At 38.7% G+C, this 288,358-nt stretch overlaps 4 protein-coding genes across 10 annotated transcripts in view; 2 read left to right on the top strand and 2 right to left on the bottom strand.

Annotated features, from left to right (window-relative positions):
* The window catches only part of tmco3 (transmembrane and coiled-coil domains 3), a 108,706-nt gene extending 94,144 nt beyond the window's left edge, over positions 1-14,562 (bottom strand). The window contains exon 1 of one of the 2 annotated variants that reach the window (XM_039744652.1): positions 14,153-14,562. The gene's annotated coding sequence lies outside the window, so the exon portion shown is untranslated. The remainder of the gene's footprint in view (positions 1-14,152) is intronic. The other variant, XM_039744653.1, reaches the window with a different exon arrangement.
* On the top strand, positions 13,818-142,809 carry dcun1d2b (DCN1, defective in cullin neddylation 1, domain containing 2b). Of its 4 annotated transcripts, none has more exons than XM_039744656.1 (7): positions 13,818-13,911; positions 34,823-35,039; positions 58,553-58,721; positions 88,118-88,248; positions 97,382-97,464; positions 123,574-123,670; positions 142,199-142,809. In XM_039744656.1, exons 2-7 carry the CDS (start codon positions 34,865-34,867, stop codon positions 142,282-142,284), a joined length of 741 nt encoding a protein of 246 aa, XP_039600590.1. In that variant the 5' UTR covers positions 13,818-13,911; positions 34,823-34,864; the 3' UTR covers positions 142,285-142,809. The 4 variants fall into 4 exon arrangements, 3 of the variants coding, with proteins under 3 accessions (XP_039600590.1, XP_039600588.1, XP_039600589.1); XR_005632610.1 differs by lacking the exons at positions 13,818-13,911; positions 123,574-123,670; positions 142,199-142,809 and adding exons at positions 14,866-14,920; positions 88,437-88,643; positions 90,316-90,383 and having other exon boundaries at positions 97,382-97,465; XM_039744654.1 differs by lacking the exon at positions 13,818-13,911 and adding an exon at positions 14,866-14,920.
* A 12,165-nt stretch (positions 142,810-154,974) lies between these two features.
* On the top strand, positions 154,975-276,833 carry adprhl1 (ADP-ribosylhydrolase like 1). 3 transcript variants are annotated; one of them, XM_039744647.1, is made up of 8 exons: positions 154,975-155,445; positions 191,959-192,123; positions 199,609-199,734; positions 206,003-206,143; positions 211,605-211,732; positions 217,156-217,288; positions 222,597-222,750; positions 243,051-246,954. In XM_039744647.1, the coding sequence occupies exons 1-8, from the start codon at positions 155,232-155,234 to the stop codon at positions 245,065-245,067; spliced, it is 3,078 nt and encodes a 1,025-aa protein (XP_039600581.1). In that variant the 5' UTR covers positions 154,975-155,231; the 3' UTR covers positions 245,068-246,954. The 3 variants fall into 3 exon arrangements, with proteins under 3 accessions (XP_039600581.1, XP_039600582.1, XP_039600583.1); XM_039744648.1 differs by lacking the exon at positions 243,051-246,954 and adding an exon at positions 276,586-276,833 and having other exon boundaries at positions 154,989-155,445; XM_039744649.1 differs by lacking the exon at positions 243,051-246,954 and having other exon boundaries at positions 154,996-155,445; positions 222,597-223,449.
* Positions 218,494-220,623, bottom strand: LOC120523383. The gene is made up of 3 exons (XM_039744650.1): positions 220,029-220,623; positions 219,495-219,777; positions 218,494-219,259 (listed from the first exon to the last, which is right to left on the bottom strand). The coding sequence occupies exons 1-3, from the start codon at positions 220,517-220,519 to the stop codon at positions 218,702-218,704; spliced, it is 1,332 nt and encodes a 443-aa protein (XP_039600584.1). The 5' UTR covers positions 220,520-220,623; the 3' UTR covers positions 218,494-218,701.
* Positions 276,834-288,358: the final 11,525 nt, after the last annotated feature.

Raw genomic sequence — 288,358 nt, 5'->3', positions numbered from 1 at the left:
GATAGAAGCAGCAGGTTCGATGGCGATAGAAAGGGAGTGTGTGTGTATATATATATATATATATATACACACACACTGCTCAAAATAATTAAAGGAACACTTTTTAATCAGAGTATAGCATAAAGTCAATGAAACTTATGGGATATTAATCTGGTCAGTTAAGTAGCAGAGGGGGTTGTTAATCAGTTTCAGCTGCTGTGGTGTTAATGAAATTAACAACAGATGCACTAGAGGGGCAACAATGAGATGACCCCCAAAACAGGAATGGTTTAACAGGTGGAGGCCACTGACATTTTTCCCTCCTCATCTTTTCTGACTGTTTCTTCACTAGTTTTGCATTTGGCCACAGTCAGTGTCACTACTGGTAGCATGAGGCGATACCTGGACCCTACAGAGGTTGCACAGGTAGTCCAACTTCTCCAGGATGGCACATCAATACGTGTCATTGCCAGAAGGTTTGCTGTGTCTCCCTGCACAGTCTCAAGGGCATGGAGGAGATTCTAGGAGACAAGCAGTTACTCTAGGAGAGCTGGAGAGGGCCATAGAAGGTCCATAACCCATCAGCAGGACCAGTATCTGCTCCTTTGGGCAAGGAGGAACAGGATGAGCACTGCCAGAGCCCTACAAAATGACCTCCAGCAGGCCACTGGTGTGAATGTCTCTGACCAAACAACCAGAAAGACTTCATGAGGGTGACCCAAGGGCCCCATGTCCTCTAATGGGCCCTGAGCTCACTGCCCAGCAGCATGCAGCTCGATTGGCATTCGCCATAGAATACCAGAATTGGCAGATGCACCACTGGTGCCCTGTGCTTTTTACAGATGAGAGCAAGTTCACCCTGAGCACATGACAGAAGTGAAAGGGTCTGGAGAAGCCATGGAGAACATTATGCTGCCAGTAACATCATTCAGCATGAGCAGTTTAGTGGTGGGTTAATGATTGTCTGGGGAGGCATATCCATGGAGGGTCACACAGACCGCTACAGGCTTGACAAAGGCACCTTGGCTGCCATTAGGTATCAGGATGAAATCCTTGGACCCATTGTCAGACCCTATGCTGGTACAGTGGCTCCTGGTGCACGACAATTCCTGGCCTCATGTGGGGAGAGTATGCAGGCAGTTCCTGGAGGATGAAGGAATTGATACCATTGACTGGCCACCACACTTTCCTGACCTAAATTCAATAGAACACCTCTGGGACATTATGTTTTGGTCCATCCAATGCCACCAGGTTGCACCTCAGACTGTCCAGGAGCTCAGTGATGCCCTGGTCCAGATCTGGGAGGAGATCCCCCACAACACCATCTGTCATCTCATTAGAAGCATGCACCGATGTTGTCAGGCATGTATACAAGAACACAGGGGCCATACAAAGTGCTGCGTACAATTTTGAGTTGCTGCAATTAAATTTTGGCAAAATGGACTAGCCTGCCACATAATTTTTTCAATCTGATTTTTGGGGCGTCTTTGAATTCAGGGCTCTGTAGGTTGATCATTTTCATTTCCATCAAACGATGTGGCCTCCTTTCGTTCCTAACACATTACCCAGTCTATATCAGTATAGATATCCAGGAGGATTTCTTTTTCCCATTGAGATCTGATGTGTTTTCAAAGTGTTCCTTTAATTTTTTTGAGCAGTTCACATATATATATATATATATATATATATACATATATATATATATATATATATATATATATATATACATATACATATATATATATATATACATATATATACATATACATATATATACATATACATATATATATATATATATATATATATATATATATATATATATATACATATATATATATATATATATATATATATACATATATATATATATATATATATATATATATATATATATATATATATATATGTGTGTGTATATATATATATGTATGTATATGTGTATATGTATATATATGTTTATATGTATATGTGTATATGTATATATATGTTTATATGTGTGTGTGTGTGTATATATATATATATATATATATACACACACACAACATACATACAAACCGGATTCCAGAAAAGTTCATACATTCAAGTTCAGACACTAAACAAATTGTGAATAAAAACTGAATGCAATGATGTGGAGATGGCAAATGTCAATATTTTATTTGTAATAGAACGTAGATGACAGATCAAACGTTTAATCCGGGTAAATTTATCATTTTAAAGGAAAAATATGTTGATTCAAAATTTCACAGTGTCAACAAATCCCAAAAAAGTTGGGACAAGTAGCAATAAGAGGCTGGAAAAAGTAAATTTGAGCATAACGAAGAGCTGGAAGACCAATAAACACTAATTAGGTCAATTGGCAACATGATTGGTATAAAAAGAGCTTCTCAGAGTGGCAGTGTCTCTCAGAAGCCAAGATGGGTAGAGGATCACCAGTTCCCACAACGTTGCGCAGAAAGATAGTGGAGCAATTTCAGAAAGGTGTTACCCAGCGAAAAATTGCAAAGACTTTGCATCTATCATCATCAACTGTGCATAACATCATCCAAGATTCAGAGAATCTGGAACAATCTCTGTGCGTAAGGGTCAAGGCCGTAAAACCATACTGGATGCCCGTGATCTCCGGCCCTTAAATGACACTGCACCACAAACAGGAATGCTACTGTAAAGGAAATCACAGAATGGGCTCAGGAATACTTCCAGAAACCATTGTCAGTGAACACAATCCACCGTGCCATCCGCCGTTGCCAGCTGAAACTCTACAGTGCAAAGAAGAAGCCATTTCTAAGCAAGATCCACAAGCTCAGGCGTTGTCACTGGGCCAGGGATCATTTAAAATGGAGTGTGGCAAAATGGAAGACTGTTCTGTGGTCAGACGAGTCACGATTCGAAGTTCATTTTGGAAATCTGGGACGCCATGTCATCCAGACCAAAGAGGACAAGGACAACCCAAGTTGTTATCAACGCCAGTTCAGAAGCCTGCATCTCTGATGGTATGGGGTTGCATGAGTGCGTGTGGCATGGGCAGCTTGCATGTCTGGAAAGGCACCATCAATGCAGAAAAATATATTCAGGTTCTAGAACAACATATGCTCCCATCCAGACATCATCTCTTTCAGGGAAGACCCTGCATTTTTCAACAAGATAATGCCAGACCACATTCTGCATCAATCACAACATCATGGCTGCGTAGGAGAAGGATCCGGTACTGAAATGGCCAGTCTGCAGTCCAGATCTTTCACCTATAGAGAACATTTGGTGCATCATAAAGAGGAAGGTGCGACAAAGAAGGCCCAAGACGATTGAACAGTTAGAGGCCTGTATTAGACAAGAATGGGAGAGCATTCCTATTTCTAAACTTGAGAAACTGGTCTCCTCGGTCCCCAGACGGCTGTTGAGTGTTGTAAGAAGAAGGGGAGATGCCACACAGTGGTGAAAATGGCCTTGTCCCAACTTTTTGGGATTTGTTGACACCATGAAATTCTGAATCAACATATTTTTCCCTTAAAATGATACATTTTCTCAGTTTAAACTTTTGTTTCATGATTTATGTTCTATTCTGAATAAAATATTAGAAGTTGGCGCCTCCACATCATTGCATTCAGTTATTATTCACGATTTGTATAGTGTCCCAACTTTTTTGGAATCCGGTTTGTGTATATATATATATATATATATATATATATATATATATATATATGACAGCAACACTCATAACAGTGACAAAACAATTACATTGACAATCATGTTACGTTATTTTCAAAATGATTCCTTTTCTTTTTCATTACTTCTTTAACGCACTACTTCTCCGCTGCGAAGTGCGGGTATTTTGCTAGTCCCTCATTAAAGTTGCAGCTGCACAAGATTTCAAGCCTGATATTGATGAACTGGTTACTAACAAGAGATGAAATGTGTTAGAACAAAAGAAATAGATCTCAGACTGTAAGACTCCCAAGGACCTAGCTAAGAGGCTAAAACTCTGATGAGCAGTGCCTGGTTGTCTCCACACATACCGCTTAGCAAAGTTCTATCTTTGTCTCATCAGACCCGAAAATCTTATTTCTCACCATCTCAGAGTCCTTCAGGTGTCTTTTAGAAAACTCCATATGGGCTGTCATGTGTCTTGCCTCTCCTCAGTGTGTGGAGACAACCAGGCACTGCTCATCACTTGTCCAATACAGTCCCCACAGTGAAGCATGGCGGTGGCAGCATCATGCTGTGGGGGTGGTTTTCAGCTGCAGGGACAAGACGACAGGTTGCAATCGAGGGAAACATGAATGCGGCCAAGTACAGGGTTATCCTGGACAAAAACCTTCTCCAGAGTGCTAAGGACCTCAGACTGGGCCGAAGGTTTACCTTCCAACAAGACAATGACCCTAAGCACAAAGCTAAAATAACGAAGGAGTGGCTTCACAACAACTCTGTGACTGTTCTTGAATGGCCCAGCCAGAGCCCTGACTTAAACCCAATTGAGCATCTCTGGAGAGACCTAAAAATGGCTGTCCACCAACGTTTACCATCCAACCTGACATAACTGGAGAGGATCTGCAAGGAGGAATGGCAGAGGATCACAGTGAACACAATCCACCGTGCCATCCGCCGTTGCCAGCTGAAACTCTACAGTGCAAAGAAGAAGCCATTTCTAAGCAAGATCCACAAGCTCAGGCGTTATCACTGGGCAACGGATCATTTAAAATGGAGTGTGGCAAAATGGAAGACTGTTCTGTGGTCAGACGAGTCACGATTCGAAGTTCATTTTGGAAATCTGGGACGCCATGTCATCCAGACCAAAGAGGACAAGGACAACCCCAAATCCAGGTGTGAAAAACTTGTTGCATCTTTCCCAAGAAGAGTCATGGCTGTATTAGCTCAAAAGGGTGCTTCTACTAAATACTGAGGAAAGGGTCTGAATACTTAGGACCATGCGATATTTCAGTTTTTCTTTTTTAATAAATCTGCAACAATTTCAAAAATTCCTTTTTTGTCTGTCAATATGGGGTGCTGTGTGTACATTAATGAGGGAAAAAATTAATTTAAATGATTTTAGCAAATGGCTGCAATATAACAAAGAGTGAAAAATTGAAGGGGGTCTGAATACTTTCCGTACCCACTGTATATATACATACAGTTGTTTAAGCATTAGGTGTGTTCTGTGTGCAATGATCCTTGTAGCACTCACTGTGGTTCCTGTTAAAGTGACCCTATCTGCCGTTCTTATATTTGCTCATATTTGGACCTGCACCCATACTGCAACAGTGCAGAAACCCTTGCAGCACACACTGTGTCCTGCGCAAAAGTTTTGTCACTGAAATGCTGATGGATTTGTTAAAGTGACCCATCTGCCATTCCTTTTTTTGTTCATATCTTGCCCTGCCATAGTACAAGTGTGCATTGAATATCCAACAGGCTCCCACTTTCCCACTCAAAAGTCTTATTCAAAGGTACGTTTAATTTTTTCCAAACATTTTACCGACATGAGTAAAAAAAAGTGTACTGAAAACAACACTGTTCAGTTATTTCATAAAACAGATGCCACAAACTAATGAAGTTGCAGCGTCAACTCCTGATGTGGCAATTTCAGATAAAGACATTGCAGAGGCTGGTCCATCACGGGAAATCTCTTCAGCACACACTCTGACAATTGATAAATCTAAGCACCACTTATCCGGCATAAACAAACAATGGTTTAAAGATTTTGATTGGCTAATGCTCAAAGAAAATGGTATGTGGTGCAAACAAACACCCCCCAAGGAAGGAGTTACCTTGGGTAAATGTGCCATTCACAAGAATTAGAAAAGAAAGCTTGCAGGACCATGAAAAAAGTAAAACGCACATCGAGTCTTCTGCTGACCTTTTAGGAAAGCGTGTACTAGAGCAAACTGAAATCAGTCAAATTGAAAGATCTGTATCTGTGTTAAATAACTTACAGAGAGATGTCTTTGTGGGAGCTTTAAGATCCATGTATTGGTTGGTAAAATACGAGTTGCCACATACAACGTTGTTTGAAAAGGTGTTGGAACACTGTAAAGAAATGGGTTGTTCCTTTTTACATCTCAATGTTGGTAAAAATGCACACTACTCCTCTGAAATAATAATGCAAGAGCTGCTGGATGTCATAGTCTTAGCATCAGAAATAAAGTCTAATATACTGAGAAATATAAAAGCTAAAAATGTTTTCAGTATTCTTTCTGTGTGATGAAACCACAGACATCTCAGTTGTAAAATAATTAATTATTTATATTACATATGTTTTCCAGGTCACTAAAGAGGTCAGAATTAGTTTTGTATCAACCCGCAATATGATTGATGAAAAAAGCGGAGACTATAACCAACACACTGAGTGAGACTATGGAAACTCTAGGACTGAAAACTGCTAATCTGGTTGGACTAGGGTCAGATGGAGTGGCTGTTACGATTGGGAAACAGAGGTGTGGCAAAACTGCTTAAAGATAAAACATCTGGACTCTTGGTCAACTGCCACTGTGTAAACCACCGATTGGCCCTTGCAAGTGCCCAAGCAGCAGCTGCTGTACTTTATTTAACAAAACTGAATGACATCTTAAGGCAGCTGTTCTATTTCTTCCAAAACTCTTCAGCTAGCATGGCTGGTTTAACAGAAATACAAAATATTCTGAACATTCCCCAGATTAAGTTGAAAATGGCCAGCGACAGTAGATGGCCGTCTCATAACTCTGCAGTACAGTCACTACAACAGTGTATGATGAGTGTCATAGCTGCACTTGAAAGAGAGACCACTGAACAAAATGACATCACAGCTGAAGGATTAAGCAGATGTATTAAAACGTACAATTTTGTTTCCTCTCTGATGATGCTTTCAGACGTATTACCTTTGTTGTCCAACTTATCTATGGCTTGGCAAAGACAAGATGTCGATCTTACCGAAATTGAGCCAATTTTGCTCACCACAAAATTGTCCATCGTGGAGTTGAAAGACACTAGTGGGAGATATTTTCAAAGCCTTCATCATTGTCTGGCAGAAGAATGGTCAGATCTCTGCATTGTTTATACACAGAGTGATGTAATGTCATTCAAAACTGCAATATATGACAAATACCTAGAGACAGTTGTCAAGCACCTAGATGCAAGATTCCCCGATATGCCAATTATTTCCAGTGTGAGACGAGCCCCGGACACAGATAGACGGACAATGTTTGGTCACCCAACACATACATATTTATTTACACTATTTACAGTTTAGTTTGTGCACAACCCAGTGCCTCTGCACCAATCCCCAAAAGTCCAGGCCTCTCTCTCCAGTGCCTTTCTTCAGGCCGCCTCCACTCCTTTCTCGCAAGACTCACATCCACTCCCACCCGACTCCAGTCATCGAATGAAGGGAGGTGGCCCCTTTTATAATCACCCGGATGTGCTCCAGGTGTTTCCCGGCAGTCTTCCACCAACACGCCCCAGTGTGGCGGAAGTGCAAGGCTGTATCCCCGGAAGCACTCCGGGTGTCCCTGCTCTTCTTCCCCCCAGCACTTCCTGGTGTGGTGGAAGTGCTGAGGTCCAGGGCTTTCCAGGCACCGGGGCACCCCCTGGCGGTGACCACATGCCCTCACAGGGTTGAGCTTCAAAGCTCTGTACCCGTGGTCCCCATAACAACCAGGGTGGCTGCCCCCACGTGGTCTGAGATGAGTGCACGCCCTCTTCTGGTCCTCCAAAGCGTCCCGGCCGGGTCGTCGATCCAGGCATCTGCCACACCAGCTTTTCAAACGTTTTCAATGCAGAAACTCACAATTCAAGTGAGTCTGCTGAAATTCTTTTTGATCATACTCCAAAAATGGTAGCCCTCCAATTTTAAAATTTGAAAGTAGCAGGCAAGAATGGACAGTTATGTCAAAAATGATTAGAAGTCAATCATACAAAGACTTTATTACTTTTACTAAAAATAGCAACGACATCAGAGCTCAAAGAGTCTTCCACATTTAGCCAAACTACCTCATATTGGGCCAGGGAGCACAGCTGAATGTGAAAGGGGGTTTTCTGCCCCTAAAAGGATCAAGACATGTTTGAGAAATAGCATGCAAAATAATCTCATGCTGATCTCCTTGGAGGGCCCAGATCCTGGGGACTTTGATAATGAGAAAGCTGTAAACAACTGGGCCTCTAGGAAGAAAAGAAGAATAAATATTTAACTGAAGACACCTTCTGCATATGCAAGTTGGCTTTGAATAATTTTTTAAAATTTTTCTTCATTAGGTTTCCCATACTTTTTTTCCATTGTTTTCACTTTTCTTCCCAACAGTGACAATACTTGTGCCTCTTGGTTTATGTCATAACAATTTTTATTTAAAATTTTTTTTTAGGGTTGCAGGATCCTGAATTGGATACTTCTTAAATTTAATAAAAATATTCTGGCACAAGTGTCAAACCTTAAAAAAGGAAGTCATATTGAGCATTGGAAAATAATTAATAATAATTAACTAATAAAATAAGTGCACATTTAAATTTTCCCCACCACCAAATTTCCCCGTCCCACCCGGCTACTTTTTCATGTCACCCGGCTGAAAAAAATTCTCGGAAGAACACTGAAACTAATACCTGAAGTGGACCGGTATTCACACCCAGACCCCTAAACGCAAATGTTTAAGAAGTGTTCAAACCACAATACTAGAAGTTATATTGTCCAACTTCAACAACTACAAAAAACAACCCCCAAATTAAAGGGTTCAATTCATTGCATTACCTAAAGGTACTTTCTTTAAATAACATTACTGTTTATAGTACTAGGGTGTTGTACCGTGTTAGCCATTATGAATGTAGAGAAGAGCCAAGCAAAATGACACCTTTTATTGGCTAACTAAAAAGATTACAATATGCAAGCTTTCGAGGCAACTCAGGCAAGATGTAATACAGAAACTGAAGTTTCCTGTGTTTATATCCACACACTAGGACAAGAAACAACAATGGTAAATCTTTAAAGGAAAAATGGCAGCCATGGACACTGTGAGAGGGACTTTAAAGTCACAGTGCTTATGGGCAACTTCAAAACACAGCAAGAGAGAAAAGAATGGGAAGTTAAGCTCATGTTAAAATTTAATACATTACAGAATGGCTTGAATAGAGACAAGAGTTTTATATCCAGGTATGTGGACTGTTTGCATCTCTCAGACTGACACAGATAACCTGTCTACAGACCCATATTGTTTTGAAAAACTCATCACAGACTTCAAAGGACTTTCTTTGTTGGACAGTTATCTTATCCAAAAATCTCTTGACCATACATTGTTCTTCTCTCTCTTGTTAAATTAATCTTAGCCTGAGTGAACCTATTAATTTTTTACATTTAAAATTTTTTCCTTTAAAGATTTACCATTGCTGTTTCTTGTCCTTGTGTGTGGATATAAACACAGGAAACTTCAGTTTCTGTATTACATCTTGCCTAAAGAAGGGGCCTGAGTTGCCTCGAAAGCTTGCATATTGTAATCTTTTTAGTTAGCCAATAAAATGTGTCATTTTGCTTGACTCTTCTCTACATTGCTGTTTATAAGTTAAAATACATGATTTAGTGCTACAATTTTATGTTTCGACTATAGCTTTAGAAGCTTGAACAAACAACTGATGGAAAACATGAAAAGTAATGCTTGAGTGAACAACAAAAACAAATGAAAATTGCAAAAAAAATAATAATAATAATAATATCTCGGATTAACAACTCTTCTGGCTCAACTATCCGCAACTGGCTTCACGCTATTCAATTAGTAAAGACCTGGTTGGAGATTGCAGTTTTCCTGTGTACAGCTTTCCTTGTGCTTTTTTACTTCATTCTGTGCTCCAGTGTGGTGTGTGTACCAGTTCACTCACCAACTCTTTTTTTCCCTTTTTAATGCTTTTGTTTAAATAGCAGTCTCAAATAGGATTGGGTGTGGTGGTGTTTGGTATATGTTCTTATATAGCTTAAAATCAGTTGTTTTTGTTGGATTTCTTTGGCTATATTTCCTTTTCTTGTTATCAATAAAAATTTGATCATAAAAAATTACAATAATAATAACAGTAAAAACGTCCAAAATTCCCATTATTTTTTACTGATTACCAGTTTCAATTCAAAAGAATACCATTTCCTCTAAAACTGAGTTTTGTAGTGAACATAAAAAAAACACCAGTCACTAGGAAAACAAGAATTGATTAATGTCAGGAATGTTTTAGTCATGTGCAATTCTATGTAGTATATTCACGAGAATATTGTATACAAAAAGTATCAAGTTAGTTACATAGTACTTCTGATACATCCAATTAACTAACTCAACCATAACTGAGGCCTATTGCCTTTGGAAATTTGTAAAACTGTTATCTTTTATACATTTATTTTTTATTGTAAATAGTGGAAATGTAAGCATAAATCAAATTCTCAAGTAGAGGATCTGTTCGAAACTTTTTTAAAACCTGGAAGGATCTAATCAATAACACTTTAGAATAAGCACTTAAACTGGGGGAAAAGATTTTCTCACCCTTTTTTCTACTCTTAAAAGGTTTACTCTGGGTGTTAACCTTGCTCCCTTTGTCATGGGTGGGGGTTGATTTGAACTTAGTTTTGTCAAGTTTGACTTGCTTGTATGAAATGTTACTTTCTTTTAATAAATTCAATAAAATGCTAAAAAAAGAAAGAAAAAAGATATATGAGCATAAATTAATTTTACCACTCTTGAGAAGTTCTGTATATATTTATAATAATAAAAGGCAAAGCCCTCACTCATTGACTGACTGACTGACTGACTGACTCATCACTAATTCTCCAACTTCCCGTGTAGATAGAAGGCTGAAATTTGGCAGGCTTATTCCTTACAGCTTACATACAAAAGTTAAGCAGGTTTCATTTCGAAATTCTACACATAATGATCGCTAACGGTCGACAACATCCGCCTTGTTGAACTTTCTTATTTACAGCCCCATCTTCACGAAATTTGGTAGGCGGCTTCCCTGCGCTAACCGAAACCGATGTACGTATTTATTTCGGTGGTAGGACGCCACTGTCGCCCACCATATTGAACTTTCCAACGTCACTAATTCTCCAATTTCCCGTGTAGGTAGAAGGCTAACTCCATCTTCACGAAATTTGGTAGGCGGCTTCCCTGCGCTAACCAAAACCGATGTACGTACTTATTTCGGTGGTATGATCCCACTGTCGGCCACCATATTGAACTTTTCAACGGCCTTTGTTACTTATAGGCCCATCTTCAAGAAATTTGGTACGCGGGTTCCCAACACTAACTGAATCCTACTTATGTACATATATACATCCATAGCCTGCAGCTCAGTCACCGTGTGAGGCGGCGTTGGGTCCCCATCCCAACGCCTCCCACGTTGTTCGCTGCCTGCCTATATAAGGCCGTCCGTCACTACGGTCTCTACATTCCCTTCCTTGCTTCGCCACGGGATTCACATCTCCCTGCGGATAACTACAGCCTTTTTATTTAATCCACGGCTTCTCCGCTGTTTTATTGTTTGTTTATTACGATTATAGTTATTGTGTAGGTATTTTAGACTTATTTTACATTGTTCAGGTACCCCTTTCCTTTATCATTCCAACCGTACCCCCATTAACATCTCTATCGAGGTGATCACCATTGATCAAAGAACTGTCACTTTCCGAGTGGTTTCCATGCCCGGAGATGGCACCTACCTTTTCCATTCTCTTTGTTACATATTGCACAGCCATATCAGGCTCACTCTTGATATCCGGAGGAACATTGTGTCTTATGTATTGAATGACTGGGACAGGTTCAAGGTGTGGACTGATGACGGTACAGGAGATAATTATACTACACAGGAGCACTATAAGAGTGAAATGCTTAAGCCCTTCACCTATGGTTCTGCATGTGAGTTGATGGCTGCTGCTGAATTGTTCGGTTGTAGCTTTCAAGTGTACCGAAATGGCCAAATATTTTACACCTTTTGACAACCGCCAATGCCACTTAAACATCTTAGATTCACAGGTGACGATTTCAGTAGTGGACACTTTGATGTTTATCAGTGTTTAGACTCTCAAAAGCTGGATGTGAAGTTATCGATGAAACCGGTTGTATGCTTACAATGCTTGACAGATGCCGAATGTCACTTCAACACAAGTTCTGCAAATACCGTCGTAATGGAAACAAACCATGAAACTCAAACCGATTATGACAGCAGCTATCCAATCAGTGAGATTTGAAACAAGATTACTGTTCACATGGCCAACTGTACATTGCATGCTCAAGAGTAAGCTCAGCGCACAGCTTGGTCATATTACAACCGGAGGGCCAAACTCACAATGTGGTATACAAAGAGATCCTTAACAAATAATTATTGGTATATTTTCCCTCAGTTTAAAAAGGTTTAATTTTCTTCTTAATAAAAATTTTAAGGCTGTACTTCGCCGCTGCGAAGCGCGGGTATTTTGCTAGTTTATCAATAAATTAAAGGATTAGTATAATTGTAAGTTTTTCTTTACTATGTTTCAAGTTTTTTATTTTGTCATGTTTACACATGAAAATGTTAAATTTGCCTTCCCAGCTGCATCCAACAAACAGAAATGAAATAAAACAAAGATGAAACAAGATTGATTACAATTTGCACAGAAATTCTAAAATATATCATTTGTAAGACAGATTATTTGCTATCTACTTCTAGCAGTTTGAAAATGTGTTTTTACATAAAATGGTTATATGATAAATACGAAACTTTTTACTTCTGAAAAGTTTTATCACATCCAATATTCTTTTTTAGAAAAATGTATGGCTATGGGAATTTCTGGAAATATTTGAATGTGTTTTTAATGTGACTATCATTACTGATTTACTGAAGTTTCCGTGTGTAATGGGTGTCTGTCATCAGTTAGAATGATTTCCAGTTTTTTTGATATTATCCTCTGACACACAACAAGTTTGCCTGCATTCTTTAATGCTGCCTAGGCTCTGCCAAGCTTTTCAGCAGAGTAGCATATATACCTGGCTACAAAATGAAAGACAGCTGTAAAGTCATTATATCAATGTTTAAGGAATCTTCATCTTATTAGTAGATTCACATGTAGTTTACTGGTATAACCAGTTAGGATAGGATTTATCGGTGCCAGAGAGAACAGCCATTCATACCAGTTTGAAAAGAGCACAGGATAAAGTTCAGTCCATGAAAATGCAAATGAGAACAATGCACTTACTGACTGAGGTTGCTTAATTTAGGAAACGCAGCAATAGGCACATTATTTAGCTTCGTTACCTGTGAAAATGTGGAGTATTCTTGCAATGCAAGCTCAAAACACCCCTCTTATAAATATGCTATTGCCCTTACCGGTATTTGTGACATAGAGTATTACGCCCGGTATGTTTAAGGGAGCCACTATGCACACCTAGGACGAGAAAATCCGCAAACCATAGAGCATGAAAGCCACTGCCAAACGTAGAATAGGTTATATTGGCGATAGATAGATATATGCACGGCGATATACACTTTTAATGTACAAAAGCACAAAAAAAGTTATGTCTTCCTAGATCATTCCCTAGAGTGAAGGCGTGGCCAACACCCACATTTTAAGCCTCCCTTTAAGAATAAACGCTCCATTGTGAGATCTTCAGCAGTACAGCCATGAAACTTCTAAAAATGGGGGAAAGCACGCCACCGATGCAAAACCCATACACACCAAATCTGAGCATGGTCTTAAAATGTAGAGTTATCCCAAATACAAAAGTTTTAAATTTCACCTACCACGCCCCCAATTCCAGCTTAACGTGTTCATGTGTTTGATTAAATTTAATTATTGTGAGAAAAACCTACGAAGTGATTAAGGTATTAAGAAACTGCTGAAACAATTTAAAAATCGGATTATTCCAACACGGTACTCTGAATCTAAAGTTCCCAAAGTGGCTTATCTGTAGTGTTGAACTGTCAGCGGACGATGCTAACGTCGATTCATCGTGTGTTCATAACACTACCAAATCGGTAAGTAAAATATCTCGTGAATTTCATAGAGCTTATGGAACCAGAATCTGTTCCATATCTGTCTAGCTACCACTTTCTTCGGGACCTGCCTAAACACTCCCCGGTTCCTCATGTCTAATCAGTAAAATAATGTATTTGAGGAAAAACGACAAACTACACCCAACCTCTCCCATTTTGTAAGAGTTAAAAATAATCTCCGTTGATGCCGTGGAAAAAAAATACATCCGGCTACAGTACTCACCTACCTGGACCGAGGCGCTGTGAAGTTGTCAACACAGAACTTTCATTCATGCCTTCCACAGCAGGACAAACATCTTAGTAACAGCCTACAGTGCACGTCAACTCCTGCGTCCTTCACGCGTTGAAATGTCAACAAAGTGCGCCGTCTCCTGCTTGGCTTGCTTCAAATGTACAGCATGACAAATCCGGCTCACTGCAGTTCATGACGCATTTAAAGATTTTCCCGTGTGCGTATTTTTTTCGAAAGGCTACACTTTGAATCCTGTAAGCGAGAGTGTGCATTATCGTTTTTTTAAGTGACTTTATTTCATATTATTCACCGTAGGTTTTAAAGAGCATCGCTGTATGGCCACAACTATCCAATCACTAGCAAGACAGGGCTAAAATTCCCAGAAATGTAATGTGTACAAGAACACGAAAAGAGGCAAGTAACCCAGTTTTAACGATTAGGAACATGGGAAATGTAGTTTAGACAGAAAGTTAAATACATATTAAATATGTTTTTTATTATATAAGCTTTAAAAAGTAGTTTCGGAAAAAGGAACCTCGTGTAAACTGATCGATAATTCATTTCAGTTTATAGTGTAGTCTGATATTTTGAAACCGTCCCGCGGCAGCTCTGTAGTTTAAAGAAAACTACAAAACCCAAGCTAGCATTCTCTTTTTACGCGTGCTCTCCGACAGTAGAGCGCAAGCCCCAGGGATTGAGGCGCATGCGCACTTGATTAACAGTGGCAGTGAAGTTGGTCAAACAGCTGGTGATAAAATGGTAGGTGAGATAAAAAACAAACAATATAAATGAATAAATATATACATATACCCTCAGAGCGTGAGAAAGATTCGAATGTATTTGCGGAGAGTGCAGAAAAATAGTAAAGAAGGTGTCTTTATCTATTTTTTTTCTTTACCCTGGCGGCTTTGACAGTCCATTTGCAGCAATGTTAACCAGCTAGATGGAGCAGTGAGGGAAGGTCAGAGAGGGTTTGTTGGTATTTTGAGAGCTGACACAAGCAGTTGCTGTGCGGATCTCTATTCCCTTTTTGGAACTGGAGTTGTGCGGTGTTCTGGTAGCGTAATAGAACAAGATGATCTCGAGTGTTCATTGAATGATGAAGGATCGATGAAAGTCGACAGTGGGAGACAAGGTCCTGAAGTGTCACCAGGGTTTTGTCGATTATTTTTTGTGATTAGGGACCACACGTTTATGGTTTAATTTTTTTTTCTAAACCATGACAAGCGTTTATTGAGACATTAGTAGTTAGTAGGTTTGGGTGCTGAAGAATGTTTTGGATTATGATCATCTAGAGCTAGTAATTTGTGGCAGTCAGCCTTTCAGAATTCTTTTAGCTTGCACAGTATTTCTTAACAAGGGTGTATGTCCGTCTGATATTTTTTTAACTTTTACACTTTGTTGCTATAACAAGGTGACGTGATAGCGTAAATAATGACAGTAGAAGTTGTGTGTGCAATTCAAGTGTCTGTATGTCGGTTACTTTAGCTTTTATGTCACTTTACTGAACCTGTGCAGTTCTTCACTGATGTCTCTCGTTAGTTGAGAATTCAAAGATGATTAATTTCACACTTATATATATATATTTTTTATTTCACTTCATTAATCAAAAATACCTCACCATGCTGCATCTGTCTGACATGCTAAAACCTGAATTTTGATCTGTTGCTCACACCTATTTTTAACCTCTGTTGTTTCTTTTTAATGTCAAGTTCACTGTAAGTAATAGTAAAAACTTGTGCTGGCTAACTTAAATGACCTTTCAATAGATAACATTTAAAATGTTGTATTAAAATGGGAACTAATAATTTTGATTGGCCTACCTTTTCAAAAGTTTTATACTTCTTTGACATTCCATGAAAAGCAAGTTAGTATTTGTAGTATTGTGGTATTGTTTTGGTTTTAATATGGATATAATTATAATTTATCAGCTGCTTTCTCTGGGTTTGATTGTGAGTGCAAGGAATGAAAGGTTGGATCTGTTATAGGATGACATGTCATCCATATTCTAACTTGCTGTTTGAATTTAAAAAAAAAGAAAGAAAGAAAAAGTTCTGATTTTGGGCCTTCTAGTCTGTTCTGCAATCACATACCCAATAGTGGGCAATAAACCATTTGAACATTGTTGGTTTGGACATAGGGTGCTAATATTTTTTAAAGTTCTTCTTACATTTACTTTTTTAATTATTACACATTGAATATGAAAACACATTCCTTTAGTAAAATAACACCTATTATATTATTGATATTTGTTCTGAAATATTTTGAATTACTATCTTTGAAACTGCCACTTCTGACTAAATTAGTATTTTTCATGTTGGAACAGAAAATTAGCATGTTAAGTAAAGCATGGAATTCTAGGACATTAACATTTTAGTTTTGCTAGTATAAATGGCTGTGGGTGTAAAGTTTGCCAAGTATGAATGTGTGTGGGTTTATATAAGTGAGTGCAGCTTTAGTTGGACTTGTGCCCTATACAGGGTTGGTTCCTACCTTGCATCCGAAGGTTAACAGGATTGGCTCCAGACTTCTGTGGCTATGTATTAAAATAGGTGACAATGGAAAGTGGACACTGATATTATCACAAGTGTTTGTGATTATCAAGACTCTCTCTTTTAAAATTCAGTAAATTTTTTTTTTGTTAAAGCTCTAGTCAACAGTGGTAGAAATTTTAAAGTTCTGACGAACACTTGTAGCGGGGCTACATAGTAATATCATAGTAATAAATTGTCTCACGTGATGCAACAAAATGAAAGTATTAAAGCATATACATATGAAGTTATGATGCTCAAATTTTAGCAGCTTCAGGAGCCCATATTTTATTCTTCGTAATGGATATTGTCTTTTTGGAGTTTGCATATTCCTCAGTTGCCCATGCGGCTCTTCTGAAGGTTCTATGGCTTCCTCCTCCATTCTCAAGCTGCACAAATCAGCTTAGTTAGTGAATATGATTTGGCCATGCATGAATAAGATTGAATATTTTCTAGGAAAAGTTGCTATTTCAGTCGAGGTAATTCTCTACTTTGTACCAGAAGATGACAGGGTCAGCACTATCAAGAATAAAAGTTACTTAAAACCAAAAGAAAAAATATTTAATAGTTAGGTGGACCTAATGTTTTATTTGATTATACTCTTTTATTGAAATTACTTGGTAAAATGTCAGAAGAATTCAACTACTTGTCGCATTTTGGATTTTACATATTTTAATACTATCTACATTTTTATGTTAGGGACATTCATTTTTCCTTATTCTGTTAATATGTTGATATATTATTAGTAATCTTTGTGCTGTTTGAAAGACTGACTTAATGATTTCAATTTGAAATTGTCATACTATTTGATTATTAGTGCTTAGAATGGCCACTGGTCATCTTTCCTGATGCCTGAGTTATATTGTGAATCCTTGACAATAAGAAACAAATAGATTTCAGTTTTATGGCAGTTACTTCTTTCCATCCATTATCCCTTATTCGAAGTATTCCTTTCCTTTTTAAAAGAATTCTTCACCAAAAGTGTTTTTTTTTTTTTGTTGCCTACACCATGTTATTTGTAGTAATGACTAATAATGGTAGCCTGTGGTGACCAATGCTGGACAACAGCAAACATATCAAAAATATCTATGAAAAAAATCTCACATTAGTCATTTTACATAATCCACATGGCAAATTATCCAGTTGTATGCTCAAAATTTCCAAAACACACACATTTTTTGTTAAAATATTGTTAAATAAATACCTCCTGAAAGTTAAAGTAGTCCACAAATGGGAAATCCTTTCTCATTATTTTGAATCATGATTTTGAATTAAAGACTCGCTTCTGCCCCTCGGTTCTGTCTTCAATTCAAAAACATGATTTTTTTTATTTATCCATTTTACATATAGTGTTAACTGCGTGTGATAATCTTTTGTGTAGAAGCCGACTACGTAATTTAAAAGCATAATTGTACTGTATTAGGAATGCTTGTAAGTCACCTTGGATAATGGTGACACCCAAAACGCTTAAGTTGGGGTTCAGTGTCACAGCTTTATTTTACCCAAAGTGTAATTAATGCCTGAGTCGACATATCAAAAATTGAATCCTAAACCTCTAGTGTGCATTGATTGAGATGAGATGTTTGCTGTTACAGAGAAACACAAGCCTATACTGTATGTGGTATCTCTGGAAGTGACAAATGAAAGATTTCTGCCTCCTGTATAGTATGCGTCTGGTATTCCAATTTAAAAATTAATTTGTTTCATATGTGTCAGCAGCCGCACTGACAGTCATTTCTCTTTATGGCACACATTATGACATGACAGGTATTTTTCATTTTAACTTTAAAACTTACACTTCCGTTGATTTATTCTATGGAGAGACATGACATAATCATGAAAATTTAAATTTGTACAATATGCATACATTTTTCTGCTTTTTCTGGAAGTGTATATTTTGTGTTTATTCTAGGAAGGTTGTAAAAGAATTTTAATAATTTGTAACAAATTACTTTTCTGCCTTATATATAATGTACGTTAATTATTTTATTTTCAAGCTGCTTATATGAATTTGCATGTACCTTTTCATTTGAAGAAAAAATAAGTCATATTATACTATATATATATATATTTTTTTTTTGAGGGGTGGAGGGCGTATAGTCTGTTTCGATTTTTTGAATTAATCATACAAGTAAAGAGTTCAATGTTTTTGCTTAGATTGTTATTTGAATTGTAGAGGCAGGGATCATTGCCTTCAGACCTGCTTAAAAATGTTTTGGATGTTGCTTTTGCTTTGTTGTATGAAAAATAGTTCATCATACATTTTGGTTTGGTGAAATAAGTATTTTTCAGCACGATAGAAATGACTCTCTAGTATTTTTTGCTTTGGAGATGCACATAGACTCATCACTTTACCATTTCCGTGCATATGAGACAACTGTCACAAAGCTGTAACTAATATGCATATATATACTTGATGTATGTGTTTTAATCTTTTGTGCACAGTTGTAAGGAAAGTTATCTTGTAAACTGTATCTTTAATCTGCATAGTGCTTGGCAAAGTTGCTTGAAACATTCAACTATATCAGCAAGCTTGAATATATGGATAGATAGAATATTATTTGTCCCCAGTGGGAAATATGGCTTTTTACAGAAGCTCTTCGAATAAATTTATACATAGATAAATATATATACAAGCGTATACACTATGGTATGAACACACACATACACACACACACCAGAATGGCTAAAAATTAAGAAAACGAAAAGAAAGAGACTTCTTACTCAGTAGTCACATACACAGTGAGGCATTATACAGGCATATTGCAGTTGGTATAGTAGAACCCCAGTAGTTTTAATTTTGGGCTTATTTGTATATATATCTCATTTCCTGACCAAAGCATCATTTCAACCTATACACTGTGAAACCAGAATGAACATTTATTGTAAATGTACCAATGTAGATCATTTGATGTTTTAATTACATGTTAATTTCAGTCCAAGTAACATTTTAAATGGCAGATAATATGTACAGAAGTAACTAATGGGTAAGTGGCAAGCTTTTGTATTTTTACAGCTGAAACTTAAATTGAATTAGATACCCAGTTAAAGATTTAGAAAGAGAACCCTTAAGAAGAATGACAAAGAGTTAAAATGAAGTTTGTTGATTTATCTGTAAATGTTGTGAATCTGCTTAGTCTGTTGCAGACCTGCAGGGAACCTCACCTTAACACAGGGGTTCTCATCGTTGGTCCTGGGGACCCCCTGTCGCTACAGGTTTTTGTTCCAACCAGCTTCTGTTTTTAATTGAACTCCTGGGCTAATTAAGTGAACTGATATTTTCTAAGTTCTGTGTTTAAGGAACAATATATTAATTAGAAAACTAAGTTTGCTTAAAAAAAAAAAATTAAAATGTACCAAGCAGATATATAGGAATAATGTATTTTATTTCTTTTTAACAGTATTTTCATCTTGATTTTCATTCTACCTTTCTAGGTGTTCTAATTGTTTAATTAATCCATTATTTACTAATTAGTGGTCTAACTCTAAAGTAGCTGCAGCCTTTGATAATTCAGTGTTGTTTGCCTGGGTGTCTGCTCTGCATGTTTTAAGTTGTCATTATTAAGATACAGTGAAGGGGAAAAACTGCACAGAGAAAGGGCAAAGTATAATGAAGTCAACAAAAGAGAGTTAAGTATTTAAATCTAGAGCAAAAGCAGAAATATTTATAAATGTCTTATAAATGTAAAAATCATGCTGCAATGCTTTTCTGAATGTTGAATAAAAGAAAAAAAATACCAGCTAATTAAATGAGATCAGTGCTATAAGGTGTTGTCACTGATTAGGAATCTGGTTGGAACAAAAACCTGCAGCCACAGGGTGTCCCCAGGACTGATGTTGAGAACCCCTGCCTTTTTGGCAAAATGCGGGCCCAGCATAAAAACATGACAAAGGCATGCACATACCAACAGTATCTTATTTTAAGACAATTTATAGTTGCCAATTAACTGTTGAAAAGTGTATTTTGTGTGGTATTGCGGATATATATTTTAGGATCTTTTAGAGTAGTTGGGAGAAAAAGAAGTGTAATGAGAAAGAAAGCTCAACACTAACACCTCCATCACACCACATGACTTTTACAGCAATTTTCAGCCATATCCTAAATTGCAGTGGTGTGCAGAAGTATTCAGTTCCCTTGAAAGTCATCATAAGTTTCTGCATGATGAAAGATTTGTACACAATATTTATCCATTCAGTATTTTAATGTGAACTTATATGCTTTAACAATATATTTACCAAGTGAAAATAAACCATTTTCTTTAGATATTTCACTGAAGAAGAAAAGCTCAAAAGTTAGTGTTTGCATAAGTATTCAAGCTCTACACATTTATACTCTGTAGAGAAAAAACCCTTTTGCTGCTATAACAGCCTTAATTCTTTGGGGGTAGGTCTGTACCAGTTTTGTGCACTGTGCAGAAGTGATTTTTCCCCATTCTTTTCAGCAGATTTTATAATGATCCTCTAGGTTGTTGGAATGACGTCTCTGGACAACGGTTTTCAAATAGTGCCACAGATTCTCAATATAGTTAAGATTAGGGCTTTGACCTATCCATTCTAAATCACTCAGCTTTCTGTTTTTGAGACCTGCCAGTATTGCTTTGGCTTTATGCTTAGGATCATTATCATGTTGAAAGATGAAATTTCTCCCGAGCCATAGGTTTTCTCATTCACAAAGAAATGAACAGTCTCTAATGATTTATGATAGTTTCATTTTAATGGAAAGAGACACACAGAGTATCGACCAAAAATCCAGAAAAAACACATTACATAAAAGATATAAATTGATTTGCATATCTTTGAGTGAAATAGTATTTGATCCCCTACAACCCAGCAAGAATTCTGGCTCTTACAGTTTGGCACACAGATTACAATCGATCAATCAATTACAGATAATCTTGATCTCCACTCATTATGTGTATAAAACACACCTGTCAACAAAATCAATTTCTTCCTTTCCAACCTTTCTACCACCATGAGCAAGGGACAAGATTGTAAGACCTGCACAAGGCTGGAATGGGCTACAAGACAATCGGCAAGAAGCTTAGTGAGAAGGTGACAACTGTGGGTGCAATTATTCAGAAATGGAAGAAATTTTAAAATGACCATCAATTGCCCTCGGTCTAGAGATCCATGCAACATCTTGCCTCATGGGGTAAACAGAAAAACAGCCCCAAAGCAGGTCTACAATCCTGTCCCTGATGTCCTTTGACAGCTCTTTGGTAACTTTTGTGTGATGTGTTTTTTTCTGTATTTTTGATTGATATTCTGTCTCTCTCCATTAAAATGAAACTACCTTAAAAATTAGAGATTGTTGATTTATTTGTAAGTGAGCAAACGTACAAATTCAGCAGGGGATCAAATAATTATTTCCTCCATTGTAGCAGACTGGAACAGGTTATCTAGCAAATTGTGTGGCATTTGTGTCCTGTTCTTACTAGAATGTCTAGTTCTAGTAAGAGTCTGCATACTGTGGTGAACCTTCCACTTTCTGATGATGGATCCAGCAGTGCTTAACACAACATTCAAACTGTTCAGTATTTTTATAGCTATTTCTCCCTTGTCCATTTCAATGACTTTGTTTCTCACATTAGCAGAATGCTCCTTTGTCATCATTTTTACAGTAATTGTCCAAGAAAGACTATAGCCCTTGCAAAGGGTGCTTTTTTATATCCAGAGAGATGTAAAGGAGTATTTAATTATGTTTAATTATGGTCAATGATGGTCACATTTGAGTCATTTGTAATTAATTTGTACTTTGTGTAAACCTGGAAATTCCAAAACACAAAGCTTTTTATGTAAACACTAACTTTTTGATGTTTTTTTTTTTTCATCAGTTAAATGTCTGCAAAACTTGTTTATTTTGACTTTGGAAATATATTGTTACAGCAAAGGGTTTACATAAAAAATACGGAATGGATATATATGTGTACACAACTTTTATTATGCAGAAAATTATTTTGGTATATTTTAGTTTTACCACATAAAATTATGTTCTAAAGTGTAGCGTATGTTATAAATTTTAAAAAAATAACTAACCTTCTTCTTCTTTCAGCCACTCCTGTTAGTGGTTGCCACAGCAGATCATCTTTTTCCATATCTTCCTGTCCTCTGCATCTTGCTCTGTTACAGTCATCCCCTGCATGCCCTCTCTCACCACATCCATAAACCTTCTCTTAGGCCTTCCTCTTTTCCTCTTCCCTGGCAGATCTATCCTTAACATCCTTTTCCCAATATACCCAGCATCTCTCCTCTGCACGTCCAAACCAATACAATCTTGCCTCTCTGACTTTGTCTCCCAACCTTCCAACCTGAGCTGACCCTCTAATGTACTCATTTCTAATTCTGTCCATCCTCGTTACACCCAATGCAAATCATAGCATCTTTAACTCTCTTACCTCCAGCTCTGTCTCCTGCTTTCTGGTCAGTGCCACCGTCTCCAAACCATATAACATAGCTGGTCTCACTACCATCCTGTAGACCTTCCCTTTCACTCTTGCTGATAACTGCCTGTCACAAATTACTTCTGACACTCTTCTCCGCCCATTCCACCCTGCCTGCACTCTCTTTTTCATCTCTCTTCCACAGTACCTTTTACTCTGTACTGTTGATGCCAAGTATTTAAATTCATCCACCTTTGCCAGCTCTACTTCCTGCATCCTCACCATTCCACTGACCTTTCTCTTATTCACACACATATATTCTGTCTTGTTCTTACTGACCTTCATTCCTCTCCTCTCTACAGCATATCTCCATCTCTCCAGGGTTTCCTCAACCTGCTCCCTACTTTTGCTACAGATCACAATGTCATCAGCAAACATCATAGTCCATGGGGACTCCTGTCTAATCTGTCAACCTGTCCATCACCATTGCAAATAAGAAAGGGCTCAGAGACGATTCCTGATGTAATCCCACCTCAACGTTGAATGCATCCGTCACTCCTACCACAGACTTCACCACTGTCACACTTCCCTCATACATATCCTGTACAACTCTTATTACATATTTCTCTGCCATTCCCAATTTCCTCATACAATACCACAACTCCTCTCGATGCACCCTGTCATATTCTTTCACCAGTTTCCACAAGGGCACAATATAACTCTTTCTGGCCTTCTCTATACTTTCCCATCAACATCCTCAGAGCAAACATTACATCTGTGATGCTCTTTCTTGGCATGAAACCATACTGCTGCTCACTAATCATCACCTCCCTTCTCAACCTAGCTTCCACTACTCTTTCCCATCACTCCATGCTGTGGCTCATCAATTTTATTCACCTGTAGTTACTACAGCTCTGCACATCCCCCTTATTCTTAAAAATCAATACCAGTATACCTCTTCTCCATTCCTGAGGCATCCTCTTACTTTCCAAGATTCCATTAAACAATCTGATTAAAAACTCCACTGCCATCTCTCCTAAACATCTCCATGCTTCAATAGGTATATCATCTGGACCAACGGCCTTTTCATTCTTCATCCTCTTCATAGATGTCCTTACTTCCTCATTGCTAATCCATTGCACTTCTTGATTGAATATCTCCACATCATCCAACCTTCTCTCTCTCTCTCTCATTCTCTTCATTCCTCTCAAAGCATTCTTTCCATCTGCTCAATACACTTTCATCGCTTGTGAGTATGTTTCCATCTTTATCCTTTATCACCCTAACCTGCTGCACATCTTTTCCAACTCAGCCCCTCTCTCTTGCCAATCGGTACAGGTCCGTTTCTCCCTCCGTGGTGTTCAACCTCTCATACAACTCATCATACGTCTTTTCTTTAGCCTTCACCACCTCTCTCTTCACCTTGCACCTTATCTCTTTTTACTCTTGTCTACTTTCTTCATTTCTCTGACTATCCCACTTCTTTTTCACCATCCTCTTCCTCTGTATACTGTCTGGTACTTCCCCATTCCACCAGCAAGTTTCCTTTTCCTCCTTCCTCTGTCCAGATGTCACCCTTACTAATTCTGCTGTAGTTGCCCAGCTGTCTGGTATCTTTTCATTGCCACCCAGTTCCTGTTTAACCTCCTCCCTAAACTCAATCTTGAAGTCTTCCTTTTTCAACTTCCAACATTTGATCCTTGGCTCTGCCCTCTATCTCCTTCTTTTCTTGGTCTCCAACATCATCCTACAGACCAACATCCTATTCTAACTATAAATGCAAAGAAGTATTATTATTATTATTATTATTATTATTATTACACTTTCCCCTGCCACCACTTTGCAGTCTTAAATCTCCTTCAGATTGACTCTTCTGCATAGGATGTAATCTACATGTGTGCATCTTCCTCCACGTCGCCCTATGTTCCACCCTCTTCTTAAAATACTTATTCACCTCAGCCATGCCCATCCTTTTTGCAAAATCCACTATCATCTGACCTTCTTCGTTCTTCTCCTTGACACCATACCTACCCATCAACTCCTCATCTCCTCTGTTTCCTTCACCAACATGTCCATTGAAGTCCGCTCCAATCACCACTTTCTGTCCCTTGGGTACACAGTCCATTACTTCATCCAACTCACTCCAAAAATCTTCTTTCTCATCCATCGCACACCCAGCTTGCGGGGCATATGCACTAACAACATTCATCATCACACCTCCAGTTTCCAGCTTCATAATCATTACTCTGACACTGTTTTCACTTCCAAAACACTCTTGACATACTGTTCCTTCAGAATAACCTCTACCCCATTTCTCCTCCCATCCACACCATGACAGAACAATTTCAATCCACCTCCAATCCACCTGGCCTCCCCTTTAATTTAGTCTCTTGCACGCACAATATATCAAATTCCTTCTTTCCATTATTTCGGCTAACTCTCTCCCTTTACCATTTATACTACCAACTTTCAATTCAGTTCACTTTCAGTTCCTACCCTCACTTCCACTCTCTTTACCTTCCTCCTCTCCTCTTTCTTCCAGACACATCTCCCCCCTCTTCTGTTCCTTCTCTGGCCAACAGTAGCCCAATATCCGCCAGCACCCTGTTGGCTAAAAAAAAATAAATAGCCCGCTCCCTGCTTTTTATAATAGATTGTATGATTACCATTATGTAAAAAAATGCCTTAAAAATGACCAAATATGACAATTTTTTAAGGAAAAATGATAGCAAGTATTAATTTGTGTATTGAGATTGCATACATACAGGGTGATTCAAATCATTACAAAACAATGCAGTAAATTGTAAATGATTTAGGTGAGAATAAAGTTTATTATTTAATTTTGCAAGTGGTCAATATGACAGGGGCGGCACAGTGGCGCAGTGGTAGCGCTGCTGCCTCGCAGTTAGGAGACCCGGGTTCGCTTTCTGGGTCCTCCCTGTGTGGAGTTTGCATGTACTCCCCGTGTCTGCATGGGTTTCCTCCGGGCGCTCCGGTTTCCTCCCACAGTCCAAAGACATGCAGGTTAGGTGGATTGGTGATTCTAAATTGGCCCTAGTGTGTGCTTGGTGTGTGGGTGTGTTTGTGTGTGTCCTGCGGTGGGTTAGCACCCTGCCTGGGATTGGTTCCTGCCTTGTTTTGGCTGGGATTGGCTCCAGCAGACCCCCTTGACCCTGTGTTCGGATTCAGCGTGTTGGAAAATGGATGGATGGATCAATATGACAACTGTACAGACAACGTCAACGCGATGGTCAAATTCATCCCATACTCAATTGAGCATGTCGGTGTCACTGTATTCATGGCTCCTTCAATGCGATTTCAGAGATCATCCATGTTGTTGGGAGTGGTGACAGTCAGAAACACCTTTCAAATGGTATGCGATTGGTTCCTAAGCAAAAAAATATTCTGTAAAAATATGGCACTTTGAAATTGGATAAATCTTTTTGAATCACCCTATATTACAAAACCACACATCTGTGTTTTAAGTAGGTGAAAAATCAAACCATTGTTGTGACATTTTAAAAAGAGGCTGACTGTGCACTTTACTTTGTCAGCTTCTGTTAATCTTCCTCCACGGCAACCTTTCAATGCCGGGGCATGGATTCACCTCTGAAAAGTCATTGCCAAGTCCTTTTACTAATATTGAATGCTGATGCCCAATTTTGAATTACTGTTTAATTTCTTTAGACATGTAGGCAATAATTACTGAAAAAGTCACATGTGTAATCACTTATATTCTTTCACTATTCACTATACAGAAGCTTATTTCTTTATTTTGCAAAGATACTGACTGCTGCCACTAGACTAATAATGCATTCAGTGAGAGAGAATATCAAGTGCACATGAAGCATGCAATTAAGTGGCAAACACTGAATTGACATTACTGTCATCCATCCATCTTCCCAACCTGCTTATCCAGGGCAGGGTCACAGGTCAGCTGGAACCTATCCCAGCAAGCATCACACTCAAGGTAGTAGTAATTCCTAGAAGGAACACTAGTCCAGCACAGAGTGAACGTACAGTACACACACTATGGACACTTTATAGCCTAATTCATTTAACCTGCATGCGTTTGGACTGTGAGAGGAAACTAGAACAACTGGGGAGATTCTGCAATCTCCACACAGACTCAAACCCCAAACTCTTTAAAAGTGAGACAGCAGCACTGCTATTATACCACCTTGGTGCCCACTATTATTATTTTAATATTATTATTATTATTATTATTATTTTTATTGAGCCTATAGCAGAGAAAAGTATATGAATAGATTAATAGACGGCATACTGAAGACAGCAGTTAATAATCTATCCATCCATCCATCTTTCTAACCTGCTTCTCTGGTGAAGGACCATGCAACAGCAGAAGCCTATCCTAGCAATCATGGACCACAAGACAGAAACAATGTCGGGGCAGGGAGCCAGAATATCGTAGGGTAAACACGCGCGCACACACACACTCGTACACACACTTGGGACACTAGCAGCTGCAGTTCATTTAAGTTTAGTTAGGTTTAAGTTTAGCAAGTCCAGTATGGATATTTTAAAATTGGCAAAATGGTACTGCAGAGCTGTCATTCCCGCTTTACAGTGCCATATTCAATGTGGAGTTTGTATGTTCTTCTCATGTATTTATGGATTGATTGGTATCCATGAGTGTCAGTTGAATTTACTCATAAAACTTTGTACTCATTTTGTTTATTATCAAATCCTCAGCAAGAGTGACTGATAATTCTAATTCTGGTTTGTGGCACTTCCATCTGCTTTATTCTACACTTTGCCCCATTTCACTTTCTAGATTTTTTTTTTGGATAGTGCATGTGCAGGACATGTCACAGAAAAGATGATTTGACTCTTTGAAAAATCTAAAATCAGCATGCCTCCTATGCTTTTACTCGTCTACATGTATCTCACACTTTAACTTCCATGTTCAATCACATCACCAAAGCAAAATGACTAATCGGATTGCTCAGAGAAACTGTACAAAGACCTTATTGTATTACTATGTAGTAGGTACAATGCAGTGTAATCAGTTCAGTACAATAAAACTCGTATGTGGTCTTTTCACTATGCTGCCACCTGTTCATTTTGCGTTTTGTTAGTTTTAAGACTTTTGTTTAGAAAAACACCGTGTATCCATTATAAAATGACAGAATGAGCAAGTTCATTTTTGATATTTATAAAATATACTTAACTTTAAGATGTAGTTTAGTTTGAAAAAATAACTTAGACTTGAAAAATACGGAACTTATCCTGTAGGTATAAACAGCATGATAGTAAGGCAATTTATTAGAATGAGGTTTTAACATTCTTTATTTTATTTAAAATCCACAGTAATCCCTCCACATTAAGACTCGAGTACAGTAGGAGATGGTTAATATTTTTAACTAGTATTTTCAATTTTTCATTTGTAAATTTAAAAGTAATGGTTTTTCACAAAAAAGTAACGTATTTAATATGTAATTTAACATGTCTTCTAATAAAAAATCAATATAAATTTCAAGCAATATTTTTTTTTTATTTCCTCATTCAGTTAATATAGTTCAGTGTCATGCAGGGTTTTAAGCTGATCCCAACAGCACAGCCACATTCACTAATTCCAAACCAATTCAGTGTCACATGTTAACTTAACTGTTAAGTTTTTGATATTTCGTGGATAAATAAACTCATTTCCAGTCTTGATCCTGATGCCTTTCAAGGAATACGTATACTATTTTTGTTGTTTCTTTGTGCCCCAGCTGCTTTCCCATAAACAACGTTGAAATGTTTTCTGAAGCTCCCCTGCCAAATTAAAATACTCATACTGTTCAAGCTTCACATGTTAAGTTATAACTACAAGACTACCAAAATAGGCTACAGGCTACAGCAGGTTGGATAATGGATGGATGTTACGTTAATCATTTTCATTTCAGTTGTCTTAATCAGAACTATGGAGAAAATCCATTGGCTTTATAAACCACAAAAAGAAGACATGGTAAATTTATCCAAAGCATTTACAAAATCTAAATTTAGCAGTTTTTTTTTCTCTGGAAACTCCAATTTATCAGTCATTGTACCTTTCTTACCAGAAAGGCTCATCTTTGAATGTGGTCCATAATTTCTTTAATGACCACCAATTATGTTTTCCATGTTCTTGTAATTCTGAAATTATAACATTATAATCCTTTGATTTTGTTATTTCTTTGTGTCTGTCATGCTTTGCTAGTATTCTTACAGAGGCCATCACCATCGAGGAGCATGTAAATAGGCTGTCATCCTCAGCAACAATGTTTTCATTTTTTGTTCTTCCCATTTATTTTTTTCCTACCATAATGTTATCACATACTTGCATTCAGTCCATTTTTTACCTCAAAGAAAACTTGGTAAACATTTTTATCTGCATATTACTGAGCTGAAATGACACCGCCAATGTTCCTTCTAATTTTTTTTTTCTTCTGAGCAGATGTGAACAACATATGTGCAGATTCATTCTCAGCCAGAGGGGTGGGTTGTCCTCAGTGAATCACCATAAAGTTAGGACACATGATTGACGACCAGGGTTGTAGTCTACCATGAAGCACCATCACTTGATCATTTATTGCAGATACATTCTGCATGTCAGTATCAATATTGTGCACAGGGGAGTGAAATGATAACATGCAGTATGTGCTAATGAAATGTCACTTTTTATGGTTAACAAAAGGAGCTTCATTCTGACAGTAAATTGCTCCAATTACATTAGGAAACACAGACACTGCTGTAAATTGCCTTTTTATGCTGCCAAAAACATGTTTTATGTATGTGCACCCCAGCCATGCAAACATTGTATTCAATGTCTTGTTCATCAATGAATAGTTTTTAACACAGCAACCTTAACAAAGTAGAGGAAGGCTAAAATATTCTTGACCTGTCGGCCAGTTCCTTGAGAGTGACAAAAAATTTAAAAAAAGTTCTTCAATGCAAATACAGAGAATTAGCCTTCATAAAAGAGAACTAAAATACAGTCAGTACATCATACTCATCACTAGGGCTGCAACTAATGATTATTCTGGTAGTCAACAAATCGTTCAATTTATTTTTCGATTAGTCACGTTTATTTCATGCCTGACTATTTTAATGCCTGCGACCTGTGGTTGCACATCCTGTTCTGAGCTCCAGTGCATGTCTTACCTCATCTGCTCACGTCTGTCAACCTGTGAATGTCACCCTGATGTCACTGCATTAACAAGATTAAAATTAATAATAATCAAATTTAAAATAACAAATAGTGAAACATATGAATTTCAAAATAATCAGATGTTGTTATATTAGTGTGACTATCACAATAAAAAAGAAATACATTAAACAATACAAACTAAAGTACACGTAGTCTTTAAACAAAAAAAAGTGCATTTAACTTAACCAAAAAATTCATTGTTAAAGCTGAAACGTTTTTCATATTTTAGTAATAAATGACAAAATGTAGACAAACTATATAATGTGTAAAGCCTGAAGTGCAAAGATCAAATAAACACTTTCACAAAAGGTTCAAGGACGATACAATAGCTTCCGTGGTGCAGCGGTAGGAATTGCTGACTTATAATCAAGAGTCCCCCGGTTCGATCCTGACTGCCTCGTATATTTACCGATTTGAGTAGTGAGTTGCTCTTATTGTTAATATTATACAATAAACACATACATTTGATTTGCGCCTGTAACAGCCACTGTAAATAGTACTTGTAAAAGTTACCCTTTTTTTTCACTTTCATTCTCTCAGTCACAATCTATATATACTGTATACTACCGCCCCCCAGGGATCTGATGCTGTTACTTTTTATCTGAAACTGGGAATAACTGTAGATGTGAGTGGTGTTTTGAGACAATCGAACTGGAAATTCTCTGGTCTGGATGTATAAAAGCTAACACACAAATGCTGGCGAATCTGCCTTATTCGTATCTCATTGTCACTTAATTTTTTTTATTCAATTGTATCGAGTGTTCCTGCTTACGCTGAATTAGTATGCATCTTATGGCCCGTGATGTCAAAGCCACACTGACAAAAAAACAGAGACATAGGTATATATGATATTTGGAATTGTTAATTTTATGACCTTATAGTACATTTCGGAAAACATTGTGGCACGGATGCAACATTATTCATATTTATTCGTGTACCTTCTTGCGGTTGTAATCAGTGACCATGTTTTTTTTTTTTCCCCGATCTTACCCACTCTGCACAGCACTCCAAGACATGCGGAGAAAAAGAATGTTCCTCTGCAAGATGAGCCATGAACGCTCTTCTTTTCTCAGTGGACCCTGTACATGCCTTGCACAGTACATGTGATTTGATTGCTGCCAGGTCAAGCTTGTATAGCACAAGCAACCGGCCACCTGCGTGCTCCGGCTAGCACTGAATAAGCTCACGCCTTCTGGTATCGGCACGCAGCACCGGGGGAAAAAAAAGAAAGAGACAAATATGTGACATTTTGAAGAAATCATTGTATGACCTGAATAGTACCAATCAGAAAACGTCATCGCACTAATGCAGTATTATTTGAAAATGAACAGATCGGGTGTAAATTTGCTACTTGTAAAAGTCACGCTCTCCCTCCCCTCCTGATCTGACCCTAACTAACAGCGCCAGCATAAATTCTCAAGAGACGGCGGCATCACAGCTCCAGGATGCTTGCGTTTCATATGTTCATGCATTGCAGTGGTGCTGCCGTGAAAAGAAAGATCCGCTTTGCATGATCTGCATTCAACTTTTTTTTTCTTTTTCGGTGAAGCGCTTCCTCACTTTAGAAAGTTTTTGTCTCAATTTTTTTCCCTCCTCTATCCAACTCACCATTGCAACCACGTTTATTTTCCTCTACATTCTTCTTCTCCTCGGATGTTCTTTCTTCGCTGGTATGACTGTGCAGTCTTGACAAACAATAACAAACTATACTGCCCCCAGACGTTCATGTAGTGCATTGCAGTTACAAAAACCAATGTGGTTCTTTGTGACAGGAGTTTCTATTGAAGGTTCTGTTTATGACGTGTCGACAATAAAAAATATGCGTCGACAATTTTTTGTAGTCGCCGTCGTCGATTACATCGACTAATCGTTGCAGCCCTACTCATCACTGTTAAAATTTTTGTCATGTTATTGCACATTATAATAACACCTTGGTGATATAAATTATTATATGTGTGAGGTGTCATTTAGCTGGTTTGTTTGGCTGTATTTCCCTACTTGATCAATTATGGGGAAATGCAAATATTCCAAAATCCATAAATATCCAAAATACTTATGTTCCCAGGTATTTTGGATTATGGATACTCAACCTGTACCTTGCTGATCAGAGACAAGTGAAATTAACATTCATTATAACATTGTAATGATACATTTGCTCAGTATTTAAATTATAAATAACTTGACTACATTGAAGAAATCTTTAACATATTTTTATAAAAATTAAACAATTTGAACATTTGCTCACCAAGCGCAACTAAATTTTGTTTCTGTGCACACTAGTGAAAAAAATAATTTTTGCAAATTGCAGCTTTTTTATTTTTATTATTGTGTTTATTATTTTAGGCCTTTGTTTATAAGCGGTTTTCCCAATCCAGTTCTGTGGAGCTGCTTTTGTTTCAAATTTATTAATAACTGCCATTTTCCAAATTTATAATAATTGAATTATGAGATTATTTTAGCATGTTGTAATTTCACGTTTTTAAATTTCAGCCTATGAACTTCCATTCATTCTTTTTTGTTACATTTTGTAAAGAAATTAGCAAGTATTTATCTTTTATTTTTGTAAATAAAATTGTATTCCTCAACTAGCATGTTACCTGAATGAATTTATTTTTTTTCCATTTTTTATTATTTTTATTATTTATTATTATTTTATTACTCTTTTATTCCACTTGAGTACACAGGTGCAAATGGATCTTTATCTATTGGAAATTAATTTAGGTAAACTGCAAATATTAATAGGAATGTAATTTTTTTAAACTAAAAAGCAGGTAGAAAAATTGATTAAAATACTTTTGTGTAAGCATTTTCAATATCTGCTTGTCCAAACCTCACTGTTAGGGGAAACATATTCAATATATGAATTTTTACAAATGTCTGAGAATTACCATGTTAAGCAAGCCAAAATGAATGGCAGGAGCTGAACCTAGGGTATGAAATTGATTGGAACAAAAAAGCACCAGCCTCAAAGAGAACCAGGACAAAGTTTCAACACGCTTGCTATTTGTTTTTTTTTTTATTATTATTTTCATTGTTTTTATTGACTGCTTGTTTCACATGGACTGTTACCTTTCACAGATATTGTGAAAAATAATCTTAAATGATTTAATCTAGCAGTCTTTTCCAAGTTCTGTAGTATTTTTGTTCAGGTTGTTGTTTTTCCTCCATTACCTTGTGGAATGTTACCTCCAACAATTTTAATAAATGTTTAAATATCTGTAGTAATGGCTCTAGTGTTTCCTTTAACTCACATATGTAATTTTCAGCATTGTTTATGCTTATTCTTGCTTTATAGTTTCACCATAGAGCTGATGGGTCATAGCTTTAGGGCCCATGTGGTTGATTTCAAACATGGTCATTTTCTATGTTCTAAAGTTATGCTCCTCCTTTTCCATATAGTTTTCCCAAAGGTTCTTAGGATTTCTTAGGCTAATTATCAACACTAAATGAGCCTGAAAGGAGTATGTTTGTATGCAATGAGTATACTTTGGGGTGGGCTTTGGTCCTTTCTAGGATACTTACAGACCTGTATTGTGAGCTACCTGAATAGGCTCTGGTACTCTGTGATTTGGAAAAAAATAGGTGTAGAAAAATAAGTAGGTGGATTCTGTTTGATATTAGATGACATGAACTGGGAGAACTAGCTAGAACATTTTAACATTTTAAAATTTTAATTTACCAGATTTAATTAATTTTGTTTAACAAGTTGACATTTGTTTAGGATAAATCACCTGCAAGAAACCATTTCTTTTAATATGATTTCTTTTTATCATATAAACCTTCTTTAATCTGTTTTTATTCCAGTTAGCTTTTTTATTTTCTTCTTCTTTTCAAGCTGTTAGAGGCATTTTAATTTGTTAAACTGAAATTTAAACAAATGCAAATATGCAACAGTTCAGTTCTGAACTGTGTTGTTCTTAAATCAGTACAGCAAAAGCCTGTTTATGTTTATAGAGGATCTAGAAAATAACCTGAAATTCAAAGTATAATAATGTGTTTACAGTTATGCATTGTTGATACTTTGCAATAAGTTAACTTCTAAAATATTATGTAGGTAATTTTTTCAATTAATTCTGTTGTATATTCAAGCAGATTTTTTTTTATTATGCATTTTCTAAAGCTATTGTGTACTGAGGTTGAGCAAACTTTGCAGCTCAGGAAAACTTCTGCCTTTTTTATTAAACATCATTCATTTATTTTTCCAGTTCATTTTTTTTATAAGCCAGTAACATGTTAATCATCATACTGTAACTGTACTTGTGCAGTTTCCTAATTCACACATTGTAATCTGTGATTTATATAAACACACTAGAACAGTTATTTGCACCTATTTAATTTCTCGTTAGTTTCCTTTCAGTGGCACAAATAGTTGTATGAAAACCTCAATCCAATAGGAGAACAATGCTTTACTCATAGTTAAAACTGGCTGTAATCCATACACACTTCAGTTTTTACTGCAGCTTTTTTTCAGGAGAGACACACAAATCCTGAAGGTCACTTTGATTATATTGTAATGTTACTTTACAGACTTTTATTCCTTTTTTTCCTCCTCATGTAGCATAAACTTAAATCATCTCAGAAGGACAAGGTTCGTCAGTTTATGGCTTTTACTCAGGCTGGGGAGAAGACTGCTATATACTGCCTGACACAGAATGACTGGAAACTAGAGGTGGCAACAGACAACTACTTCCAGAACCCTGATTTATACTACAAAGAATCCATGAAAAACTCTGTAGATCGAAAGAAATTAGAGCAATTGTATAACCGGTATAAAGGCAAGTCTTTACTTCCATAGTTTTCTTTTAATAGATGTTAGTGTTTTGTAACAAAACTAGGAACACTATAAGACATTTTGTGCTTATAAATTAATGATTTTTTTTTCTTGGTTCATTTTTTTTTGTTCTGCATGGTGTGAATGAGGACATGTTCTCATTTTTTGTGTCTTTTATTTTAGAACAATGCTCTAATTGTTTCCAGACTATAAAAACACATTTGAAACATACAGTAACAGTTATTAGTTTCAACTAAATTCTTTTTTGGTCATTCTTCTTGTATACCTGTAAAGTATTAATTTGTCTAAAGCTGGTTCATACTTTTACAGAAAGCTGCTTTACTTTTACATAATGTTAAGTTACTGCTTTTCTTCAAAGAAGATTTGTTAAAATTTGTTAAGTGGAAGTAAGAAGTTTTTGAGCTAGAGTAGTACTTTAAGTAGCAACATTGTATAAAATAAAATGTCTTTTTAGATTGGGAATTAAATATTTCCTATTTTGCTCTTCCTAAAAAGTACACTTTTTTAAACTGTGCGAATAAACACACATGTTCAGAGAAAAGGATAATACATAATAACTTATGAAGTATATCAAACATAGTCAGACAAAGCATATTAAAACTTCTGTAAAATCACCACAGTAAGTGATTGATTAATAGTAAAATTCCATGTTAAATTGCTTTCATCATGCACAGTGAAAACATTAAATGAAACAATCATATCACTATCAAATAATGTACAACCCCAGTTCCAAAAAAGTTGGGATGCTGTGTAAAATATAAACAAAAACAGAATGTGATGATTTGTAAATCTCTTAAACCTAGATTTTATTCACAATAAAACGTAGGAAACACATCAAATGTTTAAACTGAGAAAATGTACCATTTTAAGAAAAGAATAAGGTCATTTTTAATTTGATTGCAGCACCATGTCTCAAAAAAGTTGGGAAAGAGTCATGTTTACCACTATGTAGCATCCCCTATTTTTTAACAAAAGTCCGTGAACATTTAGGAACTGAGGAGTCCGGTTGCTGGGCTTTTGGAAGAGGCTCAACAGTACTGGGTCATCTTTAATGTATATTTTGTTTCATGATGTGCCAAATATTTTCAATTGGTGAAAGGTCTGGACTGTTCGTTCTCGGTGCGCAGACGCTTCAGGCAGCATACTGTAGTGAAGGTGACTGTGAGGTGGGCTGGTGATGAACCGCCCCCATTCATTCTCAATAGCAAGCCTGCTTGTACTGTTATGCACATAGCAGGAAGTTGTCTCTTGTCAGTACATCAGACATGTTAATGATGGGTGCCTTCCTGCTGTGATAGCGTGGACAGTGCTGTGCAGAAGAGCTCATCTTAACCTTTTGTCTGCACCCTTCAACAATGTCTGTGAAACACAAATCTGATGCAAGTGCTGGTGATACAGTAAAGGAGAGAAAAACCATCACCATTGAAAATAAAGTAGAACTAATAAAAAGATCAGAGAGAGGTGAAACTCCATCGTTCATTGGCAGAGCACTTGGTTACAGTTGGTCAGCAATAGCATTTATTAAAATAAAGTACCTGCTCTGACTTACATACAAATTCAGCTTAAGTACAAACCTACAGTCCCTATCTCGTACATAACCCGGGGACTTCCTGTATACCTTTCAGCATTGATGGTGCCTTTCCAGATGTGCAACTTTGCAATTCCATAGGCACTAATGCACCCTCATACCATCAGAGGTGCAGGTTTTTGAACTTAACACTGATAATAAGTTGGATGGTCCCTCTCCTCTTTAGTCCAGAGGATATGGTATCCATGTTTTCCAAAAATAATTTCAAATTTAGTTTTGTCTGATCACAGGACAGTTTTTTGCCTTGCCTTGGTCCATTTTAAATGATCTTTGGCCCAGAGAAGATGGTGGCATTTCTGGATCATGTTCACATATGGAGGCTTCTTTGCATGATAGAGCTTTAACCTATATTTATGAGTGATAAATTAAAACTTAATTCTTTGGCCCCAACCACAAAAATGTGTGTTTAATAGTGGAAATAGTGTGTTTAATAGTGAAATTAATCTGGTGAACAGAACACCTTGCCAACTGTTGAACATAGGGGTGGCTCTATTATGTTTTGGAATTGTGTGGCGGCCATTGACCCAGGAAACACTGTGTGGGTACACGGAAGAATGGATTATACTAAATAACAACAGATCTTTAAGGAAGATGTTAGGAAACTGAAGCTGGAAAAAGTATGCCTTCTACAACAAGACAGCGATCTAAAACATACTTCAAAATCTACTATGAAATACATCAATATGTGTGGTGTGTGTGTGTCTGTTTTACCTGCATTTTTATCACTCTTTAATTAATTGTTTTTTATCAGTGTGCTGCTGCTGGAGTATGTGAATTTCCCCTTGGGATTAATAAAGTATCTAGCTATCTATCATGGAACACAAGATTACATTGCCCTTGTAATCCACAGACTTAAATATCATTACAAATGTATAGATACTGTATATCTTAAATGTGTTGTGCACGCAAGATAGCCTAATAATATCTCACAACTGAAAGCAATCTGCAAGGAAGAATGGTGAAAATGTACCAAAACAAGAATTCAAAGTCTCATTGCTGGCTATAAAAAATATGTGGAAGATGTGATTTTTTGCCATAAGAGGCGTTACAAAGTACTGACATAGTAGGGTGCTGAAACTTTCATAAAAAGCACATTTATTCTGTACATTAATATTTTCATATTCATAGTCAATGACATTGATATTGTCAATGTTTTTAGTTTGTTTTTTATTGAAGTTGTGTTTTGTCAACAAAACATGTCTTTTGGCCAGGGGCATCCAAACTTGAGAAAGATGACCTGAGACTTTGCATTAATTATAGGAAATTAATTTAAATTACAATCCTGCATAATTATGTCATTTTCCTGATCCTTCTTAAATTAAGTAAATAATTCCACCAATTTTAATAACTGGATTTACAAAATGCTCATGATTTAAGAAAAATAGAAAAAGGCATAACAGAAGATTTTTTTTATGTGTCCAATCATTTTAAAGTACCTTATAATGCCACATTTTCAAACTAGCATTCCAGCTATTTTCCAGTTATTTTTTAAGATATATTTTTATCTATTCTGATGAAATATAAAACTTTTTCTGGTCATTAAGTCCAATGTTATTAATTTCCTAGAATTTCAATTTTAATCAAGGAAGAATTTATTTGCTAATTCAGAGAAATCTGAGATCCGTAATTCATTAGTCCTCTTCTTAAATTACTAGATTTTCGATCAAGGGCTTGGCATGGGTTAAGCTATGCTAAAGTTCAGGCCATTTAAAGTTGGCCAGTTCCTAATTCAGTTAAACAAGTGAAAGATTTTCTTGGTTTTGTGAATTAGAAAAAATTAAGAATTTTACTACCATGGTTTCTCCAATTGCCAGTTCAACTAAGAAGCTATATATAATATTACACTGGTCACAAGACGATTAAGAGGCTTTTGATATTTTCAATGGGATTTTTCATCAAGTGTATAGGTGAGTGCCATCCTGTCATGACTTATCATTTCCTTTACCCTGTGAAATTTCATTGTTTTACTTTTTCCCCTCAAGTTTAGTTTAGTAAAAGAAAATTGTGATGTTGGTAAATGGGCCATTAACCTGGCTATTGAGAATTAATGTTATTGGTTAGAAAGTATAGGACACCCAGCTTTTAATGTTTACAAGCCCTTTAAATATATTTTTTTAAGCAATTTAGCTTTGTCATGTCCTAAAAACTCAATTACAAGAATTCTAAGGTTGACGGATGCTTTATGCATTTACTTTGAGATTTCAGGTTATGAAAGCAAGATTTTAGCAGCTATGGAATTGAATAATTTTGAAAATATTGAGGAGCTGGTGCATATGGTACTGTATTGTATGATCATCTCATGATCATTCAAATTTACTTAAGTAAATCAATTTAGTTTTGAAACTAATTTCAACATCGAGTTTAGTTTTTTCCCTGTGACTCGGCTGCTGATTTCAGTTTTTATGTATATTAAGTTCTAGATATTCAGAACAGTACTTGGGATTCAGTACTGTTAATTCTTATAATGTACACTCTCATAGCCCTGTGTTTTGTTCAGTAGAGTACAGTCAGAGTAAACAAAATATACAGCAAAAACATAATGTTAAAAAACTATATATAAAGAAATATATGTATATTGTTTTTGGATTACTCAAAGTTTCTTAAAGCATCAAAAGGTCTTTAGTCATGGATTGCACTATTCTTAAGTGGACCAGGATGCAGAGAAGCGACAATGACCATGAAGGTCTGACAATAACTCTATCACTGGCACCATCCCAAGGGATCATCAAAAAGAGAAGGAAAATGTGAGAGGTTTAATAATAGAGCTCTGACAGAGTGACCATCGAGTTCTTGGTCACCTCCCTGACTAAGGCCCTTCTCCCCCGATCGCTCAGTTTAGATGGCCGGCCAGCTCTAGGAAGAGTCCTGGTGGTTTCAAACTTCTTCCACTTATGGATGGAGGCCACTGTGCTCATTGGGACCTTCAAAGCAGCAGAAATTTTTCTGTAACCTTCCCCGGATTTGTGGCTCAAGACAATCCTGTCTCGGAGGTCTACAGACAATTCCTTTGACTTCATGTTTGGTTTGTACTCTGACATGAACTGTCAACTGTGGGACCTTCTATAGACAGGTGTGTGCCTTTCCAAACCATGTCTGTCCAACTGAATTTACCACAGGTGGACTCCAATTAAGCTGCAGAAACATCTCAAGGATGATCGGGGAAACAGGATGCACCTGAGCTCAATTTTGAGCTTCATGGCAAAGGCTGTGAATAATTATGTACATGTGCTTTCTCAGTTTTTTTATTTTTAATAAATTTGCAAAAACCTCAAGTAAACTTTTTTTCACGTTGTCATTATGGGGTGTTGTGTGTAGAATTCTGAGGAAAAAAATGAATTGAATCTATTTTGGAATAAGGCTGTAACATAACAAAATGTGGAAAAAGTGATGCGCTGTAAATACTTTCCGGATGCACTGTATGCTCACAAAAGAAAATCGGAATTTCTAGAGTAATTAAACAAAAACACAAAGGTTTTATGTCTCTTAATACAGAGAACCAGGTCAGTGTATGTTTTCTTACGCAGCCAGTATACTATATGTGAATCACATGATCACAAGATGCTGCAGATGTTCTACCAGACGGTTGTGTTGAGTGCCCTCTTCTACGCAGTGGTGTGCTGGGGTGGCAGCATAAAGATGAAAGATGCCTCACGCCTGGACAAACTTGTTAAGAAGGCAGGCTCTATTGTAGGAGTAAAGTTGGACAGTTTAACATCTGTGGCAGAGTGACGGGCATTAAGCAAACTCCTGTCAATCATGAATAATCCACTGAACAGTGTCATCTCCAGGCAGAGGAGTAGCTTCAGTGACAGACTTTTGTCACTGTCTTGCTCCACAGGAGATCATTCCTCCCCCACACTATGCTACTCTTCAATTCCACCCGGGGGAGTAAATGCTAACATTACTCAAAGTTATTGTCTGCTTTTTCATTTTTTCATTTTTATTACTATTTAATTTAATATTGTTTCTTTGTATCAGTATACTGCTGCTGGATTATTTGAATTTCCCCTTGGGATTAATAAATCTATCTATCTATCTATCTATCTATCTATCTATCTATCTATCTATCTATCTATCTATCTATCTATCTATCTATCTATCTATCTATCTATCTATCTATCTATCTATCTATTATAGAGTGTCTTTCATATCTATCTATCTATCTATCTGTTTAATATACTACCTTTCATGCCTATCTATCTATCTATCTATCTATTATAGAGTGTCTTTCATATCTATCTATCTATCTATTATAGAGTGTCTTTCATATCTATCTATCTATCTATCTATTATAGAGTGTCTTTCATATCTATCTATCTATCTATCTATCTATCTATCTATCTATCTATCTATCTATCTACAAACCCTTGTTCTGTCTTCTCCGTGGAGCACAAAATAAAGAGTCCTAAGCCATCCAAGTCAAAGAGAAGTATCTTCTCTCAATTAACTATTCATTTTTTGATTGCAAGTTTACATATTCTAGCAGTCTCGCTTTAGTTTCTCATGGTTACCTCTGTAATGTAACTCCAGTTTAAATCTTTGTATCTTGAACAGTACACTAATGTTGACTTAATGGCAGGTCTTTAATTGAACTTTGAAATATGTAAATTAATTAGTTTTTCAAGATCCTACAAATTATGACATTTTTTACAATATTTACAGTCTAGAGAAAGCACATTTTTTGAAACTATTGAGAATTTTGCCAAAAACATTAACCCTTTTCACTTAATACTTTTAAGTACTGACATTTCTTTTCAAGAATTGCTGCAATCTTAGTTGTTTTTTTTTCTGAATTTAAAGACCATTTTAAGTCACTGTTTAAACTCACTAAAGTGATTATGTAATAATGTAATGGATAAACTATAATTTGGTTTATTGATAAATACAGTTTGTGTCATTAGCATGTGAATAAATGTTGCATTTAAATTATATCTCCTTTTGGCAAAATAGAAAAAATTGGATATAGTACAGAACTCTGAAGGACAATATCTAAGCAACAAAAAATCGATGCCTGTGTATGAAAAGGCACTGAGCAATTCAATAACAACAGTAGGGGTTCAACAATAACATTATATTGATCATTTAATATTTTAAATTCCTCACTAATAATTGACTGGTGGATCATTTTCAATAACTTGTTTCATTATCTTATTGAACAAGTTTACTACATTTAGTTCTTTGTAGCTGTTTTAGACAGTTTGTGTGTGTGAACCTAGTAGCCAATGAGGAGGTGGACAGTGTTGTGATTTTAGTTTTGCAATGTTATATTTCTCTTTTTAATGAAAACATTGCAACTTAATTTTTATTATGATGATAATGGTATAGTTTTGTTTAATTCTTTTCACATGGCCTTACTGTTGCACTGTTGCCAGGCACTTAATTTTAATGTTGGATAGTGTCTTTCATCACAGAATCCACATTTTAAGATGGCATCTCTAACATCCACATCTGCATATTCGATCAAAGATTAATCTTTTTTTAAAAAAAAAAAAACAAACTTTTTTTTTTTTTTGTTGTTATTCATTTGAGGTATCTGAAAGGCACTACCAAGAAGATTAGTGTTAGGACCTTTTGTCTTGTTCCCTGGAGTCTGAATTTTGTCTCTTGTTTTGGGTTGAGTTGCTAGAGGTATCTGAAAGTCACAACAGAGAAAATCTTAGTGTTAGGACCCTTTTCTTTGTTTTTTTTTTCAACTTTGATTTTTGCATCTTGTTATTAATTTATTAGTTCTGGCTGTTTTGTTAACCTGTTTTGTTTTGCTGTTTTGTTGTTTATTGGGTCATGTGTGTCTCTGTTTCCATTTCCTGGTTATATTTTCTTACTGCGCTGCAGTATGTGCTGCTCAGTCACAACAATTAGACACAGTCTTTTTTTAAGCTATTCAGTAAAAGAAACATTACACTAATGACAGTTTATACTGTTGTAGATGAGAATGCAAACAAGATGATGTTGGCTTTTTTGACATATATTAAAACACTAGCAAAATACTTGCGCTTCGCAGCAGCGAAGTACTGCCTTAAAATTTTTATTAAGAAGAAAATTAAACCTTTTTAAACTGAGGGAAAATATACCAATAATTATTTGTTAAGGATCTCTTTGTATACCACATTGTGAGTTCGGCCCTCCGGTTGTAATATGACCAAGCTGTGCGCTGAGCTTACTCTTGAGCATGCAACGTACAGTTGGCCATGTGAACAGTAATCTTGTTTCAAATCTCACAGCTTGGATTGCTGCTGTCATAATCGGTTTGAGTTTCATGGTTTGTTTCAATTACGACAGTATTTGCAGGACTTGTGTTGAAGTGACATTCGGCATCTGTCAAGCGTTGTAAGCATACAACCGGTTTCATCGATAACTTCACATCCAGCTTTTGAGAGTTTAAACATTAATAAACATCAGTGTCCACTACTCAAATCGTCACCTGTGAGTCTAAGATGTTTAAGAGGCACTAGCAGTTGTCGAAAGGTATAAAATATTTGGCCATTTCGGTACACTTGAAAGCGTCAACCGAACAATTCAGCGGCAGCCATCAACTCGCATGCAGAACCATAGGTGAAGGGCTTAAGCATTTCACTCTTATAGTGCTCCTGTGTAGTATAATTATTTCCTGTACCATCATCAGTCCTCACCTTGAACCTGTCCCAGTCATTCAATACATAAGACACAATGTTCCTCCGAATATCAAGAGTGAGCCTGATATGGCCGTGCAATATGTAACAAAGAGAATGGAAAAGGTAGGTGCCATCTCCGGGCATGGAAACCACTCGGTAAGTGACAGTTCTTTGATCGACGGTGATCACCTCGATAGACATGTTAATGGGGGTACGGTTGGAATGATAAAGGAAAGGGGTACCTGAACAATGTAAAGTAAGTCTAAAATACATAAACAATAACTATAGTCGTAATAAACGAACAATACAACAGTGGAGAAGCCATGGATTAAATAAAAAGGCTGTAGTTATCAGCAGGAAGACGTGAATCCCGTGGCGAAGCAAGGAAGGGAATGTAGAGACCGGAGCAACGGACAGCCTTATATAGGCAGGCAGCCAACAACGTGGGAGGCGTTGGGATGGGGGACCCAACGCCGCCTCACACGGTGACCAAGCTGCAGGCTATGGACTTATATATGTGCGTAAGTAGGATTCAGTTAGAAAATGGATGGGATGTTGGAAAGTTCAATATGGCGGCCGATAGTGGCGTCATACCATCGAAGTAAGTACGTACATCGGTTTCGGTTAGCGCAGGGAAACCACCTACCAAATTTCGTGAAGATGGGGCCTTAAATAAGAAAGTTCAACATGGCGGATGTTGTCAACTGTTATCGACCGTTATGACCATTACGTGTAGAATTTCGAAATGAAACCTGCTTAACTTTTGTAAGTAAGCTGTAAGGAATAAGCCTGCCAAATTTCAGCCTTCTACCTACACGGGAAGTTGGAGAATTAGTGATGAGTCAGTGAGTGAGTGAGTGAGGGCTTTGCCTTTTATTAGTATAGATATATACCAATAAGTCAGTGAGGGCTTTGCTTTGTCAAGTACACTCATGGCATCCTGTGAAACTGAGCACAGCTAGATTTTTGGGGGTGAGACTGGATGTTAGTGATTTTTCTCAGTCGTCTTCTGTATTTTGTCATTGAAATTGTTTACCAATGTCCCTTACTACATCAGATCAATCTCTATCTTTTTTTTTTTTTTTATTAGTTTACATGGCTGACTTGCCTCTTCACACTAATTAGGCTGAGAGTTGAAAATTATCAGTCCACTTAATAAGTTTATCTTTTATCATTGTATAAATTTCTCTGTTCCTATATGTCCAACAAGCATAGGGTGCAAGACAAGAATAGTCTTTTGTCAGGTCGCTAGTCCATCGCATGGTTAGCACACATACACACACACGCGCATGCACACACACCATGGCCATTTTAGCATTGCCTGCATGCCTTTCAACTGTGGGCTGAAAGGGGAGCACCCAATGGAAACCCATGCAGACACGGGGTGAACATGCAAACTTCTTGCGGAGGACATGTGCCATAAACTCTGGTCTTCTTACTGTGATGGAGGAGGAGGTGGTTTAGAGCATGCTTTGATTACAGCGCTGTGCTACACCCTCCACAGAATGAACCACCAGGATTAGAACCCCAGTTCAGCGATGCAACAGGTGACACCTCAGCACTACACTGAAACAGTGTAAGGTTTTTACAGTGGCTGGAGTGCCAATCCTGCCACCAATTCCAAATTTTCCCTGCAAGTCATACCCAGGACAAAGCAGGTTAACGGCTTTGCTCAAGGGCCCAATGGAGTGATGTAGCAGTGCTAATACTGCACCACCATTCCTGCCAACTCTTGAATATGCTACATACAATTGCAAATGAGTAAAAAATTCCATATGCCATAGATAAACTGTTGCTTTCCCTACTGGTTTGACTTCGCTTTTATTGATGGTCTTTGCAAAACACAATTGTAGAGGAAACTGTAATGTTTTGGATTCAAACAAGTAATTAGTATAAATAATGGGTGTTTGGGGTATAAATCTAATTTCACACTGCAGCAGGTCATGTAAAAGTGGTAGCTTCAGTCAGATGTGAATGTAATGTTTTGATCTATAATATTGTGCTGCTACACATTTTTGGAAGGTCTAGATTAAAAGCAGTATACACTAAATCATCTTTTCTTTAACCTATTACATGCAGTATTGACATTTTGTAGGTACCTTGGCTTTATTTATTTATTTTTTTCTTGGTATGTTGGCTGTTTTTTGTTTTTTTTCTTTGTAACTGATTTTGAGTTGGTAGTGAAATGTTTGAATAATAATATTCAACATGCAGTTTGTCTTTGTACAATACTATACAATACAATTTATTTTTGTATAGACCAAAATCACACAAGAAGTGCCGCAATGGGCTTTAACAGGCCCTGCCTCTTGACAGACCCTCAGCCTTGACTCTCTAAGAAGACAAAACTGCCCCCAAAAAAAACCCTTGTAGGGAAAAAACAGAAGAAGCCATGGGAAAGGCAATTCAAAGAGAGACCCCTTTCCAGGTAGGTTCGGTGTGCAGTGGGTGTCAAAGAGAAGGGCGTCAATACAATACACAGAACAGAACACAAGTATCTCGCTTCTGGCACTGTCACAATCAAAAGTAAAAAGTGCACCAGTTCCCACAGGTGACTCATTTTCATCCCCATTCCTCACCCTTCGATATCTCTGTTGCTGCTTTGCATTGAGAGCGGACTGATGCTGATCCTCTGTGCCCACCCCCATCTGAGCAGCCGTATTTGCATGCGTCTTGTCAGGAGTTGGTTCTTGGTGCTCCCTATTTCATGGAGATTTTTAGCCAATTTTTTACATTATGTTTTAACTGTACACATGTGAGCAGCTAATTAAGGTTTTTGCTTAACTGTTTAACTGCACCATTTGATTTTCACACTTTGAATATCATTTTAAACATTAATCCAAATAAACGTTTTAATAGAAAAAATCACCCAAGTCTAATTGTTGGCTGTCGTGGGACTGTCATTGCACCTGTGTTTTACCACTTGTGACTTTAGAACCCACATGTCTCCGCCGTCTAGGCTGAGTATGACTGGCCTCCAGATGCTTATGAGTGAACATCACTCTCCATTCTAACAAGAAAAGTAGGCCTCAGTATCTTTGTTTCAGCTGGGTTAAAGCCAATGGCAAAAAATAAAATGTCACTCATGATGGCCATTTATTGTTCTTTTGGTGTTTTACAGACATTGCAATAGACCTTAATCATGAAGTGGGAGCTAAGTCTTGGACAAAGCTTATGATTTACTGCTCAGTCTATAACCCCCATCTACATCTGTAAGTCATGACTAAAAGAATGAGATCCACAGGTTCACGTGCCTTAAATGAGGTTCCTGCACAGGCTTGCCTGATTTCTGCTCCATGAGTGGTTAAAGGGCTTAGCAATGCAGGAGCATTTTCGAGTAGACCTACTGCTTCTCTAGGTTAAAAAGAGCCACCTTAAGTGTTTCTTGCTAGGATGCTTCCTGAGTGCCTCCTACACGCAGGGTGTATCTGGCATGGCCCTCTGAGACTGTATAGAGGAACAAACCAAGAAACTCTTATCTCTTGACAGGGCTTGGAGCATAGGCAGAAGACAGGGCGAGGTGTGGCAGAAAAGTAATGAGACTGGCAACACTGCAAGCGATCTAGCAACGCTGTGCTGTTGTCCTTGATAGAGCACGTGTATCAGTACCCTCCCATAGCTCAGTGCGAGTTTCAACTCCTTCCGTTAACTACGTGATTTTTGTGACTGCTATTAGCGAAGTTGTGTTTTTGGTTGTGCGTCACGCAAAATGGAACAGTGGAATTTGGAGCAACGTTGTGCCATTAAATTTTGTGTTAAGCTTGGAGAATCGGCAAGTGTGACGTTTGAAAAGTTAAAACAGGCCTATGGGGAACATTCTTTATCCCGAGCTCAAGTTTTTCAGGGAGGCCTTCAACTTCGAAAACCAATGAAAACATCGAACGTGTCAATACTCTTGTGAGATCAGACCGTCGTTTAACATTAAGAATGTTGAGTGAACAATTAAATTTGAACAGATTTACCGTTCATCAAATTTTGTCTGAACATTTGCATATGCGAAAGGTCTGTGCCAAAATGGTGCCGAAAAACCTCACAATTGAGCAGAAGGATAATCGAAAAAACGCATTCCTGTGGTTCCCCAGCCCCCTTATTCACCTGACCTCAGTCCGTGTGACTTCCAAAAGAGTGTAACGGACATGCTGAAGACCATACCGGTTGAAGACTTCCAGCGCTGCTACCAACAGTGGGAACAACGTCTCCATCGGTGTGTAGCTGCCCAAGGGAACTACTTTGAAGGGGATAACATTGATTTTTGAAAAAAATAAAAACTTTGGTAAATAAAAAATCAGTCTCATTACTTTTCTGCCACACCTCGTATGAGAATCTCCTTGGACTGGGGTACCCAACTACAGTCCTGAGGCCTCATGCATAACAGCGTGCGTAGAATTCACACTAAAACATCAATTAAGGACAAAAGTGGAAATGTGCATACACACAAAAAAATCCAGATGCATAAATCTGTGCATTCACCAACTTCCATGTTCTTATGCTCAATAAATCCCGGTCAGCGTGAAAAGTAACACACGTGCACACACCTGCTGCCACTCCCCAAACTCCTCTCAGAATTATACCTCTTTTGAATATGCAAATCAATATAAATAGCCCTTAAGCTCCGCATTCTGTGAAAGGCCAATCTCAAAAGCACAGGGGAAAATAGAAGAATTTCAGCGAATAATAAGTGGAGGCAAGGAAAAATGTACTATTTGTTGTTTTAAACAGTAGTATAAACAACAAAAGGAAATTCATCAAGTGACATGGAGTGTCAGAGAAACTCAAAAGGTCAAGTTCACAAAGCTGCACAGTGCCCGAAATAAAAAAGTTGTCAGATATCAAAGTTGCCGGGAAAAGGAGAGTCAATCCATCTATCCTTCCAGTGTCGCACCGGCCTCAGCAAGAATACAGCACGAGGCAGGAACAATCCGTGAACGGAGTGCCACCACCTTGCTAGCGTTGCGACACCATGTCCTTGCATTTAATTATTAACAATATAGATTATTTAAATGAAGTTAAAGTTTTATCTGTATTATATAATAAGCATATTTTCCTGCATTTCATCTTAAAAATGATACCATCATCATATGTAAATACGTACTTTATATAGTGGCTCAGGTTGTGCAATATTGTATCTGTGTCGCAAGTTTACAGTGAGGTAATTGTACTTATAAGCACAAACAGTTATACATGGAGCACTTGATGGACTGATTGATTGCATTTATAGTTCTTGGGATGATACTGTTTTTGAACTGCGAGGTCAGTACAGGAAAAACTCTGAAGCGTTTGTCACATGAGAGCAGTTCAAATAGGCAGCATGGCTGAGGCAGCGTGTGCTAGATGCTGTATACCGATAATTCTCTTTCAGATCAGCTGCTGTAGAGCTGTTACTCCACACTCGGATACAGTGATATAAATACAGTGAGAGTAATGTGGAAAAAGATGATCCGCTGTGCAGCTCCTAACAGAAGCAGCTGAAAGAAGAAGGTGCAGTAAGAGTAATGCTAAAGCAGCTATGTTATTTGGAATAGTTTGGCTATTCTGTGGACCATTATATTGTTACAGGTTAATTACAATCAGATGCTTTAAACTAATAAACAATATGAGGTTAATTTCAATGTATATGATAAAGCTGTGTCAGGGATGTGGATCTAAAAAAAGGGAAACCACACTGGAACAAAAGCACTGCTTTGATGCTAGGTGCCGGCAGTCTGCAAAACCAAGCTGAGAACTTGCGTATGCCAGAGGTTGAGCTACCGTGAAAATGTGCATGGCTTTATACATTGAGATTAAGTGTAAAAACGGAAGTACACAACATTTTTGTGCTTACGCACTGTTTATACATGAGGGCCCCAGTGGATACAGGTTTTCATTCTAACCCTTTTCTTAATCAATGTACTGTTTTGTTGCTAATTAACTTCATTTGAATTAATTTTATTGACTTGTATTTTTAAGATTTGTTCCCCTGATTTTCTTCATCGTTCCTCTGAATTGTTTCTTTTCTTTCCTTAAATGGCACAAACAGAAATGAAATATGAAGCAAAGTTCAAAGTTTATTATCATGTGCACAGTAAAGAAACACGTTTCCCTGTACAGTGAAATTCTTTCTTTGCTGTCCACACCAAATGACAAAACCAACGTATAAAGATAAACATAAATAATAAGTAACAGAGGCAACTTAAAGTATAAAAACAGAAGTATAAAGTTTAATTATGCAGGTAGGTGTGTGATGAACAAGTCAAAAACAGTCGTGTGAGGTAAATAGAATGAGGTGAACCATGGTTATAAACTCCACTCAGTTATTTAGGAATCTAATTGCCTTGGGAAAGAAAGAGTTCTTTAGCCTGGAAGTCCTGCATTTTTCATACTTCTATACCTCCTGCCTGAGGGTAGAAGTGTGAACAGTTTGTGTTGGGGGTGGGGGTCCCTGAGGATCAAGGCAAGGCAGTTCTCCTGCGGACTCTGCAGTTGTAGGTGCTCTGCAGACAGTGCAGTGGGGTCCTGGTGATCTTCTCAGCAGTCTTTACCACTCTCTGCAGGCGTTTGCGGTCCATAGTGTTGCCATACCACACGGTGATGCAGCTGGTCAAAATGCTCTCAACAATGCAGCTATAAAAGTTGCCGAGGATCTTAGTCGACATACCAAACTTCCTCAGCCTCCTCAGAAACTACGGCCACTGTTGAGTCCTCTTGACCAGCTGTGTGGTGTTAAGTGTCCAAGTGAGGTCCTCACTGATGCAGACACCCAGGTATGAGGTTGAGGGTGAGGTTGTTGTCCTCACACCATGACGCCAGACTGTCCATCTCCCTCCTGTAGGACGCCTCATCCCCACCAGTGATGCGTCCATCTGTGAACTTTAGGATGATGTTATCTTTGTGGGTGAACAGGGTGTAGAGGATGGGGCTGAGGACGCATCCCTGTGGGGTGCCTGTGTTTGTGATAATGGTGGCTGAAATCCTATTACCAATCCTTACAGACTGGGGCCTGCCAGTCAGAAAGTCTTCAAGCCAGTCACAGAGGGTTGGATGCAGGCTAAGTACAGACAGTTTATGGGGGATAACTGTGTTAAAGGCGGAGGTGTAGTCAACAAAAGAGCATTCTGATGTAGGAGTCTTTGTTCTCCAGATGGGAGAAGGAATAGTGTAGTGCGGCCGCGATAGCATCTGAGGTGGACCTGTTGGGCTGGTAGGCATACTGCAAGGGGTCCAGAGTGTCCGGTATGCTGCTCTGAATGTGGGTCAGCACCACTCTCTCAAAACACTTCATGATGATTGGAGTGAGTGCTACCGGCCAAGAGAAGACCAACTAAGTCAGGGACTCCATCTCCAACTAACTTCACTTCAACCAGTTGCTTAATTAGGCTCTGATTCTTGTTGTTAATTAAACTCATTCTTTAGATCCATGGCTTGTTGCTGCTCTCATTGTGCAATAGCATATATTTCCAAAATTGTAGATTTTCTCTTTTTTAAGAACACTGTTAAAATGTTTTGGGAACCTGAGCAGATATACATTCCTGAGACCTTCCCCTTTCTTTATTTTCAGATATTGTAAGATCAACACAGTTTGCTGGTCATGTTTTGTATCTCATTATTGCTTGCCTGCTAATTAAGGAAAAAGAAACAATTAAGGGGCCTGAGTCTTCAAGAGCAAGTCAATTAAAATTAATTCAAAAGAAGTTATTTAGGTAAAAAAAACAGGTAACTAATTAAGAAAAAGGTTAGAATGAAAACCTGCAGCCACTGGGGCCTTCCAGGACCAGAGGTGGGGGACCCCTGCTCTAGGATTAAGGAAGTTGGATAGGATGGCCTGTTTCAACTAGCTTGGCATTTTCCTTCTGTAACCCTTTCTAGGATTGGTAAAGTGAAATTGAACTGAGATGCATTTTTTTTTTTCTTAACCAAAAACGCAATCTTTGATCAGAAAAGAATTCACTTTTCATATATCCATTTTAAGACATTCTGAGTCCATTCCTTTATTGATTTACACCCGGGATCAACCCTTTAATTAATGTATTTGTGGTTGAAAACTAGTAAGCTACTATTTCTTTGTGACAGTATTGTGAGAGCCCTTGTATTTAGCACACAAAGTGAACTCTTAGTTTTGTTATCAAAGAACATTATCAATGTGATATTATTGTTGGAACCAAAAAAGACAATGTTTTTTAAAACCCCAAGTTTTAATTTCACCAGTTATTGCCATGTAAAAGAAGAACAGCATATATTTAGGTAAATTTATTGGAAAGTTATGTTATGTTACAGCAGGTGTACCATTTTATTTTTTAAAATATTGTGAATACCGAGTGATTCCAAAAAGAATAGTTGGGGAGCCAACTAGGCCACCCCATTTCATGCAAAGCACAAAAACAATGAAATACAAATAAATACTCTATGGCACAACAGAAAAACAGGCACTATATTGTCACAGTAGCCTAGCTTTGACTTTCAAATAAATCATCTCTGAAGAACAAGTCTGGTTAAAGCCTCTGTCCTCTGTTAGGGTTGGTTCCAAATTAGATATCTCCTTCCAGGGAGGTGTAGGTTTTATAGTACTCTAACTGGAAGGGGTTGGCCTTCTCAGGGTGCTGTGAGCAGGGTCATTTGCTTCATTGAACAAGAGATATTCAACAAGAATCGTGCTCATGGAGTGGCACCATGAAGTAAACCATTGGCCTTTGAAAACAAACGTTGCTTCCCATCTGACGTTTGCAACAGATCATTTGGATGTTCCATTTTGTTTCTGAGCCAATTTTCTCTATGTGGACAAAAGTACAACTCTTTGGCAGGCATATTTAATATTATATTTGATGGCAGTAACGCCCTACGTAAAATTAATCTCACCTAGCGGGGTGCATCATAGATTGGCACTGCTTTGCTTTCTTGGTTAGAGCAGCTTGCTGTCAAAAAAGAAATGATAAATTCAACGTGTATAAAGCAATTTTACAGTAGATTGTCAGGGTAGCACTCCTTAATCACAAAAATAGGCTTCAGCAGAGAAATATTTGAGTTCTAGAATGATACAGCAAAATAGATAATGTGCGTCTCTTTATTTTGTACTCTATAGTCCTCATCCTGTGCTTCTAGCTAGAGGTTTCCAGCTGGAGGCTGGATTTATAATACAGTGATCCCTCGCTATATCGCGCTTTGACTTTCGCGGCTTCACTCCATCTCAGATTTTAAATGTAAGCATATCTAAATATATATCACAGATTTTTCGCTGGTTCGCGGATTTCTGCGGACAGTGGGTCTTTTAAATTATGGTACATGCTTCCTCAGTTGTTTGCCTAGTTGATTTCATACAAGGGACGCTTTGGCGGATTGCTGAGAAGCTACCCAATCAGAGCACATATTACGTAATAAATAAAACTCCTCAATGATATATGATATGCTTCCCGCGCGGTGCTTTGCACACTTAAAAGCTCTAATGGCACGTATTGATTTTTGACTGTTTGCTTTTCTCTGTCTCTCTCACTCTCCCTGACATTCTTTGCTCCTGATGGAGGGGGTGTGAGCAGAGGGGTTATTTCCACAGTGGCTGTTTGCTTAGAAGATACCGACACTCCTCTAAAAAATCCTGAAAGACTACCTTCACATTGATCCCTTTCATTGCAGCCGCTTTATCGCGGTGCTTCGCATACATAAAAGCCCAACAGCCCTATTGATTTTTGATTGTTTACTTCTCTCTCTCTGACAATCTAAGCTATGCACACTCCTTTGAAGAGGAAGATATGTTAGCATTCTTTTAATTGTGAGAAAGAACTGTCATGTCTGTCTTGTCATGGAGCACAGTTTAAACGTTTGACTAAAGGGTGTTATTTCATGTCTAGAGGGCTCTAATAATGTTAAAAAACGTATTTAGAAGGTCATAAACAGGTTTTCAATGCTCTAACTGCGAAAATATTAGATTTATAAATAAAGAATCCTACTTAATGGAAATTCATTTATCTGTCTGGAGCGAATTAACCGTGATAAACGGGTTTACTGTATAACTGTGCGGAGAATATTTATAAACAGTGTGGGAGAGTTTCTAAGGGCTTAAAATATATAAAAATAACCACACAAACATATGGTTTTCACTTTGCGGATTTTCACCTATCGCGGGGGGTTCTGGAACGTAACCCCCACGATCGAGGAGGGATTACTGTATTGTTTTTCTCTTTCTCCCTCTCTTCTCATTCTCTGTCCCCTACTCTAAGTAATGCTTTTACTTCACATATCATTCAACTTCTATTAACATGCTTACTTCTAACAAGCTAATTATATTGTATATCTTTACCTTGCATTCAGTATATATGATATGTGTATAAATGTAATGTTTGTTAATAAAGGATAAGTGTATTTTAATCAAGGAGATATACAAATATCAGGGATGCATTATTACATTTTTGTATTATGTGGTTCTTATAATACATTTTATGTAGAATTCTTATAATGAGGTCCCTGAAGCTGCTGTTATAATAATATGAGTAAATTTCTTTGTGATCGCAATTACATCCTATTTACCCGTATGTGCTCCTTTAATTCAGAGTTCAAAATGCTGCTGTTGTGTTTTAACTTTAGTGTATCTCAGAGTTATGGAAATGTTCTCATATCACTCCTCACTATTTGGTATCTGATCGAGCTTTCAAAATTACAGATCTGTGCATGTTATTTGAATTAATATCCAACATTGAAGATTTAGATTATATTCGGGATTAAATGGATCTGCATTTCACCAGTAGCATAAAATGTTGATTCTTAGTTGTGCCCTCAGTATGACACTATGTTAAACTAGCCAACCCACGGCATACCTTACGCCGCATAATCAGGCCGTTTTTTTAATGATTTTTAAGCACAGGGAGAAAATTTAACATTTGAAAAATCGGTAATGTAATAAATCAGCAAGAAAAGCAACATTGTAACAATGCACGGAACGAACCAACACACAATCATCCATTACTGAAAACTGGCGGACTGCCATCGCGCCTACTCCTGCCAGACGGAGGGTAGAATGGGAGGAGAAGAGAAGGATGTCCATTCTGCTCCATCTGTCATGCTAGTCTGCTGATTTCTCGTTCAGTATGCACTGCCTGCTAATGTGCCCACCTTCAACTCATCACTTGAGTCATTGTCGTCTTTGCACAGTCCAGATGCACCTGTGACTCACGTAGACTTTTCATTGCTCTGTGCGGTTTTGGCTGCTTTTCTATATATAATCCACCAAGACACCCGACCACTGTAGTAGCGAGGTGGGAGGAGGGTGTGTACAAAGGGTAGGGATGTAACCAGTGGGAGCGTATGAGTCGCACTTAGTGGGAATTCCACAGTTTGCAGCCCGAATGGGGTTCAACGGCTTACCCATGCCTTTCTGCACCAGGTAGACACACGCTCAATCTCGTGCATAATTATTTATTGAATGCTAAACACTTCTGGAAAGACACAGTTGTCTAAAACGGGTTGGTGTGAGAATACAACAGTAAGTGAATGAAAAGATGGAACTCTGGAGAGAGAAATATACAACACAATAGTGAACCCGCGGCATAACAAAGCCGCATAATTTTTTATTGATGGTTGAACACTTCTGGAAAGACACGGTTGTCTAAGAAGGGAGGGTCTGAGGATACAACAGAAAATGAATGAAAAGATGGAACTCTGAAGAGAACAACATATAATTGTCCGTGAGTGAAGAAGACGCATGTTTGTCACGGATATGAATTGCTGTATGTAGCATGTAAAACAGTTTGCTATGGTGCACGTGATCGTGCGTCGTAACCAAAAACTCGGTTTTTAAAGACTGCTTACTTCATTGTGTTTTAACCTCAGTTGTAAAGGATTGTTTTAAGGATCCCATGGGATACCCCTCGCAAAACCATTTTTACACTCTGCATATGGCGATTCACCTCCGCGAGAAACATGCCTCTATGAACAGTCAACGTGGCTCGGAGGTGCATGTAGCCTCTACGACAGACGAATATAAATGACACCGGTCTTTCTGTGTTCCGAAGTTATATGGGCGTGGCTCTGCGAAGTTGTCGTCGTATCCAATGGTCTTGGAGTTGGTGGCTGCTTCTGCGCGCCATAGGTGTCTTACTTGTCGGCGCTTAGTGAATCCACGCCCCTTCCAGTGTGCTTTCCATGGGTGTCTTGCCTTAGTGAATTATTTATTTATATATATATATATATATATACTAGCAGAATACCAAGCTTGAGATGAGAAGTAGTGTGTTAAAGAAGTTATGAAAAGAAAAGTAAACATTTTAAATATAACGTAAGATGATTGTTAATGTAATTGTTTTGTCATTGATATGAGTGTTGCTGGCATATATATATATATATATATATACACACACAGACACATATATAAACATATATATAAATATATATATATATATACATCTATACACATATATATATACAGTTATATATATATACATATACACACATACATATATATACATATACATATATATACACATACACATATATACATACTGTATATACAACATATACATATCTACATATATACTGTATATACACATATATATACAAATCTACATATATATATCTACATATATATATATTAGGGGTGGGACTCGATTAAAAAAATTAATCCAATTAATTAGAGGCTGTGTAAGAATTAATCTTGATTAATCGTATGTAATCGACACGAAATTTGCCCCAAATCGCAAATGTTTTTTTTTTATTTAAAACGGTTTTAGTGGGCTTACAGAATCAAATAATAGACATGGACATGAATATTGTAAACTGAAGCTGTTTTAATTTCTGAAAAAAGCTTTAAACTGCATTTGAATTCAAAACAGAAACAAAAATATCATCCCTGGTTAAAATTGGGCAGACTTAAAAATAAAGTGGTAGTTTAAGTACTTTAAGTACATTTTCAGAATAGTATTGTCTTTAAATAATAATAACCAAAATTTCACCATAAAGTGCAGTTTTTCTTCTTAAAAAATAAGTCAGAAACATAAAAGGTAATTTGACCAGCTTACTCTTTAAACTCTGAGTAACATTAGCCAAAATTATTTTGTACATTAGGCTAAAACAGTGTGATCATTGAACATTTTGTAATTAGATGTATTTAGAATTACTAACGGTCACGGAAGTCCAATGATCCCCAGTAAGAGCCACAAAGTCCGCTTTCTGTAATGCATCTAATTTTGCTTGCTTTTCAGTGTGCACAAAACCATGCTTTTATCAAGGCTTCGCTGGTAGTCGAAATGATCAGTCGTAGGAACGCGCTTTATTCCGACTCTAACATTTTTGTAGCTGTGATGTGTGCATCAGTGTAATGGATGTACCAGGAAATCATGCATTGACAAAAGTTCCCGCTTGCTTGGAATTGAAAGTGTGATTAAATGCGTTATTTTTAACGCTATGGAGTACATGCATCAAGCTTCTCAGCTGTGCTTGTGCTAAGAAAGGGAAAATTTTAAAATAACGTAACATGATTCTGCGTTAACCTAATATTTTTCATACGCCCCAAACCAAGGAGATGCTAAGGTAAAATGAATCGGTAGCGCTGCACATAGTCAGTACACCCTCTCGAATCGAACCTCAATGTCGGCGTTAGAGGCTTAAGACTCTACAATTGCCACAGCGTGGCTTGTCTATGCTAAAGTATGTATTGTAGATCGGGTATATATATACATTTATATATATATACCCGTATCGCAGTGGAGAAGTAGAAGTTATGAAAAGAAAAGGGAACATTTTAAAAATAACGTAACATGATTGTCAATATACAGTAATTGTTTTGTGAGTGTTATTGAATGTTGCTGTCATCAAGGATTTGATTATCATTATTTCTTTCAATCAGGCTCGTATTTGTAGGATGTGTTCAAGTTACATTCCGTGTTTGTCAATCGCTGTAAAGATAAGAGGTTTCATTCATCGATTAGTTCCTTACTGCATCAATAAACAGCTCGCCTTCCTTTTATCTGTGATGTGACAAACTGCATGCACGGGTTTTTTTTACACTGTCTTCCTTTAGCAGGACATTCACTTTTTCCACCGTGTGCTTTGTTTCCGCAGTAGCTGCACTTATGAATATGATTGTATGTATAAGACGCTTCATATTTTTTTGCTGCCTTCTCAATTGTGTAATTCGGTTTTGTTCAGCACTCTTTGGAACTGTTGCTTTTGTCTGTGCACTGCGCCAGTTCACGGAGCCGCTTGGTGTTCTTGCATCAAGGTTCCCAGCTGTACTGGTGCCATCTCGTAATGTCAGCTAAGACCCGCACTTAAAAGTTTCTCTCGCAGTTTCAATGAGTTTGTGCCAAACACCACCCTGACCATCTCATCTTCCTCTGCATAAGCACAGTCCTTCACACGTGAATATTTACCGCAGTGTTTGTATTGGATTGCCGCTGATGGACGGCCTTATATGGGCAGGCACTAAATTACAAACGCTAGTGGCAGCCTGTCTATGAACTTAATTTAATATAAACTTACGGTTCACGCCGTGCTTTGTTTCCGCATATGCATCATTTGCTTCATAATGTTTTTCTGCCTTCTCAATTGTGAAATGGCGCTTTGTGCTCATCGCTGGAGTTCTTCCTTGTTCTCTACGTACTTACGTAGGAGGCGTGATGATGTCACACTAAACTCCGCCCCGCCATCTCCAACTCAAGACTCCATTACATTATATGGGGAAAAATAGCTTCCAGTTATGACCCTTATGCGTAGAATTTCGAAATGAAACCTGCCCAACTTTTGTAAGTAAGCTGTAAGGAATAAGCCTGCCAAATTTCAGCCTTCTACCTACACGGAAGTTGGAGAATTAGTGATGAGTCAGTGAGTGAGTCAGTGAGTGAGTGAGTGAGGGCTTTGCCTTTTATTAGTATATATATATATATATATATATATATATATAGATATATAGATATATAGATATATAGATATAGATGATTAAATTAAAAAAATAAAGAATAGTATTGGAGATTAATTACCTAGGCCTCACAGGTATGACAATAACAGGAGGAAAAATAACTATATCTTTATCTAAAGAGAAACGTTTGTTTTCGACTTTTATATTTGCACAATTGTTTTCTTCATTTATATAATAGTTAATAAATCTGTTTATACACTTATTATGAAATGTGAATTACAGTGTTTACTTTTTTTAACAATGTATAAAGTGACTTTCCATTTTGCAGTGTGTCAATAACATTTTTCATGATCATTGAGCTGATTTCATACTGCTTACTTGTAGAATGTCTTACAATAAACTTTGGCAGACAATTTAAATGCAAGAAATTGCAAATTGAAAAAAAAAAAAGTAAAAATCCAAAACTACTTTTGTGTTTCACCTAGATCCTCAGGACGATAATAAGATTGGCATTGATGGGATTCAACAATTTTGTGATGACCTAAATCTTGACCCTGCCAGCATCAGTGTCTTGGTAATTGCATGGAAATTCAGAGCTGCCACTCAGTGTGAATTCAGTAAAAAGGAATTTATAGATGGCATGTCAGAACTTGGGTGAGTAATAATGTTTGCAATCTACTATAAAAAACATTAAGTGTACCATTCCCGGTCTTCAGACTTTGTATTTATATTACCTTTATTTTAAAAAATATTTGTGTTACCAGATTTTGTAAAAGGATTCCACATACTGAATTTTCACAATATTTACAGTACATATTAGTTTGATAACAAAGAACACAATACATATGCACGTTTCATCATTAATGTTATTTATTTCTAGTGAAACTGTAATCCTACTTTACACTTTATAATATTAGTTAGGCTTACATCAGCATTTATTGGATTTCATTTTTAAGCTTGCATACAAGAAATTCATCCAGCACAGCTTTCCAAAGCCCTGGCAGTTCAGAATGGCTGCTAGATGGTGCTCCTCTTTTGGTTAATTTGTGGCCTCAGCTCCACTAATGAAGTAGCACCCATATGTAATGGTTTTTTGCATAAGCTAAAACACAAAGTAGGACAGGTACCAGTGAACCACGAGTGTATTTTAGTCACATTAAGTTATGTTGAATCTGTTGATTCAATATGTTTACAGGTATTATCATTTTCATATTGTAAATACCCTAAAGAATAAGTGCAGTAGTTGTTTTAGTGGTAATTGTTCCAGAATAAAGTATAGGTTGGCCATTATATTGGCTTCATTTTCTGAGTCTTAGACAGCTGATATGAGGTTTGCAAGATACTGTCCTTATATATTTTACATGCGCTATACTGTTTGTGGTCCTTCCAATTACAGTCTTCTACTGTATGTGTTTTCCCCATTGTTCTTGTGCCTGGTTGAACAAAATCTTTGTATAGCTGGCTTTTATTTTCTACCCTTTTTCCTTACATACATTTTTTTTAATCAAAGCACTAAAGGGCTTAAGTTTTTCCTGGTGGTTGATCAATCATTATATGAATTGACCTGACTTTTGCAAATTTAACTCTGAATCAAAAATGCAGCTAAAATGAACTGCTTCACTGGCAAAAAGGGATCATTGACAAAGACGTTGCAGCATTTTATTCAAAAAGTGGAATACTGTTTTTAGTATGGATTAGGCTCTTTTGTAGCCACATGCTTGGTCGTAACACCACATTTATAATGAGTGAGTGATGTGCTTGTGGCATCTTCCTGAGCTACAGAGAAAGATCATATGCTGTCATCCATTTTCCCCTTACTATTTTGATACAGTTACTGGCATTTTAAAGTAATGGCTAAGGTGGATTAATACCACAGTAACCAAGAATTTAGGACTAGAATGAAGAAGAGTATAAGAGGAGTGAGTCAGTGAGTGAGTATAAAACGCAAAGCAACAACAACAACAACTTTTATTTATATAGCATATTTTCATACAAACAGTAGCTCAAAGTACTTTACATAATAAAGAATAGAAAAATAAAAGTATGCATCGTGGTACACTGCAGAGCTATAGTGCGTCTTTAGTGAAAACAGCCGTGTCAGATGGGGTTGTATGGATTGCTTCTGAACGCGACTGAGAGAATGAAAAGTGAATTAAAAAAAAAAAGCTAACCTTTACAAGGATCATAAATTGCACCGGCTGATACAGATTGAAATCAAATGTATGCTTTTATTCTAAAATAGTAAGACTAAGAGCAGTTTACTTCTCAAAACGGAATAGTGCAGAATCGAACTCGTGACCTCTTGATTCCCAGGCGGGAACTGATTCTATTGAACCACGGAGACAGTTACAATAAACTACTGTCAATGTCGCATGTTAAGGTGGCTTTTTGTTTCTGCAGTTATATTTTTGAATAAAAGTGCAATTGTATTATTCTTGTGAAAATGTTTCTTTGCTATTTGGACTTCAGGCTTCATACATTATATAGTTTATGCCTACATTTTGTCATCTACTACTAGAATATAAAAAACGTTTCTGTTTTAACAATGTGTTGACACAGATTACTGTAGAAACGGAACAGACATGAAATGCGTGTGTTCCAAATAACGATCTATTATTTCCACTCTAAAACTCCACTTCACTCCCAGATACTCAATTAAAGCATGAGCTGAGAGAAGTTCGTGCACGTTCTAAATTGGTGGGGGGATGGAATAGCCGGCTGCTCCTAGCTTCTCTTTGTCAGCACATTTAGAAGACAAAGGACTCTGGCGGAGAGGTGTGAAGGGATTTAAGAAGCAATTTAAAGTGGGACGGAATTACAAGTTTTTTCGTAGGCTCTGGTAATTCTAGTGTTAATCCATCCATCATTGTTGGAGCATCATGATGCTTTGAGTAGGTGGAGGTGGCGCAGGCCACCACCACAAAGAAACCGGAAAAAGAAACAGAAGAGAGAGTAGGGGTCAGTACGGATTTCAGAGCCACCATGAATAGTTTTTATGAAGAACTGAACATACAGAGTATCAGGATTAAGTTAAATTAAGTTAAATTGAAGTTATAAAAAGGCCATGTTAAAGTAATGTGTTTTCAGCAGTTTTTTAAAGTGCTCTACTGTACTAGCCTGGCGAATTCCTATTGGCAGGCTATTCCAGATTTTAGGTGCATAGCAGTAGAAGGCTGCCTCACCACTTCTTTTAAGCTTTGTTCTTGGAATTCTAAGGAGACACTCATTTGAGGATCTAAGGTTACGATTTGGAATATAAGGTGTCAGACATTCCGATATATAAGATGGGGCGAGATTATTTAAGGCTTTATAAACCATAAGCAGAATTTTAAAGTCAATCCTGAATGACACAGGTAACCAGTGTAGTGACATTAAAACTGGAGAAATGTGTTCGGATTTTCTTTTCCTAGTTAGGATTCTAGCAGCTGCATTCTGCACTAGTTGCAACCGAATTATGTCTTTTTTGGGTAGTCCTGAGAGGAGTGCGTTACAGTAATCTAGTCGACTGAAAACAAATGCGTGAACTACTGTCTCAGCATCTTTCAATGATATAAGAGGTCTAACTTTTGCTGTGTTTCTTAGGTGAAAAAATGCTGTCCTAGTGATCTGATTAATATGCGATTTAAAATTCAGATTACAGTCAACAGTTACTCCTAAACTTTTTACCTCCGTCTTGACTTTTAATCCTAATGTATCCAGTTTTTTCTAATAGCCTCATTGTATCCATTATTGCCAATCACTAAGATTTCAGTTTTCTCTTATTTAACTTGAGAAAGTTACTATTCATCCATTCTGAGATACAAGTCAGACATTGTGTTAGTGAATCAAGAGAATCGGGGTCATCAGGTGCTATTGATAAGTACAGCTGTGTGTCATCAGCATAGCTGTGGTAGCTCACGTTGTGCCCTGAGATAATCTGACCTAACGGAAGCATGTAGATTGAGAATAATAGCGGACCCAGGATAGAGCCTTGTGGAACACCATATTTGTAATTACCACAACTAACAAAGAATTTTCTCCCTGTCAGGTAGGTTTCAAACCAATTTACACTGCCAGAGAGGCCCACCCATTGACTAACGCGATTTCTAAGAATATTATGATCAATGGTGTCAAATGCGGCACTCAGGTCTAAGAGGATGAGAACAGATAAATGGCCTCTGTCTGCATTCACTCGCAAATCATTTACTACTTTAACGAGTGCAGTTTTTTTATGTGCTGTGCTTTGTTCTAAAACCTGACTGAAATTTATCAAGAATAGCATGTTTATTTAGGTGGTCATTTAACATGCTTAATGACTGCCTTCTCCAGAACTTTACTTAAGCAAGGCAGGTTAGAGATGCAGGTTAAAGATCAGAAATCCCACAAGAAGGGAGGGAATTGAGTGTCAAGAAGGACCATAGTCATAAAGACGGTAGCACCTCTAAATTCCTCTTTTAAAATATTTATGAGTTTCCAAATCAAGGATCACAGGAGTGCTGTTCCAGCACAAAGTGACAGTGCAGCAGCTATCAGAAATCTGGACTGTACTGGCGGACACTATCCTTATAGACATCAGTAAAAAGCTTTTCTTTTGGCTAATGATATATGATATTTCTTTTGTGGATAATCCTGCTTTGCACATGTGCCAGCTCTTCTTGTGTCAGGCTAATTAAAGTACAAGAAGCACAGTTTCAAAAGATAGAGCAGCAACTATTGTGGATATAACAGTTGCCTTTGGTATGTCTGTTAATTGCAATCCCTGGTGAGAAAATAAAACATGCATTCTCGTAGCTGATGATCTGAAAAGCAATAGATTAATAAACATCAGGAATGTATTTTTATTAGTCAGTATGTGTCTTTGTGCACAGCCTCAGAGAAAGTCATTTGCTTCGGTTTTTCAAAGTGAAGTTCATCATTGGCTCTGGAATGCATATGCTGTATGTTCTCAGTTTCATCTAAAACATAAAAATATCATAGATGAAAAAGATATAAAGCTCTGTTTTGCTTATCATATTTATGGAAGGCTCAGACACATCCCCACTGTGATAAAGAGTAGTAACATTTCATGTCAACAGGTGAATGTTAGAAACTACAGTATATCAAATGATTAGCACATTTATAATAAAAGACTATTCGATTCCCTTCATGGCCTTTACAGAAAGTTGTTTTAGCCATTATAGATAGTTCACAAGAAGCAGACCAAAAAATACTTGCACAAATATATACAAATAATATAGCATTAGATTAAAATGTTTAGCACAAAATAGTACTGCTTGGACTAGGGGTTAGCAAAGGTGAATGAGAAGAAATGAATAACATTTTCTAGGACCTATTATAAAAGAGTCTAATGATCACCACAATCTGTGTTTTGCATAGTAATGGTTTTTCATTGTTGTGTTTGCGATTAAGGAGGCAGTATAAAGAGAATTTTTAAACCTCCTGTAATCTAATTGTGCTTCTGTTATCCACCTGTCTCATTTAAGGGTGGTGGCTTGTGTTGAGACAATGGGGCAGTTTTTTATACTCTGATTGTGTTCTTTATTCCATATTACAGTATTTTCTTACATTTTTCAATGATGTCATTTTGTTATTTCTTATCGGGAATAGTCATTAGGGATGACATAAAAATTTACTTCCAGGGTGTCATGTTACACTTTGAGAGAGACTAAATTTCAATGAAGTACAAGAAAGCAGATAAGGAGAAGACTTAGAAGTTAAGCTGAAGTTTTAAAACTTAGACATTCTTGAATATTGAACACCCCATGGTTGGAAATCTCACCCATGAATCAGATCTTAGAAAATGAATCAGAAGAGTTTGTTCAACAAGAAATATGTCATCACAGTAAGTCATTGCAGCATGTTTGCAGAAATAGAATAGATACTGAAAGGAGAAGGACACTGTGAATATTTACATTAAGCTGCCTTAGGGTTTATTAGATTAAGTGGAGAACTGTCCCCTTTCTCATATTCATCTTTATCCATTCAGTCCAAAATCACAGAAGACTTTATTTACTCTGACAGAGCTGTAGAATTACAGGTTTGAGAAGTTGGGTGGAACAGTTTTATCTTGTACATCTCAGTGTGACCTGAGCCCTTAAAGTTGCCTCTTATGGTCCTGCTTGAGTCTAATGGATAACCACATGCAGAGCAGAAAATTTCAGATTGATAAATTTTTAACAAAAGCATTGCATCTAGTCAGTGTTTGTCAGAGAGATGGACTTTCTCTTTACATTAATCCAGACTTTGTCTCAGTATATCTGGGATTGGATTTATAGCTATCATTATCTTTGATTAAAATGTTAGATGAGGATATTATGGCATTATTCTTAACATATGAAGTTTTCAGTTAGCCAACAGTTAATATAGAACTACTGTATGTAAGTAACTTGCCTAGTTTGAAAGATCTGGAGAGGTTAAAAAGTAATCATCGTTGTAATTGTGCAAATAAGAGAAATGGATTGATATATAGTGACCGCATGTACTGCATGTACAGTGTATATCTGCATGTACTTTCTACTCAGAACAAATAATTAACATGTGTCTCCAAAAATAATTAGGAGCTCCAGGGTGAAACAGATTTGAAATTTTTGTTGGCTAATGGAAGACAACAAGTACAAGCATGGTGTGGAGGACTACCGGCTTTCCATGCTGGTCCTCAACCCCAGGCCGCTAGGAGGAGCTCTCCCGACAGCAGGATCATGCCCCGAGGTCCAGCAGGGCCTCATGGACTTTGTAGTATTTTTACACAGCCCTGCTGGATACCTTGGGGGCCACCAGGAGTCGCTGTGGGGGGACTTATGGGCTCTGTCGTGCCTTATGACCCGGGAGTACATCACGGTCACGTGACAGGAAGGAACGACGTGCTCCCGGGGTGAAGAAAAGGACTGTTTGCCCTGACCCGGAAGGAATAAGGAACTGTGGTCTGTTGGGACAGGAACACCTCCGGGTCAGGGGCTATAAAAGGGCGGTGCCTCGCTCCAGACAATGAGCTGAGCTGGGTGGTAGGAGGGCAACGCGTCTGGGAGTGGAGGATTGTGATTATTGTTGTAGTATTATTGGAGTATTTGGGAGTGGAGAGTGCTTTGTGCACAATTATTATTATAATAAATAATTATTGGACTTTTACCTGGTGTCTGACGTGGTGTCTGAGGGTACAAGGGTGCAAGAAAGCACTTAATCTGTCACAATGGATAATCTTTGATGTTTTAAACATCTATCTGTTTTACAGCTTGCTTTCATCCAATTCAAGGTAATGGTGTAATGGACCCTATACTTGCAGAAATTTAATCTGGACAGTGGCACCAGTCTATTATAGGGTACACTAAATACATATGCACACTCTCGTTTTCTCTCTCACACACACTCCCACAGTCGCTCACATCAGGCCAGTTTATAATCACCAGGTAATCTAGTTTGTACATTTTTGGAATACGAGAAAAATAATCCACACAAAACAGGGAGAACATGCAAAATTTCCACAGGTGCTGACCCAGCCACAAATCCAAACCAGCCTCCTAAAGCTGGGAGGCAGCAGCACTAACATCAGTACCACTATGATGCCCTCTATTTTAAAAAAAAATCCTGAAAAGTGGATATAACATATCAGAAAGAACATATGTGAAACAAAAGTCACAAAAGCAAAGGAAGAAGAAAGAACAAACAAGAAATGAGCAATGAAACTCAATTAATTAACGGCAGTTTTGTCTTTTTCCATATTTTCTTATAAACACTTGTTTATTAAGCATATCAAAGTAAATAGTTCATTAGAGTAATAACAATTAATAATCTTTATGATATCCACATATTCCTTCTCCTCCAACACTTACTCCTTCCCAAATCAGTGAACAAGATATGTTATGGATAATCGTTAACCAAAAGAAGGTAACAGTGGCCTAAGTATAACACATGTATCAGGAAATAAGAATAGCTTTAGTTCACAAGGCAGAGTAGAAGGAGCATAAAGAACAGCGTAAAGAAATTGCAGACTTACAGAATATAAAGTCAGTCCAGATGCAATACATTGTAAAAGATTTGTGAGTAGTTTGACAGCAAAACTGCCTAGACAGAAAAGTATTCACTGATTTGAGATACAAAAATCTAAAAAGTTGAGACTCTCAGGTAACAGTGGGGTACTAGCTATGAAGAAAGAGGGAGAAATATACTGTATTTCCAGAGGGACTATTTCGAATGTTATGGTGGACCATTCCTTAAAGCACAAAGCCTTGTGAAGGGTGTAGGACAAAGCAGGACACAAGGAGAGGGTTTCATTGTAAGAAAATGAATATTGATCTTTGTGAGGGACAGAGTACAGTTGTTCTTTAACCAAGGCAAGGTTGTGGGGGAAAAGCACAGCCCTGTGGTAGAATCTCACATTTTTGTCAGACACCACCTATCCAACCTGTTACAGAAGTTGAAATGGAGATCTGACTTGCTACTGATGGGATTGGGAGGTTGGTGGGTGTCAACATTAAATTTAGAAAGTATGAGCCAGAACTTTATTTATTTTAACAATGGCCGTAATTCTCTGAAAGGGTGGATGCATTGACCTCGTTAAATAAGGAACAACAACTGGACAAGAATATATCACTGAGGTATGCATAGAGGTTAATACGATATTTTAAGACTTTTGTAAGTGGAATTGTTAAAGGCAAATGGACCTGCAGAAGGTTAAACTAACAGAATAGATATTAATGAGGTAACCAAAAATATCATATACGGAGAGAAAGAGATTCAATAAGAGCACTTGCAACTTAATACAGGAATCAATCATTGAGAGTGGAGGATAGCTGTTGCCAACAGTCCAAAAGACAGATTAAAAAGGTGAAAGTGGACAGGCATGTTAGTCTCCTTTTTTCATGGTGAAGAAATGAGACAAAATAATTGAAAATACCAACAAAAACACCACAAATTAAATAAGAAGTGACCTGGGTTGATTTCCTTTGTACAACGGGACAAAAATACTTGGATATAAAAAAATCACTAAGTTTAAAAAAAAAAAAAATATGTATATATATATACACACTCACCTAAAGGATTATTAGGAACACCATACTAATATGGTGTTTGACCCCCTTTTGTCTTCAGAACTGCCTTAATTCTATGTGGCATTGATTCAACAAGGTGCTTAAAGCATTCTTTAGAAATGTTGGCCCATATTGATAGGATAGCATCTTGCAGTTGATGGAGATTTGTGGATGCACATCCAGGGCACGGCTCCCGTTCCACCACATCCCAAAGATGCTCTTTTGGGTTGAGATCTGGTGACTGTGGGGGCCATTTTAGTACAGTGAACTCATTGTCATGTTCAAGAAACCAATTTGAAATGATTGGAGCTTTGTGACATGGTGCATTATCCTGCTGGAAGTAGCCATCAGAGGATGGGTACATGGTGGTCATGAGAGGATGGACGTGGTCAGAAACAATGCTCAGGTAGCCCGTGGCATTTAAACGATGCCCAATTGGCACTAAGGGGCCTAAAGTGTGCCAAGAAAACATCCCCCACACCATTAGACCACCACCACCAGCCTGCACAGTGGTAACAAGGCATGATGGATCCATGTTCTCATTCTGTTTACACCAAATTCTGACTCTACCATTTGAATGTCTCAACACAAATCGAGACTCATCAGACCAGGCAACATTTTTCCAGTCTTCAACTGTCCAATTTTGGTGAGCTCGTGCAAATTGTAGCCTCTTTTTCCTATTTGTAGTGGAGATGAGTGGTACCCCATGGGGTCTTCTGCTGTTGTAGCCCATCCGCCTCAAGGTTGTGCGTGTTGTGGCTTCACAAATGCTTTGCTGCATACCTCGGTTGTAATGAGTGGTTATTTCAGTCAAAGTTGCTCTTCTATCAGCTTGAATCATTTGCCCCATTCTCCTCTGACCTCTAGCATCAACAAGGCATTTTTGCCCACAGGACTGCCGCATACTGGATGTTTTTCCCTTTTCACACCATTCTTTGTAAACCCTAGAAATGGTTGTGCGTGAAAATCCTAGTAACTGAGCAGATTGTGAAATACTCAGATCGGCCTGTCTGGCACCAACAACCATGCCACGCTCAAAATTGCTTAAATCACCTTTCTTTCCCATTCTGACATTCAGTTTGGAGTTCAGTAGATTGTCTTGACCAGGACCACACCCCTAAATGCATTGAAGCAACTGCCATGTGATTGGTTGATTAGATAATTGCATTAATGAGAAATTGAACAGATGTTCCTAAATCCTTTAGGTGAGTGTATATACTCAGCAAAAAAAGAAACGTCCTCTGACTTTCAACTGTTTTTACTTTCAGTAAACTTAATGTGTAAATATTTGTATGAACACTAAAAGAGTCAACACCATAAGACATAAACTAAAAATGTTTCACAATGTGTCCCTGAATGAAGGGAGGCTCAAAATCAAAAGTACCAGTCAGTATCTGGTATGGCCACCAGCTGCTTGAAGTACTGCAGTGCATCACCTCCTCATGGACTGGACCAGATTTGTCAGTTCTTGCTGTGAGATGTTACCTCACTCTTCCACCAAGGCACCTGCAAGTTCCTGGACATTTCTGGGGGGAATGGCCCTAGCCCTCACCCTGCGATCCAACAGGTCCCAGACGTGCTCAATTCCTTCGACGATAAACACGAATCCGTCCATCACCCCTGGTGAGACAAAACCGTGACTCATCAGTGAAGAGCACTTTTTGCCACTCCTGGCTGCTCCAGCGAAGGTGGGTTTGTGCCCATAGGCGGCGTTGTTGCTGGTGATGTCTGGTAAGGACCTGCCTTACAACAGGCCTACAAGCCCTCAGTCCAGCCTCTCTCAGCCTATTGCAGACAGTCTGAGCACTGATGGAGGGATTGTGTGTTCCTAGTGTGACTCGGACAGTTGTTGTGGCCATCCTGTACCTGTCACGCAGGTGTGATATTCGGATGTACCGATCCTGTGCAGGTGTTGTTACACGTGGTCTTCCACTGCGAGGATGATCAGCTGTCCTTCCTGTCTCCCTGTAGCACTGTCTTAGGTGTCTCATAGTGTGGACATGGCAATTTATTGCCCTAGCCACATCAGCAGTCCTCATGCCTCCCTGCAGCATGCCTAATGCACGTTCACGCAGATGAGCAGGGACCCTGGGCATCTTTCTTTGGGTGTTTTTCACAGTCGGTAGACAAGTCTCTTTAGTGTCCTGCGTTTTAGAACTGTGACCTTAAATGCGTACTTTCTGTAAGCTGTTAAGGTCTTAACGACCATTCCACAGGTACATGTTAATTTATTGATTATGGTTAATTGAACATGCATGGAAAACATTGTTTAAACCCTTTACAATAAAGATCTGTAAAGTTATTTGGATTTTTAAAACATTATTGTTGAAATACACAGTCCTGAAAAAGGGACGTTTCTTTGTTTGCTGAAAAAAATATAATATATATATATATAATATAATATAATATATATATATATATATATATATATATATATATATATATATATATATATATATATATATATATATATATATATATATATATATAGTAAAGACTCAGAATTAGGCAGCAAAAAGGTTTGGGGTTTTCCGGCCCCGTATATTGTCCACAATTCGAAAAATAAATCAGGTCAAAACAGAGAAAACAAAACACGTTCATCTGCACGACGCCATACTAGGCGTCGGCGGCCATTTTATAAAGGAGGAGCCGGAAGTGGAGGAATGCTGGGAAGGAGACGTGAGGGATGACGGGACTGCTGACGTCAGGGAAGATGGCGGAGGAAGGGCGGAAGTGAACGTACTGCAGGAAAGGTCCTATGGCGGAGCGTCTTTAGTTCTGGAAAAAAAAGGAGAAAGGTTAGTACCCCTCCACTCCCTGCCGGGCGAACGCCTTTCGATGTGTTTTAAGGTCCATCCGCGCCTCCTACTCAAGATGCGTGACACGACCCCCCCTTAGCCCGAGACTGTCAGGACGGGTGGACCGAACCGAGAGGTCGTGAATACGAGAGAGGGCATCGGCATTGGCCTGAAGGCCGCGGCGGCGACAAGTGACCGTGAACTTATAGGGCTGTAAATCCAGAAACCACCTGGTGACCCGCGGGTTCGACTCTTTATGAAGGGACATCCACTGCAGCGCAGCGTGATCAGTCACTAGAGTGAACTCGCGTCCCAACAGGTAGTACCGGAGATAAGTCACGGCCCACTTAATGGCCAGGGCTTCCTTTTTCACCGCCGCGTACCGGGTCTCCCGGTCCAGTAGTTTCCGGCTCAGGTACATCACGGGGTGTTCGACACCATCGATGCTTTGGCTCAACACGGCGCCCAGGCCTGTGTCCGAAACATCGGTCTGGAGGATAAATGGTAACCCAAAATCAGGGGTCCTTAATACAGGTGCCGACGTTAGGGCCTTTTTTAAGTCATTGAATGCGTGTTCCGCCTTGTCATTCCATACCACATGAAGGGAGCGCTTTTCTTTGTTAAGTCAGTCAAGGGTGCTGCCCTCTCGGGAGAAGCGGGTACGAACGGCGGTAGTACCCGGCCAGCCACAAGAAAGCCTGCACCTGTCTCTTGGTACTCGGACGGGGCCATTCCAGGATGTCTTTGACTTTGGAACATTGGGGTCTCACCTGTCCTCGTCCCACAAGGTAGCCTAAATACTTGGCCTCCTTTAAGCCAAAGAAACACTTACGGGGATTGATATGGAGGCCGGCCTTAGCCAGTGTCACGAGGACAGCTGAGACCTGCAAAAGATGTTCCTCCCAGGTGCCGGAATAGATGACGACGTCATCCAGGTAGGCAGCACTATAGGACTGGTGGGGCTTCAGCACTCTATCCACCAGACGTTGAAAGGTCGCTGGGGCCCCATGCAGCCCAAATGGGAGGACCTTGTACTGCCAATGTCCGCTAGGGGTGCTAAAGGCCGTTTTCTCTTTCGCGGATGCCGTTAAAGGAATTTGCCAATACCCTTTCATCATGTCAAGGGTAGTCAAGTATTGGGCCGCACCCAGCTGCTCGAGTAGGTCGTCAATGCGGGGCATCGGGTAGGCATCGAACTTGGAGACCTGGTTTAGACGTCTAAAGTCATTGCAAAACCTCCAGGACCGTCCAGCTTGGAAACGAGGACGATAGGACTGGACCAGGGGCAATGACTTTCCTCAATGATGTCCATATCCAACATTCGTTGCACCTTCAGTTCCACTTCGGTGCGTTTCGCCTCCGGGAGTCTATAGGGCCTCTCCCGAACGATTACTCCGGGGTCCGTGACTATATCATGCGCAATCAGGGCGGTCCGGCCTGGTGACTCGCTCACCACTTCAGGGATGGTGTGGATGGCCTGGGTCATCTCACGCCGCTGTAAGGGTGTCAGCTCGTCCCCGAGGTTAAGGGCAGATGTGCCGGCGAATAGGGAGAGGGACCTACGGGTGTCAGGAGACTCTTCCCTGTCCTTCCAAGGTTTTAGCAAGTTGACGTGGTCGATTCTCTCGCTCGGTCGACGATTAGGCTGGAGAACCAAATAGTCGACGAGCCCCTTTCTTTCCTTAACCTCGTATGGCCCCTGCCAATAAGCTAGCAGCTTAGAGTGGGAGGTGGGAACGAGTACCATCACTCGATCCCCCGGGCGGAACTCTCGGAGGACAGAGTTGCGGTTGTAACACCGGGCCTGCGCTGCCTGCGCACGAGTCACATGGTCTTTTAGGATAGGCCTGATTTTAGCGAGCCCGTCGCGCAGTTGCGCGACATACTCCAGTATATTGGAGGAGAGAAGGGCCTCTGCCTCCCAGCCCTCTTTTAGTATGTCTAAAAGTCCCCAGGGTTGTCGCCCATACAATAATTCAAAGGGGGAGAAACCCGTAGAGGCCTGGGGCACCTCCCGGTAGGCAAAAAGCACGAGCGGTAGGAGCTGGTCCCAATTCCTGCCATCGGGCCCTGACTATATTGCGAAGCATCTGTTTAAGCGTCTGGTTAAAACGTTCTACCAGACCGTCTGTTTGAGGGTGGTAGACATACTTCTTTAGGTGCTTTATCCGGAGTAATTTGGCAACCTCCTGAACGTTATCGAGGTAAAGGGAGTACCCTGGTCCGTGAGGACTTCTTTGGGATACCCACTCTTGAAAATCGTTGACTAATTCCCGTGCGATATTTTTGTGTTAGCGGAGCGCAGGGGAACCGCCTCTGGGTATCAGGTTGCATAATCAACCACGACCAATATGTACTTGTAGCCACGGTTTGAGGGTTCGAGGGGTCCTACTAGGTCGACCCCTATTCTGTCAAAGGGAATGTCTATAAGGGGAATGGGGACGAGAGGAGCACGGTCCCTCCTGGGAATCTGGTGAATCTGACACTCCGGGCAGGACTGACAGAAGCGCCGGACCTCCTCGTTGATCCCGGGCCAGTAAAAGTAGAGTTTGATTATCTCCAGTGTCTTCTCAGCCCCGAGATGGGTGCCTAGGAGGTGAGCGTGTGCTAGTTCACACACCTCCCGCCGGAAGGTACGCGGCACTAGCAGCGATTTCTGCACCTCACCCTCGTGGGTTGCTACCCGATACAACAGATCATTCCCCAGTACAAAGAAGGGCTCGCGTGGCATGGAACCGTCAGCTTGTGAGCTGCCTGGAAGAACAACCGCATTCCGGGCAAACCGCAGGGAATCGTCATTCCACTGCTCCTTTTTAAATGAGGCAGGCATGGACCGAAATTGATGGTCCAGATTGCTCAGTGGGTCTTGTGAGCGGCTCTGCGGGAGTGTTCCCTGGCTTCTCCCTTCCCCGGTGGATACTTCCGGGTCAGAGTCCGTTGCCTGAGAAACGTCCCCCAACGTGCCTGCGCCATCTTGGCTTGCCCCCGAGCATGGCGTGGAGACCGCGGGAAGGGTGCCTCGTCCCCTCATAGCTAGACCTAGGGAGGCTTTGGGAGCGGTGTTCGTCTTACCGCAGTTTGTTTGCGACCAGTCTTGTCCCAAGATTACCGGATAGGGGGGTTTGGGCAATACCGCAACCATCAAATTGGAAACCGGCCCCTTCCATGTAATGAAGCACCTGGCAGAACGGTAAGACTTGGTCTCCCCATGCACACATGTGACTTGCAAATGCTGTGTAAGCCACTGTCACGGTAATACATAACGGCGAGCAACAATGGTGATGTTGCTGCCGGAGTCAAACAGCCACCACGGAGTGCCCATTCAACAACACCACTCCCGTGTTTGGAGTTGCCAGCGGGTGCGACGGAGTACAGTACCTTTCCTTGGAGGCCCAAGTGCAGTCCATCAGCTCCATTGCAGTGCTGAGGGGACAGGTTGGCAGTAGGTGACTTCACAGGCCACCTGCTCCACGACCTTCCTGGCTTGGGGACCCTCGGGCCGTAGCCACCACCCCATTTTTCCCCAAAAGTCGAAGGCCTGCGCTCGGGCTGGCTTCTCTGGGTCAAACTGCCAGGATCTCCATTCAGCCGCCTGCTGGCCCGGCGTTATGCTGTAGCGTGCCAGGATCTCCTGTTTCAGAAGGTCATAATTCGCGGCCTCCTCCTCGGGGAGATCGTAATAAGCGCGCTGCGGTCCCTTCAGGTAGGGTGCGAATGGGCGCCCACTTCGGACTGCTGCCACTTTCGTTCCGGGTGGCCGTCCGTTCAAAAATGCCGAGGTACGACTCTACATCGTCGGCCTCGGTCATAGGCACCAGAGGCGGGGGCGTAGGACAAGGTGGATCAGGTCTCACTCTCCGGGCCTCGGCCAACTGGGTCCTCGTTTGCTCCAGCTCTCTGTTGGTAGCGGCTTGAGCCTGTTGTAGGGCGACGATCTGGGCATTCATCCCCTGGCGTACTGCGTTTAAGTCCTGTCCTTCAGTCATCTCTTTCGGACAATAATCCTGCCAGCTACGCCAATGTAAAAGACTCAGAATTAGGCAGCAAAAAGGTTTGGGGTTTTCCGGTCCCGTATATTGTCTACAATCCACAATTCGAAAAATAAATCAGGTCAAAACAGAGAAAACAAAACACGTTCATCTGCACGACGGCATACTAGGCGTCGGCGGCCATTTTATAAAGGAGGAGCCGGAAGTGGAGGAATGCTGGGAAGGAGGCGTGAGGGATGACGGGACTGCTGACGTCAGGGGAAGATGGCGGAGGAAGGGCAGAAGTGGACGTACTGCGGGAAAGGTCCTATGGCGGAGTGTCTTTAGTTCTGGAAAACAAAGGAGAAAGGTTAGTACCCGCCACTCCCTGCCGGGCGTAACGTCTTTTCGATGTGTTTTAAGGTCCATCCGTGGCCTCCTACTGCATGCACTATATATATATATATATATATATATATATATATATATATATATATATATATATATATATATATATATATATATATATATATATATATATATATATACACACTAATAAAAGGCAAAGCCCTCACTCACTCACTCACTCACTCACTCACTGACTCATCACTAATTCTCCAACTTCCGTGTAGGTAGAAGGCTGAAATTTGGCAGGCTTATTCCTTACAGCTTACTTACAAAAGTTGGGCAGGTTTCATTCAGAAATTCTACGCGTAAGGGTCATAACTGGAAGCTATTTTTCTACATATAATGTAATGGAGTTGAGTTGGAGATGGCGTGGGGGAGTTTAGATGTGACATCATCACGCCCTCCTACGTAATGCGTAGAGAACAAGGAAGAACTCCAAACAGCGATGAGCACAAAACGCCATTTCACAATTGAGAAGGCAGAAAAACATTATGAAGCAAATGATGCATACAAGCATATTCATAAGTACAGCTACTGCGGAAACAAAGCACGGCGTGAACCGTAAGTTTATATTAAATTAAGTTCATAGACAGGCTGCCACTAGCGTTTGTAATTTAGTGCCTGCCCATATAAGGCCGTCCATCAGCGGCAATCCAATACAAACACTGCCGGTAAATATTCACGTGTGAAGGACTGTGCTTATGCAGAGGAAGATGAGATGGTCAGGGTGGTGTTTGGCACAAACTCATTGAAACTGCGAGAGAAACTTTTAAGTGCGGGTCTTAGCTGACATTACACGAGATGGCACCAGCACAGCTGGGAACCTTCGATGCAAGAACACCAAGCGGCTCACGTGAACTGACGCAGTGCACAGACAAAAGCAACAGTTCCAAAGAGTGCTGAACAAAAACCGAATTACACAATTGAGAAGGCAGCAAAAAAATATGAAGCGTCTGATACATAGAATCATATTCATAAGTGCAGCTACTGCGAAACAAAGCACACGGTGGAAAAAGTGAATGTCCCGCTAAAGGAAGACAGTGTAAAAAAACCCGTGCATGCAGTTTGTCACATCTCAGATAAAGAGGAAGACGAGCTGTTTATTGATGCAGTAAGAAACTAATCGATGAATGAAACCTCTTATCTTTACAACGATTGACAAACACGGAATGTAACTTGAACACAACACATCGTACAAATCGACCCTGATTGAAACAAATAATGATAATCAAATCCTTGATGACAGCAACATTCAATAACACTCACAAAACAATTACTGTATATTGACAATCATGTTACGTTATTTTTAAAATGTTCCCTTTTTCATAACTTCTACTTCTCCACTGCGATACGCGGTATATATATAAATGTATATATATACCCGATCTACAGTACATACTCAGATAGACAAGCCACACGCTGTGGCTAATTGTAGAGTCTTAGCCTCTAATGCCGACATTCGAGGTTCGATTCCCCGAGAGGGGATGCACTGAGTATGTATGTGCGCTACCCGATTCATTTTACCTTCGCATCTCCTTGGTTTGGGACGTATGAAAAATATTAGGTTCACGAGAATCATGTTACGTTATTTTTAAAATGTTTCCCTTTATTAGCACAAGCACAGCTGAGAAGCTTGATGCATGTACTCCATAACGCGTTAAAAATAACGCATTTAATCACACTTTCAATTCCAAGCAAACGGGAACTTTTGTCAATGCATGATTTCCTGGTACATCCATTACACTGATGCACACATCACAGCTACAAAAATGTTAGAGTCGGAATAAAGCGAAGCCTTGATAAAAGCATGGTTTTGTGCACACTGAAAAGCAAGCAAAATTAGATGCATTACAGAAAGCGGACTTTGTGGCTCTTACTGGGGATCATTGGACTTCCGTGACCGTTAGTAATTCTGATTACATCTAATTACAAAATGTTCAATGAACACACTGTTTTAGCCTAATGTACAAAATAATTTTGGCTAAGGTTACTCAGAGTTTAAAGATTAAGTTGGTCAAATTACCTTTTATGTTTCTGACTTATTTTTTTAAGAAGAAAAACTGCACTTTATGTTGAAATTTTGGTTATTATTATACTATTCTGAAAATCTACTTAAAGTACTTAAACTACCACTTTATTTTTAAGTCTGCCCAATTTTAACCAGGGATGATATTTTTGTTTCTGTTTTGAATTCAAATGCAGTTTAAAGGCTTTTTTTTTTTCAGAAATTAAAACAGCTTCAGTTTACAATATTCATGTACATGTCTATTATTTGATTCTGTTAGCCCACTAAAACACTTTTAAATTAAAAAAAAAAACATTTGCGATTTGGGGCAAATTTACGTGTGCGATTACATACGATTAATCAAGATTAATTCTTACACAGCCTCTAATTAATTGGATTAATTTTTTTAATCGAGTCCCACCCCTAATATATATATATGTGGATATATATGTAGATTTGTATATATATGTGTATATACAGTATATATGTAGATATGTATATGTGTATATACAGTATGTATATATATATGTGTTTGTGTGTATATACAGTATGTGTATATATGTATATGTATATATATGTATGTGTGTATATGTATATATATATAACTGTATATATATATATATATATATATATATATATATATATGCCAGCAACACTCATGACAATGACAAAACAATTACATTGTCAATCATGTTACGTTATTATTAAAATGTTTCCTTTTCTTTTTACTTCTCCGCTGCCAATCACAGGTATTTTGCTATATATATATATAAATAGATAGATATAAATAGATAGATATGACAACAACACTCATATCAATAACAAAACAATTACATTAACAATCATCTTACGTTATTTTTAAAATGTTTGCTTTTCTTTTTCATAACTTCTTTAACACACTACTTCTCAACTGCGAAGCGCGGGTATTCTGCTAGTATTATATATATATATATATATATATATATATATATATATATATACTATATATATATATATATATATATATATATATATATATATATATATATATATATATATATATATATATATATATATATATATATATATATATATATATATATATATATATATATATATATATATATATATATATATATACTATATATATATGAATACTTCTACCTGCAGCACTACTTCCTTAAGAATATAAAACAGAAATGTATATTAAGTCAAGTTTTCTGTCTTGCACGTATAGCTGAGGAAAAAAATGGAGTCCTGCCAAAATTTTATCTACATTGATGCTTTTATTGAATAGCCCAAGGGATACCCCCTGCCTTCAGTTTAGCAGGGGAATATTTCCATTATACATTCTGGCAGAAATGGTTTGTCTGGCTATCACTTGACCCTTTTAATCACCTCTAGGGTCAAGACATGCATTTTGTTTGTCTTATTGGCAAGCTTATATATGTTCAACTATACCTGAGACAGAGAAAATTGGGTATGACTTACCCAAATTAGTCACAAGAATCGATACTTTCGTACCAAGTTGATACCAAAATGCATAAAACATGAGTTTTAACAGTATCAGTAGTATAAGTGAAAATCAGTACCATATTCTGAGTCATTACTTGGAAATGCATACCAACGCATGAGAAAAAAAGTAAGAATAGAGTACATATGAAAATAGCTGGCAGTAGTGGTGATGCTACAGCTAGAGCACCACAAAATGTTGAAAAGCACTTCTTATTGAAAAGAAAAATGGCAGAAGCATGGACCGTAGAAAGCATCAGCAGCATTAGGTAGGTGATTCATGTAGTTCACCATGTATTATATGGCATAAGACCAGTATCATGATTTCTAATCATTAACAGTTGATTTAAAATCACTAATAAACACATCTTTGTATTTGCAGGAAAGCCTAAAATCAGAGCTGTTTTGTCATTTTAATGCACATATTTGTTTACGCTATACTTACAGAGTAATGCTTAAATATCTCCTTTCCTCTTGCATTCATTTCTAAATTAATTTTTACTTCTTTTACCTTAAGCATAGCATGAGAAATGAATTGCTATGCAAGTGGCATGTACACATGTGTCTGCCTGGCACTTGATTAACTGTAATTTGGGGTCAGTTTTACCATTAGGAGTGGCAATCAGACGAGTAAAAATGGATAATATACAAAATATACAAGGTGAAGTGACTGTTCTCTAGATAAATGTGAAACAGTAAATTTATTTGAGATAACACAGAATGTTTCTCTGTTTTAAGAGAAAAGAGTTGTCAAATTTGCCAGTGCTTTTTAAAAGGAGATTTTAAAAATTAAAAAATGTGTGTAACCTGCTCTATTAAAAAAATCTCAATAAAAATGTAACTTTCTCAGGAAATTTCTTTGAAGAATAAATGTGTCAAATTTCAACAAAACTGACCCACTGAGAGCCGAGTTATGTCATGTTGACAGGCAGAAAAGGCAACTGCAGTAGGTGCTTTTGACATACTCCTAATAAATTAGAAACTGAATTGTTGTGCTTTGTTCTGTTTCATTGTGTTTTAGCTCTGTCGTATGCAGTAATCCCTCCTCGATCGCCGGGGTTGCGTTCCAGAACCCCCGCGATAGATGAAAATCCGCAAAGTAGAAGCCATATGTTTGTATGGTTATTTTTATATATTTTAAGCCCTTATAAACTCTCCCACACTGTTAACATTATTAGAGCCCTCTAGGCATGAAATAACACCCTTTAGTCAAAAGTTTAAACTGTGCTCCATGACAAGACAGAGATGACATGACCTCACCATTTAATTTGTCCATGAGCAGAAATGGTTTTCCTTTGAAGAAGATTCTTTCTTAGGGTAATATTGCTGGTTCTGAAAAAATGGTTTGCAAACAATTTCTCTGACTAATATAAAAGTTAGTCAAACTTGGCTAACTACCTGAAAGACCAATAGCCTGCATTTATACGAAGAGTGAGTTTCAACTTATGCTAATGTCCTATGTAGAACTAGTATCATAAACTGCTCTTAAAGTGTTCTTGTCCAGAAATGTACTTATTTATCCCATTTTTTTCTTGAAATTACTAAATATTTATAGACAACTACTGTCAAATTGACAATGATAAGCATATTAAACCTGTACTGCATATGTTTGATATGACAGTGTCTTCAGTTATTGTACTATTTTAGGCTATTGTTTGTTGAAGTGTTGTTAACATGCAGTCAAATCTAAACACAAAATAACAGTAGCCTTTCAATAGATTTTTAGAGACAATGATTGTTTATCACTGTGTCAGTAAATTTTGTGTTCTGCTTGCACTTAAAAATTATTATAGGCTGCATGCAATTGTTTGAGTTTTTATATTTGTTCGTGTAAAGTTTTTTTTTTTTAAATGAAGGAGAGTATGTTGAATGGAATTTTGTTTTTGCCATGGTATTAAATGAAAATAGAGTATTATGAAATTTTACTGGTACAGTATTGGTATTGACTACAAAAATTCTAGTATCATGACATCCCTAACCCAATTACCTTCATTATGAGAGCTGTCAGGGTGTGGGTCTGTATCTTTCCAACACATAAAATTGAGACCAACTTAAACCAGTGTGGAATGTTTGCCTGCATAGCTGGGAGATTAAAAATATACTGTTATTATCTGGGGGGAAAAAAAACAGCAGAACACTAACTGACAAGGACATTAAGATGCTCAGATGCCACATACTTCATGCTTCTGAATAATAAAAGGTGTTGGAGGAAACCCTCGTGTGCATGTGTGTTGTCAATGTATTGTTTTGAATCATGTTAATATAATATGTACTTTTTCATTCGAAAAACTGTCCATGTGCTGGGGTTGGTGGTCAGATCTTTCTTTTGTGATTTGTGGTGTTGCTTGCAGGAAAGTAGTATAAAAGATACAATCCTGACAAAATTACTACTGTATTGCAAATGAATTTGCAATTGCATGCTTCTGCAAAAATACCTTCATACAAGAGGTGTTCCTGACCCCCAGTTTTTTGGACAGTTGAGAATGGGACAACAATCTCTCTGCTGTAATCACCTTTCTACTCTTTTTACTTTCCTTGGCATCACAGGTTTACAGTAGTTAGCAGTGCAGTCTCTCAGCTTGTGCATACTTGGCTTACATTTCTGCAACTCCATCTGTTTGGACTTTACACATTCTCTGTGTCTACTTGTATTTTATGCTCGTATTTTATGGTCTGATATTCCTTCCAAATCACAAGGATATTTGTGTTCGGTTAATTGGCAACTCTAAATTAGCTTGAGTAAATTGAGTATAAAGTTAAACTCGCTATGCATAATTTTATCTGGATAGTAGGCTATTTGTAGACATTATAGAATGTAAACATTATTGTGTCCTATAATCAGCTGGAAGTAAAAAGATCCAGCACTCAATGTAGCTGTCAGGATAAGCTTTGGCTCCCAACAGTCCTGATTTTGAGTAAGTGTTCTTTGTTTACATTACTAATATGTCTGCTTATAAATATTCAAATATTAGCTTGCTTGTGCTGGCATATTACTTCTTCCATCATTTAGTATAAAATTAGGTTTGTAAGTCCTTTCCATGCCATAAAGTTACTGAATTTTTTCAGTGTTGGGAAAATATTTGCTAACTTAATCAGCATTAGATAACAGGAATTATACCAAAACATCAGTGCATATACATTATGTGTATATACACATTCAAATCAACCACAAAATGTGATATGAGGTTGTGAGGTGAAATGAATAACATTGATTAACTCGTTATAGTGCCACCTGTCAAGGGGTGGTATATATTAGGCAGCTAGTGAACAGTAAGTTCCTGATGGTGGCATGTTGGAAGGACAAAAAATGGGCAAGTGCAAGGATCTGAGCAACTTTGACAAAGGCCATATTGTAATGGCTAGACAACTGGGTAATAGCATCTCCAAAACAGCAAATCTTGTGGGGTGTTCCCGGTATATTGTGGTTAGTATCCATCAACAATGGCCCAAAAAAGGACAACCAGTGAACCTACAACAGGGTTGTGGGTGCCTAAGGTTCATTGATGCGTATTGGGAACAATGGCTAGACTGGCTGGTCCATTCCCATGTTCTATACTGTAGCACAAATTGCTGGATAACGTAATGCTGGCCATAAGAGCAAGGTGTCAGAAAACACAGTGCATTACAGCCTGATGCATATGGGGCTGCATAGTGACACACTGGTCAGAGTGCTTTTGTTGACCCTGTTTATCCCAGAAAACACCTCCAATTGGCACATGAGCATCAGAACTGGACCATGGAGCAGTGAAATAAGGTGGACCTGGTCTTATGAATCATGTTTTCTTTTAGATCATGTGGATGACTGGGTATTTGTGCTTTGTTTACCTGGAGATGAGATGGCAGCAGGATGCACTATCTAAAGAAGTCAAGCCGATGGAGGATGTGATGCTCTAGGCAATGGTCTGCTGGGAAACCTTGGGTCCTGGAATTTATGTGGATGTTACTTTGACACGTAATACTTACTTGAAGATTTTTGCAGTCCACATACACACCTTGATGACAACAGTATTCTCTCACAGTGGCCTCTTTCATCAGGATAATGTTCCCTGCCACACTGCAAAAATTGTTCAGGAATAGTTTGAGGAACATGACAAAGACTGCAAGATGTTAACTTGGCCTTCAATTTCCGAGATCTGAATCCAGTCGAGCATCTGTGGGATGTGCTAATATCTTGGAGCCATATACCACAGGACAACTTGATGAGGACATGCCTCAACGGGTCAGAGCTGTTTTGGTGGCACGATGGGAATCTACACGATATTAGTCAGGAGGTTTTAACGTTGTGGCTGATCAGTTTTGTTTTTTACTCCTAGGCTTTCGACAACCTGCCAGGTGTCATCATCAGAGTAAAATGATTAGACATATAGGAATTAAAGGCAATATATAGCTAATGGAGGGGGTGGTTAATAAGGTGGGGTTCAGAAGGTGTTGGTCATAAAGTGTTTTTTATTATTTAAATGTTCTTCTTTTTAAGCCTGTATATACTGGGTTCATGTCCAAGTGTCTGTTAATGGCGGTTTCATTAGAGAGTCATTTTACTTTTTCACGTGTTTTCTTGTGGAACTGTGTAAATCAGAGATTGTGGGTCTTTCCTTTGGACGCCATTGCAATGTTCCTGTAGTGTTGCAAGCCTTTATAATGTTTGTCCCATGTATACCACTGTGCGTGTACTACATGAAATGCTGTAAACTGTGTTTCTTTTCTCTGTGGTCAACATTTGTTTTTGGCATTGAAAAGGACAGTCCGTAAAGTGTCTTCCGGTTTGTGCGCTATCTTGATCCCAGATCTGGACAGGATGCATGCTGTACTTTTTGACACACCACAATGATAAGGGAGGGTGTGGTAAGTGTGGTGGGGGGCTGAGTTTGAGTCAACTGTTTGCTGGGGTCCATGGTGTCTCCTATAGAGATATTATTTAATAAATGTTTTGGGGTAGCCGTTTGATGTGAATAGACATAAAAGATGTCTTTCATTCTTTTTGTGTCCATTGTGTTACAATGGGTGTTAATCCTATTGAACAAAGTCGTAACACAACTCTGTTTATGTAATGAAGGGTGTTTACTGGAAAAGTTTAGTATTTTTTCAGCATAACAATCCTTGAGATAAACGTGTGGTTACGTTTTTATAGCAGATATGGAGATCTTTGTAGTGTGCTAGTAGCAAAGGTGTAGAGCAGTGTTTTTCAACCATTTTTCTGTGGTGGCACACTTTTCCACCAACCACAAAAGCATTAAAATCTATACACATTGTGACAGATAGGGGTGCGGTATCGCTCCCTTGAACCCCTGTCCAAGACTCCAGACACCAGGAAAAAGTCCAATAGTTGACTTTATTTTTATGCCACAGTGCACAAAGCACCCTCTCCTCCACTATACTCCTAAATCACAATCACAAATACAATAATAAACAATCCTCCACTCCCAGACGTGTTGCCACCCAGCTCAGCTCGTCGTCTGGAGATCCCAGAGTTTTTTTTTTTATATATTCCCTGTCCCTGAAGTGTTCCCAATCCCCAGTTCCTGTAATCCTGTATCACTTCCGGGTGAGGTAAAAAGCCCTTTTCTTCACCCCGGAAGCACGTCATTCCCCTTGTCCATGTGACTCGGACATACTTCCGGGGCGTAGGGTAAATACCATTGTTCCCCCCGCAGCGTCTCCTAGTGGCGCCCATGGCATCCAGCAGGGCTGTGTATAAAAACTGCAATGTCCATGATGCCCTGCTGGTCTTCGGGGAACCTCCATACTGCAGGGAGGGCTCCACCTGGCGGCTTGGGGGTATTGGCCGGAATAAACGGCCGGCCATACACCACAACGTGCTAAACTGTCCAAAGGGCAGGGACCAGGGATGGCAAGAAAAAAGCACCTTGGAGATTGCCGTTTGTAGAAAGAGCACTTAGTGCACACTTTGGATGCATTTTCCAGCTGCTTTGTCCCTTTTTCCGCTCATACATGTGGTCCTCTCTGCCTCACTCCACTGACATGGTGTCAGAGGCAGCTCGTATGCCCACTGTCCCTTGACTTTGCTAGTGTTGCTGTATGCATGCAACCTGGCTGCTAAAGTGTTTCCTAAGTGCTGTATCTGCAAAACAGCAATCACAGAGCTGCTTTTATGACGACTTCTCCAGGTTAGTCCCATCCTCCTCAGACAGGTTTCAACTACTGGAAGAGCATGTCTCTCTGAGGTCAGACAACAGTGGTGGATGATCGCAGAATCATTTCCATGGTGAAGAGAAACCCTCTTCCCACCAGCCAATCAAGTGAACAACACTCTCCAGGGGGTAGGCGTATCGATATCCAAGTCTACCATAACTGCATGAAAGTAAATACAGAGGGTGCACTACAAGGTGCAAGCTACTCATACGCCTCAAGAATAGAAAGTCTAGATTGGACTTTCCTAAAGAACATCTAAAAAAGTCAGCACAGTTCTGGAAAAACATTCTTTGGACAGATGAAACCAAGATCAACCTCTACCAGAATGATGGCAAGAAAAAAGTATGAAGAAGGATTGGAACAGCTCATTTTCCAAAGCATACTACATCATCTGTAAAACACGGTGGAGGCAGTGTGACGGCTTGGGCGTGCATTGCTGCCAGTGGCACTGGGACAATAGTCTTTATTGATGACACAGGACAGAAGTAGCCAAATGAATTCTAAAGTGTTCAGAGACATACTGTCTGCTCAAATCCAGATAAATCCAGTCAAATTGATTGGGCGGCGTTTCATGATACAGATGGACAATGACCCAAAACATACAGCCAAAACAACCCAGGAGTTTATTAAGGCAAAGAAGTGGAAAGTTCTTGAATTGCCAAGTCAGTCACCTGATCTTAACCCAATTGAGCATGCATTTCACTTGTTGAAGACTAAACTTCGGACAGAAAGGCCCACGAACAAACAGCAACTGAAAGCTGCTGCAGTAAAGGCCTGGCAGAGCATTAAAAAGGAGGAAACCCAGCATCTGGTGATGTCCATGAGTTTAAGGCTATCATTGCTAGCAAAGGGTTTTCAACCAAGAATTAGAAATGAACATTTCCAGTTATTTAATTTTTCCAATTACTTTTGAGCCCCTAAATTAAAGGGATTGTGTTAAAAAATACTTTAGTTCCCCCACATTTTTATGCAATCTTTTTGTTCAACCCACTGAATTAAAGCTGAAAGTCTGCACTTCAGCTGCATCTGAGTTGTTTCATTTAAAATTCATTTTGGTAATGTACAGAACCAAAATTAGAAAAAAAAGTTGTCTCTGTCCAAATATTTATGGACCGAAGTGTACATTGGTCTTATTTTCTTATTGCCTTTTTTCAAACTGCCTTTTAGGTAAGGGATTCAAATCCTGGTTCCTAAAAGTTCAGGTTTAAGGTCATTGTTTAAGTGTAAACTATTCCTTTTTTTATTTATTCCTTTGTGTTGATTCTACATTAAATTTGTGATTCAGTGTGTATTTACTTCATGGTTTATGTATTAATTTTATATTTACATGGTTTAATATTAGATGTGATTAATCATGATTAATTACATACATATATTTGATTAAATACTTAATTTTTTTTTTTTTTATTCCCAGCCCTAAAATATATATATATATATATATATATATACATACACATACAGTCCCTGACAAAAGTCTTGCCGCTTCTCTATTTTGTGGAAACTCCTGCTATTAACTTGACTTTTAATTAATCAACTGGTGTTAGAAATAGCTCATTTGAAAAGCTAAAGCCCTCCCAAATGATGTTTAATGCACTGAAATAAATTAGTTTCACTGAAAAAAGATTTATCATTTAATCAAGACAGAAAGGTCAAATTTGGACAAGACAAAAGGTTTGTCGCCTATACAGAAAATGAACAACTTTACTGCAAATCCAAAAATATGTCAGCAAATTAAGTAGTGGTGCTGTGAGATCCAAATTTAATATCTTGTATGACTTCCATGAGCTTGAAGGACAGCATCCATGCGGTTTGGCAAGGATTCATACAATTTATTGATGAAGTCATCAGGAATAGCAAAGAAAACAGTCTTGCATGCCTCCCAGAGTTCATCAATATTCTTTGGTTTCGTCTTCCATGCTTCCTCTTTCATCCTACCCCACATATGCTCAATGATGTTCATGTCTGGTGACTGGGCTGACCAATCCTGGAGCATCTTGATCTTCTTCGCTTTAAGGAACTTTGATGTGGAGATGGAAGTATGCGATGGAGCACCATCCTGCTGCAGAATTTGGCCTTTTTTATGGTTGGGAATATAAGAGGTAGCTAAGATTTCTTGGTATTTTAGACTTTTGATGTCCACCCTGCAGATCCCTCGCATACCCCCATACTGGATGTAACACCAGACCATGATTTTGCCTCCACCAAACTTCACTGTTTTCTGGGTAAATCTCGGCTCCATGCGGGTTCCAGTAGGTCTCCTGAAATATTTGCGGAGACTGTGGTGTAATTCAACAGAAGATTCATCTGAAAAATCCACCTTCTGCCACTTTTCCAACGTCCATCCTTTTAGCAGGCTGTGGGCCTTGGCAAATGCCACACGGTTTTTCAATTGTCTTTTGTTTAGTGCTGGCTTATGGGCACTGATTCGACCATGGAGGCCATTTTGAGACAGAATCCGACAAACTGTTCTGGTTGACACAGGGACTTCAGGTGACCAGGTCTCGTGGAGCTCTGCTGCAGTGGAAAATGGGCTGGCCTTGGATTTTCGAGCCAACAAACGGTCCTCTCGAGCAGTTGTCTTTCGGGGTCTTCCTGACCTGGGCTTGTCAAAAACGTCTCCAGTCTCTTATATCTTTTTTTTATCCTCTGAACTTGACGCTGAGACACATTGAAGGTGTTTGCCACATCAGCAGTGGATTTGGTCTTCAGCCTCTTGATAATCAACACTTTAGTCTCAGGGTGAATCTTAGGCATGTTTGCAGAGGTCTAGTTGCAGTTGATGTGAAGGTCTAGTGTACTGGGGTTCTTTTTATACACACCTGAGACCTAATTGATCCATTATTAGTCACACTTGAAGCTCATGTGACAAGGCGACAACACTTATGTCTTGCCAAAAATTGACTCAATGGGCTTTACCAAGCTGTGAATATTAGAATACTTTTTGTCAGTTTCGTTTTGCACTGAAACATTATTACAAAAGCTGATGGGATTATAATGACCCATTTCTTGTAACAAAATCTTGATTAGAAATATATTTTAGCGGCACTTCAGGTCAATTTGTACACAAGCAACAAGACTTTTGTCAGGGACTGTACATATATGTGTGTGTGTGTGTGTGTGCCTTCATTCTGCAAAACAAAATGATTGACTTACCGGTTTCTGGAGAAATCAGCTTCATTTTGTCATTTTTGAACCCAGAACAGAGCTTTCAGAATGCATGTTTGCATTCGAAAGTGAAGCATTTTTTATCAGTTTTAAAATAAATACCCAGTTCTTGCATTATATTGGAGCTAATGGGTCTAATTGTGAAGAATAACCGTCAAAGTTATCGAATACATCCATTCTTAAGCCAAATTGCACATTGAAAAAGAGCATATCCATGTCATTTTAAGAAGGATCATCTGTGTGCTATATTTCACCACTCATCTTCCTCTGCAGCAGGATTGTGGAGCAGATGGAACCTGTCCCAGCACACATCAGGAGCAAAACAGGAACAATACATAGACAGGGTGTCCATTCATCGCAGGGTGAATGGACCTTCACACACTAGGGCCACTTTAACAGTGCTAAGTTTATTCAGATTGACATTTACTAAATTTGGTACAGATACAGTATGTTTAACATAGGCACAGTGGTAGTGCAAAGCTGTCATTCATTCCTCACTGCTTCAGGTTCTACATGGAGTCTGCATGTTCTTCCTGTGTATTTACAGGTTGATGGGTATAACAGAATGTCATTGAGTTTTCACTCAAAATTAAGCTCACTTTAAAGTGAACGTATTCAGTAAGTTTTAAGGTTGTTCTTCACGGTGGATCCCATTAGCTCCATTATAAAACCAAGCAGCAGGCTAGTTATTTTTTAAAATTTTTTAAAATATGCTTCACTTTAGAAAACAATTTCATGTGATAAACTATTTTATACAATAATTGTAAAGAAATAAGTTTGACTTTGGAAAACACCAAACCTATCCTTTTAATGATCAAGGAATACTGTTTGAGATATATGGTAAAATAAGAGACATCATCATGTTAGATGCAAATATTTGTAATCTGTCATCTTACTTTTCTTCTAACGGGAAAAAATATGTCAAATTACACTTTGGACAAACTGACTGTCAGTTTATTCTCAGTTTGTTATCGGGAGCAGCCGAAAGAAGAAGTTATGCTTCTGCAAACATTTAGCACTGCCAGATGTTAAGAGTAAAAGCTACTTGTTTTTGATTCCACAGCTGTGACAGTCCAGAAAAACTTAAAGCTCTCCTTCCAAGATTAGAGCAAGAATTAAAAGATCCAGGAAAATTCAAAGACTTCTATCAGTTTACATTTAACTTTGCTAAAAATCCAGGACAAAAGGGCTTGGGTAAGTCAGTTGTTTTGCATGTTTAAAATAATATCTCTTTTTTGCTAAGCTAAGAATATGCTCCAGTGATAACTGAATATATGGAAACATTGATTTGTACTATAACCAATAAATAAAGGCAGTTTCGTTCTTGTTCTCATTTCTAGTCTCTGTTTTATCCTTAATTGTATATGTGTGTGTGTTTTCAGTATTTTCAGCATTGGTATTCTACCAAAGAAATCCAGTTGCACTCATGTCATTCCTTCAGCTGAGTTGGTGTGCATGGGCCATTTACAGCAGAGCTCTTTAATATGGCAGGAACTATGAGCTGCATATTCTCTTCACTTTAACTTCTACTAAAAGAATATAAAATGTATAATATTAAGAAACTGCCATCATGCATCTTCCTGAAAAAGGTCTGTTAATAATTATCTCTGTAATTTTTGAGTTGAATACATATATCTTAAAAACATCAACTTTGAATAGACACCGATATAAGCTATTTTGTTTTATATTAATTATTGATACAGTGGTGTGCAAACATATTCATTTGTGGTTAAATATCTACATAATATTGTTTATTTTGACTTTGGAAATGTATTGTTACAGCATAACAGTTCACATTAAAAATACTGAATGAATAAATAAATAAATATGTGCACAAATTTTTGGTCATGCAGAAAATTATGATGACCTCTTAAGAGGATTGAATACTTTTGCACATCACTGCATTTTAAACAAAGTGGAAAACGTTGCTTGCCCATGACCTTTCCTACAGTTTTCCCTATCACACATGTTGTTTTCCTTGCCTTTTGTTCTCGCTGTATAGTGCTACGGTAGGTAAAAGAGCAGCCTCTTTAAAGGAAAGTTAAATGCTGAATTAATTTGCCATTAATGTTACCAACTGCATATTTTGAAGATTAAAGAAATCTTCTTGTACAACAAGCCATTCTTTTCTTAAACTGCCAAAGTTTCACCACAACGTACAAGGAAAGGATTGTATCTTCAGTTGGAGCAGAACTGTCATTTAGTGCCCTTTTGTATCTCTGTTTATGCCCTTTTGTATCTCTGTTTATGTCAGCATTTCATTTTTGCTTGTTTCAGTACTGCTAAACCAGCTGCCTCTTTCTAACAGAAGTTGCTGTTTTTCGTATTATAGTATAAAAACAACTACATCAACCTCATAGTTACCTAACAGCTATGCTTCTCTAATATCTTTTTTTAAAAGCCATTAGGGTCTTACCTTGAATTGCATCATTTCAAAGTCTGGTCCGGATTTTTATGACACTTTGAAGGAACAGGATTTTCCTGGTTAAGTATTTAACTGAAAAAATTATCCAAAATCAATTGTGTTGGCATTTTTAAAGTTGCTCTGCATTACTTTCTCCTTTATAAATTAAAGAGTTTCAGAACTATTTACCATGGATATACATTATTCCTCTTCTTTGCACAGCTTCTATCTTTTTTTATACTATGGTAGTAAGAAAGAACGTGCATTGCTCCAGATTTAGTCTCAGTAGTGGATTGTTGAGTTTTACATTTAATGTAATATGTTTTACTATATATCATAACATGTTATTTGCCTTTTAATAGCTGTTGTGCATGTCCTTGAGGAACTGATGCTGTGTCAACATATAACCTCAAATTATGTCAGAATTTTGTCACCTGTATATGTAACACTTTGCACCAGTCAACATTAAACCACTTACTGTGTTTACCCAGCTTTGATGATAGTTATGATTTTCTAAACTGTTTTTATTGTCTCCTCAGTATAAGTAAAGTCTTCACTTTTGGTGTTATCTGAAATTTCACAATTTTCCACATTCTACATTTAATTGTCACAAGTACATATAAAATATAAATACAGATATTCTGAAATATTTTAATAAAGTGACAGACAAAACTATTTTTGTTAAGTTGTATATCTTATGCCTTTGCACCTACTAGTGTTATGGTACTGCGTCACTTTCTGTGAGTGTTACAGCCTTGGTGAGGAGTAGGCAGTTTTTTTTTTTGTTATGCATATCTGAGTGATCATGAGAAAGTAATAAGAGTTTGTTGCTAACATCAATTGTGTCTTATTAGCAGAGGATGGCTGATAATTATAGAATCTCACCTGTATTTGAAAGGAGCAAGCCCTACAAGAGATTAAAAAGGTGAAGTTTTAAAATGGACATGGATTATTGAATTTGGGGGGAGAAAAAAAAACTGCACTTGCAATTTTACTGTCACTTACAGGGAGAGTGGGAGAAATTGCAATGGCAATTTCAGCAGAAGATCTGAACAAAGATTGAAGGTACTGTATGTCCTCTCTGATATTAAGGCTTGAAGTTGCATTTTTAAAAGAGGAAAAGGATTGTATCCACAAGGCATATTGAGATTTTTATAGAGTTAATAGGACAATTACAGTATCTATGGCAGATTAAATAATCAGTTTTGAGCAAAGATACTCAGGCATGCATAAATATAACATGGCTTTCCCAGATGCCGTGAAAGCTTTTAAGTGGTTGGATACAGCTTGTTTAGATTGGCATTGACAACATGTACGTAGCTTACCTTTGCCTCAATGGACTTAGTGTTAAAGAAGATTTTTTGGAAAAGGGCATCTCTAGTAATAATGGGAATTACTGTCAGTAAAGAAACCACATATTTTGAGTCTGGTATCTCTGCAGCCCGTAGCCTTTACCCTTGATCCCTAAATACCAGGAGTCATTATTTGTGTAAGATAACCCTCCCACAGCCCCAATCTTAACCATGGCATAACTGGGTAGAGCTGTGGAGGTCTTGGTGCCCACCTACTTGGAGCTAAAAGGTGGTGACTCTTGGCTATAGAGATATAAATTTGTATATTTCACCACACAAAAACATAGAAACAGGATGCATTTGCAAAACAGCCACAATAGGTCACCCTTACCAGGCACTAATCCATTAGACAAATCCAGTAGATCATAATAAATTATTTGTCTTAGCACTTATCACTGGGCTAAATATTGACAGAAAAACAGAGGACTTTGAAGTATAAAACATTACATTGTTAACAAAAGAGTCAAGCTCAGACACACAGATTTGCTTTTGGTAGAATCTTTAGAATTAGCTGTAATTAATACTGCTTATACACACACACGCAGAGTCTGGGGACAGAAATGGATAGACAACTGCATTAGTCCGCACAACCAGAGTAAAGTAAAAAAGCTGCTGAACTCAGACATTTCAAGCAGCAGAGCTTTCAAATTTGGAGACAGAAGAATTATGCATTTCACCAAATAAATGAAAATTCATTGCAGAGATTGGACATGCATGATGTAGTGTTGAAACAGAAGTGGTTCCAGTTTACATTCCGTTTTTGTTAAGTAAAACATCCTTAAAAAGGAAGGACATGGAAAATTATTAAGCAGCGATGTTAATCAGCCAATGACTCTGAATTAACCATCTCTGTTTACTACTGTGTGAACATCTTAGATAAAGGAAAAATAGATGACCATTGTGAAAATGAGATTTTAACAGTTTTAGAAAACAATAATTCAGGAGAGAAGCTAAATGCTTTTCTGAAACTCCACCTGCAATTTGGATATTCTACAGTGGGCAAATTATAGAAATTCCTTCATAACCCAGAGAACAAGGATGCATATTGTCCTTCCTTGCAACTTTTTAAGAATTGTGAGACTTGCTTGATATATGGCAAACCCAGACAAGCTGTTGGTTTGCTGCTAGTCTCTGAATTTAATGAAGCTGTGGCTGTGAATCTACACAAACTTGAACCAGAAGTTTCAGTGCAGATAAAGACATCTTCATAAATTGTGAAACAGTGCATTCATTCTTGAATAAGTATATATGGTTCATTCTTGAATAAGTTTACATGGAGCTCCTCTGATACTATTCTGTGATAATGGTGGGGAATTTAATAATGATGGAATCAGAATGACACAGAATTTTACACAGAAACATAGATCACAGCTGAATACAGTTCTAGGAGTAATGAACTACTTTAAAGATACATATAATCAGACACTCATGGAAATTATACTGAAATCAAGGATGAGTACTGGATGTGATTGGTGAACATCATTGCATTGGGTGCTAATAGCAAAACATACAATGCACAGTATTTATGAGTACAGCTCATATCAGCTAGTGTTTGACCAAAACCCGAATCTTATTTGTGTGCTTGTGCCTAAATGTCCCATCTTAGAAGCCACGACTAGGAATGTGTCAGTGGGAGAATATATTTCAGCTCTGCATGCATCAAAAAGAGCATTTGCTGAAGTGGAGTGTTCAGACAGGATACGGAGAGCACCTTGAAGACAGATTAATGCTGTAAATGAGACATTTCAGACAGGAGACAAAGTAACTACAAAAGGGATGTCTGTGCAGAATGGATAGGACATAGAGTTGTCAGTTGAACAGGATGGAGTTGTGATATTTCTTAGATATAAAAGCACACCGTTCTGGACTACGTTAATTCATCACTAAAGATGACAAGCAACATACTATAAACAGTAACAGATGCAACAAGAGATTTATCAAGCACTGTATCAGATAATAAAGACACTGAAGATGAAGGGGAGACTCTAAACTCTTTTGTTACTACAGAAGATGCCGACATTAAAGCTGAGCAGGCTCATTAGTTAAGACAGAGTCATTGTATTAGTCTAAAAAAGGTGCTAACTGTGAAATATGTGGATAGGGTCAATGGCATTCATCATACAGCTAAAGTCTTAGGATGGGCTGGCAAAGCAGCAGAAAAAGCAGAAATTAGTATAATTTAGAATTTATGAATTCTAGGAGTATTGCTAATACAAAACGGTCTGTTGACATGTCGTGTGCATTTTCTGCATATTGAACCAGTAACTAAGCACTTGCAACTGTGTGACGTTTGCATGGAAAATGGTGTGTTTCAAATCAAGAAAATATCATTTGAGTCATCAAAACAAGAAGAAATAAATAAATAGAAAAGTAATGGTGTTTTGAGGGAAATGAAAACACTGGTCAGAAATGCATTTCCATCAAATGGATATGCACTTTAAAAGAGACTTCAACAAGAATAGTACCCAAAGCACACCTAATGGCAAGAAAGTTTGAGGAAAAAGATAGGAATGGGTTTAAATGTGATTCACCAACATTTTCATCAGAATTTATCTGTCTTTTACCTGCCATTTGTCAAAGACAATGGAAAGTTCATTCAATGGACATAATATGTTCACACTGTCTCTGGATAATTTATATTTGTCCCCCTACTGATGCTGAAATTGAAAGAAAACTATGGTGATTCAGAAAATGAACCAATAATAAGAAGCAGGCAAAAATAGAGCACTTACGTGTTCATTTATGAAAGTGTTAGTGCTAGGTTTTTTTCCTGATAATGATTAGATTAAAGTAGGCATTATAGGAATGGGCTTTACTTATGAGCATACATGCTACACACATGTCCTGGTTTGGGACTTTGAAAATCTGGACACCTATAGTTTCCAATCAATATACCACATTCATCTGATATCCTTAATGGTCACTTACTATAATAAAGTTTGTCTTTCACTTCTTTCATTCCCTAACATTTGTCATAACAGAATAGCTTTGCAAGGCCCATTTCATGAAACTTCCTATTGCCAGACATGCTCAAGTACAGAAGGAATTAATTAATAGTTAATTAAGTAAATCAATTCAAGGCTTATTCTCACCTGGACAAACCTGGCAGCACTGTGAGAATTATGTTGTTTTTTTCTTTTAATTCTAAGGTATCTTCAGTACCATCCAGCCGTCCCTTTTAAAGGGGTAAACTCAGAGATATGTATGTGGATGAGCCTAAGGTGTCCTGGATAATAGGCTTTCTGTCAGGTAGACCGCAGTTTGTGAGACTCAGTGACTGATACGGATGAGAGGAATACTGGCATACCACAAGGAACAATCCTGTCTCCTTTTCTCTTTACACCTCAGATTATAAATATAACATTTGCATAAATTCTCAGATTCTGCATTTTTTGGGGTTTATTGATAAAGGCAATGAAACTGTGTCTGGTGGAGAAGTTTATTTCTTGGTGCACAGAGAATTGCCTGCATCTTATCATCAAGAAAACCAAGGAACTGGTTATTGATTGTTGCCACACCAAAGAATTCTATGTCCAGTCACTATTCAAGGAGTGGATGTAGAAGTAGTTCACTCCTACAAGTACTTGAGGATCCACATTAATGACAAGTTGAGACTGCGTTCCTTTGATGTGGGAAATGACATCCTTCACATCTTCTATAACTCTTTGATGTCCAGTGCGATCTTCTCTGCTGTGGTGTTCTGGACTGGTAACATCAATTCAAGAGAGATCCACTGAATCAACAGGCTAATTAAATGGGCAAGCTCAGTTATAGGATGTATTCTGGACCCCAGGGAGGTAGTAGCGAATGAGAAAATTAAAACAAAACTGGGTACCATTATGAACAATGCTGTAAACCTCTTTCGGACACACTAACACTAAGGACTTACAGCCAACAAATTATTCTGCAAAAGTGTATTAGAACCAGAAATAAAGGGGCAAGTGGACTGTAATATTATGCAGAATTACAAAGAAAAAGCTTGCAAAATCAAGGAACTGCAGAAATTTTCTAAACAAACTAAAAGGAGCATATTATGTGTTACATTTTTGTCTGTCTTGTGTCTTTTTTTAAATTGGTTGGGGGTAGAATATATGAAATAGACATGCTATCCAATACCTGTATTTCATTTTAAGATATCTTAAAATTAATATCAATACATCTCTAAATTTAATTAGTCTTGTTGTACTAAATAAAAAAGTAAAAAGAAGCAAACACAAAAAGTAACAGCTGCATGACAGCATTTTGATCCTAGCTGTCCTTTTGTGTATTAAACAATTTCTGACCAACAAGATGCTGACCACAAAGAATCATGGTGTTTAATGATTGCCTGTAGGTAAACAAATTATTGATTAAATTCATTTTGAATAATACCATTTACCAGTTTGTAAACATGAAGTCAGTTTAATTATTCCTGATAAATTATGTTTTTAATTTGTCAGAGACACAATTAAAACATTCCTGCTGCTGCTTCATCAGTAAATGACATAACAGTTGCTCTTGAGAGAAGCAGTTTGACTGGAGATATGTGTTTTCAACAAATAAGAGAGTTTGTTACTAATTTAAATTTAAAGTTTTCTTTATTGTCGTTTACATTACAGAAGCATAAAATGTATGTGATGCTGGTTCCACTGGTGCAGACGCATGCAATGATAATGCTGTACGTAGTGTATACAACACAGAAAACCTGAAATTACTAAACAAAGCAAAAGCAATATTTAACCCTATCATAGACTAGAAAAGGAATATGTTTTAGTGAGATTAAATTATCACTTGTTTAAAATGTACTATTAAGTCTCGTACTCAAGAAGTGCAAGAAAATCTAACTTGATTTTGTCATATGTATTTGGAAATAGTAATTAGCAAAACATAACAACATATTGCTCAGTCTTTGAATTTATATATTACTTTAAATAACAAAAAAACACTGAAGGCAGAGTTTCCATCTTATACTAGTTATATATGGGTTAAAGCTCAAAATTACTTTAAATATATGGGTTTAGCTTATCCAAATTTCACACAGTACAAATAAAATAGTGCTTGTTAGAAAGTGCTGTAAATACACCACAGTTGAATATAACTTAGCTCTGAAATAATTTAAGCCATGTAGCAATTCACCAGGCTGTACTATTAAACATATTTTGACTAAGAAAGCACCAAGTAAGGTAATAGAATATACATTATGCAATTTTCAGCATCATTCAACTCATTTCAACTTTGAGATACACCTTTTTCACCATTTCACAACAGTTATTATTAAAATAAACATTATTAAATAATGATGGTTATTTGGTCTCATTGTTTTTTTTTTCCCCTCATACAGGTCGATTTCTTAGAAGTCATGCCCTTTATAGTGTCTTTGAGTCGCATTCCTTGTTGAATGCCCAGATGATCATCAGAGATGGGGGGGGTGGGGGTTGGTCCCTTCAGATAATCATTGCCAATCATTAGAACTCCCCCTTGGAGCAAATGTGCAATTGTTGGATCAGTGTTGATTGCTTAATTAAATCACAGTGACCCACCACAACCCATTGTGTAAAACATGTGACCCATTACCATTAAATAAAAGAGTGACTTGCAACCCTTTTGTGGCAACCATAAGAAATCCTCCCATTCATGTATTTCAAGAGGAACTTGTGAAAGATACTGAAAAACATTACCAAAAGAAACAACTCAAACTAAAACTCATCCTGATGTATCATATGATTCCTGGGGTACCAGCTGTATCAGTGCTGCAAGGTTTATTTTTTACCTTTCATCAATCCTTTTTCTCAGTATGGTTTTTCTTATTACATTCATTACTTAAATTCCAATTGATTCTCTTGTTGTACTGGGTCACTTTTATTATTTTGAGTATTTTAAGCAATTCATTAATAAACTCTAAAACCTAACACCTATAAACTTCATTAAAGCCTTTATTGTTAATGACAGTTAAATTCTTCTTCTTCTTCCTCTTCTTTTGGCTGCTCCCATTAGGGGTTGCCACAGTGGATCATCTTTTTCCATATTTTCCTTTCCTCTGCATCCTTCTCTGTTACGCCCATCACCTGCATGTCCTCTCTCACAACATCCATAAACCTTCTCTTAGGCCTTCCTCTTTCCTGACAGCTCTATCCTTAACATCCTTCTCCCAATTTACCCAGCATCTCTCCTCTGCACTAAACCAACGCAATCTCGCCTCTCTGACTTAGTCTCCCAACGGTTCAACCTGAGTTGACCTTCTAATGTACTCGTTTCTAATCCTGTCCATCCCCGTCACACCCACTGCAAATCTTAGCATTTTTAACTCTGCCACATTCAGCTCTGTCTCCTGCTTTCTGGTCAGTGCCACTGTCTCCAGCCCATATAACACAGCTGTTCTCTCTACCTTACTGTAGACATTCCCTTTCACTCTGGCTGATACCCGCCTGTCACAAATTACTTCTAATTAATTAATTAACTAATTAATGTAATCTTTAATAAAGCATATTATTCATTTGCACATTAAATTAGTATACTAAGTAAATATGCATAAATATTGCATTTCATATACAAAGTAATTATTTGTTTTAATACATGTTTTCTTTATTTGCAGATTTAGAAATGGCCATTGCATATTGGAACCTAGTATTGACAGGAAGGTTTAAATTTCTAGATCTCTGGAATAAATTTTTAGTGGTAAGTGGAATCCAGTTTTAATATATACTATACAGTGTAGGTACATGTACAGTATTAGTGAGTGCGGAGCAAAGTGTGATGCATCCTTTGCTCAATGACAAATTTATTTTTATAAAACACTTTGTAATTAAGTTTTATTAATGTATTATTTTTCAGTTACTGTGTTTTCAATTGCAAGCAGAAATGTTTTGATGCAGTTCAATGATTGGAGAGTTAATCTACAAATCTTGAAGGCTGTAAAAATGTAAACTTTCAGGCTATACAGTGGAAATTTGAAACAGCATGCCTGTTGTAAAATGCTTAGGTTTTGACATCTTTTTCGTTTCCTACAGATATGTGGAAGGATCAGAAATCCATTATATTCATCTGTTATAAAATCATCTTAATGCAACTCAAAGTTGAAGTGAGGGTTTCTAGGACTGAATTTGAACACCTTTGCTTTCTCAGAATTTCTCTGTTTTCCCTTAAGATTATATGAATTGGTGTGACCAGGGTTGTCTCTGCACTAAGGGTGGGTAGGGAACTGCAAAGATTTAAATAAGCATAAAATATGACTTAATAATTTATGTATTGTTAACATATCATTCAAATTTTCATTGCAAACTCTATTTAGTTATCATGATCAGTTTTTTTTCAGATTTTCCATGATATGCTCAATGCATATTCTTAACTAGAGAAAAATTTCTTTTTGGAGTATGCAAAGTTTTGTTTTTGCCTGCACGGTTAGCATGCTTCTAGGTTATTTGGGCTGACATATAAACTCTGCAGTGTCCCATGCATTTCTTTGTTCATGTGGGCATATGTAAGCTGGATGTTTTCGGTTCCACTTTAGTGCTTAAAGTTGTATAGGGTATGTACACATCTTGTTGTTTTGGAATAGATGCCATTATTGGAATGAATCTGATTTTTTTATGTACAATAATTTGGCACTTTGCCCGTTGAACATAAATTGTTGTTTAAGTGTTTTATTTTGAAATGTCTTCAGACACACTCATTAGGTGTTTGTACTACATGACAAAATAATATTGTAATACATTTTCTGTTTGAGGGTTTTTTGAGAGCATTGTTTGTCTGACATTTATCGTTGCCTGTGCCTCTCTCACATGAGTTTTACTTGAAACTGTCTCCTTCCATGTCTGTTTTTTTTAAGGGAACAGTCATGTTTTTCTATCTTTTAATAGTAAAAAGTATTCCTTCATGTAGGAGTATTGGAAAAAAAGCACAATCTAAAATGATTTAGCCATTTTTGTAAAAAAATCACCTGGAAAAAAAGCTCTTGATGTCCACATCTGGTATTAGGCCTTTGAACCTGGGACATTGATAGTCATGAAACTGAGATGGACTGGGCAATTAGGATACACATAATTGGCAAGGGATAATGCAAATGTGCAAAGTGCTTTTATTACTCCAAGTGTTCAAAGCAAAGCGCAATGCAGGTTTTCCATAAATAAATAAATAATCCTCAATAAAACCGGGAATAAATATGTTCATTCATTATGTTAAAATCCAATACCAAAATAATACAGACATCGTATTTCCTTTTCTTGCCCTGCCTGCCAGCCCAATGCGTCTCTTTCTCTCTCTCTCAGTCTCTGTCTCTCTGTCTCTTTCTCTATCTTCTCAGCTGAGTTGGTACGGTTATGAGGAGGAGGCAGGCAGTCAGGATTGGCTCTCAAGTAGGGTCCCACTAATGTCCGAGAGATGATAGTGGGAAAAAGGAGCAGGGCTTTCTGGGTACTGACACATGCCAATGAATCCCGGCAGAGACACAGACTGAATAAAAAGGGTTGGACTGTGCCTGTTGGAGGATGCCTTGTCTTGCTGAAGACACTGAAAAGGGTAGGCAGAGGGGACATCAGTTTTAGCTGGATATATCGATACAGCTCTCAACTGTTTTTTAAGCCAGAGGATTTTAATATTGTTGGATTATTTATTACCTTATTTTAATCTTCATGAAAACACTGGTTTTATCCAGGAATATATTTTTTTTATTTAAAGACATGCACTGTACTTAATTGTTTTTGAACACTTTGTTTGGAAGAAAAGCACTATAAACTTTGCATAAACCCTTACCTGTTATGTGTCCTCATTGCTTAGTCCATCCTCTGTTTAATGATCATCAGTGTCCTCTGTTCAACGAGGTGTGTGCCAACTGCGGGCAACCTGGGATTCATAGAGCTGACCAATGACATCACTAATTTAGTATTGATCCCATTGAAGAAATTAAAATCCCATGAATCAACACAGTGGCATGAACTATGCCAGGCATAGTCCATCTCCTAACTCGTTACTTAAAACTACCAGAGGTAGCAGTCAGAAATGGCCAATGACAGTGTTTCCCAACCTCGGTCCTGGAGACCCACTGTGGCTGCAGGTTTTTGTTCCAACCAGATCCCCAACCAGTGACAACACCTGATAACACTGATCTCATTTAATTAGCTGGTATTATTTTTCTTTTATTCTACATTCAGAAAAGTACAGCAGCATGATTTTTACATTTATAAGACATTTAGAAATATTTCTGCTTTTGCTATATATTTAAATGCTTAACTCTCTTTTGTTGATTTCATTATATTTTGCCTTTTCTCTGTGCAGTGTTTCCACTTTGTTGTATCTTATTAATGATAATTAAAAATGAGCAGAGCAGACACCCAAGCAAACAACACTGAATAATCAAAGGCTGCAACTACTTTAGCATCAGACCCACTAATTAGTAAATAATGGATTAATTAAACAATTAGAACACCTAGAAAAGTAGAATGAAAATTAAGATGAAAATATAGTTAAAAAGAAAACAAAATACTGTACATTATTCCCATATAACTGCTTGGTATATTTTAATATATATATATATACATAATATATATACTGTTTTTGTTTTTTAAACCAAACATAGTTTTCAAATTTCTATATTGTTCCCAAAACACAGAACTTGGGAAATAACACATCATTTAATTAGCCCAGGAGTCCAATTAAAAAACCAGCCACAGTGTGCCCCCTGGACCGAGGCTGTGAAACTCTGGTACAGTATATACTGTATGTATATATATATATATCTATATATATATATATATCTATACTAATAAAAGGCAAAGCCCTCACTCACTCACTCACTCACTCACTCACTCACTCATCACTAATTCTCCAACTTCCCGTGTAGGTAGAAGGCTGAAATTTGGCAGGCTCATTCCTTACAGCTTACTTACAAAAGTTGGGCAGGTTTCATTTCGAAATTCTACGCCTAATGGTCATAACTGGAAGGTATTTTCTCCATTAACTGTAATGGAGTTGAGCTGGAATGACTTGGGGGGGCGGAGTTTTGTGTGACATCATCACACCTCCCACGTAATCACGTGAACTGACTGTCAACGCAGTGCGTAGAAAACCAGGAAGACCTCCAAAAGCGCTTAAGAAAACATGCATTTTATAATTGAGAAGGCAGCGAAACAATAAGAAGTGAGCGAGTGACATATACTACCATATTCATGAGTGTTGCCACCTCGGAAGAAAGCAAGGTGTAAACCTAAACTTTAAATTAAGTTCATAGACAGGCTACGCTGGCATTTCACATACCCACAGGTAATGCGGGATACAAGTTTAATGAGAGGACGAGGATATAAACGAGTTTTGATCACTTTGTAACTAAGTTAAAATTGTAGGTGAAGGGGTGTGCTTATGCAAATTCCGAGAGACTGTGTTTGTGGGGGATTGACAGTTAAGGCGGGTGGGGAGTCACGCCATCATCTCCCTCCCACCTCATTTTGCTCTGAGCTGAGCTCATGTTAACGCTGTCTTCCAAGCAACTTCGTCAGACTGCCACCAAATACTCACAGAAAAATCCACAAGTTAATACACACGCTGTCTCTAGAGTTTCTACACACTGAATCCTCCAGGCACTACTTACAAAAGGTCACATTGACAATCGTGTTACGTTATTTTTAAAATCTTTCCTTTTCTTAGCACAAGCACAGCTGAGAAGCTTCATGCATGTGCTCCATAACGCGCTAAAAATAATGCATTTAATCACACTTTGCATTACAAGCAAAGGGAGCTTTTGTCAATGCATGATTTCCTGGTACACGGATTACATTGATCAGCGATCCCGATTCATTTTACCCTCGCACCACCTTAGTTTGAGAAGAAGTATGAAAAATATGAGGTTAACACAGAAAACAGATCACCAATTCAAGCTTTATGAATAATCGATTCGCCATCAATAATTGTTTTGGTAAAGCCATCCTCCTTCCATTTTATAATTTTTCCGCCACTAGCCATGATTAAATGAACGGTAAAAAGTAAGAGCAAAGCGAGGGTGACTTATTTAGGCAGGCATATATATGACAGCAACACTCATGACAATGTCAATCATGTTACGTTATTATTAAAATGTTTCCTTTTCTTTTCATTACTTCTTTAACACACTACTTCTCCGCTAGTAGCGGGTATTTTGCTATATATATATATATGAATGACCTCCAAAGAGCGCTGAGACTTTTGATATCATGAACGTGTCTGCAAACTGGGGTCTCCTGCCCAGCAAAAGTCGAGCAGCCAGCGCGCATATAGCTGTGCCGCCTTTGAGACGCTGACTGCGCTTCTGCCTTAAGTCAAAGTGAGCACTTTTAATTTTTTCATCCTCCCCGCGCTATAGCCCAGACAAGTGCAAACACGGACCCCTTTTCTACACCACGGCAAAATAATATTAAGGCGATTCACACTTTCTTTTGCACGTATATGACGATTATCAGGTCCTCACCTCGAATTATGAAGACACGCACACGAGTGCAGGACTGACAGTGCCATCACAGCCGATTAATGGCGGGACGCCTCACCAGTCTACACAAGACCCACCGCGACTGTCCCCAAAAGGCGATCATAACGCCAGCTTAACACATCTCTATACTATATAAAAGAAAAGGCAACTTTCCTTTCTTTACACCTTTTTCCTTTTATCCCAAACCAAAGCCTTTCTCTTAACACTGCAGAGGACACAAAACTAATTTTCTTTAAATGCCGGTAAGGCACATTACCAGAGGCACAAATTTGAACGCTCACATAGAAAATGTAATTTCAATGTACCTGTACTTCTTAAAACGTTAATGTTTTACTGTTTAATAACTTATAGACTATAATTTATTATTTTTCCCTTGCACTCAGTGACCAAACCTATACACACACATATAGACACATACAAACATACACACAAGTATATGTATGTGTATATATATATACATATACACACACACACACATATACATACATACATACATACACACATATATATAATTGTGTGTGTGTATGTATGTATGTGTGTGTATATATGATGTAGATAGGTATGTATATATATATATATATATATATATATATATATATATATATATATATATATCTATACTAATAAAAGGCAAAGCCCTCACTCACTCACTCACTCACTCATCACTAATTCTCCAACTTCCCGTGGGTGGAAGGCTGAAATTTGGCAGGTTCATTCCTTACAGCTTCCTTACAAAAGTTGGGCAGGTTTTATATCGAAATTCTACGTAATGGTCATAACTGGAAGCAGTTTTTCCATTTACTGTAATGGAGATGAGCTTCAACGCCGGGGCGGAGTTTCGGTGACATCATCACGCCCCACGTAATCACGCAGTACATAGAAAACCAGGAAGACCTAAAAAGCGCTGAAGAAAACATGCATTATATAATTGAGAAGGCAGCTAAACAATAAGAAGCGAGCGAAAGTGACATATACAACCATATTCATGAGTTCTGCTACTGAAACAAAGCACGATGTAAACCTACACTTTAAATTAAGTTCATAGACAGGCTGCGCTGGCGCTTGTAATTTAGTGCCTGCCCATATAAGGTCGTCCGTCAGCGCAATCCAATAGCAAACTCCCACTAAATATTCACGGGTTAAGGACTGTGCTTATGCAGAGGAAGATGAGATGGTCAGGGTGGTGTTTGGTACAAACTCAGCTAATCTGCGAGAGAAAGTTTTAATTGCCAGGACTAAGGTAACATTAAATACAGCCATGGACATAGCACGAGATGGCACCAGCACAGCTGGGAACCTTCGATGCATGTACACCGAGCGCTCACGGAACTGACGCAGTGCACAGATAAAAGCAACAGTTCCAAAGAGCGCTGAACAAAACCAATTACACAATTGAAAAGGCAGCAAAAATATGAAGCGCCTGATACATACAAGCATATTCATAAATCCAAAACAAAGCACATGTTGGAAAAAGTCAATGTCCCGCTAAAGGAAGACAGTGTAAAAACCGTGCATGCAGTGTGTCAGGTCTCAGATAAAGAAGAAGACGAGCTGTTTATTGATGCAGTAAGAAACGAATCGATGAATGAAACCTGTCATCTTTACAACGATTGACAAACACGGAATGTAACTTGAACACAACACATCCTACAAATACGAACCTGATTGAAAGAAATAATGATAATCAAATCCTTGATGACAGCAACACTCAGTAACACTCACAAAACAAATACTGTATATTGACAGTCATGTTACGCTATTTTTAAAATGTTCCCTTTTCTTTTCTAGCTTTTTAACACACTACTCTCCGCTGCGATATGGTATATATATATATATATATATATATATATATATAACCCGATCTACATACTCGAATAATGGATACTTTATTCGCCATCAATGATTGTTTTGGTAAAGCCATACTCAGTGTATTCATTAGATGAACGGTAAAAAGTAAGAGCGAGGGAGGATGACTTATTGAGGCATGCAGGCTGTAGTGCGCCAACTCTATCTGAATTGCGCGATCACATTTGAAAAATATATCTTTTCAAGTTCTATTTAGTCCATATGTGTCAAACTCAAGGGCAGGCCACATCCGCCCGGCGTAATTATATCCGCCCGCGAGATCATTTTATATACTGTATTATTGTTATTAAAGCCCGGTATATGAAGCGCTGGTAACACAATAAACTACAGATCCCATAATGCAGCGCTTCAGCTGCCTTGCCAACACTTACCGAAGTTAATCAGTTATTGCTGGCTAGCTCACACGATGCTGAAGAGAAAAGTTGATTCTGAAAATAGAGCCTTTAAAACCGATGGGAGGCTGAGTATATGTTTACTGAACCCGTGTGTCTCATTTGTGGAGCTAATGTGGCTGTAATTACAGAATTTAATCTAAGACGGCACTATGAGACAAAACATCAGGGTAACCTGAATGCAATGCAGAAGATACAGAAAGCAGCATAATTAAATAAGAATCTGACACTTCAGCGGACGCTTTAACCGTGCACAATCACAAAGTGATTTCAAGTGAAGCTGCTTTTATGGGAGACACAAATGCACCAGTGCACCTTGCCCCACTTTCCCTGTTGCCAAGTAATGTTAAACCAAGTCGTCACTACGGTGTTCCCAAATACGCACTTTGCTGATAAACTGAGCGCACTGAGTTTGCACGGCGCTTTGGTGACTTTGAAGAACAAAAAGTCCGCCTACATGCGGCTCGAACCTTGTGCATGTTTGGTAGCACATATCTGTGTGAGAAGCTCTTCTCAGTGATAAAGACTAACAAAACAGCACACAGGAGTCGCCTCACTGATGAGCACCTGCAATCCATCCTGAGAATCTCCACAACACAGAACCTCACACCAAACAGAAACGAACCTGTGGCCAAAAAGATGCCAGGCGCCCAGCTCTAAAATGACATATGAGCAAAGACAACTGAATGATTTGATTTGTTATTGCTGAAAGGAACACATTTTATTTATATTTCTAGGTTTTGTTATGCAGCATGTTCATATTTGAATTTGTATCATTTTGACAGGATATATTTTTATGGAGAGCAAAATCTTTTGGGATATTTAAAATCTAAGTTTATTTTTATATAAAATTACATAAGAGTAAAGAAATGTGAATGTTTGTTCTTTTAACGCTTACTTTATTTCTAACTTGTATAATTTAGACAGGATAAATTTTATGGAGAGCAAAATATTATAAGTTGTTTAAGGTTTGAGTTGATTTATTCAGAATAATATTCCTGTCTGTTTTACCATTCCTACCAAAGATATTTCTGTCGACTAAATAAAAATTCCTTCTATTTAAAATTTAAATAGAACTTGAACAAATACGATAGTTCATAATATCCACGCAGACTTGCACGTAAGAGCGGAGTTATCCGTTTTAACAAGCAGCGTATTGCACTGATAATAAATAGCTGTGTGTGTATATATGTAGATATGTATGTATATGTATATATATGTTTATATATGTATGTGTATATGTATGTATATATATATATATGTATATATGTGTGTGTATGTATATATATGTATATATATATATATATATGTTTATGTGTGTGTGTGTATATATATATATATATATATATGACAACAACACTCATCACTCACAACAGTGACAAAACAATTACATTGACAATCATGTTACGTTATTTTCAAAATGTTTCCTTTTCTTTTCATTGCTTCTTTAACACACTACTTCCAGCTAAGCTGTATTTTGCTAGTATATATATATATGTGTATATGTAGATATGTATATAGATATGTAGATATGAAGATATGTATGTGTATATATGTATATCTATACTAATAAAAGGCAAAGCCCTCACTCACTCACTGACTCACTCACTGACTCATCACTAATTCTCCAACTTCCCGTGTGGGTGGAAGGCTGAAATTTGGCAGGTTCATTCCTTACAGCTTCCTTACAAAAGTTGGGCAGGTTTTATATCGAAATTCTACGCCAATGGTCATAACTGGAAGCAGTTTTTCTCCATTTACTGTAATGGAGATGAGCTTCAACGCCGGGGCGGAGTTTCGTGTGACATCATCACGCCTCCCACGTGATCACGCAGTACATAGAAAACCAGGAAGACCTCAAAAAGCGCTTGAAGAAAACATGCATTATATAATTGAGAAGGCAGCTAAACAATAAGAAGCGAGCGAAAGTGACATATACAACCATATTCATGAGTTCTGCTACTGAAACAAAACGATGTAAACCTACACTTTAAATTAAGTTCATAGACAGGCTGCGCTGGCTTGTAATTTAGTGCCTGCCCATATAAGGCCGTCCGTCAGCGGCAATCCAATAGCAAACTGCCACGGGTAAATATTCACGGGTGAAGGACTGTGCTTATGGAGAGGAAGATGAGATGGTCAGGGTGGTGTTTGACACAAACTCAGCTAAACTGCGAGAGAAAGTTTTAAGTGCCAGGACTAAGGTAACATTAAATACAGCCACGGACATAGCACGAGATGGCACCAGCACAGCTGGGAACCTTCGATGCATGTACACCGAGCGGCTCACGTGAACTGACGCAGTGCACAGATAAAAGCAACAGTTCCAAAGAGCGCTGAACAAAACCGAATTACACAATTGAAAAGGCAGCAAAAATATGAAGCGCCTGATAAGCATATTCATAAATCCAGCTACTGCGGAAACAAAGCACACGGTGGAAAAGTCAATGTCCCGCTAAAGGAAGACAGTGTAAAAACCCGTGCATGCAGTGTGTCAGGTCTCAGATAAAGAAGAAGACGAGCTGTTTATTGATGCAGTAAGAAACGAATCGATGAATGAAACCTGTCATCTTTACAACGATTGACAAACACGGAATGTAACTTGAACACAACACATCCTACAAATACGAACCTGATTGAAAGAAATAATGATAATCAAATCCTTGATGACAGCAACACTCAGTAACACTCACAAAACAAATACTGTATATTGACAGTCATGTTACGTTATTTTTAAAATGTTCCCTTTTCTTTTCTACCTTTTTAACACACTACTTCTCCGCTATGATACGCTGGTATATATATATATGTATATATATATATCCCGATCTACATACTCGAATAATGGATACTTTATTCGCCATCAATGATTGTTTTGGTAAAGCCATACTCAGTGTATTCATTAGATGAACGGTAAAAAGTAAGAGCGAGGGAGGATGACTCATTGAGGCATGCAGGCTGTAGTGCTGCCAACTCTATCTGAATTGCGCGATCACATTTGAAAAAATATATCTTTTCAAGTTCTATTTAGTCCATATGTGTCAAACTCAAGGGCCGGGCCACATCCGCCCGGGTGTAATTATATCCGCCCGCAGATCATTTTATATACTGTATTATTGTTATTAAAGCCCGGTATATGAAGCGCTGGTAACACAATAAACTACAGATCCCATTCAGCTGCCTTGCCGAACACTTACCGCGTAATCAAGTCTACCTTATGATGCTGCAAGTTATTGCGGCTAGCTCACACGATGCTGAAGAGAAAAGTTGATTCTGAAAATAGAGCCTTTAAAACCGATGGGAGGCTGAGTATATGTTTACTGAACCCGTGTCTCATTTGTGGAGCTAATGTGGCTGTAATTACAGAATTTAATCTAAGACGGCACTATGAGACAAAACATCAGGGTAACCTGAATGCAATGCATAAGATACAGAAAGCAGCATAATTAAATAAGAATCTGACACTTCAGCGGACGCTTTAACCGTGCACAATCACAAAGTGATTTCAAGTGAAGCTGCTTTTATGGGAGACACAAATGCACCAGTTCACCTTGCCCCACTTTCCTGTTGCCAAGTAATGTTAAACCAAGTCGTCACTACGGTGTTCCCAAATACGCACTTTGCTGATAAACTGAGCGCGCGCACTGAGTTTGCACGGCGCTTTGGTGACTTTGAAGAACAAAAAAAGTCCGTCTACATGCGGCTCGAACCTTGTGCATGTTTGGTAGCACATATCTGTGTGAGAAGCTCTTCTCAGTGATAAAGACTAACAAAACAGCACACAGGAGTCGCCTCACTGATGAGCACCTGCAATCCATCCTGAGAATCTCCACAACACAGAACCTCACACCAAACAGAAACGAACCTGTGGCCAAAAAGATGCCAGGCGCCCAGCTCTAAAATGACATATGAGCAAAGACAACTGAATGATTTGATTTGTTATTGCACGTAAGAGCGGAGTCAACTGCTTTTAACAAACAGCGTATTGCACTGATACTGAAATAGCTGTGTGTGTATATATGTAGATATGTATGTATATGTATATATATGTTTATATATGTGTGTGTGTGTATATATGTATGTGTATATATATATATATATATATATATATATATATATGTATTTGTGTGTATATATGTGTATGTATGTATATGTGTGTATATATGTGTGTGTATATATGTAGATATATATGTATGTATATATGTGTATATGTATAGATATGTATATATATATATATATATATATATATGTTTATGTGTGTGTGTGTAAATATATATATATATGACAACAACACTCATCACTCACAACAGTGACAAAACAATTACATTGACAATCAGGTTATGTTATTTTCAAAATGTTTCCTTTTCTTTTCATTGCTTCTTTAACACACTACTTCTCCGCTGCTAATGTATGTATATTTTATGTATATGTATATATATATATATATATATATATATATATATATATATATATATATATATATATATATATATATATATAGATAGATAGATAGATAGATAGATAGATAGATGATAGATAGATAGATAGATAGATAGATAGATAGATAGATAGATAGATAGATAGATAGAGATATATATAGATATGAGAATTAACATATATATATATATATAGATACATAGATATATATATATATATATATAGATAGATAGATATGAGAACAACACTCATATCAATGACAAAACAATTATTAACAACCATGTTGCTATTTTTAAAATTTTCTCTTTCTTTTTCGGATTCTTTAACACACTACTCCGCCATGGCGCGGTATTCTGCTAGTATATATATATATATATATATATATATATACACATATATATATATATATATATATACAGTGGTGTGAAAAACTATTTGCCCCTTCCTGATTTCTTATTCTTTTGCATGTTTGTCACACAAAATGTTTCTGATCATCAAACACATTTAACCATTAGTCAAATATAACACAAGTAAACACAAAATGCAGTTTTTAAATGATGGTTTTATTATTTAGGGAGAAAAAAATCCAAACCTACATGGCCCTGTGTGAAAAAGTAATTGCCCCTGAACCTAATAACTGGTTGGGCCACCCTTAGCAGCAATAACTGCAATCAAGCGTTTGCGATAACTTGCAATGAGTCTTTTACAGCGCTCTGGAGGAATTTTGGCCCACTCATCTTTGCAGAATTGTTGTAATTCAGCTTTATTTGAGGGTTTTCTAGCATGAACCGCCTTTTTAAGGTCATGCCATAGCATCTCAATTGGATTCAGGTCAGGACTTTGACTAGGCCACTCCAAAGTCTTCATTTTGTTTTCTTCAGCCATTCAGAGGTGGATTTGCTGGTGTGTTTTGGGTCATTGTCCTGTTGCAGCACCCAAGATCGCTTCAGCTTGAGTTGACGAACAGATGGCGGACATTCTCCTTCAGGATTTTTGGTAGACAGTAGAATTCATGGTTCCATCTATCACAGCAAGCCTTCCAGGTCCTGAAGCAGCAAAACAACCCCAGACCATCACACTACCACCACCATATTTTACTGTTGGTATGATGTTCTTTTTCTGAAATGCTGTGTTCCTTTTACGCCAGATGTAGGGACATTTGCCTTCCAAAAGTTCAACTTTTGTCTCATCAGTCCACAAGGTATTTTCCCAAAAGTCTTGGCAATCATTGAGATGTTTCTTAGCAAAATTGAGGCGAGCCCTAATGTTCTTTTGCTTAACAGTGGTTTGCGTCTTGGAAATCTGCCATGCAGGCCGTTTTGCCCAGTCTCTTTCTTATGGTGGAGTCGTGAACACTGACCTTAATTGAGGCAAGTGAGGCCTGCAGTTCTTTAGACGTTGTCCTGGGGTCTTTGTGACCTCTCGGATGAGTCTCTCTGCTCTTGGGGTAATTTTGGTCGGCCGGCCACTCCTGGGAAGGTTCACCACTGTCCCATGTTTTTGCCATTTGTGGATAATGGCTCTCACTGTGTCAGCTGGAGTCCCAAAGCTTTAGAAATGGCTTTATAACCTTTACCAGACTGATAGATCTCAATTACTTCTGTTCTCATTTGTTCCTGAATTTCTTTGGATCTTGGCATGATGTCTAGCTTTTGAGGTGCTTTTGGTCTACTTCTCTGTGTCAGGCAGCTCCTATTTAAGTGATTTCTTGATTGAAACAGGTGTGGCAGTAATCAGGCCTGGGGGTGGCTACGAAATTGAACTCAGGTGTGATACACCACAGTTAGGTTATTTTTAACAAGGGGCAATTACTTTTTCACACAGGGCCATGTAGGTTTGGATTTTTTCTCCTAAATAATAAAACCATCATTTAAAAACTGCATTTTGTGTTTACTTGTGTTATATTTGACTAATGGTTAAATGTGTTTGATGATCAGAAACATTTTGTGTGACAAACATGCAAAAGAATAAGAAATCAGGAAGGGGGTAAATAGTTTTTCACACACCACTGTATATATATATACACATATACATATATATATATACACATATATATATATATATATACACATATACATATATATATATATATATATATATATATATATATATAAATCATATATATATATATATATATATATATATATATATAAATATATATATATATATATATATATATGTATATATATATATATATATAGCAGAATAATTCAAGGCTAGCAGCTGGAGAAGTAGTGTGTTAAAGAAGAAAAGAGAAAGAAAAGGATACATTTTGAAAATAACGTAACATGATTGTCAATGTAATTGTTTTGTCACTGTTATGAGTGTCAGCTGTGATATATATATATATTTATAGCAAAATACCAAGGCTTCACAGCTGTCATGTTAAAGAAGTTATGAAAAGAAAAAGGAAACATTTTAAAAATAATGTAACATGATTGTCAAAGTAATTGTTTTGTGTATTTGCCAAGTAGCCATGAAGTTGTTTTCGCAGTTGCATCAGAAAAGTACCACATCTGTCTGACACGCCTCCTTTTTACTGTTTTCTCACAGCTTGGATTGCTGCTGTCATATATATATATACACACACAACACACACACACATACATATATATATATACATATATACACATACATATCTTCATATCTACATATCTATATACATACAGTATCTACATATATACACACACATATATATATATATATATATATATATATATATATACATACATACATACTCTATCTATATAACACATACATACATACACACACACAAATTATATGTATGTATGCATGTATGTATGTATGTATGTATGTATGTATGTATGTATATGTATATATATATATATATATATATATATATATATATATATATATACACATACATATACTTGTGTGTTTGTTTGTATGTGTCTATATGTGTGTGTATAGGTTTAGGTCACTGAGTGCAAGGGAAAAATAATAAATTATAGTCTGTAAGTTATTAAACAGTAAAACATTAGCGTTTTAAGAAGTACAGGTACATTGAAATTACATTTTCTATGTGAGCGTTCAAATTTGTGCCTCTGGTAATGTGCCTTACCGGCATTTAAAGAAAATTAGTTTTGTGTCCTCTGCAGTGTTAAGAGAAAAGGCTTTGGTTTGGGATAAAAGGAAAAAGGTGTAAAGAAAGGAAAGTTGCCTTTTTCTTTTTATATAGTATAGAGATGTGTTCGCTGACGTTATGATGCCTTTTGGGGACAGTCGCGGTGGGTCTTGTGTAGACTGGTGAGACGACCCGCCATTAATCGGCTGTGATGGCACTGTCAGTTCTCCACTCGTGTGTGCGTGTCTTCATAATTCGAGGTGAGGACCTGATAATCGTCGTATATACGTGCAAAAGAAAGTGTGAATAGCCTTAATATTATTTTGCCGTGGTGTAGAAAGGGGTCCCGTGTTTGCACTTGTCTGGGCTATAAGCGCAGGGGAGGATGAAAAAATTAAAAGGGCTCACTTTGACTTAAGGCAGAAGCGCAGTCAGCGTCTCAAAGGCCGGCACAGCTATGTGCTGCAGCTGGCTGCTCGACTTTTGCTGGGCAGGAGACCACCAGTTTGCAGACACGTTCATGATATCAAAAGTCTCAGCGCTCTTTGGAGGTCATTCATATATATATATATATATATATATATATATATATATATATATATATATATATATATATATATATATATATATATATATATATATATATATATATATAGCAAAATAGCGCGCCGCTTAGCGAGAAGTAGTGTGTTAAAAGTAATGAAAAGAAAAGGAAACATTTTAATAATAACGTAACATGATTGACATTGTCATGAGTGTTGCTGTCATATATATGCCTGCCTAAATAAGTCACCCTCGATTTGCTCTTACTTTTTTACCATTCATTTAATCATGGCTAGTGGCGGAAAAATTATAAAATGGAAGGAGGATGTCTTTACCAAAACAATTATTGATGGCGAATCGATTATTATTCAAAGCTTGAATTGGTGATCTGTTTTTCTGTGTTAACCTCATATTTTTCATACTTCTTCTCAAACTAAGGTGGTGCGAGGGTAAAATGAATCGTGATGCGCTGATCAATGTAATCCGTGTACCAGGAAATCATGCATTGACAAAAGCTCCCTTTGCTTGTAATGCAAAGTGTGATTAAATGCATTATTTTTAACGTTATGGAGCACATGCATCAAGCTTCTCAGATGTGCTTGTGCTAAGAATAGGAAAGATTTTAAAAATAACGTAACACGATTGTCAATGTGACCTTTTGTAAGTAGTGCCTGGAAGATTCAGTGTGTAGAAACTCTAGAGACCGCGTGTGTATTAACTTGTGGATTTTTCTGTGAGTATTTGGTGGCAGTCTGACGAAGTTGCTTCAGAAGACAGCGTTAGCCGCGGAGCTCAGCTCAGAGCAAAATGCTGTGGGAGGGGAGATGATGACGTGACTCCCCCACCCGCCTTAACTGTCAATCCCCCCACAAACACAGTCTCTCAGGAATTTGCATAAGCATCACCCCTTCACCTACAATTTTAACTTAGTTACAAAGTGATCAAAACTCTGCTTTATATCCTCGTCCCTCTCATTAAACTTGTATCCGTGATTACCTGTGGGTATGTGAAACGCCAGCGGTAGCCTGTCTATGAACTTAATTTAAAGTTTATGTTTACACCTTGCTTTCTTTCCGAGGTGGCAACACTCATGAATATGGTAGTATATGTCACTCGCTCACTTCTTATTGTTTCGCTGCCTTCTCAATTATAAAATGCATGTTTTCTTAAGCTTTTGGAGGTCTTCCTGGTTTTCTACGCACTGCGTTGACAGTCAGTTCACGTGATTACGTGGGAGGCGTGATGATGTCACACAAAACTCCCCCCCGTCATTCCAGCTCAACTCCATTACAGTTAATGGAGAAAATACCTTCAGTTATGACCATTGAAGTAGAATTTCAAAATGAAACCTGCCCAGCGCTTGTAAGTAAGCTGTAAGGAATAAGCCTGCCAAATTTCAGCCTTCTACCTACACGGGAAGTTGGAGAATTAGTGATGAGTGAGTGAGTGAGTGAGGGCTTTGCCTTTTATTAGTATATATATATATATATATATATATATATATATATATATATATATATATATATATATATATATATATATATATATATATATACTGTATAAGTGTGTGTATACACTCACCTAAAGGATTATTAGGAACACCATACTAATACGGTGTTTGACCCCCTTTCGTCTTCAGAACTGCCTTAATTCTACGTGGCATTAATTCAACAAGGTGCTGAAAGCATTCTTTAGAAATGTTGGCCCATATTGATAGGATAGCATCTTGCAGTTGATGGAGATTTGTGGGATGCACATCCACGGCATGAAGCTCCCGTTCCACCACATCCCAAAGATGCTCTATTGGGTTGAGATCTGGTGACTGGGGGGGCCATTTTAGTACAGTGAACTCATTGTCATGTTCAAGAAACCAATTTGAAATGATTCGAGCTTTGTGACATGGTGCATTATCCTGCTGGAAGTAGCCATCAGAGGATGGGTACATGGTGGTCATGAAGGGATTGACATGGTCAGAAACAATGCTCAGGTAGCCCGTGGCATTTAAACGATGCCCAATTGGCACTAAGGGGCCTAAAGTGTGCCAAGAAAACATCCCACACACCATTACACCACCACCACCACCAGCCTGCACAGTGGTAACAAGGCATGATGGATCCATGTTCTCATTCTGTTTACGCCAAATTCTGACTCTACCATTTGAATATCTCAACAGAAGTCGAGACTCATCAGGCCAGGCAACATTTTTCCAGTCTTCAACTGTCCAATTTTGGTGAGCTTGTGCAAATTGTAGCCTCTTTTTCCTATTTGTAGTGGAGATGAGTGGTACCCGGTGGGATCTTCTGCTGTTGTACCCCATCTGCCTCAAGGTTATGCATGTTGTGGCTTTACAAATGCTTTGCTGCATACCTCGGTTGTAACGAGTGGTTATTTCAGTCAAAGTTGCTCTTCTATCAGCTTGAATCAGTCGGCCCATTCTCCTCTGACCTCTAGCATCAACAAGGCATTTTCGCCCACAGGACTGCCGCATACTGGATGTTTTTCCCTTTTCACACCATTCTTTGTAAACCCTAGAAATGGTTGTGCGTGAAAATCCCAGTAACTGAGGAGATTGTGAAATACTCAGACCGGCCCGTCTGGCACCAACAACCATGCCATGCTCAAAATTGCTTAAATCACCTTTCTTTCCCATTCTGACATTCAGTTTGGAGTTCAGGAGATTGTCTTGGCCAGGACCACACCCCTAAATGCATTCAAGCAACTGCCATGTGATTGGTTGATTAGATAATTGCATTAATGAGAAATTGAACAGGTGTTCCTAATAATCCTTTAGGTGAGTGTATATATATATATATATATGTATATGTGTGTGTGTGTGTGTGTATATGTATATATGTATATATATGTTTATATATATATATATATATATATATATATATGTGTGTGTATATATATATATATATACAGTAATCCCTCTCCTCGATCGGCGAGGGGTTGCGTTCCAGAATAGATGAAAATCCGTGAAGTAGAAACCACATGTTTGTATGGTTATTTTTATATATTTTAAGCCCTTATAAACTCACCCACACTGTTAACATTATTAGAGCCCTCTAGACATGAAATAGCACCCTTTAGTCAAAAGTTTAAACTGTGCTCCATGACAAGACAGAGATGACAGTTCTTTCTCACAATTTAAAGGATGCAAACATATCTTCTCTTCAAGCTGGCGCCGTCAGGAGCAGAGATATCAGAGAGATAGAGAGAGTGACAGAAAAACAAACAATCAAAAAGTCAATACGTGCTGTTGGGCTTTTAAGTATGAGCACCGCGATAAAGCAGCCACAAAGAAGGGAGCAATGTGAAGGTAAGTCTTTCAGCATTTTTTAGAGTAGCCTCCGTATCTTCTAAACAAACAGCCTAATCTGTGCAAACAGCCCCTCTGCTCACACCCCCTCCGTCAGGCGCAGAGAACGTCAGAGAGAGCCGCTGAGATTAAAGGAAAAAATCAATACGTGTTTTCATTTCTTAGAGGAGCGTCCATATCCTCTAGGCATACAGCCCCTCTGCCCACACCCCCTCCGTCAGGCGCAGAGAATGTCAGAGAAAGACCGAGAAAAGCAAACAATCCGCTCGGGGAAGCACATCGTATATCATTGAGGAGTTTTAGTTAATATGTACGTGCTCTGATTGGGTAGCTTCTCAGCCATCTGCCAATAGCGTCCCTTGTATGAAATCAACTGGGCAAACAAACTGAGGAAGCATTTACTTTAAATTAAAAGACCCATTGTCCGCAGAAATCCGCGAAACAGCGAAAAATCTGTGATATATATTTAGATATGCTTACATTTAAAATCCGATAGAGTGAAGCCGCGAAAGTCGAAGCGCGATATAGCAAGGGATTACTGTATATATATATATATGTATGTATGTATATATATGTGTATATATGTGTATATATGTATATATATATATATACAGGCATATATGTATATACAGGCATATATACAGTAATCCCTCGCTATATCGCACTTCGACTTTCGCGGCTTCACTCTATCGTGGATTTTAAATGTAAGCACATCTAAATATATATCACGGATTTTTCGCTGGTTCATGGATTTCATGGCAATGGGTCTTTTAATTTATGCTACACGCTCCTCAGTTTGTTTGCCCTGTTGATTTCATACAAGGAACGCTATTGGCGGATGGCTTAGAAGCTACCCAATCAGAGCATGTATTACATATTAACTAAAACTCCTCAATGCTATAAGATATCGCGTGCGCTATGAGCTTGATTGTTTGCTTGTCTCTGCCTCTATCTCACCCTCTCTGACATTCTCTGCGCCTGACGGAGGGGCTGTGAGCAGAGGTGCTGTTTGCACAGAAGCTGTTTACCTAGTGGGTACGGACACACCTCTAAGAAATGCCGCTTCCAAAAGCACACTTATTGATTTTTGATGGTTTGTTTTAATCTCGCTCTCTCTCTCTGACGCTCTCTGCGCCTGACTTGGAGGAGATGTGAGCAGAGGGGCTGTTTGCTTAGAAGATACTGACGCTCCTCTAAAAAATGCCGCGGCAAACTTAAAAGCACACGTTTTAATTTTTTGATTGTTTTCTTTTCTTTGCGAGTTCTCTCTCTCTCTCTCTCTCTCTCTCTCTCTCTCTCTCTCTCTCTCTCTCTCTCTCTCTCTCTCTCTCTCTCTCTCTCTGAAATTCTCTTCTCCTGAAGAGAAGATATATTTGCATTCTTTTAATTGTGAGAAAGAACTGTCATCTCTGTCTTGTCATGGAGCACAGTTTAAACTTTTGACTAAAGGGTGTTATTTCATGTCTAGAGGGCTCTAATAATGTTAACAGTGTGGGAGAGTTTATAAGGGCTTAAAATATATAAAAATAACTACACAAACATATGGTTTCTACTTGAGATTTTTCATCTATCGCGGGGGGTTCTGGAACGCAACCCCAGCGATCGAGGAGGGATTACTGTCTATATGTATTGGAATTGAACATACAGAGTATCAGTATTAAGTTAAAGTTATGAGAAGGCCTTGTTAAAGTAATGTGTTTTCAGCAGTGTTTTAAAGTGCTCCACTGTATTTGCCTGGCGAATTCCTATTGGCAGGCTATTCCAGATTTTAGGTGCATAACAGCAGAAGGCCGCCTAACCACTTATTTTAAGTTTAGCTTTTGGAATTATAAGGAGACACTCATTTGAAGATCTAAAGTTACGATTTGGAATATAACGTGTCAGGCATTCCGATATATAAGATGAAGCGAGATTATTTAAGGCTTTATAAACCATAAGCAGTATTTTAAAGTCAATCCTGAATGACACAGGCAACCAGTGTAGTGACATCAAAACTGGAGAAATGTGTTCGGATTTTCTTTTCCCAGTTAGGATTCTAGCAGCTGCATTCTGCACTCGTTGCAAGTGATTAATGTCTTTTTTGGGTAGTCCTGAGAGGAGTGCGTTACAGTAATCTAGTCTACTGAAAACAAAAGCGTGAATTAATTTCTCAGCATCTTTCAATGATATAAGAGGTCTAACTTTTGCTATGTTTCTTAAGTGAAAAAATGCTGTCCTAGTGGTCTGATGAATATGCGATTTAAAATTCAGATTACAGTCAACGGTTACTAAATTTTTTACTTCCGTCTTAACTTTTAATCCTAGTGCATCAAGTTTATTTCTGATAACCTCATTGAATCCATTATTGCCAATTACTAAAATTTCAGTTTTCTCTTTATTTAGTTTGAGAAAATTACTATTCATTCATTCAGAAATACCAGTAAGACATTGTGTTAGTGTATCGAAAGAGTCGCTATTCCTCAATATTCCTCATATGAATATTACTGAAAGAAAAATGTGGGAAAAATGTATTGTGAAAACAATACTACATCTATCCATTTTCCAACTCGCTTGCCCTGAGCAGGGTTGCAGGGCAGCTGGAGCCCATTCTAGAAAGCACAGGGTGCATGGCAGGAACAATATCTCAATAGGGTGCCAGCCTGTTATAGGGTGAACACTCACATACACTCAAATCAAGGGCTAATTTAGCATTGCCAGTCCAACTAACCTGCCTGTCTTTGGACTGTGGGAGGAATTGAAGGACCAAGAAAAAACACATTTGCACATGGGGAGAATTTGAAAACTCATCAATGCAGGGAGCTCCCAGGGCATGAACCTAAAACTATTATTTATTAACTTAAATAATTTAAAACAGGAATAGATTCCTGAGGTATATCACTGCCAGTGGAAATAATTAGTGCAATATTTTTTTTAAAAAATCGTGCATAGTTTTTGTTTTATATGAGTGACAGAATAAATCTTGCTAAATAATTTGGCAAACAGTTCAGTTTGAAATGTTTAGCCTGTTATTTTTTATCTCGACATTTGGATTTAGTGCTGCAGTCCCTTCATCTCACAGGCTTGTTGGTGTCAGTTCTTCCTCTCTCCCTCTTTCTTATACATGTCTTTCTTGTCAGTCTTCTCAGTTTGACTGTTTAATAGGTTGTGAGGTGCTCAGTACTTATGTTTTCGGGCCATAGAAATAAAAGCACTCTTTAAAGTTTTAATGGTGTTGTTTCACATAAACAATAAATGGTCCACTAAATAAAGGGTGGCGTGTCATCTGCCACAGAAGGTGCATTTGGATGAACTCTGCAATTTTATTAAACAATCATGTGATGATCCAATGCAATTGGGTCACAACCTATAGTTCAAGAAACACTGTACTAAGATGATAGCATCAAAGAGGTGCTTGTGTATCCATTCAACTAGTGCCTCAGACTTGAGATTTCTGAATTAAAGCCCCAGCACAGAAATTATTCACAGGCATTATTCCCTTCTACAGATGAGTTTGGTCCATACTGCATACATACACATTAAGGAGACTATTTCTCACCGCATATGTTCATGTTATCTAGATCTGCAGTTCTCAACTGGGTCAGGGGTGTTGTCCCACCAGGGGGCCCCAGTAAACTTTCAGGAGGTCACAAGAAGGCTGAAAATAATTGTAAAATTGCAGAAAAATATTTAAATACCTAAATATCAAACTACAGCAGGAATGTCAAGTTTATCTTTTTAAAGCAGACTGCTTTATCAATTTTTAAAACATATTACATACAGAGCCTAATTAGTGCACCATTTAAAGCCCATTTCATATTGTAGTGATTCAACCTGTGAGAGAACAGAAGCAACTTAAAAGGAGATGAGCTTGACTATGTAGGAGGTTGACAAAGAAAAGAAGATGGCCTGTCTACCTTGAAAGCTCATGGGGACAGCAATCTCCTGAACAAACTTCAGATTTTAGATAAGCGTCTCCCAGGACCAACAGCAGGAGTTGGTCAGGACATTTTTCTAAAAGAGTTCATAAAAAGTCCTTCCAAGGATATTCATTAGCTGCTGGTGTATATGTGTCAGCTTTTCCACCACTGCACCTCCGGTTGTTTCAATATTTAGATTATATCCATATGTAATTGAGCTGGATTGCATATGCACCTGGCTATTAAATGCATCTCCAGTATATAATACATCATGTCCAGATAGACACTGGATGGACGTAGTAATAGTAGTAATTTAAATGTATGGTGTGTAACAACAACATTTATTTATATAGCACATTTTCATGCAAATAATGTAGCTCAAAGTGCTTTACTTGACGAGGAAAGAGAAAAAAGACAAAATAAGAATTAAAATCAGAGAACGCTAATTAACATTGATTAAAAGTAAGGCCCGATGGCCACAGAGGACAGCAAAAACAAAAAAAAACTCAAGACGGCTGGAGAAAGAAAATCTGCAGGGGTTCCAGGCCATGAGACCTTTCAGCCCCCTCTAGGCATTCTACCTAACATAAATGATCCGTCCTCATTGTATTCATGGTTCTCATGGAAGGACTTGATGATGACGGTCACATGGACTTCTTGCCTTTAATCCATCAATGTAAGGACATCATGGTGCTTTGATTAGATTGTGGTGGCGCAGGTCACCACCACAGAAAACTGGAAAAAGAGCAGAAGAGAGAGTAGGGGTTAGTACGGATTTTGGAGCCACCATGAATAGTAATGATAGTTAATTGAATATGCAGAGCATCAGGATTAAATTAAAATTAAGCTATGAGAAAGCCATGTTAAAGTAATGTGTTTTTAGCAGTTTTTTAAAGTGCTCCACCGTATCAGCCTGGTGAATTCCTATTGGCAGGCTATTCCAGATTTTAGGTGCATAACAGCAGAAAGCCGCCTCACCACTTCTTTTAAGTTTAGCTCTTGGAATTATAAGCAGACACTCATTTGAAGATCTAAGGTTGCAATTTGGATTATAAGATATCAGACACTCCGATATATAAGATGGAGTGAGATTATTTAAGGCTTTGTAAACCATAAGCAGTATTTTAAAGTCGATTCTGAATGACACAGGTAACCAGTGTAATGACATCAAAACTGGAGAAATGTGCTCGGATTTTTTTTCTCCTAGTTAGGATTCTAGCAGCTGCATTCTGCACTAGTTGCAGTCAATTTATGGCTTTTTGGGTAGTCCTGAGAGGCGTGCATTACAGTAATCTAGTCGACTGAAAACAAAAACGTGAACTAATTTCTCAGCATCTTTCAATGATATAAGAGGTCTAACTTTTGCTATATTTCTTAAGTGAAAAAATGCTGTCCTAGTGATCTGATTAATTTGCGATTCAGGTCACAGTCAACAGTTACCCCTAAATTCTTTACCTCCGTCTTGACTTTTAATCGTAATGCATCAAGTTTATTTCTAATGACCTCATTATATCCATTATTGGCAATCACTAAAATTTCAGTTTTTTCTTAATTTAGCTTGAGAAATTTACTACTCATCCACTCAGAAACACAAGTAAGACATTGTGTTAGTGAAACAACAGAGTCGGGGTCATCAGGTGCTATTGATAAATACAGTTGCGTGTCATCAACATAGCTGTGGTAGTTCACGTTATGCCCCAAGATAATCAGACCTAACGGAAGCATTTAGATTGAAAAGAGCTGCAAACCCAGGATAGAGCCTTGTGGAACACCATATAGAATATCATGTGTCTTTGAAGCATAATTACCACAACTAACAAAGAATTTTCTACCTGCCAGGTAGGATTCAAACCAGTTTAAGACACTGCCAAAGAGGCCCACCCAATGACTAAGGTGATTTCTAAGAATATTGTGATCAATGGTATCAAATGCGGCACTCAAATCTAAGTGGATGAGAACAGATAAATGGCCTCTGTCTGCATTTACCCACAAGTCATTTGCTACTTTAACGTGTGCAGTTTCTGTACTATGATTTGTTCTGAAACCCGACTGAAACTTATCAAGAATAGCATGTTTCTTGAGGTGGTTATTTAGCTGCATAATGACTGCCTTCTCTAGAATTTTACTTAAGAAAGGCAGGTTACAAATAAGTCTAAAATTTTCAAAAGCAGAAGAGTCAAGATTTTTTTTCTTAAGTAGGGGTTTAACTATAGCATTCTTAAGACAGTTTGGGAAGACCCCCGTATCTAATGATGAGCTTACTATGTCAAGAATACTATCAATTAGCACGCTCAATACTTCTTAAAAAAACTTGTTGGTATTGGGTCAAGGACGCAGGTGGAGGTCTCAGTTGAGAAATGATTTTATATAAATCAGGTAAATCTATTCTGGTGAAAGAATTTAATTTGTTTATAGTGGAGTACTGGGGCTTAAGAGGATGCACAGTGTTAGGGAGATACTATATTATTTCTAATATCATTAATTTTTTGATTGAAAAATACAGTAATAGCCTCACAAGTTTCATTGGAAGTATTCTGGAGGCATTCCACTGAGTGACCTGGTTTTAGCAGACGATCATTCGAAGAGAATAAGACTCTGGGATTACTAGCATTGTTATTTATAATTCTAGAGAAATAGCAGCGCCTCTCAAGATGGACTGTGTTATTGTATTCTGTGATTTTAACCTTAAATATCTCGTAGTAGATATTTAGTTTAGTTTTTTTCCATTTACGCTCAGCTCTCCAGCATGTTCTCTTTAAATCAGACATTCTTTGGGTCTTCCATGGTATAAGAATGCTAGAAGATTTTTTTAACTGTCTTTTCAGGTGCGACTATGTCAGCAGCAATTCTCACCTTAATATTCAATTTTTCCACCTTACTATTTACATTATCCTCGCTATTGTAGTTAGCACTACAAATGGACTCGTTGCTTAGAATGTTTGTAAATTTTGAAGCTGCTGATGAATCAAAGAAGCGTTTTTTAACAATATGCTTCCCGTGAATGTTTTCTATCATTATTTCTATATTAAATAGTAAAAGAAAAGGGTCTGATAGACCAATATCAATCATCTGCTTCACATCAACTTTCAGTCCTTTAGTAATTACTAAGTGTAACATATGACCTGCTTTATTTGTAGGCTGATTAACGAGCTGTCTCAAATCAAAAGAGTCCAGGAGGTTCATAAATTCTTTTACTTTTGGGTCACACTGTTTATCAATATGAAAGTTAAAGTCACCAACTATTAGGAGCGTGTCATGGTTCGTAATTATAATTGACACCAAGTCTGAGAATTCCTCAAAGAAAGACGCATTGTATTTAGGAGGTCTATACAAAGATAATACTAGAAACTGAGAAACTCCATGAATAGCAATGACAAGATACTCAAAGGACTTGAATTTACCAAAACAGACATCTTTACACTTTAACTGGCTCGAGTAAATCTTTGCTAAACCGCCGCCTCTCTTTCCTTGGCAATCTGCACGAGTAAAGCTGTAATTCGGAGGCGCAGATTCGATTAAAAAAGGTTTCACTAATTTTTATTTATTTTCTAACAAATCTAAACATGCTGTAAGAACTATAAACATTTAGAAAAATTATTCCATAATCAAACTGAGGTATTAAGTAGTATACTTTTGAAATGATTTTAACCTTTTAAAATTAAATTGCAAATTACATATCAATTTAAAAAGAATGTTTTAACACATTCCTGTCAGACCATAACAATAAAAAATAAATATATGAGAAGGAAAGGCTATATGTGATGGATAATTCATTTATTCTTCTTTCTGTTAAGGAACATCACAAAAGATCAATTCCAAAAGACACATGGAACCTTCTTCTAGATTTTGGCAATATGATTGCAGACGACATGTCAAACTACGATGAAGAAGGTAATGGGCTTTTCTTTATATGTCAATATGTATGGATGGTTTAAACAAATTGAAGAAGCTGTAAACACAACTAATCTAAACTTCAGACATAAAAAAGTCTATTTTATTGTAGCAGAAGTTCTTGTTAAAAATGATCTTTTTAAAATTAATTGCAAAGAGCAAAGCTTTGTCTCTGCTTTTTATTTAATTCTTTTGTAATGTTTTTTTTTCTTGCTGTTATTTATTATGTGCTTACCACAAGATGAACTCCTCTAGCTTATTTGAATATACTGTTGAAAGGAAAACCGTTAAAGTACCAAAAATAATATTTTGGCTAAGACAAGGAAAAAATGTTTCAAATATTTTAGGTTTTACGTTTGTTATATAAATTAAAATTTCCTTTTCTTTGCAAGTCCAGCAAAATATTAAAACTTGTTTTTTATTTCCAGTATTGTATTTCAGAAGTGTAAATTATATTATTTAGGTTAGATGTATTATATTTTTGCTTTTTTTGCCCAATGCAGCATCTTATTTAATTTTATTTACGTTTGATATGTGAATTAAAATTTCCCTTGCATCTTAAATACATCTGAAAGTAAAAACTTGTTATTTTACTGTATTGTGTTTCAAAAATGTATGATATATTATTTAGGTTAGATAATTAATATTTCTTTTACTTCTAGTTTGCCAGATGCAGTATCGTATTTCATTCTTGTCATGTCAAATATTAAACATATGGAATTAATCTGGTAATTTAAAATACAATTTACAGAAGAAGATGCATTCTTAAGTTAAACTCTATCCCCAATTAATGTATTATCATATATCTCCCTTTTTGGTGACGATCATGTCGAATAACATCAGTGTGTGATCCGCAGTTACTTAGGCCTTGAGCTATAAACCTCAATTTCTTTCAATAACTGATTATGTGACTCTGCTAGTGCTCATATTATAAAATATGTAAACTGTGGAATAGTTCTTGTGATTAAATAGATGTATTTTACATCTAAACATACTGAGATATATGCAATATATTTAATACTAGCAAAATACCTGCACTTAGCAGCGGAGAAGTAGTGTGTTATGTTAAAGAAGTTATGGAAAAAAAACGGAAACATTTTAAAAATAACGTAACATGATTGTCAATGTAATTGTTTTGTGACTGTTATGAGTGTTGCTGTCATCAAGGATTTGATTATCATTATTTCTTTCAATCAGGTTCGTATTTAGAGGATGTGTTGTGTTCAAGTTGTATTCTGTGTTTGTCAACCGTTGTTAAGATAACAGGTTTCATTCATCGAAGTGTTCACTACCCAAATCGGTACTCGTGAATCTAAGATGTTTAACAGGCATTCCCAGTATTAAGTTGTGCATTTGCCTGCGAATATTTAGCGGCAGCGTGTCTATGAACGTAATTTAAACTTAAGCTTTACACCTTGCTTTCCTATTGATATGTCTGCAAAGGCTTGTTCAGATTCAGAGGGTTGTTCCTTTCCTACTGCATCAATAAGCAGCTCGTCTTCCTCTTTATCTGAGACATCACACACTGCATGCATGGGTTTACCTTTCCCAGTCCTGCAAAGTCTGCTCATGTGAGCCGCTCAGAGTACATACATCGAAGGTTCTCAGCTGTGCTTGTGCTATCTTCTGTGATATTGCAATGTCCACGGCTTTATTTAATATTTTGCTGAGTTTGTGCCAAACACTATTCTATCCCTGACCATCTGATCTTCGTTTGCATAAGCTCAGTCCTTCACCCATGAATATTTAGCGACAGCGTGTCTATTGGATTGCTGCTGACGGACGGCCTTATATGGGCAGACACTCAATTACGTGGGTGGCGTGACGATGAGGGATGCAACTCCGCCTCACACGGCGACCAAGCTGCAGGCTATGGCCGTATATATGTACCTAAGTAGGTTCCAGTTATGACTGTTACGCGTAGAATTTCAAAATGAAACCTGCCTAACTTTTGTAAGTAAGCGGTAAGGAATGAGCCTGCCACATTTCAGCCTTCTATGTACACGGGAAGTTGGAGAATTAGTGATGAGTCAGTGAGTCATTCAGTCAGTCAGTCAGTCAGTGAGGGCTTTGCCTTTTATTAGTATAGATGGTTTAGGTTTTAAGTTACATATCTTCTCTAAGAAACTACTTCTGGTTAAAAAAATAACAAGATTGTGATTTTCCAAAGGGCATTTTTATGTAGCTTAATCACAAAATCACTATAATGGTGATCCACAATATTAAATGTGCATATTTTAATGAATACATTACCAAACAGTATTTTAGAAATCAAAATATAGACAGAACATGAAATAAAGTAATGTATACTGAACACAGTATGCATTATTATATAGTATGTTTTCTCTATATTAACAAAATACTATTCTATAAAAACAGTTTTAGGTATTTAGAACTAATACTGAAACAATGTAATGAAATATGAAGCCTTAATAAATTCAACAAATATTTGGAAAACTTAATTTATTGTTGGTTGGAGCACCTAACCTTTCATCATTTTGTACATGCCGATACAATGAAAAACTGTCTTTAGGAATGTATAATTTGCTTGATGTGTGGCAGAATTTTCTTTCAGCTTAACACCACATGTGTTACTTTCAAAATTTTGTCTGTGTTTCAGCTCTTTGCTGTGCAAGTCTACATAATCCAATCTGTTAGTGGTACTTTTCTAATCCCAGGAAAAAGAAAAAGCTACCTCCATGCAGTGTCAAAAATAATTGAGGGCAAAGGGCAAAAATGCTACTAAATTAATTATGCTCCATAGAGCACAAGGGCAGGGGCAAAAAATGCTCCTCAAATTATCTGTGATATCCTCTTTAATAAAACCCCTTTGTGCGTCCAGGTGTCCGTGTGTGTGTCTGTCTTCTCGTGAAGTACGCATGTGCAGGGCCACACGGCACGTGTACAGTCTCTTCCTGTGCATTCCCTGTGCAAAGAGACACACACACACATACAAGCGCGCACAAGACACATACACACACACACACACACACACACACACACACACATACAGGTGCGTGCGAGACAGACACACACACACACCCACACAGGCGCGCACGAGACACACACACACACCCACACAGGCGCGCACGAGACACACACACACACACACACAACCCACCCAAAGGCTATAGCTCAAACTCTTGCAGTGTTAGTTTTCTCTGTTGTTCAAGGTTTTCTTAGTGTTATTCAATGTTTTCACATTTAGTTTACTATTACGCTGTGCATTCAATGGTATCATTAACTATATTTGTGCTTAAAAACTTAAAAAAATATACTGTATATTTACATACAGTTTATACTTTCAGGAATGGATTAATTGTATTTACAGTAATCCCTCGCTATATCGCGCTTCGACTTTCGCGGCTTCACTCTATCGCGGATTTTAAATGTAAGCACATCTAAATATATATCACAGATTTTTAAGCTGGTTCGCGCTTTCTGCGGACAATGGGTCTTTTAATTTAGGTTACATGCTTCCTCAGTTTGATTGCCCAGTTGATTTCATACAAGGGATGCTATTGGCGGTTGGCTTAGAAGCTACCCAATCAGAGCATGTATTACATATTAACTAAAACTCCTCAATGCTATAAGATATGCTTCCCGCATGGTGCTTGTTTGCTTCTCTCTATCTTTCTCACTCTCTCTGCCTGACGGAGGGGGCTGTTTACACAGTGGCTGTTTGCCTAGAAGATATGGACGCTCCTCTACAAAATGCTGCTTTATCGCGGTGCTTCTGTATACTTAAAAGCACGTATTGATTTTTTGATTGTTTGCTTTTCTTTGCGAGCGCTCTCTCTGACATTCTCTGCTCCTGACGGCGCTCCTTTATGATGGCGCTCCTTTGAAGATAAGATATGTTTGCTTTCTTTTAATTGTGAGAAAGAACTGTCATCTCTGTCTTGTAATGGAGCACAGTTTAAACGTTTGACTAAAGGGTGTTATTTCATGTCTAGAGGGCTCTAATAATGTTAACAGGGTGGGAGAGTTTATAAGGGCTTAAAATATATGAAAATAACCATACAAACATATGGTTTCTACTTCGCGGATTTTCACCTATCGCGGGGGGGTCTGGAACGCAACCCCTGCGATCGAGGAGGGATTACTGTACATACAATCCTATGGGGGAAATTACTTTGGTTCACAACCAAATCGGGTTACAACCAGAGTTTTGGAACGAATTATGTTCGTGAACCGAAGTTCCACTGTATTACTGTCAAACAAAATTACAGGCATTTTACTGAAATACAAACCAGTATTACTGAGAGAGAAAATTTAAAGGCACACAATACAGTGACACATATTACAGCCGCATACAAGGTCCCTTGCCATTTAATATAGACTGTTGCCACTAATGTTTATGCACTACTGTTCTAGCTCCCATTATTGTAACAGGCTTAATGTCTAGTAGGTAAAAATTTAGCATGTAGAGGTGTCCGTCAGTATATGAACAAGTTTCATTTCTGCCCGATGTGTGTAATATAGTTTTGTATGTAAATTGGAACTTGCTCCAAAAATGTCTGTTAATCTAAATACAGTATTAGCAAAATACATAATGCTTGGACCTCAGGTTACAAATGAATTTAATTTCTGGGATTTGAAAGCTGAGACCGAAGGGGCATCTCTTATAGTAGGAGGCAGACCATTCCACAGTTTAGGAGCCCTGTAACTAAAAGCTCAACCTCCCACTGTTATTTTATTAATCCTTGGAAACATAAACAGACCGACATCTTGAGATCTTAATGTACGTTCTGGTTTTTAAGTCATCATAAGTTCAGACAAGTAAGCCGGACCTTGGCCATTTAAGGCTTCATATGTTAAAAGGAGGGTTTTGAAATCTGCCCTAAACTTAACCGGGAGCCAGTGTAAGGATTTAAGAACTGGAGTTATGTGTTCGTACTTTCTTGTTCTTGTAATAATTCTTGCAGCAACATTTTGGATTAACTGGAAGCTGTATAAAGAACAGTTTGAACATCCAGTAAACACCACATTGCAGTAGTCAATCCTACTAGAAATAAATGCATGAATTAATTTCTCAGATTTTTGCTTATTTAGAAAACACCTTAATTTCCCAACATTTTTAAGATGTAAGAAGCATGATTTAGACAACTTTGTAATGTGTGCTTTAAATGACATGCTAGAGTCAAAAATAACTCCCTAGATTGAGGCCTGATTAAGTAAAATTAATGGTGATTCCAACTGAGTTAAATGAAGACAAAATACTGTTGCGATCAGCATCATTTCCTCCAATAATTAACATTTCTGTTTTATCAATGTTTAAAGACAATTAGTTCTCATCTAGCCACTCCTTTAATTCACTAACACAACTAATTAAGGACAACATTGGAGAAACATCATTTGGTCCAAAAGAAAGGTATAGCTGGGTGTCATCTGCGTACGAGCGAAAATTAACATAATGTTTTCTAATGTTTGATCCCAGTGGAAGCATGTAAAGTGAAAACAGTAAAGGTCTTAGTACTGGACCCTGCAGGACACCATATATCAGTTCTGTGTATAATGATGGAGTGCTGTCAGCACATTTCTGTACATGCTGGAATCGATTTGATGAATAAGAACTAAACAAGCCAAGGAAGGTGCCTGTAAGCCCAACATCATTTTCCAGCCTATGCAGTAACATAGAATGGTCAATGGTGTCAAATGCTGCGCTAAAGTCTAACAACATAATTATACTGGGGGTCCCTTCATCAGAGGATATCAGAATGTTGTTTATAACACACATTAGTGCCATTTCTGTACTATGACCAGTACGGAAATCAGACTGGAATTTCTCAAATAAGTTGTGATGCATAAGGTGTGACTGAAGCTGATTGGTGACTACATTTTCAAGCATTTTAGAGAGAAAGGGTAAATTTGAAATGGGTCTATAGTTATTAAGTATTAATGGGTCTAGGTCTGACTTTTTAAGTAATAGTTTAATGAGTGACACTTTTAGTGCATCAGGTACTGTTCCGTGCAATAATGAATTATTAATAATGTTAACAATAGGCACTGCAAGAACATCCATTGCACTTTTTACTAGCTTTGCTGGCGCCTGATCTAGGGAAAAAGTATTAGGTTTCATTTTAGAAATTAAAGTCAAGACTTCCTGCTCAGTTACAGGATTAAAATGTATAGTGTTGAATGCAAGGTGAGACAGGGTCTACCAAGCTAGTATGTGGTTTGCACTGTAATGCTAGGATCTGGGATCTTATATTTTTAATTTTCTCGTTTAAGAAGTTCATAAAGTCTGTACTGCTAATATCTGTTGGTATTTGCACTGTAGATCTGAATTTCCTTTTGTTAAATTAGCCACTGTTCTAAACAATACCTGAGGATTTTTATTATTACCATCTATTATTTTAGAATAGTAATCTGAGCAAGCTTTAAAGAGAGCTTTTTTATATTTTTTTAACACTCTATGTCCATGCAATTTGAAAGACGTGCAGCTTTGTTCTCCTTCTCCGTTCCAGTTTTTGACACTCTAATTTAAGAGCTTGAGTATTTTCATTAAACCAGGGAGAGTTTCAATGTGTTTTGATCACTTTTGTTTTAAGGAGAGCCACTGTGTCCAGACCATCTCTCAAGGTCATATACTATAATGTGATGTTAGCTGATCTAAATTGTTTTCCATGTTTACATTTGACATTAACTCATCTAAATGGTTTTCCACAATTAAACTTGAGTTACTCAAAGTATCTATATATATTGAAGCAGAATTACAGTCAAGATGTCCCACTGTCTTTGTTTTAATCTGTGAGTGTATTGGTAAGGAAAGAAGCAAATCAAACGTAGTAATTGGAAATAACTTCATTAAATGGAATAATATTTTAATTTTGAATTTCAACTTTGTAAGTTATAATTAAATATAATTTGTGGTTATAATTATGATTTGGACCTTTGACAATCTAACAAAATCTGACAAGTAAAGCATTTGCTAAAAGTGTCAGTTTCCAAATCAATATGGCCCTGGTGGTCTGTAGACCAGCACCTCAGTTGTGTTGGAATCTGTTTTAATATTTAAAATGAATGCCTCAAAGGATGTGAAGTCGTGCAAATTTTTAGAAGTGATTTGCATATTGTTACAATGAATTATTCCAAAGCCTCCTCCTCGACCAGAATCTCTAGATTTATGAAGGAATGTGTATCCATCTGGTGATACCTCAGCTAGGGGAGCAGTGTCAGATTTGCTAAGCCAGGTTTCAGTGAGAAAACAAAGATCAGATTTTGTACTTAATCTATATATATAATTCACTAAGGGCACGCAAGACAGAGAGCCCCGCCCGCCAACTCACAGAGTCCCGCCCACCAACTCACAGAGTCCCGCCCACCAACTCTAAGACCATGAGATACGCTCGACAGAGCCCCGCCCACCAACTCTAACTAAGGGCAAGCAAGACAGAGAGCGCACACAGGACAGATAGCCACGCCCGCCAAAGCCCGCCCGCCAACTCTAACTAAGGGCATACAAGGCAGAGAGCCACACCCGCCAACTTACAGAGCCCCGCCCACCAACTCTAAGACCATGGGATACGCACGACAGAGCCCCGCCCGCCATCCCTAATCCTACTTCCGTGTCCACAGTCGCTCTCGATCAAACAGCAATAATTAGCAAACAAACAAAGATAACTGGCAGTAACAGTGCAAAATTCACAATTGGTATGCCAGTTTGAAAAGATAAGTTTTGAAGGTAGTTTTAAAATGTGTTATTGAATCGAGCTAATGTATAGAGAGAGAAGAGAATTCCCGAGTTGAGGAGCACGATGAGAGACGCTCGAGCTCCCATAGCATAGAGTTTGGTGTGTGGTACAGAAAGTACAGCTGCAGATGAGAATCAGAGTGAGCGAGACGAGTGTCAGTCTGTAGGAGATCAGTAAGGTTGTGGAGAGCTTTAAATGTTAAAAGCAGTATTTAGTATTCTATTTTGTAGTTAACAATGAGCCAGTGAAGTTGAGAGAGAATAAGTGTAGTATGTTCAGTGGATTTAGAACAGCAGGTTATTATTCTGGCAGCAGAATTTTGAATAAATTGTAAGCGATGGATATGTTTTTGTGGGATGACAGATAGAATACCATTACAGTAATCTATATGTGAGGTGACTCGGGCATTAACCGATACTTTTGTACTGTGTTGCGTAAGAACAGGACGAAGTCTAGAAATGTTTCGGAGATGGAAGAAAGCAGTCCGAGAAATGTTACTTATACGGGGAAATTATTTAATAATAGTAATTATTATTATTATTTAATAATTGCCATTATTAGTGTATAAAAGGATATAAATAATTGCATGTAAACAATTCGTCAAAATCTGTTGTATGTAAACGATACTGTTTAAAATGTTATTGTTTTTTCATCAGAAAACCCGGTTTCCACGTCTACCTGTATTAGTTTAAATGGCACTATTACCACTCACAATAGGGCGGACACGCTGACTTATCGTGTTGACTGGGCAACACAGTGAATGCGGCGTCTATCTATCTATGTTTTCCATAGCCTGCTACAGGAAGGTACTCTCTCGACCATTGGCATTGGTTTCGCGCCTTGCTATTTTCGTTATACTGCGACGGTGGTTTCCTAAGCCTTTGTTATACTGAATTCCTTTCTCACCGTTTTCCGTTCCTATTCTTACATCGCCATATGCTATGGCGGGCTTCGGCTAGTATAATTTACCAAAACAGATTTACTTCCAAGAAAGTGAATGTTCAATAAGCAGCATTTAAAACTGTATACTTCTTTCTAAACTGTGTGTATTTATTATTTTTTACAAACCTGTTTACTCCACCAAAGCTTAGGGAGAACTGGCCTCAAAACAGGAGCCAGCTTTAGATAAGGGGTTAATCCATCTCACATCACACTTTTGCACATATCCTTATTTGACTTTAACAATTAGCATAACCTGCATGTCTTTAGCAAGTGGTGGAAGAAAACCTCTGCATAGACACAAAGAAAACAACAAAACTCTACACAGTTTGCAAGCTTGATTTGTACAGATTATTCTGAATTTTTAAGTAGTAGCAACCGTCACCTTCTTTCACCACTGCACAGAGCAAAGACCTGAGATGGATTGACAGTACAATGCTTCCCTCTTGAGCCATATATGAAAATAGCCTGTTACTGTATGCTGTGTTAATTTACGTTTTTCTATTAATGTCCTTCTTTTTATGTTCTGCATCTAAAGCTGAATATCTGTGATTTTACTTTGCATATGTCAGTGTTCTATGGTATTTTATAGTTACAGTCCATAGTCCCAGAATCAGCCAGTCAGGTAATGGCATATTTTACTGTTGCTACAAGCATCTAATTTTCACCAGCATGTTAAAATTCCGGGTGGCGCAGTGGTAGCACTGCTGCCTCGCAGTTAGGAGACCTGGGTTCGCTTCCCGGGTCCTCCCTGCGTGGAGTTTGCATGTTCTCCCGTGTCTGCATGGGTTTCCTCCGGGCGCTCCGGTTTCCTCCCACAATCCAAAGGCATGCAGGTTAGGTGGATTGGCTAGTGTGTGCTGGGTGTGTTTGTGTGTGTCCTGCGGTGGGTTGGCACCCTGCCCAGGATTGGTTCCTGCCTTGTGCCCTGTGTTGGCTGGGATTGGCTCCAGCAGACCCCCGTGACCCAGTGTTTGGATTTAGCGGGTTAGAGAATGGATGGATGGATGTTAAAATTCCATGCATATTATGGCCCAGCCTGTTCTTTTCTATTACATGTCCTATAGTGCAATGTTTTCCTTTAAATTAACATTCTTCAATAACAGCAACAATAATAATTATTTATATAGCGTGTTTTCATATAAACAATGAAGCTCAAAGTGCTTTACAAAGTTAAATCAATGGAAGTTAATATAAAACATAAACAAACAAAATTAGGTAATAATGTTATACAGTATTTAACAAAGAAAAAGGTAAGGTCAGGAGTACAGAGAAAACAAAAAATAATTGGGCTTGAGGAAAACAAACAAAATCTGCAAAATCTTCATTTAATAACAAGCTAAATATGTCTTGTATAAATAAATAACAATAATATTTCCTGGCAATAGTAATATAAAAATTACTAACTATTCATAATATCAAAGAGTCATGTGAGTTGTATTTAATATTGACTATATAACACGACTAACAGACATAAATTTTGAATCAATAGTAACTAAGAAACACACTTTTTGTTAAGCTAAATGAAAGTGAAAGATAAAATACAATCCTAATAAATTATTAAATATATTGTTTACAATTAAGAGGATGAAAAGAATTGAAAAATTATTTTAAGTGCTCTGATTTTTTTTGATATAGTACAGTTTCACTATTACTAGCATTAATACTTAATATGAAGTTGAAACTAAAAAGAATTTGATAAGTTGTGACAAGTTGCTTTTACAACCTTCTTTTAATTCAGTGGGAACTGAAAGCCTGTCCTAGTACAAACATGCAGAAAGAAACCAGATACCAGTCATTTGTAGTACACCATTATAAAATTCATTATTATGCCTATTTAGAGTTTTCGTTTAAAATGCCTACAACAACATTAACATTTGTTTATATAGCACGTTTTCATACAAATTAACTACACATTTTTAGAATGTGGTGGGAAATTGCAGAACCCCCCCTTACAGACATCTGTAAAACTGCAAGCCAATTCTAAATGAACCACCGGTATGTCACAGGAGACACTTATGTGTATTCTTGCACTAACATATGAGACCACTTTACAGATGCCTCTTAATCCTCACACATGGGATGAAGGGAGTAAGCCCTTAGATTCAGAGAACTAGCACTTGTAACACAGATAGTGACTAGTTTGGATTAAATTGAATCTGGGCCTCTGGAGGCAGTATCACAAACCACTGTGATGTCTTGCTGCCAGTATTTAAAATATGTTCAATAAATAACCATGCAGGGTGTTTCTTCACTGGAAAGAAAATCATAATTTCATTTTCTTGATTTTTTTTTTATTGTAAATTAAGATATATTTACTATGAACTTTCCATTATTGAAGTAAATGTGATCAGTTTCCTAAAATAATACATGTACATGAAAGCACAACATTAAAATATTACTTTAATAACCATGTTTTATAATGTTAATCATACATATGACATACAATATTTTTTATTTTCAAGTTGTTAGAATATGAAAATTGAAAAATGTCTATGAATATGTATTTGTGTGGCTTTAATCTTCTAAACAATATTTTCCTTTATTGAGGTAAAGATTGGAATTGGCTGATTAAATAAATAAATATTAATATGGTACTGTACTGATACTGAAAAGACTTTAGGCTGTAGATTAAGGCATTGGGTATGGCAGAGATTGGTAGGATGTGACAGGATGTTTTGATGTAAGCATGCAAACTAGTCGTTACCCATGCAAGTCGGAATATATTTCACACACAAAAAAGAATTGGAACTTGGGTTAAAAATCATTTTAGACTAGAAATATTTTTCAGATTGTTTAAAATGTACATGATTAAATAGCATATCAGGAATGCTTTTGCCATTTAATAAAACATTTTTGTAAATTTATCATTTTTATTTTTTATCTGCATGTATATAAATGCATGATACATGATCATTTTGTTTTTATTTTTTTTTTTTTTTTTTTTATTTATTAATTTTATTACAATCAATACATAGCAATCAAGTTTTACAAAAAAAAATTATGCTAAGAACAGATCGATCCCTACCCTTGAGAGAGAGAGCAAGCCAAACGGTGTAAAATTTAAGGCTTTTAAAAATACCTAAATCAACAAATTCTCTGTGCTTTATAAAATCATTTCAAAATATTACTGATTAGATCCTGCCATGTTTTGAAAAAAGTCTGCACAGATCCTCTAACTGAGTATTTGATTTTTTCCAATTTTAAATAATATAACACATCAGTTTCCCACTGACTTAAAAGAGGAGAGTTTGGGTTCTTCCAGTTTATCAGAATAAGTCTGCGTGCCAACAGTGTAGTGAATGCAATCACAGTTTGTTTGTCTTTCTCCACTTTAAGACCCTCTGGAAGAACCCCAAACACAGCTGTTAATGGGTTAGGAGGGATTGTGAGTCCAAGACTGTCTGAGAGGTAATTAAAAATTTTTGTCCAGAATAATGTTAATTTGGAGCAGGCCCAGAACATGTGACCTAGTGAGGCTGGGGCTTGGTTGCAACGTTCGCAGGTTGGATCATGCCCTGGAAACATTTTGGAGAGTTTTAGTCGAGACAGATGTGCTCGATATATAATTTTGAGTTGTATAATTGTATGCTTTGCGCATATGGAGCTTGAGTGAATTCTCTGCATTGCTACTTTCCACTCCTTTTCTGATATATTAATTGAGAGGTCATTTTCCCAGTGTCCTCTTGGATCTTTGAAAGGAAGGGATTGTAAAAGGATTTTATATATTGTAGAGATGGAGTCTAACTCCTTGAAATTGAGCAATAATTTTTCCAGCGTGGATGAGGGTGCAAGATGAGGAAAATCTGGAAGGTTCTGTTTAACAAAGTTCCTGATTTGAAGATAGTGAAAGAAATTTGTAGCTGGAATGTTAAATTTGGAACGTAATTGTTCATAGGATGCAAAGACGTTGTCTATATAAAGGTCTCTAAGCAAGTTAATTCCAAATTTTTCCAGATATTAAAACTGCATATGTTTGTGAGGGTTGAAAGAGGTGGTTCTTTTGCAGGGTGCCACAGAAAGAAGCTTCTCCGTCTTAAAATGCTTTCTACATTGGTTCCAGATTCTAAGTGAGTGGAGCACAATTGGGTTATTAGTGTATTGCCGATAACGTGTGTTTATTGGAGCACAAAGCAAGGAATACAAAGAAGTACTGCAGGATTTTACTTCTATTGCGGTCCATGCCTGTGTATGTTCTTCTATTTGTGTCCAGGTTCTTATCGACTGTATATTTGCGCCCAGTAATAAAACTGGAAGTTAGGTAGAGCCATGCCGCCTTCTGCCTTTTGTCTTTGTAGGGTCGCTCTTTTGATGCGTGGATGTTTAGAATTCCAAATAAATGAGGTTATTGTTGAATCTAATTGCTTAAAGAACGATTTATTAATGTATATTGGTATGTTTTGAAATAAAAAGGAGCTTAGGAAGAATATTCATCTTAACAGTGTTAATTCTTCCAGCTAGTGTGAGATGAAGGGTTGACCATCTATGCAAGTCTTGTTTAATTTTTTCCATACAGACGACGAAATTTTTTGATAAAGAGCTTTATGTTTACTTGTGATGTTTACCCGAGGTATTTAAACTGTTCTGCAATGATAAAAGGAAGGGTGTCTAATCTAATATTATATGCTTGCGAATTCACCGGAAAGAGTACACTTTTATTCAGATTAATTCTGAGACCAGAGAGCTTTTGAAATTCTGTGAGTGCTGCTAAGACTGCAGGCACAGAATTTTCTGGTCCGATATATACAGTACCATGTCATCTGCATATAATGAGATTTTCTGTTCCAGTCCTTCTCTGCTAATCCCCTTTATCTGATCAGTATTTCGACAATGTATTGCCAGTGGTTCAATGGCAATTGCAAACAGCAGTGGTGACAAAGGGCATCCTTGTCTTGTGCCACGTTCTAGTTTAAAGTAGTCTGAGCAAATGTTATTGATGCAAACTGAAGCTTCTGGGTTAGTATACAGTAATTTAATCCATGCACAAATGTTCGGGCCAAACCCAAACTTCTCCAAAATAGTAAAAGGTATTTCCATTCAATCATGTCGAATGCTTTTCTGCATCCAATGATAATAATATTTCTGGGGTGTTTGATTTAGTTGGTGAGTATATTACATTAAACAGGCGTCGAAGATTTGAAGATAAGTGTCGGCCCCTAATAAATCCAGTTTGGTCTTGTGATATTATTGAGGGAGCACTTTCTCCATCCTTCTAGCTATGATTTTAGAGAGTATTTTAACGTCGTTATTCAGAAGTGAAATTGGTCTGTATGATGCACATTGTAATAAGTCCTTATTTTGTTTTGGAAAGACAGTGATTAGTGCTTGGCGAAAGGTTTGTGGAAGAGATTGGTTATCTCTGGCTTCTGTAAATGTTGCTAATAGGAGGGGAGCTAGCTGAGCGGAGAATTTCTTGTAAAACTCTGCAGGGTAGCCATCAGGGCCTGCTGCTTTTCCACCTTGGAGTGACTTTATAGCATCCAGTAATTCTGATAATGACAGAGGTTTATCGAGCTCCTCCACACTAATAGCGTCAATTTGTGGTATCTGTAATTTATCCAGAAATGCATTAGATTGTATATTGTCTTCTTTAAACTCAGTAGTATATAGGGATTTATAGTAGTCTCTAAAAGTGCACATTATATTTTTGTGTTCGATGATTTTATCTCCATTCGTGTTAGTAATTACCGAGATTGCGTTGCGCACTTCTTGCTTGTGAATTTGTTGCGCTAAAAGCTTATTAGCTTTCTCTCCATGTTCATAATAATGATGTCTGGATTTGTAAATTAGTTGTTCGGTTTCTTTAGTTGTCAAGAGGTTTAATTCTGAATGTAGAGCCTGCCTCCTCTTATGTAGAGTCTCGCTTGGTAGTCTGGCATGTTCTTCATCTATTTTAGTAATTTCGTTTTTATCTCTGCTACTTTCTTCGCTCGGATTTATTTCTGTGGGAAAGATATGAGATAATCTGTCCTCTTAAGAAGGCCTTAAGAGTTTCCCAGAGTGTTCCTGCAGAGATCTCAGGGGATGTATTTGTCTCTAGAAAGAATTCAATTTGTTTGGATATAAATTCAGTACAATTCTCGTCAGCTAATAGAAGCGGATTGAGACGCCATCTGCGGGGTGAGTGTATGGGGCTTAGTAATTTCAGCTCCAAGATCATCGGAGCATGGTCTGAAATAACAATAGCATCGTATTTACAAGATTTAATCTTAGGCAAGAAGTTATTATCTATAAAGAAGTAATCAATCCTTGAGTAGCAATGATGTACTGGTGAGTAGAAAGAATATGTTCTTGAATTTGGGTTTAAAACCTCCAGGGATCTGATAAGTTGTGATCAGTTATAAACTTTGTAATTATCTTTGCGGTGTTAGTTGCGTTCCCCTGTGGAGGAAGTCTTATCTAAAAGTGGATTTAGAACACAATTAAAGTCCCCAGCCATTATAAGTTTATGAGTGTTCAGATTGGGAATGGATGCAAATAAATTTTGTATAAATTCCTTATCATCAACATTAGGTGCATAAACATTTATCAAAATCATTTTACAGTTAGATAAGTCTCCCATGACCATCACATATCTCCCTTCAGGATCCAATACTACATCTGATGCTACAAATGGTACTGTTCTATGTATGAGAATTCCCACCCCTCTAGTTTTCTTTGTAAAACTAGAATGGAACATTTGGCCAGTCCAGTCTTTTGCAGCCGGAACTGATCCTTACTTAGTAAGTGGGTTTCCTGTAAAAATACTATTTTAGCATTTAGACCTGTTAGGTGAGAAAGTACTTTCTTTCTCTTTAATTCGTGATTCAGGCCTTTAACATTCCAGCTTACGGTTAACTGTCCCATCATGGAGACACTGATTCTGAGTTTTGGTGTCATATTATAGTCTTAACTGGAAGTGAAATAGTTTAGGTCTTAATTTCCTATTCCCCAAGAGTTGTTGCCATGCAGCTTATTATTACGTTGATAGTTATAATTATAAAGATTGAGATGATAGATTAGATATAGATCAAGCCTGCTCTCTTTCTCTTCCCCTTAACCCCCACCCTCCCTTTTTGCCTCCCCAGGTGAGGCTAAAACCCACTTCATGCAGTCCCAGTCCTCTGACATACCCAGAGACAGAGCACGCCCAAAGCACATCAAGCCCCCATGCAGTGGCGCTTTAAGGTTAAAAGATAGAGATATCTGTTACCAATATAGTCTTTAAAAGAGGAAAAAGAAAAAAAAAAAAAAAAGAATTTTGCACTTAATATATATATATATATATACATATACACATATACATATATATATATATACATACATACATATAATCTTCATCAATTTTAGTGCATTAAGATGATATCCCCAGATAATAAACCCAGGTGATGGTGTTAAAGATGTGTCCAAAACAAGCATAACAAGTCTTAATGCAGTAATAGCAATAACAGCAAACCAAGGGTATGATATTGAACAGTCTCATTTAGGGTACACATGAAATAATTAGAAAAGAAAAAAAAAAAAAAGGAGGAAAACGTAATTAAGCACAATAAAACACAAACATTTAGCCCTAGTAATACTAAGTAATGATAAGTAATAAGTAAGTAATAATAATATAAGAATATGAGAATATATGCTGATAAAAAACCCGTATTTTAAAAACAAATAGATCAGACAGTAGATTATTAATCCTAGCTTTATCATTTACCGCCATGACTCACAATTATGTATCAGAATAGTCCGGGATCAGCTTTCTTAACTCATTTTCTGCCTCCTCCTTGCTAGCGAAAACATAGAAATGCCCTGCCATTCCACTTTCAGTTTTGCGGATACAGGAGGCCGTATTTGACATTGGCTTGCCGTAGCCGCTGTTTAATATTATAGAAGGCGGCGCGTTTGATAGCTGTTGCTGGAGAGAAGTCAGGGAAGACGAATTGGCAATCTTCATATTTAATATCTTCCTTTTTTTTCCTGAGGAGTTCCATCACCTCTAACTTAAATGATAATCGTTCAAAACGGACTATAAAAGATCTTGGTCGGGTCTGACGGTGTTTGATCAGCGTGTAAAGCCGCTGCTATCTCAGATTCTGCTTTAAAGTCGCCCCGATTATTTTAGAAAAAGTTCAGTTGCGAATTTCACGGGTTTAAACTTTCGATTCTCCGGCAAGCCTTCAATTCTGACATTATACCTTCTATTCCCATCTTCTAAAGCAGCCAGTCTGTCTCCAAGTTTTTCTCCGAGTTTTTACATTCGAACTGACATTTACTGCTCTTTCCTCGGCACTGGCAGCTAGATGTTCGGCTATTTCGATCCGATTCGTGAATGTCTCACTAAGATGCTCCAATCGATCAGCAAGCGTGCTCAGTTTAGCGAGTTTTTCTCAATGCGCTCTTCAATTTTACCCAGCACCTGTCGAAGTTCAAGCTGTACCTCTTGACGAAGCCTTTCATTTGCCTGTTGGATTTCCTGTCGCAGACATTCATTGGCCTGTTTCATCTCCTGTTTCAGTCTCTCATGTGCCTTTGCCGTTGCTTTCTCATTAGCCTTCTCGCTTTTCTTTATATCTTGCCTGAGGTCAGCGAGCAACACTTTCAGTTCAGATAGCTCAAATGTGCCTTCTTGTACCGTAGATGAAGCAGCAGACTCTGCTGAAGCGGTGTCCCGCTGCTCCAGTCCCGCGTGATTGCGTAACTGAAGCCGCGGACCTCCCGGCCTTTTCCAGTTTCAGGTAATCCTCTCCAATCGGCGAGCTATCCACATCTGCACTCACGATCGCACCTTCGCTCCCCTTTTCGCTCTCAGCCGGCGACGATGTAGCGGACCGTGGTCCCGAGGAGTCTGTACTTTCGCCCATCTGATCCAGGTCTGTCTCTGAGAGGCCGTATCTCGAACTAGGGCTTGCTGATCGCAGCTTGGATGTAGCTTTAGTCTTCGATTCTTTCGGACCCCCCTTCTTGTTGGCCATGTTTATATGTGTTTACATATACTGTAGCGGTCCCTCTCGGGTTGAATAAATACAGGATATCTCAGAATAATAAGCAAATAATATGAAAAATAGCACCACTGCTAGCGGAGCTCCACTTCAGACGTCCATCTCTCGCATCGGACGAGACCAAATTTTGTTTTTAAATCATGCTCTTTGCATATATGAATAGTTTGACTTAATTGATTTTGCACAACACAGGTCAACACAAAAAAAAACAATACAGTCATGCAAATTATGTTAAAACTACAGTAACAGATTCCTTATGCCTTTCATTTACAGCTGTAGAACTGGGGTTTTTCAAACAGTGTATAGCTTACGTGCTTAAATAGAACTCTACAATAGTTAATTTATGAAAGTGAAATTATATTATTAGTTCACTTTGATCTGCAGAATTCTGGTAAAATGCATTCATGACTTTATTGGTTGCTGCTGAAATGGATGAAGATATAAAACCAGTAGATGTATTATCCTAATTAGTAAAATGGAATGTGCAAGTGATAACTCTGATTTTTTTCCCCAGACTTATTGGCTGTTAGACAGAAATAGAAATCTTGATAATCGTCTTGTTATTCTAATCTTAACTGCCAGAAACCAAGCCGTGCCATTTGCAAACACTTGCTGTATGAATTAAGTGAACAAGGATTTACTGCCTTTGGTATATTGCCAGTGTCTCCTCTAGTTGTTGAAGCATCTCTTTTTTTTTTATCTTTTTAAGCAAAACAATTTTTTTTTCAGTTCTATGCCATCAATTTTGGCTTCTTAAAAGACTACCCTGAGCCATATTTTTTTTTTTTTAAATGAGTAAATACCATGTATTGTTTTGTTAATGCAGTAATTAGTGGAAGGTTCTTTTATTTTGATCTGCCTTCTACTTCATTTTTTAAATATTGTAATCTAAATAACTGGTTGTGTGTTGTCTTTTTCAGGAGCATGGCCTGTTCTTATAGATGACTTTGTAGAATATGCACGGCCAGTAGTCACAGGATCCAAGAGGAAGACTGTATCATTTTAAGCCTTTTTTGTGAAAAAAGACATGAATATTGCAATGTGTGCAATGCAAGTGGTATTAAATACAAATGAAAGAAAGATATGAAAGAATTAAGCCATTCTTGGCTAGTGACTATGCACTCACTGTTCTTGAACTGTGCTGTTGTGGCATATTGCTACATTTGTTGCGTTTCTTGCCCAGGATAACGAGTAACAACTCAAAGCAGCTGCTTTCAAAGTGACAGAAAAGATCAGGTGACCATTTTGGTTGGCAAAAAAGAAAACCCAGCTTTAGACTTTTAATGGCTGTATGATATAGAATATGAAATCTGCATGTTTTTATATTTTTGAACATTGTGATCTACAGAACCACTTTATTATCCAGAGCAAGAGTATTCAAATGAAGAAAGAAGCGACAGTTGAATAATGCAGCATGTCAATCAGTTCATGACCAGGTGACCACCAGCACTTGCCCATTTACAATTGTAATATACTGTACTTATACATAAAAAAGTATTTGTGGTGTAAATTAAACAATCAATGAAATCTGTATGTAGTATGCTTTTTCAAATTATATTATTGTAAATGCCAACCAACATAGCCAGAGTGGTGTGGTAAGTTTACTAAATAGAATATGTTATTAAAATAATGGAAAAATGTGTGCATTGTTAAATTAACAGAGCAAACCAAAGGAAGCCCTTATCAAAATAATAGTGAGGTATGTGCTAAATTATGTTTCTTATGTTGTCATTTATATCAGCACCAAAACTCAAGTTTAAGTCTAAAATGCTAGTATTGAAAACCAGGGCTAATTAAGTGTCTGATTTGCTCTTTATGTATTGTATTGTCATGTAAAGCAAATCTCAGGTAAGTGTTTTATTCTCCAAACCCCTGTTTTTCAAATGCTAGTAGATCAGTAATGATGTGTCTGCTTAGCATTGTTGTGTATGTGACATTTATCATTTTTATTTATCTACTTGTCTTTGAAAGGAAATTATAGTAAAATTTAATAAGGATGAGGCATGGTTTGGTACTTAATGGAAATAATATTTTTTTATTGATTTCTTAGGCTGCTGTTTTAACATTAAAGTTAGTTTGTAGGCCAGCAATATTTGCACAAAGCTTTCATTTTAGTGTTCACAACACAACCCAAAGTGAAATATGAAGCTCCAACCAGTAGTTTCAATTTCAGTTTTAATTTAGGTTTATTTAGTGCTCTTTCCCCTGTTAGCGCAGCATTCTATACACTAATTACAAACCTAGTATGTATAAATATCTAGTAGTGGGTGTTTGAATTAAAAAAATGTATATATACACACATACATACAAGTGGGCCTCAGGTTACAAATGAGTTCTATTCCTCTGGACATTCATCACCTGATTTTATATACAAGTCGGAGCTTGCACTGAGAATGTCCATTAATGGAAAAATTTACAAAAATGCATAAAGTTTTATTACTTATTACTCAGAAAAATGTATTAAACTTAATATGACAGTGAAGCATTATTATCATGCTTAAAATCACAAAATAAGAAAAAACTAAAATGAACCACTGGTGTATATATAGTTGAAGTATGTACACCTTATGCTTCAGCATTCTACAGTTTTTGATAAAACATACATTACCTCATGGAGTTGGAAAGTCATAATGACGGTACAAAAACCCACAACTATTCCTTGGCAGAGTCTTCTTGTCTTTGTTGAGGTATCACTCAGAGTATCACATCCCCTTCCCAATTGCCATACTCCCTAAGTCAACATGGTTGGGACATATGCTAAGGACTCTGGGAATGACAAGTAGGAGTGTCTACTGTTCAGGTAAATGGCCATCTGCTGATAGTTTTGCTTACCTGTAACAGGTTATTGTGTGAATGCACAATGCTGGTTACATTCAATGACACAGGCATACAAAAGAACAAATGATTGAAAATGATCACAGAGTCCATACTGGAGAATACTGTTACTCACTGTTAGTGACTGCTGCTACATATTTATTTGCACCAGTACTTGTTTAATTCATGAGTAAGAAAGTAAAGTTGCTAGATGAAAATGAATTAAAATTTAGTTGGAAAAAAAAGTTAAGAGTTGATATCTTCTTTATTGGCATAGCGCATTTCATGGATATAGCACTTTAAAACTGGGCTACAGACGCTAGTCACAGGTCTGGAGAATAGGATGAGGGTGGCATCTCTTTGAATCCATAGGTTAGCAAAGAAGCCCTTGTTGCACATGCTTTTATTAAAGGGGAAATTGTTGTGACACAGAACAGTGATGGTTTATCACTTTCCTCACTGCTTTTTTCTTGATTGAATGCTACATTCACCAAAGCAAATCAGCATTTTTATTGAGAGTCCTGGGTCTTTTAAGCCATCAAATCTTTATAAACAATACCCTTAACCTAAAGTGTGCACATTATCCTGTTTATTATGGAGTATCACCATTGTCCGATTGTTGGGCTCTGGTTCATAGTGATATATACAAATTTCATCCCCATTTATGAAGTGTTTCTTAAATTTCTTCCAGTCCTAGATCATAAGGTCAAGACTGGAACATTGGTGTTAGTTATGATTTATTTAAAGAAATCAACATTCTGGACGCTCATGTCATGTAAAGGTTTTGGTCATGTTTAATTTTTCACAAAGAACAGATTAATTTAACCAGTAACTAATGCCTATGGTATCTGCTAATTCATGCTCTGTCGGTCTTTGATTCTTCATAAGAGTTGCTTCATTGTGGCAACATTTTCTATTGTTGTTAGTGTCGATGGCCAGGCCAGATTTTAGGACATCTTTGAGAGAGGTCCTACCACATTGAAATTATGCAGTCCATCACTTGGATAGGGCATCTAAAGGCGACCAGTCCTAGGTGAGAATGAATCTCCAAATGCATATTGTTCTCTAGTGTTGGAAATTCCATACTGCTTTGGTTCTAAAACAAAAAACATACACCATAAACCACTAATATTATACACCTGTAATTCCCATATTTTAATAGAGAAGAAATAATATTCGGCCCTTTACAAAGTCCACACTGTAGAATAACCCTTTTAGGTTCAGGTTCAAAATTTTTGATCAACCCTTGTGTATATATAGTACAGCAACTACTTTTAAGTTCAGGTTCCAAATATCTGACAGTACATTAGCTGCGCTCTGGAGAATATCATTCTGACAGTTTCATTTGGATAGTAGAGATCTAATAAAAGGTCTATGATACATGTATATTAGACAAAGACCGTGAAGGTCTCTTGAATTCTGGGGTACACTGTTTAGAGTGCTTCAGATTGTAATATTTAATAAGTAAGTGTTACCAGAATATAATGGTAAAAAACTGATATTTGAAATACAGCTTACAGAACATTGTTGAAGGTGATATTTCATTCTTACATGCAAAAAACAAAAGAAAAATGCTTGCAGGTTAGTTTTTTAATTAGTATAGGTACTCTATTATTTATTTATGTGTGCTGGTTTTTTAAATGAATAGTACTGAGAATTTATAGATGTTTTTATTAAAAATTGGGTTGTTGGATATTTGGCTTGGCGTGTTTGAGACTCTTTTTTGTTGTACACTGAAACATATTATTTTAATGTATTACAACCTCTTGTTTCATGTGTTATGTTCTCTTGTTCCATTTATATTTAGGGTTTGATACCGATTTTATGTTTTGTGAAACTCAAGACTACTACACACTTTATAAAGTGCCCTGCATTAGGTTACTGACTGCACAATACACTGAGAAAATGAAGTTCTGCTTGAAATCAGTATTACTACTGCTGTAAATACATCTACAGATTGTTATGTTCCTGGTGTTTCAAAATGATTTCTATCTTTTTTAATGTTCATTAAAGCATGTTTTTAACAAAAGTATATTCTAGTCTTTGCATTTTTTGGTACAATTAACCTATTTGTAAAATGTAGTATTTATTTTGTAATTAACACTCTGTATTATCCAGCCTAATGTAAGTTCCTACCCAGTTAACTTCATGAGTATTTTAAAGGGTGGCCATTTAAAAATAAGAGGTACAAATAAAATGTTTTATTTACTTTTTTGTATTGGATCATGGCAGCACATTGGTTCAGTGATGCTGCCTTTCACCTTTTGTGCACTAGGTTTGATTCTAGGCTTGGATGTGTTATGCAGCTTTTCTCCAGGTTCTTCAGGTATTTTTATAACACAATGTTGTGTCCACCATGTTTTATTTGAGGTAGGGAGAATGTTATACTTAACGCCAAACATAGCACTTAGTCCTCAAGTCAAAATGGTGTCAAAATAATATGAAAATGTGTTTGGTCTTTCTTTTAAAAAATATCATTTAGAGACCTGTAAACATTTAACTTTTGTTAAAATTACAAGTAAAGCTGGTTTTAATAATAATTTTAAAAGGATTATTACTGCTAATATTACAAGAGTCAAACCATTGAAAGAGCAGCAAATTTCAGGAAAAAAAGAGTAAAAATAATTAAGTATTTAGTAATATTTGTTACAATAGCATTCTTGGGTATTTGCTGCTGAAAGAGTTAGAATTATATTAATATTTTGCTATGTTATGTGGAATTACCTGACTAGCAAGGAGATCCCACCTTTAACATAACGCAATTGTCAAAAGCAAAAAGTAAGGCATTGTGAAGATGGATAGTGCACTTGGATTAAAAGCACTGCTGACCCTGTGCCTCAATTCAAGAATCCTACCTAGTCAAGTCTTAGAATTCTTGGAAGGAATAATTTACTGTACATTGACCTCACATTGTCCAGCACAACAAAGGAGATAAAAGTGAAGCTGTTTTATGACCTTGTCAGTAAGACCGATAGAGAGCTATGTGAAATTCTTTCAACTCCAGCAGTGGCACAGCAAATGGTAAGCATACTTGTGAAAGCATTTGACGAGCATTGTAACTCCCAATTTAATGTAACAGGAGAGAGGTGCCGTTTTTTCAGGAGAAATTAAAGGCTTGATGAAACAATTGATAAATATGTGATGGATCTTCATGTGCTAGCCAGCACATGCAATTTTGGTACAATAAAAAGACAAACCGATACTTGACTGTATTGTCTGTGGAATATTTAATTCAAGTCTGAGGGATAGGCCTCTCAGAGGGGATGTACAGTATAATTTGACTTTAGGCAAATGTCTATAGAGCTACCAAACTGTAAAATGATTGAAATGATTGATGGTAGAAGAAGTGCATGCAGTAAGCCAGGGAATGAAACAAATGCAAGCAAACGATTTCATACAAATGGTGTAGCTCAAAGTCCTTTACAAGATGCCGCATCTTGGCAGTAAAACCGTACAATCCATGAATTTTAAGTACAATATGAAAATATTCTGGTAATGGATCGCACTGTGGCAGAAGAATGAGAAACGAAGGATCATTGGACAACTGAAGACATTAAATGGGGCTCTTCAGAAGTGTTTATGGGAGATTGACATATGTAATGGTGATATCAAATTGAGGCCGATCCCAAAGTTGAACCTGCAAAATTTCCAAAAAGAAGAGTTCATGTTGTAATGATGTCATGGTTTAAAGATTAGCTAAATAACCTACAGGGCAGAGGAAGAATTGCACCTGTAGAGCTGAGCACTGACTGGATAAGTAGTCTGATCATAGTAAAAAAAAAAAAATATGTATAGACCCTAAGCCACTTGACAGAAAAAAAGAAATCACTTTCTGTTTCCAACAATAGATGACATTCTGTCAGACCTTTCAAGAGTAAGAGTGTTCTTAGTCTGCAATGCAGCAAATGGCTTCTGGCATGTGCTGCTGGAGAAGAAGTCCAGTTATTTAACTACTTTCTCTCCTCCATTTTATTTTGTAAAGTATTGAAGGCTAAGGATGTCAGTGGGTATTATCTCTGCACCATGGGTGTTTCGGAGAAAATACAGTTAAGCTTTGGAGGATGTTCCTGGAATATATGTAATAGCTGATGATGTCTCCTCACAGGGGAAGATGAGACACTAGAATTGGCAAACCTAGATCACGACAGAAAACTAAACGTATTTATGAATAGATGCAGAGAAACGTGAACTGAGACACTTGGACACTTACTCATATCAGAAAGACTGAGAGATGATCCCGAAAATGTCCGGGCAATTTGGGAAATGCCATAGCCAATTGACCTTAAAGGAGTCCAGAGATTAATGGGCACGGTATACTACCTGTCCAAGTCATCATTTATCAGCAGTAAGATAATGAAACAGCTGACCTACAACAGGAAATGGACTGAAATGCACAAACTGGCATTGCCAAGACACCAGTATTGAAATATTACAGTCCAGAGGAGGCCCTGACTTTACAGTGTGAAGCCTCAAGACACTGGTTTAGGTGCAGCCTTAATATAAGAAGGTAAGCCTGTAGCATTTGGAAATATGGCACATACACAGAGAAGTTAGAGCCAAATGGAGAAAGAATGCTTAGCTGTTGTTTTTGACAATTTTCATCAGTACACCTAGGGTTGTGGGTTGATTATGCAATCTAATCATAAGGCAATATTTTTAGAGAACTACACCAAAAAGACTGCAGTGGTTATTGCTCAAACTGCAGACATATACCATGGGAGTTAAAATATGTTAGGGGAAAAGACATGCTAGCTGACACACTGAGTCATACTAACCTACCTAGACTACATCAGAGGGCTCAGCAGCAGAGAAAATTGAAAGTGTTAATATGGTCCAGTACCTACCCATTTCAGAAGGAAGATTACAGATGATTAAAGAAAGAAACTGCAAAGGACAAGAGTCTACAAACACTAATAAAAATGATGCAGGGTGGCTGGCCAAACAACAAAACAGACATTCTAAGCAAAATCCCCCATTATTTCTCCTTTCAGAAGGAACTAAGTGTACAGGATGTAATCATTTTTAGGGGAGAAAGGGCAGTAGTATCTGATACACTCAGGAAGGAAATAATGTACCAAATACACTCATCTCACCTTGGAATTGAAGGATGATTGAGGAGAGTATGAGAATGTGTCTACTGGCAGAATATTAATGACCATATAAGATTATTTGTAGCACAATGTGATATATGCAGTGTGACAGTCCGGGTTGGCTCCTCCCTCCTTGTTGCATTTAGTAGCGTCTTGATCCCGGATCATCGATAGTCATAACTGACTGCGACAGGGAGGGAAGAGCCAACCTGGACTGTCACATTTGGTGGCAGCGATGGGATGAGCCGTGGCAGTGAGGACCAAAGAACAGAAGGAGAAACAGGAAGCGGGTTAGGTGCCTGACTGTTTTAAAGAACCCACACAATTGAACCAAAAGAGGACATTTTAGGATTTGGAACTTTTAAAGGACTTTATTTATTGCTGATTTGTATTGTCTTTTAATATTCATATTCTTTTTATTGTCCTGTTTTACAAAGGAGAACTTGGGTTTTGGTTTTGTGGAGTTTGGTTTTAGTGCTTGTATTATTTATGGGTTTTAATGCTATTATTCTTTTAATGTAGTGTTAGGGCCACGCCACAGACCTGGAGCCTTCCTGTGCAACTGGCGGGCTTGTGGAGGAAGGTGTGTAATAAGTGATCCGTGGCATCAGGATAATTTTAAATATATAATTGAACACCAAAAAGTGCAGGCTGGGAATTGAGTGTGGGCATGTGCGAATGCGCTTCTCTGCAGGGATGGTTTGGGGCGCCTGGCTGATCATGCATACATAAACGAATGCTACTGCTACAGTCAGGTGCCTCGGAGGGAACACCGCATTCACACCTGCACCTAATTGGGCAGGCAATATAAAAGGAGCCTACATGGTAGGGAGAGGGAGACGGAAAAAGATAAAGAAGAGGGAGGTTAAAAGACAGAGTGTGGAGTGACACGAGACTCACTCCCGCGTAAGGACGGGGAGCTGAAGGAGTAAAGGGATGATCATTGTGGAGCCCTATGAGGAGCCATTGACTGATAGGACCCAGGCCAGTAGATGAAATATGGCTGTCAGTACTGTGCCCTGCCTAGCGATTTTAACCTCATTTTTTTTGGATTTATTCATTTGACTTGTTTTTAACCTTAACCATCATGTTGACTTTTAATGGATAATTTATTAAATGAAGATTTTTGCACTGCAAAATAGATAGCCAGGAGGACAAAAAAACTTCCATCTGGAGAAAGAAATAAAATCTGCAAGGGTTTCAAGGCCAAAAAGACCACCCAAATCCCACTGTTTCTCAAGAACTCTGAGATTATAAATGGAAGATCTGAAACAGTTTTTTAAGATGTGATGCAGTTAGTGATTGAAAGAAGTTAGGTGGATGAAAACTTGCAGCAGTATGAACAGATGGAGTTGCTGTATGTCAAAAAGTTTTGCCAAAGCTAAGAGAGAATTTCAGTTTAGAATTGGAGCCGACTGTACAGAACATCGACGTATACTAGCGATGCAGCAAAATCTCTGGAACAGGAGAAAAAGATTCAGCAAGACTTGAGGTGTATTGCAATTTTTTTTCAGCAGCATACTTCTGAAAGAAGCAACAAACTGCATGAATTACAGAAACAACTTAAAGAGCCAGTGCTGTAGTCCACCAAGCCACATACAGTGAAGTGGCTTTCAATTCAGAAATGCAGTGTCAGTGTGATGTGTACGTCAAATTAATCACTTGGAGAAGTGCTAGAACATGCCTCAAACACACAAGACTCAGATAAAGCCATGGGTGTTCTTAATGTTGGCAGATAGTTTAATTTTGTAGCAACCAGTTACATGATGAAGGATGTGCTGATGGACATTGCCAAACTTTCAAAACATTTTCAGCAGATTAGATTTCACCAAAATCCAACCTGTGGTCCAGGCCACAAAAGAAGCACTGGGGTTTACAACAGTCAACTTGAAGGAAACAAATTCAAAGGAGACTGCCACATCCAGAAGGTTGCATTTGACAACATGAAGAGCAGACATGTTGGATGTTTGATTGATGAAATAGATAAATGATTCCCTACTGATAAATTGAATATTTTTTGTCCTCATTGACTATTTTTGTACCCAAGAAAGCACTTTCTGCTGAACAGTCTTATTAGCTGTTATGGTGAAGAGAAAATTGAAAGTCTGCTGAAACACTTTTCTAATGTGAATGCAGAGGCGGCTAAGTCAGATTTCACCGTACTAAAGTAAATCGTGGTGCCCTGTGACACACAAATGGTTCATCTTTATTTTATTTCAGGAGTTTGCAGAAAGTGCACCATATCAATATATTTACCTAGATGGAGGCATGGAAATAGTGCCCAAAAAAGGATTAAATCAAAATTCACTGAAGAACAGAAATCTTGATGTGCTGATGATAATTACAGAACTGAACCCCACCCTTTAGAACAGATGACTTTAGCCCTACTGTGATGAAGTGGAAATAAATGATGAAGAGGAGGGGGAGGGCAGGAAATGACTAAGGATGAAGATGGCTTACATTGTTCTGTACAACTTTAAAACAACTTGCAATTGAGATAGACGGGGACACTGAAGACAACAAAAGGTAGGATAATTACTTTGTGATTTCGGGGGCTGTTAGGATGCACAAGCATGTGACCAATATTTCTGGTGTAGCTATGTTGTGCTTTTTTTCTTTTAAGCTTAGTTGAGTCCCTCCATGAGTTACATGTAAGTGGGGGATTCTTCCTTATTTTTAAAAATGAATTTCAAGCTCTGTATTTTTAATTCAAAAACATAAATATTGCATTAGGTTATTTATTACTTTAAGAAGTAATCATAGTACATAACTCATATTATTTTTAACGTGTTACCTTAACACTGCTCCCATTCACTGACTTAACAGTGTACGTTCAGTTAATCAACATGAATGTACTGATTTTCAAAATATTGATATACTGTATTTTATTTCAACCAGGAAAAGGAATAATGCAACTGTCCGCATTATACCATCTCATCACTCATGGAGTATGGAGTTCATCTAATTTTTTATAGCTAAATTACGGATTATTGTAATGCTCTCTAATCACAGCAGTTTTACCCCATCACTTGGTGAGAGGCATTGTCTTTAGATTTTTTTTAGTGATAAAACGCCTACAAATTCCATGCAAAAATACTTTCTACCTAGAAAGTGCAAAAAGCAACAGGGTTATCCCGTTTAATATGAATGTGCAAATATAAAATCACGCCTTTAGGAAAGGAAATGGCCACTCGGGCACAATAACAAAAACAAGCTGTCTGGGACTGTCAGAATCAAGAGTCATTCTGTGGAATGTCATTCTTAGCTCTCTAAGTGTGAAATATCAGCTCTTTCCAGGCAGCTGGGCTTCTTATAATGCACAAACTGGATGGGGTGGGGCTAAGTGCCCTCACTGGGCTGTTTCTCAGTTGCGGGGAGAGAACGAGAAGACAACATTAGCAACAGTGCCTACTCATGCTCCAGCAGGTTATCACATACTGTGATCAAGCCCCTGAGGTGATCCTCCAAAACTCATGAGTGACAGGAAATATCACACTGACAGAAGTATTCCGACCCTTTGCTCTGACAGTTGAAATTTGTCTCAAGTGTCTATCATTCTATTCACCATTATTGAGTTTCTTTTATGTCTTGTTTGGAGTCCACCTGTGGTCAGTTCAATTGATTGGACATGATTAGGAAAGACACACCTGTCTATATAAGATCCCATAGCTGGGAATGAGTATCAGATCAAAGACTAAGTCATGAGGTCAAACAAATTGCTTGCTGAGATTTTTGTCATGGCACAGATCTGGAGAAGGCTACAAAAAACTTCAGCATAATTAAAGGTTTCCAAGAGCACAGTGGCCTCAATGAATTTCTAAATGGAATAATTTTGGAACAAGCAAAGCTCTCTTTAGATCTACCTGCCTGGCCATGCTGAGCAATTAAGGAAGAAGGATCTTCATAAGAGAAATGACCAAGAACCTGATGGTCACACTGACTGAGCTCCAGAGAACTTGTGCAGAGATGGTAGAAACTTCCAAAATGACAACCATAACTGCAACACTCCACTGATCTGTGCTTTATGACAGAGTGGTTAGATGGAAGACACTCCTCATTAGAAGGCACAGAGAAACCCCCTTGAAGTTTTCAAAAAGGCATCTGAAGGACTCACAGACTGTGAGAAAAAAAGATTCTCTGGTCGTATATAAGTATGAAAGGAACTATGATAGATAGATCCCCAAATTAGGGTGTGCAAATCTCATCATGTCATACCACATGCTCTTCAGAACAGGTCACCCACCTGAAGCTAAGCATGTATGGGCCAGGCCAGTACTTGGATGAAAGACCAACCAGGAAAATAGCTTGGGTTGCTTCTGGAAGAGGTGTTAGTGAGGCCAGGAGGGGACGCCTATCCTGTGGTCTGAATGCGGATACCAATGCCCCAGTGCAGTGACAGGGACGCTGTGCTGTAAAAGTAGCCTCATCCTTTACATGAGACATAAAACCGAGGTCCTGACTCTCTGTAGTCATTAAAGATCCCAGGGCATCCTTTGTAAAGAGCAGGGTGTATCCTGATGTCCTGCCTAAACTGTCTACAACAACCTGGTCATTCAAGCCCCCTAATCATACCCTGTCTCTCACTGGCTAACTATTTCTCACCCCTTCACCACCTAACAGGTAATGTGTAGTGAGCATACTGGCGCAAAAATGGCTGACGTTGCATCATCTAGGTGGATGCTGCACTTTAGTGGTGGCTGAAGTGGCTCCCCATTCACTGTGCACTTGAGTACCTTGAAAAGCGCTATATAAATGTAATGAATTATTATTATTATTATTATTGTTGTTATAAGATAATCACTGCTAAAGGGGCTTCAATGCAGTACTGAGTAAAGGATCTAAATACTTGTGCAGATCTGAAATTTCAAATTTTTAATAAATTCTGTTTGTGCTTTATAATTCTAGGGCGTTGACAGTTGATGAGAAAAACAAAAATGAATTTAAATGATTTTAGTACAAGGCAGCAACATAAAATATGAAAAAAACGAAGGGGTCCGAAGACTTTCTGCATCTAATGTAGTACTAGGGTGTTGTACCGTGTTAGCCATTATGAATGTAGTGAGAAGTCAAGCAAAATGACACCTTTTATTGGCTAGCTAAAAAGATTACAATATACACGCTTTCGAGGCAACATCTTTCTGTAGAAGGGGCTTGAGTTGCCTCGAAAGCTTGCATATTATAATCTTTTTAGTTAGCCAATAAAAACTGAATCCACTGTTCAATTATTTTTTCATAAACACTTTTATTTGTCATGCCCTGAGACAGACTGGCACCCTGTACACAGTTGGCTCCTACCTTGTGCTCAGTGCAGTCAGATTATCCCCCGGCTTCGAGTCATGTCCAGTGTGTCTGCTAGATGGATGGGTGGATGTTTTCAATTTATATTTCCAACAGTCATGTTTTCCAGTGCCTGCTTTGCTGATTGTACACAACACTGTCCTCAACTGCTGTACTTTCATAGCATATGACTATTTAAAAATGTGAAAGGGATAGATTATAGAAAACCCTCAAACATTGATTAGAAGTATAAAAAACTCATAGATTTTTTTTTTCAGCTTCAAAAGGTAAAGGCAGCTTCTTGTATTATATTTTATAAGTACTAAGTATCATCTATCAACTCTTGCACTTCTCATCCCCTGGCACCTCAGTGGTGGTAAGCTGCCACAAATCAATTGCCAAGATTTTCTGCGCTGGCTGTAACAATAGTAACATGGAGAAGGCAATGTTATTTTTTGACTTGCTTCCTTTTGTTCCTCTGTTCAATTGCTGAGGTACTGAGTAACTGTTCCTGTCCTTCACAGCTGAGTGCCAAGAGACGATAGCCCACCATCTGACTGTTTCATAGCCACAAAGGGCTGGGGATTTCCTTTTTAGGAGGCACCTCATGTAGTTACATACAATGCCAAATGCTGATAAAGCCCACTTGAGTCAGGGAATAACCAGAAGAGTGCAGTGCTGTGACTTTCTGCCAGCAAAAGAAGAGGAGCTGACTGAATTGAGTGTTTAAAGGGTGAGGCAGGTAGGCACCTCAGCATACACTGTGCAAGACATGGAGAACTTCCAGGCGGCAATGCTTCTGGGAGGAGTTGGCGATGCCCTGGGTTACAGAAAAGCCAAGTGGGAGAACTGTATTTCGGGGGCACGCATCCAAGAGGAGCTGAAGTCCTTGGGGGGTCTTGACAATTTGGTTTTGGATGCTGATAACTGGCCCGTCAGCGATGGAACAATCATGCACATGGCCACTGCTGAAGCACTTATTACAGGTAAGGAAAAAAATGATCCTTATTATTTATAATTATGTTTTAATGGAAAAAATGAATATTTATTAGCTAGTGATGGTCAAGCAAATCATTACATCTGATTAGAATTTAAAACAAAGACTTACTTTAAATGTGATGAATTTGAACTGTGCAGCATATGGATATAACAGAAAACATTATTTGTGATGTGTAGTTGATTTACAAGTTAATGTGAGTTTCTCATTTGGAAAAACAGAGTCTGCTTATAATGATAATCTATAATTAATTAATTAATTATAATTAATAAGATACATTTCACATGTTTGTCGATGCTCAAGTTGTGTGTTGAAATAGTCTTTTTGAACTAAAATGTCTATTTATTAAAACATATGAATGCAACCACTGCTCAGCCTTTTCATAAATTGAACTGTCACAAAGAAAGCCAAATGCTTTGAAGTCAAAATCAAGGTTTTACTGTTTTTAATCTGTACAGCTCATACATTGCCATTGGATAGTTATTGCTGTTCTCCTGCACTAAAAGACAGACTGCCCTTTTAGGTCAAGCAACAATTGTGCACAGTGACAATGACATGCCATTTTGTTAAGCCAGTGTGTTCATTTCACCATTCTGAATATAGCAATGAGCCAGCCAATATTCCATGTTACGTCTTCACGTTATTTTCTCGCATTATTAGTGACAACGCTGTCAAGGACCTTTGTTGCATGTGTCATCTTTATCTACAGCTTTTTTTAGATCCATTTGTTTGAAGACATACTAGGCTGTGATAACGGCTTGGAGAGCGTTTAGCTAATTTGGTTTATGGTGAATCATACAGTGTGCATGCAGGGACACTTAATAATACTGACATTACATCCGTTAATGAACTAATCGATTTTTCAACTGATTGATTGCCTTAATTGTTTTTATGTTATATCAACCAATGAACTAATCCATTGTCTAAGTGATTAATGGTCTTATTAATTAATTAGATATTGCATCAGATAAATAAATCAACTAGTTGATTAGTTAACTGATCAATTACTTATCATAATGTACCAATCAGTTCATTAATTATCCAACTATTAGACTTATTCAATTAGTTTAGGGTTTCATACACTTACTACATTTTAACTGATTAGTGGACTTATTTAAAAACTTAATACGTTACATCAATCCGTTAACTGAATATTTGTTTAATATGTGGTTGTTTCCTAACTTTCCATTTATAGGATAACATTAAACTTGTGTGAAATGTTATTTGGTGATGAATTATTTAGATCTAGCAGATCAGTCCATTGAAGTGATAAGGGTTATGAGGTATTGGTGTGAGTAGTTTTTGAGAATGGCAGCGATTACTATTTCTATTTGTCTGTCATGATCAAGCCTGCTTAATCCAGTTCAGATTTGTGGCAGCGCTGGACACAAGGCAGTAGCCAACCTCCGATAAGGTCATGTACGCAGCCAGGATAGTTCACAATCATCAGTTAACTTACGCAGTGTGTGAGTGGTCCATTACAGAGGACACGCAGGCACTTACCCGCAAGAGGACATTTTGGGAGGGTCAATTAGTCTATCATGCATGCCTTTGTGTTATTATAGGATATTGCTGGGTTTTGTAGAGAGTTGGGTCTCTTGTGGGTGTGTGTTTAGCCTGAAAACCAGAATACCTAGAGAAAAACCCATGAAGACATATTGAAAATGTGCAGACATCATGCAGTGCAGATCAGTTAATAAATAAAAATGTAATTGAAACAAGTAATTTTTTTTAGTCTTTGCTTTGAAGATTTCAGTTTGAAAGTTGGGATGCTTCTTAAGAGATCACTGTACCAATGTCTTTCTAAAATCGTTGCTTCTTGGTCTACAATTTGAAATCAGCAAAACCAAGGAACTGGTTAATGACTTTCGCTTTCCCAAAGAACCTCTGTGTCTGGTCACTATTTAGGGGTGGTCCACTTTGTAAATACTTGGGGGTTCACATTAAATACAGAGACGAACTGTACAAGAAGGGGCAGGGCAAACTCTTCTTCCTTAGGAGACTGTGTTCCTTTAATGAGGAAAGTGACATCCTTCACATCTTCTACAAATCTGTAATGGGCAGTGCGATTTTCTGAGCTGTGTTGTGCTAGGCTGGTAACTTCACTTCAAGAGAGGCCCACCAAATCAACAAGATCATTAAAAGTGCAGGTTCAGTTATAGGACACATTCTGGACCCCCTGGAGGTCATAGCGAAGGAGAGAATTAAAGCAAAACTGAGTGTCATTATGAACAATGCTTCACATCCTCTCTCTGACATGCAAACACTGACGACTATCAGCTAATAAATCATTTAGCAGAAGTGTGTCAAGAAACGCTACTAGGGCTCCTTAATATCAACAGTAATAAGCCAGTATAATTCCTCACTGTGACTGGGACAACTAAGTCATAACTTTTCTTTCTTGCTTTATAGTCATTCTGGTGTGTGTTCAGACCAAAGTTATCTACAGTTGTGCTCATAAGTTTATATACCCTGACAGAATTTGTGATATATTGGCCATTGTTTTGAAAATATAAGTAAATCATTCAGAAAGCTTTCCTTTTAATTAGAGACTGTGCTCAGACGAGTCAATTTATTATCACATAATTGTGTGTGCCCTTTTTAAATCATAACGATAATTGAAATCACCCAAATGGGCCTGGTCAAAAGTTTACATACCCTTGAATGTTGGGACTGATAATATACACACAAGTTGACACACACAGGTTCAAGTAAAGGATAATTAAGGTAGAGTGTCCATACCTGTAACCTCTTTGATTGTAATCAGTGTCTGTGTATAAACAGTCAATTTAAATTCATGCAGAGCTGCACTGACTTTGCTGGATACCAAGCCATGATGAAAGCAAATGAACTGTCAAAGGATCTGTGAGAAAAGTTTGTTGAATTGTATAAATGAGTAAATTCAGTAGAAGGATATAAAAAGATATCTGGAGATCTGAAAATCCCTGTCAGTAATATTCAGACTCTGATAAAAAAAAGTGGAAAATTAGGGTTTCTCTTGTTTTACCAGGCCACAGTCAGGTAGACCAACTGAAATTTCAGCCACAACTGCCAGGTTTATTTGTTGAGCTGCCAAAAAAAACTCAAAAGCCACTTCAGTTGAGATGCAGGCTTCTCTGCAAACAAGTGGAGTTGCTGTTTCAAGATGCACAATAAGGAGGTACTTAAACAAAAATGGGCTGCACAGTTGAGTTACAAGTAAAAAAGCCTTTACTGTGCCAATGCCACAAAACAGTCCACTTACAATATGCCAACCAGCATCCAGACAAGCCTCAAAACTTCTGGAACAATGTTCTTTGGAGTTATTATAGCAAAATTGATCTTTACGGTAACAGCCATAAATGTATGGCCTTTGACAAAAAGTACACCATCTGTACTGTGAAGCATGGCGGTGAATCTCTGATGTTGTAGGGGTATGTGAGCTACAGCGGCACAGGTAACTTGGTGGAAATTGATGGTAAGATGAATGCAGCATGTTATTGGAAAATATTGAAGGTTATCTTGCATTCATCCGTGCGCAAGCTGCGCATGGAACATACTTGGATCTTCCAACACGACAATGATCCAAAACACAAGGCCAAGTTAACCTTTTGGTGACTACAGAAAAAAAGTGAAGGTGCTGGAGTGGCCATCACAGTCTCCTGACCTCAATTTCATTGAGTCAGTTTGGGGAGATCATAAATGTGCAGTTTACAGGACATGGAGGCTTTATACCAAAAAGACTGGGCAGCTCTACCACCTGAGAAAATCAAAGGCCTCATCCACAACTGTCACAAAAGACTGCATGTCATCATTGATGCTGAAAGGGGCAATACACCGTAGTTAGAACTAAGGATACTATGATTACTATGTTTTGTTTAATGGTTGTGCTATTCTGTGATGCCTTATACAGTAGTTTAATTTGGAATCCATTAAAAGTAAATGAATTATTTTGCCTGATCAGTCATCTTTTAAGTATGGTACACATTTTACAAATTCTGCTAGGGTATGTAAATTTATGAGCACAACTGTACTTATTTATGTATTTATTTATTATTTAAAGAGCCTCTGTAAAAAGCCAAATGTCCCCTTGGGGATAAAGAAAGATCTATCGCATAAAATAAATTAGTCAAAAGTCTCCTAAATACCATATATTATCATCATAAATTGCCAGTCACACAAGTCATCATTTCTAGTTTCAATCATATTAGAGTGTTCTGCCAAACATTTCTATAAACAGTTATAAATACACATTTTATTTTAGGTGTGTTTTCGTATAATGTGTAAAGCATTAAACTGCATTAGCCATGTTTGTCTGTCCCCATGAAACAATGCAGTTCCCACTAGACCCTTTTGTTAAAATTCGACCTACATATTCCCCCAGGCCATTTGTCAGGACAGTTGAAGTTTCATTGAGTATCCCTACCACAGTTGTGCTGCACACATTTTAGAAATTTCAAATTCTCAATGGCAAATTTGTTTATTATTCTTTGCGTCGTCAACTACAAATTAATTTTCTGTTTTTAATTTTTGAGATCGGACATCTACTTTTATATTTTTTAGGTTTCTTTTACTCGTTTCTACGGTGGCAAGCAGTGAAATGCCTGTAGTTGGGTGCACTGAAGCAAGAACACTTTAGGATAGGGCAGAGTCAGATTGTAGGTGGGTTTGAATTATCGAGAGTTACCATATAAGAAAGGTTCGACTTTGGATGTGTATGTATTTATTCAGTTCACTAACAGTGATATTCTTTTTTTACTTAATACGGTAGTAATGATATGATTTATTTATTTATTTATTATTGTACACGGTAAGTGGCGTCCCTTATTCTACCAGAATGCAGGGTAGGTCTCGTTATCTGTTAACAGCCTGATGTTTGTCTTTGCCCCATCCCATGCTTGTCTCTATCACTGCACAGTGTCTTGCACAAACGCCTCTCACGGCAGCTCACTTCTCCTGATTCTTAAAATTGAAGCGGGCAAGTCTCAGGACTTAAAAAATAAATGCAATTTGTGTAGAAATGTATGAAAGGAGGCCCAGTGACTAAATGTGAATTCAGCATTTCTATTACATTGACCAATGATCTAAAGATTATAATGATTCAATATTTCTCTCATACTGCAAGTAATCAGCAAAGCACCACAGTGATCCACTATTTATCATGAGTGGATACAGCACACAATTTTAGCTTTACACTTCAGCACAGATTTCTGCAGAAATCTGCCATCTAGCAAAGCAAACTCAGCCACATGATATTGTACAATGGTATTAAAAAAAACATTTTATGTACACCACTAGTGCATGCATATGTACATGCACATTCAATTATCATGGCTATTTTTGAGTATGACACTGTTACAAAAATATGTATTAAGCAGAATTGTGATAACAATCTCCTCAATGAAGTGAATAGAAATGTTTGTAATAAAAAATTGTGTTAATAAATTCTTTAATGAAGTGAATAGAAAATTTTATAATGCTGAAACTTTCAAACCCGCTCACCAAGCTTTCGACCGCAGCTGAATGTTATGTCGTGTGCACATTCACTTGCTTGTTAATTCTGCAAATATAATTGACACAAAGGAGACAAAAAGGCCATTGTGATGTGCCATACTGATGCATGGGGCTAACCAAGGACAGTACTTTCAGACATTACTGTGTTTCTCTGTTGTTGTTATTGGTGTACGATACACAAACCATAAACATATAAATACAATCAGAAAATCAAATTTATAAATTGTTGGAATTACACGGTTAAAATGTGATATGTTATCTTGTCCCCTTTAATATGTGTCTGGATATGTGGGCTGGTGCTTTGTCATTTCTCATAAATATGGCATGTTTCTCAAATTCATGAGGTTAAAAAATCAATGCAGTTTATTACTCAAGAACTTACAAGAGCCGTCCCATGGGTTTTAGTTTAAAACCCCTAAACTGCTGTATAAATGCATTGCGGAGAAGTAAAAATTTCACATGAAATCTGGAGTGTAGCAGTTATTAATATTCTGCAAAAACTCAACATATGACAAGGAATGGGACCCTCTTTCCTGTTGCCGATGGGTTAAACTTTCTACTTGTTTTTTTTTTTTTTTTTTGGGGAAACCATTTCATTATCATGTTGTTCTTAAGTATCATACTTTTGTTATAAATGTTTTGTATTTTTATGTGGCAAAGGAAATTACTTTTCATGAAAATTAAGTTGTAGTCAAAAAAAAAATGTAAGGTCTAAGCAAATTAATCAGGTAGTATTTCAGGAACCAGTAATTTAACAATTGAGTCGAATTCAAAAACAGTTCTTTGGAATTCAAACACATTTGTTCAGAAACTATGAGGTTATATACAAAGTTGTAGAGAATATGGCTACCAGAAAGGGTTACGCTCAAGCACAGTGCCATACACTGCCAACATAGTGGTAAACATAAAGAAAAATTAAAACTGAATACTTACAACATGAAATTAATTCTCTGATGTTTTCTAAAACATAACACAACACTCTGAAACCTTTCTATTGCAGTTTGGGATTGTGGCATCTGCACTGGGCACAAGGCAGGGAGCGGCTCTCCAGTCCAATACAGACACGGGGCCATAACATGTACATCTTTGGGATACCGGTTTAGACACTGACTCTAACTTTTTGAGTGGGTATGGGGAAATACCAAAAGCACAAGAGAAATTTCCTTGTCATAGGTTTAAGCCATAATTTTCTTTGCTAATTGTTGTAAAATCTGGGTGAACTACATATGTAAGCTTAAGGAATCCCAAGCACAAAACCAGAATTTCCAAGTCTAACACAGTGCTTTACTCCTTTTCCTTTCCAGAATAATTTGTTCTTTAATTCCTCCATATACTCATTTTTCATTTCTGTTTTCTTTCTTTCTAAGTGGTTCTTCCTTATGCGAGATTTCTTAAATGTTCTCCTTTCTCTCAACACTGACTTGCTCTTAACTTTGGATGTTTCTAATTTTCATTATTATTATCATTCGCTGTGCTACCTGCCTAAGTTGAGCTGAAATCTAAGTAATCAACGTAAACCTCATTGTTAACTTTAGCAGTGCACCATGTAATCTGTTGTATGCCACTTGGTATGGGATTCGTAAAAGCACTGTTATGTTTGTGGTTCCCCAATCTGTTTGAATGACAAATGCAATGCATTTTATTACTAAAAATGTTTGTAATGCATCATCTGTTGAAATGATAGAGACATAGCAAATGGATGGACACACAGACAGACACATAGACACTTGTCCTTTTATCAATGTGGACCAGCTGTGCTATTCATCTTAGATGGGTTGAAATCTAAGCAATCAGTGCACCATACAATGTGTATATCCCTGCTGCATGCCACTTGGTATGGGATTTGGAAAAGCAGTGTTATGTTTGTGGTGTGCCATGTATTGGAATAACAAATGCAATGCATTATATTACTAAAGATGTTTGTGATGTGCCACCTGTTAGAAGGACAAATGCAATGCATTTTATTACAAAAAATGTTTGTAATGCACAATTTATTGAAATGGCAGAGACACAGCAATGGGACAGACATACAGACACTTGTCCTTTTATTAACGTGGACTAGCTGTGCTACTCATCTAAGACAGTCTGAAATCTATTTAATCAACAGAGAGTTCAGTGTTAATGTTTGCAGTGCACCCTACAATGTGTATATCTCTGTTCTATGCCATTTGGTGTGGGATTTGTAAAAAGCAGTGTTAATGTTTGTGAGATGCCTTCTGTTAGAATGACAAATGCAATGCATTTTATTACTTAAAAGTATTTGTGATGCTTCAAGTTTTGGAATGAGTGAGACATTGCAATCGGACAGACTCACAGACACTTATCCTTTTATTAAGGTGGGTTATTATTATCATTAATAATAATAATATTATTATGTTCTAACTGAATAAACATGTTTTAACCTTGGCACAGTAATGAAAATCAAGGCATGGGGCATCCAGGTTGTCTACAGTGTACTGTTATGAATTCTTGCTTTTGAAGCCATCTCCTTGTACTGTACTAGCATTTGTCTTTCAGACCTAACTTGCCAGTCTTATGTGCATTGATTTCAATGACCAAGTATGGAAACGAAGAAGAAGGAGCACACACCCTTACTCTGGCACATTCATGGTTTCATTTTTCACAGGCTGTTACCCTGGTATTAGACAGTTCAAAATATTTTTTTTTCCCAGTGATCCACTTTGACTAATTGTTCCTGAGTTAACATCGGGTTATTTTAAACAAAGAGGCTCTTCATTATGATCGTCTAATGGGACAAAAGTAAACTAGATGACAGATTACTGGTTTTTGAAAGAGGAGGAAAACATTTTGCGGCTCATATAAACTTTCTGTAGTGCTACAGAGCTTGCTTTTGTTACCTTGTTTCTTATTGTAATGATTATTATTATAGTAATATAGCTGACTTCTTTCAGCAAGGCAACTTTTAGAAGCAAATCATTGTACATACATCTCAGAGATTAGTAGTGTTGTCTTCTACACATCATAAATATCTTTAATATTTGTTTTAAACATTTTAAGTTCTTTGCAAAATTTAAGCAGTGCCCTAATAGTTGAGGTGTTAGACTATAAACCACTGCGGCCGTTTGACGCCTGCCAGTGCTCCAAACGTGTAAGCAACTATATTGTCCTTTGCATTTCACCTTGGATTAACATGTCATCTGGATAAATAAAATGAATCTGCATGAATATCCATCCATCTGTTTTCTAATCTGCTGAATTCATTTAGGGCCACAGGAAACTGCAGCGCTGGATACCAAACTGACATGACAGCACACTCACTCATACAGGGCATATTTAGAGATGCCAGTTAACCAAATACACAGCCTTTGAAATATCAGAGTTAAAAGAAATATTTAAAGGTCAAGAAACCACAGACACAGGGAAAATGTGCAGACTCTACACTCTGGACCACTGTCACATAAAGTCAAGCTTGTTGCCATGTGTACTCGGTACAATAGACTTCTCACTTGCACATCTCCTTAGAACAGTTGACAAAAATGCAACAAAAAATACAAATATTACTTATTGTTTGACTGACACTTTTTCCCAAAGCAATTTACAACATTTGAGATACAATTGGTAACATTTCTTTTGGTGCACGGGCTTGTGAAGTGACTTACTCATGGTCACACAGTGTCAGTAGCAGGTTTTGAACCACTATGCTACACATACAGTATGTACATAAAAAAAGGTATATGTATCATATAACATATACCTGTATATATTTTTGAGGTACACAAAAGAAATTAATAACTTGTTCTTTTTAAGAGCACACTTTATTCTTGAACTAATAGAAACGAATTTAGAGTCTTTCAGCAACAACTGAAACATACTGTAAAAGAAAACTGCACTAATCTTCAATAAAACCAGACTCTGTTATCATCTCCTCAGACCTGATCAAATTTAAAAGCATCTTCTCTGAGCTGCCCTGCTAGAATAGGGCAGGGATGCCACCTTTAGAACTGAGCAGATAGACAGAATCCCTTTAGCCGGGAAAAGCTAAGGCCTTAGCAAGAGGGACACATTATGAATGTGATGTATGAGAGTTGTGTGTTAAAGCAACTGACCTGTTTGGAAGAAAGTAAAGCCTGTCTAGAAAACAAAGGCAAGCACTTGCTTGCATGTACGTGACAAAATTTGTATACTGTATATATGTATATGTAAGTATGCCTGTGTGTATATATATATATATATATATATATATATATATATATATATATATATATATATATAGTGGAAAACGTTATTCCCCAAACACAGACAGACTGACACCAGGATGTCCAAAGCACACTCCTTTATTTTATTTTTGAGCACCACAATGCCTTCTCTCACCAACTCTCTTCCTTTCTTCCTCTTTCTCCTTCTTCTTTCTCTTCTTCTTCTTCTTTCTCTCTTTCTCTTTGACCTCCTTCCTCCTCCTCACAAGCTTCGTCTCCTTCCTCCCAACTCTGGCTCGTCTACTAGAAGGAGGCGGCCCCTTTTATCCTGACCCGGATGAGCCCCAGGTGCTCCCCTTGACGTCACTTCCTGGTGTGGCGGAAGTCTCAGAAAAGCACCTGGAAGCACTCCGGGCCTTCTTGGAATTATTTCCGGCAGCACTTCCAGGTGTGGCGGAAGTGCTGCCATCCAGGATTTCCTCACTGTCCGGGCGCCCCCTGGCAGTGGCCACGTCCTCTCACGAGTGTCCCAAATAGGCCCGGGCGGCTGCCCTCTCGTGGCCGAGGAGTAATTTTGTCCACATCGGGGACTATCCAGGCGTCCTGGCCAGGCAGTGTGCCCGCTCATCTGTGACACTGCCCCCTCACCAACTGAAGCCCATCCGGCAAAGCGTCCTGTCCCGCGAGGAGTAGAAGGTTCCCAAGGCAGGGTCCCGGCATACCATCTGCCACGGTCTGGACCTGTAAAACAAGAAACAGGTGCGGAGACTTCGTCCCAACGCCGCCTAATGGCATCTTTGCTCAGGGCATATGGACGACGTCTCCACAAATGCCCAACTCCGTGACACCGGTAACACCGGCGCACCCCTTGCCTTTCTGGTGTTCTCCGAGCTTGAAAACAGGACAGGAACGCCCGTGCCTGGATCTGCTCAGCATGGCTTGGGGCAGCTCTCCATGGCCTCGGAGAGAGCTCTCTTACTGCCTGAAAGCTCTCTGACATTTTTTTCCACCTGTCGGGAGACTCCTCCGTTTTTCTCCGGGGCCTCCCGATACTCTGGAGTGCTGCAACAGCTTGGATCCCCTTATGAATTAAAGAGGGACACCGTGCTATTTGCACACCTCTCGACCGGGTTCAGAGCTCCGCAGTTTCCTGGTGCGAGGCGGTCTGGGTGCCAACACATACAAGCCGGCACTGCCCCCCCCATCTCCGCTTGTACTGTGGGCTCAGTACTCGTCCCCCGATCTACTGTCGGAACCCCTGCTACTTGGATCCCTTCCGTTACATCCGGATTCTTTTCGCTAGGGATTCCATTATCATGTTCGGTACCAGTATCACTTACCTGTACCGAAGCATCGGACTGACTGGAGAATCCCACATCGCGCCGCGTTAACCACCCCAGTATGGCTCTCAGGGGCGTGTCCGCAGTCTCCTCCAGCGTCTTGATTACACCCGTCAAGTTCTGCAGTACCTGTAAGAGAGGCTGTACAGGACGAAAGACTTTCTCTAACTCCTGTACAGCCAACAACAAGTCACTTAATCCAGCCGGCGGTGAATTCATATTTTTTTCGTACTCACCCGCCGGCTGGGAGCCATGGAGCTCCTGCGCATGCTCCCTTGGGTCTTTGAGGGTCCCAGGATTGACGTTTGTTGGTCCCGCCTTCTTGTATTCATCGGCGGGTACACAACACACACCGCCCAATACCGTACTTGTTTTGTGGAGGAACCTCTGGTCTGTCGACGCTCCCTCCACCCTATGAGCGGACGCTTTCGGGGAAGAGTCTTCCGGGCAGCTTCCGCCCCGCAGCCATTCTGCAGTCGACAGCGGCTCCTCTTCATCTTCCATCGCCGTTTTGTTATCACTCCACGGGTCGCCGTGCTTCGGCCACAGATGCGGATTCGGGCAGTCCCCTACCAAAAAACAAGACCAGGGGACCGCAGGGTAAGTCCCGCCAAACGTATCACCATCCGACACGAGACTTACCTCCCGAATCTCGTCTTCTCGAATACGCTGCCGCTGGGCGGCTCCTTCCGCCCCCCCGTGCATCCGCAACGACGACGCCGGATAGAGGCGTCGCTATCTTCAGGGCGCGTTTGCACTTCTTCTTCTCCATAATACCAGATGTCCGTTAGGCGAGGTCCTCTGTGAGCGTTTCCAGAGGCGTTGGCGCAGGCTTGCGTGTTGCGATGGAAGTGCGCGTTCGTCTGCTGTGCGGGGTCGCCTCCACAAACTATTTATGAAAACGGGGTCCCCCCCTTTTAGCAGGAGGTAGGCCCCACGTTGGGCGCCATTGTGGAAAACGTACCCCCAAACACAGACTGACTGACACCAGGATGTCCAAAGCACACTCCTTTATTTTATTTTTGAGCACCACAATGCCTTCTCTCACCAACTCTCTTCCTTTCTTTCTTTCTCCTTCTTCTTTCTCTTCTTCTTCTTCTTTCTCTCTTTCTCTTTGACCTCCTTCCTCCTCCTCACAAGCTTCGTCTCCTTCCTTCCAACTCTGGCTCGTCTACTAGAAGGAGGCGGCCCCTTTTATCCTGACCCGGATGAGCGCCAGGTGCTCCCCTTCACGTCACTTCCTGGTGTGGCGGAAGTCTCAGGAAAGCACCTGGAAGCACTCCGGGTCTTCTTGGAATTATTTCCGGCAGCACTTCCAGGTGTGGCGGAATTGCTGCCATCCAGGACTCCCTCACTGTCCGGGCGCCCCCTGGCGGTGGCCACGTCCTCTCACGAGTGTCCCAAATAGGCCTGGGTGGCTGCCCTCTCGTGGCCGAGGAGTAATATTGTCCACGTCAGGGACTATCCAGGCGTCCCGGTCGGGCAGTGTCCCCGCTCATCTGTGACAATATATACGTATATATATATGTATATATATCTTATGACCTGTGGAGGGTGTCCCCACGCTGAACTACACAACATAGCCCTGGGTTCAAATACAAACAGTTTATTCTACATAATTCCTCCACAGAAATTCAACTTCCACCTTTCCAGGCCACAGAACAAAGCAATACATTTCTCCCTCTCCTTGTACACGTCCCATTCAGTCTCATCCACCTCATCCCAATCCTTACTTCTGAGTGGACAGTGGCAGGCTCTTTTATCCCAGACGGAGGAATATTTCACTGCCACACTGGACTGCAACTCCCAGTATGTCCTGCAGGCACCTGAATGGGCAAACTGGCCCTGGAATGCTGACAACCAGTTTTATCCCAGCCAGGATGTCAGCCCAGCCCTGCTGTCCACCACAATATACTGTATAAATATTGTGTGTATGTGTTTATATATTTATATATATCTGAGGTGAAGATCCAGACTAACTCGATCCTGAGACCCCATATAGAGTTAAATCAAGGATCGCCATTTCCCTTGCCCAGTAAAGGGTACCCGGGGCCCCACCCTGGAGCCAGGCTCGGGGGAGGGGCTCACTGGTGAGCGCCTGGTGGCTGGACCTTTGATCACAGGGCCCAGCCGGGCTCAGCCCGAAGGAGCAACGTTGTTTTGCTCTCTTGTGGGTCCACCACCTCCAAGAGAGACCATAGGGGTCGGGTGCAATACAATATGGGTAGTAGCCGAAGGCGGGAACTCTGGCGTTCCGAACCTCGGTTGCCAAAACTGGCTCTTGGGACATGGAATGTTACCTCTCTGGTGGGGAAGGAGCCTGAACTGGTGCGAGAGGTTGAGAGGAACAGGCTAGATATAGTCGGGCTCAGGAACCATTCCTCTTGATAGAGGCTGGACCTTGTTCCACTCTGGAGTTGCTGTGGGTGAAAGGCATTGGGCAGGGGTGGGCTTGCTTATGGGCCCCTGGCTTGAGGCCTGCATGTTGGGGTTCTCCCCATTGGACGAGAGGGTTGTTTCCCTACGCCATTGAGTTGGGGGAAGGACTCTGACTGTTTGCGCTTATGCGCCGAAAGACATTTCAGAGTACCCAGCCTTCTTGGAGTCCCTTGAAGAAGGGCTAAGAGGCGCAGCTACTGGGGACTCAAACGATGATGTCGGCAATGACAAATGAAACCTGGAGAGGTGTGATTGGGAGGAATGGCCTCCCTGATCTAAACTCAAGTGGTGTTCAGTTGTTGAACTCCTGTGCTGGCCATGGATTGTCCATAGCGAACACCATGTTCGAGCATAAGGGTGTCCATAAGTGCACGATGCCAGGATGCCCAAGGTTGCAGCTCGATGATCGACTTTGTAATCGTGTCATCTGATCTGCGACCTTATGTCTTGGACACTCGGGTGAAGAGATGGGCTGAGCTGTCAACTGATCACCACCTGGTGGTAAGTTGGATCAGATGGCAGGAGACGCTGCCGGACAGACCAGGCAGACCTAAATGTATAATGAGGGTCTGCTGGAAACATCTGGCGGAGGAACCAGTCAGAATTTCAAACTCATTCCAAAGGAGGTGAAGGACATTGAGTCTGAATGGGCCATGTTCCAAGCCTCCATTGTCGAAGCAGCAGAATGGAGCTGTGGCTGCAAGGTTGTCAGTGCCTCTCGTGGTGGCAATCCACGAACCCATTGGTGGACACCTAAGGTTCGAGAGGCTGTCAAGCTGAAAAAACAGTCCTATTGGGTCTGGATGACCAGTGGGACTCCAGAGGCAGCTGAGGGATACCGGTGGAAGGAATACTTGTGATCGGCATCAGCTGTTGCAGAAGCAAGGGGGATTGGTGCATCCATAATAGGGGCCGAGGTCGCCAAGGTAGTTAAAAAGCTCCGAGGTGGAGGGGCCCCTGGGGTGGACGAGGTTCCTCAAGGCTCTGGATGTTGTGGGGCTGTCCTGGTTGACACGTCTATGCAACATCACGTGGACATCGAGGGCAGAGCCTCTGGATTGGCAAACCGGGGTGGTGGTACCCCTTTTTAAGAAAGGTGACTGGAGGATGTGCTCCAACTTTAGGGGGATCACACTCCTCAGACTCTCCGGTAAGGTCTACATATATATATATATATAGCCTCTTGTTGTGCCACGGCAGCTGGTTCACTTACTGACATGATGAAGATCGGAGTATAACATTCATAGGTCTGAATTGCAATCTGATTATTTGGATGGTTACCTGCCAGGTAACATTTGTGTTTGGTCGGCCAGTCAGCAAATATCTGCCACTTCCTCTCAATTGTGAGAAGCAGATCATAGATATGTTATACAGTAACTGCCAAATAATATAAAGAGTACACAACACGTGTTTCACCCTAATTGGGGCTCATCAGGTGTATGTGCATTTATTTCCATATATAGTACATACACACACTGTTATGTTACAATATTTGTTTTTATGATTGACTGCACAGCAACCTTTTGACTCTCTCTGAATCTACTTGTGCAAGTGCTAATGGGCTTGTATCATTTGCCAGAAAGGAGGACAGAAAAAAAACAGCTTTTCAGAAATGCTGAGGTCTTTCTAAGGTAGAGAGTGTTGTATATGTCCTGAGAGAAGGCAGTTTAATTCTCGCTTAATATTCTGTGCCACTTTCTCTACCCTCTCCAGGGCTTTATCCCCTAGAAATGAGCAAGCGCCATACCAATAATGTGATGCAGTCAGTGAGGATGGACTTCACTGTGCACCAGTAGAAGTTTGTGAGAAAAATGGAGAAATGCCAGCTGTCCTCAAGCATCTGATTAAGCAGACTCAGTAGTTCTTTTTGCTGTGAGCTGAAATGTGTTGTGACCACTTCAGTCCATCAGTGATGTCCATTCCTGAAAATTTAAAGATAACCTCCAATGCAAGTGCATTTAGAAAAATCGAAAGCTGTAAGCATAAGAACAGAAGAAATGTGACAAACAAGAGGCGACCATTCAGTCCATCATGTCTGTCTGTTCAGCTAATAACTAAGCTCTCCCAATATCTCGTCCGGATTCTTCTGAAAGGTTGTCAGTGTTTCTGTTTCAACTTCATATCTCGGTAGTTTGTTCCAGAATCTACAAGCTATTTACATAAAGAAGTGCTTCCTGGCTTTAGTACACTTCAACTTAATTTCCATCAATGTCCTTGAGTACGTTATTCACCCTTAAGTTAAAAGAATGTTGCTGGATCTACTTTATCAACACCTTTGAGGATTTTAAATACCTGGATTATGTCCCCACACAGTCTCCTCTGCTTGAGACTTAACAGGTTTAATTCTCCTAGTTTGTCAGAGTAAGTTCTCAGATGCACTTGGTTGCTCTCCTCTGCACAGCTTCAAGTGCTGTTATGTCTTTCTTGTACCATGGTGACCTGAAATGTAATACTTCTAATGTGGTCCATTAGTGCATTATATAGTTTGAGCTTAATGTTCTCTGAGTTAAATTCAACAGTTTTTATGATTTATGATATATATGAGGGACCCAACGCCACCTCACACGGTGACCGAGCTGCAGGCTATGGATGTATATATGTACGTAAGTAGGATTCAGTTAGCATTGGGAACCCGCGAAACAAATTTCTTGAAGATGGGCCCATAAGTAACAAAGACCGTTGAATAAAAAGTTCAATATGGCGGCTGACAGTGGCATCATACCACCGAAATAAGTACGTACATTGGTTTTGGTTAGCGCAGGGAAGCCACCTACCATATTTCGTGAAGATGGGGCCATAAATAAGAAAGTTCAACATGGCGGACGTTGTCGACCGTTATGACCGTTACGCGTAGAATTTCAAAATGAAACCTACTTAACTTTTGTAAGTAAGCTGTAAGGAATGAGCCTGCCAAATTACAGCCTTCTACCTACACGGGAAATTGTAGAATTAGTGACGTTGTAAAGTTCAATATGGCGGCCGATAGTGGCATCATAACACCAAAATAAGTATGTACATCGGTTTCAGTTAGCACAGGGAAGCCGTCTACCAAATTTCGTGAAGATGGGGTCAGCCTTCTTCCTACACGGGAAGTTGGAGAATTAGTGACGTTGGAAAGTTACATTTTTTGGCGGCCGACAGTGGCATCATACCATCGAAATAAGTACGTACATCGGTTTCGGTTAGCGCAGGGAGGTCGCCTACCAAATTTTGTGAAGATGGGGCCATAAATAAGAAAGTTCAACATGGAAGACGTTGTCGACCGTTATTGACCATTATGACTGTTATGTGTAGAATTTCGAAATGAAACCTGCCCAACTTTTGTAATTAAGTTGTAAGGAATGAGCCTGCCAAATTTCAGCCTTCTACCTACACGGGAAGTTGGAGAATTAATGATGAGTGAGTGAGTGAGTCAGTGAGGGCTTTTCCTTTTATTAGTATAGATTAATTTAGATCACTTTGCAGAGATCTGCTTTCACTTTGATTATAAAGAGTCTTTGTCTCTTCATCAAAGTAAGAAAAGTCCAATTAAATCCACTGTGATTGAATAAAATGTGGAAATATCCAAGGTGTTGAATATTTATTATAGCAAGTATAATTTAGCAGCGCTCTCCTATTCTTTTTAAAGTGTGTGAGTAATCTGTATGTGTGAAGAGATTAATGATCATGCATTGTTTCACAGCATTTTCCTTAAGAAACCAATAATGTTGTGTTAACTGACTTCAGTTTGTTTGTACCACACCACCACCCTTTTGTAAATGTGTGTTCTTCAGTTTGAATCTACTGCCAGCTTTAATGAGTTAGAGCTGGCTGCACACCAAAGCTCCCAATCAGATGGTACTTAACATGGCTCCTGGAGGTCATCTACTTGTTTTACACGAGAAATAAATTAGAGTCAAACACCATTAGCCCATAAACTGCACCTCTGCTTCCACCGAACAAATTCTGAGTGCACCATACAGCAATAATATAGAAATTAATTCAATTAAATGTTCACTTTGCTACTGCAAATCATGCCCTTGGAACTGGAATAGAAAGCGTTTTGAAATCAGGTTGCCCAATTATGGGTTTTTTTTGTCAACTTAGAAGGTGAGTCTGCTTGTAATAAAGCCCCCCCACAGTGGAAAAAAAAGATTATTTATTTTTGGTTGAAGTTAGTGTTAGGGTTAGCTGTAATTATTTTAAAATTATTAACGGAGTTAAATGACCTGTCGGTAAATGTGCCCTCAGTGGACTGGCATTCGTTTCATGCTTGTTTTTTTGCTGAGTACGTTTTTTTTTATGTTGCAGCAACAAACACAAACACCAACAACTACTCACAAATCAGGTGGAGAGGAGAAAACACTCAAACATTAGGAGAAAAAAAATAGCACTTAGTTTGATTTGTAGTGCTGGTTTGTCTTCTTAAAACAAATGTGTTAATGTGTTAATACGGAGAAGCACATCATCAGACAAGAGTCTTTGGCACCAAAGGAAGACGTGCAGTTTCCAAATCTGGGGATTGCATATGAAGTCTTCTGCTGTGCTCAGGTGGCTTGGCTTAGAGAAAATAATCAAAGTTTGGATGGTTTGAGAAGCTGTAACAACCAGACAGACAGAGAGTAAGAGAGCAGCAGGGTGTGGTGGCTGTTCTTTTTTGCATTATCCAAAGTTGAACGTTGTGATGGACAGCCAGTAGCTTAACCCAGCCGGGACGCCCAAAGGATGGGGGAAGGCAGCTACTTTTTGACACTGCCTACCCCAAAATGCTAGATGGCAGCTCCCCTGGAGTGTAGCGGTGCCCCGGATTCCCGCAGGGCTTCCTGGGACTTGGAGTTTGGTTTTTCAGCCCTGTTGGGTACCGTGGGTACAACCAAGAGGAGCTGTGAGAGGACCGGAGGAGCCATGCCTCATCCATAGCCCGGAAATACTCCCAAGTCACAAGGAGGGAAGCCCCACAGTACCTCTGGGCTGAAGAAAAACAGCCAGTTCTTCATTAGACCCGGAAGTGCTTGCAAGTCACATTATTGGATGGACAGAAGCACTCCCGGGTCAAGGACTATTTAAAGGACTGCTGAGAACCCAGCAAGTGAGCCAGAGTGGAGGTGGACAAAGCTTGCTGGGAGGTGTGGAGGAAAGAATTGTATTGTATTTGTGATTATTTACCTGTGTTTATTTGTGGCTGTGGTGCTTAAGGCACTCTCGCTAAGAAGGAAGAATATTAAAATACTTCTTGGGACTTGTACTCAGTATCCAGAGCATCTATCTGTTAACGGGACAGCAGCGACCCCTAGCGCTTACAACGTATTTAAAGAATCAGAGTCACAAGGATCTGTGCTGGTATTGGGAAGGCTGTCAGTTTATATCCTGTTACTACCAGAAGGGATCCTACTCTGTTGGTGCCTTGAGCAATCCTTTAACCTGAAAATGGCTCCAGGGATGCTGTACAATAGCTGGCCCTGCGCTCTGATCCCCAAAGGTTCAAATGAAAAGACAATATCCCCTTGGGGATAATCAAAGTTTATCAAAAGATGCAATTCCACAGATACCTCTTGTTCGTTCTATCACCAGAATATTCCAGTAAGTTCTTGCTTGTCCCTGATCTCCTGCTGTATTTTGTTTTCTTATTTTTTGTGTCTGAATGTCACTACTACCTGCTAAAATATTTTTTATATACAGTACATGAAAACTAAAGCTACTGTCAGTGTAAAATATGTTAATGCAGAAGGTTTATGGATGTGGTGAGAGAGGACATGCAGGTGATGGGTGTAACAGAACAAGATGCAGGGGACAGAAAGATATGGAAAAAGGTGTGGCAACCCCTAATGGGTGCAGCCGAAAGAAGAAGAAGGAGTGAAAAACCACACAGGTCTCCATAACCCTCTTTTTGTTCAGAAATCTGCTCTGTTGGTTTGTCTCACCTTCATGATGTTTAAAGGGAAACTCTCCTAGTCCGTGGATGGGACAGCTTCCAGACTGTGAAACCCGTCTGTAAGTAATAAATTACAAGTTTATGCTCAATAGCATAACAAGGATGTAGAGGATAAGCAGAAAAGAACAAAATATATGTTCAAAATAATATAAACAATGATAATAATATGTTCAAAATAAAACGAAAAGGAAAACCAGAAAAGGATAGACTTGTGGGATATGGCCATGTTCTAAATAAAATCTGTCAAAGTCCAATTTCAGACACATTTCAAGGAATGAATCATCTTCTTTGGGGCATTGCAGTTGTACAAAATATCAAAGAAATACAACAATAACACAATGTGTATTGAAGTAAATTTAGAAATATTAGGGAAATAAAGGAATAAGGAAAGTAACAATAAGTAAGTAAAAGTGAAATATCTTTTACTGAAGACAAACAAGGAAAAAATGTTAAGAAAATATTTTCAAACAAAAGTGGTACAAGCTGCTGATGAGATACTGTATATATTTGGAAGAAAACTGAATGTTATTCCTGTTTCATTTCTAGAGAATATGACGGTTTACATCTCACTCATAAGAACTCTGTGGAGGCAGCTATCAGTAAAATATTTTTTTTATGGAGCTGTATGGAAACAGGATTATACAGAGAGAGAATACTTCATTATATGTAACGAACTGAGATAAGCTTACACTGTCACGTATGCGTGTCAGAGGATCACCTTCTGGGCTTATCTGAGGTAAGCGATACCACCCCGAGGCGAGAGGGGGCGCTGTCACTAACACAGTCATCTCTTTTTTCACCCACAGCAGTGAGAAGAGGCCCAGTGAGGGAAATAACTCCGCCCCTTCTGGCTAGTGCCTTATAAAAGAGCGGATGTCCCAGAGAGGGGCATCTTAGTCTGGACCAACTGCATCCAGAGCAGAGCTCCTGATAAGACCAGTTCTATTAGGTTGCTACCATTAGAGAAAGAGAGAGAAAGTCACAAAGACATCCTGGTGTTTTTGTTTAACTGTTGTTGGGCTCATGCCCATTCGGGACGCCTGGAGGATGGAAAGACCTGGAGAGGAGGAGTACCTCCCCTGGAACATGAAAAGGCAGCCCTTGGTGGGTGTTGGGGCTATGGGAACACAGCTTGGAAGCTCAACCTTGTGGGGACCTGGACGGCTCAGAAGCCATGGTATGCAGCACTTCTGCCACACCAGAAAGTACTGCTGGACCAGGAAGCAGGTACACCCGGATTGCTTCCTGGTACCCATGCAGCACTTCCGCCACACCAGGAAGTGCTGCAGGAAGGGCATCAGGGAGCACCTGGAGCATATCCAGGTGCATTATAAAAGGGTCCGCCTCACTCCATTCAGAGAGCCGGAGACGGGTAGAAGAGGATGGAGCTTGTAAGTGGAGGAGTAGAGCCAGCAGAAGACTTGGGAAAAGAGAAAAGAAGGACTGAGCAATTATTATGGGTTGGTGCACTGTGTGAATTGTGCTGAAGAAGAAAATAAAAGGCATGACCTCCTGTAAGTGTGCCTCTTCTGTCTGTCTGTGCCGGGTAAACCGCTGGTATAACGCCATCTTCTGTCACACTGTATTTTGCCTATCTTGTATATGTTTACTTGTGTTAGAATTTAAAGGGGTGGCCCTCCTGGCATCCCAACACTTTCTTGACGTCCACAAGTGTCTTTCCACTTGTCCACAACACATAACGTTGGTATATTGGGAATTAACCTCTAAGTACAAAATAACTGTTAATAAAGTAGACCTTTCCAGAAGCGTTCAAAACTGTATGAAAGTAAAATAAAATGCGAACAAAAAGAACATGTTATGAAAAAAGGTCGAAATAAAAAGTTTAAAGTATATGAGTAATGGATGCCTAGAGGAAGCTGTAAAACAACTTGTGTAACCGACTGAAATACAACTCAATGGAAATAAAGCGCAGTCGTGTGTTTGTATTCCTTTGTTATTTTGTAGAATTTCAATGCACCAAAGAGGATCCATTCCTTGAAATGCTCTGTCAATTGCATTTGACAGGTTTTATTTAGAACACTCTCATATCTGAGACTGTTGGTTATATTTTGTGAATATCACAGCTGCTTTCTAAGGTTTTTTTTTCCTTTTATTTTGAACATATATATTTTATTTTTTCCTGCTTATCTTCTACAGCTTCTAAACCGTGTGTGATGTCAGACTGGGTCTCTCCTAGTTCCGCACTCCACTGCAGCCTGGACCCTTTATATCATAAATCACAGTTAACTGGTACATTACGGTTTCATTTCTTGTGCATTACCATGTTTGATGTTACCCAGAATATGGTTCTGGCTTCCAACAAACCTAAAATTTGGTACAGCATCTCCTATGGCTGGATGTGATTCAGTTTTAGACCATACACTGAGTTTTGGGAATGTGTATTATTTTGCTTTGAAGTCTGATAGATCCAGAGAAACCTTTTATCTCCTTAAATGAGCTTGATCTTTTAATTTTGCATTAATCTGGAGTTGACGTACAGCATCTTAAAACTTTAGCTGAAACTAATTTTGTCAGTTTTCCTTTTAGGGGTGATAGCTCCCTAGTTGGAATAAGTTCTTTTGTAATTGCAGTGTTTTAAGTAACCAAAAACTATATAGATATGATATTAAAAGGCGATATCCCTCCCATAGTGATACGGCAGTAAAAATCACATAAGAGAAAATAACGTAGCTTTCTTTAATGACGATTTACGCGGTATTACAGATGGGAAGCCATAGCAAGGCAAATACCAAGGTGGGATTTCGATGTATACAGTCTGCCATTTTTCGTCGCTGCACTGGAAGGCTTTTCAGGACGGATGACGATATCACCCATCCGTCCATCAGTTTCAAAGTGTTTGGCTGCTGTCCAAGACTTTTTACACTGTCTTCTCCACATGCAGGCCCTTACTTAGGGTCCAAACAAGGGAAGGAAAGGATTCAATTTCATCTCTAACATACAGAAATAGTACGCTGGCCATTTTCGTAGTTGTACCTTCTCTCTTCAAATGGTTGCCTAGCACTTCTAAATGCTGAGAGCCCCTGTGTGCTAACTTTGGCCTGGCCTGTACACTGTGTGCACAATTATTAGGCAAGTGAGTATTTTGACCATATCATCATTTTTAATGCGTATATTCCAACTCCAAGCTGTATTAACTTGAATGCATATTGGATTTAAGCACGTCAGGTGATGTGTATTTGTGTAATGAGGGAGGGTGTGGCCTAACACCCTATATCAAGGTGTGCAGAATTATTAGGCAGCTAGTTTTCCTCAGGCAAAACGGGCCAAAAAAGAGATTTAACTGACTCTGAAAAGTCAAAAATTGTAAAAAGTCTTTCAGAGGGATGCAGCACTTTTAGAATTGCTAAGATATTGGTGTGTGATCACAGAACCATCAAACATTTTGTTGCAAATAGTCAACAGGGTCGCAAGAAACGTGTTGAGAACAAAAGACGCAAATTAGCTGCCAAAGATTTGAGAAGAATCAAACGTGAAGCTACCAGGAACCCATTATCCTCCAGTACTTTCATATTCCAGAGCTGCAACCTACCTGGAGTGCCCAGAAGTACAAGGTGTTCAGTGCTCAAAGACATGGCCAAGGTAAGGAGGGCTGAAACCCAACCACCACTGAACAAGAAACATAAGTTGAAACGTCAAAACTGGGCCAAGAAATATCTGAAGACAGATTTTTCAAAGGTTTTATGGTCCGATGAGATGAGAGTGACTCTTGATGGACCAGATGGATGGACCTGTGGATCAGTAATGGGCACAGAGCTCCACTCCAACGTGGAGGTGGGGTACTGGTATAAGCTGGTATTTTTAAAGATGAGCTAGTTGGACCTTTTTGCATTGAAGATGAACTCAAAATCAACTCCCAAACCTACTGTCAGTTTTTCAAAGACACTTTCTTCAAACAGTGATACAGGAAAAAGACCATGATTTTTATGCAGGCCAATGCTCCATCACTTGCATCGAAGTTCTCCACTGCGTGGCCAGCCAGTAAAGGCCTTAAAGATGAAGGAATAATGACATGGCCCCCCTTCCTCATCTGACCTAAACCCTATCGAGAACTTGTGGGCACTTCTTAAACGCTAGATTTACGGGGAAGAAAACAATACACCTCTCTGAAGAGTGTCTGGGAGGCTGTAGTCACTGCTCCACAAAAAGCTGATCGTCAACAGATCAAGAAACTGACGGACTCCATGAATGGAAAGGCTTATGACTGTTATTGGAAAGAAGGGTGGCTATATTGGTCATTGATTGATTGATTTATTTTTTTTGAAATGTCAGAGATGTTTATTTGTAAATTTTGAGGTGTTTGTTTATTATTCTCACTATAACAGATGAAAATAAACAAGTGAGATGGGAAAATTTTCATTTTTCCTTTAGTTGCATAATAAATCTGCACACTAATAGTTGCCTAATAATTGTGCGCACATATGTATTCCCCTGATGATGTTCACACTCACATTTCCATTGTGAAACATTCAAGTTTCAGGTTTATTAACATTTTGGATTGACTGATAGCACTGTGTTTGTTCCATATTAAAATTAATCCTCAAAAATACAACTGGCCTAATAATTCTGCACTCCCTGTACATGTGAGTGGATTTATAAAATAATTATTGTACAGAGCACAATGACATTAAACTTATTTTCTTATTACAGTCGGTCTCCATATTTTTATACTGCATATGCAATAAAAGTAATAATAATACAATACCTTTATATAGCACTTTTCTCACTTCTCAAAGCACTTAACTTAGAGAGTGGTGGGGGCACTTCAACCGCCACTAATGTGGAGCATCCACCTGGATGATGGAATAGTAGCCATTTTGTGCCAGTATGCTCGCCACACATTAGCTGTTAGGTGGCGAAATGGTGGGAGACAGTTAGAGACAGGGAATGATTAGGTGACCAGGCTGTGGTGGACAATTTAGCCTGAATATTGGGGTACACCCTAAGGATGCTTAGGGATTTTGTATGACCAGAAAGCGTGAGTACCTCGGTTTTACATCTCATCTAAAGGACAGCACCATTTTTACAGCACAGTGTCCCTGTCACTGCATTAGGATCCACATTCACACCACAGGGTACAGTATGTGCCCCCTGCTGGCCTCGCCGACACCTCTTCCAGCAGCAACACAACCTTGCCCTAGATGGTCTCCTATCCAACTATCATTATTAGGCATTGAAGTCTCCTCAACTACATTTTGTTCTAAATGTCTACAAAAGGCCTATACAATATTAGAAACTTAAACATTTTTTCAAGGTGTTTTCTTTCGAAAGCTCACTTCATAAAGATAGAAAATGGTACTCCAGACTCTGAAATGGACTTGCCAGACGAAGAAGCATTTTAATGAAACATGTGGCCAGGTTCTGGAATTATAAGTCTCAAAAAATAAAAGTTGGGACTCCAACTGGATTGTAATTTAACAGAAAAGTCAACACAAATCAAGGCCTCTTGGCATTTAGGCATCTTGCCCTTGGGTTTTCAAATAAACAAAAAGGTTTAGTGTCTGTTTATTTGGGAGCTCCGGTGGGTTGCTCTGGCCAAAAAGACACCTCCTTTTGGGTAACCAGGGCTCTTATAGCTGAGGAACTGGAAGGGGTGGAGCTAAGTGCCCTCACTGGGTGGTTTATGGGTGCTGCGAGGAGAGAAAGAGAAGAGAATGTTAGAGACATTGTATACCTCAGTCGAGCCCATGTGGAGATCCTCTGATATGCCTGCGTGACAGACATCTTCTACACATCCAGGTTCTTCTGATGTAGCCTGATAGGAGATATGGATTATTGTGAACAGTGAACCATTAGCTGAGTTTTTATTTTATTATTATTACTAGTTCAGTGAGTTACCCAACTTTGACCAAGTAAGAAAATGCAGTTATGGAAAGATTAGAATTATTAAGGGAGGGAGAAATATGCAAACCCCTTCCAATCTTTCTTTGAGGAACATTGTGTTTAAATATTCCAATAATCTTCTCACGCATTTGTCGACAAACTGGAGATCCACTGCCTGTCTTTTCTCCTATTCGTGGATACTGCTTATGTACCAAATCATGATTACAACCACCTGCTGACATCACCTGTTTGAAATCACATCAATATTGAATTATTTGACCACATTTGCCCCCATCCTGACTTTTTTTGAAATGTGTTGCAGGCCTGATATGCAGGAATGGATGAAAATTAACCAGAATTATGAAATATGTTGGATTCATACTGTGTGCAATGGCATAAAAATCAAACTAAATTTAATAATCACCATGCTTTTTTTTTTGCAATTTCCATGTCATCTCATCTTTTTTCTGATTTGGGGTTGTATTAGAAATAAATGATGGTGCTCTTATCATTAAACCAGTTACATTACATAAATAACCATTTTTAGTACTGGGAAAACTTAATTGTATCTTGTATTCTTGCATACAAAGAACCCCAATTTGCAATAATTAACTCTGGAGAAAATATGGCCCCATCTCGGGTGTCTCAGCACCAAGACAAAAATAGAAAGGAAAATGTAAAAAGATGCAAAAAGATATCCAGAGATCTGAAAATGACTGTCAGCAAGGCTCAGACTTTAATAAAAAGGTGTAAAGTTAGGGGTTGTGTTCTTACCAAGCCACATCAGGTAGACCAACCAAGATTTCAGCCACGACTGCCAGGTTTATTTGTTGAGTTGCCAAGATAAACCCACAATCTACTTCAGCTGAGATGCAGGTTTCTCTGCAAACAAGTGGTTTTGCTGTTTCAAGATGCACAATAAGGAGGTACTTGAACAAAAACAGGCTCCACAGTTGAGTTACAAGTAAAAAACCTTTACTGTGCCAATGCCACAAAACAGCCCACTTACAATATGCCAAACAGCATCCAGACAAGTCTCAAAACTTCTGGAACAAAGTCCTTTGGAGTGGTGAGAGCAAAATTGATTTTTATGGTCACAACCATGAATGCTTTGTTTGGAGAGGATGCAACAAGGCCCATGACGAAAAGTACTCCATCCCTATTGTGAAGCATGGAGGTGGATCTCTAATGTTCTAGGGGTGTGTGAGGTACAGCAGCAGAGGTAACTTGGTGGAAATTGATGGCATGACGAATGCAGCATGTTACTGGATAATATTGAAGGACAACTTGCATTCTTCAGTGCAGAAGCTGTTCATGGGGCGCAATTAGATCTTCTAACATGACAATGATCCAAAACACAATGCCAAGTTAACAACAACAACATTTATTTATATAGCACATTTTCATACAAACAGTAGCTCAAAGTGCTTTACATATTAAAGAATAGAAAAATGAAAGACATAATTATAAAAAATAAATCAACATTAACATCGAATAAGAGTAAGGTTCAATGGCCAGGGGACAGAAAAACAAAAAACTCCAGACGGCTGGAGAAAAAATAAAATCTGTAGGGATTCCAGACCATGATACCGCCCAGTCCCCTCTGGGCATTCTACCTAACATAAATGAAACAGTCCTCTTTGGATTTAGGGTTCTCACGGAAGGGCTTGATGATGATGATGGTCACGTAGACTTCTTCCTTTTAATCCGTCCATCATTGTTGGAGCATCATGAAGCTTTGAGTAGGTGGAGGTGGCGCAGGCCACCACCACAAAGAAACCGGAAAAAGAAACAGAAAAGAGAGTAGGGGTCAGTACCGATTTTAGAGCCACCATGAATAGTTGTTATGATGAATTGAACATACAGAGTATCAGGATTAAGTTAAATTACGATTAAAATGAAGTTATAAAAGGCCATGTTAAAGTAATGTGTTTTCAGCAGTGTTTTAAAGTGCTCTACTGTATCAGCCTGGCGAATTCCTATTGGCAGGCTATTCCAGATTTTAGGTGCATAACAGCAGAAGGCCGCCTCACCACTTCTTTTAAGTTTTGTTCTTGGAATTCTAAGGAGACACTCATTTGAGGATCTGAGGTTACGATTTGGAATATAAGGTGTCAGACATTCCGATATATAAGATGGGGCTAGATTATTTAAGGCTTTATAAACCATAAGCAGAATTTTAAAGTCAATTCTGAATGACACAGGTAACCAGTGTAGTGACATCAAAACTGGAGTAATGTGTTCTGATTTTCTTTTCCTAGTTAGGATTCTAGCAGCTGCATTCTGCACTAGTTGCAAACGATTTATATCTTTTGGGTAGTCCTGAGAGGAGTGCATTACAGTAATCTAGTCGACTGAAAACAAACGCGTGAACTAATTTCTCAGCATCTTTCAGTGATAAAGAGGTCTAACTTTACTTATGTTTCTTAAGTGAAAAAATGCTGTCCTAATGATCTGATTAATATGTGATTTAAAATTCAGATTACAGTCAACAATCACCCCTAAGCTTTTTACCTCCGTCTTGACTTTTAATCCTAATGTATCCAGTTTATTTCTAATAGCCTCATTGTATCCATTATTGCTGATCACTAAAATTTCAGTTTTCTCTTTATTTAACTTGAGAAAATTACTATTCATCCATTCTGAGATACTAGTCAGACATTGTGTTAGTGAATCAATAGAATCGGGTCATCAGGTGCTATTGATAAGTACAGCTGTGTGTCATCAGCATAGCTGTGGTAGCTCACGTTGTGCCCTGAGATAATCTGACCTAACGGAAGCATGTAGATTGAGAATAACAGCGGACCCAGGATAGAGCCTTGTGGAACACCATATTGGATATCATGTGTCTTGAGTTGTAATTCCCACAACTAACAAAATATTTTCTCCCTGTCAGGTAGGATTCAAACCAATTTAAGACACTGCCAGAGAGGCCCACCCATTGACTAAGGCGATTTCTAAGAATGTTGTGATCAATGGTGTCAAATGCAGCACTCAGATCTAAGAGGATGAGAACAGATAAATGGCCTCTGTCTGCATTTACCCAAGTCATTTACTACTTTAACGAGTGCAGTTTCTGTGCTGTGATTTGTTCTAAAACCTGACTGAAATTTATCAAGAATAGCATGTTTATTTAGGTGGTCATTTAACTGCATAATGACTGCCTTCTCTAGAACTTTACTTAAGAAGGGCAGTTAGAGATGGGTCTAAAATTTTCAAGAGCGAGGGTCAAGATTATGTTTCTTAAGTAGGGGTTTAACTACAGCAGTCTTAGGACAGTCTGGGAAGACCCCCGTATCTAATGATAATTTACTATGTCAAGAACATTATCAATTAGCACGCCTGATACTTCTTTGAAAAACCTTGTTGGTATCGGGTCAAGGACGCAGGTGGAGGGTTTTAATTGAGATATTATTTTTTGTAAATCAGGTAAATCTATCCTAGTGAAAGAGTTTAATTTGTTTATAACAGGATGTTGGGGTTTAGGGGATCCTTAGTGTTGGGGAGATATACTATGTTATTTCTAATATCATTAATTTTTGATTGAAGAATACAGCGACAGCCTCACAGGTTTCACTGGAAGCACTTAGGAGGCATTCCTTTGAGCTACCTGGGTTTAGTAGGCGATCAATTGTTGAAAATAAGACTCTAGGATTACTAGCATTGTTATTTATAATATTAGAGAAATAGCAGCGTCTCTCAAGACGGACAGTGTTATTGTATTCTGTTATTTTGACTTTTAATATTTCGTGGTGGATAGTAAGTTTACTCTTCCTCCATTGACGCTCAGCTCTACGGCATGTTCTCTTTAAATCAGACACTCTTTGGGTCTTCCATGGTATACCAATGCTAGAAGATTTTTTCACTGTCTTTTCAGGTGCAACTATGTCAACAGCAGCTCTCACTTTAGAATTAAATCTTTCCACCTTACTATTTACATTGTCCTCGCTATTATAGCTGGCACTATAAACGGACTGATTGCTTAAAATGTTTGTAAGTTTTAAAGCTGCTGCGAATCAAAGAAGCGTTTTTAACAATATGCTTCTCATGAGTGTTTTTTATCATTATTTCTATATTAAAAAGTAGAAGAAAATGGTCTGATAGACCAATATCAATGATCTGTTTTATATCAACTTTCAGTCCTTTAGTAATCACTAAGTCTAATGTATGACCTGCTTTATGTGTAGGCTGATTTATGAGTTGTCTCAAATCAAAAGAATCCAGGAGGTTCATAAATTCTTTTACTTTTAGATCACACTGATTATCTATATGAAAATTAAAGTCGCCAACTATTAGGAGTGTGTCATAATTAGTAATTAAAATTGACATTAAGTCAGAGAATTCCTCAAAAAACGACGCGTTATATTTAGGAGGTCTATACACGGATAGTATTAGAACTTGAGAATCTCCATGAATAACAACGGCGAGATACTCAAAGGACTTGAACTTACCAAAACTGACATCTTTACATTTTAATCGGCTCGAGTAAATGTTAGCCAATCCGCCCCCCCTTTTTCCCTGGCGGTTTGAATGTTAACCATTCAGTGGCTACAGCAGAAAGAAAGTGAAGGTGCTGGAGTGGCCATCACAGTCCCCTGACCTCAATTCATTGAGCCACTTTGGGGAGATCTCCAATGTGCAGTTCATGCAAGACAACCCAAGGATTTACAGGACCTGGAGACTTTTTGCCAAGAATAGGCAGCTCTACCATCTTAGAAAGTCAAGGGCCTCATCCACAACTTCACAAAAGATTGCATGCCATTATTGATGCTAAAGGGGGCAATAAACAGCAGTAAAAACTAAAGGTATGCAAACTTTTGAACAGGGACCATCTCATTATTTTCCTGATTACAATGTTTTGTTTAATGGTTGAGCTGTTCTGTGATGCCTTATAGTTTAATTTGGATTCATTAAAAGTAAATGAAATGTCTTGCCTGATCAGTCATCTTTTCTTTAAAGTGTGGTACACATCTTACAAATGATGCCAGGGTATGTAAACTTATGAGCACAAATACGTGAGTGTGTGTGTGTGTGTGTTTACTCTGTGAATAGCCGGTACCCTGTCCAGGGATTGTTCTGGCCTTGTTGGGATAGGCTCCAGCTTCCCCACAGCCCATCTCTAGGTAAGTGGGTTTAGAAAATGGACAGTTGCTAACATTATAAACTCTGTTTAGATGTCCTTTATTTAAAATAAAGATCATTAAGCCAGGATTCAGATAATTTTGCCCAGGGTTTATATCCTGAATTTCTATTGCATAAATTGTAATGTTAGTACCATGATGTTGCTGGGAACTGCTGAGAACTGATTTGAAATTGCAGAACTGCTGTAAATGATTGAGAATGTTGTTTAGAATAACTTAACATCTGTATGCATTAAAAGTTCAGAATTTTTATTCATTAATTAATATGTCAGGATTAGGGCAGCATAATAGCACATTAATTATGTTTGCTGTCTCACAGCTCCAGGAGACCTACAGTATATGAAGGATGCACATTCTTCTAATGGCCATTAGGGGTTTTCTCTGATTTCTCAGATTATCTCAAATTTTCCTGCCCACGTCCCAAAAACAGGCAGGCTCAGTGGTATGGCAACTTTAAATTAGCAATTTTAGTAACAGTAGTGGTACTAGTAATAGTATTAACATTGGGACATGTACGGAGTAGAGTGAATTTCTTACTTGATTTTTCTTACCAGTAAGCAGTACGTTAGCCCTTTTTTGTACCATTAGAAACAAGAGACGTTGTTTTATTTAATGGGAAGCACAAATCAGCTGGACTTCTTACTTCTGCTTCTGTGCTCCCATTATCTGATAACTTCTGGAAAAATCTCTGAAAAAGCCAGACTTTGGTATAGATAGATACTTTATTAATCCCAAGTGGAAATTCACATACTCCAGCAACAGCATACTGATAAAAACAATATTAAATTAAAGAGTGATAACAATGAAGGTAAAACAGACAATAACTTTGTAAAATGTTAACGTTTACTCCCCCGGGTGGAACTGAAGAGTCGCATAGTGTGGGGGAGGAACGATCTCCTCAGTCTATCAGTGGAGCAGGATGGTGACAGCAGTCTGTTGCTGAAGCTGCTCCTCTGTTTGTAGATGATATTGTTCAGTGGATGCAGTGGATTCTCCATGATTGACAGGAGCCTGCTCTGCACCCGTCGCTCTGCCACGGATGTCAAACTGTCCAGCTTCATGACTACAATAGATCCTGCCTTCCTCACCAGTTTGTCCAGGCGTGAAGTGTCCCTCTTCTTTGTGCTGCCTCCACAGCACACCACCGCGTAGAAGAGGGAGCTCGCCACAACCATTTGATAAAACAGCAGCATTTTATTGTAGATGTTGAAAGACGCCAGCCTTCTAAGGAAGTATAGTTGGTTCTGTCCTCTCTTGCACAGAGCATCAGTATTGGCAGTCCAGTCCAATTTATCATCCAGTTGCACTCCCAGGTATTTATACTGTAGGTCTGTACCCTCTGCACACAGTCATCTGTGATGATCACGGGGTCCATGAGGGGCCTAGTCCTCCGAAAATCTACCGCCAGCTCCTTGGTTTTGCTGGTGTTCAGTTGTAGGTGGTTTGAGTCGCACCATTTAACAAAGTCCTTGATTAGGTTTCTATACTCCTCTTCCTGTCCACTCCTGATGCAGCCCACGATAGTAGTGTCGTCAGCGAACTTTTGTACGTGGCAGGACTCTGAGTTGTATTGGAAGTTCGATGTATATAGGCTGAACAGGACCGGAGGAAGTACAGTCCCCTGCGGCGCTCCTGTGTTGATGACCACAATGTCAGACCTGCAGTTTCCGAGACGCACATACTGAGGTCTGTCTGTAAGACAGTCCACGATCCATGCCACCAGGTGTGAGTCTACTCCCATCTCGGTCAGCTTGTCCCTAAGGAGCAGAGGTTGGATGGTGTTGATGGCAATAGAGAAATCCAGAAACATAATTCTTACAACACCACTGCTTCTGTCCAAGTGGAAGAGGGATCGGTGTAGCATATAGATGATGGCATCCTCCGCTCCCACCTTCTCCTGGTATGCGAACTGCAGAAGGTGGAGGGCGTGGCGGACCTGTGACCTCAGGTGTTGAAGTAGCAGCCGCTCCATGGTCTTCATCACATGTGACGTCAGAGCATAAATGTATTAGCATGAATGTATAAAGTGGATTCAGAAAGTCTTCAGACCCCTTCACTTTCTGCATGCTTTATCATGTTGTAGATTTCATCTTAAATGGATAAATTTACCATTTTGGTCATCAATCAACACTCAATAACCTGTAATGTTTTCAGAATAGGTTTGCAAATTTATTAAAAATCAAAAACTGAAATCACTCATCCATTTAAGCATTACGCCCCTTTGCTGTGGCACTCTAAATTGTGCATCCTATTTGCTTGAAAACTCCTTGAGATGATTCTAGAAGTAGATTGGCATCCACCTGTGATAAACTGAATTGACTGGAAATCATTGAGAAAGGTGCACATCTTTGTATTTAATGTCCCACAGTTCATAAGGACAAAAACCAAGCTATGAAATCCAAGGAACTATTTTTAGATCTCTACAATCAAACTGTGGTGGGGCATTGATCGGGGCAACAGTAGAAAACCGTTTCTAAAATTTTGAGAAGCACAGCAGCCTCAATAATTTTGAAATTGAAGAAGTTTGGAACCACTGCAATTCTTCATTGAATTGGCTGTCCGAGCAAACTGAGTAACCAGGCAAGAAGATGTGCAAAACTTGTAGAATCTTGCCCAGAAGAGTCAAAACTGTAATTGTTGCCAACAGAACTTCTACAAAGAACTCAGTTTTGGGGTTGAGTACTCATATGAAGGAGAGATTTCAGTTTTTGATTTTTAATATATTTGAAAACATGTTTCCACTTTGTCATTATGGGTTATTGAGTATAGAACAATGTGCAAAAGTGGCAAATTTATTCATTAGATCTACAAAACAATAAAGAATGCAGAAAATGAAGCAATCTAAATACTTTCTAAATTCACTGTATGTACTGTATATATGTGTATATGTATGTATAGATATTGTAAAACAGTACACACAAACAAGGTAAAGATTTGGGGCACCTTAGAGGACTTATGAAAAAAAAAAAACGGTAGTCCAAATCATGACCGACAAAAGAGGGTGGTGGCACCCTTTAAGAAGTGTCCAGACTGGAAGGGGTGGGGCCAAGGGGCCATGACCCAGAAGTGATGTCACTGGGACTATCTGCAGGATGAGGAGAAACATTAGGCAACAGCACCCTCGACTCCTGGTGGAATTACAATCAAACAAACCTTTAAGTTGTCTCCTGCACACACACACACAAACATATATATATATATATATATATATATATATATATATATATATATATATATATATATATATATATATATATATATATATATATATTGTGGACGCTGGCCCGGACACACACAGATGGACATCGTTGTTACTCCCAACACACTGTTTATTTACAACTATGTTTTTGTGCACTCACGAACCCCAGTGCCTCCAGCACCAATTCCCCCAATGTCCAGGCCACACAGTTCCCGTGCCTTTCTCCTGGCTGCCTCTAGTCCCCCCTCCAGCTCCGTCCTCTTCCACCCGACTTCTGCCGATGACTGGAGGGAGGCGGCCCCTTAAATAGGAACCCGGATGGGCTCCAGCTGCTTCCCGGCATTCCCCTGTAGCCATGCCCCTGTGTGCCGGGTGTCCCCTGTCGTCTTCCCCCCAGCACTTCCTGGTGTGGCGGAAGTGCTGGGCTCCCGGGATATTCAGGCACTGGGGCGCCACCTGCCGGTGGCCACGGGTCCCTACAGGGCAGGGCTTCCAAGCCCTTCACCCAAGGCCCCCAACGTAACCAGGACGGACGGCCGGATATATATATATATACACTAGGGGGCTTCGCTCACCCATCCCCATGTTTGGTTTACCGGATAATATTTATATTTAAAGAGATGGTTGTTTTAATGGGAATTGTTATATATGTATTATTTTCACTTTTACTTTAAAAACTTTTGTAACAACAATACTTGTCCTTTATTTCCGGTCCCGTGCGTGGTTACATCTCTTTCTCGCCAGACATATAATGCTACTCGTGTTGTGAAGGGGGGTGGCTGAACGCACGGTAAGGATATGCCATCGGATCATCTGCTGTCTTTCTGCTGCTTGCGAACTGCCTGTTCTGCTTGTCGCATGTCGTTGATTTAAGAGCTGGGAGCACATGATGCGTGTCTCCCAAAAGCAATCCAACACCTGCTAGGTTAGATGTCTCTGGACTTGTTTTAAATGAAGGCTCATTGCCTTGTCTCGCATGACGTTGTAAAAACTATAATTGTCTTTTATTTCCTGCCCTGGGCGTGGTTAAATCTCTTTCTTGCAGGACGTATAACACTGCTCGCGTTGTGAAGGGGGGGCAGCGTTGATCATTTTAAAGCCTGTACAGCCGATGTCCTTTTTACCACTTCGTGTTTCTGCTGCTCACTTTGTGATCGCTTCTCCGTGATCCTAAACATACACCTGACCGAATTGTGTTTTCTTTGAAATTAAACTTGCCGTTGCTTTAACTGTTGTGGGACCACAGATTCTCATAGCGTATGGTCCATTATTGTGTAAATCTGTGTTTCATGCATTGAATAATGCAAATGTGAAAAGACTTTGCCTTTAATTTCTGACCTCGCTTTGTCCTGTTATTTTTTTCAATTACGCCTGGTCCTGATGATTAATTTCCTTTTGTTTGCACAAATGCAATCTTTTAGTCGTTGGTATTTCATTTATAACATATTGTCCTTTATACACTTTATATGCACTGAGACCCCTGTATCTGTGTGTGCTGCGTGCCTTTACACTACTGATTTTTTTTGCTGGCTGTACTCTGATATTGCTTGTAAGTAGGGCATGTCTTGCAAGAATCTCACGTTCTATATCCCCATGAGACGGTCCATGGCCATACTCTATCGTCTTGCGGGTCTTTTATTTGTCTTCCGTGATCTTAATGTGAAGAACATATATCATCTCCTTGTCATTCCCTCCCACAGGATTGTTTTTATAATATATATATAAATATAATATATACATATAAACATTTTAAGACATTTGCAATACACATACACATAAGACATTTTACAATGGAATGATATTTTTCAGTACCAGCATACATCTGATTTAGGCTGGAAATTAATGCCTTGCCTTTAAGAGAAGCCATATTGTGTACTGTTGTCAGGGTCACAACCCCTGTTTCTAGGGGTGGAGTCTCAGGGTTGTGACCCTGACTTAATCAGCGCTGGTATAAAAGGTCAGCCTAAGCCATGGACCTTATCTAATCTGCAGATAAATCCTTGCTTCCCTCTGATTTATTGTGTATTTGATCTTCTAGTTTTTCCTGGTTTTCAACTCTTTGCCCATTTTTTTTTTTTACTTTGAATTTGCTTTTCGTCAGGGTTTAGATTGCTGCTATTTATTTTTGTTTTCTTTTGTTTTGCCTTTTTTCCCACTTTTCCAAGGATACTCAGAAATTCATTAGCCTGTTTTCTTGCCGAGTCAGGACAACATCACACTGAGTGTATTCCAATTAGTCATTTTATGCAATAGTCCAGTGCCTGATCCATGATTGGATTCTGTCTTGCTGCCATGATAGTTTTTGATTCCCCACTACAGTAAAATTGATTTAAGTCAGATCAGTTGAGATGGATTGATAATAATTAATTGACTAAAAATAACTTTTTAGTATTTCCTCGCACTGCATATCTCCCAGTTAAGAGTCATTTACTAATTTCTGATTTAAATGACCCTGCACTCTGACCCTCAAAGGACATGTGAAAAGATAATTTCCTGTCAGAGATGAATAAAATGCTGTACATGTGATAATAATGACCCTAGAAAACTTGTAATAAATACACTAGGTGAAGTTTAACACGACAGTATGATGGTCATTGTGATGTACTGTATATGTGTACGTTTCACAAAATGGACTTACAGAGCCATGCTTAAGACTAAGAGGTGACTAAAAGATGCTCTGAAAACCCAAATAAGTCATATTAGAGCCAGTAAAATAGTTTCTAACTGATCTTCTGAATAAATGTCTTTGCTCAGTTTCCACTTCTGAAGGATTACAGTTTTTCACTTGCTTTGTTCGTAAGTGTGCTGACTATTCTGCATGAATGATATACAACATAAGTACCTACCAAATCCATTATTTAGTTGAGTAGTGTTTCTTACCTGTTTGTTCTTCCTTCAGAAAACTGACAGTTTTTTTGTCATAACAGGAAGATTCTGTTTGCACAAAGTTCTCAATTTTTTGAACCCCTATTCTCTTATAGATTATTGGTCCATTGAAGATCTCTACAGGGAGTTAGTACGAGTTTACCTTGATGCTGTTGTGAAAATCCAGGGGCGACAGCCTGATCCTGCCACCTTGGAGGGCTGCTCCCAGTTAAAGCCGGACAACTATTTACTGGCCTGGCACACTCCATTCAATGAAAGAGGTAGGCATAATGCTTTGGGGTTACTACCATACTGGGCATTATAAGCCATGATGCAAATGGTTCATAAGCTTCTAGGATTTTTTGTAGTCTTTAGTAATGATTTATCAGTGGTCTCTATAGCTTAAAATTACAATTTGAAATATATATTTTTTCTCTCTTTATTAATATATTATTTATATTAGTTATTTCTTCATATGCTAAAATATGTTTATTCTAACTACTCATCTCAGTTAAAAGAGGTTTGCAGGCTTTTAATGAAAGATGCATTTCTGCCCAACCCTTCTATCTGTTTATCTGCCTTTATGAATTACTAGGTGAAGTATCTGGTGTTACACAGGTATGTCTGTATAATGGGTTAAGATAAAGTAAGCAGATATTGATATTTTTGAGTGTTTACCCTTTTATCACTGCTGGCTCAAATGCAAGTATCATCTACACTAGCTCGAAAATGTATTCTATTTGTGTATGGTTAGATTCCATAATTGCAGTAACTCTTAGGTGGGTTGGAACCATGGCTGCAACTTTATATTTTCTGGTTTACTGTGGTTTCATGAATGGATGCTTAATCCCACTTTCATAAACTGGATAGGTGGTTGAATAGCTGAATTTTTAATATGGCAAAGCTACTAGGTGGGCAAAACTGCTAGTTTTTGTATTGTTCCTTCTATTGAGCCCATATTCATGATGAAACTTTTTGAAAGTTCATAAACTGTGTACTGCGGTGGGTTGGCACCCTGCCCAGGATTGGTTCCTGCCTTGTGCCCTGTGTTGGCTGGGCTTGGCTCCAGCAGACCCCTGTGACCCTGTGTTCGGATTCAGCGGGTTGGAAAATGGATGGATGGATAAACTGTGTATGTTAGGTTTAGCTAACTCTAATAAGCATGAAACATTTCATGAACACCCACTCAGCTGTTTTGGAGTCGTGTGGTTTTTGTGGTATTGGCCCTAACATTACGACTCCCCAATGAAACTCTTGAAACGCCATGAAGCCTCCATTTTCAATTGCATTATAAATAACATCATACAAACTTTTGTCCCCCCAAGCCGCCACACTCACCACCCATTGACATCATTTGCATTGAACTACTGATGTGGCATATAGCCTTAACTGTGTGTAAGTAGGGCTAACGAATATGACAAAATCACTAAAATAGACCGAACTGTATGATTGTGATAGCCCCCTGACCACCATTAAAATTGAAAAGTTTTGAAAAGCATTAAAGTCTACATTTTAAGTTGCATTTTTGCCTGCCACCCAAGTTCCATCCAAAACACCATGTAGACTTGTTTTTAAGATGGTTTAGGTTTATTATACATGCAAAATTTCATTATGATTGACACTGCCCTTTGACGAGTTTTTGGGATGCAGACATATCCCGCTGAAGAAATTGTTGAAGCGCCCTATATGTGTTGACTTGGCTCAGTTTGCACCCAACATAATATGATCAGGATTTTCCAGCAAGCAGAACAGCATCAAAGATGTCGCAGTGAGAGAAAATGAAGGTGTGATGCCATGATCGCCAGTCCCTACAAGTTCATTCGGGAGCTGCTTAGACTGCTCAAAGGAAGAGATGGACCACTATCGGGAGCAGTGACCTGAAAAGGGAAATACAGCTGAACATGATGCAACTGCATACTGCAAGAAGTCTGAGAGTCAGCAAAACTTGAACAGATTCTGCTGCAGGCCCCAGTGGCACATCTTCCAAGGTGTATGTTCCAGATTCTGGCAGATTCTATGAAAAATCATTAGAGCAATCTGGATGAGGGGCAAGATTCCAGATCAATGAGCAGTGAAAGGGTTTTGGATCTTGTTGGTTGAGGCAAGGATCTTCTTCAGCACTTATTCCAAAAAATCTACACTTAGCTTGAGTCTAAACCTCTACACCGACACACTCATGTAGAATGGTGGTATTACAAGGGTGCCAGTATGCCTGGAAAACATCGGTGTGGTGATACAGCTCATCAGAGAAGCATGTGAGAACAAGGAAAACATGTCTGTTCTGTGGTTAGACCTAGCAAATGCATATAGCTAGAGCAGCTCACACTGATAAGACATCATGTTCCCAGCAGAGTTAGAGGCCTCATTTCAGATTATTACAATTTCAGTATGAGAGTCTCATAAGGAGCAGTTACATCAATTTGGGAGATGGTAGATATTGGCATTATCACAGAATACACCATGTGATGTTGTTCTCCCTTGGCATGATGTCTACAGAAACAGAATGAAGAGGACCCAAGATGAAGCTTGCACAATGTCATCCATCAATTATGTAATTGATGGATGATCCGACTATTACCACAGAGTCTGTCCCAAGTTGTTGATGGGTCCTGCAGGACCTGGAAAAATTAATGCAGTGGGCATGAAAGCAGTTCCAGCCAGCTGAGTCAGGATCTTTGGTACTGAGGAAGGAAAAAATGTCAGACAAGTACAGATTTACCATTGATGGTATAAATATTCCAAGTATTTCAGAGAAGCCTGTCAAGAGGTTAAGGAAGGTTTTCAAAAGCTTGTTGAAGGATATTGCATCTATTCATACAACCTGTACAGAGTTGGAAAGCCACAGACTAGTCCTGATTACCAGGGAAGTTTAAGGCTTGGCTGTGTCAGCATGGCATTCTTCCCAGGCTACTCTGGCCACTTCTTGTCTATGGTGTGCCTGTCTCCACAGTCAAAATCCTGGAAAGGAAAGTGGGCACCTACCTCAGAAGAATACTGGGATTTCCAAAGAGCCTAAGCATCATTGGACTCTATGGCCATGGCAAATAGCATCTCAAGCCCTTGGAGGAGGAGTCCAAGATCATGTGGACCAGAGATAGGATGCCATTCAGGACCTTAAATAAGAAAATAGAGGGCACAGGAGGCATTCAACGGGCTGAGGCACACAGGATTAGTGGGGGTAGTGACATGAGGATGAGTCAGACTAGGTTCCTTTGAGAATACCAAAATTAGAACCATCAAAGAGAGGTAGGAGCAGCAGCTTGGGCAGTTGAGGAGGAAAGATCATAATACATTGATACAAAATAATAAGATAATAAGGAGAATACAGTCGAGATGAAGGTGCCCTGAGCTGAGATAAGAAAATCAGAACAATACCAAATAAAATCCCTCAACCAGGCAGTGTATCATGAACTACCTACCTCATCAAAACCTGCACATATGGGGCAAAGCAGGGTCTCCAGTGTACCCACTATGCTACGAGTGAGAGATATAGGAACATACTGTGTTCTCAGCAGCTGCTCCAAAGCACTTTTTTGAGGTTTGTTCCGGATGAAAACATCAAGTATCTATCTATCTATCTATCTATCTATCTATCTATCTATCTATCTATCTATCTATCTATCTATCTATCTATCTATCTATCTATCTATCTATCTATCTATCTATCAGGTCCTGAAGGCTATGGCTGAAGCTATCAGTGCAAGAATTGTTCCCACCAAGTGTTCCCACCTCTCCAAACAGATAATCACTTTAATGAGAGCAGGCAATCAGCCAAAACTCTCAGTGTAAACCTTAGCAGGCACCTTGGACTCAGCTTTGATTTGCTGGTGGACCTCAAATGATAGTTGCAGCTCCTCACTCACATCTCTGCCAGTAACTTGTGACTAGACCTTGTCATCTTGTCTGAGGCCACCAAACAAAGGGTGACTGCGGAGCTCACAGTCCCATAAAAAGAAAATCTGGAAGAGGGAGCTCACCAAATACACATGACTGGTCATGCAATGCCAGCAAGTGGGGTGGAGAGCCAAGGTCCTTCCTGGGAAGGTTAGCTGCAGTGGCTTTGCAGTCCAGTCTTTGGACATAGAAGGGGAAGGAGAGCCATCTGCAAGAGAAAACCACCCTAAAGAGTTCAAACAACCACAAATTTACTACTAAACACATAAGACAGTATTGCATTTATTCAATATATTGGACAACCTGGAAATGAATCGGACTGACCTTTTTACCATTGTATTGATGACATCACATTCTCCAACTTCTGGTTGTTATACAATAACTACAATGAGTATACAAAGCTAAGCCCAAAATGTTAGCACTCCTGCAGTGAAACATGAAATGGTGATGCGTCAAGATGCATAATGTTTTTACCATCCTTAAAATGAACTTGATTTCCTTATGTTCAAAAAATAAGGCAGGGAAATAACAAAGAAAATTTGTTGAAAAACACTGGAGAAAAAAATGAATAAGGAAGAAAATCAGAACAAAACCATAGTCAAAACTACAGAAGAATTAAGCCCCATATGCAAAATAGAAATCATACTGAACAAGCATGCAAAAATGTCTAAACCCTTAGGCATACACACTACTAACACAGCAAAAAGTTTTTTTATTTTTTATCCAGAATCTCGGACAACCAGGACACTATCCTGTACAGCGTTGCAATGTTGATATTACAACTTCTGGCTGTCACATATGAATAACGGTACACATATACCAACAAAATGGTGGCAACCACAAATAACAATGATGGCACTGCATCAAGACATGACATATTGTTGAGTATACTGACTCACAAAAGACAGTAAGAAGGAATTGTAAATAAGCAAGAGTTATGGCAGTCAAGGAGATTTTTCGTCAAAGCCAAAACACAATCAGAAAATTCGGAATCAAAAACAACAGTGGGGATTTCAAAAAACCTGTAGGACTAAATAATGATGTATTAATGCAGCGAAACAAGGTTTATCTGTCAAGCCCAAATACCCTAGAAACATCAGGGGTGATTTTCGTATTGCCGCCTGATTGACACCACAAATGAGCACACCCTGGGAAATTCTGGGCAAGATCGCTTTGGAGATGGCAGAAACAGAAACTTAAAAGTGTAGTGCCTAAATTTAAAGCAAAAATGGTGTCACAACAAAACAGGATTAAATGAACTTTCTCAAAGCAAGTTCTGGACAAAATTAAAGCCCATATTTGAATTCCTTGGGTCTCAAAATGTTATAACCCTGATAAAAAAAGTACAGGAATTTGCACAAAAAATTATAAAAGTTGGATACCATAATTCTAAGATTGGCAAAACCTTTTTAAATCCAAATAAATTATAAAATGTATGCACAGTGTAACATTCAGATATATGTATACATTTTTTTGTTTATTAAATGCTTTTGTAACAGTGAGTCATATTCAAAATAACAGTAGTAACAGAATGCATTAGTAGAGGACATTAAATCAAAATGTACCGGTAGCTACAAATGTAGCCCAAGCAGGCTTGTGGTGGCTCAGTAGCTTTCATGAAGAGCAGATTCTAATTCAAGTGATGTAAAAAACGCATTGATTGCAGTCCTCTTGTTAGTTGTTGATTGGAGATGATCAATGACTAATTGTAGTTCAGATTTTTCAAACAAAACATTTTTCAAAGACGTATCCACACAGTAGAATTAAAATCAGTTGTAGTCTCAAGGAAAAATTATTGTCTGCTTTGGACTATGATGGAGAGCCAGTCTTGAGCTTTGCTGATAAATGATAGTGTCAGAGGAATACTGAATAATTATAATGTGCAAATAAAGCAGCTATATGATTGTTTTCAGTGTAACGTATATATAGAGGATTCTTATAAAATTCATTTTTGTCTTACATTCATTTCTAGATAAGTGACATTTGCCTTTTTTACTTTGTAATAACAGGTAGAGACAACAAAAAAGATCTGGGGAATTTGTACCCAGTATACTTGAAAATATACAAAAGAAAATGATGCTTTTACAATGAGTTCAATACAGAACTGACATAGGTCAGCCACCTTATGACACTCCACTGTATCAATTAGTGCATCCATGTTCATATAAGCCATTTATAAATAGGTTGCAAGCCACTGGCTCAAGGACATGTTTTGAATTGTTAATATTTGGCTGCAGCCAAGGGCAGCCCTTACCCGATACATTGTATGCTCTCAGAAGGGATGGCTGCTAAGGGTCAAACCACCACTCTTGGCATTACCTCACCTGCTGATCTGTAGAGACCCCATAACATATTACAGAGCATATTACAATTGAAGGCTCCTTACTCGATGAGTCCATTGCACCTCATCTTTCAGGAACGGTGCCAAATTGCTGGCCCACTGCACACACATTCCAGTGGTGACGTGTAGCCATACACTCAAAGATGAGAAAATTGGACTCAATATCACCATTGTTCTGCAACGGCATTAACATCTGGGATGGAACTTGAGCTGCATCTGTATCTTGAGTCTTTGTAGTTCTGTAGCCCTGGTGTGTGTCCCAGACAGTTGTAAGGTCCTGTTCTTCTGACATGGCAAACAAAAATCCTGCCGACTACACCACTGCAGTAATAGGCAGCAATAAAGAAAAAGGTTTCGGGAATTTGTACACCGTATTCTTGAGAATTTGCAAAGGAAAATGACATCTTTAAAACGAGTTCAAAAGGAAACTGACATAGGTAGGCAAGATGGTGGAGATATATGTTGGAAACATAGGTGGAGGTGTCATCATTAGGAGATGGGATCTGTTGAGAGTCTAGAGAGGGAAAAGAAGAAAGAGTATTACTGGACTGCGCCATCCCATGGTTCGGCTGAGAAACATACATTTTTGAGCCCATAAACTGTCTCCTTGACCAATTTTATGGTTAACATACCTTAAACAGCAGTGAATTGTGAGTTGTGTGCACCCAGCATTTGACTAACTTGTACTGAGGTTCCGTTTTGCCATCAGTGGCTATTGTATAAGTAAAATAGCAAAATTTACAAAATATAGAAGTCAAAGTGACCTCTCTCAAGGTAAATTTTAAACAGTAAACTACTTCATAATTGATGTCTCACAGAATGGTTCTCTCTTTTAAGATAGACAAATATGAATATTTACAGATGATCTAAAACTGGAGGTGTTGAAATTTCAAAACTACATACAGCATATTGTATATGAGATATAGCAATGAAAATTGAACTATTGTGACACATTTCCTTGAAAAATAAGTATGCAAAATATCAACAAAATTGGTTTGTGCAGACAGACAGACAGACAGAGAGACATGGCAATCACAGTAGGTGGTTTTCACATTACAGGTGAACACACATACAAATAATAGATTTCTCCATTGTTCATATGGGAAGAAAAAATCTAAGAACATACAAAAAGCAGAACCTGAACTAAAATTAAAAAAGAACACAAAATCGTGACACAAGTAGTGGATTAAAGTAGGTTCAAACAGACAGATAGAATTGGGTAGAGATTAAAATGTCAATTGTGCAGGCACTACAAAATCTCATGAGAAAGACAATGAAGAAGAACATCTTTTGCCAAAAAAAAGTATCATGTAAATTTCTTTTCTTTAGTCAATCTTTATCTTCTGTACATCCAAAATTATTACCATTTCAAAATGCACAAGGGATATTCAATTTATTTACATTTAAAAATGTTAGTATACAGTACCATCTTCTTTTGGTTCCAGTTACTGTTTTACTGTTTGTTCTTTCACAGTCTTGTGCTACACCTGAGACTGAGATATTCTTGTAATTTTCTATCTTTTTTATTTAGGGTCAGGATTTGGTGCATCCACAAAGGCAATGTGTATAGGAATGCGCTACTGGCAGCCAGACAGGCTGGAGACCCTGGTGGAAGTAAGCACTGAAGCGGGAAGAATGACGCACAACCATCCTACTGGTAACTAAACCCATGAAAGCAAACACAGTTCATACTATGAATGTTAAAAATATTATTTTATCAAAACATCTTGTAATACTTAGTTAAGTGTTTGCTTTCTCTTTATTTAAAAAAAAACAAGCTAAACTCATGTTTTCAAAATTATTGAAGGCATTGGTCATAGTCAACTCTTATATGAGAAGAATGCACAAATTCTGAACAGTCCATAATGTGACCACAGTTGTGCCACTTCATTAGAATTAATTCTAACCTTATATAACAAATCATTACAGAGAGCCCCAATCCCAAGACAAAGTATAACACCAGATGTTATATGAATAAAATAAAGGTATTTATTTACACAAAGCTCCTTTCCAATAATCACTTCTCCAAAATAAACCACAATTACCCAAAACAAAGCAAATTCTTCCTCCTCTCTAGCTCTGGTTGAGTGTTCTTGCTGCCTTCTGACTCTGACTGCCTGATGTAAGGCAGTGGGCTCCTTTTATGTCTGACCCAGCATTTGTTCCGGTGCCACTGCATGTCTTCCAGGAAGCACTTCTAGGCCATAAAGAAAGTAGGGATGTCCTCCCTGGGGATCCATTCCATATCTGCTTCTTCTTCTTCTTCTTCTTCTTCTTCTTTTGGCTGCTCCTGTTAGGGGTTGCCACAGCAAATCATCTTTTTCCATATCTTCTTGTCCTCTACATCTTGCTCTGTTACACCCACCACCTGCATGTCCTCTCTCACCACATCCATAAACCTTCTGTTAGACTTCTTTTTCTCTTGCCTGGCACTCTGTCCTTAAAATCCTTCTCTCGATATACCCAACATCTCTCCTCTGCACATGTCCAGACCAGCTCTCTGACTTTGTTTCCCAACTGTCCAACTTGAGCTGATCCTCTAATGTATTCATTTCTAATCCTATTCATCCTCGTCACACCCAGTGCAAATTTTAACATCTTTAACTCTGCCACCTCCAGCTCTGTCTCCTGCTTTCTGGTCAGTGCCACCGTCTCCAACCCATATAACATAGCTGGTCTCACTACCGTCCTGTAGACCTTCCCTTTCACTCTTGCTGGTACCCGAATGTCAAAAATTACTCCTGACACTCTTCTCCACCCTGCCTGCACTCTCTTTTTCACCTCTCTTCCACACTCCCCATTACTCTGTACTGTTGATCCCAAGTATTTAAACTCATCCACCTTCACCAACTCTACTCCCTGCATCCTCACCATTCCACTGACCTCCCTCTCATTTACACACGAATATTCTGTCTTGTCCCTTTTGACCTTCATTCCTCTTCTCTGTAGAGCATATCTCCACCTCTCCAGGGTCTCCTCAACCTGGTCCCTACTATCACTACAGATCACAATGTCATCAGCAAACATCATAGTCCATGGGGACTCCTGTCTAATCTCATCTGCCAACCTGCCCATCACCATTGCAAATAAGAAAGGGCTCAGAGCCGATCCCTGATGTAATCCCACCTCCACCTTGAATGCATCCGTCACTCCTACCGCAGACCTCACTACTGTCACACTTCCCTCGTACATATCCTGTACAACTCTTACATACATACATACCACTCCCAACTGCCTCATACAATACCAAATCTCCTCTCAAGGCACCCTGTCATATGCTTTCTCCAGCTCCACAAAGACACAATGCAACATAACATTGAAATATAATGCCAAACTACATAAAAGTTAAATAAACAAGTACTAAGCAGCAATGAGTGGCTATCAGATTTAGCATTTGCTGTTGATGTGACTGCACTTATAAATTAATTGAATAGATAATTACAAGGCAAAGCTCTTTTTGCACATGATATGCACAGCCTAATCAAGGCTTTCAAGCAGAAGCTGCTGCTTCTCTCTCAACAAGTAGAGAGGAACACATTGACATTGACCTAATATGCGAGAATTGTATAAGAAAGCAACAAAGGGATATAAGAGCGGTGCATATGATATTATATATCTTGGTTTTCAGAAAGCATTTGGTCCCACATGAGAACTTAGTCATTAAACTAAATGAAGAAGCAATTCCAGGTGCTGTGCGTAGTTGGGTATAAAATTGTTTTCAACACTATAAGCAGAAGGTTAACTTTTTCTGACTTTAGTGATGTTAACAGTGGTGTTCCTCCTTCATTAGTCCAGTGTGGGGGCAATTTCCATTTTAATATATAGGGTGGTCCAGATCTAATTATGTAATTTTCATTACGCATTAACTTACTAGGTTTATTACATAGAAAATCACCCGAAAAATCATCATCCCTGCATAAATCAAAGCATTCCAGATGATCTGGATCTACATAAACAGATTTGGTTGACCCTGTAAATAAGCTAGTGGGCTCCGCCCCCTGCTCACTTTGCTCGCCCACCTCTGGGTTTGGTTAACCAGATATACAATTTAAAGAGATTGTTATTTTCATGGGAATTGTTACATATGCATTATTTTCACTTTTACTTTAAAAATTTCGTATAAACAATATTTGGAATTAACTTTTCTTCAAGATCGCATTGAATTTTGGTTCCGTGTTTGGACTTACATCGTGACAATGCAATGTATAACTGCCTATGAGTGAATATCATTTTTTTCTCTCTAAAAAATTAAACGGCTTTTTCAAATGTTTGTCCATGTTCTTTCTTCTTTGCTTAATCGTTGATGTGTCATCTAGAACGTCTAAAATTATTTTCCTGATAAAATTTATAAGAGCTGAGAGAGCAGGAAGTGTGTCTGACAAAAGCATTCACACAATTGAGATTAGATGACCGTGGTCTTGTTTGAAAATGGTTGTAAGTAGGGTGTGACTTGAAAGAATCTAATGGCAAAAGTCACCGTCTCATGGGACTTGCTTCCAAAGGTTGTTAGTATGGCGTGGCTTGAAAGAATCTCATGTTAAAAGTCTCTGTCTCATGGGACTTCAAACCGCGGCAATGTTTTTGGAATCTTTTAGTTCTTGCTGGCAACACGAATTAGACGATTTACAAGTCTCTGACTTAAAGTTGAAATCCAAACAATATATTCAATCTCTTTTCGCTCTTCCGTTATTTTACCTAGTAATAATTTCCGTTTGTTTGCGCTAATGTGATCTTTACTATCCTTTTTTGAGACTTTCAAATTTTTGTACTTCCATTATCACTAACCTGCTCTGCATGTCTGCTGTGCCAACGTTTTTGGAATCTTTTAATTCTCACGGATACACCTCTTCATTGGGAAGAAACACTATTTTTTCCCTGATGGCAACATGAATTAGACAATCTACAAGTCTCTGACTTAAAGTTTAAATCCGACCAATATATTCAATCTCTTTTCGTTGTTGCGTTATTTCACTAAGTAATAATTTCCATTTGTTTGCGCTAATTGATCTTTACTATCCTTTTTTTGAGAATTTTCGTACTTCCATTACCTCTAACCTGCTCTACATGTGTACCACGCCTTGTCTCACGGGACGTGTAACTGTCTTTCCGTGAAAATCACTTCTCATCTCTTTCCAAGATTTTTTTTTTTTATAATAGAGAGATTATCATAATAGGAGTATAAATCATATGCTGTTTAATGTTATGTCTCAGCCAGGATTCTACACTTAGCTGGGGTTCATCTGCGTTTATTGTGTCATTTTTATTTCTGTTTATTATATGCATCATTCTTTGTTTTTGATTTTGTCTGTGTATGTATACCTGTGTTATGTTCCATGTGTTTTGATGGTGGCTCCCCAAGAGGCGGGGCCACCTGCCAATCACCGTCATAAACACCGTCTTCCACCCTATAAAGGCAGAGGGTATTCCAAAGTACCTTGTGGTTCATTAAGAATGCCCTCTGGAGTTGGTAAGTTCTTGTGTCTTTGTTGTGCTTTGTGCCATTTTTGATATTCTGGATTTTTTTCACCTTCTGCTCTATTTCTTGATTTCACCATTGGGTTGTTGTATTAGGACCTTGTTTGCTATCAAATTGCCTTTGTACAGTCATCTCCTTTTGTGCTCTACTGAACTTTGTTTGTTACAGAGCATTCTGAGAAAATAAATCTTTCATTTTATAAAGATTCTGCATTTGCTTTTATATTTAGGCTGGGGTTTGACAGTAAATCTTTCTCTAGTGGGCATTTTTGGAAGTGTTATGTACTTTCGGAATTCAGGTTATAAAATTTAGGTTTGCGGATGATACTAAATAAAGTGTGGATTATGTGGAATTAATTGAACTGTTACAGAGGTACTTATAAAGCATACAGGCTTAGGCAGACTTGAGATAAATTTAATGTAAATAAATGTAAGTTATTAAACATAGGAATAAGAAATGTTAGATCTGAATATACAATGTGAGGTTTGAATCTTGGAAAGTATCCTACCTCATGAGAAGAATTTAGGAGGCATAGTGGACTTGTTACATTACACGTCCACGCAGTCTACAAAAGCCATTAGGAAGGGTTATAAGATATTCGGTTATATAGCACGATGTGTCACTGGAGGTTAGGCCTAAACTATAAAACACACTAGTGTGGCCTCTCCTGGAGTATTGTGTACAGTTTGATTTTCTTATTACAAAAAAGACATAGCAGCACTAGAGAAAGCTCAAGAACAGCGACTAGGCTGGCTACAGGACTGTGAGGAGCTGAACCTTTTCAGCATAAAAAATGGAGATTAGAAGGGGACATGATTGAGGTTTTTAAAATGATAAATGGGATTAAGTAGTAGATTGCAATAAGGTTGTTACTTTTAAATTATTTCTTCAAGAAGAGTACAAGGGCATCGATGGAATTTTGTCAAGGGTTGATTTCACACTAGCATTAGAAAGTTATTCTTCACATAGAGAATACATAAATTACCAAGTAGTCCGCAAGACACTAGAACTTTAGGGACTAATAAAACCCGATTTGATATAATTTCCTAGAAATTAGGTGAATAGAATTGATGAGCTTTGTTGGACCTTGTTAACCCATTCTCATGAAAATTGTTCTAATGTTCAAATAAAAAGTCCTTTTTCTGTTTGCCCCCTGTAGGCCACTGTTGCTCCTATTGTAATAGTATTAAATGCTTCTTTTACTATACTGTAACATTTTACACTTACCTACACTAAATATTCATGTGTGTCAACAGGTGGTATATGATCTAGATGTGTTGTATTTTCAAAAGTGCTGTGTTTTGATTATTTAAAAATCGAAATGGTTCGGCTCATGTAGGGTCTAAATATGTAGGTGGTGCATTTGCTAGCTCTACCACCTTACGTAGTACAGTCACTATTTGTGTAGGGTTTGCATGTTCCTCCATACTTGTGTTAGCTTTTTTCCCTCAAATCCATAAAACCCGGCCCAGTGTGAGCGAGAGTGAGAGTGAGAGTGTGTATGTGTGCACCCAGTGATAAACTGGCATCCCAACCAGGGCAGGCTCTCAGGATAAGCACTGACCCCTGTGATCCTGAGTTGGATTAAGTAGTTCTGACAGTGAATGGACAGATGATTAGAATATGTAGTAAATCAAGTAATATTACAAAAAGAGTAGGAGCTTGCAGCTGTCATCCACTTTTTTATCTGTGATATTTTTAGCAGCGCTCTATGTGGCAAACAAGGCCGACAGTGAAATCAGTCAACAGGTTGTAGCCTTTGGTCTGCATTGCCCACGACAGCTGATCCTGCCAGAACTGTGTTTGTGAATCATTTGCAATCATTTAAATACTGAAAAAGGACACAATGCTGATCACATTTGTCTCGGTTTATCTTCGAACGGGTTTGAGTTTTTGTGAGAATCAGACGCCATAGTGTTATAAGTGAAACTAAATAACCAGTTATTTATTTTCATTAGACATAACAAAAATGGAAAACAATGGGATAACCAAAGCTGTGAGCTCGATTTACACAACGATCATCATTCATTTGTAAGGCTTCTGATATTTTTAGATTTTTTACTACTGAGGGGTATTGTTAAAATGTATTGCAAAAGAAACTTGGAACATTACTGCTGCAGTTAACAGTCTGTATGAAATCACACACAGCTTATCACCGCCGCCCTATGAGCATTACAGAATATTTAATATTAAACTTAATAATCATTATTTTTAAAAGGCAATCACATAGAATTAGATTACAAAAAAACAAAAACAGGCAACTGAAGCTTAAATCCTGGATTGCTTCTCCCATTTCAGCCTAATAACAAGGGATCTCTGCATGGCAAGTGGCTAAATCAGATAATCCTTACAGATAACATTGTCAGCTTTTTTCTGCCTCTGAGTTACACTGCTGGCACTTCTCTATTTTATTATGATTTTTTTTTTTATTTCTGTGTATCTGTTCCAGGTTTTCTAGGCTCTCTGTGCACAGCTCTGTTTGCTTCCTATGCACTGCAGGGCAAGCCACTCGTCGAGTGGGGGCGTGAGATGATGAAGGTTGTCCCAGTAGCTGAAGATTATTGCCGAAAGACAATCCGTCATATGGCGGGTAAGATTCCGTCAACTGAACCACAATTGTTTTTAAGTTATTTAAACAAGGAAGTCACATGATCCAATCACTATTATTATATTTATTCTGGAAGTTTGTTTTTTTTTTTTGTTTTTCATACATTATTGAATTCATCTTGGATTGTTAATATTGTTCATTTTGTGTACTTGTTTTGTTATTGTGCCACCGCTTTGTATATTTATTTGCATGGACACAGTCAGTTTGAAGCTTTTGGTTGTTGTGATACTACATAGTTGATAGGCAGGTGATTCACATACCATGTAATCTAGGACATTCTGGTGGCCATGATATAAGAGGGTGGCTTTCATTTTGTAGCTTCCAATTAAAAGAAAAAGACTTCAGATGAGACATCAGATTTGGAAGACATCCTGGAGGACTTTGGTTTTGCCCTTTGAACTAGTTTGATGATTGCTTAGCCTTTCTTAGGAAAGACCTTATTTGATCTTTGTCAGTGTGTGGAAATGCCAGCCAATAAATTTTGAAAGTACTTTGATCCGTTTTTGTATTTATTTGCAGGCACCATCCTTATTAAAAAAAAATCTTTTGTTATTTGCACAAGTGGAGCGGCCATGGGTTGTCAGGCTGGCGCATGTTTCCATATGAAGGGCTCTTGGGTGGGGGCACGTGCCTGCTGCCCATCATGCTTCATCTCAGCATAAGGAGTTTGGTGGCTGCAGTGCTGCAAAGTAAGAAACAGGCGCGTGGCAAGCATAAAAGAAGGACATGGTGCGGAGTATCGGCAACGTAGGTGTACACATGGCACAGTCAGCACATATAACGTTTAGACCAGGCATGTGACTAGGGAGTGTGAGGGGTGTTAGACCCAAGTCAGGTGATAGCTGACCCAGGATAAAAGTTGGTCTTTACGCCAGAAAGGAGGAGTTCAGTTCAGTCCAGGAGAAGGTCGATACATGAGCTGGTGATGTATTGGCAGCGAGTATTCCCATTTGCCAGGACAAGTCAGCTTTAACCATGAGGTTTTTTTTTTGTAGGGGGAGAAAGCAGGCTAAGATTTTTTGTTTCTGAGAAGCTTATTAAAAAGGGGATTGATCCTTGTTATATATTTTTTGGAACATTATTTTTTGGTGCGTGCCATGTGTTAAATGCAATTTTTGGAACGAATTTTATCATAATTCATCATTGCAGTGTTGTGTGCTTTTTTTATAACTTCTTTATGGACTTTTGTTTTTCTTTCCTCAATAAATACACCTTTTTAGTTGTTAAATTAGCTGTGTCTGCCTACCTTATTGTGCCACTGACTCTTGGTCCTGATACTTCATGTCCTCAAGTTCTTGCTAAAGCCTCTGACAGAGACTCTAGGGTACGACAGCCAATCTTTACTTACGAACTGTCCAGCACAGGACTATTCTTATTGTATTACAGTCATGGCCGAAATTATCTGCACCCCTGGAATTTTCCCAGAAAATGCACCATTTCTCCCAGAAAATTGTTGCAATTATAAATATTTTGGTATACACATGTTTATTTCCTTTATGTGCTTTGGAACAACACAAAAAAACAGAGAAAAAAAGCCAAATCTGACATCATGTCACACAGAACTCCTAAAATGGGCCGGACAAAATTATTGGCACCTTTTTAAAATTGTGGGTAAATCATTTTATTTCAAGCATATGATGCTCGTTTGAACTCACCTGTGGCAAGAAACAGGTGTTGGCAATACAGCAATCACACCTGAAGCCAGTTAAAATGGAGAAAAGTTGACTCAACCTTTCTGTTGTGTGTCTGAGTGTGCCACACTAAGCACGGAGAACAGAAAGAAGAGCAGAGAATTGTCTGAGGACTTGAGAACAAAAATTATGGAAAAATATCAACAATCTCAAGGCTACAAGTCCATCTCCAGAGATCTTCATGTTCCTTTGTCCAATGTGCGTAACATAATCAAGAAGTTCACAACACATGGCACTGTAGCTAATCTCCCTGGACGTGGACGGAAGAGAAAAATTGATAAAAGACTGTAATGAAGGATAGTCTGAATGGTGGATAAACAGCCCTAACTTCAACTTCAAAACATATTCAAGCTGTTCTGCAGACTCAGGGTGCAACAGTGTCAGCTTGAACTATCTGTCGACATCTGAACGAAATGAAACGCTATGGCAGGAGAGCCTGGAGGCTGACACAGAAATGTAAAAAAGTCAGACTGGAGTTTGCCAAAATGTACTTGAGGAAGCCAAAATCCTTCTGGGCGAACGTCTTGTGGACAGATGAGACCAAGGTAGAGCTTTTTGGTAAAGCTCATCATTCTACTGTTTACAGAAAACGGAATGAGGCTTATGAAGAAAAGAACACAGTACCTACAGTCAAACATGGAGGTTCTAAGATGTTTTGGGGATGTTTTGCTGCCTCTGGCATCATGAAATCTAAAGACTACCAAAAGATATTGGGGAGCAATGTATCGCCCAGTGTCAGAAAGCTGGGTCTGCGCCAGAGGTCATGGGTGTTCCAGCAGGACAATGACCCCAAACATACCTCTAAAAGCACCCAGAAATGGTTGAAGACAAAGCGCTGGAGAGTTCTGAAGTGGCCAGCAATGAGTCCGGAACTAAATCCAATTGAACACTTATAGAGAGATCTCAAAATTGCTGTTGGGAGAAGGTGCCCTTCAAAACTGAGAGACCTTGAGCAGTTTGCAAAAGAAGAGTGGTCGGAAATTCCAGTTGAGAGGTGTAACAAGTTTGTAGATGGTTATAGGAAGCACTTGATTTCAGTTATTTTTTCCAAAGGGCGTGCAACCAAATATTAAGTTGAGGGTGCCAATAATTTTGTCCAGCCCGGTTTTTGAGTTTTGTGTGAAATGATGTCAGATTTGGCTTTTTTTCTGTTTTTTTGTGTTATTCCAAAGCACATAAAGGAAATAAACGTGTATACCAAAACATTTGTAATTGCAACACTTTTCTGGGAGAAATGGTGCATTTCTGGGAAAATTCCAGGGGTGCCGATAATTTCAGCCATGACTGTAGAACACAACCCTAATGGGCGACTCTTGTGATCTGTACTTGATGCTCATGTGAGACATTAAGACTAGATAATATGTGCTGCTCATCATTTCAGTTAATTGCTGTTCCGCCATCCATTTATTAATCTATTTTCATAAACACTTAGTCCACTGACAGGCTGTGAAGGGTCAAAGTGTATTTAGGTAGCTTTAGGCACAGGTATGGGACAAACCTGAATGAAGCACAAGCTGCTAAATCAAAAAAGGCCAATTTAGAGTCATCATTATGCACGTCTTTAAACTGCGAGACGAAGCCTGGAGTAACTGCAGAAAATCTATAGAGGGATTAATTATTTAGCTAATTTCATCATATTTTTTCAGCTCTTTCTTTAATTTCTTGAAGACATGTTCTCCATACCTCCCTTCATCTGTATCTCACACTTCCCTGTTGTTTGCTTTGGTGGTAAGATCATGTGATTTAATGGTCCATTGAGAATGCAGTGTGGACCAATCATGTGCGTGTCCTCACTCTCTTGCTCTCTCTCTCTCTTATTCTGAGTCTCACAGCTTGTGCTCTGACAAAAACGTCGGCCCACTGGGAGCTGAGCTGGTAGTCCTGGCAGCCATTTCCTCCCTACTTGAATTAGAATCTACTGTCTATGCAAGCTATTTCATAACTGTTGTTTAAACTACATGACATTGTAAAATTCCATTAACAAAACATGTTTATGTCTCCTGCTAATACACCTCATTACATTCATTAGCACTGATATTTTGGAATATAATTTATCATTGCAAAACTATTTGATAAGAAAAAATGTTATTCCTGTCTTTGATGAAATAATTATTATTGCTTCAACTTTCAAAACATTTAACTAAGTACCCCAACACTTCACCATAAATGAATTTTTAAACTTTGTTGAGCTTGTGTAGTCCAGATAAGGGTATTGTAGTACCATGCTCAGTACTTGAATTAATCCTGGATGGAGAAGCAGTCAGTTTGAGAGCACATTATGACAAAGTCTTTAATTAATGAAACCTTCATTGGCAGAACAGTAAGATAAATAAAGTAAACAGGTAATAACAATGGCAGACCTATATTTTTGGGGGTCCTAAAGCTTGTACTTCACTACCAGCAACACGATTTGATTAACCACTGTTATCTTCTTCAAATCATGTCAAATTTCATGTTAAAATTGTTGTACTAAATTACCTTACATGTCAAAGTCACTTTTTGGAATAAAAATTTACTATGCCATATACAGGGTGGTCCAGATGTAAGTATGCAGATCCAGATCGTCTAGATGACTTTGATTTATGCAGGGACGATTCCTGTTCGGCGCGAAGACTATTCTTCATGTCGTCAGTTCGCACACTTCTCGATGGTCTGGGATTTTTTGGGTGATTTTCTATGTAATAAACTTAATAAGTTACAACGTAATGAAAATTGCATAATTAGATCTGGACCACCCTATAGTTTTCGAGTTACAGGGCAATAAAAATTAAAGTCACTTCTGGGGCCTCTCCAGGATTAGGGCCCCATAGCTACTCAAACCAATCGATCTAGAACCAAAAATCATGCCATGGTTCAAATGACAGAGATTATAATTTTCCCCATTGTGGTGTTTAATGTGAACATTAACTGAAACACCTGACCTGTATCTGCCTGATTGTATCATTTGTGCTGCTGCCACATGATTGGCTGAATAGATAATTGCATGGATCAGCAGGTGTACAGGTGTTTCAAATAATTTACTTAGTGAGGGTAAATACACACAGTTCGTTATCCATTTCTACAGATGGCATCATGGAAGACTACGGAGTCTCAGTTACTGGTAAGGGTCAAACCTGAGACCTTACACTTTGCAAAGGGCTGTAATTCCTTCAGTCTAGTGGTCCAGCCAGTAAATATTCTTCAATTAAACATTTATTTGTCAATTCCTCTCTCAGCTTACTTTTCTGGTTTTGGGTCAGGAGGTGCTTTTACTTATTTCAGTAGCACCCAGCTGCTCATGGGGCACACACCCCCATTCAGTCACACCAGACCAGTTTAGAGTAACTAGTCAACCCAGTGGCTTATCTTTGAACTTGGAGAAAAATCTGAACTCCACGCTTATATGAGTTCAAAGTATGAGCTCTGTGTAAGCACACATGCCACTATGCCAACTGTTTATCATTTCAATGTATTTTCAATTTGTTACTGGACAATAGCTTTTAAAATTATTAATCCAAAAAACTTAATATTTAAACTCAATATATCCACAAATTATATTTAAATAATGTGTGTAGATATTTAGAATAAAATGTAGAATGCTTTGCTTTTTAAGAAGTGCATTTCCCAAAAGTCAGTTATTAAATTTGTGTGGTCAAATTCACATATACTGCTGTGCACAGCATATAATATCATATATTAAGAAATTGTGCTGTTTTTTCACATTATGATTTTATAACTCTTGAATAATTTCATTACTGCTTTTTAATTTCTAGAATATCAGGAACATTGGTTTTATTTTGAAGCAAAATGGCAATTTTACCTAGAAGAAAGAGGAATTGCAGAAGATGGCCAAAATAAACCCATTTTTCCCGATTGTTTTGATCCTGAAGAAAGGGATAAAGTAAGTATACCTAAATGACAGTTCAGGACGAACTTTTCTGTTACAAACTAAATCTGACTTTGCACCCCTCCATTTACGACACTGCAGTTTCTGTCCCACTCAGTCCAATTCATGGGAAGTCATGGACTCCCTCGGTAAACTTTGGGCACAGGGTACAAAACGGTCTTGGACAGGGTGCTAATCCATGGCACACCTACACTTGAATCCCCAACTAACCTAACCTGTATGTCTTTGGACACATGGAAGGAAAGCCATAGTATGTGGAAGAAACTCACATAGACACAGGGAGAACATGCAGACTCCACAAAGATAATGCCCTGGTTCAGGATTCAAAACTGGAATGCGGGATCTGTGAAACAGCACAGTTAATTCCTGTGCCTCCATGCTGCAATTCTGTTCCACTGATGATGGTAAATATTCTGGTGGAGTTAGTGTTCCTGCTTTTAAACCAGCTGATAGCTTTAGCTGCCTGTGATTCTTCATCAGCTAAAGCTGGTGGTGAAAATGAATAGATGGAAAATTGTTTTTTATACGTTTTTTTAATATATCACTGCTACAGACCAGCTTCTTTTTTTAGAAACCTCTGTAACCAGTAGGGGGTGCCACTGAGTCCCAAACCCCAGACACAATCAAATTCCTTACAACCATGGGTTCAAATGATGTCTGTTTTATTACTCACAGAATCAAAGACACCATTAATAAATAATTATTCCTCTCTCCTTCCACTTATCCTAAGAGGTTTGTCCTCTGCCTCCCGATGCCTTGGCAAGGCGAAGTGGATCCTTTTACCTTTGACCCGGGAGAACTTCTGGGGCTATGACATGGTCCATCTTAAGCACCTCTGGGTCAGACAGAAGTACTATAAAGTAGGGACTGTATTTTCTGGCAGTGCCATCTGGTGGCCCCCATAGAACCCAGTAGAGCTGTACTGCAGGACCCCAACTCCCATTATGCCCTTTGGGCATCCAACGGGGACTCAAAGCCCAGGGATGCTGCCTCCTAATGTATCGGGGGAGGCAGTACATGCATGCTGTTGTCTCTACTGGTCCTTCCAATATTTTGACCTCCCCGCCAGTTAAGGATTCCTGTTCCCATCCTGTCAGAAAGCCTGTCCTTCCAATCTCCTTTAGGGTGGCATCTCATCCGTTCAAAGAATCACCCATCAGGAACACCCATCCACGCTCCCATGTTTACGACTGCTCAGTATTATATGAGAAGATGGCATGGTCTACCACTGCATTCTCAAACCCACTTAATCCAGTTCAGAATTGTGGGGTTCTGGAGCCTATCTGGGCAGAAAGCTGCATTGGATAGACTGCCAGTCTAGCACAGAACCTGCCCTCACACCCAGATAGGGCCAAATTCGAATTGCCAACCTAACACACGTTTTTAGAGATATGGAATGAAAAGCAATGCAGACATCAGGAGAACCATATGGACAATGTAAACCTAGGGAACTCGATCTGTGAAGCAGCAACACTAACTACTGCCCACTTTACCACATAATTACAGACAATGTAGCTTTTAACAGATCGGCAGGAAAAGCAAAGCAGGCATTAATGGAAAGGGAGAATGGATATGATCAAAGATTTAATCGGCTTTGAGTGTGGTATGGTGTGGCAATGCCCCACATTGTTATAGTTTATCAGCAATCTCAACCATGCAATGGTTTGTCGTGTGGTGGGTGTGACAATGTGCTTTCAGTGCATGCTCCCAACCTCTCTCCTTTCCTCTCTCAACCATGCTGAAATTTTCAGATATGATAATGTCATGGTTTTTAATCCAACAACCAACTCCTCGCTTTGAAAACAAAGCATTGTTGAGAGGGGCCAACAGAGGCTGGCACACATTACATACACTAACAAAGAGGCCACGGCACGTTAGTGGTACTACAATAGGCATATCAGAGTACGGTTTATTGTTCTTTGTCATGAATTTCCACTCCATTCAACCAAAAACAATGTGTTGGAGCATTTGGCTTAAGGGAGACAACCACTGGACAATGGAGGATTAAAAAAAATTCCACTGGTGTGATGAATCCTGGTTGCTTCCAGTTCATTTGCAAGTGTCCATAGATTAGAGACACATCATTGATACTATCAGTATTTCAAAAGTGTGTGGATAGCTGATCAGAGGAGGTTGGGTGGGATATTCTGGTCGTCCATCAAGCCCAACCTTTCAAAACCTGGTGAAGTGTTAAAAAGCAAAACATTCCAAAAAGCTCAACCTGCAAGTGGAATTTCATCTGACGAATCCTCACAGCATGGCTTCCCATTTCAGGGTGAAAATGAGAGGGACAGGTAGTAGGTGATTTTTTTTTCACTAGGGGACTTCGCTCGCCAACCCCTTCCCCCCCTCACCAGTACTATGTGCCATTGTGATGAGAGGGGCTGAATGCACCCCAAGGAGACTCGGTCACTCCTCCGAAACCCCTCTTAAATGGTGATACAATGGGAAATAAATACACTTTTTTTTTACCTCCTCTTTGCTCGATCAGCTGCTGGCTTGTTGCATGATCTGCATCTCGTGCGGCACTTCGAACGTTTAAAAGCCTGTACAGCAGCTGTCCTTTTGTCTCACTGCCTTGTCTTTCTTCTCCCCCAGACATCCTCAAACAATTTGATCTCTTTTCGCTGTTCTGCTATTTCACCGAGTAATATTTTCCATTTGTTTACGCTAATGCGATTTTTACTATCATTTTTTTGAGACTTTCGAATATTCCTACTTCCATTATCTCTAACCTGCTCTGCATGTGTATCACACCAACGTTTTTGAATTCTTTACGACGTTCTACTTTGTCTTTTTCCGGCCCTGGGCATGAGCTGAGAACACAGGAAGTGTGTCTGCCAAAAGCATTCCAACAACTGAGAGGTTAAATGACCGTGGTCTTGTTTGAAAATGGTTGTAAGTAGGGCGTGACTTGCAAAAGTCACCGTATTACGGGACTTGCTTCCAAAGGTTGTAAGTATGACGTGACTTGACCGTCTCGCTGGACATGAAAGTATCTCTCTGTCTCTCTTCAAAAGATCACGTCTTGTCGCCGGAAAAAAAGTCTCGTCTCGTTCCAAGATTTTTTTTTGTAATAGAGAGATTTCTTTAGAATTTGGTGCTGACACCACTAATTTGATTTACTATATAAATCCCGAAGGAGAAACTGTCTTTTCATATGACCTTTGGGAGTCAGAGTGTAGGGTCAGCCATTGTACATCACCACTGGAGTAGTTTTCAGGTTAAGGGACCAATAGAGTAGGATCACTTCTGACAGTAACATGATTTGAACTGGCAACCTTCAAATTACCAGCGCAGATCCTCAGCCACAGAGCCACCACTCCACCCTAATTGATTTATAGGTGACTAAAACTCGGGCCTTCACTGATCCACTTCGCTGTGCTGCTGCAGGAGGGGGTGTGGTGTGTGTTTTGATGGCACACATCGGGTCCCTCTATCTGAATAGAATAACATTTGAATGTCACATTGTAGGTGATCAGGTGAACTCTTTCAGGGCAGTAGTTTGGCTATCTGTAAGTGGCTTTATCCACAGGATGTATCACACTTGGATAGCCCTGCAATGATTCCAGAAACATGTCAGTTGTCTGTCTGGCCAGCTCATCTCAGTCCTTAGAGCGGACATTCGCCATCAACAGGGGTGGACATGGGCCAGTATCTCCATTTGGTAGTTCGGACATCGTGCCCTGTTGTGTTATGGTGGGCCAACCACATATCTCAAGAAGTGGACAGTGAGTTTTGTCATTTTTAAAAGTTAAGTGAGCTCACAGAGGCTTTTCATGCACAGACTTTTAACTGCATGGCTGCAAAAGTCTAATTTCTGACAGAAATTTGCCGTTATAACCACTCCCGGCTCCCAGCTGACCTCAGATAATTTTTGCGTTCTACCCTCTAAGCCATGTCTGTTTGGGTAGATAAGGATTTGCCGCATTGCCTTAAAGTATTCGGTTACAACCAGGCCTGCTGATTTATTTAGCTGAAGCCTGCAGTGCAGTGCAGATGAATATATTATTCTTCATAGATGTCCTTTTCAGGCTTTGATTTTGTTTTTCATTCAGATTATAATTTTCGATTACAAAATTAACTCTGACAGATTGATAGGTAATTTTATTTTCTTACAAGAATATCGCAATGCACATTTTACTCTGCTACTTTATACATCCCATATGGCTTTTTACTGTGTGCTTAAAGATAAATTCATTAACATTCCTCCTATTTTCAGAATACTATTTGCAACTGATTTTTACCCTTTTTGGTTGTTTACAGGTTGTGGTTAAACACAAATCAGTATGCCATTTATTTATCCATCAAGTTAATGCTTCAGAGGAATAAATTCATATAGCCTATTAGTATTTTTATCCTACACAGACTCCACAGTGGGTGGCACATTGTTGTACTGGTTAGTGATGCTTCTTCATAATACCAATAGCTGTATTAAATTTCACATAAACTATTTATGGCATTTGCATGTTCTCTCTGTGCTCATGTGGATTTTGTCTAAATATTGCTGCTTCCAACCACCAACAAGATGTTTGTTTTGGGTTAACTGGCACCTCTGCATTGGCTCATTGTAAAGGAGAAGGAGTGTGAGGGTGCCATGGAATGTAACAACATCCACCCAAGTCTGGTCCCTTCTTCAACCAAGGATTGGCTCCCACGTGATTCTTTGTTAGAATAAATTTGTGTGGAAAATGAGGAAACGATCAATAAATTTACACAATGAAATGAGGACAAACAGAATGTATGGATTTATTTTTTGTTGTTTTCTGTGAAGTAGAATATTCCCAGTATTAAAGGGCAACCTCTGTAAAAGTCATAATTTCTCAGTGGGGATAAAGTATTATCTATCTATCTATCTATCTATCTATCTATCTATCTATCTATCTATCTATCTATCTATCTATCTATCTATCTATCTATCTATCTATCTATCTATCTATCTATCTACTGTATCTATCTATCTATCTATCTATCTATCTATCTATCTATCTATCTATCTATTATATAGTGTTTTTCATATCCATCTATTTGTCTGTCTGTCTACAATCCAAATGGATTGAACACGGTGTAATGGAAAGATTGCTCCAATTTTCAAACTGAAATGTTAAAACAGTGGAATGAAAATTCTGAAACATCCTTTTCTTTCATTGTATCAAATGGATATCTCAACAATTTCATTTCACATATAATACACCCAAAGTTCTGCTATAAGTGCCCAGTCACTTTGAACTTCTTGGCCATATAGACATTAGTGTTATTAATGATATTTTCTTAGTGCTGATAGCATTATACAAATGCACATGATGAGTGAATTATTCATTAATGCCCATTTGGAGTATTGAATACTTACACATTGACCTTGTTGAATCACTGCATTCAAATCATACTACTCTTCACTCTTCATTCACTCTCATTAGGTGTATAAGAGATGGAGCTCTGAAGGCAGAGGAGGCCGGAGAGGTCATGATGCTCCTATGATTGCATATGATGCCCTTCTGGCAGCTGGCGGTAACTGGAGAGAAGTCTGTAACAGGGCGATGTTTCATGGAGGTAGGTGATCTTTTCATGGTAGCTGCATGGGTCTATGGAGGTGAAACAAGTTGTAAGAATAGGAAATGAATTTACATCTACATAGAAATAAGCATGAAGTGTTTTGGACGTCAGAAGGAATTGAAATTGGTGTATTTCTAAAACTCTAAAGCCAGAAATACAATGTTCAAAATCTGAAAATTAATGTATGGCTACCTATCTACTTCGCATAATGCCATTACTATCTATCTATCTATCTATCTATCCATTATACAGTGTTTTTCATATTTATCTATCTATCTATTATAAAATGTCTTTCATATCTATCTATCTATCTATCTATCTATCTATCTATCTATCTATCTATCTATCTATCTATCCAAGTAATTTGTTTTGAATTATTTTATTTTTTGTGTGGTAGACCTAACCCAATACTAAGCACTTATATGGCAGATTGTGATGAACCAGTGTGTCATATGTATTTTTGGGTTATTTAGGCAAAGATGGTGATTGTTGTCGTTTTGAGTCCAGGTAATGCCTTAAATGTTTTTTCCATTTTTATTTACAGTTTTTCTCGATTGGTTTGGCTCATTTCTTGAAACCGAGATGACATTCTCAAAACCATAAGGTCATTTGGCCAAACAGTCTTACAGTGCTGCCCAACATTATAGCTCACTAGCAAAACAAATATCTTACCCCAAACTCTTCGTCCATGCTTCAAAAGCAGATTCCTTTCCCATATAAAAGGTCAGTACAGTCAGAATAGCACAGATCCTTCTCAATTGCCTTGGCACATGTGCATTCATTTAGTGCTTTTGTCAGAATACCCCGGATGGTTTAGCACAACACCATGGATCCCCTGCAAAAGCTCATATCTCTCCCAAAAGAGTTTATCCATGTGTCAAAACTAAATATCCTTCCCATATAAATAGTCAATGCCCCCAAAATGCATTATACCTTTGGCATTGTTTAAGCACTGCAAGTCAAAATGCTTAGACGTTTTGTCACTGAGGCACAGGTCTAGCAACAGAATACCACTATGAATAAAACCAAAAGATTTTACAGTAAAATCAGCCTCCAATAAACCACTCATACTCAAGGAAACTGTAAACATTTTTATTCGTACAAAGAAATGTTAACATTAGAGAACATACTGTGAAAAGAAAACATATACAGGATTCTGTAAATGTGAACAGTTATAAACACAAACAAAAAAAACCAAAAACTCTAGCCCACCATACTGTAAATAAAGTCTCAGAACTATAGTACAGTAATATTTTCAGTGGTCGCCATTGTCACCCTCTCTTTCCTGGCCACCATCCTCATCCTCCTGGCCATCGACGCGCTGCTCTCTGTCAGGCCATAAATTCTCATCCACATCGCAACGGATATTTTCTCGTGCGATGCAGCGAGGGAAGAAACGGCGTGAATGTCTCAACCATCCCCTACATTGATCCCCTGTGATGTCCTCACATGCAGCATCCATTGCATGCAGCAGGGCCCTCTGGTCTTGAGCCTGATGCTCATACACCCTCCACCTCCAAGCTGAAAAAACTCCTCAATTGGATTCAGGAAAGGAGAGTAAGGTGGAAGAAACTCCATTAGCATCCGGGGATGGGTGGTGAACCAGGTTCTGATGCGTGGGCCGCGGTGGAAGTTCACATTATCCCACACAATGACATAATGTGGTAGCTGAGGTCCTTCTACACCTCTCTCATTTTCTGGGATCAGATCAGTATAAAGGTGGTCCAAAAAATTGAGGAGCTTTTGTGTATTGTAGGGCCCTAAACTGGGACTGTGTGTGGCCACACCTCTTTCTGATATAGCGGCACACATTGTTATATTTGCTCCTCGCTGGCCTGGGACATCCACAGTGGCTCGGTGGCCAATGATGTTACGGCCACGCCTTCGACCTTTGGCCAGGTTGAAGCCAGCTTCATCAACGAACACTAGGATGTGAGGGGTTTCGTTGCCTTCTAATGCCATAATTCTCTACAATAGAATAGAAATAAATCTAATCAGTCAAGTAGAGACAGATACTGCAGGGAGGATCTAAAGTACTGTACAAACAGGGAGTGGGAAACTGAAGACAATTTCTAGGAAAAATGCTCTAGTCACACAAAGCTGGATTCTGAAGGTGAAAAGGATAACGCAAAACAAAAAAACAGTGGTAACCATGTCTTACTGTAATAGTGTTACAATGATAGACAACCAGTAGTTGACTTACATGCACATACTGGTACCGCAGCCCTTTCATTCTGTCAGAGTTTCTCTCAAATGGTACCCTGTAAATCTGTTTCATGATCATCTGATGTTTCTTCAATACCCGGTCTATTGTGGAGATGCTGATAGAGTTTATATTTTGGAACATTACATTGTCTAGCAGGATTGCATTACGAATCTGTCTCAGTGTGATGGCATTATTTGCAATGACCATGTTGCATATTTCTTGTTCTTGTTGTTCATTTAGAAGTTTTCTTCTGCCACCCACTTGAGGCTGTCGTCCAATCCTAGACATACAAGTCAAAGGTCAACACTGTAAATTTGTTACAAAATGAGTTACCAATGTAATTGTACTGCTGTCTTATGGTACTAGAAGTGTGATGCACTGCACAGTGACTGGAATACTATTCACAGTATTTTCTCCATTTTTTTGTCTTTGTCATTTTTATAGTATCATATAACATCACATGACGATATTACAGTACTCTAGGCCTACACACACACCAACACTGAATAGTTCAATAGCATAGTTCTGTACCTGTTTTCCCTGCGAAAGGTTTGGATGATGGAGGAGACTGTAGACCGAGGCACATTAGGCTGCACTCGGCGACCTGCCTCTGCCATTGTGAGGCGATGGTTTATGACGTGGTCAATAAGGGTGGCCCGGATTTCATCTGGGACATCATGGTGCCTCCGTGCTCCTCGGCCTCTTCCCCCTATTCCTCCACGCATTCTCACTCTTCCTCTTCCTCTTCTTCTTCCTCCTCTTCCTCGAGCAGGAAGTTGCTGTTGTACTTGGCGAGGTGCTTCCATGTTCACACTGCAAATGAAACTGGCCCCGCGCCAAGCTCTGTCTATATACTTTTGGCAGCAGTCATAATCATAGACAACACCTGTCAGGTATCTGAACAACCTGTTTGATTGGTCATCTGAGATGTGGGAAACTGCTCCTTCGTTAGTTCTAATTTCACCTGATTGATTGTCAAGTACTGTCATAACTTTCTCAAATGTTCCAAGATATTCTTTCATGGTATTATATCTTTGACTAATTTTGACAGTTGAACAGACAATTGTGCATATGATGACTTACACAATGAAACCATGCTGATATGTTTTGGAGTGAGTGACCATTTCACTGAAAAATCAACTAATCAGTTTAGATCGGCAAGATCTATTTATTTGGAAAATGTGCTAAATGTGGGCTCATTGTGCTAACTGTAGCTACTTGTACATAATCATTTGAAAAGAAGCACAGAGTCACTTGAGACATGTACTAAAGCATTTGCAATTTGATTAAACCAATGAAAAATGACATTCTGTTGTGAACAATTGCAAGGTGGTTTGGAGATTTGTCCATGTTATTTTGAGAATGTCATCTCGGTTTCAGGAAATGAGCCAAACCAATCGAGAAAAACTGTAATTGTAATTATGTACCCACATTACAAAAATACACCTTCTGACAGGGTTTTCAGGAATGTATTATCTTAACAAAGTAGGAGAAGCGCGTAATAATATAACTTGTGCAAGAGGTGAAATGAATTGCAATTACAGCATTAGGAGTTTGGCATTTATACTCAGAATAATGTAATTTAGAAAAACAAAGAGTAATGCTTGGTCTAACTTAGCAAATGTTTTACATATTAAAGGAAAATAGGAAAGCTACCTATTCCTCCAGATTTTAATGCAACACTTTATGGTCAAGGCCAGATTCTGAGTTCTGCCCCTATGTATGACCCATCATCATAAAGTGTGGCTAATTTAATCAGTGTGTAGTTAATATATAGCGATTAACAGCATGTACCAAGGGCTACACCAAGCAAACACAGTCACATGATTAAAAAAAAGAAGACAAGAACTGAGCAATATTGGCATAAAATTAGAAAATTAAGAAAATCCCAGAATAAGGCATCCAAAGTAGCTGGGGAGCAGGGGAAGGTGTGATAAAAGTGAGAAAACAGCAACATTCCTTAAATCAGAGTACCAGATGAAGTCAAATATTGATCATCAAATACCAAACACACGAGCAAGAATTAAGGCAATCAAAGGCCAGAAGTGTGGCCGGAAGAAGCTCATTGGGCACCTGGAGTCCTTCCGGGTGCCCTATAAAAAGGGGGCCAGTTACAACCACTTGATGGCCAGAGTCGGGAGGAAGAGGACAAAGCCTGAGCAGGAGTGGAGGCGGATGGACTGGCAGCAAAGAAGGGACTGTGTTTTGAACTGTGGGGTTTGTAAATAAACCGGGTGTAGTGTGGTGAAACGTGTCTCTGTGTCTGTCTGTGTCAGGGTTAGGGCGGCTTTATGAGCCGTGGGCTTCACAACAAACACGACTTTTGCAAGGACATAGCAATCATAAACAATATGGGCGCATACTTCTCAACCATAACCACTGCTCTTAGAACAGATTGTCCACCTGAAGCCAAGCATGTTCGGGCTCAGCCAGTAATTGGATGGGAGACCATCTAGGGAAAGTTAAGGTTGCTGCTGAAAAAGGTGTTGGTGAGGCCAGCAGGGGGTGCTTACCCTGTGGTCTGTTTACGGATCCCAATGACCCAATGCGGTGATGGAGACACTGTGCTGTAAACATGGCACCACCCTTTGGATGAAATGTAAAAATGAGGTCCTGCCTCTCTGTAGTCATTAACGATCCCTGGGCATCTTTCAAAACGAGTAGGGTTTAACCTGATGTCCTGGCTAAAATTGCCCATCATGGCCTCGTCTATTCTGTCCTCTAATCATCCCCTGTCTCAAATTGGCTATCTCTCTCCCTTCTCTTCACAACCTAATACGTAATGTGTGGTGCGATAATCGCATCATCCAGCTTTTTCATGGCAGTGAATTTCAGTGCTGACAAATCAAACATCCTATATTTGGGCCTCTAGTTGATAAAAAGATGTGAGCCAAGCACAGAACCTTGAGCAACACCACAGGAGAATGGAGACAGGAGTTTCACAACTTCACAATCTTCATACTGTTATTTTGACTGTCCATGGTGATAAATATTTCTCTGTTTTCCAATTTAGTAACAAAAGATGACAAAAACATCACTTCTATATGTCACTTTTAAATTTTAGGTGTTTTTATACCTATTTTTATTTTCTCCAAAAAGGTGAAAATGCAGCTACAGGATCAATTGCCGGCTGTCTCTATGGACTGCTTTATGGACTAAAACAAGTGCCTGCAAACTTGTACCAGAAACTTGAAAACCGGGAAAGACTGGAACTCCTCGGGGAGCGTCTCTTCAAAGGATCCAGTACTGACAAGTAATGCAATGGTTTTATCATTAATCCTTGCAACTGGCCATCGGAACTTTGACACAGTACTGCTAATCCCACTGACTAATGTTTCATTTACTTTAAGCCTTATATGTAAGTGTGGTATGCCTTGCCAGCTGTATCTGGATGTTCATCTCAAAGGAGATCTTTCTGTAAACAGTTTCAATAAAATGTTGAAACTGCCCAAAAGGTTCCTTAATAATGCCTGTCACCTTAAATAATGATGGTAACCTCACCTAATAAACTAATCTCTCAGCAGACCTTTTTGACATTGCAGACTGTGCAGAACACCATTAATATGTTCGAGTTTGCGCTGTGCTGCTCATGCTATTAGCTTATTACGCTGAAGGTGATTGTCTCAACTGGAAGAAATCTGAAACACCCTCAAGGTACAGTAGTGGGGATGTATGGATGGTGATAGCTGGGTAGATCTGTGTCCCCTGTAAATTGACCAGGGACACTACAGTAACATTTAGACCCAAGATAGCCTTACAGTTTGTGATCTTCTAATTGAATGGCTGCTTCTTGCTATTTAATTAAACATTGCTATTTCTCCTGTAGGCTCCAGTTTCTTAATGCAGTTTTCAGTGCTGTCTTTATTCTTATTGCCATTTGCAATAGAATTCCATCTTCATTGCCTGATTAGCTTTAATGGCAAATAAATGGGATGTGATGATTAAAATGCCACTTATCACAGCCTTTTTTTTCTTTATATCCTTAGCTAGGGATTGAGCATTGCTAGCAGATAAAAAGGCTAAGGACAACCTGATAAAAAAGTTGATGGACATAACAAGGTATCATCACCATATGTGCTATTTCAAATGAATGGGAAACTATCAACAAATTGAGAGTGCATTTCAGATGGACTATGAGCAACCCTGTAGATCTGGGTTCCATTAAAGTTGTGAATACCAGATGTTTCAACATGAGTGTTTTAAGAGCAGTAATCCTGCTGGGGTTTTCAAGCCTAACATATAGTAATGAATGTACCAACACCCCAAAACATTAAGGCAACAGTTCTCAGAACTCATAAACAGATCACTGGTGGCTATGGGGGTTAACACGAGAGAGACAGATGGGTCACAGCCAGTCGACTGCTGATTCCAACAGTCATACCAAGAGAAGCATTTCAAAAACTAATATCTGTTGCATCTTATTGCTGGTATGGAAGTTGGGGAACCAGCTGAGTTCTACCTCTGCTGGTGAAAATTAAGGTGTGGTCATAAAGGGTTAAACTGGGGTGGCAAGAGATATCACCTGTTCTGGAGGGAGGACTATAATATGTCGGCAACCATGGCTTTATGCTGGTTGTTTCAAAGCTGCAGTCCAGTAATGATGGTTTAATAACGTGGTATTTTTTTCTGACACACATGGACACCTTGATATGAGTACAGCAACATTAGATGGCATATCTAAACAGTGATCCCCAAAAGGAATATTGTTACATGATAGTAGGAAAAGAAACTTCATTAGTAGCATAACTCTCTGTACCTCTAGACCACGGGTGTCAAACTCCAGTCCTGGAGGGCTGCAGTGGCTGCAGGTTTTCATTCTAACCATCTTCTTAATTAGTGACCAGTTTTTGCTGCTAATTAACTTCTTTTTCCTTAGTGTTAATTAACTTGAAACAGGCCCCTTTGTTGTTTCTTTTTCTTTAATTAGCAGCCAAATAATATTGAGCCACCACATGACCAGCTCACCTGTTCCCATCACACAATATCTGAAAATAAAGAAAGGTGAAGAAGGTCTCAGTAAGGTTGATCTCTTAGGTCACCAAAACATTTTGATGATGTTCTTAGAAAAAAAACAGAAAATCAACAGATTTGGAAATGTCTGCTGAGGCAGAATGAGAGCAGCAACAAGCCATGGGATTAAATAGCGGGTTTAATTAACAGCAAGAATTAGCTTCTCATTAAGAGCTTGGTTGGAGTTTGAAATCCCAATTTAGCCGGTCATCTGTTGGTTTGTTTCACATCTCATTTCTGTTTGGCTGTCTTTTAATGAAATAAAGCATCAATTCAGAGGACTGAATCCTTAAAAACAGGGCCATTAAGATAAAGGGGAAAAGAAGTAAACTAGGAGTGAAAACTGTTCACTGATTAGGAAAAATGTTAGAATGAAAACCTGAGGCCACTGCGGCCCCCCAAGCCTGGTGTTCTGACACCCCTACTCTAGACTATGAAATTCCTGAATATCTCTAGCAACATAGCTCTAAATACATCATAACACAATGGCCAGATTTGTTACCAAATCTAAGATAAGATGCAATGGGCTATGAAGAGAAGAGACCCACCACTTGTGAATTTGCAGGAAGGATGGGACACAATGGAGTGAACACAGACCTGCGTCAATATGCTGCATTTCTGCCACCTCATTCTATCCAAGGTGTGACAAATTCAAGCTGTTCTAAGGTCATCTGGGAGAGTGATTTGTGATTAGGTAGGTAAGTCGATCAAAGTCCACTTAAACTTATTTTTCACACATGCCCTCCCAGTGAAGGACGATGGTCTCAACCTTTCAATAAGCCTACCCAATAAAATGGATCCAAGAGAAAGCTGTAAGGTCATCACTAATATGACAATGCAAGACGTTAAAAAGGATACAAGAATGTCTTGGCATGATGAAGAGTAGTTTGGATGCTGGATGTTATTCTTCTTTGTTACAATTTCCTGATATCTTCTTCTTCTTTTGGCTGCCCCCGTCAGGGTTTGCCACAGCGGATCATCTTCTTCCATATCTTCCTGTCCTCTACATCTTGCTCTGTCACACCCATCACCTGCATGTCCTCTTTCACCACATCCATAAACCTTCTCTTTTTCTCATGCTTGCTAGCTCCATCCTTAACATCCTTTTCCCAATATACCCAGCATCTCTACTCTACATATGTCCAAACCCAGGTAATCTCACCTGATATACTGTTTAAAATTACAAGTTAAATGCAGTGGCCACCTGTTTCTCTATTTTTGTGCACTTTAGAGAGGTAACAACCAACCATCCAGTTTCTTGAAGTAATTTATTAATATTTGGAAATCCAAAAACAAAGTAGTCATGTTAATAAATGGTAAATCAGGAAACAAGAGGAAGAAAGACAATTTTTAGCAGGCCCATGCTTTTTGATAATCATTTTGCCAAAAATGACTGCACTAGCCTGATACCTGTTCTTAGATGGGTTTCACACATTTGTTCTCAACATTACTTTCAAATATTCCTTCTCAATATTCGCAGAAATTTGATTAAAAACCCAGTTCCAAAATAATTCCACTTGAAAAAACTTTTGACCGATTTCTGTGGGTTCAACAAAAGAAGTAAAGAAGAGTCAATGGAACCGCTTCAACATCTGGCGCTGCTGCCAATCCCAAATGCTCAGGGAATCTTCTAGAAAGATTTGCAAAATAAAGCCACTCAATGAATGGCTTATAGCGCTTGACAGCAATATGAATCACTTACTGTTCTCCAGATCTCAAAGCAAATGAGTGCTTAATAGAGATTCTCGAGGAGCACCAAGGTAAAAACACACAAAAGGCGCAATTTTGTAATAGAAGACTGGGGTTGTAACCCTCCCATCCAGATGGAGACATCTGAAGAATTCACACCAAGGTGCGTTGAACTGTTTCTGACATTTCATGGTGGGTTCTATATCCTGTTTCCAAAAATTTCCCTCACAAGAAAAAATGATCTAAGATTTGTATTAAAAACTTCAGTTGACTGGTTGAATCATTTGAGAAAGTAAACAAAACTTGCTGAGAACTTTACATCTTTACATTTTTTGATGGGGCATCTATTAAAACTATCTCTAGTATCTATTCCTCTGCCCATTTTCTGAGCCCAATTATTCCAATATAGGGCCAGAGAATATTCTAGCATGCCAGTCCATCAAAAGGCACACTCATACAAACCCCACAGTCAGACATTTTCAGCATGAGTGTTTCTCATTGTAGGGTTGAGAGGCACCTGGGACTTACTTACTAGCATTTGGCATAAGGTAGGAATAAGCTCTGGGCAGGATGACAGTCAATTATGGGCACACCCATGCATACTGTCACAGGGTCAGTTTAAATTAGCCAATCAGCTCCTTGAATGTCTTTGAACTTTGGAACATCTGGTACAAACCTACACGAATCAGAGAGAAACCTGTAAACTACACAAAAATGGTGCCTACTGCCTGCAAAACAGGTGCAAACACTGTGCATTCTACCATTCTGTCATGTTAGATGCAAGAAATTTATATGCATGAATCAACTGTATTATAACCAATGCTCAGTTAACTAAACATGCCTGACATGTATGTTACTTTTGTATAACAAAGACTAAGTAATGATGCTTGCTTTACAAAGAATGGCACACTAGGTTAATGAAGCTGTCTGTTTTGGAGCAATTGGTGGATTGCTCACATGCGCATCATGCTAATAATGTTTATGAATGAGCAGAATTCTGAATTTTGGGGTAAGTATACAGTAGAACAAACATTGTAATAGGAATGACTGAAAGGTGCCATGGCAAACTGCAGCTGACCATGACAAGGGCATATGTGAGAGCCTCACCCTACAAGGTACAGCATTTGTTCTTTATTTTAATATGTTCTTAATATTGGCGAGTAGAATAGTTGCAAGTTGGCCTGACATGCAAGTTACAATTTCACTGTACTGATGACATTACTCCATCCACTACTTATGCTCAGTTCAATAATGGCATTGCTTCCAGAATTGGATTTCTGATGGATCACATTAGACAGAATATTCACACAACATTTTGGCAGCAGACAGGGTAACAGTGGCACAACGTCCTACAAAGAACAGAAAACTGCAAACAATGCTCCTAAATAGACCCCTACCTTACAGATATACAGGGTGGTCCAGATCGTCTGGATGACTGATTTATGCAAGGACGATTCCAGATTCTTCATGTCGTCAGTTCACACACTTCTCAATGGTCCAGGATTTTTCAGGTGATTTTCTATGTAATAAACCTGATAAGTTATAGCATAATGAAAATTGCATACTTAGATCTGGACCACCCTATATTGTATATTTCAGCATTTAATATTTCAAACTTCTGTTTAGTTCCCACCTGACTCTTTAACTAGATGCCAACCACTGATAACAAAACTTGTGATTACGTTCTATGGTTTATCTTCTGCCACATCTGATCTTTTTGTATATATCCGTGAGAATCCTAAATCCAAAGAGGACTGTTTGATTTATGTTAGGTAGATTGCCCAGAGGGGACTGGGCGGTCTCATGGTCTGGAATCCCTACAGATTTTATTTTTTTCTCCAGCCGTCTGGAGTTTTTTTTGTTTTTTCTGTCCCCCCTGGCCATTGAACCTTACTTTTATTCGATGTTAATTAATGTTGACTTATTTTGTTTTATAATTGTGTCTTTCAATTTTCTATTCTTTAATATGTAAAGCACTTTGAGCTACTGTTTGTATGAAAATGTGCTATATAAATAAATGTTGTTGTTATACAAGTATTGGAAGATTATGGTGAGTTAATTCGGATAAGATGTAAAACCGAGGTTTTGACTCTCTGTACTCATAAAAGATCCCTGTGCATCCTTTGTAAAGAGTAGAGTGCATCCCGATATGCAAGGCTAAATTGCCCACCACGGTGTAGTCATTCTGGTCCCCCTCTAATCATCCCTTGTCTCTAGTTGCCTACCTCTCTCACCACCTAACGTTAATGTGTGATGAGTGTACTGCCGCACAAAATGGCTGCCGTTGCATCATCCAAGTGGATGCTACACATTAATGGTGGTTGTAGTGGCTTCCCATTCATTGTAGCGCTTTGAGTTATGAGAAAAGCATGTAAAATGTAAAGAATGAATTACTATAAAGAAAAAGACCAGGAGATGATGTGAAGGGGGAAAGCAAAAGAGCATGCAGGAGTACACAGGTCAGAAGAGCAACACAAACTTTTAGGGCAAAACCAAGAAGGAAAGTTCTAAATGGAGCCAAAGTCAGAAAACTGAAACATAGCCAAGAGTTTTTTTGAAGCTAATATAAAATAGTAAAGTTGTTTTTACAGACAGAAGTTTATCCACAGAGGGATACTAGATCGTGTCACATGATGGTAAACAAAATGGTGTCATGAAAATAAGACGGTAAAATAAATCATCTTAGTCAAAACCTAATGATAATAATACATTAGAATTCTACTACTAGAAAAACATTGTAGAGGAGAAATTCAAAAAGAAACAGAATCACAACATTTGTGTTATTTTGTAGATTTGAACACACACAGGTGTGAGTAGAGCTGAGCTAGATGGTGAACTGCTGGTGGTCATGATGTGACTTGTATTCTTTGTTTTTAAAGAATTATTCCTTGGCCTTTAAAAATGACCAGGGAATAGTTTTGGGGTTGAGTGAGTCCATGGAACTAATGTTACACTTTTTTTAGACAAATTGTTAACAATGTTAAAAGAAAACAAGTACCTCATATCATGGCACCATTTTGTTTTTGATACGAGTGCCACCAGTTTTCTGTGTTTTGTTTGGTCTGGTCTGGTTGCCAAGCAGTTGCTAGGAAAGGTCAATAGTACATGTGCGACATGTGACCTCATCAGGTGACAGGTATAAAAGTCAGCGCTGTACACTTGCTGGTTTGTCCAAATGTGTGGATACTCCTTAAAAGCTGACACTAATTTATTGTTTTTTTTTCTCAATTTTCTGGTTGTGATCTGTTTTGTTCTTCACCATGACTTACTGTAACGTCTTTTGGTTCAGCTTTGTTTACGTGAAAATTTTCAAGCTTCTGATCGTTAACTCTGTTATCTTAACTACAATTTTGGTTTCACATCCTTGGTTTTGTTGATCTGATATTTTTTTTTTGCTTTTTATGATTATGACTTTGGCTAGTTTTCTGTTCCATCTCCTGGTTTTAGTTGGAATTCATTTTTTGACCCAGTGCAGTCTGCTCCCTGCTGCCTTTGTCATTTCTATCTCTTTCTTAATGGCTAGTTGGTTAAAAAAAAACCACGAGGCAATTATAAATAGTGAATTCAGCTGGTTAAGACTTAATGGAGCAATTAAGTGGTAGGAATCTTAATAACTCAGCTCATGAAAATGAAGTACCAACATGTTGCTTGAGCAACGATTGCTTCAGCAGCTGTTATTGGCTTATTATGACAAAACTGGGGGGAAACAAAAACCTGTGGTCACTGCATCCTGCAAGGATCGAAGCTGACGACCTGAACATAAATGAACTGTCATTATCAAAAAACACAAAATACTTCACAGTTACTTCTTCCCTTTTTTTAAATCGTGCAGTTTTTACATCTGAGTAATTTTTAATTTTATGACCAGGTATATAAATGAGGGTTGTACCAAACGTAATGGCCTTATTGTGATTATCAAAATGCCTGTCTATATTAAAACGGGCAAGACTGTAACACGTAGCTCTGTCCATCTTCTTTACATGAATGAAAATAATGATGGTCTTTACTGAGTCTGAGAAAATGCCCGTCAAGGGTATGTTATTTTAGCATTGTGCAAAAATACTTCATTTCTTCTGAAGGAGAAACCCCCACAACTAACATTCACATGCATCCCGATATGCAAGGCTAAATTGCCCACCACGGTGTAGTCATTCTGGTCCCCCTCTAATCATCCCTTGTCTCTAGTTGCTTACCTCTCTCACCACCTAACAGCTAATGTGTGGTGAGTGTACTGGCACAAAAAATGGCTGCCGTTGAATCATCCAAGTGGATGCTACACATTAGTGGTGGTAGTAGTGGCTCCCCATTCATTGAAGCATGTTGAGTTATGAGAAAAGCATGTAAAATGTAAAGAATGTAAATGGATAGAATGAATTACTATAAAGAAAAAGACCAGGAGATGATGTGTTAGGGCAAAGCAAAAGAGCATGCAGGAGTACACAGGTCAGAAGAACAACACAAACTTTTAGGGCAAAACAAAGACTGTAACATGTAACTCTGTCCATCTTCCTTACATGAATTAAAATAATGATGGTCTTTGCTGAGTCTGAGAAAATGCCTGTTATTTTAGCATTGTGCAAAAATACTTCATTTCTTCTGAAGGAGAAACCCCCACAACTAACATTCACATGCAATCGAGTCAGTGTGAATTTGGAGATGAACAGCAGACAGTGGGTAAATTTAAAGTCATTTTGTTTACCTGCTGAACTAATAAATAAAAGAACAGTAGTAGTAATTGTAGTATTGTCACACATACATCTACTCTAAATATATATATATATACATATAAAATCCTAAGCCTAAAAGTGCAACGATTTTATGTGATGTTTTTGTCACACTTTAAATTGGGCTTATTTTAAAATCTACATATACAGTATATGTTTGGTATTATTCTTTTCAGAATTTATCCAACTTTAATGTGATGTTGTTAGATTTTCAGATTCTTATTCAATTTTTAAATATTAAGAAATCACGTGCCGTGAGACGAGACTTTGTGCCAAGACACTTAACCACGCCCGTGGCCAAAAATAAAAGGCAAAAAGTAGGGTAGCTGCTGTACAGGCTTTAAAATGTTCAAAGTGCCACACAAGATGCAGATCACACAGCACAGCAGCTGATCGAGCAAAGTGGAGGTAAAAAAAAAACTGTACTTGTTCCCCATTATATTACCGTTTAAGACGGGGTTTCGGAGGAGTGACCGCGTCTCCTTGGGGTGCATTCAGCTCCCCTTCACAACACGAGTGGCAGAGACGTGAAGTGGCTGGGGTGTAGTGCAGGCCGGGTTATTCGAGCAAAGCGAGCAGGGGGGAACCCCCTAGTATAATAAGAAAGAGGGGAATATAGACATTACTGATTACAACAACATTTATTTCTGTAACACATTCTCAAGCACTGGATGTAGCTCAAGGTGCTTTACAAGATTTAAAAGAAATAGATACAAGAAAAGAAAAACAAATAAAATTAGATAAGAATAATAATGAATAATGGCGGCACGGTGGCACAGTGGTAGTGCTGCTGCCTTGCAGTCAGGAGACCTGGGTTCGCTTCCCAGGTCCTCCCTGCATGGAGTTTGCATGTTCTCCCCATGTCTGTGTGGATTTCCTCCGGGCGCTTCAGTTTCCTCCCACAGTCCAAAGACATGCAGGTTAGGTGGATTGGCGATTCTAAATTGGCCCTAGTGTGGGTGTGTTTGTGTGTGTCCTGCGGTGGGTTGGCACCCTGCCCAGGATTAGTTCCTGCCTTGTGCCCTGTGTCGGATGGGATTGGCTCCAGCAGACCCCCGTGACCCTGTGTTCGGATTCAGCGGGTTGGAAAATGGATGGATGGATGAATAATTACATTTAAAATAAAATGAGATATTTAATTAGAAGAAAAGTAGAGTCCTTATATAAAGTATCACTTTTTAAATCTCCAAAGTCCGATGATAAGGATCAGATGGCTGGGGATTACTCCTGCTGTGATCACCTGCCACAACAAAGAGCAACAAAGAAAACCAACGTTCATCAGAGAAAATTGATGTGCATCACATTTCGAAAAATGTGGATATCCAAGTTGCATTGCGTCTCATTGTAATGTGTTAGGATTGGGAATCCCAAAATCACTACCAAAAATGCCCACTAGAGGGGGAAATCCTGTCAACCCCCCCAGCAAGATACAAAAAGCGCCATGTAGAATCTTTAGATTTATTATAACAAAATGCTCTGTAGAGCACACAAGGCAAAATGGAGTTGCCAGCAAGAGCAATCCAAAGAGAACAAGTGCCAACCCACAACATAAAGGTGGAATCAGAAACAAAGCAAAATGGTCAAATACCTAAGGAATCAAAATAGAAAAAGCACAGCAAAAACACAAGTAACACTCACTAACTCCCTAGTGCACTCAAAATGAACTGCCAGGTACTGTGGAAGACCCTTTGGATTTTATAGGGTGGAGGGAAGTTCCTGGTGGTGATTGGTAGGTGGCCATACCTCTTGGTGGGATATGGAACATAGCACAGACATCGAAAAAACACCAGGCAATAAACAAACGTAACACTGCCATACCATATAGACTCACATTTGAACAAAAAGACAAAACAACACCTTAAAACCCAACCAGGGGAGAAACCCTGCCTGTGATCTAACATAATGTGGTCTTTTAAACCCCACAGTAAAACAGTAAAAATGCAATAATCAGGATGGGGATGGACATTTGTGAACAGAAGTGAGTAAAGAAAAGTAGATTTGACTGATATTGCTATTAATGGTGTATTTTATTATTTTTTTATGCTTCATTGGAAAATATTTTGGACTTCTATGTGACTAAACTGTAGTTTTGAACCAAAGGAATTTGATTCTGGTAGTTATTTTTCTGTTTAATTATTCCTGAGAAACACATACTATTTTATCATCTTCCAATGGTGCCATTTTGGATTTTTATGGGCACCATGATTTTGCCAAGGTAATTTTTGCAGGATTTCTTGGGAAGGTGTAATATATGATGTCATCAGTGCTACCATATGAAAACTTGCTTCTTGCTTATCCAACTTTGGATTGATTTAATGTTTGTCGTGCAAGTAAATTCTCTTAATGGTTCTCTAAATCATTTTTTAGTTTTGCAATTTTTGATTTTTTTGTTTAACATTTCTGGCTTATTGCAGGATTGGTTTGTCAACCTGGTATCAACCCACAACAAATCTTTTAATTAAAATCCTTTAACTGTCTTCTATTGAGACAGAACAGATATGCTGTAATGTCCTTCTCATATCTTTATTGAATTAAAAAATAAATATGCTAATCACTTTTGGCACAAAGTTTTCATATCTTATGCTCAGCCAGAAAAAAATATTTGAGAGAATGACCAGGAGATGAAACAGTCAAAACACAATGCCTGATCTGAGAGCCAGTAAGATAAAACAATCTCTTGACAAGTCCAGAATGGATTTCTAAATCGAAATCGAAAAGAGTAATGAGGTATTTTGTCCAGGGAATTGATAAAAAAAAAAATCTAACCACATGTTTGCTCATTCAAATGTTATGTACAAACTTAGGAAGTGCAAGGAGCTGACCTTTGACGTCATGTTCCACGTTTCCTGCAATTTACAATGTAAAGAATGTTCTCAGAATTGCTCCACAAAATGGTGGTGACCAAAACAAATAAAACATGGTGTTGAGTGTGATGCAAAATAAAATGTGGCTATTTTAAATACATTTTTAAACCACAAACTAATGTTAAAACTGAAACCTTCATAATTCAAAACCTAAATTGACTGGAAAGAAATAGTAAAAAAAACTATCAGTAAGATGAGAAACAATTATAAAAATCTTATATATAATTTTGTTATCTTTATTTTTATTTATTTATAGAATGATTGATTAATTGTTTGGATGTATTATCTGTCATGTGACATGCTTGTTTTTATGTTTCTGATGCTTTATGCAACTGAATTTCCTAATGGGATTAATACAGTTTACCTAATCTAATCTAATCTACTGTATTATGGGATGCTAGAACAAAACCACAGAAAAACAACTACTGAATTACTTCTATTAGCGAGACTTAAGGTTCAAAAAGAGGATAATAAGCCCTTTAAAGGATCTTCTCTCTCATTTAAACTTCACCTTGAGTGTGACTATGTGGACAATGTCCTTCCTTCATTGGTGCTCCACAGTGATCCCCTGCAAACAATAGCCAAAGTGGAAAGTGTTATCTCAGAAAGAATATCATAAAGTTAATACAAGTGTGATATAAGTGTTTAAAAAGACAATTGAAAATATGTAGAAGAACTGGTCCAAGAAGCTGAAGATGCGGTGACTAACAGAAACATTAAAATGTTTTGTATGACGTCACTTAAAGATTAGCAGGGAGATACAGAAATGTGAGCTGACCAGGCAGAGGCAGAGATGCAAACGTGCTGATGGAGAGTTAAACAGTTAAGGTGAGAAAAAAAGCGTTAAAAATGATGACGGAAAAATGCAGAAGAACTGGTCCAAGCTGCTGAAGACACTGTGACTAACAGATGCATGTAATGTTTGTAAGACATCAATCACTAAGAACTTAGCAAGAGGACACAGAAATGTGAATTAACCAGTTAGAGGCAAAAATGGAAACATGCTGATGGAAAGAGCTAAACAATTAAATAGGTGGACAGATCACTCCGAAAAACTATTTAATAGACCATGAGTTAAGAGCCCTTTAGGAAGATTGGAAGCAGATTGAGATCTTCACATTACGATGTAAAAACGAAAGCGGAAAAGGGGCATGTCATCGTATAACTCAAGGTTAGGGAGGCCTAATGCCTGATGGGCTTCCAGCAGATTTAGGGCAGTCCTAGGGATAGCTGCAGAAAGGATACATGGGCAGGATGTAAGATATGAGAACTGGAGGCAATTCCTTTAGAATATAAGGAAAGCTATTTAATAAAGGTGTCTACCTATCTGCAACATATCTGCAAAGATATTTCATTTTTAAACGATTAATGGGAGTTTGTACAGATGAAAAACAATAGGAGCCACAGGCAGGTTTTAAAAAAGATGGTTGTACATCGACCAAATAACAACATTGCTTATTATAAAAGAGGAGTCTATTAAGTGAAATTCAATACTTTAAATGAATTTCGTGGACTTTGAAAAGGCATTTAACCGTATAGACAGTGCAACACTGTGGAAATTTACAAATCACAATGGAATACCCAGAAAACTTGTAACTTGTAAAGAAATTCTTACAGAGGCGTATCATGTACAGTGGATTTTGAAGGTCAACTGACAAGTTTCAGGTCAGCATAACAGCACGACAGGAATGTTAACTCTTACCATTCTTGTTCCTTCTGGTCATTACTTGGATTATGAAAACAATGCATACAGAAGAAGAAATGAAATATGATGAACTGCTGAGAGACAGCTTGATGACCTAAACTACTGTTATACACTCTTAAAAATAATGGTTCCTTAATGGCACCCTATGGTTCTTTACTGGGTTGTATGGTTCTTCATACAACTATTCTTTGAAAAAGCATCATTTGATTCTGGGAACGGTTCTTTATATATGAAACTGGTTCTTTCTGCTTTGAAAAATTGTCTAACATGTAGAAAAAAACATCAGACATCTTTAATGTATGGTAGGCTACCTATGAAGAGCATTAACAGATTAAGAAAACCTGAAGTTAGCTGTTATGGATCGAAATAAATAAAGGTTCTTTCTGGAACATTCATGTGAATGGGTCCATTGGGAACCAAAAATAGTTCCCCTAAGGCAGCGTTTCTCAACCTTTAAGTATTTGCGACCCGAGTTTTCATAACAGTTTTAATTGCGCCCCCCCAACATTTTTTTGAAATGTAGATGCATATTTTATTATACCTACTTAACTTTTATCAACATTTATCTAACTCTATATTTATTGTTCTAGTATCAGAATGTAGTTTAAGTTAATTTGTTTTGGTTTCAACAGATGTTTTTTTCATATTTTTGATTCTTGTTTTCTTTTTTTCACATCTTTGCACCCCCCTTTTTGTTACTTCGCCCCTAGGGGCCCGCCCACAGGTTTAGAACCACTGCCCTAAGGCTCTGGTCTGAAGACCCACTTTGGTGTATAATCATTAACAGATGAAAGAAAAGACCAGGGGCCTCATGTATAACGCCGTGCGTAGAACTCGCACTATAACATGGCGTAAGCACAAAAGCCGAAATGTGCTTACGCATAGAAAAATCCAGATGCAGGAATCTGTGCGTACTCCAACTTCCACGTTCTTCCGCTACATAAATCCCGATCAGCGTGAAAACTAACGCTCGTGCACGCGCATTATGTAACGCCCCAAATCCTCCCAGAATTACGCCTATTTGAATATGCAAATCAATATAAATCGCCCTTAAGCGCAGCCTTCTGTGAAAAGACAATGGGAAAAGCACGGGGGGAAACATAAGAATTTCAGCGAATACCAAGTGGAGGCAAAGGAAAAACATACTATTTGTTCAAATAAACCGTGATATAATCAACAAAAGGAAGTTGATCGAGTGACATAGCGTGTTGGAGAAACTTGAAAGCTCACGTTCACAAAATCGCACAGTGCCAGAAATAAAAAAGAAGTCACATATCAAAGTCGCCGTGGAAAGAAGAGTTGTAAGCCCACTGTCTGAGTGTCATATGAAAGCTTATTAGGGTACAGAGAAAAAAGGCACACGGTGGGGAAAAAGCACGAAATGTCCACTTCAATCTCGACATTTCCACTTTAATCACGTAGTTTATTTTGTCATTAAAGTAGAACATCATAAAATTCATCTTAAAATTGTTTAATTAACCAGTTTCTAAAATTACATCGTAATTAAAGTAGCACGTTAAATGCTTTGTTTTGTATTTGATCTTCTACTCGTATGTGATCTGTGTGTGTGAATCACTACTTGCTTCTTAAACTGGCTCTCTTCCTCCAACTGGACACAGAGTCCATTACATTTGTGATATTACAGCTCTCTGAATAACTAAAATACTGAGATGTATACGTGATGTCATTTTCATGATGATAGGAGTTAAAGCACGTTATTAAACATGTTTCACTTCGATAAAATAAACGTTTAAAGAACATTGAAATATCTTCGTAGTACATGTTTAATTATTCTATCCTTAAAGACACTCCCAGTGAAGAATATAGATTATTTAAATGAAGTTAAAGTTTTATCTGTATAATTTAACAAACATATTTTGCTGCATTTCACCTTAAAAATGATATCGTCATCATATGTAAATACGCGCTTTATAAAGTGGCTCAGGTTGTGCAATATTATAACTGTAGTGCAAGTTTACAGTGGGGTGATTGTACTTATAAGTACAAACAGTTCTACAAGGAGCAATTGATTGGCTGCATTTAAAGTTCTTGGGATTAAACTGTTTTGAACCGCGAGGTCTGTACAGGAAAGGCTTTGAAACGTTTTGCCGTGGCAGAGACAGCGTGTGCTTAATGCCGTATACCGATAATTCTCTTTCCGATCAGCTGCTGCTGTGATTCACACTCAGATACAGTGATATAAATACTCCGAGTCGTGCAGTGAGAGTAATATTGAAAAAGATGATCCGCTGTGGCAACTCCTAACGGGAGGAGCTGAAAGAAGAAGAAGAAGAAGAAGAAGGAGAAGAGAGAAGTAACAACGCTAAAGCAGTTATGGCATTTGGAATACTATGGCTGTTCCCTGGACCATTATATTGTTACAAGTTAATTACAATCAGATGCATTACACTAATAAACAATATGCGGTTAGTTTCTGTGTATTTATAAAGCCGCGTCATGAAAATAATGAGTAATCACACAAGAACAGTAGCACTGCTTTGACGCTGGGTGCCGCCAGCTTGCAAAACCGAGCGGAGAACTTGCGTACGACAAGGCATGAGGTACCGTGGAAAAGTGCGTGGCTTTACGCCAAGTGTAGGTTTTATACATCGCGATTTGAACGTGGAAAAGTTCTTACGCAACATTTCTGTGCGTACGCACCGTTTATACATGAGGCCCCAGGTTTCTGCAGATTAATGCGGATTGCACCAAGCCTCTGAAAATGGAAGATGATGTCCTTAAGGAAGGGGAAGTCTTACTGTATCTCGTGGACATTAATGGTGGGTGTAAAAAACAGGGTATGCAAAGAAGGAGCAGCATTTATCCTATCTAAAAATATGTGGAAAAGTAAAGAAAACAGCCAACACATAAAAGCTGCATTTGTTGAGTTATAAATATTATATCTATACTAGGGGGGCAAGCCGCTCACGTTGTGAAGAGGGGGGCTGAACACACTCCTCCTAAACGTTGATACAATGGGAAACAATGAGACTAGACTTTTTGCCAAGAGATTTAACCACGCCCAGGACCGGAAATAAAAGACAAAGAGTAGGGCAGCTGCTGTACAGTCTTTTAAATGTTCGAAGCACTGTGTGAGATGCAGATCACGCGGCACAGCAGCAGCAGCAGCAATCCAGCAGCTGATTGAGCAAAGAGGAGGTAAAAAAAAAACTGTAATTGTTCCCTATTGTATCAGCGTTTAAGAGGGGGTTTTCAGAGGAGTGATCGCATCTTCTTGGGGTGCGTTCAGCCCCCCTCTTCACAACACGAGTGTCAGTAACGCGAAGTGGCTGGCGTGTAGCGCAAGCTAGGGGGTTGGCGAGTGAAGCGAGCAGGGGGGAACCCTCTTGTATTTTATATACTGTATATATATATATATATATATATAAATCTTCCTATAGGTTCTTCCCACAATTCTTCTTCATTCTTTCTCACTTTCTGTTTGCTTCTACACTCCTCCCAGATGAGCTTTGCTCGACTCTGACTCACCTGGGAAAATAAGAGCAGGTCCTTTCAACCCAGTAACTGGAGACAACATTTTTGCCACTAAGAAGTACTTCTGGTCAGGCACAACCTCCCCAGGACAGAATGGTGTCCTTTTGACAGCTCCCTGTGGTGGCACCCAGGTATCCCAACCTTGCTACCCACTGGGGGTACAGTTCCCATGCTTGCCTGCAGGTGCACAAATGACAGCTCCACAGCTCCACATTTCTGGGATGGCATCTTCCACTGTCCTTCTATACCAGTAAAAAACCCAGACTGGATGCCCATCCATTCACGTTCTTCCATTTTAAAAGCCTCCATCCCTCCTGGCTGAGGTATTGTCATTACATTTTGAGATTATGGCTTTTACACAAAGTCAAGCTGCAAAGCTGAACTATCTAGCCATATAAAACAGAATGATACTATTACAGTGTTTAGGTTCAACAATGCAGCTGACACAATATACAACAAAATCCACCTGTATTGTATCACTCACAGAGGAAAGCTACAACTGAGCTATCTAAAGACCCCATCACACTCCACAACTTTCACTGTGATTTTCAGTCGTAGTCTTAATTGACACAACCTTAGCAAGTTAGACACAGTTGTGGTGTGAGTCCATGACTGGCAGTTATGTAGTGTGACATCGCTAGCAACTCAGTCATAATGGTCTGTGACAAGCCAAGGCAGTGGCCTCCAGTATATGCAATAGTTGACAACTAATGGGCATTCCGCTGGCAGTACAATGCATGCAATACAGAAAGGAATAAAGGAAAAAATAGGTGTTTTAGACTGTAAAAGAAGAAGAGAGGCTTGTACTACAATAAAATGGCAAAAGGAAAAACATTTGTGTAGACTGCATCCAAACTCTCCATATCTGGAAAACATTTCTAGTCACCATCACTGTCAGGCAGCACATTAATTACGACAAACTTGTGATATTTCGGAATTTTGAAACTGAGAAGTCATGAGAGTGTCTTGTTATGTGTCATACTGTATCTTATGATTCCCTTTGAACTGCAGGCCACAAGGTGATGAGATCCAGCACATGCACATGTTAAGTTTCACATGCTCTCCACCTCAAAGCCATGTAGTGTGCAGCCAGCCTAACACACATGTATCTCTGTGTTGCTCTTTAATAGACCATGTGAATCAAAAACCCAGAATGTTTCAAAATAATGGTTGTATCCACCGGATATTTCAAAATAAACGTAGTCTCAATACACTACATACTACATAATGCAACTGTAAAAAATGTTTACTGTAATGAAGCTTCACAAACCCACATGCACACATTTTAACCATAGGCATTTAAGCCTTTACATAAAAGGCTTTCATCTTTATAATTGTGTCAGAATATGGCTTTATTGGAACCACTGAAAGGTCCTCAATGCAGTCATGTCCAATCATATCATCCACATATAATCTTCATCTAAAACTAGAAACAGCAGCATACTGCCAGATGATCTTTGCCATGGTATATGCATATTAAACCAGCCATTAGCTCAGACTGGGTGCATGATGTTTTTAGTTGAAGTTAAAACACAATATTACTATGGTGATTTTGTAATAAAGCAATTTACAGAGTCATCCTCATAATGGCGAAATGTAGTTTCAGAGTAGCGACCGCATCTCCTTGGGGTGCATTCAGCTCCCCCCCGCCTTCACAACACGAGTGGCAGAGACATGAAGTGGCCGAGGTGTAGTGCAGGCTTGGCGAGCAAAGCGAGCAGGGTGAACCCCCTAGTATAATTATAAAGAGGGGAATACAGACATTACTGATTACAACACATTCTCATGCACTGGATGTAGCTCAAGGTGCTTTACAAAATTTAAAAGAAATAGATATAAAAAAAAAAAAAAACTTGCGGTACTAGACAGGATTTATGCCTCCATGCTTCTCCAGACTTTGTTTTCTATGAGAGCACTGTTTTTATCATGCAGTACTTTAAATTCAGCTTCTTTGCAATGCTGACAGTTCACCCATAATCTCCATTATTTAAACTTCATCAATGATTTTTTTTTGTACTTTGCATTCACAAGATGAATAACTCATTTTTTATTGACTGTTAACTTTAAAAGTGTAATTTTTGATACCTGCACATACATTTTATTACACTCAAAGCCACAGTGCCAGTCAATGCCTCAAATAGCTTATTATCCATTTTTCATTTATCCATTTATAACAGACAAGACTTGGAAGGTAAATGTGAAATGCTTCAGTGTTTAACAGAAGAAACTGAATGAGAACAATGCATTATTTCAACCCTAGTACAACACTCAAATAAAAGAACGAGGCTTGTTTAACAATGCTTTTGGACAGTCTTCGAGAATATTTTCATTCTTCAGCCTGCCTATAAAGCTGATGAGTATAATTTTATAAAGAACCAGCTATTCAGTCCAACACATTCATTAACAATTCTCTTTTCTAAAAATAGTGTGGAGTTAAGGTTTGAAAGCTCCAAAAGTCCTACTATCTAGTACACTACCTGGTAGCTCATTTGATGTATCTTTGGTTCTCACTAAAGTTTGAGCATTATTTGACCTTAGGCACTTCCAACTGTGCCTCTTATTCTACCTGAAGCACTAATTTAAAATAACAGTGGGCATCCACCTACTATTTCTCTTCATAAATCTGAACACTTTAGTCACATCACCTCAGTTAAAAATTCCACATGATGCCTCAAAAGTGCAATGAAACATAGCTGGAAATACATGGATATATGAGAAGAATGCACAAATTCTGAACAGTCCATAATGTGACCACAGTTGTGCCACTTTATTAGAATTAATTCTAACCTTATATAACAAATCAGTACAGAGAGCCCCGAACCCAAGACACAGTATAACACCAGATGTTATATGAATAAAATAAAGGTACTTATTTACACCAAGCTCTTTTCCAATAATCACTTCTCCAAAATAAACCACAATTACCCAAAACAAAGCAAATTCTTCCTCCTCTCTAGCTCTGGTTGAGTGTTCCTTGCTGCCTTCTGACTCTGACTCCCTGATGTAAGGCAGTGGGCTCCTTTTATGTCTGACCCAGCATTTGTTCCGGTGCCACTGCATGCCTTCCAGGAAGCACTTCTACACTTGTGCTTGAAAGTTTGTAAACCCTTTAGAATTTTCTATATTTCTGCATAAATATGACCTAAAACATCATCAGATTTTCACTCAAGTCCTAAAAGTAGATAAAAAGCTTACTAAAAGTACTAAACTGTGAAGCAGAACCAATAAAATTTCACCTAAAGAAGCTATAAGGATAGATTTCTCTGAGCTCACCTTTATTAAGATCTGCATTTAAATATCTCACATGTCTGTTACAGTTTAGTTCATCTTAGCAGAATTGGTGCATTTTACTTTTTCAGTTTTGTTCATGTTTATTGTTTGACAAATTACAAGATAACCTTACCAATACTTGGCCATCTACAGGTTAAAACCAGACCCAGCATGCAGCTTTCAATATGGCTCTGCTCCTCACTCCTTCCTTTCTTGTGTCTTCATGTACTCCTTCATAACATTTACATTCTGCTTTGTCTGCCTGCCTGCTTACTGCACCTTCTATGTCCATATGTGCTACAAAGTATCTTGGTAGACGGTAAGATCTTCAAAACTCAACTTAATATCGTTTTGGGTAAATTAGGAGAATAAGATTTATGAGGTTTATTGATCAGAATGGACCATTCTCAACAAACCTTTACTAATGTTCTAACAATTTACCATATATTTCTGTAGTCCTAGGGTGTTGTACCGCGTTAGCCATTATGAATGTAGTGAGAAGTCAAGCAAAATGACACCTTTTATTGGCTAACTAAAAAGATTACAATATGCAAGCTTTCAAGGCAGCTCAGGTCCCTTCTTCAGGCAAGAAGGTAAAGGTGTCATTTCACTTGGCTTTTCTCTACATATATTTCTAAAAATTTTCAAAATCATTTAGGGAAAGTTGCTTAAGTTTATAATGTGTCTCCTTTTTGGTTTGCATTTGAAGTCCTAAGATATAATGCATGCCATGTGTAGTGAAATGTCAGCATCTTGCCTCTTGTTTGCTATTAAAAACTGTTTTTATTCAATTCAGAGACCACATGGAATGTATTCAGGCCTATGATTTGGGACAGGATTTTTCAGCAATAAAGCGGATGGCCTACAACCGGTTAACCAATCCAGGAGTTGCTGAAGTCCTCAAAAGCCTTCTTCTCTATTTAACTGAACGGCTGGGCTGCAGCTCAGTAGACAAAATGGGGCCAGCACCCATAGCAGGTAGCAAGGAGCATGGCAGCAGACCTCACAAACCAAAGAAAGACTTTGCCAAGCACCCCACCACCTTTCAGCTTCTACAGGCAAGATTTATGAGAGAGAATCGAGAAACTGCCAAGAAAAAAACACGAGAAGTTGGGTCATTGCTCTTGAGGGAGAACCGGGGTCCAGCTCTCGGATTGTGTGTGACTGAATCCCTCAAAGCAAAAGGACGAGTGAATATCGAATGGCAAGTTCGAAAAAAAGAGAACATCAACACAGTCAGCACTAATTGGAAAAAAAATGTTACCTGTCAAAAAGGCACCGTTCAGAAAATTCTCATGACGTTTGCAGCTGCAGAAGAGAATGCCGACAAGAATTTGAGAAAACAGAAAATATCAGCATCCAACACTAAAATAGGCGGCAAAAACACATTTTTGGACAAAATAATTGAAAGGTTTGAAACACTGAGCACTTTGCACACTGTCACTTATACGGCTGCATCTCTGAAACAGAAGAAAACAGAAGGGAGAGATGTACAAGTTTTGAAACGAGCAACCATTGAGCTGCACCTCTTCGAAGCTACAGAAATATGGAGTCACCCTTTACACCACAACACGGCAGCCTCTGTGGAATTAATGCACAGTGTGAGCTTGGCAGTGACAACTGAGTGTCCCGCGGGATGGAGCAGGGTTGATGGGACTCACAAGCAGTCATGGATAGTGAATACAGCCACAGAGAAGAGATCCTGGTATGCTGCTGCCGTAGGTGCCTTTGAATCCGATGAGGTCATACAGTTTAAATCCGCACTTTTGGAAAGAGAAGACAGGAATAGCCCAGAAATCACAAAGAGCGGAATGCCCAGGCTCATGACTAATCATCTCAACAATGCCTGCCTTAAAATAGAATCAAACAAAGAAGAAGCAGAACTTCTTTCTAATCTCAATAGCTCTTCACATCCAGCTGACATCAAAGCCTTCTCTGAGGCCATTCCTCTGTTATCTGCCTTTTATGAGCTCTCCCTTCTGGGGCCCCAAGAAAAAATCCATCAGTCCTCCGACTGGAAAGGTGTTAACCCATCCAGGAGCCCAGCAGTTGGCCAATTTAAATCCCCAGCACAGGATATGCATGGATTCAAGAATTTTGAGGGACCGACCCTACTGGATGGAGATTCTGGATTAGTACAAAGCCATGTGGAAAAATCTTTACAAAAAGCCTTCACAATTCACTTGCCACAGATTGAAATCGAGGAAAGCAGTAACCACTGTCATCCAGAAGAAAATCAAGCAACTCCTGCTTTGGAACCTGATAACAAAGATATATTGTGGCTTTCAGATGTAACAGTTCACGAACTGCAACTTTTAGTTGCAACACCAGTGCCCAAGAATCACAGTATCAGCACTCAAAATCAACTCCAACTGGGAACAGAGACAGATATAAACCAGGATGAGTCCAACAAAACTTGCAAGGAGCTTAAAAATAAGCAAATCACGTGTGAATGGATAACTGGGGAAACTGAAAGCCCTGCCAAAAACCAGGAGGAGAAAGAAATACCACAGGAGTTAGCTGGGTGTGGAATCAGTGAGTCTTATCAGGGGGATCTAGTAAGCATATGGGATGGCTACAAGTCATCGTCCTATAGTACCATGCCAAGTGATAAAGGGTGTGAATTAAACAGACAACATGTGAGTGCACCTAACATTAGCACAAAGAGAAATGCTCAACAAGCAGAAGAAAATATTAACAATGGAGAGAGTGCGTTCAAATATAAAGCAGAAAGTTACAGTGATGCCACAGTGTCCTCACAAAAGTCATTCAAGCCAAAAATTATTAGGATAACTGACACATTTTCATTTTGATCTGTCTCAAAGTAAATTTATGATTTAATATAAACTTTTATGCTTTAGTAATAAATAACCTTCAGCATCTCTAGACGTTCATTTCAGTTAGATCTTTTAACGTTCGGCAACTCAGTTCAAACAATGGGGGTGTTGAAGTTCTGGCTGGTTTACAATAATCAGAGTTAGACTTTGCCTCCAAAATCCAGTCTCAGGCTTCAAATGAAGTCTTAAAATTAAAAAAAAGCATAACCCCAATTCTAAAAAAGCAGGTTTTGTGCTCTGCACAGGCCTCATAAAGAAGTAAAAAGTTAAGAAGTCTGCAAGAATTCACAGGGAGGGAGGAAACTGTAAAACCTCTGGCCGAGAATAACCAAAATAATGTTCCTTTTATATTTGAGAATATTTATTTGCAAAAAAGATTCCACAAAAACAAAAGCACAGCCAAAATAACATCAAAAACATTTGCTTCATAAGGCAAACTAAACAATACTAATCAATAATCCAAAAGCATAATTAAAAAACAACAAAAGAATAGAAAATCTAACTAGTACTTAAAAGTAATCTGCAAAAGCCCACAACAATGATGAACCCAAGCCATGCTGTGTTTTGTAGCTTGACCCCTTCTGCAGTCAACATAAAGACATACAATGTAAGGACATAAATAATATAATGCAATAATGCAAAATAATCAAATAGCAAAGCAAATCTCATTCAGAACAAAGAAAAGAGAGAAAAAACACAAACAAGTCTTACCAAATAATATTTAAAAAACAAACAAAAGAACACATAAAAAGTAAAAAAACAGTTAAGCTGAAGAGTCTCCGGCCACACCATAAGTGTCTGAACATTATTATAACTGGTCAAAACGGACCAGAAGATAATAAGCACAGACTTAAGTAGGCAAGGGCAAGGCAAGGGCTCAAAACCGAGAAGTCAGATATACCAGGCAACCTGGAATCAAAATGGCAAAAATTAAAAGTCCAAACGCAAAAAGAATGTTGATTACTAAAAACAAAATCTAATGCTAAGGCCAACTTAGAAGTAAATATAACTACACTCGGAAGTTTTTCAAGACATTGTGTATCCACCGTGGGATGATGCCTAATGAAACCGCCACCATACTTACAGCCTCACTTCTGAGATGTCATCAGCACGATGATCATGGCCATTTGAAACATCCAAAAAGTGCCTCGGAAACCACGAAAAACAACGCAGGAACAAAATTTAACAAAATGAATGAAAACTTTGTTAAAATAAATCAAGTTTTAAAGTAAAAGATAATTCCTGACCAAAAAAAAGAGGGCCACAGTAACAGCAGATTTGCATTATGGCCTACCATTTATTTAAAGACTATTTTGTGCATCTTATTGAAGTCATTGTTTATTTACATTTCTTCCTCCTCATTTTCTAATTCTAGACTAAGTATTCTGAATGACCTCACATTTTGGACTTTTACTGTTTATGGCTTTTAGTAAATATAAGTTATTTTCAAGAATGTTCTTCACATAAGTACATTCTACCTTTTTAAATTTGGATATTACCATCATATTGTTAATTTTATTTATTATATTTTATACTGTTGTTTTGTGTTTGTTGCCATTTTGTGTCATGGTGGCTGCCATTTTGTAATTCTTGATGCATAATATTATACACTCTATATAACATGGCAGTGCCATGCTTGATTTTCTAGACCAAAAACATTGAAACTTAGTGAAGATTGTTCCTACAGCATTTTCCAAGCCAGTTCATGCAAAACTGATAATAGTTTTTGTTTTGTTTGTTAAGAAATTTTTTTGTAAAGGAAAAAATTTTTAACTTAATTGCTTGATGTTAAGAAATGTTTAGTGGAACTAAATAAAACTTATGTGGTACCAAAATTAATTTCAGCCAATGAGCTCTCTTAAATAAAATCTAATATATAATAAAACAATAAGATCTGTGTGTGTGTGTGTAAGGTGCCTTTGAGTAATTTGATTGCTCAGTTTAACTCTGGTGATGGGATTAAAAGTGCAAATGTAAGTGTGAGACACACGAGGAGGTGTAAAGGCATAGAGCCATTCTGAGAGTTGCCCTCAAAGACAGAAAGTATAAATAAAGCTGAACTGAAGGCAAGCAAAGGCACCACGAAATGACAGAGTCTGAGAAGCGGGCTTTAGGAGAACGAGCTCGAGAGAGGGATGCACCGGGCAAGAGAGCTTCAGACACACAAGGATACTGAGGAAAAATGCTAAAGGTACATGAAGGGCAAGAGATAACATCCATCCATCCATCCATCCATTATCCAACCCGCCACATCCTAACTACAGGGTCATGGGGGTCTACTGGAGCCAATCCCAGCCAACACAGGGCGCAAGGCAGGAAACAAACCCCGGGGCAGGGCGCCAGCCCACCGCAGGCAAGAGATAACAAATATTTTTAATTTCATTCTGTTACCTGTCATCGATAAGTAACATGGGTAGTAATAAATATTTTTTTTTCTATGCTTCCATGCCAGTTACTCCCTTTATCAAAATAATTTTATGCTGGGAAATTTAATTCCAGCAATCTGCATGGTTAACAAAAACAGAGCAGTGCAGTTTTTTATATATCTCTTTATAATTACTTTGTAACTGTAGAAATTAGGGCAGTGGACCTTACAATTCAAGGTCTCAGACCCTAAGCAAGTCACAAGTACACTCACCCAAAGCCAGTTTAGAGTCACCGCCAAATCTAACATGTGTATTTTTAGGATGTAGGATGTTGTTATGATCTTGCAGAGGTTCCATCCTTTGTGTTGCGTTTTTTTCTTTGTAAATTATTTTTTTCTTACTAGTTCATGTTTGTTTTCTATCAATCATTTCATATTAGTGTTCTGTTATTTGTTAATTGATAATTTATATGTTGATTGTTTTCTTTCTTATTACTGAACCCAGAGGGGCAGGGCCACTTCATAGCTCTGGTGACTTGCTTTTAGGGCAACCACTTTTGGCTGTATTATTTACAATTCATTGAATACCTTCTGCCTCTTTATATGAATTTTGTAGTAAGTTAAAGCCTTTTTATTTAAGTTTTCATTTTCAAGATTAGTTCACGTACCGCAAGACGGTCAAGTCACGTCATACTTACAACCTTTGGAAACAAGTCCTGTGATACACAGGTTAAAACAGAGCAGGTTAGAGGTAGTGGATGTAGGAAAATTAAAAAGTCTCAGAAAAAGGAGAGTAAAGATCGCATTAGTGCAAACAGACAGAAAATATTACTCTGTGAAATAACAGAACAGTGAAAAGAGATAGAATAGTGATTGAGGATGTCTGGGTGAGAAGAGAGATGAAATGCAGATCACGCTGCACGGGAGCAGCAGCAAACCAGCAGCTGGTCGAGCAAAGAGGAGGTTAACAAAAACTGTTATTTGTTTCCCATTGTGTCACTGTTTAAGAGGGGTTACGGAGGAGCGACCGCGTCTTCTTGAGGTGCATTCAGCCCCGCTCTTCACAATGGAGCGTAGCGCTGGTGTTTGGGGTTGGCGAACGAAGGCCCCATAGTATTTTAAATTAATAGTAACATCAGTTATGGAGCTTTGTCATTTAGGATTTTAATGTGATGTTCTAAGGCTTCTTGAGATGTCTTTTTAGTGAATATAATTTATGTATGATTATCGTTAAAGAGGTCAGACAAGCCAAAATTAGTTTCCTTTGTTTTGTTGGAAGTTTTCCTATTCTTGCACACTTTTTTCTTTGTTACTGATTAAAGGATATGTTCAGTATTTTTCTAGTCAAAATTTTATATTCACAATCATGATGTATATATATAAATTTGTCACATGAAATTGCATTCTAAATGAATGAATACATTTAAAAAAGTATAATTTAAAAAAGAAACTATAATGGAGGGAAAGTGTACCATAGTCACATTATAAAGAAAAGCCTTAAAACTTGACAATTATGTCAAATTTTCAAGCCATAAATATTAGTCAGTCTGTCATTATCCAACCCGCTATATCCTAACTACAGGGTCACGGTGGTCTGCTGGAGCCAATCCCAGGGTGCAAGGCAGGAACAAATCCCGGGCAGTGTGCCAGCCCACCGCAGGGCACACACACACCCACCAAGCACACACTAGGGACAATTTAGGACCACCAATGCACCTAACTAAATTAAATTGAAATAAGGACATTTTTGTTTTCATTTAATCTTTTTGTTTGCCTCAGTATTTAGAATTTAAATATAATTAAATTTAATTAAAATAATCATTTGAGTTTCTTGGGTGTTCTTCACTGCCAATTTCCTTGTGCAGCTTAGTCATTTGTAGCAGTTTCATTAAAAACTACACACTGACAGACACCAGGCTAGGAACCAAACTACATTAGCACCTTTTCTTACCTGAGCCATACGTTCCAAAGCATTGCATATTCGGAAGCGTTGTCAGGCAGCCCCTTACATTGCCCCAGTATAACAGCAAACCTGGTAACCTTTACCTGTTTGTACTCTTTGTATAGCATGTAGATACGTCAGGAATGTGGAACAAGTCCATTTACAATAATGTTGTTTTGCAGGCAGCTTAATTCTGTGCATTAAGTTACACATTTAGTCAGACAAACTACCTTGTTCTATTTCACCGCAACCAGAGTTAGAACGAAGCGTTGTTAAAAAAAAATAAAATCACACTTAACCAGTTAACATCAAAACTTGAGAAGATGCACATAGCAGTGTGATGAGAGACTGATGACAAAACAAGGCAGCATGGAAGAGAATGGAGAGGACAGCAGAAGCACATGCACAACTCACTCATTCTTGCATTCTGTGTACTCGAAGACAGAATTATCACACGCCAAAGGGAATACGGAAAGGAGTGAGTCTTGCTTTTTGCTATCTTCCCATGGATGAGAGTGATTGAACATTCAACAAGCACGCCTGAGTGACTGAAACACAACAAGAATACACTGGATTTTTTTTTTTTTTTTACTCATTTTGATGTTATTTCAGGCGACACGGTGGTGCAGTGGTAGTGCTGCTGCCTCGCAGTTAGGAGACCTGGGTTCGCTTCCCGGGTCCTCCCTGCGTGGAGTTTGCGTGTTCTCCCCGTGTCTGCGTGGGTTTCCTCCCACAGTCCAAAGACATGCAGGTTAGGTGGATTGACAATTCTAAATTGTCCCTGGTGTGTGTGTGTGTGTGTGTGTCCTGCAGTGGGTTGGCGCCCTACCCGGGATTGCTTCCTGCCTTGCACCCTGTGTTGGCTGGGATTAACTCCAGCAGACCCCTGTGTTTGGATTCTGCGGGTTGGAAAATGGATGGATGGATGGATGTATTTTATGTCATATAGTATGAGTATTTGTTTAGTTTTTTTTTTAATTAAAGAAAGAATGTTTTAGTTGTTTCAGTTATAGTCTTTGTGAAGGATAATAATTTTAGTTGAAACAAATAATAGTGCCCACTCTCACTATGGCTGCTGGACCTTAATTCTGAAGAAAGTAATGGACAAGTAGTCTGTTTAGTTAAGCTGATTTGTGACTGGAAGTCATAACTCTGTTTGGAAATTTGGTATACAGGTAAGGCTTTAATATTAGCACTGGCATTCATTTTATTTGGAAAGTCATGTGTTGTTATTGTGACAGAAACAAATACAAATAGACTGTATGCAAATGCAGATATGGTAGATGTTTTTATGTTTTCATAACCTGTATTTCCTAATTTTTTCTTTAGGAACATTAAGAATACTTAATCCAAATTTTCAAAAGAATTAGTAAAGAAGAAAGGGCCAATTTGTATTTGAATTAATAATACAAAGCTTTAGTAGAAATCTAGCCAATTTTTAGACCTACAATCCTCACTGTAATAAATGAACACACAACTATCAACTTCAGTCCAGAAGACCAAGTAAACTTCAGTCCTCAGAGAAAAGTCTTCAGTTCTGAAAAAGTGACAGTGAAAAATACTCAACATAAAAGTGAAGAGCATAAATATAAAATGTACTTTGAGAGAAGGTACAAGTTCAGTATTACACATTATTTCATAGTGAAAAGTCAAGCAAAATGACACCTTTTATTGGATAACTACAAAGATTATAATATGCAAGCTTTTCATGCAACTGAAGAAGGGGCCTGAGTTGCCTTGAAAGCTTGCATATTGTAATCTCTTTAGTTAGCCAATAAAAGGTGTCATTTTGCTTGACTTCTCACTACATTCATAATGGCTAACACCGTACAACACCCTAGTACAGTGGAACTTCGGGTCACAAACGTCTCGGACCACATACAAATCGAGTTATGACCAAAAAGTTCACCAAACATTTGCATCTGTTCACGACCACACACTCGGTGATGGACAAGACAATTTCCCTTCCGGTTCGTATGTGCCAATGATTTCCGCACGTGTTCAGTCTCTCCCTGTGCATTCCCTGTGCAGCAAGCAAGAGAGAGAGAGAGAGAGAGAGAGAGAGAGAGAGAGAGAGAGAGAGAGAGAGAAGAGAGAGAGAGAGAGAGAGAGAGAGAGAGAAAGCGCAAGAAGGCAATTAAAGAATGCACGGGCTTGTTTTTCAAGAGACTGCAAGGTTAGTTTTCTCTGTTCAAGGTTTTCTCCGTGTTATTCAATGTTTTAACATTTAGTTTACTATTACACTGTACGTTCTATGTTATAATTAACTATATTAACTATTTTTGTGCTTAAAAATCTTTAAAAAAATATATTTACATACAGCTTGTATGGTCCGGAACGGATTAATTGTATTTACATACACTCCTATGGGGGAAATTACTTCGGGTCACGACCAAATCGTTTTAGTTTTGGAACGAATTACGGTCATGACCCGAGGTTCCACTGTACTACAGACATCATTTCATACAGAGCCAGAAACTGCTGGAAAACATGTTTTCCCTTCTCACACTGAATATGAAATATTCATAAAAGAATGGAAAAAATCTAAGTTCTCCCAGAATAAAACATAATAAATAGTCCTCCCAACATCGGACGACAGGGACGTAACAGCATCAGATAGCTGTGTGACCAAAAGGACCTGAGGGGGAGAGAAAGAGAGAAGGAGGAACAGGGACCTGAGTGTGTTGGTCTACATTTGTCCTTTTGACAACAAAAAGAGGAATGAAGCACAGTTATGAGTACTGCTGTCCGCTGTCCTGTCCATTAATGCTACTGTTTTTCTGCCCTTTTACTGTGTATTCTTATCTTTAAACCATTTGTAAAACTAACATTTTGTGTAATCAAACTTTTGTTATGATGGCCAGAATTATTGTAAGAAAAATATGAAGAAAAGTACTTTACACAGCAAGGAAATTCAGTATGTGAAATGTCGGGAAGAAAAATCAAAAGAAAAAAAAAATGGGCCAAAACACACTTAACGTAACAAAATCCTTAATGTCTTCAGGAAGCTAGATACTGTACAAATCTGTATTTATGTGAATCCAGAAACCTGGACACCATAGATTGTACGATGCCAGGATGACAACACCAACTGAAAAGATTTCTGCCCATTGCATCAAGGTAATGGGAGTAAATTCGAATGTAAATAATGCATAAAATGGTGGCATACATAATCACAAAGTACAAAATGTTGTGAATTGATTCCATACTTATTTTTTTAACTGAACCTTAAGTAATTTTTTTCTCTGAAATTTTTAAATAAGGAGAATTCAATTCTAATATTAGTTTTAGTATTTCCCTGTTATTTACAATTGGTGACACTATCTTGTTTTGCATATGGGCGTGGCTGTTTCTCGAGTACTGTTGCCATGGCACTACTGTCTGGGTTTCTGGAAGGAATCATCTCATAGGTCGCAACTTTTACTTCATTACCACAACAGGTTAATAGCCATTGATGGACATTCTTTATCCAGGACTATGGATAACTTTTCCTTACTTGTGTGTCCCCATGGAAAAAAAATGACTTTTTATAAAAGGTAATTAAATAAATAAATAGATAAATAATACTGTTGCTCCTTTATAACAATAGGAATACGCCTGCATAATGCCTCACTGTGACTGTGACTGCCAAGTCAGAAATTTTCTTTCTTTTAAATTTTCTGTCTTTATAGTCATTTTGTTGTATGTTCAGGCCATAGTGTGTTGGTTCTTGATTGTTAAACTTTGAACTTGTTGGCTACAATATCTTACCTCACATTTTGGTTTTGGCAGCAGTATTTCTGATGTTCCAGTTATTGCCCAAGAATTGTTTTTTAACTACATTTCTTCTTCTGGTACTTATCATTAAAAGTTCATCTGCAGACAAAACACAAATAAAAATGCAAAAATACTAAAAGAACTCAGAATTTCAAAAAATACAACTTAAAGCCATAAAAATCATGACATCACTAGTTTGGGATCAGAATATAAAGAGTTTTGTATTTCCCTCCCCTAATTATTCTAATGATTTATTTCTTTGATCCACCAAAGAATACCTGAGATGCTGAATGCCACTATTATATATTCATAGACTAGTAAAATTGGGAATCTTGTCTTAGTTGGTTCATGTAGTAGCAATGGACCTCAGTTGTTAAAATAACATGGTGGTGTTCAGAAATAATGATGACCAAAAATGGGAGCCAAAACATAACAGCAAAAAAATGAAGCAATAATAAACTAAAATTCACAACAAATTAAAAAAGCAAACCTAATTATCAATAATTTGACAAACTGATTATACAATCTTCTTCTTCTTCTTTTTCCTCATGTTTTATAGGTTTCGGCATGATTTTTATATCCAGATGCATTTTCTAATGTCAGTCTCTGCCATGCCCTCCTGAAATTATCCAAAATATTTATCATGTAAAAAAGATGAACGCTACTGATAGTTATTGGAAGGAATCACAGATCCACACTTGTGACTGCAGCTTAGTCTGTCAGCTACTTATTATAGTTCAGTGTGTTGTGGTCATCTGAGTAATAACAGGTTGATACAACTGCAGCACTTTGGGGTGCTAAGCAGGCTGTCACCATTTAGGTGTTGAAAATACAAACAGCACGCAATGATGTTTAACAATGGTTTTAAACAACATAAGGTTGCCCCATAGCGTAAGGGTTCTTTAATGAGGAACTTTCAGCCAGGCTGTGGAGCTCCTCTGCTCAAGTCACTTAAGCCATAAGTGACATTTTCCTCAGGGCGGTTTCAGTTTTACAGTCTGGGAACAAAGAGGGGTGGAGTTAGTTGCCTGAGTAGTCTTTCTATGCTGTGGAACAAAGAGAAGACAAAGTAGTTAGTGGAGGCAGTGTCCCCACACAGCTTGGGGTGGTATCACATATCTCTGTGAAGAACTTGGAAGATGACCCTCTGATGCCCATGCATGTCTGGACTGGAGCTGGACACTGGTACCTTGTGTAGTTCTAATATCTCTTTTGAATGTTCAATTAAGTTTGATCTTTTTTTTTTATAATCTCAGTCACCTACACTCTTTTTGTGCTGTAGGGTACTTGATTTTCATTTTTTTACTAGGGAGCTTTGCCCCCTGCTCACTTCACTCTCCAGCAACTTTGTGTCTCTGCCACTCGCATATGTGGATTTCACTTTCACCAAACAACAAAACTTTTAATTCTTGTGGATAGGCCTCTTCATTGGGAAGAAACGCTACTTTTCCCTGCTGGCAACACGAAATAGATGATCTACACAGTCTACAGTTTAAAGCCAACCTAAATATCTACATACTTCTGTCATATCACCTATGTCCATATATTCAATCTCTTTTCACTTTTACCTTTTCGTCAATATCACATTGAATTTTGATTCCGTGTTTGGAATTACATCGTGACAACACAACGTATAACTGCCCGTGAGTGAATATCGTTTGTTTCTCTCTGCACAAACTGTGTCTGACAATAGCAGTCAGACAAATGAGAAATGATTGAACCGTGTGTGTGGTTGTAAATGTTTTAGATTTGGACAGTCTTGTCTCACCGGGCTTGAAATTTTTTTCTTGCAGGATTTCACTTTCACCAAACAACAAATGTTTTAATTTTTGCGGATATGCCTCTCTATTGGGAAGAAACACTACTTTTCCCTGATGGCAACATGAATTAGACGATCTACAAATCTCCTAATTAAAGTTTAAATCCAAACAATATATTCAATCTCTTTTCACTGCTCCGTTATTTCACCAAATAATAATTTCCTTTTGTTTGCACTAATGCGATCTTTACTATCATTTTTTTGAGACTTTTGAATTTTCATCCTTCCATTATCTTTAACCTGCTCTAAATGTGTATCGCTCCAATGTTTTTGAATTCTTTACAACATTCTACTTTGCCATCTACTCTTTGTTTTTTATTTCCGGCCCCAGACATGGTTAGATCTCTTGGCACAAAGTTTTGTCTCATGGGACGTGAAAGTATCTCTCTGAAAAAGTCACGTCTCGTCTGTCTTCCCAAGATCTTTTTTATTATAAAAGAGAGATACTCTCAATCACTTTCCCATTTTTTTGTGTCATCAAGTACTCTTTTTAGGTCACAGTGTGTGAGATCAATTCATAAACAACTACATCAGGTTGTTTGAGTCTCTCGGTTTAGTTGCAAACATAGAAATAAGAATCCTATTTAATAAGCATGTGTAAATAATTCATTGCAAAGCTTTACTTCAGGCAAAAAAGGAATTTTGCTGTCTTTAGTGTTACAAATCTCATCACTCAAAATGTTTCCTCTCAGGGCACACTGAGTAGATTTTTGAGGTCTGATAAGGAGCTTTAAGTGCGCAAGATGTGCTCCAGGAGAGGAAGAAGAAAAATATCTGAAATGGCTTCACTAAGAGGTTGCAGTTTATTTTACTGAACTGACCTGTATGTAAGTGAACTAACATAAATAGAACAGCTCCCAGGCAAGTCTCAAGTTGATTTCTAAATTTAAAAATAAAATTTTGTTATCAAATGTCTGAGCCATACTATCTAGTTGTTGAACTTGTGTTATGGACAGTGGCAATGCCACCCTTTGTCATTGCCTACAGTCAGCTCTGAGTGTCAAATGTAAAATAAATGTGTACCTTCATTTAACTAGTGATCACCCAGGGGATTCATTTTTGAAGTTAAGCTGCCACTGGTATATATCCTGGCACACTGCAGCTTCTTCTTTACTTAGACTGTAATGAACACTTCAGCTTAGCCACTGGGTGCTCAAGGTGGAAGAAGATGAAAGTTTTAGGTGACCAAAAATCACCAATCGATCATCTGGGTATAAACAAAAGTATAATCAGAATGAGGATAGTGCAGTTAGTAGCACTGCTGTCTCACCAGTAAAAATCCTGCACTTGGTCATTTTCTGTGTGGCGTTTGTACTTACTTACTGTACTACATGCTGGGAGGGTCTTACTATAGGTTTTCCTTTCACATCCCCAAAGACACGAGGCCTGGTTACTCTGTGAATCCAAAATGGCTCCACTGTGTGTGTGGTCCCTGCCCTGTGATGGACTGGCTTTCTGTCCAGAGTTGTTACTTGCTTTGCACACAGAGTTTCCAGCATAAGCTCCAACCCATGGTAGCCCTGAATTGCATTACCCAGATTTAAGAAACTTGTTTAAGGAAATCAGAAGGAGTAAAAGAGCTGGCATATGACTGAACACAAATACGAAAACAGGAAAAAAAAAAATGATTAAGCATAACAAAGTCAGACAGGGCATAATGGAAAAGGAAAAACCAGACTGAGAAACACAGTATTAATTCTAGAGAGTTGGCATCTAATTTCTTGCAGAGTATATAGGGAGAATATAATAATTATAGTAATTTATTGGCATATCAGAGTCAAATGGCTTTGGATGGTCTGACAGATGGGGCCTAGACAGTCCTGTGAATGTCTGTGGGGAAGGGCCTGAGAGAAGGAGAGATGTGGCTGAGGGATGTGCTAAAAGCACCAGGGAGTGTGTACCTGTAGTTGGATCATCTTGAAAAAAAAACAGAGAGGTGAAGCACAGAGTTAATGACAAACTGCTCTCTATGCCATTCAGTCCACACATACTACTAACTGCTCTCCTGCTTCATTCTTTATTGTATATTCTGTGGCTGACACTCGGGACACCCAAAGAAGAGAAGGATGGGGGAAGGCAGCTACTGAGGGACACTGCCTCCCCCAAGACGCCAGATGGCGAGTTCCCTGCAGCATAGCGGTGTCCCGGATTTCCGCAGGGCATCATGGGATCTGTAGTTCAGCATCACAGCCCTGCTGGGTACTGTGGGTGTCTCCAGGAGACTCTGCAGAAAGATCTGGGGATTTTTATTTTCCATATAGTACTCCCAAGTCATGGGGTCAGAAGCCCCAAAGTACTTTCGGGCTGAAGAATACCTCAAGTCTCCCATCTGACCCAGAAGTGCTGTCAATTCACAAGGACAGAAGAACGGAAGCACTTCTGGGTCAAGGACTATATAAAGGAATACTGAAGACCCAGCAAGCAAGCCAGAGTTAAGAGGTAGAGGACAGAGCTTGCTGGGAGGTGTGGAGGAGAGATTTGTGTTGATTTATTGTAATTACTATTGTTACTTTCCTGTTTATGGTGGCGGTGGTGCTTTTGGGCACTATAAAAACAAGAAGAATGATTAAATACCTTCTTGGTGATTTTACCCTGTGTTCAATGTGTCTGTCTGGTGGGTTGAAAAAGGCAACAGCGACCTCTAGTGTCTTACAATTGTTATCTTCAACTGCTATCTAATGATTCCATGTATTTATATACTAAATGTTCATATGTTAGATTTTGGATTATGTACATTTTTAACTATGCATGTATCTGTAAAATTCCACATATGCTTAGATTTGTTAATTTAAACTTTTTTTCCATCGACTTTTAGGTTGATTTGCGTATAATGTGAAAAGCACCTACTGCAATTGTCATGTGTGTCTGCCTGTCTGTCCGTCCACATGAAACAACTAAATGGACAGGTTTGTTGAAATCTGGCACACTTATTCTTCAAGGAAATTTGTCTGGAGAATGTTTCAATTTTTATTGGGGTATCTTGAATACAGCATGAGGTACAGATTGTTTTAAATTTCAAAATCTCCCATTGAAAGGTATTAACACATTTTTAAACTCATCTATCCTAAAACAGATAGAGAAACATTCTGTGCAACTTCAGTTATGGATTAGTGTACTGTTTCAAATGTATCTTAAAGGGGGTCACTTCAGCTTTTTCCTTTTTTTACTCATCTTATATCCACACCTGATGGCAAAACAAATCTCCAGTACAAGTTACTTAAACACTGGGAGAAGTGCGCAAACCACTGGTACACCAGCTCACTTCTCTGGTTCTTGCTGTAAAAGTAAAAACATGTCACTTATCTAGAAATTAATCTAGAAATGAATCACTCTGTATTTATATTACAGTAAACCTTACGGTTTCACTATCTGCAGATCATAATTATTCAGTGTTTCTTAAAAACTATATCGGCAAAGCTCCACAACAGCTCTCCATCATGGTTCGACGCATTCAACCAGCTTGAGACTTAAACAGATTTTAACTCTTCTTTGCCTACATTTTTCCAAAAGTATGCTAAAGAAATTCAGTTATAGACCCTTCAAGACCAACTACTAACAACATTTTTATATCACTTGAACTGGAATGTACACTTTATAATAACTCTTAGGCTACATTTTAACTCCATGTTATTGTAAAGTGTATAAAAAGCATATTTTTAATGAAGTGTACTTAACATATGTAATTACATTCTATTACAACTTGTTATTTTTGAATATAACATATTGTTACAAAATAAGAAACAAAAAGGTGATAACTGACTCTTTGACAAAGTAACTACAAAAAGTAAATTACTCTTACTTTCAAATCTGTTAACTAAGTTGTAGCTGGTGCAGTGTTGCTGAGATTCAAACTCTTGAAGGGACAGTGATTTATTTATGTTTTCATCTGGAACCCCAGGAACACACCCAGCTCTGGCCCGACTTGCACTCAGTCACTCACAGAGACAGAAATAAATTGGTTTAACCCATAATTAAACTGAATATATTAAACAAAAAATAGAAGATGAAATATAACTGAACAGTAAACAGAAACACAATTCCTCCCCGGCACCCGATCAGCAATCTCAAAAATCACTCAATATTGCAATAACATCAAGCATGATAAACACCTAACAATAATGGCAAAGTCCATAACACCGTTCAAATACAAGCGGCAACAGATGATGTGGAATGAAGGAGAAAAACGACGCTCCAGGGAACAGCTTGCTGTAAGTAATGCATAAACAGTCCTACCAATATTCCTGATGCGGCAAGAAGTGGTGGGATTTGGGTGCACTCTCTCTGATGAAGCATGACGATAAAACTGACTCAATACTCACACGATAGGCAGGCTGTCCCAGCAGATCCTGCGCCCATTGCAGATGTCCAATCAGGGCAACTGCAGGGACCTCTGGGAGTGGAACTTCTTAATTCACGTAGTGCTATTACAAAGTCCCGTCCCATGCATACATTTTCTATCCATCCATCCATTTTCCAACCCGCTGAATCCGAACACAGGGTCACGGGGGTCTGCTGGAGCCAATCCCAGCCAACACAGGGCACAAGGCAGGAACCAATCCTGGGCATTTTCTAACTTTTTTTATATGATTATCCAGGCAAGAGAATGTGGTGAGAGAGATCATGAAGGTAGTGGATGTAACAGAGAAAGATGCAGAGGACAGGAAAATATGGTAAAAGATGATCCATTGCGGCAACCCCTAATTGAAGCAGCCAAAAGAGGAAGAAGAAGAAGATCCAGTTCAGAAATACGAGAAACCACTGCAAATATTGACAGCACCGAATGCAAGGCAGAAAAACAACTTCCCACACTCATTTACATGAAGTTAATTTATAGCTGTCAATCTTTGGCATGTGGGAGAAAATCTCATACAAACTTTGGGCAAATTATTAAGCTTCATGCTAGTCTTACTGAAGTCAGGTGAATGATATAGATGTCTGGAGACAACTATGACTGAATTTTATTTAAAACTGGGTGAAAACAATTAAATGGCTCACTGAGTGTCCCATTTCTAAATCAATACAATGCATTATGATAGTGACTCTTAAAGTAGGGGATTTTGTACTGCAAAGAACAGGGGTGCTCTCGTTAACCTGGTCTGACAGGCAGCAAACCTATGATTACAATAAACTGTCTACAGTCCAAAAGTCTCCAAAAAACCCTCTTAGACATATACTTCTGTGTTGTGTGTGCAAAGAGCATATTGCACATTTTAAAAAGAAACATAACCTGATGCAAGGAAAAAACGTTTGGTATCATCTATTATATATTAGCATTCAATGTCATCAATGGACAAATAATGCACATGAATGAAATGTTATCGTAGGTGCCGTGTGTGCTCTCTGTTCAGGTGTTCAGTTACGATGACAGTGTGGAGGTCATTGTCAAAGCTAGAGAGAATTGTCAGCTACAGTATGTTCCTGAAAATTTGAACTGCAAAATATTCATTTGAAGTAAATGGTGTGTCACACTTTGTTGAAATGACTGCTGTTAAGAGAGCTGATAATAAAGAGCCACAGGAGATGAAGATTTCAGTACTGAAAACACACGTATCAATAAATTTTGCTTAACAGCACCAAAATGGATCTGTGATTTGCTTTTTCCTCACCTTTTTGAACAATCTTTCATTTTTCCTTTCCAAGGTTAAATAATGAATGGAGAGTTCTACTGAGTAAAATTCTGTCTATGTCTTGGTGCTAAGTGGTGCCCTCTTATGGTTGTAACATATATATATATATATATATATATATATATATATATATATATATATATATATATATATATATATATATACAGTATATATATATATTCTGTATATATATATATATATATCCATCCATCCATTATCCAACCCGCTATATCCTAACTACAGGGTCACATCTCTTTGTATACCACATTGTGAGTTCGGCCCTCCGGTTGTAATATGACCAAGCTGTGCGCTAAGCTTACTCTTGAGCATGCAACGTACAGTTGGCCATGTGAACATTAATCTTGTTTCAAATCTCACAGCTTGGATTGCTGCTGTCATAATCGGTTTGAGTTTCATGGTTTGTTTCAATTACGACAGTATTTGTAGGACTTGTGTTGAAGTGACATTCGGCATCTGTCAAGCGTTGTAAGCATACAACCGGTTTCATCGATAACTTCACATTCAGCTTTTGAGAGTTTAAATATTCATAAACATCAAAGTGTCCACTACTGAAATCGTCACCTGTGAATCTAAGATGTTTAAGAGGCATTGGCGGTTGTCCAAAGGTGTAAAATATTTGGCCATTTCGGTACACTTGAAAGTGACAACCAAACAATTCAGCGGCAGCCATCAACTCACATGCAGATGCATAGGTGAAGTGCTTAAGCATTTCACTCTTGTAGTGCCCCTGTGTAGTATAATTATCTCCTGTACCGTCATCAGTCCACACCTTGAACCTGTCCCAGTCATTCAATACATAAGACACAATGTTCCTCCAGAAATCAAGAGTGAGCCTGATATGGCCATGCAATATGTAACACAGAGAATGGAAAAGGCAGGTGCCATCTCCGGGCATGGAAACCACTCAGTAAGTGACAGTTCTTTGATTGATGGTGATCACCTCGATAAACATGTTAATGGGGGTACGGTTGGAATGATAAAGGAAATGGGTACCTGAAGAATGTAAAGTAAGTCTAAAATACCTACACAATCACTATAATCGTAATAAACAAACAATAAAACAGCGGAGAAGCCGTGGATTAAATAAAAAGACTGTAGTTATCAGCAGGGAGACGTGAATCCCGTGGCGAAGCAAGGAAGGGAATGAAGAGACCAGAGCGACGGATGGACTTATATAGACAGGCAGCCAACAATGTGGGAGGCGTTGGGATGGGGGACCCAATGCCGCCTCACATGGTGACCGAGCTGCAGGCTATGGACGTATATATGTACGTAAGTAGGATTCAGTTAGCGTTGGGAACCCGCGTACCATATTTCTTGAAGATGGGCCCATAAGTAACAAAGACCGTTGAAAAGTGCAATATGGCGGCCAACAGTGGTGTCATACCATCGAAATAAGTACATGCATCGGTTTTGGTTAGCGCAGGGAAGCCACCTACCAAATTTCGTGAAGATGGGGCCGTAAATAAAAAAGTTCAACATGGTGGATGTTGTCGACCGTTATCGACCGTTATGACCGTTACGTGTAGAATTTCAAAATGAAACCTGCTTAACTTTTGTAAGTAAGCTGTAAGGATTGAGCCTGACAAATTTCAGCCTTCTATCTACACGGGAAGTTGGAGAATTAGTGATGAGTGAGTGAGTGAGTCAGTGAGTAAGGGCTTTGCCTTTTATTAGTATAGATAAATATAAATTAAATACTTATTATTCATTCAATAATTTATATAATACAAATATATTTATAAATACATAGGTTTAGGGTCACTATTATTACATGTACAGATTAAACGTTTATATCATATATGAAAGTGTGTCCAAAAAATATATGCCTGACTCAGATCAGAAAGGCAGAACAAAGATGTTCTAATTTGTTGATTGCTGATGAAAATGTTTTTTTCTTTTTTAAATGAAATTACATGATTTAGGTGCTAAATGTGTTTATCACTGTAATATGTAGTGCACGTGTATTATTGGTTACTGAGAAATGATGCACAAACCTTTTTTTAGACTGAATGTTTCGTTTAGAATTATGTACTCAATATCAACACATTTAGGTTGGAAAAAAAATGCAAATCTAAATTGACTAATTGCCTGAAAATGCAAATTACCACTGGTATACAAATTACCTTAAGATCACAATGCAAATGGTAAATGATCTAATTTTGCTTGTCTTGTTTGGATTAGTGTTTACTTTGCAAAGTGTTCTTAAGATAAAACATTAACTGATGAACTGAAAACTGTGCTTCTTATACAAAGAGTGGTCAAGGTGGCCTTGAAGTGCAAGTGCAGCATACGGTATGTATACTCACACGTATACTTCATGGTGCTTTCTGTGTACATTATATTTTTTAACTTGATAACCAGTATGTACAAAATCACAATTATTTGTTTTCATTTTCTTATCCTTCCTCTGGAGGGCAGTGTAAGACTATGTAGTGAATGTAGTATCGTGTGGAAATATGGTGCTACATTCTGGATATTTAATGAACTGCAACACAATGTGGTAATGCCTTTGACTATTTGATGGTACTAAATATGTTAAATGTATTCATTATATCATTTAGACCAGCGTTTCTCAACCTTTAAGTATTTGCGACCCGAGTTTTCAAAACAGTTTTAATCGAGCCCCCCTAATGTTTTTCTGAAAGAAGCCCACTAATACCAATTTGTTCTTTTTAAATTAATGATATATCATAGATGCATATTTTATTATACCTACTTAACTTTTGTTGACATTTATCTAACTCTATATTTATTTTTCTAGTATCAGAATGTAGTTTAAGTTAATTTGTTTTGGTTTCAATAGAAGTATTTTTCATATTTTTGATTCTTGTTTTCTATTTTTCACATCTTTGCGCACCCCTATGGGGGCCCGTCCCACAGTTTGAGAACCACTGATATAGTCCTCCTTTCATTTTTTGCTGACATTGTCGTTTCCATTATAAAATTATTGGAAGTTGAAGAATATGGGCAAAACTATAAACATATCTTACAAAATGCTGAGCTGCCAGATTTTTCCAAAGAGCTTTGTTTGTTTTAATTACTGCCCAAAACCAGGAAAGTAACGTTGCAGTTACTAATTAAATGAAAAGGGCGTTCTTGTAGCTGGAACACTCTCTCTTTTCACCCAGTAATGTATGTACTCAGCTCATTATCCACAAAAGCTCATTTCAACTCCTTATGCCACTGCTTCTGTAATATTATACTTTTGTGTTCCCCTGGATTTTGTCTTTTGTTTACTATTTTTTAATCTGATTTTGAAACAGTATTACACACAGTATTTATATATTGTGAGTAACATAGTGGATGAACTGGCATCCCAAAGGGGTGGAAGATGTTTCCTTGCCCGGATGGGACATCATAATAAAGGAAAATGGAAAGATGGACTTTACAACCAAGAGGGCACAGGAACCTTTACCCAGCCAGGAGGTCAATATAATGAAAGGAAAGGGGGAGACAAGTTGTGAATCCTTTATCACTAGATGGAAGCAACCCTGGGTTAGGATTCCCAGACAGACATCCATAAGAAATGTTTTCCCGGGGGCTAGCCCTTTGAGTTCCATGGGGGCTGCCATGGAGAGCTGCCAAAATTGGTCATTCTTATTTTCATTGACTTCCCTTTCACCTGGAAGTGCTTCCAGTAGGTCATGCCCTGGCAATGGAAGTGGTCCAGGGCCACATATGAAAGGAGCCACTCACTCTACCTCATCCAAGGAGTCAAAGTTGGGAGGCAGAGTACAACACTTGCTTGAAGAGAGAGAAGTAGGATGGAGAAGGATAAAAAGTCTTTATTGTTGTGGTCTGTGGTGATATACAGATAATTCTACAACAGCCTATAAAGGATCTGGAAAGAATAAATCATTGTATTTGAACCTGTATCTCTGTCTGTGTTAGCTGTTTCCAGAGTTTAGGGATAATAATAATAATTGCTTGCATTTATATAGCGCTTTTCTTACTACTCAAAGCGCTCAGCAATTGCAGGTTAAGGGCCTTGCTTAAGAACCCAGCAGAGCAGAGTCCCTATTGGAATTTATGGGATTCAAACCGGCAACCTTCCGATTGCCAGTGCAGATCCCTAGCCTCAGTGACACCCCCTATCTTTCACTATATATTTATTGTGTACACTAGAGGGCACAGCTGCTCCACAAACCCAACACAAAATTACAATGTACCAATACGTACTACTGTATTTAATACGGACGGGTCTTTCTTAATGGACATTTAGAATTATTGGTTGAAACATGCGTTCGTCAACGACACCAAGCACAAGTTAAAAGTTAAAAGAGCTTTGTATTTTAAGGAAACTCTTCACAAAGTGTTTACCACTACCACAACAAATAATAAACAACATAAACAATTAATCTTTTCTCCTCCGCTCTTCCCACAAGCTTTGTCTACATTCTACCCAACTCTGGCTCATTTCTGTGACATCAGTCCAGTCCTTTTACTTTGGCCAATATATTGGAAGTGCTCCTTCTTTTCTGCCCCTGTGGTTTGCAAGCACTTCCGGGTTAGGCAGAAACGTCATGCCCCATGTCTCTTCCACAGCACCCCCTGGTGGCACCCACAATACCCAACAGGTCTGCCACCCGTCTCTTACAATATTATATATATATATATATATATTGTGGAAAGTGTACCCCCAGACACAGACAGACCGACACCAGAATGTCCAAAACATTATAAAAATATTCTCAACACCACAATGTTTTCAAGCACCAACTCTATTCCTTTGTCTTCTTCTTTCTCTTTCCTTGACCTCCTGTCCTCCTTACAAGCTTCGTCTCCTTCCTCCCAACTCTTTCTCGTCTACTGGAGGGAGGCTTCCCCTTTTATTATGACCCAGATGAGCCCCAGGTGCTCCCCTTGACGTCATTTCCTGGTGTGGCAGAAGTGTCAGGAAAGCACCTGGAAGCATTCCGGATGACCTTGGAATTACTTCTGGCAGCACTTCCTGGTGTGGCAGAAGTGCTGCCATCCCGGCTTCTCTAATTGTCCGAGCGCCCCCTGGCGGTGGCCACGTTCTCTCCAAATAAGTATTCCAGCTCTGTCCTTGTGGCCCCCAAATATACCCAGGCGTCTGCCTTCTCGTGGCCGAGGAGAAGTATTGCCCAACTCGGGGACTATCCAGGCGTCCCGGCCGGGCAGTGTCCCCTGTCATCTGTGACACTGCCCCCTCACCAGCTGAAGCCCATCCGGCAAAGCGGCCCGTCCCGCGAGGGTTAGAAGTTTCCCAAGGCGGGGTCCCGGCATACCATCTTCCATGGTCCAGACCTGCAAAATAAGAAACAGGTGCGGAGACGTCGTCCCGACGCCGCCTAATGGCATCTTTGCTCAGGGCATATGGACAACGTCTCCACAGATGCCCAACTCCATGGCACCTGTAACATCGGTGCACCCCCTGCCTTTCTGGTGCTCTCCAGACCTGAAAACAGGACATGAATGCCCGAGCCTGTATCTGTTCAGCTTGGTTTGGGGCAGCTCTCCATTGTCTCGAGGAGAGCTCTCTCACATCATGCGAGCTCTCGTGACCTCGTTTCCACCTGTCGGGAGACCCCTCCTTTTTTCTCCGGGACCTCCCGTTACTCTGGGGTGCTGTAACAGCTTGGATCCCTTTATGGATTAAAGCGGGACCCTGTGCTGTTTGCACACCTCTCGAATGGGTTACGAGCGCTGCAGTTTCATGGCGCAGGGCGGTCTGGGTGCCAACACATACAAGCCGGCACCATCCCCCCATCTCTGCTTGTCCTGCGGGCTCAGTACTCATCCCCCGATCTACTGTCGGAACCCCTGCTACTTGGATCCCTTCCGTTACAATCTTTTCGCTAGGGATTCCCTTATCATGTTCGGTACCGATATCAATTACCTGTACCCAAGCATCGGACTGGCTGGAGAATCCCACGTCGCGCTGCCTCAACCACCCCAATACGGCTCTCAGGGGTGCGTCCGCAGTCTCCTCCAGTGTCTTGATTACGCCCTTCAAATCACTAAGTATCTGTAAAAGAGGCTGTACAGGATGAACTGACTTTCTCTAACTCCTGTACAGCCAACAGCAAGTCACTTAAGCTAGCTGGCGGTGAATTCATATTTTTTTTGTACTCACCTGTCGGCTGGGAGCCATGGAGCTCCTGCGCATACTCCGTTGGGTCTTCGAGCGTCCCAGCATTGACATTCGTTGGTCCCGCCTTCAAGCACTCACCGGCGGGCCCACAACGCACTCCGTCCAATCCTGTGCTTGTCTCTGGGAGGAACTTCTGGTCGTTCAACGCTCCCTCCACCCTATGAGCGGACTCAGTCGGGGAAGAGTCTTCCGGGCAGCTTCCGCCCGCAGCCCTTCTGCAATCAGTGGAGGCTCCTGTTCATCTCCCGTCGCCGTCTCGCTGTCACTCCACGGGTCAGCGTACTTCGGCCACAGATGCGGATTCAATCAGTCCCCTACTAGAAAACAAGACCAGGGGACAGCAGGGTAAGCCCCGCCAAGCGTATCACCATCATATGCGAGACTTACCTCCTGAATCACGTCTTCTGGAATAAGTTGTCGTTGGGCGGCCTCTTCCGCTGCCCCATGCATCCGCAACGATGGCGTGGGGTAGAGGCATTGCTACCTTCAGGGCGCGTTTGCCCTTCTTCTTCCCCATAATATAAAACGTCCGTTAGGCATGGTCCTCTACGAGCGTTTTCTTGAAGTGCTGGCGCAGGACTGCATGTCACGATGGAAGTGCACCTTCGTCTGCTGTGTGGGTTGCCTCCACAAAAATTTTTTGAAAACGGGGTCCACCCTTTCAGCAGGAGATGGGCCCCACGTTGGGCGCCATTGTGGAAAGCGTACCCCCAGACACAGACAGACCGACACCAGAATGTCCAAAACACACTTCATTTTATTAATATTCTCAGCACCACAATGTCTTCAAGCACCAACTCTCTTCCTTTGTCTTCTTCTTCTTCTTCTTTCTCTTTTTCTTTCCTTTACCTCACAAGCTTCGTCTCCTTCCTCCCAACTCTGGCTCATCTACTGGAGGGAGGCTTCCTCTTTTATTATGACCCCGATGAGCCCCAGGTGCTCCCCTTGACGTCATTTCCTGGTGTGGCGGAAGTGTCAGGAAAACACCTGGAAGCACTCCGGGTGACCTTGGAATTACTTCTCCAAATAAGTATTCCAGCTCTGTTCTTGTGGCCCCCAAATATACCCGGGCAGCTGCCCTCTCATGACCGAGGAGAAGTATTGCCCAACTCGGGGACTATCCAGGCGTCCTGGCCGGGCAGTGTCTCCGGTCATCTGTATATACATTGGGATGCAAAAGTTTGGGCAACCTTGTTAATAGTCATTATTTTCCTGTATAAATCGTTGGTTGTTACGATAAAAAATGTCAGTTAAATATATCATATAGGAGACACACACAGTGATATTTGAGAAGTGAAATAAAGTTTATTGAATTTACAGAAAGTATGCAATAATTGTTCAAACAAAATCAGGCAGGTGCATAAATTTGGGCACCACAAAAAAGAAATGAAATCAATTAGGTTAAAAAAAAGGTATTTTGGACCATTCCTCGTTACAAAACATCTCTAGTTCATTCAGGTTTGATGGCTTCCGAGCATGGACAGCTCTCTTTAACTCACACCACAGATTTTCAATTATATTCAGGTCTGGGGACTGAGATGGCCATTCCAGAACGTTGTACTTGTTCCTCTGCACGAATGCCTTAGTGGATTTTGAGCAGTGTTTCGGGTCGTTGTCTTGTTGAAAGATCCAGCCCCGGTGCAGCTTCAGCTTTGTCACTGATTCCTGGACATTGGTCTCCAGAATCTGCTGATACTGAGTGGAATCCATGCGTCCCTCAACTTTGACAAGATTCCCAGTCCCTGCACTGGCCACACAGCCCCACAGCATGATGGAACCACCACCATATTTTACTGTAGGTAGCAGGTGTTTTTCTTGGAATGCTGTGTTCTTTTTCCTCCATGCATAACGCCCCTTGTTATTCCCAAATAACTCAATTTTAGTTTCATCAGTCCACAGCACCTTATTCCAAAATGAAGCTGGCTTGTCCAAATGTGCTTGAGCATACCTCAAGCGGCTCTGTTTGTGCTGTGGGCGGAGAAAAGGCTTCCTCTGCATCACTCTCGCATACAGCATCTCCTTGTGTAAAGTCGCGAATGGTTGAACGATGCACAGTGACTCCATCTGCTGCAAGATGATGTTGTAGGTCTTTGGTGCTGGTCTGTGGGTTGACTCTGACTGTTCTCACCATTCGTCGCTTCTGTCTATCCGAAATCTTTCTTGGTATGCCACTTCTAGCCTTAACTTGAACTGAGCCTGTGGTCTTCCATTTCCTCAATATGTTCCTAACTGTGGAAACAGACAGCTTAAATCTCTGGGACAGCTTTCTGTATCCTTCCCCTAAACCATGATGGTGAACAATCTTTGTCTTCAGGTCATTTGAGAGTTGTTTTGTGACCCCCATGTTGCTACTCTTCAGAGAAAATTAAAGGAGGAGGGAAACTTACAATTGACCCCCTTAAATACTCTTTCTCATTATAGGATTCACCTGTGTATGTAGGTCAGGGGTCACTGAGCTTACCAAGCCAATTTGAGTTCCAAAATTTAGTTCTAAAAGTTTTGGAATCAATAAAATGACAACGGTGCCCAAATTTATGCACCTGCCTGAATTTGTTTGAACAATTATTGCACACTTTCTGTAAATCCAATAAACTTCATTTCACTTCTCAAATATCACTGTGTGTGTCTCCTACTGTATATGATATATTTAACTGACATTTTTTATCGTAACAACCAACGATTTATACAGGAAAATAATGACTATTAACAAGGTTGCCCAAACTTTTGCATCCCATTGTATACTGTACCAGTTAAGGTCATTATTATTAGCTCCCTGTGAGAAATGGGGCATTTTCCTAAATTTATGCCCAATTTTAACACCATGTTTCAAACTTGACAAAGTAAAACATTCATCAATGTAGAAACCTCTAATAGGTACATTTTTATTTAAAAAACTTCTATATTGCTGTATAACAACTTTATTGAAAATTGGGGTGGTCAAAATTATTATCCCCGTGTGAATTTATCAGGATGCTTTGTGGTAAAGTTAAAAGTTCTGGTGTCAAACCACTCCTGAACCCCATATGACACGATTGGCTCAATCAATTAGCACCACACTCTAATAAATCTACTGAACTGAGCAGAGCCAGTGGTACTTAAAGGCATGATTGAGAGACATCACACTTACATTGTTTGTAAAAAGTAATTTCATCATGCCAAAAAAACAACAAAATAAGTGTGGACCTCAGAGAAAAGATAGTAGATACTCATCTTATTGGGGGCGGCTCTGCTGCCATTTTTAAGTGTTTCACTTTGTCCAGAAAAAGCTGTACATTGCATCATTGCCAAATACAAAGTGACCCACTCTGTCAGAAACAAACCTGGATGTACTCATAACCGCAAGGTTTCAAAGACTTTGGAAAGGAAAATAATCAAAGATACCAACATGAACCCCGGATCACTGAAAAGGCCATTGTCACTGAATTGGTCTCTTCTAGACTTAAGTCTCAAAAAACAAATGTTGTGCTCTTCATTATGGTAATCTTAGGAGAACTCCATTTCTCACACAGTGGCATATCAAAGCTAGTCTGAAGTTTACTCAGGACCATTTGAAACATGGGGATGAATTTTGGAAGTCTGTCCTTAGGTTTGATGAGACACAAGTGGCGCTTTTTGGGAACATGGATAGAGCTTTTGGTTGGCAAAGGAAGGGAGAGGCATTCAACCCTAAAACATAGTTCCTACAGTTAAACATGGTGGTGGAAGTATAATGGCGTGGGACTGTTTTGCTGATTCAGGCACAAGAAACCTTGTTCAGGCACATGGCATAATAAATAAAAAAGATTACCTTGGCATTTTAAAGGATAACATAAAGAAATCTGCTGTCAGTCTAGCTCTGAGTGCTTACTGGGTGTTTCAGCAATATAATGACCCAAAGCACACGTTTACTTAGTCCAGAACCTTTTGAGGAACACCAAAATCAAAGTCTTGGTGTGGCAGTCTCAAAGCCCAGATCTCAATCCTATTGGGAATCTTTGGCGAGAGCTCAAGGTTAAGGTCCATGGTTTAAAACCATCTAATTTGCACAAGCTGAAGCATTTTGCCATGGAGGAATGGTCTAAAATTTCACAGGAGACTTGTGGGAAACTACAGTAAGAGGATGCTGAGTTGTGAGTCAAAAGGGGGACACTATAGACCAGGGGTGCCTAATGCGTCGATCGCGATTGACCGGTAGATCGCAAAGATAGTGCAGGTAGATCGCGTTGTGTTCAGAAATTTTTTTTTTTAAACGTTAGTCTATCAAATATCCTCCCAATGGCATTTGCCACTTGATTGACATACAGGGCGGCCAGTCTGAGATCTCTTTTCTTCAAACACACTGGTCATCCCACACGCACGATCAAACGCACGAGCTACTGCAAAACTCCAGCTATGATCTTGTTAGCCTTCCAATTTATACCGAAGGGATTTTAAAAAAACAATGTTTGGGGAGGGTATGGGCTGGATGTGGAATTGGAAGAGGATTTTTTTCTCACAATGTCACAATCAATAGCAATCTATCATTGCTATTCCAAAGAAGGAAAATATGGAAAGGCACTTTTGAACTGTTCATAAAAACTACAAAACTGACTTCCTTCTGAAAAGCAATTTGAGAAAATGAAAGGAGAGGGAACTGTTAATTGGACAACTGTCATTTTTCACTCAGCTGAATTCAAAAGCTCCTGGACTGCTTTGCTCTACTTATTTATGCAAGTCAGCCTTTTCCCACATGAAGATTATTAAATCCAAATACTGTAGTGACCATAAATGTATTGAATTGTTATTGTGCCATAAAGGTTATTCAGTTATGCAAGGTACGGCAACATATATTTTATGTATAAAGTATACTCATATATATATGCTAATAATAATAATTGAATAATAATAATTTTGAACCATGCTCTTTTTGTGTTTTCCTTGTTTCAATGAAGTGCCTCAGTGAAATATTTCCATCAAACTGTTTGGAAATTATGTCTATGTTCTTTTGGAAGCAATCCTCATAAACACTTTAGATACTAGTCATTTTTCTTAGAAAAATTAATGATTCTGTTCAATTTTGGACAGGGGGCAAATAATCATCACCTTTACTGGTATATCAATAGATAGATAGATAGATAGATAGATAGATAGATAGATAGATAGATAGATAGATAGATAGATAGATAGATAGATAGACACCTCGGTGTCAGGTTGCCCAAACCCCGACATGATCAGAGAAACACAGTTCCAAATCCAAATAAATGAAGGTTTTATTTAAAATACCTCCAAAAGTATTACAAAAAGCACAAACATTGGTCTCTGTTTTTCTCTCCACAATATACTCTCTCACCACTGCACTGCCCTCCTCCAGTCAAGTGTTGCCTCTCTACCACACAGCTCCAACTCGTCTGAATAAGGAAGTGCTGTCCCTTTTATTACAGACCCGGGAGTACTTCCAGTGACAGGGCGATTGCCCGATGGAAGTTCTTATGGGTCACAAGGAAGTCCATTATTCAACTAGGGAGCTTGTTTGCATGCAACGCCCTCCTGTGGCAGTTCCCTAGTGATATCTCTGCTTTATAGGGGCTATCCGTCCATCTCTTCCTTCCGGGTCTGCTTCCTTTCCTGGCAGGGATGTCCGCCCAGCCCGTCTGGCATCTACGATAGATAGATAGATAGATAGATAGATAGATAGATAGATAGATAGATTTTAAACAAAGCTGAAGTGTTTATTAAAACCTCATAATATGTCCAAATACAGTCCCAGGCACTGAGCTGTGTTACATGTCCAGCCTGGTCACTGTCACTTTAGGGTTTCTCTCCCTCTCTCTAATCTGGAACCAGATAAGTAGGTTAATAAAATGGATTGACCAGTGGGTATCATAATCATATTCAAATTGTGTTATGTTAGCTGTAATAAGCCCTACTGAACTGAATAGTCAGGCGGTTTTATAAGCAGCACTGTGTCCTAATTGCTATAAAGTTCGATCAGGACCATGAGGATTCAGATTTCACCACTGAGTACAGTCACTTCACCTGAATGGACTTCAAATATATAGAAATACTTGGAAAACTGAGTGCACACACAGATTGCATGACACATGTCCCTTTATTATTGTCATTCTGTTGGAAAAATAGAAAATGCTTTATAACTGCAAACAGTACATTTTGTCCTTTGCATTCACTCAAGATATTACACTGTGGAAAACTCAGCGAAAAGATATGCAATATGGCCTTGAAAGTGAGGAAAATATGGTGACCCAAAACCTAAAAATCCAAATTAAGCCACTGTACAGTATTTAATTTGATTGAAAAGTTCAAACTTCCAAAGGCATGCAAATTCCAGTATGATGATCAACCAAATGACATTTAAAAGGCAAAGCAGTCTGGAAATACCAGATCTGCAAAACAAACATTTAGGGTGTTAAGCTGGAGCCTACCATCACAGTCCTACTTTAACTATCCACAGATTAGAGGCACTTTATTGATAACACCAAGGAAATGATTACAAACCATTGCACAATTTATATATTAAATACTGTTACAAAGTGAAGGTGCAATGGTAGCAGGCTAAAAGGACAAAATATAAAAAGATAGATAGATAGATAGATAGATAGATAGATAGATAGATAGATAGATAGATAGATAGATAGACATGAAAGGTAGTATATAAAACTGATAGATAGATAGATAGATAGATAGATAGATAGATAGATAGATAGATAGATAGATAGATAGAAGATACTTTATTAATCCCAAGGGGACATTCACATACTTCAGCAGCAGCATACTGATACAAGAACAATATTAAATTAAAGAGTAATAAAAATGCAGGTAAAAACAGACAATAACTTTGAATAATGTTAACGTTTACCCCCCCCAGGTGGAATTGAAGAGTAGCATAGTGTGGGGGAGGAACGATCTCCTCAGTCTGTCAGTGGAGCAGGACAGTGACAGCAGTCTGTCGCTGAAGCTGCTCCTCTGTCTGGAGATGATCCTGTTCAGTGGATGCAGTGGATTCTCCATGATTGACAGGAGCCTGCTCAGTGCCCGTTGCTCTGCCACGGATGCCAAATTGTCCAGCTCCATGCCTACAATAGAGCCTGCCTTCCTCACCAGTTTGTCCAGGCGTGAGGCATCCCTCTTCTTAATGCTGCCTCCCCAGCACACCACCGCATAGAAGAGGGCACTCTCCACAACCCTCTGATAGAACATCTGCAGCATCTTAATGCAGATGTTGAAGGACGCCAGTCTTCGAAGGAAGTATAGCCGGCTCTGTCCTTTCTTACACATAGCATCAGTATTGGCAGTCCAGTCTAATTTATCATCCAGCTGCACTCCCAGGTATTTATAGGTCTGCACCCTCTGCACACACTCACCTCTGATGATCACAGGGTCCATGAGGGGCCTAGGATTTATTCAATAAATGAGGGAGGGATAATCACTGGGAGAGCAGAATGCAGCAAATTATATGATATCAAGAGGCAAAACCTGCAGCTCCACTAAGCCCACCTATACAGGCATCTATCTGTGATAGGGTATGAGAATCTGTTAATTTTTTTCTTAATATAGTATACTGCCCAAAAATATTAAGGAAACACTTCATGATCACAATCTAACACCAAGTCAGTTAAGCTTTAGGGATATCAATCTGTCCAGTTAGGAAGTAAAAGCAATTGTGAATCAACTTTACCTGCTTAAATGCAAATGAAAGTGACAAAAGGTGCACTGGAGAGGCAACAGCAAGACATCTCCCAAAAAGCGAATGGTGTTGAAGGTGGTGGACACACTATTACTCTCTCCTTATCCTTATTGACTGATGCACCCCTAATTTTGCATTTTGCTAGTGTCCTTGTCACTACTAGTAGCATGAGGCATTACCTGTAGCCGATTCAGGTTGCACAGGTAGTCCTGCTCCTCCAGGATGGCATATCCATACGTGCCATCGTGAGAAGGCTTGCTGTGTCTCCCAGCGCAGTCTCAAGAGCATGGAGGAGATACCAGGAGATGGTCTGTTTCACAAAGAGATCTGGACAAGGCTGTAGAGGGGCATCAACCCAGCAGCAGGACCAATATCTGTTCCTTTGTGGAGCATTGCCAGAGCCCTACAATATGTCCTCCGACTGCCTACTGGTGTGCATGTTTCTGACCAAGCTGTAGAAACAGACTACATGAGGGAGGCATGAGTGCTTGATATCCTCTAATGGGACCTGTGCTCACAGCCCATCACTGTGTAGCTCAATTGGCATTCACCAGAGACTACTACAATTTGCAGCTCTGCCATTGGTGCCCCATTCTCTTCAGAGCTGAGAGCAGGTTCACACTGAACAAAAAGATGTCCTTCAAAGACGTGAAAGAGTCTGGAGATGCAGTGGTGAATGTTATGCAACCTGCAGCATCATCCATTGTGACCGTTTTGGCAGTTGGTCAGTGATGGTCTTGGGAGGCATACCTCAGAGGGCCGCACAGACCTACCTCTACGTGCTAGGCTACAGTACCCTGACTGCTGTTAGGTACAGGGATGAAATCCTCAGTGCCATTGTCAGACTTTATGCTGGTTCACTAGGCCCTAGGTTTCTTCTGGTGCAGGACAATGTCCCCCCTCATGTGGTCAGAGTGTGTAGGCAGTTCCTGGATGACAAAGGCATTGATGCCATTGACAGCCTGCACATTCCTCAGACCTGAATCTAAATTGAGAACAACCTGGGACATTATGTATTGGTGCATCTGACATCGCCAAGTAGCATCTCAGACTACCATGAGCTCACTATTGCCCTGATCCAGGTCTGGGAGGAGATGACCTAGGACTCCATCCACCATCTCATCAGGAGCATGCCTAGACATTGCATACAAGCATGTGGGGGCCATACACACTACTGAGTCACACTATAGTTACCGTGATGAAATCCACAAAAGTTGGATAAGCTTGTGATTTTAGTTCTCAACAAATTATACAGTATTACTCAGGAAAGAATTTTCACTTGAATATTTCATTCATCGAGATCCAACGTGATTTTTGTTCCCTTAATTTTTTTTGCGCAGTGTACATTCATTTTTCTATTTGTATGTATTGGAACACCAAATAATTTTAATATTAGATTATTTCTTTTATTAAGTTTGTTATTCACTTTGTTATATTATGTCTTCTCCCACAATGTCACCATTTTGTAATACGGTTGCACCCAGACAACAAGCTGCTACTATTGGGCAGTTTGACGTCATCAGTGGGACAGTTTAAAAGGCGTTTGCATAATTTTTACTAGATTGTCTCTATTTAGGGATTTTGGCGGAGCAATGCTTATCACTCCTGCCATTCAAAAGAAGAAAACGTAAGTCTAATTTTTACTGTCTTTTTCTCTTTTAAAAACTTTTGAACATTGTATAATGTAGACTCTTACCCCAAAGAACAAGAAGGAAACCAAACATTTAAAGAAAAGAAATAGATTTTTGCAGCTAAAATGTAACAATATGAGAGGGTACAGTGTCCTGAAGATAAAGATAAAAAAGAATAAGCAGAAGCCTTTCACATCTCCCCTTGTCTACTCCTGCCATCTTTCTTCTTTCTTTGGACTCTCTTCTTCTGGCCAAATGAATCCTTGTCCACTCTCCCCCCAACTGCTAACTTTAAATGGCATATGGTCAGAAAGGAATTTATAATTTCCTGCCTGGAATGGCATCTGAGGTCAGGAAAGAGAAAGGAAACTCCATAGGTTGTCCTGCCAAAGCACCCTTACTGGTCCCAGTTACCGCCTGTATTGGATGACACACATGGACTGGAATCTCAGCGAGGGTTGAGCAGGGAACCTTACTCAGCCAGGAGGCTAGTGTAATGGAAGGACTGGGGGCGATGTTGTCTAATGAATTCTTTCTACTTTAATATGCTAGATGGCAGCATCTCTGGACTTCAGTACACATTCGGATACACACAAGGCATGCTGTGAACTGGAGTCCTGAAGAACAGCCCTGTTGGGATCTGTGGGTGCCGCCAAGGGTTGCTACAGGGTTTATAATCCCAGCTTTATGGGACTTAAACCTGACCTGGAAGTGCTTCAAACAGACTGTGTCCTGGCATGGGAAGTACTCCCGGGTCTGAGATAAAAGGAGCCACTCCACCTCATCTTGAAGAGTCAGAGTTATGAAGCAGTGGGCGACACTCATCAGGAGGACAAAAGGAGGAAGAAAATCTTTTATTATATTTGTGTGTTTTTGGCTGGTGCTTATTTGGAAAGGTGTTGGTTACAAATAAAAACATTTTATTTGATTCTTGAATTGTATTTGGTGCCATTGTGTTTGGAGCTTAGTGACACCTCCTTGTGGTCACACCCTTCATCCCTGGACCCCAGTTTACTAGTAAAGGGTGAGGAAAACTTGAACACTTCTCCATCATTCTGGGAGGTAGGGAGAAGTATGTTAGGTAAAAAGACTCCCTGTTGTCATCATGGCTTTGTCCAGTTTCCTGAACTTACATTGGTGCCTTAAGAGTCACTTGTCCCGTAACTCCATACGCAGTATCGCAACACACTGTCTGCTATCGATGGTAGCCTCATGTCACTGGCATTGACAGTAGTACCAGTGTCTTTGCCACCTGGGCATTTCACAGCCTGATTCCAGTCCTACACTAAGCAATGTTGTACCAACTGCAGTGCCTGCTAGATCTAATTTTATAATATATTCAGTTTAGTTAATACAAAAATCTTGCTGGCTAAATGAAGATTTCAGTTCTGTACTTCTAAAATAAAGAAAGGTTTTGGTTGTAGAAATGATGTGGTAATTGTTCATGTAGTGTAATTATCCTTTGTAAGTTCAGTATATGTTAGTTCATGTTTTCAGATGTAAATTGGGGACTTTGAGTTGGAGGAATTAATTTTTCAGTCAATTCTGAACACTTAAAAGTGTCATGGCATGCCGCAGTAAAGCAATGCCTGTTATTCATGATATTCTTTCTGAACTGAAAGGCTCAAAAAACAAAGAGTTATTTACAGATGATATTTAAAGGAGGGATCATTTGATGCAAGTCTGTCGTTTTCTTCTATTATTTTTAATGCATGAGTACATTACATACTACAATTCAGTAACCCACTCACAATTTATCTAAATAACTCCAAATGGAAATCACACTCATATGCTTCTTCCCCAACATTCAAGAGCAGAAGAGAATACAGTAGTATGGCAAAGTAAAAACAGATGAGCGCATTTAGCCATTGTAATAAAAAGAGATGAAATTGGTTCCTCAAAATATACAGTACATTTATTATTCTTTAATTTTTAGTACAGGATATCATTTGGGGCGGCACGGTGGCGCAGTGGTAGCGCTGCTGCCTCGCAGTTAGGAGACCCGGGTTCGCTTCCTGGGTCCTCCCTGCGTGGAGTTTGCATGTTCTCCTCGTGTCTGCGTGGGTTTCCTCCGGGCGCTCCGGTTTCCTCCCACAATCCAAAGACATGCAGGTTAGGTGGATTGGCGATTCTAAATTGGCCCTAGTGTGTGCTTGGTGTGTAGGTGTGTTTGTGTGTGTCCTGTGGTGGGTTGGCACCCTGCCCAGGATTGGTTCCTGCCTTGTGCCCTGTGTTGGCTGGGACTGGCTCCAGCAGACCCCCGTGACCCTGTATTCGGATTCAGCGGGTTAGAAAATGGATGGATGGATATCATTTCCCTATTGTACACTGTAGGACAATTTGGGTTTTTCATCCATCCATTATACAACCCACTATATCCTAACTACAGGGTCACGGGGGTCTGCTGGAGCCAATCCCAGTTTACTACTTTACAGGACACAAGGCAGGAAACAAACCCTGGGCAGGACGCCAGCCCACCACAGGGCGCACACACACACACACCAAGCACACACTAGGGACAATTTTAATCTCTGATGCATCTAACCTGTATGTTGTTGGACAGTAGGAGGAACCCCACGCAGACAGGGGGAGAACATGCAAACTCCACGCTGGGAGGACCAGGGAAGCGAACCCAGGTCTCCTTACTGCAAGGCAGCAGCGCTACCCACCGCGCTACCGTGATGCCCATTTGGGTTTTTAAAGCTGAGCAAAATAATTCAGCAGGAGAGCAGTGTATTTCAAGCTGTGACAATGGTGCTCCATCTGATGTTACCCAAAAAGATCTATTAGTGTATAAGCAATGTCGAGGCAAAGATTATCATCCATTAGGGTTTAAACAGATGACATAGCCAAAGCATGTCTGATAAGTAGGGCCCAATCTAATGGACATGTGTGATATCTAAGCCAAGAGAGATGAATGTGATGAAGAGTGTCACACTGAACTGGCCCATACCGCATGAGAAGTACACTACAGCGATAAGTTACATCTCCAGTGTTTTACAACTTTGGGGTAAGTGAGTTTACTTTGTGGTCCTTAATTTCCATCTCAGCTGTGTATAGAGCTATAAAGTGTTACAAAGGTGGATAGTGATGTCAAGTGGCTTAGATAATGTGGTTCATTTGTAAAATTTTAAATTACAGATTATTGTTAGGTTTTTTTTGTTTTCCATCATTGTCCAAAAATGTGTCTGTTTTTTTAACTGTTTCAGGGCGGATGTCGACTTTGTCGAAATTCAGGGGTAGAGTACATTAATCAGCTGTAAACTGCAACAAAACTTGCCATTACATTTTAGTTGGACTTTCTGTACTAGAAGGAAAGTTAGCTTTGTTCTCGATATCCTGCGTGTATACGTGTAGCGAAGAGCAAACAACCTCTAAAATGGCATCAACATCTGGTGCAAATGTGCAAAGTAAAATTCTCTGTGAATAATGTTTTGCGTATTGTTGCTGAATCCCACTCTGACTTGTCTGACTCTGAATTTGATGCAAGCGATCTGGAAATGGAAATCGAAAATGAAAGTGAAGTACCAGAAGTACCGGAACACGATCGTGTAGCTGATGAGCCTACGGCCACGTTTGCCTGAGGGAACTGCCACTTATGATGACAAGAGGTACAAACCAGACTGCGTCGCACTGCCACTGCCCGCACTGAGGTGGATAGAAAAGAAGGAAGGTAGTTATCCCTCATTTTTAGCAGAAAAGAAGACAAGATGATGCTTTCGTTGGCTGCTTCAGCAATGCAAGACCACACATTGCTGGCTATCCTGACTGCTTGGAGATGCAGAGGCCTATGTGGCTCCATGCACAGCCCAGTTCCTTGGCAGCAACTCATCGCCACCCGTTGCTGAAGTAAAAGAAAAGAGGAGCGAAGCATTTAGGTTATAGCAGAAAGTCAGATTCCAAATCGTAACCTTAGATCTTCAAATGAGTTTCTCCTTATTATTCCAAAAGCTAAACTTAAAAGAAGTGGTGAGGCGGCCTTCTGCTGTTATGCACCTAAAATCTGGAATAGCCTGCCTATAGGAATTCGCCAGGCAAATACAGTGGAGCACTTTAAAACACTGCTGAAAACACATTACTTTAACATGGCCTTCTCATAACTTCACTTTAACTTAATACTGATACTCTGTATGTTCAATTCATCATAATAACTATTCATAGTGGCTCCAAAATCCGTACTGACCCCAACTCTCTCTTCTGTTTCTTTTTCCGGTTTCTTTGTGGTGGCGGCCTGCGCCACCACCACCTACTCAAAGCATCATGATGCACCAACATTGATGGACTAAAAGCCAGAAGTCTACGTGACCATCATCATCAGGTCCTTCCATGAAAACCCTAAATACAAAGAGGACTGTGTGACTTATGTTAGGTAGATTGGCCAGAGGGGACTGGGCGGTCTCGTGGTCTGGAACCCCTACAGATTTTATTTTTTTTCTCCAGCTTTTGGAGTTTTTTTTTTGTTTTTTCTGTCCACCCTGGCCATCGGACCTTACTTATTCTATGTTAATTAATGTTGACTTATGTTTATTTTTTATTGTGTCTTACATTTTTCTATTCATTTTGTAAAGCACTTTGAGCTACATTTTTTTTTGTATGAATATGTGCTATATAAATAAATGTTGATTGATTTATTGACTGAGTAAAAGGGATCTCGGAGATTAATTCTAACAGTAGTATTAGAAGGAGATGTATTAACATACCATAGATACTTTTTATTTTTAAATGTGCCTGAGCTTTATTTCTGTGTGTGTGTGTGTTCACAAGGCTGCCAGTATTTTAACAGAGGCCTTGCAGGGAGGGATGTAACATGACATAAGGACGTTCACCCTCCAACTATGATTGGTTAGGGGGTGACACAATGCTTGATGATTGGTCAGCAAAATGTCGCTGAATATAAAAAGTACTTCCTGCCTGCAGGGGTCGTGTTTTGACTGAGTCATGGTGGTGAGCGTGTTTTTGGTAGCTCTTTTTAAAAAGTATATCGAGCACAGCAGCTTGTTCCTTATTTTGTATATATTTTCTCTCGTACATACAGAAATAAATATCTCCTAGAAATAGTATAGTTTGGGTGGAGGTATTTACACTATTTGAATTGGGGTTGTGGTGCACTTTTTGTCTTTTTGAATATACACCGATTATTCTCTTTATAAATATTTTTTGTGGATTGTATTATTAGAAGGACCATGTTTTCATGTAGTATGTTCCTGGCTACATTTTTTTATTTTGGAAGAGTGTATATACTGTATACTGTATGTATTGTTTTTGTTTCTTTTTCATTTGAGGACTTGTAATACTCACTGTAAATATTGTACAGTTCCTCTATATTTTGGGATATTCTTTGTGTTTTTTGTTTCAGTGGTGATAAGGATTGTGTAAGAAAGCCCACCTGATACAAGTTTACATACACCTGTAAATAAAACCCCCCTTTTGCATTGCAGTACAGTACTATCATTTTGTGTCTGTGACTCCCTGTCTAACACCTCTCATTTCTGATCATGTTTGGTCCTGAACTGCCACACGCCCAGTATAAAGTCTAGTGCCATTTTTCCCATTACACAGGGTGTCACATTTTAAAAAGTATTCATCCAACCCGGAAACTTTTGCAATTAATTTAGACCATTTTGCAGAGATGTGTTTGCAGTTCGATATGAAAGAGTCTATTTCTGTCGATCAGTGTTAAAAAAGCCACTATGATTCAATGTTGTATAATAGCAAAATGTTATAAACTTCCAAAGAGTGAATGCTTTTTATAGGTAAGTATGCCTGATCTCGAATAATCTGCTAATTTGTGTGCTAGATGTAAAAAGGCTGAGTTTTATACTATACAGGGTGGTCCAGATCTAATTATGCAGATCCAGATCGTCTGGATGACTTTGATTTAGATAGATAGATAGATAGATAGATAGATAGATAGATAGATAGATAGATAGATAGATAGATAGATAGGCATGAAAGGTAGTATATTAAACAGATAGATAGATAGATAGATAGATAGATAGATAGATAGATAGATAGATAGATAGATAGATAGATAGATAGATAGATAGATACTTTATTAATCCCAAGAGGAAATTTACATAGAGCGGCACAGTGGCACAGTGGTTTGCTTCCCGGGTCTTCCCTGCGTGGAGTTTGCATGTTCTCCCCGTGCCTACGTGGATTTCCTCCGGGTGCTCCGGTTTCCTCCCACAGTCCAAAGACATGCAGGTTAGGTGCATTGGTGATTCTAAATTGTGCCAAGTGTGTGTTTGGTGTGTGGGAGTGTGAGTGTGTGTTTGTGCGCCCTGCGGTGGGCTTGCGCCCTGCCCAGGGTTTGTTCCTGCCTTGCGCCCTGTGTTGGCTAGGATTGGCTCCAGCAGACCCCCGTGACCCTTTAGTTAGGATATAGCGGGTTGGATAATGGATGGATGGATGGAAATTCACATACTCCAGCAGCATACTGATAAAAAAAACAATATTAAATTAAAGAGTGATATGCGGGGACGATTCCAGTTCGGTGCGAAGACAATTCTTCATGTCGTCAGTTCGCACACTTCTTGATGGTCCGGGATTTTTTGGGTCATTTTCTATGTAATAAACTTAATAAGTTATAGCGTAATGAAAATTGCATAATTAGATCTGGACCACCCTATACATCCGCGTTCAGGGCTAGGGTGCCAGTTGTGGTTATAAAAAATAGAAATGAGCAAGTTAGTAGTTATGCGTTTATTAAATTTTCTCTTCAAGAAAGGCCCACCGAATCAATAAGCTTCTATGGATGGATGGATGGATAAAAAGGTAGGCTTAGTTATAGGATGCACTCTGGATCCCCCTAGCAAAGGAAAGAATTAAAGTAAAACTGAGTGCCATTATGAAAAATGCTACACATCCTCCCTCTGACACACTAACACTGAGGACTTTCAGCCAATGAATTATTCAGCAAAATTGTGTAAAGAGACACTACTAGGGCTCCTTTATACTAACAGCAATACGTCTGCATAATGGCTCACTGAGACTGGGACAGCCAAGTCAGAAATGTTCTGTGAAGTGGAAGTAGACACAGTATGTCAGTTGTGATATTTTTAAATGAATGTTATATTTATTTTCACAAGATGTAAATTAAAACATTTGCAAAGAATATTTTGAGAACAACCAGTTCTTTATGTTAGGTAGGAAGTGGAAAAGAGTTATTTTGTTTATTTACTGTAACATCTCGCTCTCACAAAGAAGTGAGGAAGGATTTGATGGTTTTAGAACTTGTTCCCTAGAGAACTGTTTTAACATAATTATGCCATCAATAGATATCAGTCTGTCTGCATATAGCAAGAAAAAAACTTTTAAAGTGTCCCACTTAATGAAAAAGAGTATCACCATGTAAGGAAAAATACATACAATATTTAGAAAGAAACATCATAGGGACATTTCACTTGCTTTTCAGTATTGTCATTTTCAGGCAATTGGTCTCACTGTAATTCAGTTTACTTCACTTCCACCGTCGCCATCGTGCATCTGCTTCAGTGCAAGTCCATCTAACTTTCCCTTTTGATTTGTAAACAAAGCATTTCAGGAGACTGACTGACATAAAAACACAGCGCTGACCACCCTGACTCTCTCAAACCCCTACAACTGCTCTGCTGCTCTGCAGAAGCTACACTTGAATGAACCTTTACAAAAAAATATGAACGTCTGAGGACATTTTGAATGTCAATCTGAATTCTACAAAATTTAGGATTTAGCCCTAATTGCTAGCTCATACTAACTCCACGCCACCTGTGTGTTAAAGTTGCCATCTTTCCAAATTAAAATATTGAATAGTTTAGATATTTGGCCACTTTACATTAAATCAAATAAAATGAGAGAGGAGTCTTCTAGCTATAATATTATATAGTTTAAAACTGGAAATTAATTCAGTGTTCCTAAACTTTCAACATACCTTTCTTCAATGCAGATGAATAAATAATTTAAATTTTTTATTAGTTTGTGTCTTCTAATAAGCTGATCTGGTTTACGCATCATTGTAAGTGGTCATAGTAAACAGACTGCTAAACTGGCCACTTCAATGCTGATGCAATCCCTTGCTTATAAATCACTACTTCCCTTGTTTGTTGCTACCCTCTTTTTGAGTTATTAAAATTCGTTTCCCTGTATTTACTTGAAGAAATTTCCTCTCTCATCTTTGTTTTGAGCTTCCTTCTTCTTATCTTTGTTTAGGCAGTAGGAGGCAGCCTTGGGGTTAGTGAGAACACATGATTCAAGAGGTGCACTAAGGATGCAGTGTGGGCCTCTCACATCATGTCACATGACATTGCACCTGCCCCACTCCTCGCTAGGTCTCACAGTTTAAGGCTCAATAGCTCAGTCCATAGTTAGAGCAGCCCACCAGGAGTTCTCCCGATATTTCCAGTGGCCACTCCATCCCAGGCTCAAGATAATTCCCTTAAAATGAACCCTCATGTTTCTACTAGAACTATAAACCAAAAACTAAAGTAGTAACAGAACAGTCAAGGAGGAGGTGAAGTGTATCAGAAATAGTAAAGAGGAATTAAAGATACAGACAATGAAATAGCAGTTGCCTATAACCTACAATTTTCTGAGGTCTTCACAAATGAGCAAGAGGATAACCTCCAAGAGGTAAATAGGACTACTAAGGACATACTGAGGGATTTGGAAATTGTAGAGGGAGAAGTACTGCTCAGATTAAATAAGATGAAATCAAACAAATCACCAGGACCAGCTAATATTTACCCTCAAATTCTTAAGGAGGCTAGTGAGTACATATATAAACCCTTGACACATATCTTGAGGAAGTCACTACACACTGGAGAGATTCTGAAGGACTGGAAAATGGCAGATATCATCCCATTATATAAAAAGGGTGACTGGGCAGATCCAAGCAATTATAGGCCAGTAAGCTTAACATGCGTCACAGGAAAATTAATGGAAGGAATTATTAAGATTAAGTTTGAGCAATACCTGGCAAGTACAGGAGTTATTCTGAACAGTCAGCATGGATTCAGAAGAGGGAGGTCATGTTTTACTAACATGTTGGAATTCTATGAGGAAGCAACAAAAGGATACAATCAAAGTGGAGCTTATGATATTGTTTTTCTTGACTTGCAGAAAGCATTTGATAAGGTGCCACGTGAGAGGTTGGGCATCAAACTAAAAGAAGTGGGAGTTCAGGGTGATGTTTGTACATGAGTGCAGAATTGGCTCAGACACAGGAATTGGCTGATGTTAAGAGTGCCGTTCCACAGGGGTCAGTGCTAGGGCCGCTGCTATTTTTAATATATATAAATGATTTAGATAGGAATATAAGTAACAAGCTGGTTAAGTTTGTAGAATGGTGGATTAGCAGATAATTTGGAATCCATGAAATCATTACCGAAGGACTTAGATAGCAAACAGGCTTGGGCAGATTAGTGGCAGATGAAATTTAATGTCAGTAAATGTAAAGTATTACACATAGGGAGTATACAGTTAGGTCCATAAATATTTGGACAGAGACATCTTTTTTGTAATTCTGGTTCTGTACATTACCACAATGAATTTTAAATTAAACAATTCAAATGCAGTTGAAGTGCACTTTAAGCTTTAATTCAGTGGGTTGAACAAGATTGCATAAAAATGTGAGGCAACTAAAGCATTTTTTTAACACAGGGGCTCAAAAGTAATTGGACAAATTAAGTAAATGGAAATAAAATGTTAATTTCTAATACTTGGTTGAAAACCGTTTGCAGGCAATGACAGCCTGAAGTCTTGAACTCTTGGACATCACCAGATGCTGGGTTTCCTCCTTTTAATGCTCTGCCAGGCCTTTACTGCAGTGGCTTTCAGTTGCTGTTTGTTTGTGGGCCTTTCTGTCCGAAGTTTAGTCTTCAACAAGTGAAATGCATGCTCAATTGGGTTAAGATCAGGTGACTGACTTGGCCATTCAAGAATGTTTCCACTTCTTTGCTTTAATAAACTCCCGGGTTGCTTTGGCTGTATGTTTTGGGTCATTGTCCATCTGTATCGTGAAATCAATTTGACTGCATTTAGCTGGATTTGAGCAGACAGTATGTCTCTGAACACCTCAGAATTAATTCGGCTGCTTCTGTCCTGTGTCACATCATCAATAAACACTAGTGTCCCAGTGCCACTGGCAGCCATGCACGCCCAAGCCATCATACTGCCTCCACTTTGTTTTACAGATGATGTGGTTTGCTTTGGATAATGAGCTGTTCCACACCTTCTCCATACTTTTTCTTGCCATCATTCTGGTAGAGGTTGATCTTGGTTTCATCTGTCCAAAGAATGTTTTCCAGAACTGTGCTGGCTTTTTTAGATGTTCTTTAGCAAAGTCCAATCTAGCCTTTCTATTCTTGAGGCTTATGAGTGGCTTGCACCTTGCAGTGCACCCTCTGTATTTACTTTCATGCAGTCTTCTCTTTATGGTAGACTTGGATATCGATACGCCTGCCCCTGGAGAGTGTTGTTCACTTGGTTGGCTGTTGTGAAGGGGTTTCTCTTCACCATGGAAATGATTCTGTGATCATCCACCACTGTTGTCTTCTGTGGACGTCCAGGTCTTTTTGCGTTGCTGAGTTCACCAGTGCTTGCTTTCTTTCTCAGGATGTACCAAACTGTAGATTTTGCCACTCGTAATATTGTAGCAATTTCTTGGATGGTTTTTTTCTGTTTTCGCAGCTTAAGGATGGCTTCTTTCACCTGCATGGAGAGTTCCTTTGAACACATGATGTCTGTTCACAGCAAAATCTTCCACATGCAAGCACCACACCTCAAATCAAGTCCAGGCATTTTATCTGCTTAATTGATAATGACATAACGATGGACTTGCCCACACCTGCCCATGAAATAGCCTTTGAGTCAATTGTCCAATTACGTTTGAGCCCCTGAAATGAAGGGATTGTGCTAAAAAAATGCTTTAGTTGCCTCACATTTTTATGCATCTTATATCATATCTTTTTGTTCAACCCACTGAATTAAAGCTGAAAGTCTGCACTTCAACTGCATCTGAGTTGTTTCATTTAAAATTCATTGTGGTAATGTACAGAACCAAAATTAGAAAAAAGTTGTCTCTGTCAAAATATTTATGGACCTAACTGTAAATGTTAGGTTTGAATACTCAATGGGAGGTCTGAAAACCGAGAGTACGCCTTATGAGAAGGATTTAGGAGTCATAGTGGACTCTAAGCTATCAACTTCCCGACAGTGTTCAGAAGCCATTAAGAAGGCTAACAGAATGTTAGGTTATATAGCACGATGTGTGAAGTACAAGTCCAAGGTGGTTATGCTCAAGCTTTATAAATCACCAGTGAGGCCTCATCTGGAGTGCTGTGTGCAGGTTTGGTCTCCAGGCTACAAAAAGGACATAGCAGCACTAGAAAAGGTCCAGAGAAGAGCGACTAGGGTCATTCCAGGGCCACAGAGTTTGAATTATGAGGAAAGATTAAAAGAGCTGAGCCTTTACAGTTTAAGCAAAAGAAGATTAAGAGGTGACATGATTGAAGTGCTTAAAATTATGAAGGGAATTAGCACAGTGGATCGAGACTTGTATTTTAAAATTACTTCATCAAAAACAAGAGGACACAGATGGAAACTTGCTAAGGATAAATTTCACGCAAACATTAGTTTTTCTTTACATAAAGAATGTTAGACACTTGGAATAAACCACCAAGTAGTGTGGTAGACAGTAAGAATTTAGGGACTTTAAAAAATCAACTTGATGTTTTCTTGGAAGAAATAAGTGGATAGGACTGGCAAGCTTTGTTCGGCTGAGTGGCCTGTTCTCGTCTACATTGTTCTAATGTGCTAATGTTGAAATTTATTTAAATATATTTAACTATGGGCTAATATACCCTGGGGACAGTTACCTACATGATATGTTAAAGGGCCATAATCAACTGTTTTGGAAATAATTTAAATTTACATACATAAGTAAAAGGTGTTGAGCACTTAATTTTACAAACACTGATTAAAGTTCTTTCTTAATTAACTTTGGGAAGATCTTATGATGCTTCACATCCCTCCTTTTCTTAACCTTTTAATTTGCTTGCAGAGCTTCATTATACCTCAAGTGAACAAAGTGCCTAGAGGCCATAATAAATGGGTGACGTAATGGGAGAGGTAACCCAGCCAGGATCACTAGTGCTTCTTATCCTAGTCAGGGCAGTCAGACTAATATGGATGGACTGGGACAGTTCATCTCCCAGCATGGGAGGTGGCAGTGCTGCTCTGGTCTGGTCCCAGTTTGGGCAACCACAGGGTATCATGAGACCTGTAGTCTAGCAAGGAAAACATGTCAGTGTCCCTGGGTGCTTCAAAGGGGTGCTGCCAAGAGAAG

The sequence above is a fragment of the Polypterus senegalus genome, chromosome 2 (assembly GCF_016835505.1).
Source record: "Polypterus senegalus isolate Bchr_013 chromosome 2, ASM1683550v1, whole genome shotgun sequence".
Taxonomy (NCBI): domain Eukaryota; kingdom Metazoa; phylum Chordata; class Cladistia; order Polypteriformes; family Polypteridae; genus Polypterus; species Polypterus senegalus.
The sequence above is the reverse complement of the archived record's forward strand: the minus strand, read 5'-3'. Positions and strand labels throughout refer to the sequence as shown.

Excerpts from the sequence above, each read along its gene's own strand:
- dcun1d2b (XM_039744654.1), top strand. Across the intron at positions 35,040-58,552 it reads ATTGTATAACCGGTATAAAG|ATCCTCAGGACGATAATAAG; the intron begins GCAAGTCTTTAC and ends TGTTTCACCTAG. Across the intron at positions 58,722-88,117 it reads GATGGCATGTCAGAACTTGG|CTGTGACAGTCCAGAAAAAC; the intron begins GTGAGTAATAAT and ends TTGATTCCACAG.
- adprhl1 (XM_039744647.1), top strand. The coding sequence starts at position 155,232 with ATGGAGAACTTCCAGGCGGCAATGCTTCTGGGAGGAGTTGGCGATGCC. Across the intron at positions 199,735-206,002 it reads GACGCACAACCATCCTACTG|GTTTTCTAGGCTCTCTGTGC; the intron begins GTAACTAAACCC and ends TATCTGTTCCAG. Across the intron at positions 206,144-211,604 it reads GACAATCCGTCATATGGCGG|AATATCAGGAACATTGGTTT; the intron begins GTAAGATTCCGT and ends TTTAATTTCTAG.
- LOC120523383 (XM_039744650.1), bottom strand. The coding sequence starts at position 220,519 with ATGAAAGAATATCTTGGAACATTTGAGAAAGTTATGACAGTACTTGAC. Across the intron at positions 219,778-220,028 it reads ACCTTTCGCAGGGAAAACAG|GATTGGACGACAGCCTCAAG; the intron begins GTACAGAACTAT and ends TTGTATGTCTAG. Across the intron at positions 219,260-219,494 it reads TGCGGTACCAGTATGTGCAT|AGAATTATGGCATTAGAAGG; the intron begins GTAAGTCAACTA and ends ATTCTATTGTAG.